The sequence below is a fragment of the Talpa europaea genome, assembly GCF_964194135.1.
Source record: "Talpa europaea genome assembly, chromosome: 10".
Classification (NCBI taxonomy): Eukaryota; Metazoa; Chordata; class Mammalia; order Eulipotyphla; family Talpidae; genus Talpa; species Talpa europaea.
In genome coordinates, this window is record NC_140077.1 from 100931241 (window position 1) to 101139508 (window position 208268).

General features: G+C 41.6%; 2 protein-coding genes across 2 annotated transcripts; one reads left to right on the forward strand and one right to left on the reverse strand.

Moving 5' to 3' along the window:
* Window positions 1-316: 316 nt before the first annotated feature.
* Window positions 317-67056, forward strand: SPMIP2 (sperm microtubule inner protein 2; the record flags this gene model as incomplete). Its single annotated transcript, XM_084245583.1, has 5 exons — window positions 317-380; window positions 30475-30707; window positions 41878-41936; window positions 66230-66416; window positions 66973-67056. The coding sequence occupies 5 exons, from the start codon at window positions 317-319 to the stop codon at window positions 67054-67056; spliced, it is 627 nt and encodes a 208-aa protein (XP_084101709.1).
* An 8981-nt stretch (window positions 67057-76037) lies between these two features.
* Window positions 76038-185124, reverse strand: FNIP2 (folliculin interacting protein 2; the record flags this gene model as incomplete). The annotated part of the gene is made up of 18 exons (XM_084245319.1): window positions 76038-76116; window positions 77602-77717; window positions 81050-81250; window positions 97898-98054; window positions 98856-100167; window positions 106599-106768; window positions 107010-107156; window positions 108145-108233; window positions 108641-108842; window positions 112902-113031; window positions 120671-120742; window positions 122257-122346; window positions 122530-122630; window positions 124858-124929; window positions 125027-125127; window positions 127216-127428; window positions 130119-130245; window positions 185018-185124. 18 exons carry the CDS (start codon window positions 185122-185124, stop codon window positions 76038-76040), a joined length of 3486 nt encoding a protein of 1161 aa, XP_084101445.1.
* Window positions 185125-208268: the final 23144 nt, after the last annotated feature.

The window sequence follows — 208268 nt, forward strand, 5'->3', positions numbered from 1 at the left end:
GGGCCATCTAGGACATAAACCTGTTCTACATCTAGTAACTGGACTGGTCTGTTCTGACTTGATATTAACAGATAAGGAAAATGGTATCTGCTGCAGTTCCTGGGAATGCTACAGTGGTCTCTCTCATTCTTAGAGAATGGAATACTGAATCTGTTATATGGAACACCATCTCTCTGTCATAGAGAGTCCGTAGCAACCACCCAGTTCAGGTCTCAGTCAGGGAGAGTAGAAGCTGACTTTGACACTTTCTGGTGCAGGAAAGCTGGTCTAAGGAAGCTAAGGAAGACAATCCGTTGACACAGCCAAGACTGTAGCCATGGCATCTGTATCATTTCGAGAGCCAGTATCTCCAACAGTGGGGAAACACATGATTGTTACAGGTAGGGTCTTTGTGTATGCTTCATGAGAACTAAACTTCTTTACTCCTTACCTATATGGCACTCACATAAGGGATATAAAAATAAACTAATCACATATGTTTATTTTCTAAAATACAGTTAATTATGTGCACACTTAGTCTGAGCATGGACCCTGTGTTGCCCTAAACAATTCTATCTGAGCTAGCTTCCACAAGGAATATTTTTATACCATAAAGTTTATGTTATACATAACGAAAACTACTTTGATATTAATAAAAATGTAATTTTGGTCAGATTTAAATGTTAATGATTTAAGTTTCTTATATTTGTATAAACTTGACATACTTGGTTGATATAAATTTGAGCAAACTGTTAAACCTAGTAATACTAATGATTTGTATTTTATTCCTTTAATGGCTTTAAATGATTTGCGTGTAATAATAAAATGTAATTAAATAGAACATGAGTAATCATGACACTTAAAGGAATAAATTAAATTTCATCTTATTTCCTTTATATCTGAAAATCATGAACATGTTTTAGCTGTAAATTCCCGCTCCAATCATGAGAAATCTGGTTCCAGATATTTGCCAACCATTTACTTGTTTAATTCCAGTAACATGTGTACAAGACTCAGATTTGCCGGCCTGCGTGCTCTAGAAAATCCTTTATCAACCAAGTACAGAATTCCTTGCACCCAGTTTGCCTTTAGATTTAAAGACTACTCCCTTTCAAAATTATAGAGGTCCGTACCTTCTTTCCCAGCTCCCCCTCCTGCAATGAGATTTTATAGGTTTGCAGTACAGTCAGAGTCTCTTGTCACAGTCTAAGTTCCTTCCTGGAAATCTCCCAACCTCCTAAATGATTTTTAAAATTTCATATATATTCATCAAGATTTGCTCTTCGTGCTATGGGTTTTGACCACGAAGCCACCATTACAGTTTCATACAGAAAGTTCTCACCACTCTAACCCCTGTGCTTTTCTGTGGGTTCCTATGAGCTGGCTATGAGCGGGCCACTCATTGGGCAACTGTGACCTATTTGCTATCTACAAATCACAGCAGAGCATGCCTGGACTACCTACGACAGTAGCCCGTATCACGAGGCAGGCCCGGGGACGCATAGGCCACTGTTGACCTGATCATGTGACTATCTCCGTGGTGGTCTCGGGATAACTCTGCCAGTGATAACATCATACTTTGCTGACGCAAATGTCTCTTGACGCACAGTCACGATGTTCCCTTCCCTGCCCCTCGTAAAACTTTGTCCCCCATTCCTATCCCACCCTCCGGACTTTAGTCTTCATACCATTGTCCCATGACCGGCTTTGACTAGCCTGCATGCTTTCAATAAATGGCACAAGATCTTCTGCTCAGGTAGCAGAGTCTTGCCTTGCAAACCTGCTCCACAACTCCTATGTCCCTCACTAGTTCCTGAAGCAAAGTGGCAACAAAGTTCCTGTGGCAACACTTTACCTGTTCATCCCCCAGTCTCTCTGTCTCTGACCTCCTGAGAACCATGGATCTTTTCACTGTCTCTGTAGTTTTGCTTTTTGCTGAAATCATATAGCTGGAATCATATGTAGCTTTTTCAGTTGGACTTTTTTTCACAGGCCAGTATGCATTTAAGTTTCCTCTGTACCTTTTCATGGTTTGAACGCTCATTTTTTCCCCCCTAGGATAGTATTCCATTGTATGATATACCACAAATTGTTTATCTGTTTTCTTATTGAAGGATATCCTGGCTTCTTATAAACTTTGACAAGAACATCTATAAACATACTAAAAAATTAGGCCACAAACTTTGCAAGATACAAGATGAACATGAATACGATGTTCTCTTTCTTGTAGAAGTTTATAATCTAGTGTTCTGATTAGAATATTATAGGTTCTCCTGTTAATCCATTTGTTTAATTTAAATGTCCATTAAAACATGGTGTGACCAGTGAGAATGGCACATATTAAAAAATCTAGCAACCCCCCCAGTGGCGCAGCGGTTTGAGCACCGCGCTGTGAAGCTGTCCACAGCCTCTGCAGCATGTGTTCAATTGCTGGTCGGCCAGGGAGATACCCACATGGCGCAGCAGACCTCTCCTTCCTGTCCTGCTGCTCCCCTCAGCAGTGTCTTTGGTCCGTCTGCCTGTTCTGTTCCGTTCCGTGATCCATCTCCGGTGAATTCTCTCACCCTCCCACACCTCTGACCTGTACCCCGTTCTTGTATAAATAAATAAATCTTAAAAAAAAAACAAAACTAGCAACAACAAATGTTGGTGAGGATGTGGAGAAAAAGGAACTCTCCTGCACTGCTGGTGGGAGTGCAAACTAGTCCAAACACTATGGGGTGCTGTGTGGAGTTTCCTCAGTCTGCTAAAGATGGAGAGTCCATATAATTCAGCAATTCCACTCCTAGGTATTTACCCAAAGGACACAGAAACATTAATTCAAAAGAGCACCGGCACCCCTGTGTTTATAGCAGCACTATTTACAATAGCTAAGCTATGGAAACAACCCAAATGCCCAAAAATAGATGACTGGATCAAGAAGATGTGGTGCATATACACAATGGAATATTACTCAGCAATCAAAAAGATAAACTCATGCAATTTGCAGCAACTTGGATGGAGCTAGAAGGGATCATGCTCAGCGAAATAAGCCAGAAAGAAAAAGAAAAATACCAGATGGTCTCACTCATAGCAGGAATCTAGAAAACCTAAATAAGGGACCAGGAAAAAGACTAATTATAATAAAGTAGTAAAAATCAAAATCAACAAGAGAACTATAAATCAGAGACACACTACGGGGGGGGGGGTGGAGCGGGGGGAGAAGGGAATAGGATCAAAACAAGGGGGGTGGGAATTGTATGGGGACTATAACCAAGATGAAAATGCATACATTGTGCAAAAATGAAAAATGATGTAAAAAAATATATAAAATTAAATAAAATTAAAAAAAAACATGGTATGGATTGAAAGGAAACACAAACCCAATCCAAAGGCCTGAGAAATAATGGAAAACAAGTGGAAAAGGAGGAAAATTACCTTGCATAATACTCCACAAAATCAAGCCATATGTTTTGGCTTTTTTCCCCTACTCATTTCTTTTCCTTTGAATATCATACTGAGAGCATCATGAACTCCTACTTCACAGATGGATCTTAGAAGTTACTTTGCAGTTCACAAAGGATATTCTTTTTGAAAAACTGTGAGTCCAATTTTTTAAAAAGTTGACATGTGACATATACTTTATTAAGCACATAAATCCAGTGCTCAGCTTGATAATATTTTACAAAGTGAACAATACCTATGTATCTACTTTTCAAATCAAGATAGTAAACATTTTTATAACCCTAAAAATTTCCTCTATGTCCTTTTCTAGTCAATACCTTCACAGTCAAACATGGTTTGATTTCTATAATCCAGATATATTCTTAGTACTGTGAGTTTAATATGATAGCTTAAATTATCTGTATTTTTTAAATATTTTATTGGCTGGCTTATTCTTCCATGTAAGTTTTATTATCAACTTGTTAACTTTTATTATACAGTAAGGAGATTTTAAAGATAGCACTGTTTTGCTTTACAAAGATCTTATTCTAAAAACTAATGATAAACAAAATTACAGATTTTAAAAATATATTAAAGCTTGATGATGAATTTTTACAATATCTGTTTATTTACAAATGATATCACTTGTTTACCCAGTTCCAGGTCCTATATTTTAAAGTTACAATTTACATTTATTTAAAAACACATACCTAACTCAGATCTTTTTAAAATGAATTCCCACTGGTTAAAATTAAAGAGATTTATGGAATAATTAATATGGAATGTTAAAATTAAAAGGTACCATAACAGATAATCTAATTTAACCTATAATTTTTCAGATGGGAATTCTGAGGTGTTCAGAGAGCTAAGTGATTTCCTCAAGTGCACACAGCCTTGATTAGAAGCTTATATATGATTAGAAGCTTATATACGATTTTATATACGTGTTTATGTGTATGATATGCAGATTGCTCACTAACTGAAAATAGATATGCCTTTAGTCCTTCATCGTGTATCGACCAGAAGACCTGCTCATGTAAACTAGGAATATTGCAGAGTTCTGTCTTATAAAGGAGTCATCACATCATGGGACTTTTGTTAGAAATATGTCAGAATTGGAAATACTCTCTAGGAAATAGCCAAAACCCAATATGATGAATGAAACGCTAAGTGGCAGGAGCAGTACATAAATGTGCACGTAATTTTGAAAAGCATTGCTCCATGAGCTTGGGTTTCAGATCCATTTGTTCATCTCATTTTTGCCTGTGAAACTGTCACACTAATAGTTATGTCTCAAATTCAATTATTTCAAAAATAGAAAATGATTCACACTGAACTGCCAGTGCTTTACCGTTTCGAGAATAGTCTTGCTGCAAATTCAGCTTAGGTCTCATCACTATAATTCATAAAGCAAAGATTTTATATTTTTAAAAACTAATTCATGACCAAAACTTACATATTTTACTGGCATGGACACAGTTGGCTGACTGATTTGCATTTTATTCTGTAGTCCCAGCGTATGATTTGCCCCGAAATCAAAATTTATCTACAAGTGACAGCAGTTACCAAATTAATCTTACCTTAAATTGTTGGTCATCTAAATCATCACCAATGTGATCTGCAGGAAAATAACATTAGCTGTGCCATCGATTTGAAAAGAACCTCCCAAGCCCTGAAAGGAAGACTTATGAGGACAGACTCTGTCTTCAGATTTTTTCTGTGTTAACACATGTAGGGTACTCAGAACAGTGTTCAGCATGAGGTATATGTATGTATACACACACATATATAGTATATTGCATGTATACAAACAGCATATTATGTAGGCACACAGTATATTATATACACACAGAGTATATTTTATATAGAAATAGATATAGATAAATGGTTGTCCTCTGACATAGATGACTAGCAATATAAGTAAACCGCTGGGTACAGGGCCCAGAAGATAAAATATTTATCATGTTAACAATTATAACCACATGAAGTGTATTTTTTAAGCTGCTATTGACCTTTTGGGTTTCACTAAAAAAAGTTATCCTAAAGAAACTAAATTCTATTAAAAAGATGTTATGATGAAATGGCAGATTTTAGAGCACTACTTATTAACCTCAGTAATCCTGTTTGATAAAATGATATGTCATCCTATCATCAGGAAAAATAGAAAGATCTCCTAAGGGTGCTCTGAGCGCTAAGTATTTCCTACAGGTATCACCTTTGTCTCTTTACCTGGATTTGTTTCCCTTCCCTGTCCTTCCTCTCCTGCAAGAAAAGAGGTGGCACCTGCTAGACTCCAGAAAGGAAGCACTTTACTCACACCACTTGCTGTGTGTGATCCTAGTCAATTTCTTTCACAGCAAGCCATAAAGGATAAACGCTTCACTGTCTTGCTAACCCCAGTTGCCAGTAATTATCTCAGAAAAGGTAGAATCTTTCACAGCACCTATTAAAAGGCCCCTTTGACCACAGATAACATCTTTTAGAAAAATACACTCCAGGGAAAAGTCCAAGGATGGATGGAAGATTATCCCTGTCTTTAGGAATCACCACACCGAAAAAAAATGGCCTCAAATCATGTATTTGGTCAAATCCATTTGTTTGGGGCAGCACATTCTAAATTAAAGAATTTCCTGAAACTACAAGATTGCAGGAGAGGAGGCTATTGGAGGGAATGAGAAGATTGAACAATTGCTTCTGTCCTGTTCTAAGGGTTGAACTAGACAGACACCACAAGAAGTCCTACCCCCATTTCCAGTAGAGTATGAGTGGGACTGGGTTTCTCTGACAAGGACCCAGAACACACTGAGGAAATCTGGTGGTGGAAAGAGTGATCTGATTGATTTCTAAATCTCATAACTAACAATCAAGTGAACCACTCAGGGGGTGGAAGTGGGGCTGACCTAATGGCAGAGAACAGAACTAGAAGTGACTGGAATAAGTTCAGCAGCTCCCAAGTTCACTAAACAGTGCTCAAATCCCACTAATAGGGGAGGGAGGTGGTTACTGAGGAAAACAGACAGGGTGCCATGAAATGTAAGCCAAATGCCAGTAAGTAAGGCAAACACCTCCATGAAGGGGACTCTGAGCCAACCACCGTCCCAGATCCAGAGCTCTGATTTTCAAGATGCAAGATGCAAAAGAACCACCTACGGAGACTTGTAAGGATGGAGGAGGCCCCCAAGTTCTGACTTAGTTTTTCTGGGACCCTGGAGCTGCATGTTAAACACACATACAGGAGACTGTAATACAGGAAGTGCCTGTGACACACTGCACTAAGCCAGCAAACCCTAGGGCCACAGGAGATGTATGCCTCTGTTCCTGGAAGCTTGCAGATGCGCCAGTTTTATTATCCTTTAAGTTCTAACTTGCCTCAAGTCAGAAGACCTGGAGTCTCAACTCAACAGCCTTGATTTTGAAAAGTCATTAAAAAGCCCACAATTTAAAAAACGGTGGGAACATTTTTATAATTCAAATTAGTGTGATTATAGAAAAATGAAACGTGCTTTTCAAGCCAATGATGACAAGATAATGAGAAATCTAAGAAGTCAAAACTTACGCAAACAAAGCGATCTGAAATTAAGGGAAGAGTAGTGAACAAATGCTGATAGCAGTCAGGTTAGATAAATTCTTTGCTCACACCAAGGAAATAATACCTCCCACATCTTTGAAAAGATTTCCAGACTCCTTCAAACTTCAATTTACAAGCTAAGTAGCTATCACCAGCCTCTTTTCATGAAATGGAAGCAGAACCAAGGAGACATGCTAGTCATGTGGGCTAAGTAAGGAAATTTTTTAAAAACCCAAGGATTCTACAATCCAGGGAACTGTCCTGGGAGTTCATTTCTTTTTCTGAGGGTTGTGCAGCCAGTTAGAACACAGGAAGATCATGAGCCACACACTCCCCACTCCCGCCCCTCAGGGGTGAGCTGTGCCCACACGCACACACAGGCTCACACACATACTCTGACATCTGAAAATGCCCCAGGAATGTCCGCCCCTCTTGTCTGGGGGATAAACAAACAAAACCCAACCCATCTACCAGTTCTAGATCTCAGGGAATTCTTCCTGAAATGGAGTGTCTTAGACTTCCCTGAAGTGGGCCCCCAAAATAAATGATAGCATCTTACTGACCTCAGCACGTAATTACTCAGACAATAAAGACTAAAGTGAGAGTTTGCAGTAAATCCCCAAGGCTACCCCCACTTCCTAGGGAGGGGAGGTGCTGTAGAAATATTGTGTATAGGTAAGGATTGTTTTGTGTGATGATAACTTTGGAAAGCAGGGAATGATTTATATTAATCTAGCTAATGAACTCCATTCATCATTGCTACATCAAAAATCTTCTGCTGCTTCTCACCCAGGGCACACCGAGACCCAGCTGCTCACCCACAACCAAGGCGGGAGGTTGAAAATCTCTGCCTTTGTGAATTGGGGTTTGAGGCCCAGCTCACAGCATCTTCATGTGACCTTCTCCAACGGACGGTTACGGTTGCCTTTCTTGGATCTTTATTTTAATGGTCTTGGTGGACAACTTTGGAAAATTGTGATACTTAGATGGAACATCCAATTTTATTTTAAGGCATACTGTCTCAAACCTCATGTCCAAATTTGGATGGGAGTTTGTCCAGCCATTTTTGTTTGATGATATAACAAATGTAGACAAAAACTGTACATATGAATGTTCATTTCATCAAAGTGAATCACCTTAAATTACCACAGAGTGACTTAGTTTAAAATGTTTTGCAGTTGAGATATACATTTGGAGCTGAAATTGTGCCTAAAGGAAGATTACATACTGTACAAAAAGTCAGGATTATCCTTAAAGCAGAGAGTTCACACAGTGGGGTAGGGTAAAAACCACAGACAAATGGGAAGGAAATCACCCCCTCCCTGGCCCAAAGATTTCAAGGTCAAGGATACTCCAATTTGCTGGCACTCTCCTATCAATGGGGCTCTTCTACACGTGGTTGAGTAGATAAAATCTAGAGTGAGTGACTCCAACATAAGTCAGCCCCAAAGACAAATCCACCATGTTAATTCCTGTAGTCTATTCATTCAAAGGAATTACAAGCATTTGGATCTTCTACTAAATCTCCTATGCCCCTAAGCTCTGTGTCTACTCGCCACTCCTTCCCTATCTTTTTACTTTTTTATAGTTACAGAGATAGAAGAAGAATGAGGAACAACAACAACAAAAAAAAAAAGCCGCACATAGTCACATATCCTAGCTGGTCTCTGTTTACCATTTTGAAACCTTCACCAAAGGACATTTAGGGAATCTTAAGTAGAGCTTTCAAATCCAGCTTCAATACAGTGCTGACTTACTATACGACCTCTCAACAAACAAATCCAACAGGTCAAATGCGGGTGCCTCCTTATATGCTTACTTTGCCCTCCACAGCCTTCATTTTTCCTGTTGTCCAGGTTGAGACCTTGTCCAACCATACCCACATTCTGTTGTAGGGTGACTCCATGGCCCAGTTTTCCCAGGATGAGGGATTTCCTGGAACACTGGATTTTCAGTGCTCAAACTACGATGAGTTGATCAGGGTAAACCTGACACTCACCAGGCCAGCTGTTCAAAACCTAACACATCTCCTGCAAGGTGTGTGTAGAACCATAATCTGAATTCCTTGCAAAGCAGGATGGGGAAGTACTCATGAAGGCAGGGTACAAGGCAAGAGTTCCTCATGGATAAAAAGTTTTGAGCTATTTTCCACAGTTATCACTAGGAAGAAGCCCACCTCTACTCAGAGAAAATCTTGTCAATGATAGACGCCAGATATCCACTGGCCTATTAAACCCTGTCTGATCCACCTATTCAGTTCACCGTAAACCCAACAAGAAGAAACTGAATCTATCTCCAATTATTTCCAGTTATTTCAGATGGTCTCAAATAAGGAATGTCAGAACTGATGAGCTAGACTGAACTGGCTGCAACCTAATATGATGGACTTTTCTACTGCGTCAACTTAGCTAAGTGTAATGACATTTCGCAGAATTCCCTTCCCTATATAGCTTTGGGTGCATTTGGGCACGGGAGACATTTTGTGTGAAATTTAGAGGGTGAAAGTGAAACAGCAGACGTCATTCTATGCCCAGGTAGTTGGTCTGAGGTGCTATGGCAGCTCCTTCCTACTTCAGCCAACGTGTTGTTTCACCTTGTTGGTGTAGGGAAGGGCAATAATCGCACCTCTTCCAGCACCTTCCATTGTTCCTCCTTTGGCTTCATCAACTTCTAGGCCAGGCGGAGCTCTAGCACTGTGATGAAAGGCACCAGCTTTCCCTGCAAGTCACCAGAATCTTCAAATTTTGAGGCTTGTAGGCAGTGAGACCTACTCAGGTTCAGCCAGTCTCGTGGGTTCCAATTTATCCTATGACTGTGGAGCCCACCTTGAGTCAGGACCACCCCCAAGACACACATGGAACAGTCCCAGTAGCCAATACCCTGGACCTGTAAGATTCATTTTTGTTCTAACTCCACATCTCACTCTGTCTTGCGTCCTGTGGCTTACTGCTGCAGGACACCCTCTTTGCTATTTTCAAAGCTACACTGGCTTGACCCATTGCCTCTGATGAATCACTTGTTTCCCAGCATCTGAATCACTTTACTGAACAGGGGGAAGGAGACTGACTACCCATAGGAGTATATCTGAGGCAGGATCTTTCTTGTGAAGCAGACTTTTGGGGCAACACCAACTGAGGGATGAGGACTTCTGAGATTCACCTAGACTGGTTCCAATCTCAAAAGGTAGGGAGGGTATGGACATAGTCTTAGCACTAAGAGCAGCCTAACACAGAGCACACACAACAAAAGTTGTAGAAGGAGGGGGTAAGTGAACTGATTAATTGATGTATCCTTAAGAAGTGTATAGTCTAAAGCATTTTCATGCTATTCACAGACACTAACTTACACACTTGACCAATTGTATTCTTAGAGAGTGGTTCTGGATATCTGTTTATCCAGAAACTGGGTCAATAATTATCTCAGCATAAAAGGGCAATCCAGAAGGAACCCAACATTGTTCACTCTGTTTGCTTACTTCTGTGCCTGGAGTAGATGTGTATTGGTGGAAAGGAAAGGAATCTTCCATAGTGTCTTCTTTCTTTCTCATCTGAAATTTCTCTCAGAGTACTTTCTCAATGATTTATATGACTTGCTCACTAATAGAGCACTGCTGGGAGCAACATCCAGAAGCAGATTTCAGACAAAGAGCTTCCACCTGCTCTCTCCAATCTATACTCCACTCACCCATGTCAGGATGTCTGACTGGTACAGGTTGACAGTGATTTTGAAATTCATTTCTTTTGGTAGAGAAATTTAACAGTTTCCCATCATCACACCCACGTGTATTTGACTGTATGCTTATACTTTTCAATGTTAAAAATTATACTATTTTAATTATGTGTTTAACAATGAGTGTTATATGGGGGCGGCATGCTAAGGCATGAATGACTTGATCTGGGCCCTTTTTTATAATTGTATAAAATGAAAGTAGCATTAAAAGATAATTTTAAATTTAAAAACATAAAATGTTCAATTTAAATATTTACAGTGCTGTGGCATTGAGCACATTTACTCTGTTGTACAACACCACCACCATCTAGCTCCAGAAATTTCATCTTGCAACATGGACACTCCACACCCATAAACCACTAGCTTGCTCGCCACTCTCCCGAACCCCGTTCCACCACCACCACCCACCATTGTACTTTCTGTCACAATGAATTTCACAAAAATGGAGTCACACAGTGTTTGTCTTGTTGTGACTGGTCTATATCACTTAACGTCTTCCAGATACATCCACACTGTAGCATGTGTCAGAATTTTCTTTCGTTTTAAGGTTGACTAATAATCTGTTGTAAGTGGTTATGGACTGACATGTTTCTCCCCAAATTCCAATCTGACACCTAATCCCTGATGTGACTGATTTGGAAGTTGGTCCTTTATGGAGGTAATTAGGTTAAATAAGGTCATAAAGGTGGGGTCCTAGTCCCAAAGAGCTGGTGTCTTTTATAAGAGGAAGGAACACCAGAGCCTTCTCCCTCTGGCTCTCTCCCCTCCTCCTGCCTCTGGCTTTCTGAGTGTTGAAGAGAAAAGACCACATGAGCTCACAAAGAAAAGGCCTCTGTCTATAAACTAAGCAGAGAAATCTCATCAGTGACTCTGAAGGCACTGTGGACTTCCAGCCTCCAGAACTGTGAGGAAATATGTTTGCTTAAGTCACCCAGTCTGTGGTATTTTGTTAGTGCAGCCCTAGCAGACTAATATACCACATTTTGTTTATCCATTCATCCAGAGATGAACACTTCGGTTGCTTTATACCTTTATACTTTCTGATTATTTCGAATATTGTGAATAAACCTGCTAGGAATATGGATGTATAAATAGCTCTTCTAGACCCTGCTTTCACCTCAGAATTGCTGGATTATATGGTAATTCTATGCTTAATTTTTTGAGGAATCATCATAGCACTTTTTACAGCAGCTGCACCATTTTACATCCCTACCAGAAAAGGGCTACAATTTCTCTCTCATCATAAAAGCATTTAAATATATTTTGGTTAAGTGTGAAGAACCTGTGGCCACTCAGAAATAATTGCAGATTTGGGACGATTAGCTACCTATTCAAATGTGGGAAGTTAATCTGCCTTCCTGTAAGCTATAATACAACAATACAAATTATTACTTTTGAGGGGGAATTCAAACAAGCAATATCATTTGGTGTAATTTTTTATCAACAGCCCTTCCTCAAAAATTGTTTCAAAATTCTGTGATGCTAGGATTATTCATGTTAAAAGTGAAAAAAGTCACTCTTCCAGGCCCTGTCAACTGGAATATTTTCTCTACCCATTCCCCTCTGGGTGCTTTAAAGGTATCAGATAAGTTATCATCTAAGATCACTGTCTGAATTGAATTACAATGTTTGTGATCATGATGTGATTTGCTTTTGGTTCCATATTTTACATAATGTGTAGCTCATAAATTGAGTTTAGGAATATGTTACTTTACATAACCAATAAGCTCTGTGAATACTTGGTGCTATGTAGGACATCTTTTTTAAAAAAAAATCTTTCTTTAAAATTATTTTCAATTTTTATATATTTAAGGAGTCTTTTGAGGAATGATTTTTTATAAAGAAAAAATTGTTAACTCAAATTGCAGAAAACCTAAATTGTAATGTTTTTCAGTATAGTATCAGCACTCCTAAATGCTTCAGTTAATCCAGGATCATGATTAAAGCTTCTAATTATTCCATGTGATTCTTAAACTGTCTTCTTCCATACACAGCAAAGAATGGAGATATGTATTTCAAATATTTCATATCTGTTAGATATTCTAAATGGTCCCTAGGAATTATTTACAGTAATTGCAGCATTTTCATTTTTCAGGCTACTTCAGCTGAAAGACAAACTGAAGTAAAATTGGCAAGTGAAAGTCAATATTTAACTGGCACTTCACTTGGACATTTTATTCTAGTTTCAAGCTTTGATGCTTAATAATTGATAGAGGGAGTAGAACAGGGTAAGCTCTGTTTTGTTTAACAGTTTTCTCAGTGATTTGAGTAGCAAGCAAGAGAACCTGCTGTTAGGTTAGCAGAAGACTTAGGCCTAGAAGAAAGAGAAAGAAGAAACAGTTGATAAATGGGGTTGTAAAAAACATTATCTAGAATTAGGAGCCAAAACTAACAAGATTATAGTATAATAGGAAGAAGTATGAACCTTGCACTTAGGGTTAAAAATCAACTGTCTAGGTAAAGGACAGATATTATGTAATGGATTGGTGTGGAGGTTGACTTTAATTTCAAGATCAGCCCAAAGGTTAGTGTGGTTACTGACAAAGTTGACATATCAAAGGTTCTGTGTGGAACAAACAAGCAGACTGCCCCTGACTAGATCACTCCATAGCATTATTTTTGTTGTGTATGCCACATTGTCAGGGAGATGCTAATAAATTGAAGAGCATTGAGAGGCAGGGTAGTGAAGGGTCTGAGAATAATGTTAGATTAAGTACTCCTGAAAGAAAAGGAGAAGCCTCACTTGCAGAACTACTTAATGTAGCTATTTCCAATATTTGTCAGGTTGCAAAGTGAGGGAGAAATTATAAATTTGAATTCAGAATTCAGACCAATGTGACTATTACAGGAAGGCAGATTTCAGTTCAGTATATGGAAGAATAATTAGACCTGTTCAAAAATAGAATGTGCTACTGTTGCAGGAAATATTTTGGCAGGTAGACGAATATCAGCTGTGGGAAGGAACCATATCCCAGGTACGAGATTGTACCTGCTGACCTCTAGAGGCTGCATGAAAGCAGAGCCTATTGGAATACACTGGAAACAGATAGCTCCATGCCAATACTGTGGATGATATAACTGGATTTAGGGCTGTATTAATATGATTTCCAAACAACCATTGGCAATTCAAGTAGATTAATAAGTCCACGAATACAACTGGACATCTATTTATTTTAGCACACGAATTTTGAGCATGGGCTCTATGCACAAGCTATCGGGGATCACACCCAGTGGCACCAAACCATTCTCAAAGCTTCAGCAGAGCAACAGAGACAAGGAAACATTTGAAGATGAAATTACCTCCCTACCTTCCCGTAAGAGTAGCAGCTTGGTATCCTTTCTGGATTCCAGGAATATAGAGTTACAATTTCAGAGGTCATAATTAGATGTTTGTAAAATTCAAAACACCTAACATTATGAATCTTGGTATACAAATTAATAGATATTAGACACTCTGCCTTCTCCTCTTCATCTTCCTGTTCATCACTGTCATCTAACATTTACTGACTGCTTAGAATATGCCAGGCACTATTCTAATGTCTTCACATGAATTATTTCATTTAATGCTTAAAAAACCTGTCACATTGATATCGTGCTTCCCACTTTATAAGTAAAAAACTGAGTGACAGTAACAGGTATCTGATGCCTCTGTATTGCTGTGTGTATGGAACATAGGCAGCCGGGCATCAGGTGAACTCACCTGTAATGTCCTGGAAACCTCGAATACAGCATTTTTAAAAAATTAAGGTAGGGGCCTCCCTGGTGGTGCAAGGGGTTAAGCACAGCACTATAAAGCTATCCGCAGCCAGTGCAGCATGAGTTCCATCCCTGGCCAGACAGGGAGGTGACCCACATGGCTCAGCAGACCTCTCCTGACTCGCCTGCTGCTCCCCTCAGCAGTGTATTTCAGTCCTTTGGCCTGTTCTGCTCCTACATTTTCTCTGGTGAATCCTCTCACCCCTCCACACATCTATCCTGTACCCCAGTTCTTGTATCCATAAATAAATAAATTTTAAAAAAATTAAGGTAGTTGGACCTCCCCAGTGGTGCAGCAGTTGAGCGCTGGGTTGCGAAGCTGCCTGCAGCCTCTGCACCGCCGGTTTGATCCCAGGCTGCTCCCCAGCTACTGGAGGAGGTCCCACATGGCGCGCAGACCTCTCCTGCCGCCCGCTGCTCCCCTCAGCAGTGTACTTCAGTCCTTCTGCCTGCTCTGGTGAATTCTCTCACCCTCCCGCGCTTCTGACTGTACCCCAGTGCTTGTATAAATAAATAAATACAAATAAATCTTAAAAAAAAATAAGGTAACATTCATTTACAGCACTGTACAGGTTTCAGGTGTAGTTCCTCACCTCAGTGACTATATATTCACACCACCAAATTTCCAATCACCAACCACCACCAAGACATTCCCTTCCCTCTGCTTCCCTACTGTTAACCACCATGTTATTGTCAGTCTGAGGTTTCCTTTCTGTTTTTATTTTGTTTTATTGCTTTTTTCCTTTACAACAGCATTCCTGAAAGACTGTTTACTGACAAGAACCGAATTAGTATTTATATAATCGCTGCATTCCTAAGTATATTATAATAAATAGAAGAAGAAAATCCCGCTAGCTTAATATTTTCACAAAACATACAACAAGAACACTGGCAGATGAGAGGAAATGATGTTACACATTCACTTACTGGCATTAAGCCACAATAGCCTGGTAATCCTAACGCTCCTCTTTTGAGCTACCCTCAAGGGGAGATGCTCATAGAAAGTGGACACCATTTTGACTCCCCAAGTCTTAGGCTTTCACAAGTTTCCTCTACTTGTACTTGACATATTTTTCAATCTATACATTATTATTTATTATCAGTGTATGATTGCTGACTTAAAAACCATCTGTCTTTAAGGTTTGGTATCTATATGATCACAGCTAATATAGATCCCAGGGATTTCTAGTTGTCTCCACTTAGTTTTGCCTGCAATACATCTTTCATGCTCAGCATTTTTGTTCAAAGTCACATTATGACCTAAAATGGGTATTATGTGGAGTGAAAACTTAGAAACTCTCAAGATGTCAGCATGTGCAACATATCCTGTAGGGAGTGCAATCTCACTTTAAAGGGATCCAACTGTGAGCAATTAGCTATAGAAACCTGGGGGGCAGGTTTCAGGGATGAGTAACAAGCTGAACATTACATTGCTTTGACAGGGCGTGGTACGTTTATCCACACAGTAAAGTCACCAGCTTTTCTCCTGCATAAACACGGCTGCTCAGATTAGTTTCATTTTGATCTTCTGAATAGACCCTTCCAGACTGTTTGCATCTGACTCGTCAGCAAGTTATGTGCACTGAAGACCTCGCCCTCTCTAACAAACATTACAACCAGTTTCCCCAATCTTAATGAAACATCGCTATAATTACCCAGTAGATAACTATGATACTTTCACAAATTTCCAGACTCTAGCCTAGCACTGTTCAATAGAAACATAATGCAAAACATATATATATATGTTAAGAATTCCTGGTAGCCAAATTTTAAAAATTAAAACAACTGAAAATAATTTTAACAGTATATTTTATTTAATACAACAGATCGAAATTGTTATTGTTTCAATTTCAAAAGGTATTAGTAAAAAGTTCTACATTCTTTTGCACTAAATCTTGGAAATCTGGGATGTGTTCTTAACTTACAACACATTTCAACTTGGACTAGGTGCTTAGCAGGTACTTAATAGCCACTTGTGGTGAGTGGCCTCTGTATTAGAAAATGCTGATATAGACTTGTTGAAGTTTAGACTATAATATTATCCTGGAACATCCAAATATCCAAACACCCTCCTGGATGGGTTTTTAACTAAGCTTTTGGAATTTGATAACAAACACTTTTACCTGTAGCTTCTTATGCCAGGTCACCATTTCTAATTAGGATGAGGAATGAATCATGATAGTGAAGAACAGCTAGAAGTTTGTAACTTTTTATTTACACATATATATATACAAATAAAAATGAATAAATGTATTAAAGTGGGATATGGTGCAAAGAGAACAATGGTACTGGATTCCAGAATTTTAATGATTTAGCATCAGGGAAGCTCTAGCTAGTCTAGGAATTCATAAAGTGGCTCCTTGATTATTTTTAATAATTAATGAAGAAAGCAAATATAAAATTTCTTTTCACAATGGATTCAATAGGCCATAACTCTTAAATGGACAGTGGTCCCATCTCAGTCTCTCCCTAGAGCCCAGCATTTCTTCATCTGGTATAAATTAGAATATTCTTGGCCCTTCAGCAACCATAATACATCTTTATTTTTGACTTTTGGATTCTGGGAATGGTAGTTTAAGCTCCAACCCCAGCCCTTCTAGCTAAATAGTTAGCATTTTTAGTAGTTTGTTGTGTTCTCTTTAGAGGAGAACTTTTTTTTGGGGGGGGGGGGTCTACCTTGATAATGGGAGATTTTCAGATGTCTTTTGTGGAAGAAGAAACTATTTTTTTAGAGGAAAGCAAATCTGACCTCCCTCTATTGGCACCATGACACTCCTGTGACATATCATTAGACATTTTTCACTTCTGTAGTTCAGAGCATTTCATTTAATCACATAAGACCTAATCTGGTATAAACTACGACAACAGCATTAACATAGAAAAAGGTACGTGACAGAAGGTGGTAGAATAAGAGAAATGGTTAGAAGGTTTATGATATGAAAATCTTCAGGCACATGTCCAGACATGATCTACAAATGCTACAAATAATCTCACTTATTTCTTACAATTGTATGGTTATTAGATTGAGGCTAGGTTTACTTTTCTTTTTTCTTCTTTTTTTCAGATAAAGAAACCAAGCCTGAGAAATAGTATTTGGGAAAAGATTATAAACCTTTTATAAAAGAGTTCAGATGAAGTATTGTCCCTTCTCTTTTTCCCCATACGATGCCTCCCAATAAAACAAAACAAATGAAAAAGGAAATGGCTTGCTGTAAACCAATTGCAAACCATAAGATATATGGAATGAAAGGGCACAGTGTGAATTACATAGAGAGAGTGATATAAATGTGGTGGGGAGAAATAAAGCATTTCATCATTTCCCTGTATAGCTGAGAGGAAAGAGGAAAATTGAAGCAGCAGTGAAAACAATAGTTTCCTGAGGTGATCATAAACATGCTTTCACAGAAAATAAAGTTTTAGAGGAACAATGGAAATTGAAGAAGTAGAAAGGACTGACTATGAAGTGACAAGTATGATTAAGAGGCCAAAGGAGAGAGAAACAGATATTCAGGTGACCGTTAATTATATTTAGTGACTTTCCAAGTTTTCTAACTGCAGCCTACAGTAAGAAATACATTTTACTCAGGGACTCAGCTAACACTATGTGTGTGTGTGCACACGTGTGTAAGACAGAGGTGCAAGGATGATACGGTGATGAAACGATAGTGTTTTTAACAAGTAGTGGTGGAACAATTGGCTATTCACACACAAAAATATTGAACTTCAATTCATATTGCCTTCAAATGGATCCTAGACTTACATATAAAACCTGAAACTAAAACTTCTTTACAAAAAAAAAAGAAAATCTTTATGACCTTGAGTTAGGCAGAGTTTTTAAGACTTAACATCTGAAATATAATCCATCAAAGAACAAGTTTATAAAGTGGTGTGTATCAAAATTTAAAGTATCTGTAAGATACTGTTAAGTATCTGTAAATTTAAAGTATCTGTAAGATACTGTTAAGATGAAAATACAGGAACAGACTAGAAGAAAATATTTGCAAAATACATATTGATAACGGACATTCAAAATACATAAATAATTCCCATTAAGAAATGCAGTTTAAAAATGGGGAAAAGATTTGGACATTCCATCAAAAGGGCTACAGATGGCAAACAAGCACAGGGTGCTCAATGTTATTGGTTATTAGAGTAGCGCAAATTAAAAGCACAATAAGATGTTGTTACACACCTCTTAAGAAAATATTAAGATCAATTCTACCAATTATTGGCAAGGATGTGGGGAAAATAGAATTCTCACCCACTGCTGGTAGGAATGTAAAGTGATTCAACCACTTTGGAAAACAATTTTGCAGCTTTTTTAAAAAAGTTAATACAACAAGCATATGATCCAGTCATTTCACTCCTAGGGATTTCCCCCAGAGAAATGAAAGCTTGTGTTCATACAAAGATTTGTTCTTAACAGTTTTATTTGTAACAGCCAAAACCTAAAAAACAACCCAAAAATCCATCAATAGGTAAATGGGGAAAGTATGGTTTTATATCCATGCAGTAAAATATTATTCCATCCAAAAAAATGCCACTATTGATAGAGATTTTAATAAGGATGATCTCAAAATGATAAATGTTTAGTGTAAGAAGCCAAACCAAAAAAGTGCAAACTGTATGATGCCATATAAATGTAATTCTAGAAAATGTAAACAGAAAGTAGGTAAATGGTTGCCTGGGCAGGATAAAATGGGGAGTGGGGGGCAGAAAGGGAGGATTTATAAAGAGGTATGAGGAAATATTTGGGGGTGACAGATATATTCACTGTCTTGACTGTCATATTTCATGAACAGGGTTGCCAGATCTGGCAAGTAAAAATATAGGATAGCCAGCTGAATTTGAATTTCACATAAAAAAAAATATTCTTCAGTGTAAGTATGTGCCATGCAATGTTTGGAACATACTTACACTGAAACACATATTGTTTATATGAAATTCAAATGTAACTGGGTATCCAGTATTTATCTGGCAAACCTATTTGTGTGTGTACACATATACAAATTGTTTGCTTTAAATACACACAGTTAACTGTGTTATGACTAAATAAATTGTTGGGGGTAAAAAGATAACTTTTCAGTGAATGGCAGCAAGGCCAAGGCCAAAGTCCTAATCGCCATTGTCCCTGTCCCAGTGATTTTATTATACCAAGTTTATTCTGGAAGAAAATGTTTGCTCACAAGGATGGAAAAATAGACCCCCCACCCCGCGACCCCACCATAGTAAGGCTGTTCAGATGTGAGTTGATATGAAATTTAATTTATACTTTATAAATCTTTGTTGTCAAATGACTTTGTGTATCTTTCACCTGTTCATAAGTCTATTTTCAAGGCAAAGTGCTACAGCAGTGGAATCCACTCTCAGAATAAATAAGGAGTCATTTTATCTCAAGTCTCTTAACCGTCTGGGAGCACAACCAGTCCCCTGGCTGTCTAAGTAAAGGTGAAGGTGTAATAAAAGGAATACAAAGAAGCATAGAGACTACCTAGTGTTGATTACTGCTTACATTATGTTTCTCAATAATCCAAATAGCAGATTCACATTTTTTTTCCAGTATAATTTTAACCAGTTTTACTTGTTTATTACATAATCTACAAGGCTGAAAAAACACCACTTCCTAGTCTAAATTGCCCTGGTTTGGATTGAAGTCATTTATAGGCATCTAGAAATCAACAATCCTTCCGTTCTGTACTGTTTTCCCAGGGTACAGAGAAGGAACTCACCATATTTCATGTAGGCTAAAAAGTGTTATTTTAATAAATTACATTTTAATGTGTTTGTAATTGTGATGTGATTTGACTAACAATGCTGGCATTTGAAGGGATAAATTTCTTTTCTCTTTTTGAAAAGCTCATATTAAGTCAATGGTACATTTGACAAATGCACAAGCACCGTAGCTGGAGAAGCTGTCTCCCCAGTCCAGCCTTACTAGTGCTCTTTCTTTGGATTAGGTGGTAATTACTATCATTACTCAGAGCACTAATGGAGCAATGCATACCCTCTCAGTTCTTTCCAGTGTGGGTAAGACCAGTGTAATTCTTGCCTAATGTTATCATTTCCAGTTTATCTAATAAGTTAGTATTCCACCCCGCTTTCCTATTTTTTTTTCATTTGCACTGGCAGCTTAACTATATTTTGCATTTTCTCAACTGGTCACTGACAGCAATGATGATCATAAAGCCAAAATGGGATGGGGCTAAATTAACACAATAAAGTATAATAAAGCAAAGCCCTTCTCTGCAACCTATTATACAAATGAAAAAGTGTCATTTCTTTTTGTGAATCCTCAAAATAGAGCATTTAAGAAAAATACTTATTTTTTGCTGTGATGCAATGAAGTACTTGACTCTTAACAGACAGCGAAATTTCAGATCTCAACTACACATGGAAGAAGTATAAGATAAAAGGCAAATATGAGACACTCTACATCAGGGGTTAGTAAATGCCTATCCAAATCTGGCTCAGTGCCTGTTTTTGTACAACTAAAAATGCTCTCTAACTTTGTAAATGATTGGAAAAAATTAAAGGAAGAATGATATTTTGTGACATGTGAAAATGGAATAAAGTTCTAATTTCAGAGTCCATAGTGAAGTTTTATTGGGACATAGTCACACAGTAGTTTACATATTGTCTACAGCTGCTTTTGAGCTGCAATGACAAGGCTGAGGAATTGTGGCAGAAGAGGAATAGCCTGAAAAACTAACTTTTACTCTTTAGCCCTTTAGGGGAAGTTTGCTGACCTCTGCTCTTAATCAAAGGGTTTCAACAGAGAGATGCAGCAACCACTGCTCTCCCTTGCATTTGTGATGACAGGCTCTGACTGACCTGTCTTGCCTTCATTTCTTTGTACTACCTCAGTATAAAGCCATATCTTCAAGTATGAGTGTAAATACCAGACAAATTATAATTCATCCTGTGGTCAAGAAGCAAAGAACAAAATAATGAGTTTAAATAATTTCAAATGGTCTTCAAAGTAGATCGTCAACCAGTGAAAGGTTATGACAGAGTAGTTTCAGCACCTACTGGATTTTTTTCTTTTATAGTTTATGGCAGATAATCCAGAGACCTACATATCTTCTTTTCTAGAGAGTCTCCATTTTGGATACAAACTGGTCACACATGACTCAACTAAATCCTGATTCAACCAAGCCAGTCACTGAAGTCCTACACCTCTTGCCAATGCTTGCTTTTGGGAAGAAATGAATGATTCAACCCTAGCCAATTAAGTGAGAGAAACTGACCTGGGATTTTCTAGGAAAGACTTCTCCCCTAGAGAAAAACACAAACACCTCCTCTTGGGCATTATGGTATCTGCTTATGATACTTGGAACTACGACAGCCTCCTTGGAATCACACAGGGAGATTTCCTGAAGGCAACCAGCTACTCTGGGACACAGAGCACATGGATGGAGAGAACTTTTCTTTCTGAACTGTAGTAGTTTAGCTATTGAATTAAGCAACCCCAGATTCCTCCTATGTCATAAAATCTCATTTTATGAAAATCATTTCCCTTATTATTTAAAATAATCCATTTTGCAGTGGAATGTGCTGCTTAGTCCTAAGCTAATCAAAGCTATTTTAGTCCTAAGCCATCTAAAAAATATCTATTTTTATTAGTTCTACATATATAGATCTTGTTAATATCCTTTTTCATGGAAACACCTAGAAACTATCACCATGAATGGTATAGTTGGCAGTTTCATGCACATTCAAACTAGAAGACTCTAAGCCAGAAGAAAGAAAGTTATGATCATCTACTTAGATTTGTCCTTCAGCTAAGATGAACATATGGAGAATCACCTGGTTGTTAAGTTTTATCAAGATGAGTCTGTCAGTTTTATTTTCTAAGTAAAAGTCCAAGGGTGTTTACAAAATTTTTGATCCTGTCTTTCTGTACCCACCAAGAAAAATACAGAATTTTTTTTAATTACATCAACTTTTACAATACCATAGTCATTCTTTCAACAAATATCACCACGCATTTGCTTAGTGTATTGCACTGCTTGGAATGTTATGGAAGTATAAAACAAACAAGATAGTTCAGGTCTCTAAAGTAAACTAACAAAAGGTTATTTGATAAGCACTGTCAAGACACTCCCAAAACAGCAAGGAAACAAAGAAACCTAAGCTCACACATTAAACATAGATCAAACTGGGCCTCCCTAGTGGCACAATGGGTTAAGAAGCAACCTATGGAAAAAAAAAAAAAAAGAAGCAACCTATGAAGCTGTTTACAGCCTCTGCGGCACGGGTTCGATCCCTGGCCGGCCAGGGAGCAACCCACATGGCACAGCAGACCTCTCCTGGCTCACCCGCTGCTCCCCTCAGCGATGTACTACGATCTATCTGCCTGTTCTGTTCTCCACTCTGTCTCTGGTGGATCCTCTTATCCCCCACACCTCTGGCCTGTACCCCAGCTCTTGCATGCATGAATAAATAAATCTTTAAAAAATATATAGGTCAAACTGTATATCAAAAGTTTCAATGAATAATACAAAGTCTCTCGTGAGAGCAGATAATGTTTCCTAAGGAAGTGAACCTGATCTTTAGATTGGGTGCTATCTTAGTCTGTTTGGAGCTGCCATTAAAGAATATCACAGAGGGCCCCCCTGGTGGCGCAGTGGTTGAGCGCTGGGCTGCAAAGCTGCCCGCAGCCTCTGCAGCACTGGTTCGATCCCTGGCCACCGGAGAGGGTCCCACATAGCGCGCAGACCTCTCCTGCCGCCCGCTGCTCCCCTCAGCAGTGTACTTCAGTCCTTCTGCCTGTTCTGTTCCCCGCTCTGGCTCTGGTGAATTCTCTCACCCTCCTGCGCTTCTGACTGTACCCAGTGCTTGTATAAATAAATAAACAAATCTTTAAAAGAAAAAAAAAGAATATCACAGACTGGGTGACTTAAATAATCAATGTATTTCTCACCATTCTGGAGGTTGGGAAGTCCAACATGATGGCTTCTTAGGGGCCATTTCAATGTCTGGTGAGCACCTACTTCTTGGTTCACAGACAGTTAATTTCTTTTCACTATAACCTCATATGGAAGAAGGGATAGGGAGCTTTCTAAGGTCTCTTTTGTAAGGGCATTAATTGATTCATGAAGTCTCAATCCTCATGTCCTAATCACCTTCCAAAGGCCACATCTCCAAATGCCATCACATTGTGCCATAAGAGTTAATATGAATTTGGGGGTGGGGGTCATGAACATTCAGCATAAGAGATCAGAGAAACAAAGGCTGTGTTGTATAATCTTTGTTCACACAGACCCACTGCTGGACACACACTAGGCTACCATCAATACTTGTTGAGCCATTGTTTGAACTGTACTTAAATACCAAGTAGATTCTCTCATTCTTCATAACTCTGAATTCTAATTTATAATTCTTATGTGATAATTATATAGGTTACTTATTGCCACAATAATCACAAGCTTGATTAGAGGCCCTTTGGTTTATTAAAGGCTGCCCCTAATGACTTCAGATTTTTCACAGAAGGATATTTGCTTGAAGGAACAAAAGTACACAGCAAGAATGGTTCTGTATGATGTTTATTTGGTCCTTTTAGAAATCTGACAAACCAGTCTTTCAGTTCATGCAATGGTGAGGCCCATTGCATAATTGCATCCACTGGTTTGAAATACAAGGTTTAAAAATTTTCCAGCTCATGCGTTCTTTCTATGGTACTGTCAAAAATGAAGAGTCCTATTTACATTGCTAGTTGCAGCAATTAATATTGAACATCTCTCTCCTTTCCCCTACAGGCATATGTCAGATGTGTCCATTAGAGTTCATTTCCTAACTTCACATTTCCACCACCACCCTCTGACCCTCAATTGATTGGCTTGATTCTCTCCACAAGTCCATCCGCGCATCAGCAATGGCCAAATTAGGCCCATATTGTCAACAGTATTTTAAATATACTTATTAAAACACTCATTTCCATGTCCCACTTGATTTATTTCTTTAGCATGGTTTATTTTGGTCACTGAAGTGGAGCATTGGCCTCATGAGGTCATATCATAGAAAGAAGGAGTATTCCTGGACAGTCTCATGCTCCCCTCTGCTCTATTAAAAATAAATATTGTGAAAAACACATCTTTCTCTGACTTGGGATGATTTAAGGCAGTCCCAGAATTGATTGGTCTTTAGATATATATATATATTTTTTTAAGATTTATTTATTTGTTTGTTTTTTTAATTTATTTATCCAAGCACTGGGTACAGTCAGAAGCACAGGAGGGTGAGAGAATTCACCAGAGCCAGAGCAGGGAGCAAAGCAGGCAGAAGGACTGAAGTACACTGCTGAGGAGAGCAGCGGGCGGCAGGAGAGGTCTACGCACCATGTGGGACCCTCCTCCAGTGGCCGGGGAGCAGCCGGGGAGCGAACCATCGCTGCAGAGGCTGCGGGCAGCTTTGCAATCCAGCACTCAACCGCTGCGCCACAGGGGAGGCCCGGTCTTTAGATATTTTTAAAGAAGTTTTTACTTCTTTTTAAGATGACTTTATATATCCAGTCTTATAATGAAATCCTTTCATTCATTTAGTGAATAAACAATACACTTTAGCCTTCACCACCTATTTCTTGAGAACCTAATATGTTAAAGCACTGTGCTGGCAATTAAGAGTTTACAGAGTCGGGCCTCCCCTGGTGGCACAGTGGTTGAGCGCTGGGCTGCAAAGCTGCCCACAGCCTCTGCAGCGCCAGGTTCAATCCTCGGGCACCGGCGAGGTCCCACATGGCGCGCAGACCTCTCCTGCTGTGCCCACTGCTCCCCTCAGCAGTGTACTTTGGTCCTTCTGCATGTTCTGCTCCCCGCTCTGGCTCTGGTGAATTCTCTCACCCTCCCGCGCTTCTGACTGTACCCAGTGCTCGTATAAATAAATAAATAAATAAATCTTAAAAAAAAAAAAAAGTTGACAGAGTCCATAGATACAGTGGAATATTACTCAGCCGTGAGAAAGGAGGACTTCCTGCCATTTGTAACAACATGGATGGAACTTGGGGAGATGATGCTAAGTGAGATTAGTCAGAGTAAAACAATTATTCTATGATATTGCTTACAGGTAGAATCTTAAATTTGTAAAATTTAGAAGTAGAACTGTGGTTACTAGAGCCTGGGGATGGGGCTAGCATTCCTAGCATCTAATTTTTACTTGTGGGGATTTTGTTTTCCCAAAAATCTTTGAAAGACACATTTTGGTAATGAGAAAAGGTGGAAGAAGTTAAGTAGGCTAGGGTCAGATTGTGAAGCTACTAATCAGTAATCCCAAGATATATGAATGAAACCACTTATAGGCATTGGAGAAAACCAATTTGTTTTTTATGGAAGATGCAATATTGATTTTATCTGCATTTCAGATCACTCTTGACAGCTGTGTGGAGGATTAATGTACAGGATAGCCTTTGAACCAAGACAGTTAGGAAGTTATTGTGATAATCCAGATGAAATACAAGTTAGGGTTGTTTCCTTTTATTGGCTGCCTCAGTGAAAATGTAAGCTCTGTGAAGGCAGGTTTTTGATTTGTTCACTGCTATATCCCCAGATCTCAAAACCATGCCTGACTTATACAGAACTATCTCCTCTTATTGTTCTTCACTTTGTTACTTTTTGCAGATAATGCATTTTTAAAAATTGAAGGTTTGTGGTAATCTTGGATCAAGCGAGTCCACTGGCAGCAGATTTTCAACAGTATGTACTTACATTGTGTCTCTGTGTGACATTTAATTAAGCGATGCACATTTTTTTGAGACATAACGCTATTACATACTTGAGACTATAGTGTAGTGTGAGCATACCTTTTATATGCACTGAGAAATGCAAAAAATTTGTGTGACTCACTTTATCATGATATTCACTTTATTGTGTTGATCTGGAACTGAACCTGCTGTATCTCTCAGGTGTGCCTACAGTTCAGTAAACATTCATTGAAGAGATGAATAAACAAATCAGTGACAGAATAACTCAATGAGTAAGTTAATTAAATGAAGCAATGCAAAGGCAGAGAAGAGGTTAGAAAGAGACAGTTACCTCAGCGGTAGAATTTTCTTTTTTTCCTCTGACACATACCATAGCTGAGTCCTTTTCAAGTGTTGGCAGCAGATGAAGTTTGTTGGAAAACCTCCCAGATTCCCCCATCTGTGCTCTTTCCAGCCTCCGTGGCATCTGTTTCTCAGTGTCCACCATCTTCCCACCATCTAGAACAGAGGTTGGCAAACAACAGCTCCTGGATTAAATTCATCCTGCCACCTGTTTTGTAGGACTCAAGAGCAAAGAATAGTTTTTAACATTGTTACGTGGTTGGGGGAAGGAGCAAAAGAATATTTTATAACACATGAAAATAGTTGAAATTACAATTTCAATGTCCTTAAATAAAGTTTTATTGGAAGTAAGTCATGTTCATTAGTTTAATTATTGTCTTTGGCTTCTTTTGCCCTACAAAGCACAAGGAGGCAGAGTCAAGCAATTGAAAAGGAGACTATGACTGGTGGAGCCAAAAATATTTACTCTCTGGTCCTTTAAAAAAAGTTTTCCAATCCTTAATCTGGAAGAGTTCTTAGGAAAGAATTGAATTTTATCCACAATAAGGAATAAACCCTTCATCAATGAAAGCTCCTAAAATATATTTTTAGCGTAATGTGTAAGACAAAGCTAAAATGAACAAACAAAAAATAAAATAGGAAAAGACTTATGTTAATGATAGAATGATCCTCACTTTTCAAAACTATTCCAGTTTACTTTTTTTTTTTAAGGTTTTTTTTTTTTTTTTTTAATTTATACAAGCACTGGGTACAGTCAGAAGCACAAGAAAGTGAAAGAATTCACCAGAGCCAGAGCGGGGAGCAGAACACGCAGACCGACGAAGTACACTGCTGAGGGGAGCAGCGGGCGGCAGGAGAGGTCTGCGCGCCATGTGGGACCCTCCTCTGGTGGCCGGAGAGCAGCCGGGGATCGAACCGGCACTGCAGAGGCTGCGGGCAGCTTCGCAACCCAGCGCTCAGCCGCTGCGCCACTGCCCTATGCCAGTTTACTTTCATGAAAGGCTTACATTAATACCTTCTCTTGCTAGCTTGTTGTAAATCAAAGTTACTTCAGTTAAACACATACACAATTTCTTAAATATAACTTTAGAGGTTCAGACACAATTGAGCAAGTAAAGCTGGGCACAAGTGCAGGGGAGAGAGGAAGTAGGATCTACTACTGCCCTTGAAATCATTTTTCCAGGGCAGGAAGATGGAGAATTGTGGTACACGGAGGAAGGAGGAGGAAAGATCTAAAAACTTACCATAGGATGAAGGGAAGCTAGACACACCACAAGGAATGCAGCACAGTAATTGAAAAGAGATGATAATTCTTAAAGGAAAAGCAGAGACCAAAGACTGGACACAAATGGAAGCTTTACTTTTGAGCAGGGAATGTGAGCCTGCACAGGCTCTATGTTCTGGAGGGCAAGGTTTGGGAGAGGGATAATAATAAAATCAAAGACCCAGGGAACTGTTTCATTAAGGAAGTTACATTCATGTGTGTTGCTGTTGGCTCTGACCAACAGTGATATGTGAGCATTTTGGTTAAACACTTAGTTATATGTCAGAGATCTGCTGCTGAGGGGCCCACCTCCAGCAATGGCTTCCAGCAGCTTCACTGGCAGGTGCCTGCTCAGCTGTGTGTCCAGAGAGGATCTTCCTAGCACTCCCCAGTGCCACATACATTGCGCCACAATATTTCTAAATTTCTAGAAGTACCTAAAGCACCAATGAGGAATCAAGAGTTCAGAAAAGCTCAGGGACGTGACTGAAGCCCCAGAGAACCTTGATCAGGCACCATCCACGCTCCCACCCCACTCTCGGCTCACAGAGCACATGCACTTTCCACTACACAGGCTAAAACTAAGTGCTTTCAACTCAGCTGTCAAATAATGCCTCTTCCTAAGTGTATTGCAGTCCACAGAGTGACTAATGAGCTCGATATAGACATACCTGCCCTCACATCTGGGTGGTGACGTGGCAAAATTTTAACAATAATGGAAACATCACACAGAGAAGCAATTCTCTCCAAATCTGTCCACATCTGTTGGATGCATGTACATGACCCAGTGGGGAAAAAGATCCATGTTTGAGTAAGTTTGGGAAATGCTGGGTTCCATAATCGTGTGCAGGTTTATTTATAATATACCACCTCAGAATGTTTAGTATCATTTGCTTTGAATATTTAACAGGCAAATGTAGCCAGCCAGCAGTGCATCCTGTCTCACTATGGAGTAACCCCCACTACACACACACACACACACACACACACACACCCCCTTCATGGTGCTCTCCTGGGAGCTGCATTTCATGAAACATTTCGGAACACAATGGCCCACGCAGTTACTGAAACTCCAGCAAGGTGAACATAATTCTTCTGATTTCATCTTAGCTGGAGGAGATTGTAAAAAAGTTCCTTACAACTGAGACCTCAGCACCTGTTAGACTGAGAGTGAAAACCTTTTTTTACACTCTGGTCATTCTACACTTTACGAAAGCCAGCCTAGCTCAGTGACAACCTGACGTGAATAAAATTGAAGCTACAATATAGTCATCAAGAAAAATTAGCCACAGCGACTATGCAGTGTCTCGTGGAGAGTCGGCGTGATAAGGAAGCTGTGAAAACATCTGCCAGAATCCTGTGTGTGAAGGGCAATTTCTGTCATTTTCTCCTCCCCGGGAAAGCTTAGATGACTTTTCGAAGCACACACAGGTGGCCACATTGACCATTTTATCACAGAACCTGGTTTAAATCTTATACCATCTTGGGCTCTTGGCAAATACTGAGGTCCATGACCCAAGAGCAAAGTTGAAGGAGCTCCACAGTTGGGGGACCCCGGGGACTCCGTGACCCTGTGCCGCTCTGACTCCAAGGTCTGTGATCTACTTTTGGTAACAGGAAAGATGTTCTTTCCTTGTATCCCCAGCTGCCCAAAATGATCCTGCAGCCCCTTTGGCTCCAGGGCTTCTGAAACTCCTCCTGGGTCACACTCCATTGTCTATTTCCAATCAGCACCATTCTCTCGGGTGTTCCTCACCTCAGCTTTCAACACCATGTTTCACTGATCATTTCCCAGACCTCTTCCTCTTACTAGCTTCATCTGCTTTCACAATTCCTTGTTTATCCTTGTCATTTTTTTAAAAGATTTTTTTATTAATGCATACAAGAACTCGGATGTAAGCCAGAGGTGCAGGAGGTGAGACGATTCACCAGAGAGAGTGGGGAGCAGAACAGGCAGATCCATTGAAATACACTGCTGAGGGGAGCAGCAGGCAAGGCAGGAGAGGTCTGCTGTGCCATGTGGGTTACTCCCTGGCCGGGCTGGGGATGGAACTCGTGCTGCAGTGGCTGGTGATAGCTTGATAGCGCTGTCTTTAACCCCTGTGCCACCAGGGAGGCCCTATCCTTGTCTTACATTTGCAATAGCAAATATTTATTAAATAACCCTGCCCTTGGCCACACCTGTAATGAGCTGTCCTCTTCAGATAGTCTTCTCCATTTTCCAATCGCTTCTGACACATTTGGGAGTTTTCAAATTCTCATTTCAGAATTTACTCTTCTAGATCAAACACTCCAGTGTCTGAGGACCTTTCTGCAAATATGGCAAGAATGAGGGTTTTTATTCTACGAAACACATCTAGGTTGGTTATAAAGGAAGCAGTGAATTGGAGCAATGAAGAGCTGGCCTGTGAGATGTCCTAAAAGAGAATAAAAATCTTGTTGGCTGTGTCTCCAGACAAGTAACCAGCCTTTCTGTGTCTCGTTTCCCCCATTTTTAAACTGGGAAAATTAACACTACTCATCTCACTTTGTTATTTAAGGATTCATTGAATTCACATTTTTTAAAGACTTAAAACAACACATCGAACATAGGAAATGCCATATAGGCATTTGTTATGATTTCCACATAGAAGATAATAAAAGCATCTTCATGTGTGGAGATGTTTACAGCTTTTTTTTTTGTTTGTTTGTTTCTTTGTTTCGTTTTGTCTTTTTAAGGCCCAGATTATATAAAGGATCATCTACCTAAAGTTCATCAGCACACTTGCTACATAGGAGAAAAGCGTCCGGCATTAGAAAAAACTGGAGATCTCAGATATTTATTGCGGCCTGCCTCCAACCGAAGTTTGCCAGCAAAATATAAACATGAGTATGTTGGTGAAATTGGTTGGGGAATCCCAATGTTTGATTTTATCAACAAAACAAGGCGTGAGAGTGGCTTTCACATCAAGGTATTGCTCTTAAATGTATGTTCTTGAATTCTTTGTGTTTGCTTCCATGGGAAACAACACATACTTGATTTTGAGCTGTAATTGACAAATAACGGGATCTATGGTTTTCAGAAAGAGAAATGTGTGAATAAATGTACTGGCTATCATCATTCCCTTTTAGTGCCTTGAATACATGAGCGGAGAGGTGTGAAGAAAATGAAGTCACAGGTAATCCAAAGGCATTTGTGTTTGGCTTTGGAAAGCATTCAGATTCACATTTATGCTGAGACGTTCTCACTCACTTCCCCAGCTGGCCCTGCTTGCTGAGTGGGTGGTGTAAACCAAGAAGCCTGGGCTGGACACAATCACAAAGCTAAAAAAAAATGTCCTGGATCTTTAAAGTCCATTGTGTTGATAATGCTTTTGAATTAGGTAATCCCCTACGCAATCAGAGGATTCTTTCAAACCTTGTCCTACTTTTTTTTGGTGATGAGGCTGCAGGTATGAGCTCACAGAGTTGCCTCTTAAACAGAAGGGAGTGCAGGTAATTTTAGAACTGAAATCTGAAAATTCCTTTTTTCCTCCAGGAGGTTCCTGTGATATCTAAAAATTAACCATGTATCAATTATGCAATCAGTAGATTTCCTCAAATTCTGAGGCAATGTAGTACAGCTTCCTAAGGTAGTTAACAAAGGAAAAAAGAAAAACCATTTTCTGGTCCAAACTGGGATAACACAGGAAAGTGGTTAGGAGTTCAGGCTTTGAAATCAGATCATCTGGGTTCAAATCCTGGCTCTGAATTAGGTCTAGCTCTGTGACATCAGGCTGGTGAGTTCACCTCTCTACACTTCTGCCCAACCTCCTTCACAGACCAGCGATTACAATGCCCACTACTACAAGTCGCCTGAATTCCTGTCCTAGTTCTCTCACCTACTACCTGTGAGTGGTCTTGGACAAGTAGCTTCAACTCTTTCAGTTTCGTGAATTATGAATCTTAGTATTTTCCTTATCAGGCTGTTGTAAACATCAAACATGCTAATATTTATAAAGTGCTGGGAACAGGACCTGGCATGTATCAAGCACTCTATGTGTTTAACATTATTATTGTTATGTAGTGAGGATCAAATGTGGGAACACAGGAAGCATGAAGCCTGGCACATGGCTGACTTCCAAATGTCAGCTACCAGTGTTCTGGCTGTAGTAGCTGCTGTTACTTCTTAGTCGATCACTGTGGTAGCTGGTGTTGACTCTGTCAGCTAAGCAGACTGAATGTACAAGTTCTCAAACTGCTTCCCAGTCCACTTAGGCAATAAAGATGAAGATCAGGAATTTAATATAATAATTGTCACCAGCAGGAAGAGTACCCAAAAACGAGGCAGCTGGTTGAAACAGAGTCCAGAACTTTTGTTGCCTTGTAGCTTGTCTTGGGGGGGTGCCCTGCTTTTGTACACAGCCTTCAATCTGTCTGCCCATTTTGAGTGTCTGCAGCTCTCTATCTTCATCTTTCTCTTAATATTTTTTTTCTGCTCAAATGAAGTTCAGTCCAGCAGTCTTTGGCCTTTGGAACAGGGAATCCAAGATATGTCAGCCACAAGTTAGCCCTCTAGAAAAGTGTTTATTCCATTTCTTTTGTTCATATTGACCCCAGTAGGACTGAATGTGAACTCTACAACCTGTGAAACATTCAGAAGCTGTTCTTGTTGGGCACATGCTGGAAGGGACACTGATTCTCATTTTGACAGTAGTTGTCCTAAGGATCAAGCTGTCTCAGATAATCTTAAACTATACCCTAAAGGAGTCCTTGGGTTTAGAACTTTGTAATGAGACCAAAAGATTCACCAAGAATGATTACACGCATTAGTAATAAACCAAATAAGTTTACCCATGAGTTAAGACCTCAGTTTTGTTGTTGAGGCTGCTGCTCTTCCTTCCACACCAGCGATGGTTCTCTCTCCACAGCCAAGACAAGAGGAGATATTTGTTTTTGAGTCTAGCCTCAGACTTGAATTCCTTAACAATCTCTGCTTGAGGCAGCTACTAGTGACCAATCAGACTTGACTGAATTGACACTTGAGCTGACTTACACATGCACTCTGTGCATTAAAACAAGCTCTTTCTACAAGAAGAGGTATTTCCTCATCCCTCTCCAGACTGAGGAACTGGTGAATTCCTTAATGTGGCATAATTTAGGGAAATATCCCAATCCACATCCTCTTCTTTCTCTGGTTCCTTGTCTTTAGTGAAGCTCTTCCACACCCATCTTCCTTACTTGTCTAAAATAGTCCAAAACAAGATGGCACTTCTTCTCAGTCAAACTTCAGCAACTCTTCTGTGTCTCTCAGGCTGATTTTTTTTTTTAAAGATTTATTTATTTATTTATTATTCATTTATTTATATAAGCACTGGGTACAGTCAGAAGCGCGGGAGGGTGAGAGAATTCACCAGAGCCAGAGTGGGGAGCAGAGCAGGCAGAAGGACTGAAGCACACGGCTGAGGAGAGCAGCGGGCGGCAGGAGAAGTCTGTGCGCCATGTGGGACCCTCCTCCGGTGGCCAGGGAGCAGCCGGGGATCGAACCGGCGCTGCAGAGGCTGCGGGCAGCTTTGCAAACAAGCGCTCAACTGCTGTGCCACCGGGGAGGCCCTCTCAGGCTGATTTTTAAGCCTAAACTTTCATGTACTAGATTGTGAGTCTGAACAGCTGCTCTTCCTACTTTATTGCTCCAGGTCTGTATAAGATGGCAGGAAAGGAAGCTCAGGTACCACCAACAGAACCTTGGTAAAATAGCTGGGCTACTGTTTTTCACCTGGGAATGGTCTCCCCAACCTGGGCACTAGGAAGGCCTCAATAGATAATCTGGATTTTGGCAGAAAGATAACTTTCAGGCTGATTGACAGCTGAAAAAATCTCCCCACATCCCAGAGATCAGTAAAAATCATAATATCAGATAGCTCTTCTGGGTTTTTGATATTTAACTATTTCCTACTCACCTTCATATGGAGCATGATGCCATAAATTATATTTGTATATAAACCACTAAAGATCATTACTTTTGTTTTTATCTCAGATTTAAGGCACTACATGTTTTAAGTGGATTTGCCAAATTATATGTATTTTATAAACTATATGGAAATCATTGAAATAATTCTTGGGTTTGTCCTCACGCTAAGCTGGGGAGCTTTTCCATCCTAGCTTTTGCATATTAGCCAGGCATGTCTCCTCTCCCCTGGTCTTGCTTTAACACAAATCTCAGCACAACAGTGGGCTTCCTGATGCCCACTTTCTGCTCCCACACTCAGAACTCATGATTTCACTAATTTGGTTTTCCAACGACAATGTACTAAACTTGTTGACTAACTCCTCATGGGTGTGATCCCAAAGACAATATTAAATCAATAATTACAACATATACAACAACTTATATATCATATAGGACAACATCTTGAAAAAGAAGGTAAAACTGTGATCGTGGAACAAGAACTATGGAAACATCTCAAAATACTTACACGTGATACAAACTATACTAAAAAATAAAATCTTTGAAGCTGTGAAGCTTCTGCCTCATTTTTAGCAGCCATAAATTCCAGTATTGACACTTGTTTTGTGACCATTTCCATTGGAACAGTCTTGTGATGAGACATTGAATGTTTTAATGGCTGACATTATCGAGGCCCTGGGTTGGTTGTCTCATTAGTGTTTTACCCACTACAAACTTACTTTGAGAGAGTCAAGATAAAAAGAGCTGCCATTGCTTATGTACTACAAGAGGAAGGTACTGTGGTTATTTCTATTTTATAGACAAGGAAACTAAGTATTGAAAACTGAGTTTCCATCATTTACTGCACAATTAGTATATAATGGATTTAGGATTTCAACCCAGGACACTTGAACTCCAGGGCTTAGTGAGCACAGGATGTAAAAGAGACAAAAGAATAGAAAATTAAATCAGAACATTAGATTGGCACTGTAGTGTGAAACACACATCTGTTATCAGTTTTCTGTAGGGCGGGGTCTGGCTGGGGTCAATGCAGATGCCTTCCCTTATATAGTTTTCTCAATTTGCTTCCATCTTCCCATTAGGCATCATTTGAATACAATGTTCTTCACCTATAATATTAAAATGAATGACTAGAAATACTAGTAGTATTATTAGTAATATGGTAAAATGAATTACACATTGATATATAATAGCTTAGTAATAGCTTAGATTTTTATTTAATAAGCACTTTTCAAAGTTTGCCAAATAGAATAGTGTATACCAAATATAACCCTTGGAATCATGGGAGAAAAAGGGAAAGGCTGTGGTCCCAACAACCAGCAACCATCTCTCCTTGCCTCAGCCTGACCTGGTGCTCTTCCCAATGACCACAGTTGCCTATCAGTGTCTTCGAACACTTTTAAAATCATCTGAAAAAAGGTATCGCCAGTGTGGTGTTGATCAGGATGCAGACCACCCATCACATATTGTAGGTTTCCTGTTGCTGTTTTTTTTTTTCCCATGCCAATTTATTTATTTTATTTTGGGTTCATTTGGATAGATCAGTTACAATTTTGGGTCTCATTAAGATTCCAAAGCTCTCACACGCCTCATCTCCAGATGTTATCAATAGACAAGACTTTTAAAAGGTAATAGAACCTCCTTTTCCAACTGAGTTATGGAAGCAAAATAGAAAATAGCTTTGTTAAAATTAGGCATGTCTTTCTTTCCCAGATGGGGGTGTGTTTAATTCTCACTTTATCCTTCTTAGAGTTATTTGCATCCTAACATGCATCCTAACAGTTTGTGGTTTAATATAAAAATAATTATATTAACACCTTCCATCTTTAAGTGCTATATAAAGTGATGCATTTTCTGATACTATGAGTCTTAGTAGTAAGAGTGAACATTTTGACCATTTGTAAGAGAGAAGAAACACTGGCTAAGGAGGTCAATAACCCTTCTTTTTCTTTAAATAATATATTAACTCCATTATTTTCCTTATATAGAGATTATCTTCCCCCCATTTTACAAAACCTGGCTTTATAGGGTTTCTCAAATAAGTTGAAGACTGTCATTTTCTTACAAAACCTTGTCTCTGAAATTCCCCAAAACAAATTTTCTCTTTGATGCTTCCGTTGCCTAACCCACCATGAAAACAACAAAGTAGCTAGTTACAGGGCAACCCTAAAAAAAGAAGGGGTAAGCTGGGTGTGAGTCCTCACCCTTGTGCTTAAGAACTCTGGATAAGGCTCAAGGGCAGGCACACAGGGAAACATTTAAAAAAAAAAAGTTTATTTACAAGGGAAATAACAAAAGGGAGAACACGGAAAGAACGAGCAATTGGTCAACACATTCTACCTTACAGCTGTCTGAGCTGGAAGCCCGGGTGCGTGCTGAAGGCTGGTAAAAACCCAGAAAGCACAAACCCAGATGTGTTGGGTTTTATACCAAGCATGGCTGCTTAACTCCACCTTTAGTTCCCAACACCCCTCCTTCAGAAAGTCAAGTTATATAGCAGATTCATGACATGATGGGAGTCTAGACCTGGGTGTCTAGGATCTCTGACATAGAAGTAGAGAGTGCATGAAACATCAGTAGGTGGAGTTCACTCAGGACACTCTGTCCCCACAACAGTAGAACTACAGATGTGCTCTCTCCAAACTGCATTTAAGGTAGTTCTTTACAAAATGATGTTTGGAATAGGAAGTGTCTTTGTTGGCTGCTAGGGACACTACTGCCACTTCACATGTCACTGTGCAACCCCCAGCAACATGGTCTCCCAACCAACACAGGGCTTTTTCTCTCTTGTTGAGGCGACTTTGTTGACCATTACTGGCAAATTGGGAAAAAAATACACCCTAATTTTCACATCATTTTTTAGGATGTGAGCATGTGAAATGTGAAAAAGAAAGGAACTCAATGTAGTTTAGAGTCCAGTGGGTGATTTTATCCCTTAATTAAGGGAAGCTAAAAATATGCCGTGGTGATTACTTTTTTGTAGGACTTAACATCTTAAGTATGTGTCTAAATGTAAACATTTTTTTAATTACACTTCTTAAAGTTAGTAATTAAGCATATGCCATGGATTTTCAACAAATATCATTTGATGATGATAGGGAGACACACAGCTAAGAAAAGGACTGTATAAATTAGAGTCAGTACTAATGAACCTGAGGCTGACTGCACAGCCAGACTCCTTCCCGTGTGTTGTCAAAGAATTTTGAAACTTGTGCATGGTGTACACCAAGCACAGGTGGTTCAAATACCAGGACATCTGGTTTCTAAATCTGGCATTTATCCTGGCTTTTTAAGAACTCTGGGAGAAATTCTTAAACCCTTATATATGTAGATTATCGTTTTCCCGATAACATCCCCAAAGCACTTCAAATGTGCTCAAGTATATAAAAAATGTATAGAATGTACAGCAAATGACACCAGCAATCAGAAGAAATGTTTCTCCAGCATTGCACCTAGCTTAACAAGCCATCTTAAATGAACGAGTTGAAAGCAATTCATTAAACTTAGAGGTCCCTGCGATGTGGTTCCCAATATGTCTCAAGGTGCAAAAGAAAATGACACTGAAAAATGCTACAGGAAGCCACTGTGAACTCCTTCAGATGGGGAAGAATTCATAGGAAGTTTCTTTGTGATCTTGTGGGTTTTTAGTGCAACTACGATCTGCAGCTGGACTGTAAAATTCCCACCACATTCCAAGTGGCCTTAAGCAACATGAGGTCTAAGCTCTGTTTTATTTAACTTTTTACTGATCAACCACCACTCACAGAGCTTAGCATAGGGTAGATGATCATCAATAAAACAGGAGATGGAAACTGAATTAGCTTCCTTACTCATGCCGTGTCTTTGTTGGAAGACCAAGTTGTGGGAGAAATCAATTTTTAAGTGCATATTAACTTGAGAATTATTCTACTCCTCACTAGTTCAATAATGTCATTTGAGAGCTATTTACCATTTATATTTGTATTGAAACTTATTTACTGTTACTGCTCACAATGCCTGAGTTACCACCCCTAGTGTAATTCTGTGTTGTAAATCTAATTGGACAATTAACTTGGGAGAAGCACGCTTTTTAACCTTTGAATTAACAATGGTGCCAAACACATTAGAAAATTCCAAGGGTGAGAGCGACAGCAAAATAGGCACTTGATTATATTTCAGAAGCTGTGCTCTGATCACAAGAGATTTGAGAAGGTTTTGATGGCTTTTCCATAGCGTGAATAGTTGAATTGGCTCAAGATTTCAGATCACCAACTAACTGGATAAAAGGCTGAGGTTGGAACGACAGAATAAATTGTAGTATTGCTTTAAAAGAGTATCCAGAATATCTTGAATTATGCAATAAATAAGGAAAGCATCTATCTCACTGAAGAAATACAGAAAGAAAATACCACTCATGTGCCATCTCTCTAAGAACAAATGAGGCCAACTAACATTCACAATGCTTTTCAGGGTAAATAGAAGTTTGTAGCTTTAATGAATAATGTGATTTACAAATGAAAATAGTCAAAGAATTTTTCATTTTACCCCTTTTTTTCTCTTTGCCTGCTAATCTGTCTACATTTTTTATAACGTCTCAGATTTCCCATCTATAAAATGGGTATTATTTTAGTTTTCTTATTGGGCACAGCAAATAGCCACACCTTTAGCTTCTTTAAAGCAACACCCACCTCTGCAGGTCAGAAAACCCTGAGGGCGTGACTGGGTGTTCCACTCAGCTCTCACAAGGTGCCTACTGTGATGGATTATTGGCTGATGCTTGGGGTCTCTCTCCAGTGGTAGCAGCAGATTTTAATTCCTTGTGGTTGGTGGATGGGGTCCCACCTCTTTGCTGACTTTTAGCAAAGGGACAATCTCAGCCTCTAGAAGCAGCGCATGTTCCCTTCTTTGTGGTCACTTTGTCATTAAAACCAGCAACAGAAAATCTCATTTTGCCAATTTCCTCTTGTGCTTCTAATTCCCTTTGTCAGAAAGAGCCCAGATCATTTTAACACCTTACCTGATTAAGTTAGGACCAGGGAGGATAACCTCCCATTCTTAAAGTTAACTGATTTGGGATCTGAATTATGTCTGCAAAATCCCTTCAAGCAGTTACTAGATTAGTATTTGATTGACTATCTGGGAGAAGATGTCTATGACCATGAAGTGGGAATCTTAAGAACTATCTTAGAATTCGGCCGACACAGGGATAATACTTTAGAATATTGTTAAATGGATTAAGAGAGATTTGTATATGTAAAGCACTTCACATAGTATTTAAAGTCTCAATAAATGGGATCCAGCATTATTAATGTTTAAATGCACTATGTATTCCTGCCTACCATTTTAAAATAGTAGAAACAATAGAAATATAATGGACTATATTGCTCATTATTTGAATATTCCACAGAAAACAGATACTTGAGCCATAGTAAAAAAAAAAAAAAAAAAAAAAAACTCACAAAATCCAATGTTTAGTCTATTTGCCAAAAGTTGGTTTACTAACTCAAATTAACAAACTCTCTGCTGTTAAAAAAAACAACAGGATATAATTCATATTAGTATCCAAGCCCATATATTATATGGCATAAAATGAAGAATGGAGGGACTCCCCAGTGGCGCAGCGGTTGAGCGCTGGGTTGCGAAGCTGCCCTCAGCCTCTGCAGCGCCGGTTCAATCCCCGGCTGCTCCCCGGCCACCAGAGGAAGGTCCCGCATGGCGCGCAGACCTCTCCTGCCGCCCGCTGCTCCCCTCAGCAGTGTGCTTCAGTCCTTCTGCCTGCTCTGCTCCCCGCTCTGGCTCTGGTGAATTCTCTCACCCTCCCGCGCTTCTGACTGTACCCAGGGCTTGTATAAACAAACAAACAAATAAATAAATCTTAAAAAAAAAAATGAAGAATGGATATCTGCATTGCCCATATTTTGTTTTTAATAAGAAAAATTAATCACAGAATCCATGTCTGAAACACATTTTTCAGAAAAAATTGTTTGTTTCTACTCAGGCCTTGAATATATAATGAACAGTTCAAATGTTCCATTTTCACAAAAGCCTTTATGTGTCCTTTCTCCCTCCAATAGTTCCGTCTAGAATAGGCAGCATTCTGTGATTGGGTGTTCCAGTTGTAACAATGAGAATGCTTCTTCCCAGCCGTGGGAAGACGGACACCTAAGGGGTTAACAGTAATATTTTGCAAATTGAGGCAAGTGAAGGAAAAAAATACATTAGCATAAGAAAAGGTAGCCTTAGGGAATTTTCCACTCAAATGTTTGGTACTAAGAGCTCTATGTTACCAAGGAGAGCCCAGAGAAGAGAAATCCTACTGTCTATGCATTCTTGAAATGCATTGCCATTGTATTCACTCTAGAGAAAGGCCTCATAGTTACAGAGATGGAAAATGGTTCTTTCTAGCAAGAGAGTCAAAATTGGATTTATTACAAAAAACATCCTGGGTGAACTATAACAACATAGCAAGAGGATTCCTCAGTTATCGATCCCCAAAAGATTTCCCAACTATATAAGAAGTAGACAAGAATTGTTTGGTGTTTAAAAAAGTATTGAGCAATGATTTTCATTGTCAACTAGAATTGATCCTAAATGTCTGCAATTATTTTGACTCAAATTTAGCGATTTCTAACTAATTTCAGACATTGTGCCTAATATATCTGACTGTAGTTAGAAGGTATTTCCCTTTTATTGATGCCTACACCTGTTTAAAGTTTGCTTAATTAGAATAGTCCATTTGGATATTTCACTTGTTGAATCACATTCAAAATTATGGTAAAGAGATTCTGACGATTTCCTAAGGACAGAAAATATACTAATCAGTCGTTATCTGTTTCCATGAAGATGTGAATTAGGTTTTGACTCAGTCATTCTTAATCTTAGGAACAAGTGTCCAGTTTAAAAAAAAAAACTGAATTCTGAATTTCATTAGTTTTAATACTCTGGTGAGCATGACTATTTAGATAATGAATTTCATTAACAAATTAAAATAGAAAAGGGCCAGCTTGTTTTAGATAACATTTTTTTTTTTTGACATTATACACAGATAGCTATAGGAGAAATGAGGGGGTGGGGAAACAAAATAATTTGTTGTTTTCTTTCTAAGAAAAGTTTCCTAATTATGAAAATGTAATTTTTGGCTATTACAAATGAGAACAAAGGTCAAAGAAGAATGTCCAGCACCCAGAAAATTTGCCCAAAATCTGATATTAAAAGTACTTATATGTCTATTGTAAGGTCAATCTTCAGGGACTCATGTCAGAAATCAATTGAGAAAGACACACCATAATCTCCATTGTGTACAGATCTGCTTTCCCAGCTAACTGAAGCCCCTTATCAGGAAAGTCATTTGAACCAAAATTTGAGGATAAAGGAAGATAAAAACAAAATAAGTCCTCTGACATTGAAATTAAAAATGATTCTGATACTTTTTGAGATGTTATGAACGTAGTATGCCACATCAATGCAAGTGGAAAATGCACTACAAACTCTTAATAATCCATGTCACTGTTGCCCAAATAAGAAATGGTGGTAGACCCAAGCCCTTTTCAATGTAATTTTGACAAGCCAAAACTCTATGCTTATTCACAAGTTGTGGCATCCACTGGGGGCTACATGGGGAAGGTGCTAGTGTCTAGCAGTCACTTATTTAGTAGTAATAGATCATTATTACTATAGATCATTATTACCTGAGGGGTATGGGGATTATTTCCTTAAATGGGAACTGAGTTTAAGCTATGAAATATTTTATCCATGTTCTAAATTATGCTTTCGGAACCAAGGTTTCAGATCTACTCCATACCACAGGTTGTTTATAACCCAGCTCTTATCCAAGTTACTGCTACCACACTTTCTACTTCCGTAAGAATAAAGTAAAATGAAAAGAACTAAACTACTTGAGTCTAATCAATAGTCACTAAAATGTCTGCTTATTTGAACACAGAATCATAAAGTCTGGAGCATAAATATTATGAACTATAGTCTTTCTGCCACCAACAGCTGTCCTTTTCTAAAAGGAAACAGTGAACCACATGGGTCATATTTTACCGATTATCTTCTTTTTCTCAGCTCATCAAAAGACTATCTTTGTTTAACTGAATTCACATTTCCTATTTAATTTCTCAAACTGATTACATTTTTGTAGGATCATAGACTTTAGACATGTTGGTGGCTATTTACCTTGCAGTTAGGGACTATTAATTCTCTCCCTTTTACAGTATGCAGAACCAAGTCACTACGCCATTGGCCAAGCCAACCACAGATACCAAAACCCATGGTAAGCACATACTGCTACATGTTTAAATAATTAATTGATGTTTCCTCCCTTCCTAAATTTAGTAATATGGCTACTTTTTTTAGCTTTCATCACCACTTTCTTTTCATTTCATGTAGTTTCCTTGTGAAGTTGTGAAATTTTATTCCTAATAAGAACATAAAAGTTTTACTCTCTACTAGTTTACTCTCTACTAGGTTTTAATTGAAGAAAGGAATAAAGCAACTGTAAAAATAAAAACAGAACCAAGCCTGCAGCTATTAACAATAACAACTGGGCGAGTATGTTAGCTTTAACTGTATAAATAATCCTCTCTAGAAAAAAACAAAAGTATTGTTTTTTGGCTAAAAAAATAAAATCCATTTCATGCTGTTGGCCTAGAAACCCTCATAATCGGTAAGCTTGGTTAATAAATGTAATCCTACCGAAGTCACATAATGTCTTGAATTCATGCTACCTTAAGACAGCCTCTAATCTAAATTAAACATGTCTAACCCTAGGTATGCTCAATTATGGGAAAAGAGCAAAGCCTAGGCTTGTCATTGAGATGTGATATATAATCCATATTCCTAAGAGGGAAGGGTTCATTCAGCGTAGCTCTTAAAAGATTACAGATTCAATGTCTTCATTATCCTTAGGTTTTGGGAGATGAGGGATTCCGGAGCCTTCTGTTCTTTTTTTTTTTTTTTTTTAGGATTTATTTATGCATATAAGAACTGGGGTACAGGTCAGAGGTGCGGGGTTGGGTGTGGTGAGATGATTCACCAGAGACAGTGGGGAGCAGAACAGACAAATTAACTGAAACACACTGCTGAGGGGAGCAGCAGGTGAGACAGGAGAGATCTGCTGCACCATGTGGGTAGTTCCCTGGCCAGGAGTTTGAACTTGTGCTGTAGAGGCTGCAGATAGCTTCACAGTGCTGTGCTTAACCCCTTGTGCCACCAGGGAGGCCCAGATTCTGGAGCCTTTTGCATCTCACTTTTAATTGTTGAAGGGGACAGCTATTAGCGTGGGCAAAAATAACAGATTTTATTCTCTTTCTGCCCTATTACTGCAATAAACTGCCCCGACAAGATACAAGAACTCAAATACCATGTAAAAGCCTTTTAGTTACTACAATTCTGGGAAAATGAAAGATCTCACCAGGCGATTTCTACAACTTAGAAGGCATATCCTCCCTATGTTTAAAACCATAAAGAAATATTTACAATTTATAGCAGGCAAAACACATTTTCATGAAAATATTCAATTCTGTTCAAATAACAATGCAGGTACCTATCTGCAAATGCCCTGTCAACTATTTCCAAGCAAAGCAAAACATTCAAGGCCATTGAAAATCAAAGTAACTTCTACAAGCATTGGTGAAATACAATTTTCATAAACATGAAAATCTGCTGCATTTATTTAAACATATACTTATTAGAAAGTATCTGAAAAATACTGAAGCTCTGAACATGTTCCTTGGATAAAAGAATATTGGCCTCATTCATTTCTAGGGAATAAATATGGTTGTTACCATGTGATGAGTATGTAAAACATTTATGAAAAATATGTAGTTAGGGGAGGTGGATTTCATTGGAAAACTGGAGATATAGATCTCTGTAGATGTAGCTTGTATATCGAAACCAATTTATATGTTTGCGAATACATATATTTACATATATTAATACAGACCCCAGATGCTCCAGACCCCTGGGATCTCTAAGTTGGATTGAAGGCTACCCCTTTTCTGGCAAGATGAGTCCTTAGCCTCCTAATCAGTTTTCATGTCTGTCTTTCTAGTCAGAAGTGTTCACTCAGTAAATCCAGCACTGCCTCTGTGGGAATCACTGTTAGATTCTGTAATTTTTAAATTACAAATATAATTCATGCTTGTAGCAAAAAATCAAATGATATATCAAGAAATATACATAGGGGCCTCCCTGGTGGTGCAAGGGTTAAGATGCAAGCTATGAAGCAATCCGCAGCCACTACAGCGCGAGTTTGATTCCCGGCCAGCTAGGGAGCAATACACAGGGCGCAGCAGACCTCTCCTGTCTCACCCGCTGCTCCCCTCAGCAGTGTATTTCAGTCTGCCTGTTCTGTTCCCCGCTCTGTCTCTGGTGGATCCTCTCACCCCCTACACCTCTGGCTTGTAACCCAGCTCTTGTATGCATAAATAAATCTTTAAAAAAAGAAATATACATATACTTATATATATTTATGAATTTTTTTATATATCTCAAGACCAATTTATACATGCTAAGGGACAAATTAATAGTAAAGAAAATTAGAACTAGAAAATTATAACCAGAAAAGTTAGAGAATATTTTTTAATGTACTGACTCCCCACTGAATTTGTCTGTAGCCTCTGCCATGAGTCTTATTTCTACCTAGTCAGATGCAGTGCCCTTAATTCTTCCTCACTCTTGAGATTCTAAGCACACCTGTTGCTTGGAAGCCTTCCTGTCCTACTCTTGGGCTGGGAAGATGACGCTCTTGAATAGGATGCTGACTAGAACAGACCCAGGGGTGCTCCAGCCCCCTGGGACCTCTGAGTTGGATTGAGGGCCGCCCCTTTCCTGGCAAGATGAGTCCTTAGCCTTCTAATCAGTTTTCATGTCTGTCCTTCTGGTCAGACGTGTTCACTCAGTAAATCCAGCACTGCCTCTGTGGAAATCACTGTTAGATTCTGTGGCCACAGTGATGAGCCAGACAGGCTCAGCACATGCTCTTCCTGGTCTTGTGCTCTAGAGGAGATAACATTAAACTATATGACTTTGATAGAGCATTAGGCTATCTTTCATGCTGAGTAAGTTTTATATTACAACATGTAAATATTTTTAAATGTTAAAATATTTTTTAAATTACAAATATAATTCATGCTTGTGGCAACAGATCAAACAATAGATCAAGAAAAAGATCAAACAATAGATCAACATCCTGCCTTTTCCCATGCCACGATAAAACATTTCATTACCAAGAGTATTTATTTATAGGATGTGAAATGAAGTTTTTGCTAGAGGCATTTTACCTGGATTGAGAGTCAGAGAAGTGTTCACTGAGGAAGTAATCATTAATCTGACTTTGGAAAGGCAAGTTTAAGCTCATTCCTGGCAGAGGGAATAGCAGGACCCGAGGTGGGAAAAGTCTATCAAATTAGACCAGCACGACTAGATTACATATAACCATGGATGGGTAATTAGATGAGGGTCAGGTGCTGTAGAATCTTGTGGCCAGGGTAGAGAATTTGGACTTGGATTTTAACTTATGGACAAAGGGAATTCATTGGAAGATTTAAAATAGGAAGCAACATGATCTGAAATATCTTTAAAGAACACTCTGGAATGTTGGAGTGCTGTGTGAAGAAAATATTGAAAGGTGACAAGAACAATTATAGGGTGATCAGCTAGGAGATTATTTCATTTTTAACAGCCCAAATTTGAGTTCTTAGTGTGCTTTACAAATGAGTCAAAATAAATTGTGATTTTGGAGGGCTGTGAGGAGGAAGAAGGATTCGAGTTGAACTTTCAAGGAAATACAGCTTTAAATAAGTAGAGAAAAGAGAAGATATTTGCTGTAATGATTGGGAGTGAGAATGTATTCAGGAATCTGATGAAGAAAATTTTAAACAGCATCTGAATTTCACAGAAAATTCAGAAGACAGGTTATGTGACCCAGGTTCACAGAGCTAATGTTCCAGTCCATGTTGACTAATTCGGTGATCTGGTTCGTTCTGCAGCATTTTTTTTAAAGGACTCTCCAGGCGATTCCGATGTGCAGCCAGGGTTGGGAACTACAGAGAAGACTGTAAGGGGCCTGAGGCTTGAGTGCCCACTTTGAGGATAAGATGAAAAAGAGTCACTAGAGGAGAAAGGACCCTATGAGGTAGGGCCCTTGAGATGACAGAAGTTATTCCAAAGTCAGTGAAGAATTTCAAAGAGGGGGATTTAATACAAGGAAATGAAAAGCCAAGAAAATCATGACAAATATTTGGAGGTTATCAGAGGTCTCAGCAAATGCACTGTAGGAAGAACAGGATGATTTGAGTCAATACAGCCAATATTAAAGAATTTTTGTGGACATAATGGAGGTAAGAGTCCACTGTGCTTTGGAGACTAGAAAGCTAGTAATGGACAATAACAGGATTTCCTCCATTCTGAGGCATACTTTAAAATTTTTAACTTTCTTGAAATCAGGATGTGTTGTATAATAGCTGTTTACAAATGTAATGTACAAATGTGGTGACTCTTTTTCCTCCCATGTAAAGTTGTTATTAAGTCAACGGGGTGTTTACACAATTTACTGCCTCTTAAGGACCAATAAAGGCATATTTCAGCAAACATGAAACGAAGCCCTGCTATGTGACAGGTGCTCAAAATTTTAATTCTTAATAAGCAGGATCCTTACATTTAAGTTGTTCAGACTTTCAGGACAGGTAGATATAAACAGAAAATTTTAACACAATATACCTTGATGGAGAATGTCTGCAGTAACTGGATGTGGGTTGACTTAATTTTTCTTTTGAATTAAAGGAGAAAGTTTCTTGCTTAAAATACATCAAGTTTCTCCAGATATGTGTCTCAAAGTTTTAACTCATTTTCATAGGGTCTTTTCTGTTTGCAATTGAATGCTTTCTAACACATAAATACAGTAATTCTATTTTCAACAAGAATAAAGAGCACAGATAGAAAATGGAGGAAGACTTTACAGTCAAATTAGAAGTCATAATAAGAATGTGCTGTCAAACTGAATCAACAGGTGTTTTTATTTTTTTTAGGATGTATTTTTGGTATAAGCTACACTTTGTGTGTATGTGTGTGTAGAACTGGTGTGTAGGTCAGAGATGCAGGGGTGAGAGGATTCACCAAAGACAGAGTGGGGAACAGAACAGACAGCGTTTACTAAAATACATTGCTAAGGGGAGCAGCAGGGAAGACAGGAGAGGTCTGCTGTGCCATGTGTGGGTTAGCTCCCTAATGGGGGATCAAACTCAGGCCATATTGATGATAGCAATGACACTTAACCCCTAGGCCACCAGGGAGATACCCCAAGCTATACTTCTTGTGGAGTATGAAATAGCATGTTTTCTTTTTCTATTATTTACATTTAACACAGGGCCAAGAGTATGTGGGTACTTAATTTATATTTTCATCATATATAAAAGTCAAATCCAGTATTTCCTACATGCATAACAGCACAATCGCTACAGTTCGGACTGGAGAATTCATGAGGATTTCCTGAGAGAGATGAAATTAAACTTGGTTTAAAAGAAACTGTTTAGGAAAATCTCTGGCTGCCTACTTGGGAGAATTCTTTATCCACGCAAATGAAAGATTTGCTAAGATGTTGAAATTAAAGGATTTTTCATGGGCAAGCAGCATTCAAGAAAAGAACTGCTGACATGTTTTTGACCCAATTTCACACAGCGTTGTCTCTTTGTCAACTGGATATTGTGATATTTGCCACTTTTTTTTTGCCAACTTGTAGATATGTCTTAATAATATCTTCAAAAAAACACACACACACAAATATTTGCAGATGTGGAGAATAATGTCTTTAGGTCAAGTTGAAGATGAGTGCCAGGGGCAGAAACATTAATTCCAAAGGGCATCTGCACCCCTATGTTTATAGCAGCACTATTTACAATAGCTAAGCTATGGAAACAACCCAAATGTCCAAAAATAGATGACAGGATCAAGAAGATGTGTTGCATATACATAATGGAATATTACTCAGCAATCAAAAAAGATAAACACATGCAGTTTGCAGCAACATGGATGGAGCTGGAAGGGATCATGCTCAGCGAAATAAGCCAGAAAGAAAAAGAAAAATACTGGATAGTCTCACTCATAGCAGGAATTTAGAAAACCTAAATAAGAGACCAGGAAAAAGACTAATTAATACAAAGTAAAAATCAAAATCGACAAGCAACTATAAACCAAAGACACACTACAGGGGGGAGGGGCAGGGAGAGGAAGGATTAGGGTCAAATAAGGGGGGGTGCAATTGTATGGGGAATATAACCAAAATGAAAATGCATTCATTGTGCAAAAATGAAAAATGATGTAAGAATTATATAAAATAAAATATTAAAAAAGTAAAATCTCAGGCAACTCTGAGATTGAAATCTTAAAAATAAAACAAAAAACAAAACAAAACAAAACAAAAACAAGATGAGAGCCAGTGGACTGGATCTCAGAGGAAAGTACTCCAGTTACTGAGCTTTCAGCAAGTGGACCTTCTGAGTGTCATGATTTTCTTTGAAAAGGTTTTTCTTGTGTGAAAAATGAACTTTTGCCCAGTCATTCTCTTGAATTATCAGGAAAAAATTTCCCAGCTTAACAAAAATAAAATGAATTTTTCCACATTGAGAAACATCCAGAGTCTTCTTACTCCACTCAAATCACAAATAGAATTCAAGGCAGTGCAGTGGGTTCACATCTTCCATTTCTTCCATGTTCAAACCTTTCACTGGATCCTTTGAGGGGTAATCATGGACACCAGATCTGAAGATATTCTAAATGATCCATTCAAAGTGAACTAATGGGAGAACCACCTTGATGATGGAATATAAGCTTGATTTACTATAATGCAACTTGTTGTTTATGAAAATAGAGGCATCACATTTTGTTTATAGTCTTTTTACTATAATCCAACGTCCACAATATTTAAAATAATAACACATGAGAATTCTTGCCTAAATAGTGTCTTTGATCATTTGAAATTATTGGGTCATTGGTTTAATGCCATTTGATGATTGAAAGATGATTGTAAAACTCAATTTATATTAAAGTAATAAATTTCTGTGTCTAAAAAATACTATTATGAAATTGTCCACAGGTTTCAAGTCAACTTATTTTCCAAGTATTTCATTCATTTACTTTTGAATAAGCATTATCAATATATAAAAATGAATGTCTTAAGGGGTGCTCCACCTTCCTGTGCACGATGACCCTCAGAAAACTGAGAGGGGGGTCAGGAGGCAGCAAGTTACAAGGGACAGACAACCCAAACGGATGTCAGTCATGAAGAGAAAAGAAACATGAATTCTCAAGAATTAGCTGCAGTCTACAGATAATTTACTTTTCACTTGCTTGAAAGTCACAGAGATACAGTTTTATTTCCAGAGTGTTGACCCTCCCCATGGCTTCCTCGTTGCCTGCCTTTTCATAAACATAGGGCTCTGGAGTGAACTGGCGTCCTCACGAGCTGCCTAGCATGGCATACTTCAAAGAGTGCTGAACTGAGATCCAAGAAAGCTGATTTCACTGGGAATTTGTCCTTTTCAAGGGAATAATGAAGGAGATGCACAAAGGTTTAGCAAAAAGGAAGCCCAACAGTTTTTGCAAAAATACAAAGTCAGAAATAGCCTGCTATGACCCAAATAGGGGATTTCGAGCAGGCATGAAGTGGTATGTAGGTATAGTGATTAAGGGCTTTCCAGGTTTATCTATTTTAACTGTAACAACTATTAGTTGTTACAACCACAAGTTATTTCTATACTAAACCTCATTGTCCTAATTTTAAAAATGATGAGAATTTCGTCCTCTGGATGGTTGTACAGATGTGTCGTGACATGTACGGCACTCAGAAGGGCACTGCACCTGCTCAGTGCTTGGTAGATAGTGTGACCATATAATTAATCACCCAAAACAAGAAACTTTTGAGAGTGAAAGAGGAAGTTAATCAAATGGGTCATTAAGACAACAGACTTAACTGAAACCACCCTGGATAAGTCAGGCCATGCTATTAATAAATGCTATTTATTTATTAATAGATAAATGAAGCACATTGAAATAATATAGCAAATGCATCTATTAAAATTCATATATCATAACCCTAAAGCAATCAGTACAGAGTTTCAGTATAGGATAGAAATTTCAGACTATACAGATGAATTGATATCCCAAAAATACTTAGAAGCAGACTAAGACATGGAAAAAGGGGAAAATATGAAAATAAGGGGTCAGCTTAAATAGATCTAATATATAAATAAAAAGGAATCCAAAAAGAGGTCGGAGAAAACAGAAGGAAATCAACAATACAAGCAAATGTTTCAGAAAGAAGTAACACAATTTTTCAGATTAAAAGACTCTAGTATCACAAAAAAATTTAAAAGAAGCACACATCACGGCACACCACCATGAAACCTCAGCATAATGGGATGAAGAGATAATGGTAAAGCCACCCAGTTCTCTGGACTCAGACCTAGTTGGTGGAGGCCTGACTAAACACACACAGAACGTTGGGATAACAGACCCGTTATGGTGCCTTATTCAGGAAAACAGAGAAGAAAATGGAAATCAGCCAGCATACCAAGTACACTAACTCCTCTGGCAAAACCAGGGTGAAGGGATGAGCTGTGGGGCCTGGCACTGTGGCTAAGCTTGAAAACAGTAGCCCACAGTGCCTAGACCAAGCCCAGCACTTCTGCACCCCAGCAAAGCCTGCATCAGAAAGTTGTAGGAACTAAAGGACCAGTAGAAGCACCACCATTTAAAACATTGCCTGCCTATAATAAGTGGGCTAAGTTATGTTAAAAAGAAAAACCAAATGAAGCCACCTAGAAAAAAGCTAGGATATATACAAAAAAATTAGGACTCAATAAAGTATCATACTTGACAGCAGTCCTGGACTCCAGAGGACACACCTGACCCTCGTGTCTAAGAGGTGAATTTCAGTCTAGAATTTTATACCAAGGTGATCAAATGGGAAAAAAGATATTTGCAGGCATGAATGTACACAAGGGAAAAAAAAAAAGATAGAAAAGGAAAAATGCATCACCAAACATTTTCTCCTAGGAAGCAATTGGAAAATGTTATCTAGCTAGGCAAGGGATAAATAAGGAAAAAGGATAGAGCAGGAGCTAAAAGTAAGAGACCCAACAAAGGTGCCAGGTAAAGGCAATTCCTTCCCAGGATGGCACTAAAGGAAAACTGAATAAATGTGACCAAGCTGGGGCCTGGAGAACAATGGATCCAGAGAGCAGGACTGGCTTGGGTGGGTGGGGGGAATAGGGGTGGGGCTGCATGAGGACCATTTGTTGTGCATAGAGATACACTGGGTTAAGTTCCTGAAGGACCCCATGAGCTAAAAGCAGTTGCTTTTGGAGCTGAGAACACTGGAGTGGAGAGCAGGGACAGAGGCGAGCATTTTCTTATAAGCATTTTAGCACTCTTTCCATGTATTATGTCCACTTTACTAGTGTCTGTGGGCATAAAACAAGCATTTTACTTTGATAAAAATAATTCATTATAAAATGGCATCAATGACAGTCAACTAGAATTTGAATAGTTAAAAAGTTAAACATTAAAAAGTTTTCTATTTAAAAAGAGGACTTTCAGTACTCAAGAAATAGTCACTGACCTGAATAAACAGGGCTTTCTGTTTATTCACAAAGGTGTAAGGTGTGCCTGTGTTTGACATCAGTTGGGTGGTGTGTATTAAAATGCTCGTTTTATTCCATAATGAAAATATTGCCAAAACCAGTTGTTAAACTAGCACAGACTTAATGACAGCCACTATTTAAAAATAAATTGGTATATAAATGAGCGCTTTTTTCTTGGAGTTGTTTTCCTCCAAACATCCTATAAATCTTGACAGCTTTCTATTTTTAAGACTGTCAGTGCCTGGCAGATTGGAGGGGTTTTCCGTGAGCTTCAAGAAGCAAAGTTCTGCTGTTTTTGAAGATCATCAGCACCCGTTCCTGCTTGGCCTTTTAGGTTCATTTAGGAAGTTCTTTGAACTTCCTTCCTCCAGCTTCCTCCTCCCACCCCCACCTAGCCTCCAGCTGGTTAGTGAGCGAGGGTGGTAACTCAGGAAGCTGTGTCTGCAGTTGCTGCACCCTTGGGTCACTGTTGCAGCCCCAGACAGATTCAGTAAATAACTTATCCATTCAGTAAATAACTGCTAACAATGCCAGGCACCATGCTAAGGATTCAGCAGTGATCAAAACAGATATGATTTCCTATCTTCCTAATATTCTATCAGGAAGGTTGGGACAGAAACAGTCCAATATATGACTACTAATTTAATTGTAGGGGGGTGCCATAGGGAGAAATGTAGGATGCCAGATGTTGATTGTATACTTTGTCAAGATGGAGTCATTATTGTAAAAGGATAAGATGCAACTTTTTTTTTGAGGCCTGCTTGGGAGACCAGCTTAAGGAAAGACAGTGCTGATATTAAGAGGCAATTTTACCAGGCTAGCACTTGATGCCCAGATAGGGGACAATTTATTTCATTTCTATAAGTGGCCCTTCACTGAAAATAATTCTCTGTGTAAATTTATGAAAGATACATCTGAAGTGTGTAAGCAAGAGGCACCATCAACTCCCTGGCCAATCATCTGTAATTTTGCAGCATCTCAGGTATCAGACCTGTAGCTCTTTGAGCCTATTGCAGGAGACCAGGGCTGCCAAGGAGCAGCTGTGGAGCCAACAAAACAATTCATGGCAATGAAATTCCAGTTTGGACTGCAAACTAGAAGTAAACAGATGAACTAAAATTTTAGATCTGTACTCAGAAACAAGTACAGGAAAAAAGGGACAAATTTTTTAAAAGCATTCAGATCGTTCCTGTTTTATCTTTTCAGTTTTTAAAGCCTCTGCGCGTTCTGGTCATGGTAATTTCAAACACTCTTCTATAACCCACATCTATAGAAGTGGTTGCCAGAAGATCAATAATATCATTTAGCTTACATCTGTATCACCAGATGAAACAACAAAACAATCATCATCCATCTCATTTAATGTGCTGTACTTACTATCCTTTCTGTTTTTCATTATTTCTTTACCTTTTCTTTTAAGCCTGCTCATCATTTCACGTTTCCATGGCTGGAACAGAAAGACTTTCAAGTTGGACAGAGTTAGATTTAATGAAATGTAGATACTCTGTGAACCTCATTTTCAAGACTAAAGTGTGGAATGATAATATCCATTTCACAGGGTTGTTTTAAGAATGAAAATCAATGTACGTAAAACCCCAGCATGGATCTGACACACTGTAATGTCAGCTCCATTCTCCATTTTAAGAAAGTCACAAAATGACCATAGGACTAACCTCTTAAGGCTTTCTAATTATTTTCTAAGATGATCACCTGAAAATACATTAATTCTAACTTGTCTTTTTTTTTCCACAAAATTTTGTCAAAGGGCAGTAGACTGTTTTGAAAGAAATAATTTGCCTTCTACTCTCAAAACAATCCTTAATTTCCCCACCCCCACCCCCATGTCTCTATTATGGAGTCCAGCCATTTCAAAGAATTTGAGCTTGTAAATTTTCCAGCTTTGGGGGGATGAATTTCTTTTATCCGCAGCACCTTATTTCTCACCAATGCCACCTTGAGGTTCATCATGGGTGTGTTTCCCCCAAATGCTCACTGAGCACATGATGAGGAGGAGAAAAGCCTACTCAGATGGGATATTTGCAGACTGGAGAAAAAAAATTCCAAGAGTCCCTGAGGCAGGGCTGTTTTGAAACTACCAATGGTCCATAGGAAAGTTTTTGTTCCGCATTTGCATTTTCCTTGGAACTCATTTTATTCCAAATTTATTCCTTGGTATTCAGAGAAGAAATACCCCTTACTGACTACTTTGGTTTGTAGCATTTAACTGGACCACTCCACTAGGTCAATAAGTCTGTAAATACCCTTGTAGCACTGTCTTTTCCACCAAAGAGCTCATAGTAGGCACGCAGATAATTCTGAAAGATTGTGAGGAGAACAGGGACATAGCCAAGCCTGTTTTATTCATTTAAACCAGAGCGGGGAGGAGGGAGACGTAATATGGGAGACTGTGGGGGAGTCTGGAAAGGGGAGGTTAGCTATTAAGTGTGGGTAGGGACACAGGGACGGAGGATTTCTAGAAGAGAGGGCATTAGTAACACACCCTAGAAGTCATGAATAGCCTGTATTGATGCAGTGTTTCCATGCTGCTAGATCCCAAGTGGTAATACTTGGTGCAGACACAGGAGAAGACAGAGAAGTAGTCAGGAGCAAGACTATGAAGTGAGCTCACACTTCAATTTCACAAAAGATGAGGAACCCTAAGAAAGAATTTCAATTTTACTCACCCATCCTCTTACACCGCACCCACATCAATAGTCGGGTTTAGGTCTTAGATAGACAAGGGGATGAGGGCAGCATCGCTGGATCAGGGAGACCAGGCAGGAGTCTGTTCAGTGACCCTGGAGAATGATGGGAATGACCATTAAGATAAGAGGAGGCAGCTGCATATGTGAGAGTAATCCTCGTGGCTCCTAGTTCTCTGAAGGCAGCAAGGATCCTCAGCTGAGTTGCATCAGCCTGGACTACACCATGGTAGCCAGGCTTGATTTTAAAAGGAGAAAAAAAAAAATCTATGGCAGTTTTGGAGACACATGGGTCAGGTTTGAACCTGCCCTGTCATTCAGATATAGCAGAGCTTATATGCCAGCTCCTGCACAAGGCGGTGCAGGGCAGACTAACATACTCCCGAGGTTTGATTTTGAACCCAAAGCTGGTTTTGAAAACAGACCAGGTCTGAGCTCCTACTAACACCAGTTGGGTGCAGGCTGGCACCTGCACCAATGAAGTCCTGGAAACAGCTGGTTTGGCAAGTGGGAAAAAAAGATGAGAGGAGTCAACCAATATTTACTACCTATTGATGCCTGGCACCAGGTGTGGGATTAGATTTATAACAAAGAGTAAAAACTAAGTACAGTGCCTGTTACAATATAGAGTATTTTGGAGGGTGCAATGGCAACATATGTTTGGGACCCTAAACCTTGAAAAGGGATCAGGATGGTTCTATAAGTTCACCTGAGCTTGAAGGATAAGCGGGAATTAGCAGCTAGAATTGCTCTAGTTAGATTCGAAAATGTTATCATTTCAGAGGTAGAAATTTTCACACTCAGAAACATTACTTTGGAGCACATTATCATATATTCGACAACCACTTTTTATTTCTAGCCTCTGCGGGAGCATGTAAAGATGGCAGGGTTTGTAGAGAATGCTGCACTTGTTTTCCGTCTAGCAGCCCAAAGGCTAACTCATTAAAATTCAAAGATGAATTACGTGGTGGGTGGCAGAACAAATGTTTTCTTCACTGAGCAGAACTAAGGCCTTCAAGACAGTTTCTCCCAGAGTCTAAGTCACTCCTTGCAGCTGTTCAGAAAGACATGATTCAGACATCACCTCCTCCTCCAAATCCACCTAACCCTTTCTCTGGGCAGACACATATGGTAATGACAGCAAGAAAAAAAAGAGGAAAGCAAAACTGATTCTGCACTCAGTTTGACTTTGGAACCATGGACATAGCTTACCTAGAAGATCTACCATCTATCTTAGTTCATATTTATAAATTAAAGAGAAAATGAAAAAGTGTGTACAGGGTTGATAGTTTAACTCACAGAGGGGATTTATTCCAAGGGATTTTCAAAACACAGTTAATTTCAATATAAATCTCTAGTGGGTTAGAAGCTCAAAACAAAAAGAACACAGAAAGCCTGGTGGAAGTGTTCATAGTGCTCCTCTGACTCCACTGTGGGTGTATGTGGGATAAAGCTACTGAGCAGGATGTAATGTTCTTATTCAATCATTCCTGGTTTGGTTGAGAACCAGGATTTTTGGAGTGGGAGAAAGAAAATGCAGATGGTAAGATTAAAGAGCCGAAAAACAAACCCTGAATTTGACTGGAATATATATATATATACACACACACACACACACACACACTCACACATAAATATACACACATATGCATGATCGTATGTGTTTACATATATATTTTGTCATATTCTAGCCACTATAAGGACCTAGACATAAGAACCAGCTCAGTAGCTCTAAGCTTCCTTCATACTCAGATTTTATTCTTCAAATCTCTTCTGCACTAAAAGGAATTGGGGCTTTTTGGAGAAATGGCTCTAGAGAAGGAAATGGAGACCACAAGTCTAGGACACCACGCCATACCAGGCCAGGAAGCTGGGCAAGATTACAAGTCCTGTGTAAGGGACTTAGGAGCCACACTTGAAGAGACTCGTAAAGGCCAAAAATAGGACGACTTGAATAAAAGGGCAATAGCTACAATGGAGTAATATTCACTACACATACATATAAATGAACACTCATGAGTTCACAATGTCACTAAAAACCACACAAAACTGGCCACCTTGGAGGATTTCAACGAACCCACTTCTAATTTTGAAAACAGTTAAATACAAGGAAAGAATCAGTCATTCTGCCTTTCCTATACAAACCACCACTGCAAACCAAATAGGAGAAGCAGTGACTTTTTTTTTTTTTTTTTTTTTTTTTTATAGAGGCATGCTTTTATTTATTTGTTTGCTGGTTTGTTTGTTTGTTTTGTTTATACATGCACTGGGTACAGTCAGAAGCGCGGGAGGGTGAGAGAATTCACCAGAGCCAGAGCGGGGAGCAGAGCAGGCAGAAGGACCGAAGTACACTGCTGAGGGGAGCAGCGGGCGGCAGGAGAGGTCTGCACACCATGTGGGACCCTCCTCTGGTGGCCGGGGAGCAGCCGGGGATCGAACCGGCGCCGCAGAGGCCGCGCGCAGTTTCGCAACCCAGCGCTCAACCGCTGCGCCACCGGGGAGGCCCAACAGTGACTTTTTTAAAGATCAAAGTCACCTAATTAATAAGGAAGAATACCTTGTGAGCGGTAACCATCACTCACAAACTAATAAACTTACAAATCTAGGACATCCTTGTCCCCCTAACATAGGTACTAATTGTCAAAGCCTACCAAGACCACAAAGAGAGAAACAGTCAGATAGTACGTACCTCAACGGAGGAGCGCGCCAGCAGCTTAGAAAGTAGTTGGTGTGGGCTGAATTGAGTCCCCACCTCCTCCCCCCAATTCATAAATTGAAGTCTTAAGTTGCATTTAAGTCACCTCCGAATGTGACTGTATTTGGAGATAAAGTCTTCAAAGATGTATTTAAATTTAAATGAGGCCCTTAGGGTGAGCTCTGATTCAGTAGAACTGTTGGCCTCCTTAGAGGAGATTTGAATGCAGACACCGCAGGACAGACCACAGCTAGACTGAGGGCATAAAGACTGAGGGAAAAGATGGTCTTCAGTAAACCAAGAACCCGAAGAACCAGCTTGCTGACACTTCAATCTTTTGAGAAAATTCTCTTCTGTCATGTAAGCCCCGCTTGGGCTGTAGCACTTCGTTTTGGCAGCTTCGGCAAACACACAGCACCTTGCCTCAAAAAAAACAACCTGATTTACATCAAGCCTCTAAATCCAACGATAGTGTTTACGGTGACAATGGAAAATGTTAAATGACATCATGAGGTTGTCGTTGTGGGAAATTTTATAGGACAAATGTCCCCGTTTCTTTAAAAAATAAATAGCAAGAGAGTGGAAGAGCAGCAGAAGCCAAGATGAAAGAGAACCTGTGAATTGAAAGAAATTTAAAATATTTATCAGCCAATTGCAAGGTGTAGAGCTTATTTGGATTCCCTAATACACAAATTGTCTAAAAAGCATAATATTTGTTAGAATTTTAAATGCTGAATATTTCATGAAATCATTCCATTTTTAGGGGAAATAATGGCACTGTGATTATGCTAAGAGATTTCCCATTTTTGAGAATCACACCAAAAAAGATATGATGTGGGGCCTCCCTGGTAGCACAAGGGGTTAAGCACTGCACTATGAAGTAATCCGAAGCCTCTGCAGCAGGAGTTCAATCCCCAGCTGGCCAGGGAGCAACCCACATGGCTCAGCAGACCTCTCCTGTCTCCCCCGCTGCTCCCCTCAGCAGTGTATTTCAGTCAGTCTGCCTGTTCTGTTCCCCACTTTGTCTCTGGTGAATCTTTGCACCCCCTGCATCTCTGGCCTACACCCCTGCTGTTGTATGCATAAATAAATAAATCTTAAAAAAAAAAAGATATGATGTCCTGGCAGGAGGAGGACTGATTAGTAAGTAGGATAGAAATGAAATAGAATTGTTATTTGGCAGAATGAGGGGGCACCCTAGGAACCCCAAACCTGCTGGTCTAAATGAGTTCAGCCATCGCTGCATAAAGACAAAGCATATTCTAATGCACAAGACCTTCATCGAAAAGAACTTTAGGAGAATTAGCATGCAATAGAAGGACAAAATAAAGTTTCCAATGAAGCACCCAAAGTGACCCATTCCGGGGCCTCCCTGGTGGCACAGGGGTTAAAGTTGCAGCATTATCAAGCTAGCACCAGCTACTGTGGCTTGAGTTTGATCCCCGGCCAAGGAGCCGACCCATATAAGGTGCGGCTGACCTCTTCTGTCTGGTCTGCTGCTCCCCTCAGCAGTGTATTTCAGTAGATCCCCCTTTTTTGCTCCCTACTCTCTCTCCAGTGAATCCTCTCCCTGCCCCCACCCCGGCCACACACCCCTGGACCCTAGTTCTTGTATGCATAAATAAAATGAACAACGTTACCCATGCCCTCATGGGTAAATACCCAGCCAAACAGGGTTGGCCCAAAGCAGGGCTACTGAGGCCCAAAAGCCTGTCACAAGTCTCAGGCACCTTGTGGTGAGAACCCATAGGAAAGGGGCAGAAGGAGCCAGACAAATGTGGAAGGAAAAGAGCAAAATTAAACTGTAAGTCAAGATAAATGCTGCCATTGTCAGCCTCCCCACGTGTCTCCCACCCACATCTGCTTCAAGTGTCTCCTTCATGTCCCCCAAGTCCCTGCTGGCAGCCTAAGATGGAGAACCAAGTGTGGCTTCTTTTCCACAAGTCTCTCTGCTCCACATGCCTGTGCCTCCTCCAGGTCATCGTCTACTTTCTCCTCCGATCTGGTTTTCTTCTTTCCCCTCCCAAGTCCTTTTCCCAGTTTTTTTCTAGCTTCCCCTTCCTTGCTGCTCAGCTCTACCCTTCCTCCCCTTGGGCAGGGACGCTGGAACCTCTCCTTTGTATGGGGATTCTACTGTTTCAGAATTGTTCGCAAGTTGATAACATTTGAAGTTGAGTAACAGTACTCCAGGGATCTTTGAGCTATTTTTCTCTTAGTGTGTATGCTTAGATTTCCAGAGTAAATAAAAGTAATTGCATCAACTTTATCCTTACTTAATGATGGTCAAAATTCACCATCTGGATACATAAACTTGTCCAAAACTAAATTGAGTCAGTACTGTTCTAATTTCGCCACTAACCTCCACCTGGATCGCTGCCAACAACTGAAATAAATGCTGCTCTCCTTTCTCCCCCTTACTTGCTCACACAAGTAAGCAAATGATGCCCAGGAAGAACGAGGAAGTGCCAGCATAGGAGATGCCAGGGACCTGGTTTTTCTGAAGCCCCGAACAGCTGAAATTGAAGAACTTCCTGGCTGTCTTTTATGAAGTCTACCATATCGCTAGTGACATCAGGAATTAAGTCAACATTCCTAATAGATGGCCTTAGCGATCTAATTTGCTGCTTTTCTGGTAAGATTTGGAAAGCTATGTGCATGAATGATAGTCACTTCATAGAAATCATTTTAAACCACCGATAGAAAGTCATTCAACACCTCTGCGTATTTCTACGTTATGGTCAAACTCTTAGCAACAGGACCTTTTGGAGTCTTATTCTGCACAGGAAGACAACATGTCTGATTGAGATTGCTTAGCCCCTCTCACTGGAAACCCAGCTGGCACCCAGAAGGGAAACCAGCAACGTGCTGGTGACATCACTGTGGTGAAGACAGCGTTTTTCACATTCTGGAGCGTGAGGAAGACAATCTGGCCAAGTAATGAAGAAGTATTCGCTTAGGGTAATGTGAGATCTTTTTTGTTTCAATTAATTCTTACTTCAACGTAGTGGTAGAATATTTGATGAGGCTTTCAAATAAAGTGATTGTGTTTTCTATGAAATAAAAGCAGAAATCAAACCAAAATAATTACAATCTGAGGTTTGAAGCATATGGTGTATGTGACTTTACAGAACTTCCCCAGCCTTCGATGTTCTCTTTCTAGAAGAACGTCCCAAGAGTGGGTTTTTTCTTCTTACTTTTACTATCTCTTGTCTCTTAAAACAGTATTCAGGCAATGTTCTTATGGCTGAAGTAGTTACACTGGCAACTGGGGACTAATTCTTCTGTGTTTTTGCATGCAAACTTCTTTGAGAAGTAATTTCCTTTTTCTTCCTTTCTTTCTGCTCCCCCCCCCCTGCTTTTTTTCACCTTTTAGGTAGTATATGTTTCACACTAGTGTGGAATTATACAGCTTTATTTATAAATTTAACACTAAATAAGATTATGTAAAATGGTGTGTGTCCATAGGCATGTACACCCATTTAATAAATTTATTTTTGAATTGTTAATGATAAAAAATTGACCTTAGATATGTTTGTTACTTTGGGAGGCAGGGAAGTAAGTCAGAATGAGAGATTCAAGCAGGTATAAAACATTTTCTACTTTTCATCAAGAATCACTGACCTTGGCAATTTATTGCAATCAAATAACCTCTTGGTAGACATTTTACTTATTTATAGATTCAGCAGCAAATATGCAATTGTTGTTGTATATATTAATGTTACGGTCCTTTCACCATGTGTCTGTTACATAAATTATCAGCTTTCTGTGTGGTCTCCAAGAAGACCTGATACACTGCTGAACACATAATAGGTTTTTGCTCAATAACCTCTAGGTAAGACTTATTCTCTAGAAGCAGGATCAATACTATAGATAGCTTCTGGGTCTTTGAGGTTATAAGCTACCTCAAAATATCCTAATCATTCAGTTGAATATTACTTTGTATCTTTATCTTAAATAGGTTGTTTAAATAACTCAGGCGTAGAACCTCAAAGTTCTCAGCATCCTGGAGACTAAACAAGGCATAAGCCATGTAGATATATTTTGTTAAGTTCCTTTGGACATGAATTACGAAAGTTAGTTCCTTCTATAAGTGTCTTTGTCTTTCTGCTCACCATAAATCTCCATAAATCTCACCATAAACTGACCTAGGATAAATTCCATTAACATTACATTTTTCCTTTGTTAACAATTGCTGACTATATTTGTGTACTAATTTTGTTTGTCCAAATATGAAATATCAAGATAATTTCATATTTGGGGCCTACCTGGTGGCCACAGGGGTTAAAGTCTCAGGGATATCAAGCTATTTCTAGCCACTGCAATTTGAGTTCGATCCCCAGCCAGGGAGCTACCCACATGGCACAGCAGGCCTCTCCTGTCTCCCTGCTGGTCCCCTCAGCAGTGTATTTCAGGAGATCCACCTGTTCTGCTCCCCACTCTGGTGACTCCCAATCTTTGGTGACTCCTCTCACCCCCTGCACCTCTGGCCTACACCCCAGTTCTTGCATTCATAAATAAATAAAAATAAATCTTAAAAAAAGATAATTTCATGTTTTTAATCATCTCTGTGGCAGGATCAAATACGTTATTTCAGAGGATTAAGATTAAGTCTTTTGAAAACAAGCTAGAGCAGCATCATTTATGATTCTAGAGGGACTGGGAGAGAAAGAAGGAGGAAGTAGACTGGACTTGCAATAATGATGTGGCCAACGCAGACTTGAACTATCCCAATTTCCTAACTTCTTCCTTTGTCACACTGCTGCTCCAAGATATACCTTGAGAAGACAGGTAACTGTGTTTCTAGCACCTCTCCCTGGCTCTGGGTGCTGGAAACCTGGTCTCTGGTTGCAGGACAGGAGGAAACAGCAAGGAGGTGGAAGGGGGGGGGTCTTTCCTTGGGCAGGTGTGCCCTGAAGTCAGGGGACTGCCTGAGTGAGCACACACTGCTCCACCTGTAGAGAAGGCCAGCTAGAAAGGGAAGATAGGATTGAAGAATTCCCCAAAGCCCTGGCTGTATTTTGTTGGCAGTTTTTCAGTGTAGGTGCAGATGACACCACAAAAGCAGGACATTCTTTAAAAAAATAGGGGTCTTGTTTTCCTGCAAATGTTCCAAAGAGAAAGTAATAGGGAGAGAAAGACTGTTCTCTCAGAAAGCACAGATCCTGCCAAATGGTTTCTAAATGTGTTTCTCAAAAATTTGCATGCGCCAGCCGTGGTTTTTGAGTACTTCTGGAAATGGAAAGTGCAGAAATCAATGACCTTAGAGAAAGCAAGTATTTAAGGGAACTTCTGGCTGAGAAAACAGGCAGTCATGCTTTTAAGTCACCAGACAGAGGAGGCAGCAGCCCTTTTCATCAGCTAGAAATGCACAGTCTCATCACTAGGACTCAAGGAAAATGCTAAAGGCCCAAAGGAAGTTTCCAGATAGTTCTCTGTTTGAAACTCAAGTGAATAATTGTTCCTGGGGTATATATTAGGAAACCAGACTGCCTTACTGGAACTTCAACAGTTAGCAATTTGTTTGTTTAACGTTGGAATCCAAAAGGCTGTAATTTTACCACTTACTAGAACTATTTTTAGTCTACCAGAGGGAACCCAGAAGATGTCAAAACAGTGGAAAAACATTTGCTCCTGAGTTGGGTGGTCGCTCTCCAGAATAACCAGCTTCTTTGATCAATTTAAATAGGTGTATTAATTCAAGCCAGTTATTTCGCCAACAAAACTAGAGTTACGGAATTGGGAGGTCACTGAAAGTTGGGAACCGGGAAGACCAAGCAGAGAAGCACCCCACACAGGCCCCTCCTGCTGTCCAGAGTATTTTCTCTGGCAGAAGTGTCAAAATGAAAGTCACGTTTGTCCAACCAATTTTAGTCAGTTACATAAGCAAGATCCAGCCAGTCATTTCCTAACTTATTGTGGAAGTCAGTTTTATCCTCATATTCCACTTTCTGCTGTCCAGGCTGCTAGGAAAATTTTGTTCATTTCTCAAATAGCCAATGGTATTTGAGGAAAATGTAGACATGTTTTATTATAAAAACAATACATGCTGGGCCTCCCTGGTGGCGTAGGGATTAAGTCTCAACGCTCTCATGCTATCACTGCTGCAGTCTGAGTTCAATCCCCGGCCAGGGAGCTGAACTACATGGCGCAGCAGACCTCTCTTGTCTTGCCTGCTGCTCCCCTCAGCAGTGGATTTCAGCAAAATCTGCCAGTTCTGTTCCCCATTCTGCCTCTGGTGAATCCTCTCACCCCCTGCACCTCTGACCTACGCCCCAGTTCTTCTATGCATAAATAAATAAATCTTTTTTAAAAATAAAAATAATACAGGCTCATGGTTTATGAATTTAACTAGGAAAGGATGTAAATTTAGAAACAGTTCCATCTTCACTCCTAACTCTCTAACATGTGCATCCAAAGTCGCACTCCCTGGTGACAGCTACAAAATATAGTTCTGCGTCTTACAGTTGCGAGCAAAATTGACTGAAAATATGTTCTACGTCAGGAGCTCTGTTAGACACTGCAGATTCAAAAACAAGAAAGAGTTCCTTCCCAAGGGGAGCAGGTGGGAACAGGGCACCGTGGGAGCAAAGGAGGAAGTGATTGTGGCCCAGTGTTGAAGGCAGGGTAGCCGTCCAGGACAGCTTGGTAGGAGAAGTAGCATTTGAGTTATATATTCAAGGCTGCACGAGAATCAAACAGAAAGAATGGAGAAGTCATGAAAAGAATATCAACCAGAAAGAATTGCATAAACAAAGAGAACCTTTACGACATGTTGAGGAAATGAGTGAACGTCTGATGGGGTCAAAATATAGGGTATTAGTTTGGGGGTGTGGTCAGAGGCGAGGCTGGAATCCCAGCAGCTACATCCCGGAGCTTTGTAAAGTCTGTACTGAAGATTTTGTGCTTAATTCTGTAGGCAACAAACTTGCTTTCAATGTAAGGAAGGGGCAGAGGGCGAGGAGGAAGCAAAGGGCCCCAGGCGTGGTTTAGGAATCTGCCCGCGCCCACGCAGCACAGGCTGCACATGCACACTATGGGACTATGATCTGTTTTCTTGAAACTAAAGCCCTCATTTTGAACTGAGTAGTCAGAAGAGTATGACACCCTAACCTCCCGTCGAAATGGAAGGCCAAACCTCAGAGCAAGGAATACAATACAGCAATGTCTCTCCTCCTTTGGAGAAAGGCATTTTCTCCCCAAGTCTCTTTAATCTTCCACAAGCCTTATGGATACCAGGATCAGAACTAACCATAGGGAAATGACAGGGGGCCAGGGAGGGAGGAAAGGGCACCACACCTGAGATCATCTCCCTCCCTCACACCCTATCGCCTCAGTACTTGAGTGCCAGCTGCGTAGGGCAGGGCACTGGGAAGTCGTTGGTGAACGAGACACATCTGAGTAGATGTAACAGTTCCTATAAAAGAAGTCGAATACAGGGTGCCATCGAAAGAGAAAAATTGCCGACAGGCATAAGGGAAGTCTTCACAAAAAGGTGATGTTCAAAGCCTTGACTGCACTTTGTCAGGAATGAGGGAGGAAGAGAATTACAAAGAGAAGCAGAACCTGAAGGTCTACAAGCTTGGCTTCTTCAGTGTCCCGTGAAGGAGGTTCGGGGCACAAAGAGGGTCCTTGTGCATCTGAGAGAGGGAAGGGCTGAGGGAAAACACCAGAAAGGGCCATGTGGACAATTTTTAAAAAGAGAACAGGGCCTCCCTGGTGGCGCAAGGGGTTAAGATGCAACCTATGAAGCTATCTGCAGCCACTGCGGCACGGGTTCAATCCCCAGCCAGGGAGCTGACTCATATGGCGCAGCAGACCTCTCCTGCCATGCCCGCTGCTCCCCTCAGCAGTGTATTTCAGTCAGTCTGCCTGTTCTGTTCCCCACTCTGTCTCTGGTGATTCCTCTCACCTCCCACAACTCTGGCCTGTACCCCAGTTCTTGTATGTATAATTAAATAAATCTTATAAAATAAAATATTAAAAAATAAAAAAAATAAAGAGAACAGACAAAACAAAGCAAAAAACCCAACACTGCTCCTCCGGGCCCACCCAGCCTCCCCTGGATCTTTATTCTGAAGGTGGTGGAGTGTCAGTGGAAGGTTTGTGGGAGAGTGAAGCTCCCTCCCAAGGCAGGGATTTTGTGATTCTAGGGAGTGTCGGACCCCTATGTCTTGAGAATTGCTGTCTCTTTCCCTTCACTTAGCTCTGTGCTCAAATGTTACCTCTCACTAGCCCACCCTTATAAAACTAGCATATGCTTGGCATTTGTTGTTCCTTATCTGGCTTTATTTGTCATGACACTTTCCGAGTATTTGATTTTCTTATCTGTTGTCGTCTGTCTTCCCCCAGTGCATTTAAGCTCTAGGAGGCAAGGACTTGGTCTTATTGCTGTCTCCCCAGAGCTTTATACTATGCCTGCCACAGAGCAATTGTGTGTACCAGCCTGCCAGAGTCTTCATCCTAAGAATTTGGGCACCCTTGAAGCTCAAGTTCTGGGAAAGGGATTTTGCGGTGGCCAAGAGACCCTGGCAGCCCAGAGAGCTGGATGGTGGGGCAAGACCCCAGGAGTCTCTCTAGAGCAACTACAGCACCAAATGAGAAAAGAATCCTCATTTCTGACCCTTTTTGTCTTCTCCCCCCAGCTGATCCTTTATAACGGGAAGGCAGGACTCAACTAACAGTCTAATTGAGGTGTCTGTAACCCAGACCAGGTTCACATAGAAATGGGGAAAGAGGGCCTCCCTGGTGGCGCAAGGGGTAAAGCACTGCACTATGAAGCAATCCGCAGCCTCTTCAGCATGAGTTCGAGCCCCGGCCTGGGAGCTACCTACATGGCGCAGCAGACCTCTCTTGACTCGCCCGCTGCTCCCCTCAGCAGTGTACTTCGGTTGATCTGCCTGTTCTGTTCCCCGCTCTGTCTCTGGTGAATCCTCTCACCCCCCCGCATCTCTGGCCTGTACCCCAGCGCTTGTATGCATAAATAAATAAATCTTAAAAAAAAAAAAAAGAAACAGATAAAGAGAACAAAGCCTAGCTCTTTCCTCTCAGACACCAACCAAAGCCAGAGTCTGGAATCACAAAGTTAGTGTTTTCCTGAATTCCCCTGAGATCTCAAAGTGGGCAGCCTGTCCTGTAAGACAGCAACTGGGTCTCACAATCTCTCACAAGGCCCGAGCTTGAACATGCTGCTTCCAACATCCCAGCATCTTATGTGCCTGGCTCTGCAGGGCATGAGGGACAGTGATGATACAGGGAAGAATTCATCCACAAAGTGCTGATTGATTAAGTGTTGGTCAGGGAAGGTGGTTCCCTGCATCTCCAACAGCTGCACATCTGGAGAATTGGAGCGGGCTTAAATTCAGAACTTCTCAGAACCCTGGCTGATGGCTCTGGTCCTTAGGTTTCCCAAGATACTCGACTAGAAATCACCTTGAATCACAACAGAAACAAATCTCAACAATCTGAAAACTGATGGCCTTGTTTCTAGACCTTTCCAATTTGAAAATCAACCAATTGGTTTCTCTTTCAGGCAACCCAAACCTGGTATTATGGATATGCAAGGAAAATTCAGTCGTGCTTTTCTTGCGTGGCATATGGGTGATTGTGAGGACATTGATCAAAGAAATTCCAAATATGCTCTCCTCCTCAGGCAGAGTAAGGCGCCATTGCCAAGAGCGTCCAGACCACCTCAGTTACCAGAGCAACTGAAAAAGGAGGTATGGCCACTTACTTTTCATCATAGACAACATCTATCTAAACATATGAACTAGAGACTGCTATTTAATAATGAAACAACTAATAATCAGTCTTCTATCTCCTTTTAATCTTCCAAGCATTTTATAATATATATTGGATGTCCATAGTAATGTGCACACAGTGGGTAGGTAAGTATTTCCACCTTATAGCTGAAGAAGCAAGAGGTTGTAGAATTGCTCATTTATCATATGGCTTACCCTGGAGAGAACAGGATTCCTTGGATGTCTAAAACCCGAGGAAGCTCTCGGCTTGTATATCTATAACCCCCTCATAAAACCCTCAGTCTCGTTAGCAGAGTAGGAACATTCCAGTTCAAATTCAGGTTTTACCCTATTATTATCTATGGACTCTTGAGCAAGTTACATAATTTTTTATTAGGAACTGGGGATATTAGCTTCTTTCTTGAATATTTGGTGGTGTTATCATGAGAAACAAGAATGTGTACGTATACATTCAGATCAACAATTATTTCCTGAGGTGGTTCTGTGTAATCCCACCACAAAATACACTTTCTAGATGTCAGTACTGCAGTACACTAGTGATATTCCAGCTTTCAATTTCCATGATCGAAAAGGCAACAGGATGGTCAGGATCCACTGAGCGGTTCCTGTTCTCTACGTGGAGAGACTCCTCACTCCACTGAAGAATTTGCCAGCTCTGTAGAATAGTGCTTATTCTCTGTCGCCAGAGCTCTAATTCATCAGCAATTAATTATGTCTATTTAAAACATTCTGTGAGGGAGCTAGACAAATCCTCCTCGGTAGGTCCTGACCCCAGGGACACTTGGTATTGAAAAAGGGAGTTCAGCCGCTAACATTGCTATGTGCTCTGAATTTTGGGTTGCATCCAAATGAGATGATTTATTGCAGTATGTGTGGAGGAGGCTTGGATTACTGAGCTAATTTTGTGTAGGATTAGCATGATAATGAATTAAACAATCCCAAATGCCTCCTATCATTCACTAAATCGAATTGAGATATTTTTGTGCATTTAAAAAATCTGTCAAAAGACATGTTGAAATGTTCAAACTTATAGAAGAGTTGCAAGAACAGTACAAAGTTAACTCCTGATACAGGCTTTACCCGGAACTCTTACTTGTTAATTTTATTTGCATTAATGCTTTCTTCCTGGGTATCTCCACGCACACCCACACCCGTAATTGTTTTCTCTGAACCATCTGAGGATTAAGTTAGAGGCATGGTGCTCTTTTCCTGCTAAATATTTCAACACCTATTTCCTAAGAACAGAAATGCTCACTTACATGACCACCGTACAACCACAAGATTCAGCCAGGGATCTCACATTGAAGTAATATTGTTATATATTCCATAATTTCTACTCAAACTAACCCAATAAATATCCTTTATTTTAATCTCTGTCCCAGGACCCGACTTAGTATCATGCATTACATTTAGTCCTTATGTCTCTGTATTCTCTTTCAACTTGGACTATTCTTTTTTTTTTTCCAGATTTATTTATTTATTTATACAAGCACTGGGTACAGTCAGAAGCGCAGGAGGGTGAGAGGATTCACCAGAGCCAGAGCAGGGAGCAGAACAGGCAGACTGACAAAGTACTGACAAAGGGGAGCAGCGGGCGGCAGGAGAGGTCTGCGTGCCATGTGGGACCCTCACCCGGTGGCCGGGGATCAAACCAGCACTGTAGAGGTTGCGGACAGCTTCGCAGCAACCCAGCGCTCAACCGCTGCGCTACCAGGGAGGCCCTCTACTTGGACCATTCTTCAGGCGTGGTTTTTTTATAACTAATAATTTTGAAGAGTATAGGCTGTTCCGTAGAATATCTCTAAGTGTGGGTTTATCTGTTCTTTTCCTATGTTACATTCAGCTGATGTGTTCTTGGATGGAAGCACAGATAAGTGATGCTATGTCTCAGGGCATTTTATCAGAGGCACCGATGTTCAGATCATTATTAATGAGGGTAATTGATCACTTGCTCATTCCTTTCCTTTTCAGCGTCAACAAAATACCGTGGCATTCAAAATAATCTCACTTTATCAACTAAGTTTTTTTCTAAATTTCTAGAGATACATCAAAAAACTTCTTTTCCCAAGCCCATTTTATGAACCGCCCACAGGGTACCTCAATAAACACTCAAGTTCCCTCCCCCCTTTTTTTATATATTCTTTTTAGGGAAAATAACTTAAGCAAGCATTCTAAATTCAGAAGCAAATACAAATGCTTCTGAACAAATGAAATTGTAGAAAGCTGCCAACGTGATGCCTCACACTTAGCCAGTGGTTACCACGATGATTTTTGCTTTCATTTTCTTCTTTTTCTCTCTCATTCTCTCTCCATCTTCTTTTCTCTTATAATCCTCCCTCTACTCTTTTTTTCTCCCGCCCCACCTCTATTTCTTATACCTGTTTGGTCCCTTCTCTTTGCCTGCTCCCTTTCAACATCAAAAACCTCATTTTATTTATTTAAAAAATCAGTTCTTGGGCCTCCCTGGTGGCGCAGCGGTTGAGCGCTGGGTTGCGAAGCTGCCCTCAGCCTCTGCAGTGCCAGTTCGATCCCCGGCTGCTCCCCAGCCACCGGAGGAGGGTCCCACATGGCGCGCAGACCTCTCCTGCCGCCCGCTGCTCCCCTCAGCAGTGTACTTCGGTCCTTCTGCCTGCTCTGCTCCCCGCTCTGGCTCTGGTGAATTCTCTCACCCTCCTGCGCTTCTGACTGTATCCAGTGCTTGTATGTATAAATAAATAAATCTTTAAAAAAATAATAAAAAAATAAAAAATCAGTTCTTACAAGGATATATTACCTTACCAAATTGCTATATAAATGTCCAATATTTGTCTTTGTCATTCTGACCTGCTTCACTACAAAAATTCCCTCTAATTCCTTTCCATTTTGCTGTAAATGGCAGCAATTTGTCACACTAACGTGGGAAGAGTAGTTCTCAAATTTTAATGTGTCTGAACCACTTGGGATGGTATTAGGGAACAAATTGATTCAGTAGGGCTGGGACGTAGCTTGAGGTCCTGCATTTCTCTCTAGCCCTCTGGTGGTACAGTTGTTGCTGGTCTGGGGACCGTGAATATTGAGGTGCTGGAAGAATTTTGATGCTGACTTGCATTTTAAGTTAGTAACGGGAGGGACTTGAGGGAGCAAAGAGGAGAGAGTACCTAGAAGGGACTGACAGGGCAAAGGTTAACAATAAGCTAATGCCTTTGGGGACCTGCATGTGGCTTGATACATAGATGGTCATCACCCGCACAGGGGTGTCTTGTGGTGGGGTGGTATGGGGAAGAGTGGCCATATGCTTCATTCAAGTGCATGGTGGAAGGAACTTGGATTTTACTGGGCTGACTTATAAACCAGAGTGACAGCATCACTTTCATTTTGGAAAGATTATTTAGCCATGAGCGTGAAAGAGAATTGATTAGAGCAGTTTGAAATGAAAGGGAGGGCATTTTTTTGTGACACAACTGAGAAATTAGTGACTGAAAGCAAGCAAAACACAAAGCAGGTTCAAAGCTCTCGGTGCAAACTAGAGGTGAGGAAGGATTTCAGGTTGCTGATCTGCAGACCTTGGAATGGGGAAGTTAGGTGGCAGGGTAGTGAATGAACAGTAAGCAAGTGAAAGCCAATGAAAGCAAAAGAAACCCTTTTAAATTCTTAGTTACCAAAGGAAGAAGAAATAAAGAGGGAGTTTTAGTTTATTAATTTAATATGATTGAATAATACTGAATTCGTATTAAATGAATATGGTTCATTTAACATGCTTGAGATAGTTTTTCTTCACACTTTGAGTAGCAAACTTCCTTAGATTGAGGACTTGAAGATGAGAAAGGGTAGATAACTGATGGTGTGAGGTCCCAAAGGACAATGGGAAATGCGCAGCTGTGGGAATCAAGACACATTGTGGGGATCGAGCTTTATGGGAAGGCTTTTTTTCTCTTCCACTGAGTGTGAAGTTACCTTCTTCCTGGCTATCCAGAGGGTTATTTCTAGCTTATGCTTTTCTTGTTATCGCTTCTTGCACCATATATCCAGAGATTATGTGCCTTGTGTCTCAATCTTTATGGTGTATCTCTATGGTCTGTAGAGTCTCTTTGAAACAAAGCGATATATACTGAAGTACTTCCTGTAACTTGGTATGATGATATTTCAGCCCTACCCAACTCCATTTGGAATATCATACCAAGTTACAGGAAGTGAGCCTTTGAAGAAAAGAGATATATAATCTTTGGATTGATCTCTTAAGCACCCAGATTAGTCAGCGTTCTCCAGAGAAACAGTAGGATGTGTGTGTGTGTGTGTATGTGTGTGTGCAGGAAGAGAAAAAGATTTTAGGGAACTAACTCACATGAATCTACAGGGCAGGCCAGCAGGCTAGTAACATAGGGAAGAGAGTGGTTGTAGCTCAAGTTCAAAGGCAGCATGGAGGCAGCATTTCTTCTTCCTTGGGATACCGCAGCCTATTTAACTAAATGCCCACATTTGGGGCAGTAACCTGCTTTACTCAGTCTCTCATTTAAATGTTAATCTCATCTAAAAAACAACTTCACAGCAACATCCAGACTGGTGTTTCGGTGCTGTGGCCTAATGAAATTGGCACATGAAATTAGTTATCATAGATAGTACCCATCTCATTCAGTTAGGAGGATTAAATGAGGTTTGATATATAAAGCATCTGACAGAATTGTCCAGGCATTAGGGATTAAAAAGCAGTGTGTGTGTGTGTTTAAGTACTTTATCAATGGTGTGATTTTATTTTTTTATTTTTATTTTTTTTAAAACATTGCTTTTTTTAAAGATTTATTTATTTATTTATACAAGCACTGGGTACAGTCAGAAGCGCGGGAGGGTGAGAGAATTCACCAGAGCCAGAGCGGGGAGCAGAGCAGGCAGAAGGACCGAAGTACACTGCTGAGGGGAGCAGCGGGCGGCAGGAGAGGTCTGCGCGCCATGCGGGACCCTCCTCTGGTGGCCGGGGAGCAGCCGGGGATCGAACCGGCACTGCAGAGGCTGCAGGCAGCTTCGCAACCCAGCGCTCAACCGCTGTGCCACCGGGGAGGCCCAAGGCTGTGATTTTAAAACTACTTGAGGAAACAAGGAAAACTAGAAACTTTTACTTAAAAAAATTGTTTTGAACTGTCTAAAGTGTCTTCTCCCTATATAGTCTTTGAAACAGTGTAATTCAGTGTGGTGGTATGTTGGGACAAAAGTTACACTTACCAGCATATTTTTTCCTGATATTATATATATATCCTTGTATTTCCTCCCTTTCATAGAAAAATTTTGTGATGTCCTTTTTATTTTCCTAAAATAAAATTTATAAATACAACGTAGTTACAAACATCATTTATAAAACACCAGTACCCTAGAGGTAATATTTTTAAAGCAAGTTATATTGATGTAGCTTTTAATACATAGACCTTGGGATACCAGATTAGTACTGAAAATAATGCAGCAGGCAGATGCTTACATCTATATGCGTCTCCATAAATACCTCGCTACAAAGACTGAGACAGGTATACTGTATTAATGACTCAAATTCCATGAATACCATAGTTGTGGGTAACGTTGTTTCCAAAATGAAGTCAATTCTTGTTAAAATTTTCAATCTTCTTAAGAAAGTAAAATCTTTCCTCCATTGATTCAACAGTGGCATTCCTGGAAAAGTCAGAATACTATTGTAATCAAGTGAAGGATACATTGTACTTTTCTGTAAAGCAGAATCAAAATTTAGATAATTATAAACAGATTTTCATCCACATGAATGTCTAGTGAGATATGAGCAGAAGACAATTCCTTATTCCGTGGGTGGCCCTCAAGTTACAAGGTATTTCTCCTGTCATCCTCAGCCCCCACCCATCATTATATTAGACAAAAATGCACCTATATTTCCAGACACCTCTGTAAAAAGTCACTGACACATATAATGAACTTGTCTGATGTGAATCATTGTGGAAAGGAGAGCTCTAAGTTTAATTAGACAGAACAAATCATAAGCAATATAGGAAAATATTCAGGATAAATTCAAAAGGTTTATTGCACCAAATGCCACAGATAAATGGATCAAAAATAATACATGAATAAGTTTTAAGAAAAATTTGCCATTCATTGACATTGATGTCCATTTAAGTGATCAAAAATATAAACCATCCATTTGTATTAATGGTGATTCAAGAACAAATCCCAGAATTGTCTTCTTATTTAAACATCAGTGAAATTTACTCATATTGCAATTTTGCTTCCCAGATATATGCCTCACCCAATTTTGACATTTAAAAATTAACATTCAGAGGGTACTGCTTGATTTAGGCAAATTTTATTGAAACGCCCCACCCCCAAACACAATATAAAACAAATGGCTCACATTTACCAAGAGAAGCTAAAGACTTTTTCAATTTAATGGTGAATCTATGCATAAACAAAATGCTTTCAAAAGTATGTATTAGTGGAAAAATCCAGACATTTAAAAGAATTTAGGGGTCACTTTATAGTCCTTATTTTTATGTACAACTCTAGTGAAGAACCTAAAAAGCTACAGACTAAATTTTTATAAAATCGCAGGTCCTAATTATAAGAGCCTAAACAACAGTTTAGTATGTAGCAAGTGGGATTTTCCTCCCTCAAAAAAGTTAATTTTGAAAAATATGGTAAGTTTAAAAAGTTGCGATGTGTAAACGGCAGTTCCATGGGATGTGAAAAGATTATAGTTACTTTCATTAAAAAACAGCACACTTCAGAAAAAATGGATTGAAGCCTGTACAAAAAGCTATTTAACACTGATAAAAATAAAATACTTTGGAATTATGCACAAGTATGGAAGCTACATTTCAGATTTTCATTGTCACGTTTAAACGTACACAGTTATCTTTACATTCATATCACTCATCAATCTGTTAAAAATAAGACGCAACATGCTAGAAAGAATCCACCACAGCGATATGTACACACGTCTGCTCTGTCATGCCTCGCTAGCTTGCTTGAAAGAAGCAAGACGCTACAAAAGTTACACTCAACAGGTAAGACTTAAAAGTTGAAGAAACCCTAAAGGTGGAATCCTGTCAACTGAGGTAGTTTTCTCTATTTTTTTTTTAAATTTTTATTTTTTTCTTGAGGTGGACATGGAAGCCTCTTCAGCTAAAACAGAATGAAGCCACCGGGTGGCGGGTGTGTGAGTGGGTGCACCTCAACACGATTCCATGAGATGGTTTTCTTTTCTACTCTTGGGGAGAAGTTGAACTTGAGACAGACACAACTTGGATGTTATTAAAGGAGGACCATCAAAGAGCAGCAGCATTCTCGGTCTGTTTGTGTAGGCCGTCAGTGTGAGGATTAGGTTCTGACTAGAATCCTGAGCATTGCTGAGACAACCCCCACATGAGATCCACCTGTAGTTTTCCAATAGACGTTTTCTGAGTGTTTTGGAACAGTAGCTTAAGAGGCAAATTAAATTTTCTCAGCTTTGAGGGTGCTGGGCCAAATCTTTTATGTGTAGAGTTTAGAATCAGCCATTTAAAGCTAAATTTCCCCCATATCTGGGTCTAATTTTTGACATGCACTATGTGCACATGCGCATGGAACTGATTTTGTATCTACTTATTTTCTATGAAACCCCGGAAGGTTGTGAATGAGGGAAAGTGCCCAAAACGTGTAAACAAGGAATGGGGAAGGAGATGAGGGGAATGCTTTAAGCTGGTGCAGCTGTGACAATGTAACATCAGCTCTTATCATTGCCGCACATGTAATGAAAAACAAATGACAAAGGAGCTGAGCCACAGGTCAGGTTCATTCTCTCTGGATGACCCAACAACATGATGTCATGGGACTAGACTTCAAAACCCCAAACTCAGATGTTAGGCACATGGAAATAGCAGAAATATAAAAGGAATGGAAAACTTCAATTTTATGAAAGGCATGAAAAAAAATTAAAGATCTTAAGAGTCTCAATGCACCCCTCTCCAGATCACGCTTGTAAAAAATGAGAGAAAGGCAGCCGTTCTGACCTATTTCTAATTATTCCTACGAAATAATAGACCTATTTTTCTCCACCAGTACTATTCTCTATCAAACAGGCAATTAACCTGCATTTGCTACAGAATAACAGACAAACTTGTGTAACTTGGTGTTCAGGATCAGGACTTTATCAAATAGAAAATTTGAAGACTTTCTAATCCCTAAAGAGGAAGTTGCGTCATATTCTTAGATACAAAAGATACACACATGGGGAGGGTTGGAATTAGTGCATAAAACAAGGAAAGGAAGCCAGATCCTGGTTATAATGAACTGCACACAACATCTGCAAGGTGCTCGCAATGTTTTGCTGTACTAGATTAGCTCCTGGTCTTGTAACTATCAATCTTTAAGTCTTTTCCTTTACCTTGGATGTCAGTACATAGTCTTTTTCGCGATCAGTAAACTAAGTAAAATTTCCTTTATATGAACAGAAAAATAAGGTTTGTTTTTTTTTTAAAGCGAACTATGCTAATAAATCAATACTTTTTCATTTTGGAGCTACGAGAAAGTTAATTTCCGGAAAGGTGTTTTGAAAAGGATATAGGGATTAGAAGGCACAGAGATGATAATGTAAAAATTTAGGTCATCTATGGATTGTTTATAAATGCGCGAATGAATTACTTTCATTAGTCATCCTGAACTGTTGCAGGTTTCTCTTCCCACCAGGACAGCTGTGCCTTTTAAAGTATAAATAGTCATTTGTATTAACTGTTATAGGAAGAAAGTGGCTTCGGCTGGAAGATGTAGCAACAGAAACACTCTTGAGTTTATAGAAATAGCTTTGGTAAATGGCCTCTTGTAAAAAGGCTGCTGAAAGCTGGAGTCTACAGAGGAAGCGCACGGCGGCGGGCAGTACCCCCTGCGGCCGCGCCCCACTTCACCACGGGATTGGCACGCTACACGGACCCCTGGGTTTACTGCACCAACAGCCCATCTCTAACCTCCCCGCAGCGCCTGTGAAACACGGTAAACACCACCAGGACGTGACAACAGTGGGTCCCTGCAACACTCTCTTCCCGGCAGTCAGTCCTCCTTGTGTTCTGTGTCAGCGGGGGACTTCCAGACACCCGAGCTGGAGGTGGCACAGGGGGTGACCTTCCTTTCGCTGGGATAAAAAGCCAACTCTGTCCTGGAATCCAAAGACCTCCTCCTGACTGTCTTCTCGGAATGGCGCTGTAAGCTTTTTCCAGTTCAGAGAGCTCACGCTTCAAGACAGAAGCGCTTTCCTTCTGGAAGGGTCGGTGCACTGTCTACCCCGCCCGAGGTCTTCACTGCCGGTCACACGAGGCCACCGGCACCAGCGGCTTAGTGTTTAGTGTAGTGCTTATGTTTCCTCCTACCAGAAAGGTCACTCTCTGTTGAGTCATGGGTAACAAAAGGCCTAAAGTGTTCGCAAGAAACACAAATGCCATTATGTCAAGTAGCCCCAAGTCTTTGAATGAAGGATCCACTTGAAAGCAACAAGACAAAGCGGTGGAGTGACTGTTTCTGTTTGCTCTTCTTATGCTTCTGATGTCAGAGAGCTTATTCCCTTCTCCTTCAGTTGAGAATCTGATTTGTTTTTTCTTCCAAGGAAGAAATGTCCTGAGCTTTAGCTTATAAGAGTATTTGAGCGACGTAAGGGGAATGAGTACTGGCAATAGCAGTCAACAGAGGCAGGTCGTTCGATTCAATCCTGAATGTTGAAAGAAGAAAAGAGTATTTAAAGCGGCATGATTGTATAGGGTGTATTATGACTAAAGACCAAGTTTGCTAGATCTTTGCTTAAAACTACAGAACAAGTAAAAGAGACAGAGAGATAAGATGTTTTTTCTAATGCAATCTTGCAGGGATCACGGCCCAAGGGGCTCATGGCGACCGCAGCGGGGGCGCTGTGTGGACGAGAGGACACCAAGCCGCTCTTCCCTGTGCAGGCTTCCTGGAGTGTAAGTACCAGTACGTCTCTCACTCCCTGTTTGGCTTCATCATGTTAGACCTCCGTGTTCTCCAGTATCTCCAGGCACCTGTACTGACCACTTCCTGACCCACACCCAGGTTCAGAGCAGCCTTAGGAAAAGGATGGTGGTAGTCATTTCTTCACACACCTTGGGGGATTTGTTCACTGGGCTCTATAGCTAGAGTCTCACTAAGCTTTTGAGCCCCGTGTTCTGAGAGACACTGAATCGAGAGACACTAATGGATGGGCTTTGGCTGCTGTCTTCAAGCAGAGGTGGGTACAGCACGGTCACTGGCTAAATGCAGACAAATGAAGACTAGGGCTGCTTCAGTCTGTGGGATGTTTTCTAATCAGCTCTTGAATTCCAAAACCAAAAAATTTAAAAGTTAAAAAAAAAGGTAGCTGGCATTACTTTACAGTGTTTCTTATATTTTTATAATGAAGTATGTAAGAAAAAAATTATAACAGCAAATGCCAAGACTCAATCAATACAGTAAGTCATATGTGGAGTGTGAAAGATACAAAGTTTGATAAGAATGGAAAGGTCTCAGTCTAGAAATCATACTTTGATGAGCAGGCCTGTTAAAGAATTTTAAGATTGGAATTATGTGTACTGTATTTTCTTGACCAGAATTAGAGGAGACATCAGCATCAGAAGGGACAATTTCCCACATGTCCAATGTCTTTTGGTTAGTTCTCTGTTGAAAAATGAAGCAGAGAGTAAAGCGAAAGTCAGAGTTTCTTCCCCCAGAGGATTTGTGGCCAGACCCCCTGAAGGCGACGTGCAGTGTTAGTAACACAAGCAAGTCTTCTCTTCTGATGGGCTTATCCGACAGGCAGGGCCTGAGAGCCCCGGAGAACAGCCTTGTCTGCCTCCTCCAGGAAGCAACATGTAAACAGCTGCTGCATGTGTCACAACTTGTGACTTTGTCCTCTTTCTGAAATTACTAGCCATGGGCAGTGAGTGGGATTCAGTTTTTCACTTTTGAGCATAAAATAGTTCAGGGAGAAGACTAACAAAAAGTACCACTCAAATTTCTACACTGGTTTTGGGTACAAAACTCTAATATCAGATACCAAGAACATGCTGCTGACTAGGGAGCAGCAGAGGCAACATTCATGGACCCCAAACACTCCCACTGGAGCCCCAGGGGCTGCATGGCCTCAGTGGGTACAGTGCGAGGGGCAGCCCCCTCCCAGGGGAACACGTGGCACAGAACTCACCCCAGCACGACACCTAATTCTTTCACATGGACTCGTGTGTGCCCACGAAGATATTCAGACAGCATCTTGCTTTTAAGGTACATCTCCTGTAGTCTATCTTCAAGATGCATGACACACTGCAAAGTCAGTAACACACACGGTGAGTGCTGGAATTCAAACCTCTGCTGATATGCTAAGAGTAAGGATTCTGTGTACACTATAATTTCATCCCTTTCAAATACACTTACAAAATTACTATTCATTATCAATCTTGCCCACAAGTAGATATAAGTGCAGATTTTTGCAATAGTTTGTTTCCAATGACTATTAAGATTTTCATATATATGTCTTTTAGTCTTTTTTTAAAAAAGAATTTGCTTTTTGCATAGTTGAAATCATCTTATAAGTGCAATTATTTTCTGTTCCTAAAAAGATTTATAATCACCCAGCTGGCTAGCTTAGGTGGTAGAGCAAAAAATAGCTTTATAATCCTTTCCCCGGCCTCCCTGGTGGCACAAGAGGTTAAGACACAACCTATGATGCCACCCGCAGCCACTGAAGCATGAGTTCAATCGCCAGCCAGGGAAACACCCACATGGTGCAGCAGACTTCTCCTGACTCACCCACTGCTCCCCTCAGCAGTGTTTTTCAGTCAGCCTGCCTGTTCTGTTCCCCACTCTGTCTCTGGTGAATCCTCTCGCTGCCCCCGCATCTCTGGCCTGTACCCCAGTTCTTGTATGCATAAATAAGCAAATCTTAAAAAAAAAAATCCTTTCCCCCATGTTACTAAAAATTCCCTATCAATGTAATTTTTGGTGCTAAATAAGTTTTGAGAATATAAATTAACCTTATTTAATCAATCCCATAGTCATTTGCATTTTGTTATTATAAATAATCTTGTAAGGAATATCTGTTATTCCTATTTTCCTATGTCTCAGATTATTTTAGTGTAATATTCTCCCAGAAGAGGAATAACTAGAAGAAGGTTCTTTTAGTTGTTTTGTTTTGTTTTGTTTTTTGCTCTCACGTATATTTTAACTAGGTCTTTAATAACAATAAAGAAAAGGCAGTTATTTCAGGACATTTCTACCCTTGGGATTGAGTCCAACTTCATTTTTTAGAGAATAGCAACCATCTGTGTCTTTCACCAGAGGCAAATGCTTTTGCATTTGGCAGGCAGAGCTACCCAAGCATCTTCAGTAAGACACCTGATGGCTTCGGCAAGAGTAATTCCATCACACATAATTTTCTTCTAGACCATTACGCCTGTTATTTTCAAGGTAAAAAGATTAAAAGATGCAGTTGAAAATGTTGATCTTGACCATCTGGGCCGATCAGTGATATGGAAAAAGTATCTATTAGAGATAGCTTAAAAATCTTAAATGTCTTGTTTTGGGTAAATGAAATATAAGTGGCAAGTGATGATGAGTAACAACCCAAGCAAGGAGGATTTTTACCATTTCTCATAAAAATGTTGTTCCAAATACATAAAGTGGTGAAAGGACCTTCAGTTAAGTAAGTGTTCAGTTCCTTATGGGATAAATACAATTTTTTAAATAAGTGTTATAAAATATTGAAAAGGACATTCACATTACACTGACTCCTTTATGTTTTAAAATAGTTAATTTACAGTGTTTTCATGATCCCCATGAAAACTGCACGTTGCGATGTGGAAATAAAGAGAGCACAGTCTCCCTGGTGGCGCAAGGGGTTAAGTACCGCACTATGAAGCAATCCACAGCCTCTGCAGCACAAGTTCGATCCCCGGCCAGCCAGGGAGCAACCCACATGGTGAGGCAGACCTCTCCTGCCTCACCCGCTGCTCCCCTCAGCAGTGTATTTCAGTCAGTCTGCCTGTTCTGCTCCCTTCTCTGTCTCTGGTGAATCCTCTCACCTCTGCCCCCAGCACCTCTAGCCTGTACCCCAGCTCTTGTATGCATAAATAAATCTTTAAAAAATAAATAAATAGAGAGAGCACTGGCTTACATGGAGTGTATTGTACCCTTGAAATCAATGCATTTAGAATAATTCTGATGACCAAGTAGATTGTTTTGGGGTCCCCCCTCTCATTTCTGAGACTTTACTCCTGAGATAGATTTCTCCCATTTTTAGCTTCTGAAATTTTAAATAGCTACTTCTTCCTCTGCACTGAAGGCTCTATTAGTTATTTAATCATGTGTTTCATTCAAGTAATTTTTAAGAATTTTTAATTTTAAACTGCAGATGAAATTTTCTTTGATCTTGGTTTTGTCAGGTTAAATAAATCATTCAGACTCCTAAAGTGGTTGAATATACTTCTGCCAAATGAAGTGAAAGAATAAGCTGGAATAATTTATTCCTTGGACAACTTAGATGTCAAATGTAGTAACAGCTGTATATTACTGAAAAAAACTATAAAAGTTTGGTAAATAAGTACTTATATACGTTAATAACACAGCAGTAAATAATTATGAAATCTTCCTTGCCTTACAGAAAAAGAAATCTCATCAGCAGGTTCCAACATGCTTCTAGAAAGAAAAACTGCCTACAAATGTGAACAAAAATAAGGTCATAATATTCCATAAGTGTGTCCTGTATTTCCCCCCAGGACAGCTATCCTGCCAGTAGCTTCAATTTAAAGGCCTAAATAAAGTTTTTAGTGATAAGTTGCTGTCAGTCTTTACAGGCAATATATTATTTCATGAAACTACTATTAAAAGTCATTATGAGGGCCTCCCCGGTGGCGCAGCGGTTGAGCGCTGGGTTGCGAAGCTGCCCGCGGCCTCTGTGGCGCCGGTTCGATTCCCGGCTGCTCCCCGGCCTCCGGAGGAGGGTCCCACATGGCGCGCAGACCTCTCCTGCCGCCCGCTGCTCCCCTCTGCAGTGTACTTCGGTCCTTATGCCTGCTCTGCTCCCCGCTCTGGCTCTGGTGGATTCTCTCACCCTCCCACGCTTCTGACTGTACCCAGTGCATGTATAAACAAAAACAAACAAACAAATAAATAAATAAAAAGTCATTATGATTATTAACGTGCTTATCCTATCTAACATGATTCCAAGTGCTTTCCAGGAATTATCTCACTTGAATTTTCAGAACCACGTGACACAGGTTCTGCTATGTCCCCAGCTTTACAGACCCCGAGACCTAACAGTCTCACAGCTACAAGTAGCACAGCTTGGGTGGGACTCTGGGCTGCTGGAGCATGTTGGCATGTTGGCCATGACAATGGCTGTTCCGCCACCACAATGGCAGCCTGATCCCACATCTCACTTACTTTACCATGTACCTTGATTTGTGTCACTTGGTGTTGTTTTGTGTTGCTGAAATCTATCCTGTTCATTGGTCTTATGTTGCATTGTCTGTTTTTACTTGTGCTAACATCCAATTCTACTAAAAACAGGACACTTGAGTTTGTGATTTAATAATCAAAATGGTGTTAAAGGTGTTTCTAAACTGAATGCTTTTGGTGACAGGAGAACAAATACTTACAAAATCAGCCGGGAGGTGAAGCTTGTAAAGCTGTAAAATGGACTGAAGTAAACTGGACACCTGGCTGGAGACCAGGACATCCTGGCCTAGTTTCATGTTGTCCGTCACCTTCCTCTGGCTCGTGGCTACCTGCACGCTCCACTTGTCTGTGTCTGCGATGATACAGACAGCCTCAGCGATCGGCTCATCAAGCACTGGATGCTGCAAGAGAAACAACGCTGATCAGCGTTCCACAACACCTCCAAGTGGCACTCAAATCCTCCAGAAGTTTCTGTTTAGCATTAGACTTATGGCTCCGAACCTGGTGGGGGGGAGCCGTAATGGTGTGCTGCATATATACATAAATCTACCCTGACAACCAATTGAAGTCAGATGGGGAGGTGAATTTATTTCATGATGAATCCAAAAGGTCCAAGTATGGCTTTGATGAAAATACTTATAATGCAAAAATCCTTGATAATCGGGCAGTTATGCATAGCACTAGTTAACTAGGAAGCTGTGTCATAGGGCAAAGAGGGTAAACATTGAAGCAATTAAGGAAAAAGGACCTTAAAAATAAATTTCTCAAAACTGATCAGCTCATAACTCTTTCTCCACCAGCACCTTCTGACACATATACTTATATACGAATCAACCTCACAACAGAACTGCCCCTTAAGGCCCCAGTCATGGGGTAGGGGCAGGGAAGGGGAGGCAGACGTACCTCATTGCCAATGCACGAGCACATTTTTCTAATCATCTACCAAAGGAAAAACAGAACTGGTCTTCGATCACTCCACTCCACTACCCTGCAGTGGCTGTTTGTTGCTCTGGCTGCTTAGTCCACCTTCCCCCTAAAAACTTCATCTCAATTTCCCTTTGATGAATGACCTTGGATAGGCCTGGAGGAGTCCCACCCTGTGTCTGTCCAGATGTGGTCAATTAGCTGTGTCTTACCCTGTGGCTTTTCAAATGGTTGCTGCCACCATTTTCCTTTCCAGAGAGCAACTACTACAAATAAATACTTTCAGAGAGTTCATGGTTCCTGGGTCTCCAAGAGTCGCCTTGTATCTCGTCTAGTCCAGGCCTAGTTTTTTGATTATCAATTTTGTGAACTCCTAATATCTTTCCAACCAAGTCCCTCCTGCCTAACTTAACAAGAGTTGATTTCTGCTCCTTGCAATGGGGAACCCAAACAGGTACACAACCCTGTCATTGAATAATGGCTAAGAGTTTTAAGAACTAACACAAGTAGCAGGAGGCTGTAAATAGAAACCTAAGCTGTAGCATGCTGTCAAAACGCGATTTTAACAAGTGGTTTGGCTCCCTAATCCTGGACATGGTTAGTAAAAGGGGAGACTGCACAGCTTTGCATTCTTTATCACTGACATAAAGGAAGGGCCTGGCAGACTGAAGGAAAACTACACAGGGGGGAAACTTCCAGAGTTCTGACAATTTTTCTCCATTATAAATGGTCCAACATTTACTAAAATGTATGTCCAAATAATCTTAAACATGAAAATAAAGAATTTGATTGAAGTAGATGCTTGTATTAATGAAGCCCATTTTTCAAGGACAATTCTCATTTTCTAGATTTGCTACCTAAACAGTACAAAGGTTTTCTCACAAATGTAATGACCCCACATTCCCACACTCATGCAAAGGTTTTCACATCCCTCGCCCCTACCCTTCATACACACATACACACTCTCCAAAACAGACAGCTGAAGACAGGGCCTCAGTGACTTCCCTTACAAGTTCCTGCAAGCCACTGCTCACCAGTGTTGTCACAGGCTCAGAGCAAGATGATGGTAACTTGCTACCAAGGTGCCTGGGCCTTATGAACAATGGAAATGGAAAGCTCCATTTCCATTCAGAAATGTTTGGAAAACAATGGAAATGGATATTGAAAAGATTTGTGTTTCTGAGCTCAAGCCTGTTGGAAATGATTGCACTTATCAGAAAATCAGTGTGCTGTGTATTGGCATAGAATAGATCTATAGTATGGACCTTTCCTTCAAGAGACTTAAACATAATCATTATGAAAAGTATGAAATGAAAGGAAAAGTATGTGATGAAAGTAAACATAATCACTACTGATTATATGCCAACATAGACACAATGCTTTGAATGTATGCCAATCACCTTTCAAAGTAAAATCTAGCTCCTGCAGGGTATATGCGTGGAATTTTCAGCAGGTCATTTTGGCGCTATGTTCTGATTCAATTCAAATTTCCTAAATGATTTCCCACCACAGTGGTAGGGGAAGGAAGAGTGTGTCATTCCAAGAAAAGCACTAGACTATAAATTATATGGTGCCACAACCAAAAACAACACAAAGACCTCTGTTTTATTCCTATAGGCATACCCTATAGGGGTGGTGATGAATGGAAGATTCTCCGAGCATGAACGACTTCAAAAGTTTGTAGATCCAAATATATGAACAAAATGGAATGCAGAAGTTGCTTCGATTTTTTTTTTTTTAATGGGCTGGTAGAATCTGAATGGTGGAGGTATAAGGAAGGTGAGGACAAACGGGTCCAAGTTGGGACAAACGGACAGGAATTTGACAGTCCACTCCTTGCAGGTGGTGAATCTTTTCTGCCTGTGTTATTAGCTCATAGCACAGGACCTGACATTTGAAAATGTTACTAAATTAAGATGAAATGGGGGGGGGGATGGTAAATACATCTGAGGACGTGTGAACCTGGTGCCCTAAGTCATATACAGTGTTGTAAACCAATGTTCCCTCAGTGAAAGAGAAAACACACACACACACACACAACAAGTTAAAAACAAACAACAAATGGCAGTTGACAAGTACCCCATATTCCCAAACACAGCACAGTACTAAAGTCACAGGTTCCAGGAACAGAAAAGAACCTGCTGGATATTTTCAGAGTATCTTAAAAAAAAGAAAAATACCAGAAAAATACCAAACTGCACATTTTTGGACTGCCAAACACAACGCAAAATTCTCAATTTACCCATAGGGCAACCCAATGCCGCCATCTAAATACATCATTTAGTAGCTGTTCACTTACTTACTGAATAAACACTTTCAAAGAAAGAAGAATAGAAGGAAATGGAAATAACTAAGAACAAGAAATGAATGCTGGAGAGAGATTAAAAAAACATCATCAGCAACTAAATACAATTCAAGGGACATCTGGAGGACCAGGGGCCTGTCTGTGAATAACCATACAGAATCAGAGTGGAAGCTGAAATTCCACTGATTATGGAGATTTCTGACCTAAAACTTAGCGAAGGAAAAACAAGCCCACTAAAGACAGGGCAGTTTAAACCTATCATGATTTGGCTTATCAGGCAATCTCTAAGCTTTAGAATTTAAAGAACTCTAAGATCCAGAAAACCATGTTTGGATTTGTCAGAAACACACACCCACACACACCCTATGCCCTGGTATTCAACTTAACATTCCTCTCAAGAAAGACTCTGCTGTTAAGGACATAAAGAGCCACAATAAACAAAGGAAACACTAAATTATGTGTGTTCCTTTAATACTAACTTTTACTTATTTATCCCTATGTTAATTGTGCAAGTAATTAAATCATGAAATCTGTTCAGTTGATTTTTTAAGTTCACAGTTTTATCAAGTTCATGTGCACACAAATACACAGAAGCAGTAACATACATGGTATGGTTCCTGTGAGAAATCAAATTCTTTTAAGAATGCAATAAAACATAAGAAAGCGATTCACACAGGATTCCAAGCCTGATCCACCTATCGGTTACCCTGTGGGCCTGAAGTCTGAGCATGGGGATATGGGCTGGTTGTATATGGGGTCACCGGGACAGGTGAGGCACAGAGGCCTCCCACTGATCTTAAGAAAGGGGAGGTGCAGTATGGAGAACTCCACTTGGCAAGTCAGATGATTTAATAAGACTCCTTTTCCTAAAGTTCAACTTTACTTTGTAAGGCATTTGTTATTTTGACTATATATCATCAGAAAAACAAACAAAAGAACCACACCATGTATTTACCCTATAAAAGTTCTTCCTCCAACCATTATTGTCTCAGATGAAACACATCTTCTGATGTTTTTGAGTTTTTTTTTAAATTTTATAGAGGCATGTTTGTTTATTTATTTATTTATTTATTTATTTATTTGCTTGTTTTGTTTATACAAGCACTGGGTACAGTCAGAAGCGCGGGAGGGTGAGAGAATTCACCAGAGCCAGAGCAGGGAGCAGAGCAGGCAGAAGGACCGAAGTACACTGCTGAGGGGAGCAGCGGGCCGCAGGAGAGGTCTGCGCGCCATGTGGGACCCTCCTCTGGTGGCTGGGGAGCAGCCGGGGATCGAACCGGTGCCGCAGAGGCTGCGGGCAGGTTCGCAACCCAGCGCTCAACCGCTGCACCACCAGGGAGGCCCTGTTTTTGAGTTTTGAAAGAAAATCTGAAGGAAATATTAGGTCACTTCTCCTTAAAATACTTGTTTGGGTTGAAAACTGTGACCCCCATAGGTGTTATCTATCAATTTTCCTTTTCTCTCTCAAGCTAAGAGAATCAATTTCAAAGTAAAGTTTGCCAAATTCTCATTTCAGAATGAGCTGGCAAAATTTCTACTTTCTCCATAATCTGAGACTTCCCAACAGCTTCCCTGTCACTGCCTTCCCGAGGGCCCACTAATAGTCCACGCAGCACTGTGGGGAAACCAGCCCTCAGAGGTGCCCGCACTTTCCTGCCACATCTTCAGGCTGCTGCCAGCAGTGCCCATGCCTCCTGAGAAAATTTAACCAGCAACTCAGAAACTTCTGAGAGAGGCTAGGGGAGGAAAGAGAGCTGGAGCGCACAACTGTGGGGGATGGTTAGGGTGGATGACCGGTCTCCATCAGAGGAAAGAGGTAGTGGTAAGGTGCCCTTGTCATTTCTGCCCTGTTCTAGTCTATGAGAAGGTGGAAACAATCGTTCACTTAGCTTTACCGTGCCAATATCTCATTTATTCAAATGATATTTTCCTGTGAAGATTTCTCAAGACAAACTAACATATGAAATGCTTTGTTTTGTTTTGTGAACTTCAAAGGGTTCTCGAATATTCTTTGGCTATGATAGCTTGCTGCATGAAGAGACTATGTCTGGTTAATTCATAGCCACTAAGGATTTGTGATTCCTGGGAGTGTTAGATGCTCAGGACTTTCCAATTCCAAGGTTCTAGGTCAGATCTGAGTACACAAAGAATGCTGCCTTAATCTGCACAAACATAACTTCCGCTTAACTGAAACTTCCAGGAACAAGAACCATCTGTGAGGTTTGCTAATCAGAAGATCCGTGGTTCTGTTATTTCAGCAAAGGGCAATGATAAGACAAGAGCAAGGGTGCTAAAAGCAGACAGGACTGGTCTCAAACACTACCTCATAACTCATTCATCTAGGCCTCAGTTTCTATGACTAAAATTTGGTCACACTTAATACACGTAGTTTCTGGGAGATTCAGTGCTGTTTAACCCACAGAGGTTTTCTCTGAGTAAAATGTGTGTCAAACATGCAGCCAAATGCCTAATGCTTACAGGTGTTTAAATGTTCATTTAGTTTTCTTACACCAGGTCCACTGAAACCTCAAACCCAGAATTCATAAATAGCGAGACTGTGGACAGGTTTTGTCTGGTTGATTCACTTCACCAAAGCCCGCAAGCTTCCTAAAATAGTAGAACTTCAGTTCCCTCATCAACTCAAAAACCTACTCCAGCACGTATCACCGAAACATTGAAATTCAAACGTACCTTTTTCCATATTTGAAGCTCTTCACAGCCTGGACCCACCTTCACCTATCCAGGTGCTCTTTTCAGGGGTCACTAAGAACCGCTTAAGAAACTTTTTTGTTTTTAATAATTGAAGTAACATTACATTATAACGTTATCTAAGCTTTGGGGTGGGCATCATTATAATCAACGCCTGCATATCTTTCACCATACAAATGACCCTTTTACCCAATTTACCCACATTCCCTTTCCTCTTCCCTTGAGGTAATTACTAATTTGGGCATTGATTACCTTTTAAATTTTCTAATCATTCAAGGACTCAGCTTGAGTCCCACCTCCCATCCCCAACAAGACTACCCACATTCATTGCTCTTCTTTGTCTGTATCCATTTGACTGTATACATTGACTGCACACATTTTGGTATTTAATCACACCTCTGCTTGTTCTCAGCTTCAAAGTCTCTGCCTACACACAGATAAGTTTCATTAAGTAACTCAAGGAAAGAAATCACATTTTATTTTTCTTCTGTTTTGCTAAGTCTCTGAAATGAGCTTAATAACATGCTGGGTTTGTGTTAAGTCTCTAATACACATTGGCGATGTTGAACCATTCTTTACTCAGATATCTTTATTTTTGGATTCAGCCCAGTTCCTATTAAGTCATCTGCACAATTGCTAATACATTTCTTTTCCATATACAACACTTCAATGACTAACATTTCACGTGATTACCTATTTTTAACTTGATTAAGACTAGGAAAATACCATTCTCGCATTAAACTTCCAATAACTACTTATTAGTTCTTGATGCCATTTTTTCCTGAGGGTTGGCCAGGAACACAGATAGGAACTGTAGCTAGAACCACTAAGGACACGAAATATAGGCGCTTGTTAAGTATCTTCTTCTGTTGGGAACAGAAGCGAGGAACTCATTCAGTGTTTTCAACTTTTAGTTCAATGATTCTGCCAAGCCCTCTACTCTGAAGCCTTAGGGCCTTGTCAGGGTGGAAATCCCTGAAGACTGTAAGAAGTGCGAGCGACACTCTGGAGCTGACACCCACAGTAGGAAACATAGCTGCCTCCGTGATGACTCTGGTAAGAAAGCTCCTCATCTTCCTGCTGCTGGCAGTGCCAGACAGTTATCCTCACTGACCTCTTATCAGCCCACCCGATGTGTAGCACAGACAGACCTCTGGCCTCCTTGTCACCTCTCAAATTTGCACAGTAGATCTAGTAGTGCAGATTTAACTATTAGGGGTGAATCACTGGGCAGCCTCTTTCAAAAACAAAGAGAGCAGATGATTTATGATGTAGGTAATTAAAGGTACCACCCTATAGCTTTTCTTCTTCTCTGAAATATTCTAGATAATACAACATAGATTTGGCTTCATTTCTGTGTCAATTTGTTAATCATTCTACAGAGGATAATTCTGGTTAAGTTTGATAACTTCAACTGAGCTTGAATAAGCTAATGCTGTATGACAAAATAACTTTTCTCAAAGATTCCTCACGGTGACAGCTCCTTGGCTTAGTAATATTATTCTTTACATAGCTTCAAGTAAGGCCCCTAATTAGGGAAATTAGGAAAGTCACTGTGTGACGTTCACCTTCTCAGCATCCTGCTCTTCTCTTTGTTCATCCTCAGATCCCCATTTTTATTCTTTTTCCTCCATAGGCTTGAAGGTCCACCTATATAACCACATCCTCCACCGCCTCCTCAAACCTGAAGATGTAAGCTACATAAGACAGCCCATGCCAACCCCCACTTCTGGGTATCTGAGAGCCACATATAAGGACTGCAGATGTGAGGGTGCCGACCATTTTTTTAGAAAAACAAAAACCCTTCAGTCTCACAACTCTTAAGAAATCCGGTTGTCCCTCACCTTTGTTAAACACTCCCTCCAGTCTAGAAATCACCCAGAAAAGGGTCTTTGCTGGCATCAGTTTAATCAAGATAGAGGACCGACAGGACAGCCTGCATGGCAGTCAGCTCTGTCTTGGGTAAATATGGTGCTCATCAACCCAACCAGCCAGAAGAAACCAGTTTCCTGAAAGAGACACGCTGCCCCCTGCACCCCTTCTTGACCATCCACTTTGTTAATTCCTACTGATCCCAGCTCACAGGTCATGAGCTCCAGGAAGCCCACACTATTCCTGCACCTCCCACTGCAGTAGGTTCTACAGTGTTTTTTTTACTGTGAATTCATTTCTTTGTATTTCCTGTCAAATTTCAAACTCCTGGACCACAGGTGCCATGTCTTTTCTCTGGCAGGTTACAAGACTTTGTGAAGCCCTATCTGATAGCTAAGTGGGTCTATATTTACCCTACTTGGGTGTCTGTGTGCTTATTTGATCTGAAAAACCACAGCCATTCTTTCTTCAGTGTTGTTTGCCCTTTTATCACTCTTGTCTTCTGAACACACCCTAAATCTTCTTGTTCTAGCAGCCACATCTCTTACTTTTTCATATTTTTGCATGCACCTCTGTTTAGAGGTACACTGAGAGGCAATCTCAAATCTAGGCTCCATTTCACAAACTCTAAGGCTTTGTATCTATATTTAATCTGCTCTTCTTTTAACCCATGTTGTGAGTTTCAGTTACAATGACCTTGTTTTCTAATTTCAGTTGTTTTTAGCTTTTACAAATCTAAATAATCACTTGTCACTCCCCCAACGCAAACTAGCTTTCCCCCCACAAGATTCCAAATCCTCTTTTTAACACTGTAACCATTCTAAAAAGTGAATGGATAGTTATTTCAGGTTGTTCTAGGGCTGCTAATTCTCCTACTTGTGGTTGCTTATGCGCCATCATCCTGGCTTCCTTATATGTGATAAGTAGTTTCCATCTTGCTGGAGATGTTTTGATTTATGTGTCTCTTGGAAACACATTCCGTGCCCGTCATTAAAGACCTGAGAGTTGTAAAATGACAGAGAACAAGAAGAGAAGTTGTCTACGTCTCAAAAGCTTGAGGTTGTGAAAGCATCTAGTGTGCTTCCCACTGCCAGAATCCTGGAGGTTTCCACCTTCTACATTCTACACTTATTTCTTGGAAAGGGATTTCCAAGTCACTTGGTTAGAATAAACTTGAGCCCCAAATCCATCCCGAGTACACACTTGGGATTTTGATTTCTCAAGGGCGATTTCATTCCCCCCACCCCCCACTCAAGTTTCTAACTTGCTTCTCTGCTTGTTTATAGTTGGAGTTTTCTAGCTCCCTTTTTTTAGGGGAGCAGCTCTCTGAAGCTCCGTGTTCTAGGTAAGGGGCTCAGTTCCAGGTTCCAAGCCTTATGTGTGTACATGGCCACAGACCTTGTCCAAAGTGGCTCTTAGAAACTCAGCTCGCATTCCTTGGGCATGCGACCAGACTAATATCACAGAGAGTCACTGGTACCTCAGCCCACATCTAGTATCTGACTTTGATTTCTATTTGTTTCTGGCACAAAGAGATTTTTTTTAAAAAGATTTATTTATTTATGCATACAAGAGTTAGGGTACAGGCCAGAGATGCAGGGGGGGGGGTGAGAGGATTCACCAGAGACAGAGTGGGGAGCAGAACAGGCAGATCTACTGAAATACACTGCTGAGGGGAGCAGTGGGCAAGACACGAAAGGTCTGCTGCACCATGTGGGTAGCTTCCTCGCCGGCCGGGGATCGAACTCATGCCGCAGAGGCTTAACCTCTTGCGCCACCAGGGAAGCCCCAAAGAGATTTTTTTTTTCATAATGTTTGCTTTTTTTTTTTTTAAGATTTATTTTTATTTATTTATACAAGCACTGGGTACAGTCAGAAGCACGGGAGGGTGAGAGAATTCACCAGAGCCAGAGCGGGGAGCAGAGCAGGCAGAAGGACCGAAGTACACTGCAGAGGGGAGCAGCAGGCGGCAGGAGAGGTCTGCGCGCCATGTGGGGACCCTCCTCTGGTGGCTGGGGAGCAGCTGGGGATTGAACCGGCACTGAAGAGGCTGCGGGCAGCTTCACAACCCAGCGCTCAACTGCTGTGCCACCGGGGAGGCCCAAGAGATTTTTTTTTATACACATAACAATGGAGTTAGGGTGGGGATGGTAATATTTTATCCATCATTTCCATTGCTGTAGGGGGAGGCATGTCTGCATCAGTTCAGTAAAATATGTTGCTGGAATCTTCTCACCTCTTTTTGTTTTCACTTGTTTTTCAGTTTTATTGAGAAATAATTGCCAGACATCACTGCATACGCTTAAGGCATACCACAGGATGGTTTGATTTACATGCCTTCTGAAATGAATAACACAATAGGTTCAGCCAACACCCATCCTCTCATACAGATACAATAAAAAAAGAATAAAGGAAAAACAAATATTCTCCTTGTGATGAGAACCCTTAGGATTTACTCTCTTAGCAAGTTTCCTATCTACCACACCCCAGGGGTAGATTACATCCCTAGTACTTATTTATCTTATAATCAGAAGTTTGTATCTTTTGGGCACTTACCTCCAAATCCCCCTCCCTCCTCACCCTCCAACTTGGTAACCACAGCCTGATTTTATTTTTTCTTTCTGACATTTGGTTTGCTTTTGAAAATGTTTTTAGATTCCACAGATAAGTGAGATCATATAGACTTTTCTTTCTGTCTCTGATGAGTTTCATGTAGCACAGTCCCCCCTCCAGCTCCGTCCCTCCACCTCATACATGACCACAGCTGTAAACATAGCACCTAAGACACAAAAAGTACGAAGCACGTCCTAACAGGCAGGTAAATGTGCAGGCCTGACTCCCTTCCCCCTCCCCTAGGGCCATCTCCAGCTCCCTGCCCCCCTGTTGGTCAAACATGTCACCCAGACCACCTGAAATGTCACCATCTGAGATTTCTAGTTCAGCAAGAGACTTTAACATACGAAAACACCAAAAGGGGTAAGAATTATATGATCTTATCATAACTCTTTATCAGAAGTTTCGTCTCTTGGACATAGATTCAGTGTCACTCACTAAAGGCTTAAGTGCTGTAACAAGGTGGAGAAGAGGAGAAAAGCAATCAGCTTGGGTGATGGGACTCTGCTGAAGGTGTGAATGCCGGCAGGTAAGCCAGGTGGGGCCTCTGGGGAGTCCAAACACATTCTAAAGGCAGAGGCAGCTGGGGGCCGAGGGAAGGAGGGAGAGGCCAAGGCATGCGAAGGAAACATCTGACTATCTGTGTGTTTGTGCGTGTGGCTGTGATCGGCAGGTCACTGGACTGATATCCAAGTTCAGCCCATGACCTTGCAGATGCGGTGTGTGGCCTCGGGACTGCTCACTGGTCACTTGCTGACACAGCTTTAGGGTGAGCAGAGATGCTCGAGGTCAATTATTTTGCATGACTGCAAAATAAAATGTGATAGGGTTGGAAGCTGTTTTGCAGAGAATGGCATGAATGTCCAGACATTTTGTAGACCGTGAAAAAGCTGGAAAAACATCAAAATTAGACATGTGCCCAATATTTACAAAACATAAGAGAAATGAAGCCTGAGAGACCTATAATAAGCTTTTTGTTCTCCTTTAGGTAGAAAAGAAATGCACACAAAGAGGCACAGGCATCATGTCTAAACACATTACTCTTCCCCTTTATTTTCTAAAGAAAGACCATCTGCTATTTCTCTTAACTTCAGGGTAAAGAGACGCATTAATCATGGGATTTTACCGTTGTAATAAATACACATGTCCTTAAACTCAGTTTTATGGGGACTAGTAAGCTGAAATCACTGAGTGCTTTTTATATGCCAGGCACTGGGCTGGGTGTTGGGGATGTGAAAGAACCCCAGGCCCCCTTTTCTGTTTCCAGGTCCCTCAGCCCTCATGGGAGAAAGAGATGTTGGAAACAGAAGAGAGGCATGGGGCAATGTGCTTAGGGCCCGGAGGTGAGAATAGCTCACTTCTCTCTGGGGTTGCCTGGGATGGTTTCAAAGAAGAGGCAACATTTGAACTGGGTCTTCAAAAATATATAGAAGTTTGTTCTCTAGAGCCTTAGGCAAAGGAAGCAACAGTGCCCAGGTAAAGAGGTGGGAGAAAAGGTGAACCATTAGAGAATGGCAAGCTAGTGATTGGTGCATAAAATGGGAAGAGTGTGTACGTGCAAGTGTGTGTGCGTGTGTGCACTTGTGCATGAAAGACATAAAAGGAACAATTTCAGTCACAGAGTTTATATTTTACTCTCAAAAAAGCATGGGAAACTATTAAAGGAGAAGAGCAAATGATGACATTCATGTTTTAGAAAGAGCCCTTGGTGGCACTGTGCAAGGTGACAGGAAAAGGAAGAAACTGGACACAGGGACACTAGCTAAGAAAGTTAAGGGGATTCTTTCTCCCCTCTGGCTGCCTGAAGATCCATCACCATCATGACTGACACAGTAACTACCCAAACTTCAGCAGAAACAAATGATCATGGACATCCTCACCCTGGGAAGGCAACAGTACCTAAGGCAGAAATTGGGGGAAACTAGCTAAAATGTATACGACAAGCCCTGATGTCATCTTTGTATTTGGATTCAGAATCCATTTTGGAGGTGGCGAGACAACCGGCCTTGGCATGATTTACAATTCCTTGGATTATGCAAAGAAAAACGAACCCAAACATAGACTTGCAAGACATGGCCTGTATGAGCAGAGAAAGACCTCAAGAAAACTGGGGATGCACGAATAGAAGGAAGAAAGTCGGGAAGACCGCAAAGGCCAGGGTGGGGGCGGGGTGCTGGCACAGAGCGAGCGGGATTCTGGACGACAGGAAGAGCAGATGCTGCAGTGACTCTATCTGCACCTGTGGCGACTGTGCAGCTAGACTAGGGAAAAAAATGGTGAAGCTGAATTGAAGCAAAAGTGCAGTCACAGTAAGAAAGGGGAGAGAATCACGAAGATTTCAGACTGGAGAGCAGTATTTTTTCCTATTCTTTTTTACCACCATCCACATTAAGAAATACACTTTAAAGTCATAACCCAGTGCACATGCTTATAAGTGCAAACACGTGTGCCCACAAATACATATGTGTATGTGTGTGCATCACCTTATTCCCCCACAACACAGGGAAATAAAAGCAACACGAGGAGTGATAAATAGCAGGTCTGTCCTACATAGATGTCTCCTTAAGTAATGATTTATCATTTGATGTGACTTGCTGTTCTTTTGTAGTCTTCCTGGTTGATCACACCACATGGCTCAATTAGCTATTCATGGGCATACATCACAGCCAAGCATTAGCGAAGCTCCTTATCTGTGCTGCTGATTTCCGCATGATATTTCTGGAGTCAATCTGTTGTTAGCCTTAAAATTAAATGAAAGAGGCTGCTATAGCCAACTGTTACTTCATTTTATGGATTATTCAGTAAATGTCTGAAGCCCTGGAACATAGTTTCTTAAAAATACGTTAAAGTGTGATGCCAATTTTAATTTTGGTCTCGTCGGCCCTACCCAACAGAGTTAGAATCGGCTGGTTTTCTCTTGCGACATCGCAGGCAAAGGCAATGTGGACTCCTTCAGTGCTGGATGAATGTATGTATGGGTGTGGTCTCCTCACTGCCAATAGGCATTTTTGGGGAAACTTGTTTATGAGGCACTTTCATGTACATAATTTGCATGGCTAGCACTTATTGGGCATTGAGTGATATGCCACGTGCTGTGCTAAATAAGTCACATGTATTATCTCAGAGTTTTCAAACCATATCTGTAAGTACTGTTCAGTTTACAGAAGATGAAATGGATGCTTACAAAACTAAAGGAACTTACCCAAGGCTGCAAAGCCACTAAGGGATGAGCCATGATTCAAACACAGATTTGTCTGTCTTTAGAAGCCAAACCCTTAAACCACTGGACTGCATCTCATCTGTCCCTGTAAATATATTTCTCTCAGGCTTAGTGATGCCAATTGATTTACTTAAGACAATAAGCAAATGAGCAGTAACAGGAACTAACAGCAGTAACAGTAACTCAACCCATCGGTGCTGTCAGTGCTCCCTTACCACCTCCTCTGTCCCACCTTCAATACCCTGATGCTGGCCTGGGCAGCAGAATCCATGGGCAGAAAACCTGCATTAAACTCAGAAAAAAGAAGAGAGAAGCTATCTGAGGATCACGGGGACAGAGGAAATCTCTCTATCTCCCCCCCCCCCCCCGTTATTTTACCACTTAAAGTCGAAAGAGAAACAGAGGAAAGAATGCACATTTAGATGTGGCAAGGAAAAAACCGAAACTGAGTATTTCTCGAGCCTAATTTAAGGCAGCTGTATAATCTATATGCTAGGAGGCAGAGAAACAGTTCAAATGACAGAAAAGAGGTGGTATATGGATTAAATAAGAACATGTGTTTAAATATTTAAAGACCTTCAGAATTGTAACATGTGAAAGCCAGTAACAAAAATGGAAATAAATGAAGTTAATACATCATTTTTTTCATAAGAGACAGAATAAAGAAAAGTAGTCTTACTACTGGCTGTTCTAGAATATAAACCCTCAATGAGAGAAGAAACTCCACAAGCTAGTTCACCAAGGCTATAAAAGTGCACATTCACCTCAGAGAGATTTTACAACCCAATCATGCACACAGCTAGAAAATAGATCAATAACTTAGATCAATTACTTTTAAACAGTTACTGAAAATCCTTCTCTAAAAACAATTACGAATGTCAAAGTGCAACAAAGTCTAGCATGAGCCCTGAAAATCAGGACCATCCAAAAAAATAGATTTTTGAGATTTTGAGAGCAAGTTATGAAAAGGCAATTTATCCCAAACTTTTTTTCCTCAAAAAGCCACTGTTTTAGCTCTAACTCTGGTCATGTATGTGTTCTTGGATATTTGCTTCCTTCTCTGGCAAGATACTCAAGAATTTAATTACTAGGCTTGTGGAACAGTAAATTTAATATTTAAAAAAAAACCTTCCTAATTTATTTTTCAACAAATATTTGTAAATGGCAGTTGAAAGTCAGGCTGTTTTTATTTAAACACTACCACAGACCAGAATCGAGCCCCAGTGTGAGAGGCAGTTTAAATGGAACACGACTTCAAAAGCAAAATTCATGATGATGAATGTGTCAAGTGAAATTAGAAATCCACTAATGCTAATTGGATACATTCTGAATGTATTAAACTTCTAAAGATATTTTTATGAACCCGTAGTAATTTCCTATTAACACCCATGCATGGCTGCACTTTGGATGTACCCACAATTTGACACAATACAGGTTATTATGTTTAATAACTTTCGATTTTGGGGTGATTGCCTAGTCTAAAGAAATGAGAAAAACTATAGTGTGAAAACATTACTTCTATAGGGAGGGGAAAAAAATGATATATAAAAAATCCTTAAGAGTACAAATAGAGAAACATGGCTTTCTTTTTTCAAATGTAAGAACTATAGAGCTAGATGGTCAACATGAAAACCTAGTATATAAAAATTGGGACTTATCAGCCTATTGAAAATATTAGAAAATTTCATGAATGGTTTTGCAGCTAGGTTCAAGGCAGGTTCTTGCTCAGTGGGTTGCATTTCTACAGTGGTTACTGAGGGAGCCTGGGGGAGTTCACCTTCCCCAGCTGGTGAGGTTCATGTCCCCCCATTAGTTCACACGCAGGTTCTTAGCACCCCTGTCAGAAACAGAAGAGGAGGCACCCTGGGAGCAGGGCCAGGGAGCAACACCTGTCTTAAGAATCAAGCTGATAGAGCAGAAGGACAACGCCGCACAGGTTTAGCCTATATAAAGATTTGGTGAGAAAGAGGGCCTCGCACTCCCTGCCAATCGCTATAGACGGCCACTAGGTACACGCAAGTCTAAATGCTGAGGTGTATACATGGTTTAAGACCATCTAGAAGGCAACATCGCATAACAAGTGCACTGTTCTTATTCTAAGGTCACTGATGTATCAACTCTGAAATCTTAAACAAGTATTCCATGTTCACTACAACCATGCAAATCAAACATTACGCCATTCCTTCCAAAGACAAAGGATCTTCTTCGTTCAATTCCAGGAACATCCTGGTGAGGGGTGGTGTCCCATCGCCAAGCTGGGTGGGGTCAGGGTATTCTGGGTACAAGAGTGTACTGTGCTGACGCCCTTGCCTCGTCTCTTCTCTCTCCCCCTTCAGGGGGGTTATGTGGACATCTGTTCCACGACTGTTTTTCTCTTCCTTTCTCACAAATATCTTCACACTGTTTAGCCTGTGTCTAAGGTATGTTTAGTCTTTGCAGGGCTGATGCTCAAGGCCAAAGATAACATCACAGCCTTCTATTCCACCTCTCAAAAAATACTTGTTGGGTGAGGAGGTAGGTCACAAGCCAAATTCCAATTTTCTTCACGTGACCAGGACCTTCCCTGTTGCACAAGATATAATGTGCTTCCAATGCAAAACATCTATTTTTGTACATCTGCCCAATAGCAGCTCAATTAAAAACAGGCCCATCAGATTGACACCGTTTCCTTAACTGTTCAGTTCCTGTCACGCTGCAGATAGCAAAAAAGCACTTAACGGCAGCCACAAGGCAATTTTCCAGTAAGACTTGTTAATCTTTATACCGTCATCCTCATGCCGCCATCAAAGTGAACTTAATGACAAATCAGTTTAAAAAAATTAGTTTTAGGGACTAGTAAGGATCGGATAAAAAGCAAACCATATGTGACATCTCTTAGGTCCTCCCCATGACGGCATATAATTGTCACCATCTGTGCTATTTATTGTTTGCCCAGTCTAGCTGCCCCCCCGCCCCCACCCCCAGATCCACTCTTCCCTTTGCTGTCCTGTTCAGACCCCAGGAGGCTGACCTCTGTGGGCCACAGGACTATATATGCACCAGCACCAGCACCAGCGATGACCTTGCTCTCTGGCCTCCAGCTGGGCCAGTCATTTGAAGCACCAGAAGAGCATGGGGCTGGAGAGCAAGGAGGGCGCCATCCCCCATCCCTCTCACTGCTCTCACAGCCAGGCAGCATCTTGTCCAGGCCCAGCTCTCCACAGCTCTGGTGCCTCTGCTCCCCACTAGGACTCCGCCAGGCCCAGGTGAGCCACAGCTCCCAGCTGTTGCTAATACCTGGGTGCTGAGCAGCCCGACTGGTTCGGGTAACCCCTGCATCTCTACACACAGGCCTTTACTACAGTCTCCTCAGTGGAGCCACCTGTGGCTGGCCAGGACCATTGGCCCGGAGCTGAGGTCACTTACATGCACCGTGTGGACTAGATCGGCCGCCAGGCACTGCTTCAGCTTCTCGTCGCTGCTGGTCCCATGAAGCACCAGGTCAGGCATGTAGGTGGGGCAGTACCCTGCCAGAAGTGAGCGGCCAAAGTTTCTCACATTTGGGTTGCTGACGCTCTGAGAGCTAAAACAATATTGGCCCGTTAGAATTCACAGTCAACAACGTGCTCCCTTCTGGCATTATAACTGGGACAGAATCTCCAAGAGAAACAGACTCAGGGAGGTTCCATTCACCCATCCTATGGTAAGTGGAACGGAAGAGGTTTGGAAGAGAAAAAGGCATTTTATTTTAAAGGAGAGGGCAGGAAAAAACAACAGATTTTTGAGGGCTGATTATGAGATTGTTCTAGCCCTTCATCTTGAACCCCCCACCAGGCAGCCTGTGCCAGAGGGTGAAGCGTCTGCTAGGTGGGCGGGCTCTTGCCAAAAGTCTGGCTTTAGGAACTCAACACATCTGCACAGGGCAATGCGAGGAAGAGAGGAGTCCTCTAATTACTGCTTTCAGTCACCACAGGCCGAAAAATCAACCTGATGGCGTGTTGAGGGAGAGGTGGTGTTTCCCCAGCCCCTCACGTGGCTGCACCCGCAGGACGGAGGCCGCCTGGGCGAGCTTAACCCACCACCTCCAGGGCAAGGCATCTGCTGCCAGCCCACAGGGCCCTCACAGCCGACCGGAGAGTGAACTCCCTGCCCCTCTCTCCCCTTTGCCTCCCCCAATGTCACCACGGTGACAGAGAGGCCCCCTCGCCTGTGTCCCTGCTCTGGGGCGCTGCCTCGCCACACGGCGGCCATCTTGTTGAACGGGCAGGCTGGCCACCGCCAGCAAGGCTTGGCCGGCACGGCCAGTATTTGTGGGCAAAAAAACACAAAACAAAACAAAACACAAAACCACAGGGGCCCATAAGTGCGCACAGGGGCCGCGTACCTGGGCAGCGGCAGCTCCACCTCAGAGGCCCCCTCCGCGCGGTCGCCGGGGCCCGCGGGCAACATGGCCGCGGCGCAGGCCTCGTCGTCGCTGTCTCCGAGGGCGCTGTCCGAGCTCTCGTTCCTGGGGATGTCGCCCTCGGCCCTGCGGCCGGCCTTCCTGCCGGGGTCCCCACGGGGGACATGTGCGGCCACCGAGAAGCCAGAGTCCTGCTGGGCACCCCGATTGGGAACAGGCGCCACCAAAGGTCCCTCTGCGCCCATCGGGTGGCACCGCCCCGCTCCTGCCGCGCGGGCCTCGGGAGCAGGTGGGCCAGGCAGCCCCGCCGCATCCGCCAGGACCTCGGGTCTGATGCCTCTGTCCTCGGCAAAACCCCTGTCAAATTCCCCGTCCTCTCCCTCTGAAGACCGGTCCTGGGGACAGCCAACATTCTTCCTGAAGCCGGGGGTGATGGAGCATCCAGACACCTGCTGGTCCTGAGCCACCTCGGCAGCCCCCCTTTGCTCAGCCGAGGGCCTGGCTGGCTCTGCACTTTGTCTACAGGCCTTCAGCCGCTCCTCCATTCTTTTGGCGCGGCTTTCCAAGTCAGACTCTGGAGATAAGGAGCTTCCAATTTGGAAAGTGACCTTTTCTAAGGGAGCCTTCTCCCGGGAATGTCTGTCAGGGCATGGCCAGGCCGCTGACCGCTCTGGTAATTTTCTAGGCATCTCCCCTTTCAACTCCTCACTGACAGTTTGTTGGCCGACCTTCAGTCCTGCCCCCAGAACTTCACAGCTGGAGAACCCTGAAGAGCCATCTTGAAGGGGCTCTTCTTTACTGTCTTCATCCTCACAAAGTGGCCCCTGACGTTTCCAAGAGCTGGCCAGTGCCGGCTCTGGGAATCCCTGGCTGCAGGCCTCAGAACTCTGCTCTGGACTCCTGTTTACTTCTTTGTCAGGTTTGGGACACAGGTCTCTAAGGTCAGTGCCCTCTGGGGCCCCAGCCAAGCCCTCAGGCCCAGGGTCCCTTCCCTCAGCGGTGATGGGTGGCAGCATGGGGGGAAGCAGAGCAGGCTCGCTTCTGACGGTCACGACCACATACTCAGACTCCTCCACCTCGCCTCTCTCCAAGGCTGTTGTGATCTTGCTCCCATTTAACATCTGTTCACCTTCGCTGCAGTTCCCACACCAGGTCAGCTGGTTCTCTTGAAGCTCAGAGCAACGGAGAAAGTAGGTCAGGACATAAAGTATGCGCTGGACCAAATCCTTCTGCTTCCCCACCACCACGGTGCGAGTCAGCCTCACTGGAGAGCCGATGGCTCCATAAAGATCACCTATAGGGCAAAGCAAGACACAAAAAAAAAGTCCTTTGGGGTGAGCAGGTCACAGATGTGTCGGCCTTTACAAGAAGTAGCTGGCTGTACTCCCCCAAACTAGAAAGGCTTCTTCATCCACCTTAAGGGGGCAAAGAGGAAATGCCTAGTAATGACTGTTCAAGTTTTGCCTCTCTAATGGGAAGTCTGCCTGGAAAGGCCTGCTGCAGGCTGCACCTACTGCTCTCGATCCACTAAATACACAATCCCTCTCTCTGTGCTTGTAAGGTCTTCCCAGGGAGCTCCCCAGGCTGGCTGTTCCCACCTCCCCAAGGCAGGCTAAAACCACAGTTTTAAATATATGACTAAATCAAATATTATATCTTGGAAATTAGAATAATCTTTTAAACTAGATTTAAAAAAAAACAAGAATCCAGGACAACAGGCCTTGAAGGTGAAATTCAAATTCAGGAATCTCTAAACAGAAGTGCAGTGAGTTTCATTCAAAATACTTAATAAGATGGCCATCTCAGAATTCTCTCAATAAACATACACGCACCAAGCATTATCAATTTGATCAAGAAGAAGAAAATTAGTTAATTATGAATAGTAATTCTGAATATTTTCTTTACATGGCTTCACATGAAGATTCTATGTAAAAAAAATATGTTCCATAAGTTATATCTTGCCAATCTGATTAAAAACCAGTGGATGAACCACACACATTTAGCTTAAAAGTGGAAGAAGGGCAAATGTGTCAATCAACCCTAAAGTGTAAGTGTTTCATTAAAGTATTTGTCAAATGTCTAAAAATTACTGCATTGGGTAACCTCATTATTGTATTTTTATAACCTTCATAGCAAAATATCTTGATAATAAAATACTAACAATCACAACAAAAAATTAACATTGATATCTCAAGCATCGAACAAAATGTTTCACATGAATTTATCTTGTTTCTATCTCTGCACAGCCAGTCCTGAGTCAGAAACCATTAAGGGAATCATCAGAATGTTGAACCAAATCCAAACTGGAAAAGTTACTAAATAAAGGAGAGGTGGCACGTGGCAATAGTAATTAATTAGAACTCAAGAAGTTAGACTCCATCTGAGGACTGCATTGAGAGAGAGGAGGAAAGGCATTTGTAAGGGCATATACGAGATAAAACTAATTAAGTTGATAGATTAAGACTGGGGACAAAGATATCAGATGCAATAAGAAGTACTTCCCTTGGGAGTACTGAGGAAGTTCCTGGTCTGGAAAGTAGTCCCTAGTGGAAAGCTACTGCAGGACAGAAATGACATTGAACAATCCTCTCTATAAAAAGACTAGTTTACTAATAGAGCCTTATCTTTGGAGACTTTTGCAACTAACTGACAAATCATCTAAAGATACAAAAAAAACAAACAACTCCCTCCCCCCAAACCTGAGATACAGTCTGATGCTAGGACAAGTACTTCTGAGAAAACTTTCCTGACTAAAAGTTTAATTTTTGCTACTTTTGTGATTATAGCTGCTCACTGCTATAGGATATCATGGTCATTTCAGGAATTCATGGGACATTCTTGTTAAATCAGTTTCAATATTAACAAAGAAGGTAAGTGCTACATATCTGAATCTGGTATGAGAAGTATCACAAAGGAAAGACCAGTCAGAGTGACAATATTCTTTGATAGCAATTTTTTTTTAACTTTTGGTATTGTATATTTTAAATGACTAAGACATACATGGAAAAAAATGAAATAGAAAAATATAATAAACTATATAAAGTAATGAGAGTGATGTGTGTGGAAACAGTGCTGTTACTTCAGGGCCCGATTCCATAAATAATGCACCATTAAAATAAAAGACCTATGATATTAAAAATTTATTGCATCTTAAAGTTGAAGCTAATTTTTGAGTCCTGGACTGATGAAGTTACTAATTTTAGAGCAGAAACTTTGTTTTTAGGAGTATTGTTTTGCAAACCAAGGAAGAGGTTACACAGTAATGTGAACAGACTTAATGCTGAACTATAGTCAGGTGGTTAAGATAACAATTGTGCTTTTTAAACCACAATTTAAAATTAAAGTGAGAAAGTGGGAGTGAGCAACAGAAAAAAGGGTTAGAAAGTAGATGACAGGATCTAGAAGATGTGGTACATATACACAATGGAATATTACTCAGCAATCAAAAAAGATAAACACTTGCAGTTTACAGCAACATGGATGGAGCTGGAAGGGATCATGCTCAGAGAAATAAGTCAGAAAGAAAAAGGAAAATACAGGATGGTCTCATTCATAGCAGGAATTTAGAAAACCTAAATAAGGGACCAGGAAAACGACTAATTAATACAAAGTAAAAATCAAAATCAACAAACAACTATAAACCAGAGACATACTATGGTGGGGTTGGGGGGGAGGGAAGGGGAGAGGAAGGACTAGGGTCAAAATAAGGGGGGGGTGTAATTGTATGGGGAATATAACCAAAATGGAAATGCATACATTGTGCAAAAATGAAAAATGATGTAAGAATTATATAAAATGAAATATTAATTTAAAAAATTAAAAAAAAAAAGTATTTCCCAGTGAACAGGAAAGGCCAAGGACAGCTTGCAGGGAAGCAGGAGGGGCCCAGTGGCCTCAGGGAAGAGGAGACAGAGACAGGGCAGCGGGAGCAGCAGTCAGAGGACAGAGGAGGGGGCTGGGGAGAAGACAGCAGAGAGGAAAGGAGAAGAGGTGGAGCTGCAGAGAGCAGAGGAGATGGCAGAGAACCAGAGACGGGGAGTCCAGCACACAGGGAACAACACCCCTGGGAGAAGAAGACAGGCAGAGAGGGGAAGAGGAAAAGGAGAAACACACCCTGGGAGACAGTGAGAAGATGGAAACCAGAACGAGTGGGGAGAGAGAGACAAGGAGAGAGGCGAGGCAAGGCGTCAAGAGCCCTCAGGAGCGGAGCGCGTGAAGAGAGGGTGCTGAGAGGTGGGGCGTGGAGGTACAGGGAGAAAGGGGGGAAGATAAACAAGGACAGAAAATGAGGTATTTTAAAGAACCATTTTTTTCTTTATTACATTGTAATAAATGCTCGCCCGCTATGACGGGCCTCAGACAGCGTCTCCCTAACCCTACACGGTGTCGCTGCCATGTCTTCATTATCATTTGCTTCAAACTATTTTTTAATTTCTCCTGTGGAAATTCATTGGTCTGTGGGTTATTTAAATGTGGCTGTTTGTAATCAAAAAGGATAAACTCAGGCCATTGGCTGCAACGTGGATGGAGCTAGAAGGAATTATGCTCGGTGAAATAAGCCAGAAGGAAAAAGAAAACTATCGGATGGTTTCACTTATAGCGGGAATATAGAGGAACCCAGTAAGACATCAGGGTAAAAAAAAGAACAGTACAAAACACAACAAAGCAAAAACCAGAGCCATCCTGCGGGGGAGGAGGAGGGAGAGGGATCAGAGGGCGGGAGGGAGGACCACAGGAGACTGAGGTGATGGTGCACGGGTGCCTTGGGGAAGGAAACTATGGCGACTACACCTGAGGGGGTGGGGGGAAGCAAATATTGTTTAAAAATGAACAAATGATGTAAAATTTTTTAAAAAAAAATTTTAAAAAGGGAAAAAAACCCTGAAATCCTAAAAAAAAAGAAATTAAGGAAGATGGCAAAAATAAAATATTCAGGGCCTCCCCGGTGGCGCAGAGGTTGAGTGCTGGGTTGCGAAGCTCCCCGCGGCCTCTGCGGCGCCGGTTCGATCCCCAGCTGCTCCCCGCCCACCGGAGGAGGGTCCCACATGGCGTGCAGACCTCTCCTGCCGCCCGCTGCTCCCCTCAGCAGTGTACTTCGGTTCTTCTGCCTGCTCTGCTCCCCGCTCTGGCTCTGGTGAATTCTCTCACCCTCCCGCGCTTCTGACTGTACCCAGTGCATGTATAAACAAACAAACAAACAAACAAATAAATAAATAAAATACGTGCCTCTAAAAAAAAAATAAAAATAAAAATAAAATATTCACTATTTTAACATCAAAAATAAATAAATGTGGCTGTTTAATTTCTCAGTATTTGGGAATTTTCTCCTTATCATATTTTTCATTGCAGTCTAATTCTACTGCATTCTGAAGAACACAATTTTAACTTTGGAGGGGGGAAAAAAGGTAAATTTCAGACTTTTTAATTTATATTAATTTAAACCACTGATCTCAAATCCTCTTTGAGGAGAAAAGCTACTTTTCACTTCCACGAATCCTTCAGGTAAAGTCAAACAGAGATGGACCTGGAACTTCTCAGCCGGTGGTGGAGCCGAGCAGTTTGCAAAGTCCCCACCCTCATCCCACACAAGAAGCACACGACCCTGTGGCCCGCACACCCTCTCACACAGACACTTCACAACACATACACGGGTCACCCTGACGTTTCCGCTCTAGCGTGCCGTCCACCCCCTCTGCTGGGTGGTGACCCCCACTTTGAGAAACCCTCACAGGGAGCTTGCAGCAGCAGAGGCAAGGATGGCAAAGCCTCCGAACAGTCAGCATGAGAGTGTGAAGGGGCTCAAGGTTGCTCCCAGCTTCTCTCCTCCCTCAGGCTTGCTCACCAGCCAGAGAGCAACAGGCACAGCCATCGTAGCTGTCCTGGCACGCTCTCAGATGAGCCTTTGAAACAATCCAAGACAGAATCTTTTCTATTATTTAGGAACCAGGATTAAAATTACATCTGCATCATTGTATTTCCCCAGCAAGTTATATTTTCCTGTGACTGGGTATATATATATAAGGAAAACAGTAATCATTCAAAGTATCTCCCCTGTCAAATTATTGGAGCCCCTTGATTTCCTGTAGTAATATAAACTCAACCATCATTCACACTAGGCTTTACAAAGCGATCATATGACAGGCCTCAGCACCTCCTCAGCTACTCCAACCCACAGCCAGACCCCCATGGATGGTTTGGGGGAGGGGAGCACTGGAGACTTTCAATAACACACCACCTCCTTGGAGAGCGACCTCGGAGCCCATAGGAAGGGACTTTGCCTTTCTATGGAACGGAATTAATGGCTCTCAATTAGTTAAATTTCAAAAGAGAAGCATGTCTAATTATAAATACATTTATCTAATTAAATGCACACTGCTTAATTAGCATTGTTTTTAAATGGATGACCCAGGCAGCATGAAACACTGTTTCCTTAACATCCAGCAGCTTCCCTTCACCAATTAACCATACATTTTTTTCAAGATTATCCTTCCATAACAAGAACAATAACCCTCTGCCTCCCTCAGGAAGAACTGGGGGACCTAGAGTGTGTTAGGCAGGCTGAGTTCTTTCCTGAGCTCAACACTGATCAGTTGTGCTAAACACATTTTTAACATCCACAAATTCTTCAGCTATTCATTTTAACTACATTTAAGCTACCATCCCCCTAACCCTGGACCATGCTTTCTCTTCTTATACATCTCATGACCCTGAGCACAAGGGCAAGACATCTTTATTATCTACAAAGTGAGGACAATAGTAAGAGAGGAATAAGAACCTATCTAATAATATGCTTAAAAAGCACTTAAACCAGTGCTTGACTCACAGTATCAGCTTTCATTGTTATTATAACAAGCTGTTTTCTAAGATTAGAGAAAAAGTCTGTATGTCTTTTTCTGGAAAGTGCCAATTTAACATTTTCTCAAACAAGCCTTCCTTGAAAAATCCCACCCCTCAGCCTCTCAGTGCCCCCCAATGTTAATATTTTCATCAAAGGGTGGTTACAAATTACTAATTGCCGCAGCAACTGTGGGCTATTATCAGCTCCTCTAAGAACTGAAGAAACGGACACAGAGGCCAGGTCCCTTGCCTCTGGATACTGGACTTGATCTACACGCCTGGCTCTGGCACCCGCGGTCTCAGCTCTACACTACAAGGCCTGCTTCCTGCATCCTTCAGCACATCCCTATCACAGGGATAATCCTGGTGTAATGGAATCATCCGAGGATAAATCTGCCAGAGCTGTTAAGCAGCTAGTTTTCGAGACTATGCAGTATGTCACTCAATCCCTGTCCCTGGCATGTGGCAGGTGCGAGTGTCTATACCGATCATTCTAAAAATACAGATGCATGAGAGGTCCAAGAGTACCGCCCTCCCCCCACGAACCCAAATATGCAAGTTTGGTTTCAAACTCATTGAGTCCATACTTCTTTTTACAGAAAATGCTGTTTTAACATTTCCTAAGTAAGCCTTCCTTGCTCTGAGAGAAAGAGAGAGAGACCCAAACAACTACGCCAAAGCATTGGATTCCAATACCATAACTAAGTACAAAAGTAAGCTTAAGGAAATAAATGCCACCAACTAATTATAAGAAAGCAGTGCACAGAAAGGTATCTGACTTCAGCAAAAATTTAAAAGGTGGTGAAATTAGTGTAACTTGACTCAAACACCTATCATTTTTCCCAGCCCATTCCACGTAGTCTCCGAACAACCATATTAGATACCAACCCAGCTGCGCCCAGAGAGGATTGTAAGGGTGCGTTTTGGCCAGGGTGTTCACGGACTGGGAGGTGCGTTTCTCTGAGAAGGCTTTAATGGGAGGGTGGTCAACAGGCATGACAGTTGGTACCCAGGCCAGGTGGTAGGTTAACACTGCAGTCAGTAAGGCAGCAAAAAACCTTGGAGAAATAGAAGAAAATACAACCAGATGAGTCAGTGTAGGGAGAGGCACGTCTTATGCAGCACACACGTGAGCTACAGGGCTTACACACAAGGCCCTGCAGCACACGCATGAGCTACAGGGCTTACATACAAGGCCCTGCAGCACACGTGTGAGTTACGGGGCTTACATACAAGGCCCTGCAGCACACACGTGAGCTACAGGGCTTACATACAAGGCTCCACAGAGCTGAAGCTTACTGGTTTTTATTGATCTGCTCTATCAGGAGTGTAAACTCCTTGAGAAAGCGCTGGCACAGCTGGGTTTTTTCCAAAGTGCTGGACATCATGGTAAGCCATATTGGTTCGGTTATCCTTGGAACAGAATACAAGTTCCAGATCGTCCCTCTGTAGAAGAGAAAGAGAGGGATACACAAAACTGTCACAAATATCATTTTGGTGAATCTTTGTATGAAAGAATAAAGAAGACAACAATAACTGGAATCTATGTAATCCTTAAGGGAGTCATGCAGGAAATAAAACAGGTATAAACTATAACCCACAGGCCACATTTGACGACACCATTTTATAAGTAAAGATTTATTGGGAACAGCCAAGCTCATTTATTTACATATAGTCCATCACTGCTTTGCATAACAGCAGAGTTGAACAGCTGTGACAGAGCCCCTTTACAGAAAAGGCATGCCAACTCTTGACATGAAATACTCATTTCATGTCAATGAAAAGACAATTCATTTTCACAATGCCCGTGTCAATACTATGCCCATTAGTAGTAAAGAAATAAAGGAAGAAAAAGGGACAAGCTATATTGAAAATGGGACCAGAGGTCACTCAATGCTCCCAGTGTTGGCTGGTGTTTTAGTTCTTTAACCCAAATCACTCTTTTCATTTCAGATGATAAAAACTACAACTGATGCTTGAACAACATGAGGGAAGGGGTAGGGTTGAGGTCTTAGGGGCACCAAATAGTCACACATTTTGAAAATCCCCCAAAGCTTTTGACTCTCCATCTATGGTTTGGACATGCATCCCTGATGATTTTACGTCTATAAAAATGGGGTTAATAGTGCTTACTCTTAAGGCTTTTGTGAGAATATGTGAAATAATGAACAGGCTCATATTACTTTCCCATTCACCCTGCTAAAACAACCACATCAAAGACTGTCAGGGAGTAGTGAAGATTACTTGGTGACTTAACTTTTTTTTCTCCATTTGGACTCAGTTTCCATCTTGAAGGAAGGAACTGTTAATATGACTAATAATTGAAAGTCTGCCAATTTCTCCAAGCCATGGTATCTATGTGTCTCTAGATCCATGGCTGTTTCTGCTACTCATAAATTACACCTATTGGAATCATCAAACTTTATCAATTTACCTGAATTCTCCCAGAGCTTCCATCAGACGGCTGACATAAAACTGAACTCGGAGACTTGATTCTGCTATTTTCCTACAGGAGATCATGGCCTTTATGGAAGAGAAGAAAAGCTTATTCAGCCAGGGAGCAACCCACATGGCACAGCAGACCTCTCCTGGCTCACCCGCTGTTCCCCTCAGCAGTGTATTTCAGTCAGTCTGCCTGTTCTGTTCCCCACTCTGTCTCTGATGAATCCTCTCACCCCTCCACACCTCTGGCCTGTACCTCAGCTCTTGCATGCATAAATAAATCTTTAAAAAAAGAAAGAAAGAAAGAAAGAAAGCAGTAATTCCCTTTCCTAACGCAGTATCTGATATCTATCATCATCCTGTGGAAGGATCTACCACTGATGCAAATGACAACTTCTCAAGTGATCTGACACATAAACAAAGAGATTCTGCCATCTTTAAGGCCCCAAATTGCTTTGCTATTTGACGCTAAATTGCATTCATATTACCTTTTCAATTGCACTCTTCAGCCTGTTCATGTGAGATTCAAATAGGGGGAAATGAGAAAAGAAGAAGTCTTGGAAACTCCTTTGTGCTTCTTCTTTCTCACACAGGGAAAAGATGATGCTTATGGCAATTTTCTTCCTCCGAACTATGGCTGGGTTGGAACTACAGGTTTCTTCAGCCAAGCTGAATGTCTCATCGATTGACCTAAAGGAAAAATAAGTTTGAAAAGTTGCCATGCCTCCATGAATCACACTGAAAATAAATTGTAATGCCAAGGATGATTCTCAGAAAGCCAATTCAGAACACTCAGAGTCTTAACTAAGAGGTTATGTACCTCTAATTCATTCTCTTTTATAAAGCTATTTTGAAAAATGAAAGAGCCAGTTTGTCACACCATAGTATCCTCACTTGAAATGCACATGAAGACTAAAAGCTATTTCACATGCCCCCCTGTTAGGCCCGCCTTTGTCCTTTTCCCTTGGATTATTTTACATGAGATTGCTGGCATATAGGAAGGGTTGTGAAACATCTGCTGCTCAAAACATAGGCCCTTTGTTTGGTTTGTAGATACTCAGAGATAAGAACTTCAGAAGAGAAATTATCCAAATGGTCTTCAGTTTAATGAAGGCATCATGTTTGAGTATTTACGGTACACTGAGGCTAACTGCCCTGGGTGATTAGAACCATTAGCTGACAGAACTTCTGCAAACGCTCAGATTAAGCTAAGAGATGGATTAAGCAATCTCCCAAGCAGAAACACTCTTTTCTGTTAGAGTCAAATTCTCTCAGTGATAAGAGAATCATAGAACATTCTGAAAAACCAGCATAAGTACCACACAGCTACTGTAAGCGAGAGTGAAAGTAAGAAGAATTACTTCTTTTACAAAGATACCAAAGCAAATAGCATATTGCACAAGAGCGCACAGGACTGGCACACAGTAGGTATGCAATACATTTTCTCTTTCTCATTGACTCCACCATTTGCCTCATTATTTCTGCCAAATACGGGAGGGTAATGCTTCCTCCATTTTCTTTACTACAAATTACAACATAGCAATGACTTACATTTGGCAGAATTCAAGGCATTTAGCCTCCTACTCTTGATCTTAAACTTATTTAGTGCCCTACTCAGAGTCTATAATGCTCCTGTGATCTCAAACATACCCACATTTTTAAAAACATACATACATCAAAAATTTTGTAGTCAGAGAAGCTGTTTTATTTTTAAAGGAAAGGAGATAGACATCTTGTTTAAACCTCAAAGGGCTATGTTATTGTTTCTCTCAACGGCAGGCAAGATCCTAGAGATGTAGATGCGGCTGATAAATCAATCAGCTCTCACTAGCAGACACCAGAGCAGGGCAGCGCTGCAGGTGCTGTCGTGACTGCATGGCCTTATGATAAACCATCGACAGTTTTCTCTGAGAAACCCACATCCTAATCATCTGCTCCTTAGGGGAAAAAAAAAAATTGAGGCGCTTAAAGTCTTACTGAATCATACAAGGCTAATCTTCTTTTCCAAGGTACCTGTACTATAACTTCCTTTTCCGGCACCAGTTTATTTCTATTTTAGATAGGAATTGCTGACCTTCCACTATACCAATCCTTTCTTCTTAGTCTGGCATCCCCTATTTCCCTCCTTTTTGAAGGTAAAATGACCGCATCCATTCACTAAGTTTTGCCAATACAGTGCTTAATAGTCAAATGGTAATGAACACTTCACCATATGCAGGCTTGGGCGTCATCCTCTCTAGCCTACAGGCAGTAACCAACTCTGTTTTACCATAGCAAATAGCGCCACCTACCGAATTTATGAAAAACTGCCACAGCTAGAATGGCCCCAACCAGCTGCTTTTCTAAAGCATCTGAGCTTCATTCTGTTGTCTTAGATCAAGCATGAAAACTGGAGTAAATCAGGCCATGTGGTATTGTAATTATATTTTTAATGTTATTCCACAATAATATTCAGATTTTTTTCATTTCAAAATTTAGCTATATACCCAAACACGTCACATCTTCATGCTCCAGTCACAGGTAAGATACACAGACTACTTAGCAAATGTGGAGACTAAACAGAGTGATTAATCAACCTGCTTTGGGAAGAGAAAGCTTCTTAGTGACAAAGCTGGGGTTAGAACCCAGAGTTTCTGTTTTCAAGTGTAGGCTCATTTCCTGGACACTGGAAATAATCAGGGGTAGCAGAGTAATCCCCAGGGAAAGAGGAGGTCCCAGGTTCCCTGCCCCACCCTACGAAGGATGGAGCTGAGCAGGGGCAGGCACAGAGGACAGGGAGTTTTTGGAAATTTCTCTCAATGCTGTCATAACCTATAAAGCTCCAGTAGCGGTTGAATCAATGGAAAGATCTTTCTCAAAATAACACATTGAAAATAAATTAGTTGGAATCTTGCATTTGCCAGGAGTGACAAAAGCTGTTTTCAATTATATCAACTGAAAGCAAGATTGCAAAAATATATACTTCTGATGACCTAAAAAATGAATTTGTAGAAAAGTGAGTCAGGAAAACTTTATGATGAATTAAGATACTGTATCAAGTATTCCTATTTATTACATGATATTGACACAAATACATTTGCAACTTATAATCTTATATATATATATCATTCATTACTAGTATTCCTATTATATTTTGTAAGTAAAATATTTTTAAAGGAAATGTTTCACATTTTAATATCTATAGTAATGTTTTCACCTCGTTTTTAAACAAAGGACCCTGATTTTTCATTTTTAAGCCCAAGACGCTTATTTTAGGAGTACATTCGCTAGAGATTCATTTGTTCCCAACAGCAGACCTCAACTCAAATTAGAGCTCTAAAGAATTTGGGAGGAGTGGGTTGTGGAATGTTATTCAATTCTGAATTTCATCCTCATGGAATGGAAATGCATTTCTGGAAAAGATGTGTAAAGGAGAAGGAGTCTAGTCACAGAGGCAAAGATGGCAGCATGCCTCACCCTGATGGAGGCATCGTGGCCACAGTGATGGCGACACCAACAGGAAATGAACCGAACTGTATTTTAACCAGCTGTATTTTGTTGACCAACGCTTGACCAGCCCAACCTGACTTCTGTATCTCACTCATCTCTCCCAACAACACTGTGAGGTGGGCACTGGCACCATTATCATAGTGCAAATGAGGCAGCGACACTTGGCATCCAGGCTAACTCATTCTCACACACATCTAGGCAGTGGCAGAGCTAGGACTGACCTCACACCTAACTCCAAGCTCCTGACCATTCCACTCAAAGTCCACCACCAAAAAGCAGCTCCTCAGTGAGTGACACAGCTGCACTTTTCTCCTTGTGCCTAGCTCTCAAGGACGGTGAGAACAAGAAGGCAAGCAGCCTGGCACGTGCCACACACACACACCCCCAACCTCTGTTTCTTAGCTTGACCTTTCAGTTCCTCCCATGAAAGACTCCACAATTCCCCTCCTCTGAGTCCCAAAGCAGTTTATGCTATTCTGTGCATTTATCATTTAACATTTATCATTATTTATGCATAATTTTCCACACTAGTTTATAAACTACTTAAATGCAAGGATGTCATTGAATTATCTTTACACTTGCACAGCTCCCTATATACAGTGAGTACTATTCAGTTTACTAAATCAACCTAAATCAACCAATTTATATGTGAATTTTTATAGGTACAACCTATCTTAATTCCCTTTTAAGTTTTGAGTTGTAGAAAAAATAGACTGGAAGCCACTGATGAAAAAACCTTTAAATCAAAAACGTACATTTTGTATACAACTACACTTGTGATCTAAAACCCAATGAAAATGAAGGTAGAAAATACCTTGATGCCATCTCTATTTATAATTACACTCATGACCATTTAGCTTAAGAATTTGAATTTCACAAAAAAATGAGTATGTCACAACCTTGGAATTCACGTATTTTCCAAGACCACACTGATATCACCGTGGCTAAGGAAGAGATTTATCCCACCTTTTGTCTTACAAGAGCTACGTCTGGGAGGGAGCTGAGTAAGAGAGTGTATTTATTTTAAATTAATACCAAATCCACCTCATACACCACACACCTACCCAGGTATTTCCTGGTGTCTTCCAGACCAGGAGATTGGGTTTTGGCTATTATTTATTCTATGAAACTTCTAACTTGTACACTTTGGGTTCGGCTAAAGCTAGAGCTAGCTTCGCTCCCTTTTCCCAATGACCACCAGTGAGCACAGAGTCCTGCCTTCACCAGAACCTCCTCAGCAAAAGGAAACCTGAAACTCACCTCCTTGGAATGATGCCATTTTCCAGACTTGTTGTCTGACTTCGAAGCCAGCGGCGCTGGTAGCTACTGGAAGAGGATGCTGAGGAGCTTGGAGATGGGAAAGGTGTGATCAAGAGGCTGCTCAGGGAGGCTGTGGGGAAGAAAAGTGGAAAGTTGAGGACAGTGATGAGTCTTCATGCAGCTACATTACACACACACACACACACACACACACACACACACACACACACACACTCGGATTTTACCAGTCACATCCAGCAGGGGGAGACTATAACTTCTCTTAGAGTAAAGAAAACATCCTTTTATTTTATTTTATTATTAGTATTTTTGAAAACACCCTTTCAGAAGGAAGACAGATTAAAAGAAACTGGGATTTCAAATACAGCAAGTACATCAATTATCAGATCCCACATTACAACTACAAAATACTTATTACATATTCAATCAGAGTGTTAGGTTGCAGATTTCTGATAAAAATGGTCTGCGTGACTGTTTAGTTACCTGGTAACTAATGCCATACATAATTTAGCTTAAAAATATCAATTAAGGGGCCTCCCTGGTGGCGCAAGGGGTTAAGCACCGCTATGAGGCAATCTGCAGCCTCTGCAGCAAGAGCTTGATCCCAGGCCAGCCAGGGAGCAATTCACATGGCGCAGCAGATCTCTCCCATCTTGCCCGCTGCTCCCCTCAGCAGTGTATTTCAGTCAATCCACCTGTTCTGCTCCCCACTCTGTCTCTGGTGAATCCTCTTACCCCCTCGCACCTCTGGCCTGTACCCCAACTCTTTCTTATATGCATAAATAAATCTTTTTTAAAAATCAATTAAAAAATGTCCTGTATTTTGAGGTGAAATCCAGACAAATAAGTATTTCCCCAACACAATATCCTCTCTCTTCTGTCCACCTCTCCTTCCCATCTCCAGATATATAATACTGGTTCTCCTTTCTCCCAGCCCTCCTGTTACTGCTTTGGCTATGAAAAAGCAACCTCTAGTTTTAAATATATTTTCTGGTTGGATTACTTATTTGCCTCTCAGCCTCTCGCTGCTTCCGCCCATGCATAGTATCAGGTGCTTACAGTTGGGCTCTCGGTAAGTGTGAGCTGACTTCGTTAACAGGGAAGGCCTGGTCCCTTTCAGGTAGGCAAAGGGCTTTTTCTCCAAATCACAGCTGCTTTACTAACGCCTACTGGTTTGGAAGAATGGAGCCAGAGAGACTTGTTTTCCTTTTCCCTCCTAAGGATCAAGGAATTCAACATTGAAATGTCATCCAGTCCAGTGGAAAAGGAATTAGGGTGCTACTGATGGCTGGTCAACATTTTCAGCAGCAAATCACAGGACAAGGGAAATTGATTTCAATAAATATAGCATAGTATGCTCATGGGTATCATTTACTAAGGCAGTTTCCCCACACGAACATATTACATTTATATTTAAACTTTTATAGGCAGATGGAAAGTACCCGACTCCCTGACTTGAGTTACTTGCTATTAATTATCGATAAGCCAACGAAGAGTGTCTATTTGTGCCAGGCAACTGGGATCTGGTGGTGGGAAGAGCATCGAACTGCCCAGACAAAATTACAAAATTCTGACATATTGGTAACAATTTGAGATTTTTCCACAATAGAGATCTATAAGATGCCTTTCATCTAATCCAGTCAATGTTGATAGATTTTGTTAGGCAGGTCTTAGTCAATTTGTATTCCCTTGTGCCCAGGACAGTGCCTGAACATGACAGGCAATTAGTAAATTTTAATGGAATGTATGGCAGTTCTGCACTGAAGGGTTACGCAGGCGAGGCTGGCTTCAGCAAGGTTCTCACCAGAATCTCTGAACCTCTGTTCAAGCTTTCAGCCTAAGGTAGACTAAAATCCCCAAAATCAAATCCACATTTCAAGTATCATTAAGCAGGAGATTTTACTGAAAATTCTGAAAGAAGCCAAGAGAGTGTTTTTCCTTAAAATCACATAAAATTGGTTAATAAAATCTCCCTGTGAGATACTTCTGCCCCCCCCCCCAAGTTCTCAAAAGTCCCCTATAATAACCAGACAATCCTCTCCACCCCCAAACCTCCAGGGTCCCCTGTCTCATGCTAAAGCAAATCAACTTCTTGGAAGACGGAGTATCGGGCTGGCGGGTGGTATTTTATATTATAAACAGCTGTTTCCCTCAGTCACAGAAGCAAGTTGTAGAGATGACTCTGTGGTCAGTTTATTCTTGAAATTGTCTATATTGCTGTATAATTCAGTTTAGCACGTGGAGTAAGAGCCCAGGTTACTGCTTCCAATCCTAGCTCTGTCATTCACCAGTTGTGACACTTTGGCAGTTTACTTAAATGGGGACAATAAAGTACCTCAGTATTTTTCATGAGAGCAGCAAGGAGCTAGTGGGTTGTGAATTGTTTAATAGATTGAAGCCAACATTTAAAGAGGAGAAAGTATACTGCAGCATTAATATCACCTGATGAAACTATACTTTACTATATATGAAACATTTGTTACTGGATCAAGATGAAAATACATTATGGACTTCACACAAAAGGCAAAAAGCAAGTAAAAAAAAACCACTGAACTATTTCATAAGGTTCCTGTAAGGATTACAAATGAATACATGTAAAATGCTTAGCCCAGTTTCTGATATAATAAAAGTTAGTTATTCACTCCCTCTGGCAATTCTTGGGAAAGGCAGACCAAGCAGTACATTTTAGAGTACTAAAAGGTTATTGTTCTGATTAATTATGGAAAGAACCTAGGACTCATAGTTGACATGAAAGGAAAGGGGAAAAAAAATAAAAGTAATAAAAAACCAGAATATTCCTTTTCTCATCATAAAATGAATAATTATTTTATGGCAACTAAATGAAATGTTAAGTCAAAATGCTGGTTCAGGGTTATCAATCATTTCCTCATCACAAAGATATTTTAGTGTCACTTAGTAATTTTTTTATCTAAAAGTACTGTGGCCTGTCACTGTCAGTCACATGTGCTAGGAAACAATACACTTACAACTTTCAAATGCAAGCACAGGTTCAATTTTGGCCTGCGACTCAATGTCATTCTCATGAGAAAAGGGTGGATTCAGATATTGATTCCACCAACACTCGGTGCCCTGGATGGCTGGCTGGCTCCTGGCTGGAAGGCAGTGAGGCCAGGGCCACAGGGAGCTTGACTGGGGGGGGGGGGGGGGTAGAGTAGGGGCTGCAGGCTCTGCCCAGCAGATGGCATGCCTTCGCTAAGGGCCTGGCTCCTCAGGACAACGAAAAGAGTTTTGGATGAGTGCTAAAAGTGAGGTGGGTTGTAGATCCTGCCCCGCCCCCAATGGTTTCTGTGAGTTAGGTAAAAAAAAATTCTCTAACTGGGGCCTCCTTGGTGGTGCAAGGGGTTAAGATACAACCTGCAAGGCTGTCTGCAGCCTCTGCAGCAAAAGTTCAATCCCCGGCCGGCAGGGAGCTACCCACATGGCGAGCAGACCTCTTCTGTCTCACCCACTGCTCCCCTCAGCAGTGTATTTCAGTCAGTCTGCCTGTTCTGCTCCCCACTCTGTCTCTGGTGAATCCTCTCACCCCCCCCACAACTCTAGCCTGTACCCCAGCTCTTGTATGCATAGATAAATAAATCTTTTTTGTAAAAAAAAAAAGTAAGTTAAGAAGGAGAATGAAAAGTTTAAAAACAAAATTCTCTAACTGGTGCCTCGATTAAAAATGTGAGAATTTTGGTTAAATTATTCATAGGCTCAGTTTCAGCTTTAAAAGCGGCAAGTCTAACGCTACTTAATATTTTTAGTATCACTTTTCTTTTTAGAATACTTTTAGAGAAAAAAATTAGAAAAAAAATTAGCCAAAATCACATCTCCAGGAGATTTACATTTTATACCTGGCTAACTCTGAATTTAAAAAACTGTATTTTCATCCCATCCTCCTCTCTGAGAAGGATTCTTCAACTAGCATCCATTTAATCCCATGGAGGTTAGCAATGAGGGAAATAAGGGTAAGTTTAAAGGAATAAAAATGCTGACTGCTGACTCTTCTTGGTCTGTGCCCTGCAAGCCCGAGCGAGATAAATGTGTAGCTTTCTCCTAAAATACATTTGCTAATTTGCAGGTTTACTAGAAACACTATAGTGGATTTAACTAAAGAATGTTCTGGAACCCTTAAGTCAAATCCATTGATACAAAAGTATTTGTATCAATTTGTATCAAAAGTATGCAAGGCACCTGGGGCAGAAAATTAATAGATACAGTCTCTTAAGAGCTTCTGAGGGGTTAAGAATCCCTGAAGAAAATTACAGTCATGGATTAAACAAGATGATTTCAGACTGCGGTTACTAGAAAAATTAATATGATTCTTCTTTAAGCAACTAGGGCAAAGGTTTGTGTGGGTGACAGAGGTAAATTCTTTAATCACGGATCAGCAAACACTTTTATGAAAACAAGATATTCTCAACTAAGACCTAAATGCCAACAAAAGCCAGTCATGGAAACGGACAAAGGAGAGGGCACCCCAAATATGCCATGTGACAGAAAATGGGTAACAGCAATTACTATTTTTAAAATCTATGGGTATTTCTCCTTGTATATATGGATGGATTCAAATAGCCCTGGGTGGCCATTATACCCCAGACACAATTCACATGCCTAGGGCCAGAGCAGTCAATCTGAGAGACAAGGTGGTTCTACCCTCATGGAACTCACACTACAGGAAAAAAACAAACAAAAACTACAGGGAATTACAAGATAAACACAGAATGTGATCAATCACAAGGAACAACCATGACACTAGAAAAGGGAGGGCGAAAGTCAAGGGTCCAGAAGCAGCAGTAATTTCTTCACTGCAAAGTTTTGAGGTTGGGTTATTAATGCTGCTGAAAACAAACAAACAAACTGTGATTACAGTATCAAATCCTTGGGACTGTGCAGGAATGGGAGATGGCAAATGTTCAGGGTCAAGTCTGAACTTGGCAAGTCTGAACCTGGCCTAAAGCAACAGGTTCCGACTCTGCTCAACCAATCTTACTTGCAGGGAGACACCAGGGGGAGGACATTGCAGATAATAACTCCTAGTCTTCTGTCTCTTCTGCAGCTGGGACAAGACACTGCTCTCTGTCTTTGGAAGCACTCCCATCAAAAATAAATTAATATGATCAGTGTGATTTCTGTTAAAACTCCTTACTTCCTCTCCCAGGTCATCTGCCTGCATTCTCCTCTCACTGTATTCCTGCCTTCTTTCTATTCCTTTGACACAAAGCTCCAACGCCTGTTCCCCCCCAGCTCTTGTCTGAAATGCTCTTTGCTCTTATCCTCACAAAGCCCATAACCACTGGTATTCAAGTCTTAGGTGAAATTTTACCCTCTGAGAGGGGTCTTCCACAAGCACCCCACTTGTTGGATTTTCCTCAGCAGTAACTGCAGACCTATATTTTATTGTTTACTACCTCTGTCTCGTTGATTTGATAGAAACTCCTCAAGATCAAGAATCGTGTCTACTTGATCAGAGCTACTCCGTATCATAGAAAAGTGTCTATCATTGAAGATGCCCAAGAAATACTGCTGCATGAAGAATGAGCAAGCAAGAATGTGAAGGTCAGTGATGTCAGTCATTAATTATGATAGAAAAAAGCACAAGAGAAACAAAAAAACCAAAGCTCCACGATAAATTTTGTTGCGTTTTGTTCTTTCGGTGGTGGTGTAGCTCCGAGACGAAACGAAACGCCTTTCACGTCTGTGGTCACAGAGTGTCCTGCATCCACTACACAGCTGTGATCTCTGTTAGTTGTAACACTGACGGCATGTCTCTTAGAGCTGCTGCTTATTTAAATTCTTGAAAAAAACACGAGGTTCCTTAAAGTTCAGCAGTTGTATATTTAATTACAACAGAATAAAATCATTTAAGGTCAATTAGCAGAACTATAATCATTGCCTGATAGGAAATTCTCATTTTTAATCAAACATACCAACAAATTTTAGTTAATATATTTTAGTGCCCAAACTGCAAAATGATTTTAAGACTATAAAGGTCTCAAAGACATGACAGGTACTGTAAGTTTTAATAAAATTCCTATCAAGCCCCCTGAGTAAACAGACAAAATGTTTTCACTACCATGATTTCAAAACATCTCAAATTTTTAAAAGGAAGGTAGACCTTCCTTTTTAGAGCCTTTTTAGATTAACAGCAAATCCGAATGGATGTACACAGATCTCCCATATAACCTCAGCCCCCACCCCCATTATCAACATCTCCCATCAGATTATAATTGATGAACCTACATTTACAAATCATTTTCACCTAGACTTCATATTCCATATTAGGATTCATTCTTGGTATTGTATATTCTCTGGATTTTTACAAATATATTATGACAAATACCCACCACTATAGTATCAGAAAGCATAGTTTCACCCCTAAAAATGCTCTGTCCTCCACCAATTCGTGCCTCCTTTCACCATGGCAACCACTGACCTTTCTACTGTCTCCATAGTTTTGCCTTTTCCAGAATGTCATATAGTTGAAATTACATAGTGTAGCTTTTTCAGATTGGCTTCTTTCACTGAGCAATATGCATTTAAGCTTCCTCCAAGTCTTCCCATAGTTTGATCACTCCTTTCTTTTCAATACAGAGTAATATTCCATTGAGGAACAGCTTAAAATGTTAATTCATTATCTAGGACATAAACTCTAGCTCAGCCTTTATGAGCAAACTGTAACCTCCTTTGTCTTTGTATCCTTAGCATGTGCCCTAAGAATAAAGCGTCTACAAAGACTTTTGGAAAGCATAATTCTTTTTTTTTGTTCTTTGAGATAAATATATATCCATATAGATATAGTTATAGATATAGAGATATATAGATATAGATATAAGAGTTATTTTGCCTGACTTCATAGATAGGAATTTATACTGAAATTACACTGACTTTATAGATTAATTTATTGCACATGCTTATTTTGCTTGGAAACATAAATGACAGTTTGCTATGACACTGTTGATACTTTTCACTTTAAAAAAAATGCAGGCGCGCTCTTCATCAACCTTCTCCCTCTGCAAAGCAGCAGAGGCAGCTCTCTGCCCAAGGCTGTAGCCTGCGACTATGCACACTCTCTTTTAACAAACCTGTCCCTTTCAGGGCGGCTCTGTCTGCCCACTTGTGTCTGTGCAAGCATCCTTGACTTCCCTTCCTTCCCTTTTTATAATAAACCTGCCCTTTTGAATACATAAAAAAAAATCTCTAAGAGAGTATTTCTATTTCAATGCATACTGAGCTGCCTCAAACCTTGTAACCACCACACTACATTCTTTTACTGGCACGCATACAATTGAACCCATTCCCAGGGACAGTGTCTTAGGTTGACATCAAACTTTTGTAAGAAACAATGTCTGACCTTGTCTCCTATTCTAGTTCCCATTTCCCACAATAACACTAGAAAAACTGATGTCAAATTTGTTATACATAAACATCTATAAATATTAAATTTTAAATAAAATGGATGTATTTCTTATTTATTTTCTTAATACGTTCCAAAAATTCAAGGAATAAAGGCAAAGCTTGGCATAAACTGCTATTATAATGTAAAAAAAAGTTTATTATTTAAAATGTCCCTTTACTGAAGGACACTTCTGTGCACACTCCTAGGTCTCTTTAGACTTGTGAGACCATCTTAGACTATAGAGCAGAATAAAAAGCAGACCAGAAGATCAGGTCAATCTGTCTTCTATTTTCAAACTACTGCACCTTTATGGAGAGTTCACTCTATTAGCTAAACCATCAAAAGGTAGTACCTGATCGAGCAATGCCACTGTCCCTGTCTTCATTCTGGCCTCTGCTTGGCATGTCAACTGGTGTGCTGTGTGCTGAGATAAAGACAAAAGGAAACCATGTTATTGGACTCTCCACAGAAGTTTAAGAACAGCAGCAGTCATTTTTACATTTCAAAGTAGACTACCGCTATTGCTTATTTAAGTCTATGTAGAAATTAACCAGAAAGCAAAAGTAAATACATAAAAAGAGGCTGGTGAGAGTAAGACGAAAGCAGAATCAAGAACCAACTACCTTTAACTATCTTACTGTAGCATATAAATTTTTTTGAGTAATGTTCATCTCTTAAAAAAAAAAACTGAATAATAAACTATTCATGCAGTTGATGCAATGAACAAACATTCTCAGGCAAATACTTTTAGCCATTTTCCTCATTACTAGCAGTATTTAAATAGCACTGTATCTCAAAATGCTTCATAATCAGCTTCAGTAGTAAATATAGTCAACTTAAGAGAAATAGTTGAAAACCATTTCATAAATTTAAAAAATGTTTCTCTGTCCATAATCCACTCTCTTTTGGCAGATAGAAAACACACATTCATTTTCAAATATTTTTTCCTCCATTTCTTTTCCAAATACATCCGTACCCAGTATTATTGTAGAGGTACTTAGAAAAAACTCATGTGCTGGCATGAATTTTGGAAAAGACTCTAACGTATCACAGGCTTCTAGGAAAGCTTCAGATCTGTCTAAACTTACTGAGCTGCAGGACAGATGAGGCTTTCCGATGTTCAAGGAGCCCAGGGCCCAGCCTGATTATTATACTGCTAGCTATTTTTTGAAGCATGTTTATTTTCACAATTTTAAAGAGTATATAAACATGTTATCCTCACTCAGAGTAGGTAGGAGGGTGTCAGTTTCACGAGGGTGTCAGTAAACTATGGTGCTTAGCATATTTCAGGATACAGGGTACAAATAACAACAGAATGAAGAATACATTTGCCATAAACACAAACCTTCAATGTTAGTAATATGGGAGTTCCCCACATTTGCTCATCATGCCAAAACTACAACAGACATTCAACAGCGTGAGCAAGCAAGACTCATTAAATCTCAGAATTTACCTTCCCAGAGAGACCAAGATGATCATACCTGTAAGAAACCTAGAAACTGCATTTAAACTACTCACATGTGAGAGCAAGAGTGAGAGCCAGAGCAAGTGATCATCCATGCTCTAATTAGAGTGACTTGAAAAAACTGTGCAGGTAAGGATGCAGGTGAATAAATGGGTAAAAGACACCACAGCAAAAGGGACCATTGTATAGCAGAAGAGGCCCAGGAAAATCAGAAAATATAATCCTCTTAGAAATACTAAGGGCTCATTTGAGATCAAAATCAGCTTACTCTGGGGTATTAGTCAAGACATTTACAATAGAGGTTCACTGGTGGAATTTTCTGAATACCATGAACTTGGTTGCATTTGAAACTAATATCTCAAGAGCCCCTTGGATTTCTAAAGAGGCACCAACTAGGATTTTTTTTCTAAGGATCTGTACAGGATTTATTAACAAGTGTGTGGGTCACACTGTATTCAGCATTCCACACAAACCTGCAAAGAAAGAAGCACTCCGGGTGAGCCGGAGGGGTCCTCCGTCAGCTACCCCCTGCAGCAGTTTGCTGCTGCAAGCTTGCAGCAGACCTGGAGACAGAAACACACAGAAGAGGGCGAACAAAGTATACACACACAAAAAATAAACACAGATTAAAGATAATGAAAAAAAAAAAAAACACAAAACAACACAACAAACTCAAATAAAGCAAAACACACACCCACAGCAGTGGCATTCAAAAAGAAAGAGCCCATTTATGTGGCTGATTTTACCTAGGTTACTTGCAGTACGACAAGGACCCAAATTATTCTGATTTGTGTTCAGTTTTCCCAAATTAGGATCTTGGTTGATATATTCAAAGCTGTCTTGCAAGCTAAATACAGAGAGGACAAGGAAGGGAGAGAGAGGGGGAAAAGGTTGAGATGAATAAAACTGTTTTCTACCAGGCTCTCAAATACAACTTACCGGTCGCTCAGACTTTTCTTTGCCAATGAATAAAGTCACATTTACCAAAGTGAATTAAACTTTACAGCAATTTGTTGGAGGCCAAGAAAACATTTTCAGAGGTAGTTCAACAATAAAAGTAAACAGACCATTTCTAACAACTTCATAATTCACTAGAGGACACCAAATGATACATTTTGGCTTTGGTGACTGACATGAGGATATTGCTATTCATTTCTAAATTTTGCTTTAGTGATTGACACACAAGATGTTGCTATTCGTTTCATGGACAATTTTACATAAACTTTCAAAGTGAATATATGAAATTATTTTCAACTCTTAGTTAACATCTATGAAAATTCAGCAACTTTTTTTTCTCCAGGAAGAGGACATAACATTAACATTTGATTTCAGAACTTTTCAAAAAAGAATTACACATAAACACAAACATCAGGTAAGAAGATTTTAGTAATTTATTGTATTCATTAACAAAGAAAAATAAAAAGACTTCAAGGATAATGTAGCATAATGAGGTCAAAGTAACTTTTGCTTAAACCAGAGTTCAATATTTTATTACAGGGAGTTAGTGCAATAAAGGTTCCAGGTAACATCTAGAATCTGTAAAAGTAAATTTCACAAGAAATAAACACCCACTCCCATATTGGCTTAGGGCTGGTACACCCAATGTTACTACACTTGATCTTAGCCAAAAGGCTGAGAAGCGATGGTACACCCAATGTTAAATGCTCAAACAGGTACATTTTTAATTTTGATAAGAAAGTAGCCTTAGTCACTGGCACCCAAAATTGAAGGAGGACTATAGTTCTAATTTCCCAGGATGATAAAAAATAACAGCATTCATGTGGCCTCTTTTATTACTTATAACAAACCTTTCCTTCAAACTTACCAAAGTGTAACAAATATTCTATTATTTTAAAAGAAATATATAATGTACTTCTGCTTTAAAGTTGAAAATATCTGAACAAATGTACCAGAATGAGCACATTTCAGCAGTTAGTCTACACAAAATTGTAATGTTAAAAATAAAAAGTGTAAAACTAGGGGACTCCCTGATGGCCTAGGGGTCTCAGTACCAACACTGTGTCTCTAGACATAGCCTGAGTGTGATCTCCAGCCATGGAGGTGGCCCACATGGCGCAGCAGACCTCTCCTGTCTGCCTGCTGCTCCCTTCAGCAGTGTATTTCAATCAGTCTGCCTGTTCTGCTCCCCACTCTGTCTCTGGTGAATCCTCTCACCCCCCACACCCTGGCCTATACCCCAGTTCTTCTATGCAAAAAAAAAAAGATAAATAAAATTACAATAAGGAATAATTCTTTATAAAAGAAAATGTAAAACTACAGGGGAAAAGAATTCAGGAATGAAAATAAAATATTGCGTGGCCCAAGTCTGAGTCAGTCACAGAGGTGACACTGACAGGACTCAGAGGGGATCGCAAGTGGACCACGCACCCAACCTGCGTGCTGATCAGGCCAGAGAGACTCCTATGCTTCATTCCATTAGAAATAAAGACACAAGGGGAATCCCTGGTGGCGCAGGGGTTAAGCACCACCCTACAAAGCAATACGCACCCTCTGCAGCACAAGTTTGATCCCCGGCCCTCCAAGAAGCAACCCACATAGCGCAGCAGACCTCCTGACTCTCCTGATGCTCCCCTCAGCAATATATTTCAGTCAGTCTGCCTGTTCTGCTCCCCACTCTGTCTCTGGTGAATCCTCTCAGCCCCTGCATCTCTGGCCTGTCCCCCAGTTCTTGTATGCATAAATAAATAAATCTTTAAAAAAAAAGAAAAGAAATAAAGTCACAAATAAGTCTTTTTTTTTTTAAAGGTAATACTGGGAAATACCACACGCTCATTCATGTGACCCCCTTGCTTCCCCTTGACTTTTCATCTTGGAGGAAATGAGTAGGTAACTGGCAGGGTGGGTAACGGATGGAGACCCAAAACACATAAACAGACCTCTGTAAACTCAAAGACCTTTTCATAATCACTATGTGTTGGATGACAATGGCCACTTTTAAAATCCCTTTGTGAACATGGACATAATTCAAAAGCCCTCAGAGAATTACTCTATCTAGAAATAGCTACTTTAAAAAATAGAGGGTGGGGGGCCTCAGAAGCAAACCCCACACTTACTTATTTGTGCTCCCACAGAAGCTGCCCATTCTAGCAGAGAAGACTTTACTAATCATCAGCTGTGGAGGAGAACTGGAGGGAAACAAGGGGAGAAATGCATTTTTGAACGAAGGAGTCAAAAATCACATCCCACTTTTCTCGACCAGGAGACAAAGCGGCCCAAACTCACCGTATATAGTGTATCTTTAGGGTAGAGCCTCTGTAACTCATCGCAACCGAACCAAACATCATTTCCCCCAGCATGTTGATATCAGAAGCTGGTCTTGTGTACTAATATGCATGAGAGAAACCAAAATCAGTCAGTATGGGGCACTTTATGAGGCACCTGCATCCTTCCCTAGTTGAGCAGGTGATAAAAACCACTTCTCAAAGCAGCAAGTGATCACTTTATGGTCTTAATCCGGAAGGGTAATTGCCTCTTTCGGCACCAAATTACTGCTAATGTTCTTGGTTTCTTCTTTACAGCAATATTTTTGCACAGGATGCAAGGGTCCCAGAGTGCATTTTGTCTAGTTACAAGAAACAAGCATCTTCCCTATCGCCATTACATACTCTCAAGAGAAGGCCTCGGTTATGGCAGAAACAGGGTGACTCTCCTCATGGTACTGAGAACACATCCTGAAGAGAAGTTCGTTTCAGGAAGGGCTTTGTGAGTGCCCAAAAGATACCTCTAAAGTTTTACAAAAATATTAAAAAAAAAAAATATGACCCCCTCCTGCTTCTACCAGACTTTCATGTCCCTCTTGTCATCCAAAGGGCACCTTCACCTGCCCATCCTCATTTGTGTGCTCACTACTGCCGCCTCATCTGGTCACTCTCCTTTTTGAAGAACATGTCTGGAACAGGGCTGGTCCTCAGAGGGTACTCCTCCTCACTGTCTGCATCCTCAACCACTCCTACCATTTTGCTTAGTCTCTGCCTGAGACACCCCCACCATCCCTTTATGTCTAGGCCCAGGCCTCTCTGTGAGCTTAGACTCCTATATCCAGAGGCAGTGATTCACATATCATAGCATGTGCATAATACTGAAACATGATATGAAAATGAGCGTGTTTGGATATAGGAACCTAATCACCTATTCAAAGTGCTGGCTGACACACTGATGAGCAGGATAGACACGAAAGTCAACCTCATCAGGCTGTCATGGGCGCCTAGCACAGCTTGGGCAGGACAAAACAACCATCCCTCTGTAACCCAGCCCACAAGGCAGACTCTCTGCTCCTTTGCTTTCCACTCAAGTAAAAGCTCAAGAGTCATCCTTAACACTCTCTTCTAATTTTTTAACTCCAAATACATACAAAAATACAAATATATACACGCACAATTACCCACACACTGACATATGTACATACCTTGTACGTATTTGCAAAGGAGGGAAGAGAAACAAGGAACTATCAATCTCTAACACTAGTCTCCTCTCTGGTTAAGGTTTACACCAACCTCGTCTCACTACATGCAGACAGAGACCAAGCCTTTCGCATCTTTATTAGTAACTTCCACCCACCACTTCCATCTTTTAAACTGCTTTTTCTTGGAGCACAAGGTCCACACACCAACTGTGATTCTCAACTACTTGAAATTTTCACTCTCTATTTTTTTAACCACAAACTGTTTTGAAACCCAAGAGCACTGTGAAATAAGGGCAAATCCCTGCTCCAAAGCCTGACCATGGTGTTGACAAAGTTCTAAAGCTCTGCGGCTGCTGGTAATTCCCCTATTTTGCTTTCACAGCAACACGGTAGACAAAATTATACATGGGTCCAAAAAAAAACATCATATTCTCCATCAACTAATATCCTTCTGTTACTCAAGAATTATAACATTTCTTCCCTGCTCTCTAGTTAGTCAATATTTCTCAGTAACCCTTGTCTCGCTCTCTTACTACTCAAACACAGAGCATGAAAATTGCTACAAGTCTTTTATCCTTTGCACTCAAGGCAGGTCACCCCATTTCTTTCCTCTCTTATACAGGTTTTCTTCCCTCTTCTGGCAAATCCTATTTTCCTCGATGCCCAGATGCATTTCTAGAATCCTCAAAGTTCTTATAACAAAACCGGAAAAATGCATGTTTATTAATCAGGCTGACAACAAAACAAGAGGCTTTACCTCATTTGCAGCATTTCTCCCTCATCTGGCAAGTATTATGCCGGCTCGCCTTGACTTGATTACAAATTTTTAATGAGAGATAAAAACCAAGTGTAAAAATAGCCTGACACGAAACATTCCAGAGCACATTTTTCACTACTTTGTCTCATATTCATGGGGTCAAACCCTCAAGCGGGCATTCTTCCTTGTGGAGAAACTCTAGTGAATGATTTGAGCCTCACGGGATGTTCCACATAGGAGGGATTGCTTTACCTGGTACTTGGGAAGCTGCTCCTTCGCATTTTGTAAAGACCCTCCCAAAGAACCATGGTAGGAGAGGTTGCTGCTGTTGCTGCTGCTGCTGCTGCTGCTGCTGCTGCTGCTGCTGCTGCTGCTGCTGCTGCTGCTGCTGCTGCTGCTCCCACCTCCACCACTGCTTCCTTGGCAGCACTTGGCGGACATTTTAATGGGGCCATCCTCTGTTTTCTGGGTTAAGAGAGACAGGCACGATCAGTGCTGCTGGGAAGGTCAGGTTTCCCCCAAACGCCCTTCACTGGGAATTCCTTTGTTTAAACAATCTGTCATGTCATGTATAAGTGGCATCAAAATCCAGCTTTTTCCTTCCATGGTTTCCCCCTTTTCATTGGTGACAAAAATGTGGTTCTTGAGAGTTTATGATATTTTGGGTGGGGGGATGCTGATGAGGGTACTAGAATGAAGGTGAGGTTTATATATTAAGATTTTATTCTGCTTAAATTGGTTAATTCATATTAATTCATTTTAATTCATATTTTAAAATCATCAATGTGATCTGATTTTGATTCAGGTTATTTAGAAGATTTTCAGCACCGTGTAGAGTATTAATCTCTAAAACTGGTAAGGATAAAGATACAGCTTCAGATGAAAATTTTTACTAAGTAGAAGGAATTAAGAAAGGAAAACTATTAATTTGGAAGGACTAGGTTTGTGTTTTTAAAGACACGCCTACTTTATCACTACCTTAAAGGAAATAGGAAAGAAAATCATGAGGTCAAGTTTGTGAAAGATGAAGCCAAAACTCTGAAATAGTAGCTACTGTGATGCATACAGCATGTGATAGAAATGTGGAACTGTAAGGTTAGGGGTTATAGAGAAATATCTTCTACAGATCCCCTAGATAGAGTTCACTGCTAACATAAAGGTATAAAGACGCACCTCTATTCATTTTAACTTTCCTCCTACAGCAAAATACATCCGTCCCTATAGAAGCCTCCTGCACTCTATGACAAGTTGTTTCTATTCTGAGTCTTGCTTTTCTGTGTGCAGCTTTTGCTTGGGAAAACATGAATGCGGCTGCAGCTTATCTAATCTCCAATGTGACAGTCACACTGGTGGTCTAATGCAAATGACTGCAGTCATATGCTTGAGACAAACTCATGATGTTTTGCCCTTGCCACTGGTTGGGGGGGGGGGGGTTGCTGAAAATGGGAAAAGAATGTAGAAAAACACAAACTGCTGGCCCTGTCACTGCAGCCCAGGCGGCCTGTGGAGGGGCGCTGGACATTCTGCGCACGAGCCTGCCCTTCACACCTCTGCAGGTCCAGCTGTTACTCAGCACCACCTAGGCTAGAAACACAGCCCCTGGGAGAGGCCAAGGTAATGTGAGGTCCACACTGGCCTTGAAGTGCTCTGGCTAAGGTTACAACACACCAAGCAGGCTGCAGTGGAGATAGCTTCTGATGCGGGGAGCACTGGCCTGACTCACCTCCTCGCAGCCCAGCACGTAACAGGCCTCTGGGGACCTAAGTTGCCTTTTTAGCTCAGTGAGGCCCTTCCCGGAAAGCTGAAGTCCAGACTCCAGTGTCATCACTGCTCTGATGGAGGACTCCTAGTCCTGTGCCCTCTGAAAAGCGGTGAGAATGTTTTGCCTTCTACCTGTTACCACCCCAGGAGCCCCTGGGAGGAATGTGGGTGTTCAGCCATCTGCGCGAGGACTTTGGGGAAACCAGAAATGATGGGGGAAATCAGGGAGAACCACGTCCTGTCCACCAAACACAGGTCAAGCACTGGCTCACCTAAACTTTGATATAAATCTGCCATGGAAGCCCACAGGTGACTCACCTGAGACTCCGCAGCCCTCCCTCTACCCACCTAACAAGCGCAACAACTACTGTAATGATTAGCTCCTGGCGAAATTCCACTTCAAAGCACTGTGGCATCCACCCAGCTAAACTGTCTCTAACCAAACAATCCCTTCCTGCAGAAATGATCCCTATCAAAAGCAGGAAAACAGCTCCTTGGCCTAATGAGACAAAAACCGTGATACAAACTATTCATTTACCTCCACAGGCTCTAAACTGGTAGAATTTGGTCAGAACAGGCACCAAATTGCTGAACATGAAGACAGGAAGTGCAAATGGATTTATTTAAGCTGCAGGCATCTGAATAATTATTAAAAAGAGGATGGAGGGACTAGCGGTGACAATACAGAAGTACTTTGGAATAGTGTCCTGAAGACTTACAGAGGACCAGCCTCGGCTCCTCACCTGACATGTCACTTGCGCCTTTCTGTTCTGGCTCCAAGGGTCCCCCCAGAGCTGCCCTGTCTCATTCCACCCCTGGTGCCCCCACATCCCAGGCCAGCCCCACACCACCACTCCGCCCTACACAAACACACACATCTACCCCAGAAACAGTGGTTTCCTAGGTGAGTGAGTTTGAGAAGTAACCCACTTTGATTGGTAGCACGCTGAAGCCCTAGAGTGAAGAAAGCTATTAAATTTTGGTTAACCCAGTACTAAGTATCTCTCTTACTATTTAGGAGAAACATTGGACCGAATGATCTAGTACCGTCCCTTAGGCTAATACCTTATGAAATTTAGAGTTCTCAGTTTTCCCATTACAAGGCTCATACTTGGCATCAAAATCCTACTAGATTGAAGTCACCACCAAACTCGCTCCTATTTACAGTTGCAATACACTGCTTAGCGTCCGTCATGATTGTGGGTTAACAGATTTACCTGTGTATTAATAAAAATACAAATGTGGGAGTGGGGAGGGGTCTTTGTTTATGTTAGTTCTGAACCATGAATAGCAAGGTACAATATAACCCAAGGAAAGGAATACAGATTAATAAGTGACTCGACGGTGGTTAGAAGCACACCCAAAAAAGATGACAGCAGATCCATATTTCATACCTGAGTTGCTGCGTCTTCAATCTTGTGAACAGCTTTAGAATCAAACAGGACTTGCCTGCCTCTCCTTTCACAGTCCTGGTAAACTATCAGGCGAATCTCATTCAGATCAAACTCTGAACATGACCAACTGTGGATCAAAAGGGAGACAAAAGTCACATTACCTTCAGCACTTGGGATGATCATGAGAGAGGTTTCCTGGCCAGAGCTCTGCATGCATGTCAGAAGGCTACGAGTGTGGGGCAGACCGTGAGCCCCCCCCCACCCCCAGCCTGGGCAGCAGCCCTGCCTGTGGATGCCAATGGGCTGGGCAAATATTGCCGATGTCCCCCCCTGACACAGCTGAGGGAGACTGCTGTAATCACCTGAGAGGAAGCTTTTCTTTGCAAAGCCAGATGGGTAAAGATGGGCACCAGGAACAGCAAAGATAAGCAGAAAGGCAAAACTTGGCCACGCAGGTTCTGGAGACGGCAGACCTGGGGCGTGTCCAGATTTCTGTGCCATCTGGCAGGGACCCACCTGGAGCTGGTTAGTAGAGCTATTGCCTCTCTTCCTCCCCATCCACCCAGTTCAGACCAAACTGCTAGGAATTACATTTCCTCATTTTACTATTTTCCTCTCGCATGGCTGACTCTGATATAGAAGTTTGAAAACCGATGTCTCACTGTACGACACCCGCACTGCTGACAATAACAATTGGCAATGAAGGAAGCATGGCATGTTCCTAAGCCATCGCTATAAAACTGCTCTAGACATAGGTTTGCTCTTGAGTAATAAATGATCAGTAGGCAAGAAATATAGAAATCGGAATAATTGAAAATGCACTGCCTTGGGTAGAATCAGTTATTAGTCTGTCAATCCATTCAGCACATATTTGAGAGGCTACCATGTTCCAGGCACTGAGGTCAATGCTAGAGATTCAACAACTAATTAATCAAGCCAACTTAGTCCCTGCAGTCATGGAGTACATGGTTTAGAGGGAAATATCAGGCTAATAATCAATATAAATGTGTAACTACAGACTGTCAGTTGGAGAGAGGGCAAGGTGGCTGGCAGCACCAGGACCAGGCCCCACACCTGGTGTGAAACCATGGTAAACAAAGGCTCATATGCTGAAGCCTACACTTTTTAAAAACTCAATCTGGCTGCACAAAGGAAAACTGTGGTAGGACAAATTAGGACGGATTGCAGAAAGGTCAAATAAAATGTATTATAAGAATTCAGACTCTTCATACTGAAGGCAAGTGTGATAGCAACAGAGGGTGAGGGCATGAGAGAAGCACGTGGTCACGTTCTGTGGTGACGGGATGGGCCCTAGCAGCAAAAGGCAGCTTAGAAAACTCTGGGGAAGGAGTTTTAAGGGATGGATGATAGGGGGATAGTTAGACAAAAGCAAACCGTAAAGCTCAGAGACAGTATAACTGAAGTGAAGTCAGACATATCTGCATTGAACTCCAAACTCTCCGAGCTTGCATCCCTTCATCGGCACAGTAAGAATCTCAAGCCACCCTCACAAAGCTGCTGTGGGATTTAAAGGAAATATGTCAAATGTGTCACACAGAGATTGATGCATGTCTAAAATAGTAGTAATTATTTAAGAAAGATGTTCGTGTTATGATTTTTGCTTATACTGGTACCCATCATAAACCACACATTATTGGTTCTTTCCTTGGAGCAGTGGCGCTTCCCATGGAGCATGTTCTTTTAGGGGAACAGATTTGTTTTTTTAAATCCCAGGACTGAAAAACACAAAGTTCTGGTTGTACCTTCTTTTAACAAACTGTTCTGAGCTGCCATGCCCAGCAGCCTTTCTACTAATTTTGATAATAACATGGCAAGTTTATTTTGGAAATTGTTTTTCCTCAACTCAGTCCAGAGGTAACCCATATTCCCTCCAGACTATGTATGCAGATATAACCACGTGAGCCCCCAGCAAGGCTGAAAACCAGTCCCAAAATATACTTGCTCAACTGGTAATCAGTAACCCTTGAGCTGCTGGTGCTTATTTTTGCCAGGACAAGGTGAGAGCCTGTCTGAAGAGGACGTCAATGTGGAGAGCAGATGTGGCCATGGATGAGCCAGATTCCTTGACCAGAGCTGGCTGCTCTGAGTACTAGTCCTGGAGTCAGATCCTGTCAGTTACACCAAGAAAGTCCTGATACCCAGACCACTATGTTTTAAAATTATGTAAGATCATTACAAACGGGCCTCCCCGGTGGCGCAGCGGTTGAGCGCTGGGTTGCGGAGCTGCCGGCGACCTCTGCGGCGCCGGTTCGATCCCCGGCTGCTCCCCGGCCACCAGAGGAGAGTCCCACATGGCGCGCAGACCTCTCCTGCCGCCCGCTGCTCCCCTCAGCAGTGTCCTTCGGTCCTTCTGCCTGCTCTGCTCCCCGCTCTGGCTCTGGTGAATTCTCTCACCCTCCCACGCTTCTGACTGTACCCAGTGCATGTATAAACAAAGAAACAAACAAATAAATAAATAAAACATGCCTCTATAAAAAATAAATAAATAAAATTAAAAAAAAATATCATTACAAACACCCTCTGAAATTATCGTACGCAGTACACATGGTGAAGTTATTAAAAATGACAGAGCAAGAAAGATTTCATTGCCTTATTTCCTTGTTCAACCTATTTTGCCCCAACAATTACATTTTGCAAGAATAGCATTATAATTTATTAAATCCTCATTTTTGAGGGATAATGCTGACTCAAATATTCATCAAATTGAGGACAGCCTGCCTAGTAGAGCTAAACTTTAATAATAATCACAATTTATTAAATATTCCTTATTTATTAATTTTAAAAGATGGAAATAAAAAACATGGGAAGTGTGTACATTAGGTTATCCTTTTTTTTTTTTTTTTTAACCCAAGTACCTTAAAAAAGTATTTTATAAAGTGCCAGGAAAATGCTATTCTCCTTCCACAGGAATATTGTTTTTGGTTTAAGACCTAGTTATAATTTTGACTTTCCCCAACACTAACCTTAGGGGAAGACAGTGGAGGACTTTGGTAAAGGAAATGCAGGAAGACAAAGCTTAAATGAGTTCTTCAGAAAGAGACAGCTCTGCCCCCTACTGGATTTCTAGCCGTGGGGAAGCCCCCACAAGCAGCACTGGTAGGAGCCACTGAGAAGATCAAGTGGGATAATCTGCAGAGATTGCCCAGCGTCCAGCCCTCTCCCCACCATGCCTGGACAGCTGGGGCTTCTATTCACTTCATGTTCGCACTCACTTCAACATTCAATCAGCAGTTTCTGTGGCGCCTCTGCCAACACCAACCCTGACCCCAGAGGCTTTACTAAGGGCAACTCTCTGCAGGTTTCAGAGATGCGTGAACATTACAGCTGGGGCTTTTGCCTTAAAAAATGACTATTTTAGGAAAAATGTATTCAAATCAGAACAACGTCATTCTTTGCTTTTGCTGAAAGCGAGGAAAGAATACTCCCTGGGGCATCGGGGACAGGCCATTATGTGTTCACTTTATGGTCAGAGCTATATGACCTGCAGCAGAAGAAAATAAGATAATGTGTCTACATTTTCTTATTGTAAATTTAAACAAAATGATTTATATGGACCCCTTTTGGTTTCAAAATCCCACAATGCTAAGTTTTCCTTCTTTGGAATGGAAACCAGGTTTTACTTCTGGAACTGGGTATCTATAGCAGGAAGCAAGTGGCCAAAGTCTAGCTTACTTACCATAAAAATAGAATTTTCTTTAATATGTATATAAACCTGTGCTTGGGCTCAACTGTATTCCCCCTCGAAATGTACTCAAGCCCTAATTCCCGGTATCTGTTTGGAAACAGGGACTGTGCAGATGCAGTAAGTTAAGATGAGGTCAGACTGCATTAGGATGTGCCCTGATCTAATGACTGGAGTCCTCAAATACACAGGGAATTTGGGCCTAGACACAGATGGAAGGTGGCTATGTGATGACAGAGACAGACTGGAGTTGTGCTACTAGAGGTTAGGAAGGTCAAGGGATGCTGGCATTAGGTGGCACAATAAATAAGAAATATGTAAATCCCTATGCTCAAGGAATAAAACTCTAGAAGGGCAGTCATGTAGGTAACTAGATGAAAACAACAGGGCAGGGCAGAAGATAGAGAGCAAGAGAGGAAATCAGAAAAATCCCTGGGTGAAGCAATATATGAATAATGAAGTTAAGAAGGCTGACAAGGGTCAGACATGCAATGATGAATGGCGAGTCCCTGCAAACTAAGAGCAGAGCTCAAACACAAAAAGCCAAATGGTACAATGTCAAAGTCTTGAGTGGCTGGAATATGTCTCCTGCAGAGAATTACAGGAAAAGAGGCTGCAGAGACAGCTTAGGGCTACATGGGGGTGGGGGGTGGGAGGTACTGCTAGGATGCTGTGCCAGAACTTCGTTCTATGAGCAGTGACATGCCATTCTAACTTTCTGAGAAAGAGAATGACATGATCTGGCTTGCATTTTAGGGGAGAGCAAAACTACCTTGAAAAAGCCATTTTCAGGACACATGGTATGGAGGTAGTGGCCCACATACCTAGGGTTTCCTCAGTCATGGCTAATAAGGAACAGAACAGTAGGTATGTGGTTTGTTGCAGGGAAACTTGCTGCCTCCTGCAGACCAGTTCTAATGTTGGTGTCTGATTGTGCTCTTGAACTTTTACAGGAATCAGGCTAGAAATGGACCCAATGGAACACGAGGGGGCATGAGCTTTGGAAAAAGAATACTTTGAAAGTGTTCCCCCTCTTGTTCTGGCACAAGGACACAATCCTACATCATCAGAAATCAGTTCACAAGAAGAGCTTAAGGCAGCAGTCTTATGACACAGAGATGTGAATGTTTTAAGAGTCAGGAATGGCAAGAAATGTTAACTGGCCCAAGGAAAGGTAAAAAACGATACAGAACAAGTAATACCAACCAAAAAACACACCAAAATTGCAAACATTACCCATCTAACAAGTAGCCCCTGCACTGGAACTAGGTGCCAAACTTTCTTCCCACACTGGGATAAAACAGTGAACAAATCAAACTCCTGCTCCTATGCAACTTTCTAGATCTATGATGACATTTTCCAGCCACTCTTAAGCCCTATGCTGTGTTCTTTTCTCTACCATCCCTGATGACCTCCCTTTCTCTCTCTCTCTCAAAAAAAAAAAAGTTATAAAGTACAAACAGAAACACTTTCAAAAGGTTTGCTCAATAGCAGTAAGGAGGTCCTAATGACTATTACCTGAAAATAAAAAAAAAAGACTAAGGGTAAAAGGAAAAATTAGGCTTCAGCTGTAGTCAGAATTCACTGTCAGCACAAATTTACATTATTTCCCACCAGTAACAAGCTATTTATTTCAAGGAAAAAAGTTATGTGAATAGATGGCAGTAACAAATTTAGAATTCATTTATTTTTTGCTAGGCTAGTGCTCTCAGGAGACAGCTAGGAAGAAAATCAATTAGTTACAAATTAGTTGACTTTCCTTTCTTCCCCTATTTTGTACTGACCGAGTCTTAGTTTCACAAATTGCCTGGTTTAGTTTCAGAAGAAATGCAGGAGAATTCACCACTGAATTGCTATCCTGTGATCAAGAATATAGTAATAAACAAGTGCTTAAGGATTCCAGATCTCGGGGCCTGCCTGGTGGCGCAGCAGTTGATCGCTGGGTTGAAAAGCTGCCCGCAGCCTCTGCAGCACGGGCTTGATCCCTGGCCGCTGGGTGAGGGTCCCACATGGCGTGCAGACCTCTCCTGCTGCTCCCCTCAGCAGTGTACTTCGTCAGTCTGCCTGTTCTGCTCTCCTCTCTGGCTCTGGTGAATTCTCTCACCCTCCTGCGCTTCTGACTGTACCCAGTGCTTGTATAAATAAATAAATGAATCTTTAAAAAAAAAAAAAAAGGATTTCAGGTCTCATCAAAAGCTTTAATACATAATGCTGACCTAATGATATCATTTAAATATGATTCCAATTAAATGTACACCATTTGTTTTTTACCAAAACAGATTTATATTGGATGGTGGCTGAATGGTTTTCTGTTTTTAACAAAATAGGTGACATGTAACTCTATTATTCCTTTTGTAAGAGAAATGTATGGAATGAAAGAATAAATCCCTATGATCAGTGATGTGGTGTGGAAAGAGCTCTGTAACATGACTCCCAAAGCACACTCCTGCATTCATTCTTTGCACATATTCTCAGCACCTGTCTCCTACCCAGGTGCCATGTGTGATTCTGGGAACAGAAATTAACTAGATCCAGGGGCCTCATTGGTGGCACAAGGGGTTAAATCTCAGCACTAAGAAGCTATCTGCAGCCACTGCAGCACGAGTTGGATCCCCGGCATGGGAGGTGACCCACATGGTGCAGCAGACCTCTCCTGTCTCGCCCTCTGCTCCCCTCAGCAGTGTATTTCAGTAGATCTGCCTGTTCTGCTCCCCACTCTGGTGAATCCTTTCACCACAACCCCTCCTCCACCCCACACCTCTGGCCTATACTCCAGCTCTTGTATGCATAAATAAATAAAATAAATCTTTTAAAAAAGAAGAAAAATTAACTAGATACAGTTCCTACCTCAAAATGCTTACAGTCTGATGTGGGAAGGTCAACATATAACAAATAAGTAAAATGTGCTGACACAGGTACTGAGAAGAACGTCTGAGTGGCTTAAGGGAATTTGAAGGTTGAAGAGGTCAGGTCCGCATGGTGGGGGTGAGGGATGGGTACAAGTCACAGAGGCTGTGATGCTGGGACAGATTAGTATCAGCAGGGTAAAGAGAGCCCCTAACTCTAATTCTGCCACTTTCACAACCCAGATGAAGAAAGCACTTTTCCAAAATTATCTGCCTCATCTATCTCACAAAATTATCTGCCTCATCTATCCCACTTATTCTCTGAGAATAAGTATGAAATAAGTATGAAATAAGTATTCTCAGAGAATAAGTATGAAAGTGCTTGTAAAACTGGAAAGCATAATTCAAAGCTGAATTCAGTCACACAATCCTTCAACCCATATCCTCCATGCCAGAAGTTTCAGAGTTAAGAATTTTTGAAAGACGCTTATAGCACGTATTATATAATCCCTCCTTCAGGGTCTGGTGTAATCAAATCACAAAATCAAACAAATTAATATTTCACCAGCCTAAGATATGAATATTTATGCTAAGTGGATTAGACAGAGGCTATAAATAGCCTCATAGCAGTTCAGGTCAGTTTCAAAAATTTTTTCAAACATTTTAGGATCTTGGACTTGTAGGATAAGAGATTGTTGACCAATTTGTAATGCTTACTATGTTTGAGCGAAGGTCAAAAGACTGGAATAAGTAACATTCAGGTCCCCCACATTTTCCTGAATGTAGCCAATCCCTAACAAAGATGACCGTCCAAGTTTATGTGCAAGTAGGTTGTGACTTTCTGCCCCCACTGAAACAATGCTATAAATGGATGCAAGGGTCACAAGCTAAAGCCACATAAATCTTTATGCAATGTGTTCACACAGCAATGACCCAACATTGAGTCACACTACAGCTTAAGGTTTGAGTGCTGTCAAGAAGGAACTATGAGGTATAGAAGAGGAAAAAGAGAATTTCTTCCTTCTTTCCTGTGCTCATGGTCATGTCTGGTCAAAAATTGAAAATGGGCAAAGTGTGTGTGTGTGTCACTTAGGGCACCACCACCCACACCCCATACACTGCCCCGGGGTCACCCCAAAACCAACAAAACAGCAGAGCCTGTCTGGATTCTAGGCAGGACCCGCACAGTCTGATTCCATGTCACACACCACCTCAGTCCAATGTCTCCTCTTCTGTATACTGATGCTTTGGGGCTCAAATCCTTCCAACTCTAATACACGAAACCCCCAAATTATCTATTAGGCCTGTGAAGCAAAAATAAGAATAGATGACCTCAACCAGACACCAGGAGAGCCATCTTAAATGAATTATCTACATCACCACAAGGCACCCCTTTATTGCCCTAGATGTTCTCTAAGCTTTGATAAGCACACTTTCAATATAAACACATACCTAATAGAACTTTCAAAAGATGCTAACAATATTTGTAGAGGAAAGAGTAAATTCTTCTGAGGTAAGAGGGCACTGAATGGGGAGGTCATTGTGCCAAATGAGAGCCCATCTTGGCTAGTTTTCCCAGTTTGCTGTTAATAGTTTCTTCTTCTTCCCCCTTAAAAACTCCATAATCTCTAAATATGGTTCACATTTTCCCAAGTGGTTCCTTTAATTCTTAAAAGAGCACTAGGGCCTCCCTGGTGGCGCAAGGGGTTAAGATGCAACCTAGGAAGCTATCCGCAGCCACTGCAGCACCAGTTCCATCCCTGGCGAGGGAGCTACCCACATGGCAAGGCAGACCTCTCCTGTCTCGCCCACTGCTCCCCTCAGCAGTGTATTTCAGCCAGTCTGCCTGTTCTGCTCCCCACTCTGTCTCTGGTGCATCTTCTTACCTCCTGCGCCTCTGGTCTAAACCCTAGCTCTTGTATGTATAAATAAATAAATCTTACCCAAAAAGTTAAAAAAAAATAAAAAAGCACTATTTGCTTTTCACAAAGATGGTGCCAGAAGCAAAGGAAGCCCTGGTCCCTCTCAAGACTGAAGCCAAAGTAAAAGTTTTGAAGCCAAGAAAGCAGTGCTGAAAAGCATCCACAGCCACAATACAGATCCACATGTCACTCGCTGTGTGGGGGCCAAAGACACTGCGGCCACAAAGGCAACCCAAACACCCTGAGAAGAGCACCCCCAGGAGAAATAAGCTTGACCACTGTGCCATCATCAAGTTTCTTCCCTCTGACCACCATGAAGAAGAGAGAAACAACAACACACTTGTGTTCATGATGGGCGTCAAGGTCAAAGGCACAAGATCAAAGTCTGTGGCCAAGATGAATGCCTGATGAGACCTGATGGGGAGAGGAAGGCGTATGTTCAACTGGTTCCTGACTAGGATGCTTTGAATGTTGCCAACAAAATTGGGATCCTCCCATTGGGTCCAGGTGGCTAATTCTGAATTTGTTTCCCTATTCAAAAAAGAGCACTATTCATTTTTTTCTGATATCTATAAACAGAAACTACCTGTATCTAAAAAAGTTTCACTGATTATTTCAATCCATGCATTAATTTAATATTCGCTGCGCTAATTCTTCTATACTCTTGTCAACATAACTAAAACAGTTAACATGCATGACTATATACCAGAATTACTGAAATGCATAAGTGCTCTGCTAAAAGTTAACTTGCTTCAACATGATTTCATATCTTTTCCTGAAGGTAAGAATTTTCCCTCCCCTGGCCCAGGGAAACTGTATACTAATAGCAGATAAATAGATTTTGAAGAGAATATTCAAGATATTGCTTTATATGCTAATTTTAGACCTACTCATCATACATGTTATGCATGATTACATTATGTCACCATAATATGTTAATACCTCAATTTTCCTAGAGGTTTCCAGAGGTCAAAAGCTTGATCTCTATATAAAGTCTTTCACTTGCAAAATAAGAAAGCTAAGCTAAATAGAAAGTTAAACATCTCGGGTTATAAAATATCTCTGAAATATCTCTATCCCTGGTTAGAGGGGCCTCCCAGGCGGCGCAGCAGGTTCAGTGCAGCGCTGTGAAGCTGTCTGCAGCCTCTGCAACGCCAGTTCGATTCCTGGCCAGCCAGGGAGAGTCCCACATGGCGTGGCAGACCTCTCCTGTCTTGCCCGCTGCTCCCCTCAGCAGTGTACTTCAGTCCTTCGCTTGTTCTGCTCTCTGCTCTGTCTCTGGTGAATTCTCTCACCCTCCTGCGACTCTGGCCTGTACCCCAGTGCTTGTATAAATAAATAAATCTTAAAAAAAAAAAAGAAAGAAAGAAATGGGTAGAAACACACATATTCCTTGACCCATCAATTCTATTTCCAGGAATTAAACCTGCAGATAACTCGCATAGGCCCTAAATGACTGATTGCGTACAAAAAGGTGTTTAAAGGTGGCACTGTGTGTGTTACAACACATCCATACCATGCAATGCTGTAAGATAGAATGACAAATGAAGAAGCACCTTACTTAATTACATAAGTTCTAAAACATCATTTTAAGTGGAAAAATATGCAAAACACTGTATATAGAATACTGGCATGCATCTGTAAAAAAGGAAAAAACCAGTAGGGGAAAAATTCTGGATTTTATTGTATATGCTTAGAGTATCTCTAGAAAGATATATAAGGAATTGCTAAGGCTGGCTGTGTCTGCAGTAGCAAGTTGGGTTGCTGAGAGAGGGGGATGAGCAGAGGACTTCACCAAATAGTGAGGCTACGATGTGCCCAATAGACTGTACCATGCAGCCTAGGTTTGCAGTAGACGCCACCACCAAGACTCCTGTAATTACAAGCTATGACAACTACACTATGACAAAACTGCCTAGCGACATATTTCTCGGAATATATGCTCATCGTGAAGCAACACAGGACTGAACACTCTTCACGAAGGACGGGGAGAGGCTTCCGGAGTCCTCTCTCTAGCTATGCGACTTTGGGGAGCCTCTTTGTTCCTAACTAACCTCATCTGCAAAATGGAGAGGACAGAACCCACTTCCTAAGTTTGTTCTGATGATTAAATGTAAAGTGCTTACACTTAGCTAGGCACACACTGTGTTGTAAATACTCAGACTTAGTGCCTTTTGACTATCTAATCATATAACTATACCAAATAATGAAATTGAGGAATACAGCAGGAACACCCTATTTTTTTTAACCCATCAAAGACTCTATTATTACCTTAAGATAAACAACCTTAATTACTATTTGCGTTAGAGGGTTCTTGGTAGCTGAAGCACGAGGCAGTGGGTGAACTCCTACAGGGAAACCACCTTAATGAATTCAAGGCATTCAGATTCAGTTTCAAGTATGTCGTTTGGACTCAGACAATGACATTTATTGAGCTTTCTTCTCAGCATTCATATATCACATTTTCTTGCCCTTCATTCCCTGGTTCCCTGAAGGACAGGACAGAGTTTCTTTCTAAAAAAGTAATCCCTCTTCTCATTTATTAAACCTATTTTCATGGTTTTGGGTTTGTTACTGCTGTTCCAGTGCTACAGCAAACTGATTTCCATCATGCTAAGTCACTGCCTTCTTTTTCACTGCATAACCTCCAAGAGACACAAGTTCCAGAAGGTCTGATGTTTGGACCCAGGCAGAGGAAGTCTAGTGATCAGAGCTGCACACGCACATACAAATAATTGCCTAACACTTTAGAGTTTGCCAAACACTTCTACTGAATTCACCTGAGCTGACCTTCATCCATGCCCTGGGAAAGCCTGTATTATATAATCTGTTTTACACAGAAGGTAGGAGACTTTGGCAAAATTATAACCAGTAAAATATTAGGACTCAAGCCAATGTCTCCTGACTCCCAATTCTGTGCTCTTCCAACTTCACTAGACTATCACTTTAACATCAACAGAACAAGCCAGGGTAATGCCCTCTGCCTTCCACCTCCTAGGGCTTCCCTCTGCTTTTCTTTCTAAGGTGTGCAAACATGTTACATTTGAAAAATAAAAATGCTTAGTGATGCAGTGTTAAGAGGAAAAGCAGCACACAGAAATATGTTTACAGTATGACCTCAGCTATGTTTTAAAAATGTTATCAAGAGCTTTTTTTTAAAGTTCACAAAAAAAAAAAATTAGCCCATCACAAAGGATTCATCTTCCTAATATATAAAGAACAACCACAAATCAATAAAAAGACTTGCAAACCTACTGGAAAGTGGGCAGAGATGCAGAGTTCACAGGAAACAAGAGCGCCTTTAAGCATAGGGAATTAAGCCTCACTCTTAGAAAGGCAAAGCAAATTAAAATCAGACACCTAGTAGACTGACAAAAATGCCAGAAGTTAGACACAAAATAGTACGACTATATGAGGAGCATAGTTGCCACAGCTATCATAATTACAAGTACATCTAACTCTGGACCCACAATGCCACTTCTGGACTGAATAGACTAAAACACGTGACTGCAGCATGTTTGCTAAGAGCAAAAGACTGGAAACAACTGGAGAGGGCACCATAGGGGCAAAGGAAAGCAGTTATATAATATTCACACAACAAAATACCAAGCAGCCTTTGAAACAGTGAGTGCTTGAGCAAAATACATAGATACCTGCAGATTATACTATAAAGTCCAAGCAGCAGATAGCATGCTACCTTTTATGTAAGAAAGAAGAATGCCTACTTATTTCTGTGCAAAAGAACTGTTAATGCAATTTATAAGAAAGTAATAAAATTTCTTGCCTCAAGGGGATATGGAAGAATTAAGAGGCGGGAGCACTATGTTATAAAATAATGGCATTAGCAGAAAATAACCTAAATTTTAGAAGCAATGCATTTAAGAAGATACAACAAAGCCATTAAAATATTTTTGAGAAAAGTATAACTTCAGGGTTGTATGGTTTGGGTGAAAGAATAAATAGATTAATGAAGAAGAGAGTGTCCAGAAGATTCATATATATATATATATATACACATAGTCAACTGGTCCTTGAAAAAGGAGTAAAGAAATACAATGAAAAAAAAATAGTCTTTTCCATAAATGGTATTGGAACAAGCAAACATCCACATGCAAAAAAATGAATCTAGAAAAAGACCTTAAATCCTTCACAAAAAATTAACTCAAAACAGCTCACAGGCCTATATGTAAACTGCAAAACTATCAACCCCCTAGAAGATAATACAGGAGAAAATCTAGATGACCTCGAGCTCGGTGATGACATCGAAGGCAAAAGCCATGGCAGAAATAACTATTATATAAGATTGACTTCATTAAAATGAAAAACTTCGTATCTGTGAAAGACAATATGAGAAGACAAGTCACAGACAGGAAGAATATATTTACAAAAGGCGTTATCAGATAAAGGATGGTATCCAAAACATACCAAAAACTCATAAAGCTTAACAACAAGAAAACAAACCACCCAATTATAAAAAATGGGCAGAGAATTGAACAGACACTTCAACAAAGAAGATATATAGGTGGCAAATAAGCATATAAAAAGATGCTCTAAGGTCATATAAGGCATATGAATTAAAACAACTATTAGATAACACTATAGGCCTATTAGAGTGACCAAAATCCAAAACCGCCAATACCGACAAGAATGTGGAGCAACATGAATGAACCCTCATTTACTGTGGGTGGGAAAGTAAAATGGTACAACCACTTTGGAAGTTGGGCAGTTTCTTATAAAACTAAGCAAACACCTTCAAATGTAGCCATCAGTCCTTTGAAAATATGCAAAGAAGCTAAAAACCTATGTCCACACAAAAACCTATACAAGGATGTTTTGCAGCAGTTTTATTGAGAATTGAAAGGCTCCAGACAGTGGAGTATTGTTTGCCATTAAAAAGAAATGAACTATCGGGCCTCCCCGGTGGCGCAGCGGTTGAGCGCTGGGTTGCGAAGCTGCCCGCAGCCTCTGCGGCACCGGTTCGATCCCCGGCTGCTCCCCGGCCACCGGAGGAGGATCCCACATGGCGTGCAGACCTCTCCTGCCGCCCGCTGCTCCCCTCAGCAGTGTACTTCGGTCCTTCTGCCTGCTCTGCTCCCCACTCTGGCTCTGGTAAATTCTCTCACCTTCCCTCGCTTCTGACTGTACCCAGTGCTTGTATAAACAAAACAAACAAATAAATAAATAAATAAATAAATAAACGTGCCTCTATTTAAAAAAAAAAAAAAAAAGAAATGAACTATCAAGTTGCGAAAAGATAGAGAGAAACCTTTTTTAAAAAAGATTTATTTATTTATGCATACAAGAACTGGGGTACAGGCCAGAGGTGTGGAGGGTGAGAGGATTCACCAGAGACAGAGCAGGAAACAGAACAGAGCAGGGAACTGAAATACACTGCTGAGGGGAGCAGCGGGCAAGGCAGGAGAGGTCTGCTGCGCCATGTGGGTAGCTCCCTGGCCTGGGTTCAAACTCGTGCTGCAGTGGCTGTGGATAGCTTCATAGGTTGCGTTTTTTTTGTTTGGTTTTTTTTTTAAGATTTATTTATTTATACAGGCACTGGATACAGTCAGAAGCGCGGGAGGGTGAGAGAATTCACCAGAGCCAGAGCGGGGAGCAGAGCAGGCAGAAGGACCGAAGTACACTGCTGAGGGGAGCAGCGGGCGGCAGGAGAGGTCTGCGCGCCATGCGGGACCCTCCTCTGGTGGCCGGGGAGCAGCCAGGGATCGAACCAGTGCTGCAGAGGCTGCGGGCAGCTTCACAACCCAGCGCTCAACGGGTCACTGGGGAGGCCCATAGGTTGCGTTTTAACCCCTTGCGCCACCAGGAAGGCCCGAGAGAAACCTGTAATGCATGTTCCTGAGTGAAAGGAGGGAATCTGAAAAGACGACATACTGCATTATTCCAAACAAAGAACACTGTGGAAAAGGTAGAACTACGGAAGACAGTAAAAAGCTATCAGTGGCTAGGCACAATCATTTACAGGACAGTGAAAGTACTCTGTATTATAATTATGGGTACATTTCATTATACTTTTGTTAACACACATAGAAAGTGTAACAGCAAGGGCCTCCCTGGTGGTGCAAGGGGTTAAGTCTCAGCACTATCAAGCTATCACTAGCCACTGCAGCCTGAGCTCGATCCCCAGCCAGGGAGCTAACCCATAGGTGCAGCAGACCTCTCCTGCCTCGCCCGCTGCTCCCCTCAGCAGTGTATTTCAGTAGATCCACCTGTTCCGCTCCCCACTCTGTTTCTAGTGACTCCTCTCACCCCCTGCACCTCTGGCCTACACCCCAGTTCTAATATGCATAAATAAATAAAATAAATCTTTAAAAAAAAACAGAAAGAAAGAAAGTGCAACAGCAGGAAAGACCCTAATGTACACCACAGACTTGGGTGGTAAGACGTGGCAGCGGAGGGCCTGTAGAGCTCAGGAATCTACCACTCTGGTGCTTCGTGTTGACAGCAGGGAGGAGACGGTGCATGTGCGAGGACAGGTTCCAGAGAAATGAGTATTTTCTGCTCAGTTTTGCTGTGGACCTAAAAATGCTCTAAAAGTCTGTTTGAAAGGGAAGAAATTCAATGGTAAAGGGAATTTTTAAAATACAGAAACTTTCAGTAATAAGCACTAGTTTTTAAGTCTGCAATGGGATTATTCCCTGAAGGTCTGGCGGCGAATTCCCCGGGAAGATGAAAACCAAGGACACATTATCGCAGCTTTGGATGGAGCCATGAAGAGTCTGTCACAGTTCAGCAGACTCTCAGGCGACCCCAACTGAGCAGGAGGAGGTGGTGAGTCCTCACACGAGCTCTCCAGAACACGCCCACTGCTCTTATGTCCTCTTGTTCTTCCCGATGGGGAAAAGTGCTGATAAGAGTAGTTCACACTAAGGTGTCAGTTACTGCCGGGAGAGAACAATGCTTAAAATACAAAGAAATGAAGTTCTAATAACAGGAATTTCTGCTATTCCACAAGGGCCAATGGGAGAAATCTTAAAGGGCAGACAACCTGCACAGCCCGGTGCGCAGCTGCCAGCCCTAACCCCTGGCACATCTCCACCAGCTCCATCCCAGGAAAGACCATTTACATTCTGAAGCCAAATCATCTTTGCCCCCAAGGCAACATTTTTCTTTTTAGTATGCATACCAGGCATGTTCCTGCCTGAGGACCTCTGTACTTGCTGTTCCCTTTGTTGAGAATATACTTCCTCAAGTACCCACACGGCTTGCTCCCTCACGTGGAAAAAGATTACCAAAGGAGATGGTTTTGACTCCTTTGATTACCTTGGATCTGCATATTTCTCTGACATTTTAGAGTCTCACAAGTCACTGGCAAACAGAATGTCGGAGCTGGAAGGGACCACCACCGTCAGATGGTTCCCACCCAACCCATCATCAGAATGACCCTAGAGGGCCTCCCCAGTGGCGCAGCGGTTGAGCGCTGGATTGCGAAGCTGCCCTCAACCTCCGTGGCGCCGGTTCGATTCCCGGCTGTTCCCTAGCCACCGGAGGAGGGTCCCACATGGCGCGCAGACCTCTCCTGCCGCCCGCTGCTCCCCTCAGCAGTGTACTTCGGTCCTTCTGCCTGTTCTGCTCCCCACTCTGGCTCTGGTGAATTCTCTCACCCTCCTGCGCTTCTGACTGTACCCAGTGCTTGTATGTATAAATAAATAAATAAATAAATAAATAAATAAATAAATAAATCTTAAAAAGAAAAAAAAAGACTGAGACAGTAAAGGATTAAATAACTCAAAAAAAAAAAAAAAAAAAAGAATGACCCTAGAAACTCTCATGTTTGTTTTAAATTGACTCGGTTTCACAGGCTCTACCTCCACGAATTTGGCTCATTGGCTCTGAAAGGCCCAAGCACCCACATTCTTAAAACACTTCACATATTTGGGGGTTACTGACCAGTCCACTGCCTCTATTTTTCTAGAAGAGAAAACAGAAACAGAGATGCAGTCACGTTCCCAAAGGCACAGAGCATTCAAGGCAGAGATGAGCCCTCAGACCCTGAGCCCAGGGCAGAGGAAACCCCTGGATCAAAGAGACTTCCATACACCTGGTTCTCAGCTCCAGGTTCTCATATGTTAGAATTGAATTTTTAAAAAACTAGTAGCAAAAAAAAAAAAAAAAAAAAAAAAAAAACCTAGCATAACTGGACTGAGTCCCCTCTTTTATTTTTTCTTCAGCTGTCTTACTTAAAACAGCATGAGGCAGGCCTCCCCTGGTGGCTCAGTGGTTGAGCCCTGGGTTGCGAAGCTGCCCCCAGCCTCTGCAGCACCAGTTCAATCCCTGGCCACCGGGTGAGGGTCCCACATGGCACGCAGACCGCTCCTGCCATGCCCGCTGCTCCCCTCAGCAGTCTGCCTGTTCTGTTCCCCGCTCTGGCTCTGGTGAATTCTCTCGCCCTCCCGCACTTCTGACTGTACCCAGTGCTTGTATAAATAAATAAATAAATCTAAAAAAAAATAAACAAAACAGCATGAGGCCTGAAAGAGAAAGAATATGGTACAGAGGGAAAAGACAGGATTTTAATTCACATCTGTTGGCAAAATCCCATAGTATTTCTTAAAAAACAAACAAAAACAAAACCTCTTTAAAGTGATAAGAGAAGAATGAAACCCTTAAAGAGATAAACTTGTTGATAGGCAGACTATGCCCTAATATCCAATTTCCCATTAAACTTGAGATCCCAATAAAGGGCGGGGGTGGGGAGTGAGAGAATGGCCAGGAACGCTGGTGTTTCTAGAGCCCACAGGCTGGACTGCCTTCCACGAGCTCTGGTTGGGAGTTCAATTACAGTCTTCGATGGGCCACAGGTCAGTGCCCTCACCGATTCCCACCAGGACCTGCTACATCATTGTTCAGCACTTACTCAGCTTTTGTGACGATAACAATGAGAGGATACGGATAAGCCACAGGCTGACTCATAGAGGGAGCCAGGAATCATGGACCAGTCTGGTGAGTATTCCAGCAGACGCTGAGGAGGAACTGGAGGGAGGAAGGCTTCAGAAGCTGCCCCGTGACTGGCCTGCTGACCCCAGAGCTGGAGCAATCTGTCTTCTGTCTGGAACACTATCATTCTGACATCTGCAGCGATATGACTAATACCAAGGGCTTTCCCCTACCATGTCATCAATACTCACGATAGAAAACCCAGATAAAAGTTGTCAGCCTCTGTGAGCAAGAGCACCCTCCCTTCAAACCCCCTGTACTAAGACTGCTCCCATTCATTCCCATGTGGACATGTGGTCTCAGACAGGTGTTTTTTAAATCTAAATCAGACCTGACCACGGCATTCCTTCACTCACTCACTCACTCACCGACTCTCACACGAGATCTCTGAATCCCAACCATCAACAAGCAGAAACAAACTCTTTTTAACTAGTCAAGGAAAATTCCTCAGGGCACAGGAAATCAGTAAAAGGGGAAGAAAGGCAGAAAGGGCAGAAAGTGTGACAGCAATACCCAACGTGGTACGAAAGAGTTACACAGAGCAATTTACAAGCTCCCTGTGAAGTGTGTCACCAAGCACAAGGCCATCAGCTGACTGGGGTTTGGTGTTTTGTCTACCCACTTCATTCAACCTGCCCGACAGCAACATTCTCTTACGTGGTGTTAAAGCAGAAGGGTTTTCACACATTTCTACAAGAAGAACACAATGAAAAACACTCTCTTCACCAGTACGATCTGCATCAGACTTTCTTTTCATAACTTTTATTAAAATCTTCAGAATTCTTGGGTCTTTTGGCTTAGCATCTCTCTCTCTAAATCTGTGACTATTTTTGCATTTCTCAGTCAGTAATCCTAACTACTATAAAAAGTCTGGTAGTGAAATCAGTTGATTTATCTATGTAAAGAGGCTCATGAGGGAAAAGATTCGGGTTTCTATACTTATTTTTTGGCCAAGCAACTACTACAAACAATTTAAGGATCCTTCTTTTTTAACTGAATTAGTTCATCCAAATAGTAGGTACGTCAGCTTCATTCATTCATCTGCTCCTTCCATCCTGGTGATTCTAAAGCAGCACAAAGAATCGCTTCTGAATCCAGATTTCAAGATATGAAACTTAAAGCACCATTTACTCCGAAGTGCTTTGTTTCACTTCCTCTTCAGTGGGTGTAAGGTGTACTTTCAAAGACAAGGTTATGTCAAATTTTCTCTTGCCATCAGAGAAACAATGATTCATACATAAGCTTGGCAAATGCTCCCAGATTACTCATCTATACCTAAAATGGTAGGAAAGTTTCAAAAATCAAGTTGTTTGCACCTTTTCTATGGTTGATATTTTAAGAAAGAAGATTGGAAGTGATTTCTTAAGGATTATTCCATATACAGAGCATCACATTTCAGAGTTATTAAATTTGAATTCAGTCTTAGCATAAATTTCGTTTAATTGACAAGCCATTTAAAAGATGCCTCATCCAACAAGGTTTTTGTTGATTTTAAATCAAATGAACTCCACTACCTGTCATGCTAGAGATGAAGAAGGAAGGGAATGAAGATACAGATGTCAGACTTCTACCCTGGAATGTTTCTCTGCACATGAGCCAAAGGTAGGAAAATGAAAACATTTCTTTCTGTACTGACCTGCATCATTTTTACAGTGGCCATTGTTAGGTATACAACACAACTCCACCGTTTATTTGTGGAATCTTTCTCATCGTCATTGAATAATTGGAAATCATGGGTGGGAGGAAGGGGTGAGGAAACTATTTAGCAGTGTACCAGGCCAAGATGATCACCTAAAATTATTGATTTAAGATACCCAAGAGCAAAGAAGCAGTTGGAAGTCATACCTAGCTGAGCAGCACCTGACTTGGACAAACAGATAACTCGTGAGCACTTTGGAACCAGATCCTTATAGTAAGAGTTCCTGTCAATAATTCACTCTCCCCTTGAGACTGGCTCTGGTCCTAAAGAAACTCAGGAAGCGAAGCACAATACTGCAGATAACAAATAAGTTTTCAAAACTGTAGGAAGGGAAGGGGAAAGTGGACAAGGTCTATTAAGACAACTGGTCCAACCAGATATGAATTCCAATGAATTGACAAGTACTTGCCATCACTGGACAAGATTCCCAAAAAACCTCAGCATTAAGAGAAGTAAATCTAAAGGAAGTTAAAGTAAGGAAAGGAGACAATGGATATGAAACGTGTTTGCTAAGTGTTGTTTACATAAAAAGGATTCAATCCTACCAAAGAACAGCAAGATCACTGAAAGAGAGAAGTAGATGCTGATACTACACATTCTAGAAGCTTAAAAAAAAATGGTGTGGTCCTGTATATTATTTTCTTACATGGATACTATCCCCTCTCACCCCAAATACCTATTTGGGGAAATCTAGAATTGTATGAATAACACAAACAGGGACTACAGAAGGTTCTGATGTGAATCTTAGAATCACAAGGGAGGAAAGAATTTTTAGAATAATCTGAATCAACTACGTGATTTAACAGTTGAGAGTGAGACTCAGTGGTTATAAAGCCCTTGGGCAGTAAGGGGATAAAGATCAAGACTGGATAAAAGGAGTGTCAAGCCCCTCGCCTATCACTCAGCTGTCCTTTCTTGATAAGAAAGAGATAAAAGCAAACATAAAAGTGAAATTCTTATCGGAACACTCAGTTGTGTTTTTCTAATGCACCACATCATTCACTACCTCTTCGCTTCAAGTAGATCTCTTTTAGTGGACAGTATGTGATCAAACACCCCTAAAATGATCTCCTAAAAAGTTCTCCCTAACTCTCCAATTATTAGGCTCTTAAACTGGAGTAGACTATATACCATATTCTTACATTTCTACTAAAGAAAAACATTTTTACAGGACAGAAGATATCACCTGATTATTTTTAACCAACCAAGAAATATACTTACAGGGAAGTTTCTGTGATGTTAATTTTGGGAAAAAAAAAAAACAGCAATAAGGAGGAAAAAAATCCATTAAACAAATTGACAAACTTACTTTTTCACTAGCCACAAGAATCACAAATAACCTCTGGCTCTCCTTATTATCTATTCACATGAGAGTTTGGAATGAAATGCAATTCTCAAAGGATTTTTCCTTTTCATTTGTCTGCTATAAAATTCTTTACAGTGTTTCAATTAATAGCCGTTAATGAAATCAATGAATTCTTCCACAATAAAGCACTCAACCTAAAAGAATACAGCAACTTTCACGCTCTTCCATTTAGATAAAGTCCATTACTAAAATTCGTCTGTCAAAACCCTATTCCTCCCCTGAAAAGAATTTTCCAGGAGAGGAAGGCAGGTCTCTGGAGCTCACCACGCCGCCACCTCCAGCCAAAAAAGCACAGCCATCTCACCACCACTCAAAGCAAGAAGTGAGACGCCCCGGTCCGGTCTACCAGCTGCGGGGAGACTGCAGGATGGCCCTCCTGTGTCCCTGATGGTCACTGTGAAAAGCTCTGTTTAAGCTTCAACACGGGACAAGGATACAACCATTTCTTGCGAGGTGGCTCCAGTAGGAGTCATGAAAAAAGTGAAGAGAGCAGATGGGTAATAGAATGGAAACAGTCACAGAAAAAATTACCCAAGCCTACACCTTTTTCTATAAAGGAAAGGGCTGTCTCTGCTTCCCACCCACCACCCAGCACCTCTTACTAAGAAGCAGTTTCGGGAAACCACGTTCAGAGTAATACAATTTAATCTGTTTGGTAGGCAGCGAATGAAACAAAAGTGTCTCTGAGGTTGTGAAATAGAAGGAAAGTTGCAAACCTGTGGTCGAGTTCCGCGCGATCAGTGCCCCATCCTACCCGGGCACGTTTTCCAATCTTTGCGCATAAAAGTGTCTTGTAAGTCCTTCTGCTCACGCAGCCAGCACCCAGCCCGCCCCCCGGCCAGGGCGCAGTAGTGGCTGAGCCGCCGCACATGCCAGCGGTGGAGGCTTCTTCCCGCCTGTCCTGACTATCAGCATGGACCAGGCACAGATGCTGAAGGTCCTCTGTTGCTCAGGGATGGTCCACAGTGACCCGACAGACTAAGGATCCTGTCACTTCCTCTACAGAAGGTGAGGCAAGCTCTCTGGCAGCAGAGAACTAATTTCCTCTTTCAGAAGTTAAAAAAAAAAAAAGGAACATTCATTTGTTACGTAAATTAAGCCCACCAATGATTTAGGAAGTTGGATGCCTTCATCATGTTATAAAACATGCTCTCAGCAAACCCATTATAAACACAGACAAATCAAATCCTACTTTCCTAAGCTTGCAAAAGAAAACACTCAACAGGTTGAGCAGCGTGGACTGACTCACTCCATCTGTGCTCCCCAGTCGGAGATTATGCAGGAGTCAAGTCATTGGTCACAAGACCTATTCATGGGCAGAAGCAGTGACTTGCCTTCAGCTGCAAGGTTGTTCTGACATTGGCCACACCACCCTCTTAATGGCTCTCATGTGAGCAAGAGTCAGCTGACAGGTCTTACTCTGCAACCTTGCAAAACTCCATCCATGGGAGTGAGAGAGAAGCACCCACAGACCGGGCAAATGGGGGACTTCACATATTGGAGGGGATGTGGGGGAGGAAGAATAGGGTACATCGTTGCTTAAATATACATATATAGTATATATGTGAACAATAATAACAATAAATAAAATAAGCCATAAACGCTCAAACTCTGGGCATCTATTCTAGCTGAGAGAGCCCTGTGCTCTCAGCGCCCAAGGATAAAAAGCTGTTCCATTTTTTTTCTTTTCTTTTCCTTTTTTGTTAGCTTTTACTTCTGACACTAACATGCTCCATTTGTAAAATGAAAATGCTGAAGAACTGATATAATTTTTCCAAAGTACTGTGAGTTCCTAGAAACAAAATTTCGTTTAGAAGGGGGAAAAAAAAAAGCATAGGTCCCTAAAAACAGGTCAAATCCTGAAACAAAAAGTAAGAGACTGTCCCAACTCCCTTTCTCCTTCCTCATCCTTGGATTTGATTAGAGAAAATATTAACAGAGCTCTCAAATCTGATAAGCCCTTGCTTGTCTGGGTCTCTGGCCTCAGGAAGGTTTAAATGTATTTTTTATGCAGCAGTCCTATCTTTCACTCCGTGAGAAAACCTAATGATGTCATAGCAAAGGTCTCAATTAACGTGAGATGTTATTACACATGTGACCCTGCAGTTCCTCCATAACAAGCCCCAAAAAGATCCTCAAACCGCTCTTCTCTGAGAAATAAAGGCAGCGCCACACCTACCACAATGGCCACACTTCACTGGGGCTAAGCTGATGGTGCCAACAGAAAGCCAGGTTAGGAGGGAATCAATTAAGGGGAACACATTTGGAGCTTAAAGTATTTGAGCTCAGCACTCCACGGCCACAGTGTGATCGTGGGTTTTTCTATTCCTTTAAACTATGTTCAAAATCACTCCCTCTTGTTAACTGAGAATCAGGTCACTTATGCAAGCCCTGTGGTTTTTCCATGGGGCAGCTCACTTAAGCACAGCTGAAGGGAGAGTCTCCTTTCAATATCCCCATCCAACAAGGGGCCCAAGTGAGTCCAATTCCACCTGCAGTTGAATATGTTGACGGGAACAGCTGCTAGCACCACAAAGACTTTCACATCATTTTTCATCTTTGCACAAAATGTATGCATTTTCATTTTGGTTATATTCCCCATACAATTCCCACCCCTCTTATTTTGACCCTAATCCCTTCTTTCCCCCCTTCTTTCCCCCCACCCCCACCCCGTAGTGTGTCTGGTTTATAGTTGCTTGTTGATTTTGATTTTTTCTTTATTATAATTAGTCTTTTTCCTGGTCCCTTATTTAGGTTTTCTAAATTCTTTTTTTTTTTAAAGATTTATTTATTTATGTATTTATACAAGCACTGGGTATAGTCAGAAGCGCGGGAGGGTGAGAGAATTCACCAGAGCCAGAGCGGGGAGCAGAGCAGGCAGAAGGACCGAAGCACACTGCTGAGGGGAGCAGTGGGCGGCAGGAGAGGTCTGCGCGCCATGTGGGACCCTCCTCCGGTGGCCGGGGAGCAGCCGGGGATCGAACCGGTGCTGCAGAGGCCGCAGGCAGCTTCGCAACCCAGTGCTCAACCGCTGCGCAACCGGGGAGGCCCGGTTTTCTAAATTCTTAATCTTAAATCTAGGTACTAAGTGGCCGGAGAAAAGAGTCGTGGACTAAGCAGCGCTCAGACTAGCAAATATCAGGACACCAGTCCAGTCTGTTGCCTCTGGCCAAAGTCTCTAATCAACCAGATCCCATTTCCTGTTGTGTCTAAACTCTTCCATCCTAATTAAAGTAGGAAGGATTCCAGGTAAGTATTTTTGCATTTTTGCATTCCTTTATCTCCTGTTCTCTTATCACTCCTCGGGTGATTAAAAAAAAAAAAACAAAAAAAAAACAGTGAGAGCTGTATGGGGGTTTTGGTTGTTGTTTGTTTTTGGTTTTTCAGGGGAAAGCACAAACACCTGTAAATTAGGTAGTGGCATGTCTTACATTTGGGGGAATCGCAGAGGTGGGCCAGTCCATGAGGAGTGTGGTGGAAGAGCCTCGCCCAGGGAAAACCACCTTCCTGAACATGGTTTCCCCCTGCCAGTTAAGTATGTGATCGCTGTATGGAATGAAAAACATTTTTTCTTTAAAGATTTATTTATTTATGCTTACGAGAGCTAGTGCAGGCCAGAGGTGCGGGGGCGAGGGAGGGGGAGAGTGAGAGGATTCACCCGAGACAGAGGGGAGCAAACAGGTGGATTGACTGAAATACACTGCTGAGGGGAGCAGCAGGCACAACAGGAGAGGTCTGTGGCACCATGTGGGTAGCTCCCCAGCCAGGGATCAGACTCGTGCTGCAGTGGCTGCCAACAGCAGCCACCAGAGAGGCCTCCTGGAATGAAAATTTAACTCAATTGAGAGAGGTGGGTTTGCAGAGGAAAAAACTCAAAGGTCTAACTAGCTCCTCCCCACCAAAGTTCAGCCTGATTATTCTCAGCCAATGGATCTTTCTAGAAAGAGTATTTCCCTGCCTAATCACATTGCTGTAATGAGAAAACAGGAAGAGTGAAAGGAAGAGGGGCAGGGTCCAGGGTTCTCTCGCGGAGGTTCTTCCACTTGCCTTTCCACACACAAGAACCCCGGTCACAGACTGTCCACCAGGTGTTCCAATCGTAGTCTCCAGGAGACACAAAAAGGTTATAAGGTAAATATTTACCTTGTGAACAAGCAGCAGGCAGAAAACATACTTTTTTGTCCGTATACTACAGTTCAATACAAAGTCAGGGTGAAAAAGGCCCTCGTACCAGGCTAGGACAAGTGGGCCAAGGCAAGGGGGTGAGAACGTTTCTAGCAACAACAGTGCTTTAGGGGAATAAGCGTTGGTGACAGATGCAGGATGAAGGCGATTGTGTCAATACTTGGCAGTTTACAACACCTTCTGCAGCGGCCCATTCTCCCAACCCCAGCTCAGAGGACAACCAGAAAACACCGCTCCAGCCCTAACGCCCCCCTCGCTGACCGGACAAGCCCAGCACTCGGGAGATTTGGCAGCACGTGTACTCAGACAAGTAGGTAATAACTGGCTAGATTTACCAGGTGCGTATCGTACATGCCCGGCATTGTTCTCACAGCACTTCATTTAATCACAGGAAGTAGGCAGCACTGGTATCTCCTGCTACAGAGGAGGGGAACGGCGCACCGGAAGGGTAAGGAACTGGAGGGAAGCATGTCACTTGTCTGTGGCGGAGCCAGGATGTACGTCCACAGGGTCTTCACTCCAGTGAGCCACACCACTCACCCTCACGCCCCGCTGCCCAGGGGCACGCCTCTGCGCCTGACCCCCCAGGACAGATCTGGGAAGAGTTGGGCTGGGGGCTGTATGAATATCACTGACTGATAAGTGGAAGTCTTTCTCCGGTGTCTCAAACCCTATGCCACTTCCAATGTTTAGCTTCTTCGCAACTCAGTCCCCTCTGGGGACCAGGACCCAGTCATGTGCGTAGTGAGTGACTAAGTCTCCGGTCGGACACCTTGCCATGAACCCTGCCCTGCTCTCTGGTAAACAACCCCCGTGCCGGAGCCAAGCACGCCAGTGGCCCCACAGGATGCCCGCTCTGCCCTCTGCTCTTGACCCTGCCCAGTCCAGGACTGCAGCTTAGGGGACAGACACTTGGGTGGAGTGATTTTTATAATCCCTCCAAAGTTAGCTTAATTGTACAATAAAATCAACCAGTATTATTGCTTTCACTTGAAATGAAGAACTACCCAGGAGCTAATTTAGTGTTCAGATTCAAATAAAAGTTACCAAAGTTCAAGAAAATCGGTTTTTCCTAATTGTAATCCGGATAATTCTTCACACCCAGACCCCCCACTCTTTGAAGCATTCAGAAGCCGGCAGAGGGAAGGCACTCAGGAATGGAGAGAATAAATGAATAAGCTGTATATAGTCAGGAAGTCTGAAAATAAAAAATCCTTAAGGTATAACTAAAAATACAAAATTATATGTGCTCTCTGACAACAAGTGTGCTTTTAAAAAGCCAAACATAGAAAAAAGAAATAGGAAGAAATAGCATGTCTTTTGAGTCGTGAGACTAAGAATGCTTTGCCTTTCATTTGTCTTTATGTTCCATTTTCTAATCATAGGCATGTATTGTTTACAAGCTATGGGTAAAACTACTTAACTTTTTAAAAGCCCTCCTGCCAAACCAGTAAGGATTACTTGATTTCTTTATTCTATGACAATTCTATAGGTTTTATTGTAAGGAAATTTTCAGAGTCAAAACAATTTCAGACAGCTGAAAGGTAAAGCAAAAGCACCCTATAAAAGTGCAGTTCTACTCACTATTTTTCCTCCAACGTAATTGCTATCATTAATGTTCATATAAGCCAGCATAAGAACAGAACTGCAGCTAGATACCCTTTAAAATGTCTGTCTAAAAACAAAACTCCGCAGTGTCCCTCTATTTGGAATTTAGCTTAGTACCTAGCAGCAATTCAATACACTTCCAAGGAAAGGGTTTTCAGATCACACATTGTGTGAAAAAGTGCTCTTCCAGGGCTAGCTGACCAGACACTAGCTTGTTGACAACACAGAGAAAAAAAGAAAAAGAAAGAAAGATGAGACTCTAGGAGATCCCAATACAAAAGTGAAACAGTGGGCCTCCCTGGTGGCGCAGGCAGTTGAGCGCAGTGCTGTGAAGCTGTCCGCAGCCTCTGCAGCGCCGGTTCGATCCCCGCCGGCCTCGGAACAACCCACATGGCGGGCAGACCTCTCCTGTCTCACCCACTGCTCCCCTCAGCAGTGTATTTTGTCAGTCTGCTTGTTCTGTTCCCCATTCTGTCTCTGGTGAATCCTCTCACCTACCCCACCCTCCTGCACCTCTGGCCTACACCCCAGTTCTTGTATGCATAAATAAATAAAATAAATCTTAAAAAAAAAAGTTGGAAACATGTTAGGGACAAAATATTACACAACTTTTAAAGTTTAACTATGATGTCAAGCCAGGCTGTCCTAGCACTTGTACCTTAGCAAAAGTATCCGTAGTCCAGACCTGCTTAAGAGGCTGAACGCTGAGCTTTGGGGCTGAGGCCATCTTCTCTGGAATCATCCACAGGTCTCTCATTCTCTCAAAAGAATGATAGGGGCACTATCATTGATAGGGGCACTATCATGTGATAGGGACACTCAGTTACAAAGTAAAGTAGAAACAGCCTTAAAGAGCTGTTGCAGAAATTCCTATTCAATACATTTACTTGCTCTCCTGATCTGAGTGAAAACTGAAAACCACTGTGGCATTGCCAGTTATCAGTGTTCTTACTCTCCCCATGAAAACGCTTGTTATTTATTACAAAAACTGTGTAATTCATGAAAAGCATGTTTTAAAAAAATACCTCACGGAGAACTGTTAGCTCTTCCATCTGGAATGCAGCTAGCTATAATGAAACTTTTCTGTTGATGCTTTGATACCGATGCAGCCTAGATTGCTCCAAATGCAATACAGAGCTGTACAAGGTCAAGTACTAAAAACGCTGTCAGTATTGAGACACAGCAGCTCACAAGTCTGAAGCCACAACTGAAACTCCAGCTACCTTAGCTGCGGATTCAGACTCTCTGCAGAAAGTCTTGTGAGTGTTCTACCTCCTCAGATGCCTTGTTCGTTCATGTAAACTGCACCTGCATCCCACATGAGACTGGTCTGAATCTTCTTAGAGAACAGTTTTTTGTGTTGAGGTCTTTCTCTCCCCCCTCTCTTCAAATGACAACATTTTTGAAACATTCGCCTGTATAATTTCCTTCAGTGTTCATAGCGGATATAACCATTTCACTGAGGAATAAATAATTCAATCAAATTACTGTAAATGGCATCACAAAACCATAACTCTGATTATTGTAACTATTACATAGCCATGGGGATGATTTTGGAATTACAGGGAGTTATTCATCAATCTGCACTATAACTAAATAAGCCACCAAAAGGGATTAAACAAATAAAAAGCATTTGACATGCTTTATTATTTATAAGGATTTCTCACTCCTTTTCCAGAACAGTTTACGAACCAGCCTTTCAAATATGCTATTTAAACTTATGACTCCATTCATCCTTTCAAATATTTGGTACGCCAGGCTCTGGTGAAGATGCTGATGATACAGGGGTGGGGGGGGTCAGGAGGTGGGGGAATGGAATTAGTGTGTTAACACACTCAAGGCTGAAGTGGTGATGGGATGGGGCTGTGGTGCCCTAGGGGTGAGTGAGGATCCTGCTAGAAGTACCCAGAGCACAAAGGCTCTCTCTCTTGTTCATCACCGGTGGTAGGAGAGTCAGCAGGTGGGAAGACATTGCTTATCTGGAGCACATGGTACTCCTGGCTCTCTCACCCTACCCACAGAGGCACAGAGCCACCACCGCTTCCACTGCTACCACCCCAGTCCAAGCCCCATATTTTGCCAGGACTGTTGCAACAGCCTTCACAGCAGGTATCCCAGTGGCTCTTGGCTGGCTCCAAATTCACTCAATAGAACACAGTCAATGTACACAGAGGAAACACGTTAGTTGCTCTAGGCCTGAAGGCCAACAACTGACATTACGGACACATAGCAAAAATGAAAATCTTCTAATATAATAACTTTACCACTGGAAAAGCGAGAAAAACTTTTAGAAGTGATGTAGGCACTCTTACAGCTGGCTGCAACGGCTAAGAAAGTTGCTTGGGAGTGACAGAAATCAAGTATGAGAAGAGAGAGCTGGGAAACGCGAGGCTGGGGAAGGGTGCTCAGCTCCAAGTCAGCAGACTCTCATTTCCCTGAGTCAGTTCCTCATGACGAGGCCCAGTACTGGGAACTCAGGGGATGCCAGCCACTAGCGTCACCGCCAGCAGCGCCTCTGCAGAGACGGTGTCACACCAGGGAAAGGAACCTGGGCCTGCAAGGCAAGGGCTATGTCTAGTTCGAGCCCAGTCATTCATGGGCCACATGACTCTGGAGGGAAGACTCAGCTTCTCTGGGCCTTGGTTTCCTCGGTTAGAAATAAATGGTACTTACTCCACCTATTTTAGAGAGTTGCTAAAAATGTTTAATGTGAGCATATGAAAGTCCCTCCAAAACGAGACAAATGTGACGTGGGTTTTTTTATATACACATCTGAAAGTACTCACTGTACTATTTGCGTTACTAAGCTCATAGATAACTGCACCGTATTTATACAACACGAAGCCAAGATAAATAACTTTGGCCACAGTGACATCTGGCAAATAATAATTTTATCCAAGAAAGTCAGTCACCTCCCTACCCCTCTCACTCACAGCAAACTGAAGTGCCAGGCAATTAAGTCCTCTAAAACAGACGCGTTGCTAAGCCCTTTGGGAACTCTAGAACAAATTAGAGCAACAACCAGAAAATTATAACTATAAAATAATTAGCTTTCAAATTAATATCAGGCATCCTCTCTTCCACTGATAAATTCCCCCTTACTGCCCCATATGCTCCTTCAATGACACCAGTTTCCCCCCCCAAATTGCGCTTCATCTAACTTTCCATGCCAAATCTAAGTTCCTTCAGGATCCAAACCAAGGGTCATTCATCCATAAAAACTTCTCACAATGACCCTTTTCTGAAGTTTTTCAACATCTATAATGGGAAGATAGAATGGGCTGCTATGACTAGACAGGACGGCTCTGACTAGCTAGGACTACCTAGCTTTTCTTATACAGCTCAGAGTCTTCCCCACACGTGGCAACAGCTTAGGACAGGCGGTGTCTGACCCACCGCAGTGGTCACGTGGAGGGGGGACAGCTGCAGGCCAAGCGTGATTCCCGCACAAGAACACACATGCCAGTGGTGTTTATCCCAGGTAGCCCTGAATCCATCTGCATTTTTATAATAAATAACTTCCAGATTTTAATGTTTTGACTGCTGTTTGTATTAAACCTCTCTTTGTACCCCATCACATACATCAAAAGGGTAAAACATCTTCTAGGAAATTTTTTTTTAAGATTTATTTATATATGCTTACAATAACTGGGGTACAGGCCAGAGATGTGAGGGGGGGGGGTGAGAGGATTCACCAGAGATAGAGTGGGGAACAGAACAGGTGGATTGACTGAAGTACACTGCTGAGGAGAGCAGTGGGCAAGTCAGGAGAGGTCTGCTGAGCCATGTGGGTTGCTCCCTGGCTGGCTGTGGCTCGAACTCGTGCTGCAGTGGCTGTGGGTAGTTTCATAGGCTGCATCTTAACCCCTTGCACCACCAGGAAGGCTCCCATCTGTTAGGAAATTCTAAGCCATATAAACTTCTTGAGGACAAAGCCGCCACATCTTCATTTCTTTTGTGCTTTGCTTATCTAGCTAAGCTACCACTGGGCAAAAAGAAGGCATCAGTAAAGGATTCTAAAGTTAGAACTAATCTCTTTTTTGACATATTTACGAAGGTTACCTCACAAAGAGCTGTTCACCTCAATTCTGGAACTAGGCAATCTCGTTATACCCTGACACTATGTGACATAACCTCAAACGCTCCTTTGAAAAATAACTACACATTTAAGGATCTGACTTTAATTAGTTCAAAACACGAGTTAGCACTAACTACCCTGATATCAAGTCTTTCAAGGGGGTCAGATTTACCCCGTTTAGTGGTACTGTCAAGAACACTGACTTTATTTTATTCAGCAGAGAAGTTATCTTAAAGGAGAGGATTTTCAGTATGCTAACAATTTTCTTGGCACAAGAGCTAAGTTCAAGCACACAAACAACTTCAACAGCATTACAAATACAGGTAAGCCCAGGAATTTGGTCTGTAGAAAGAGTTCTATCTAATTCAGTTGTCTCAAATGAGTCCCTGAAAATTCAGAGGAATCAATGAAACAGCATCCAGCAGAAATCCATTGTGTGGGGCCTCCCTGGTGGTGCAAGGGTTAAGATGCAACCTATGAAGCAATCTGCAGCCACTGCAGCATGAGTTCGATCTGATTCCCGGCCAGCCAGGGAGCAACCCACATGGTGCAGCAGACCTCCTGACTCACCCACTGCTCCCCTCAGCAGTGTACTTCGGTCAGTCGGCCTGTTCTGTTCCCCACTCTGTCTCTGATGAATCCTCTCACCTCCCACACCTCTGGCCTGTACCTCAGCTCTTGTATGCATATATAAATAAATCTTTAAAAAAAAAGAAAAAGAAATCCATTGTGTGACACATGCACAACATTTTCCAGTACCCACCTCTTAAAAGAGCAAAAAGAAACAGTTCCGAAATAAATTTTATGAATTCATTTACCAAAAATACCCCCCAAAAATCTTATTTTAAGATGTAATCAATACAAAAAAAAGAAGAAAATTTTTATATTCTTTTTTTCCACATTACGTCTTTGAACTCTAGTGTGAATTTTACACTTAGAGAATATGTCAATTCAGACGGGTCACATTTCAAATGCTCAAGTGGGTGGCATAGCTCTAGAAAACTCTTGGAAGCCCTCCTGCGGTGGTGTGCATGTGTGATTCCCTCTCCTTCCTTTCCAAATCCCGTCCCAGAGACCATGAGAAAAGAAAGGAAACCTAATGTGAGGCCAGCGGGGAGGGCGGGAAGGCTAGAACCAGTGTTCACAGCGGTCAGTGAAACTACAAAGCCCGGCAAGAGGAAGCTGGCTCATCTCCCCAACCCCCACGCAACCAGAACCGAGAGGAGTCGTTACCTCTATTTGCCAAACCCTAAGTATGAGCATTCATCCATCTCAAATGCCATAATAATGAAAATCACATGACAGGGGAACTGAAAATTCAAGAATTATGGGCACGAGGAGAACAAGACTCTGGAAGTACATCATCCACCTAACTCTGCAGAAGACAAAGCACCTCACGGCAATTAACCCACACCGTGGAACAACTCCTGACTCCCTCCTCTCCCTCCTCTGCCTAAATCTAATCTTTATTCTTCCTCCCTTTCTTCACAAGTACAAAGTAGGCGGGGCTTGAAAGTCAAAAAAGTACACCCTCTGCTGTGCACTCGGGGGTGCTTTGCCCAGGCCGCTCTATCCCTCAGCGGGCACGTTAAAGGTCTCTGTCAGCATTCTCGGTCCTTTGCTCTACATGTCACCGCGTCATCCTCTCAGAGGTCAGAGTCGTGGTCAGTGCACCAACAACTGTGCTGTTCTCTGCCTCCTTCATTCCTACCGCGGCTCACTTTCCAGCGTAGCTTTAACTATCACCTCCCATCCTTACAGATAGCTGCTTCTCTCCACGCCGGCCTCTGACTGTGCGTGCTCTTCTAGTTCCTTCCTGTGTCAACCCCATTCTGATTCTTTTACTTCTTTATCTACCGAGTCACCCCTGTGATTCTCTATTTCATCTGCCCTTCAGCTAGAGCGGCCCCCAAACTCGCTCTAGGATAAGCCCTGCATTTCACTTCACTCTAAGGCTGCCCAATACTTCCACTGTACAACCAACTCTCCTTATTCCCAGTATTTATGTCCACTAAAGTGACTGTGAAAACTGGATTAGTGAATAATAAACCACTGCTTTTAGGGGACGTATAGGGTTAGGTTACTGTGAAGCCTCTGGCTACATTGTCAACTAACTAGTCCTTACCTTTGTTTAATATTCTGTTTAAAGACTATTTAATATACATTGCTGTTCATTAGCATTGAAATCACAGTCAACAGCACTGTAACTCATGCCTGATGAAGCTTATCTAACACATATTTTCTCTGTAAGACACATTTCGGCCTTCTTGCCTTAGGAACATTAGACTGTGTTTGGGGGCCACTTTAAACAACACAAACACTAACAAAAAAGCACAAAAATTAAAGGGAAAAAAAACACCTCAACATTAAATAGACTGTGAAAAGGACACCTGCTTATGGCAGGAGGACAGATGCAGCATGTGACCGCAGCTGAGAACAAGCACAGTGGGTGCCTCCATTATTTTGCTGCTCTCTGAATAACCCCACATGACCATACAAGCGTGGGCTTTACAGTCATAAACAAATTTTATCTAGGAGGTGAATTCACAAACATGGAATCCATCAATAAAGAGGATTAACTGTACTTAATAGCTGGTACATTTTTTGTGACCACTTTCTCTACTAAGCTCCCTAAAAGATCAACTTTTGTTCCTCTTTTTGAACCCAGAAACTAGCACAGTGCTCAACGTATCAAAAGCACTCAAAAAATGCTTGTTAACTAGAATCTTGCCCACATTCACCTCTGCCTCCCTCTATAGAAAAAGCTGTACTTCTAACCTAAGCAAAAGACTAGACAGACCCTGACCTCTGGGTCTCACAGGCTCTCATCTGCTCAGGGACACTGCTCCATCATTGCCTCTCACTCCCACCCCCACCCCCACACATACCTTTTACCTACGTGCATATAATGCACTCCAGATTATTGATTTGTATGACCCTCATTTTTTATTCCACCTAATGCAGAGAATATATGGGAAATGAAATCCAGAGGGTCATTACTGCCAGTCCATCCTACCAGTCAGGGCAGGGAGGCATCACACTTCTTAAGCCTATGGAAAGCATAACATTCCAAAAAAAAAAAAAACTTTCTGCATTTGAAGAGTAACTGGTTGGAACTGGTAAAATATTTATTATCACGAGACTATTTTAACTCCTCAAGTACAAGGAAACTCCTTAACGTAGGAGAAAAACCTAAAGCCTAGTGTAGCTGTGGACACTGAAAATAAAGTTGGAGGGGTGAGTAGAAGCAATAGTGCCTGGTATGTTTGGGGAGAAACCACAAGTTCCTACCCCAAAACTCCACCTTCTCCTTTGATTGCTGCCTCCTGCTGCACATACTGGTCCACCTCAGCCCTAGTCATGCAGTGAGTGAGGTTTTTAAAAACTGGTAAACAAATTCTAATCATAATAACCTGGGTTTTATTTGTTTCGAAAATCATCATAGCTAAGTGGAAAGACAAGAATAAAAAAATGATGAGCCCAAAATGTCAAAATGCCTGACACCCATATTTAGTATACAACTCTTCAAATGGAAAGATAAAAATCTAAAAGTGCTAAAATGGAGAAAAAAACAAAAAACTAAACGAAAAAAATGAAGAAATCTACCAAGCTCAGGCATTTAACAGATACTGAGTGAGCACGTCTGTAAGGCCTCCTGCCCCTGCCTCTGAGTATACTGGCAGCTCTTCTCACACAACAACAGGCCATGGAATAAACCTTCATGAGCAGGACACCTCAAGGGCAAGCTCTCACAGTAGCTTTTCCTTTTACATTGTTTTTCTTCTTGAGGAAGATGGAGCATGTGAGGGGGAAAGTCAAGTGGCTTCCACGGCTACGTTAGGGCCGCGGCACGCTGATTGCCAACAAAAGAATAAATGCCGGGAAATCCTGTGAGCGTGTGTTTAGAGAGCGGAGGCGGGAGGCGGTGCAGTTATTAGGTTAAATGCAGAATGTGGTCAGCATCAACTGGGTGTTCCTTGGAATTCTAGCATGTTCTAAGTGGAACCCACTTTAACCTTTTCTTAAAGAACACAGCAACTTTTCAAGAGGCCTGTCTGTGTGCACAGCCTCCGCTCCTGGCGAATGGACTATGCTAAGCAGTAATGTGTCACGACTCCAAGAGTTCCCACAAAGAAACCTGGGCTAAACTAAGGGTTGATGTTTTTTTATCACCTTCCCTCTAAGACTGCCTGCCTCAAAAGACCCAGTTAAAAGGTAAAAAGATCTTCACTAAGGAAAGAAAAGCTGAGGTCAGGACAGGAAACTGACAGGGTGAGTTAATCGGACCTTCTTACATGCCCAGCACTGTGTCCTGATGTGGACAATTTACACATGGCATGGCCACCCCTGGCCCCCAGTGGAGAGGTGCGATCTGGTGGGAGAGGGCGCTAAGCAAGACAAGGAGTATGAGAAAGGGCTGGGCTATTCAGCCCCCAGGGGGTGAGGGCTTACAACTACCAGATACCAGGCCCTGTTCTAACTTTGTGGGTTTTTTTTTTTAAGATATATTTTTAGTTATTTATGCATTCAAGAACTGCAGTACAGGCCAGAGGTGCACAGGGGGAGAGGATTCACCAGAGACAGAATGGGGAGCAGAGCAGGTGGACTGGCTGAAATGCACTGCTGAAGGGAGCAGCGGGCAAGACAGGAGAGGTCTGCTGCGCCATGTGGGTTACTCGCTGGCCAGGACTGAACTCATGCTGAAGTGGCTGGCAATAGCGTGACAGCACTGACTTTAACCCCTACGCCACCAGAGAGGCTCCCTGTTTTAACTTTGCAAGAACAACCCCATTTCAATCCCATAACCGCGTCAGCGGATGGTTGCTATTATTTTCAGCGTGCCGTGGAGAAGGCAGCAGTACAGCACCCAGTGGCTCAGTTAACTTGTTTGATCATACAAGTAGGAAGTGATGTCAGGAATGGAAACCTGGAGTTTGGCTCCAGAGCCCACAGACACTCTTACCCACCCCTAGGTAGGAGTCAGGAGGTTAAAAGTGGAAGGAAAAGACAAGCTCCAGACAAAGACATCTTTCCAAAGGGAAATAAAGCTCACCATGGAGGAGGAACTGAGACAATTTCAGTTTGACTGGTGTAAAGAGCGTGAGGGGAAGAGCAGAGAGGAATGAGAACAAGCCAGCCCTGTAAAGGCATTTAGACTTGATTTTTAAGAGTTAGATGCTAAAGAAAAGCACGTAAATTCTAATGAAAATAACACAAAATCTCAATAAAAAACAAAAGAACGGATTTGCAGTCATTAAAAATCAAGAAGATGCAAGTTAGCTGCAGTTTTTAACAACTGCAACGCAAGGGAACTTGCCATACTCGTGGGGCTGACAACTAGCTGGGCTGTGAGGTGTGACGAGGGAGCAAGGGGTCTGTGTTCCAGATCTGGCCCTACCCACACAGGCAAACTAGCTCTGTGACCTTGACCGGTGAGTCTGTTCCTATTTCATAAATAAATGGCTCTGGAAGATAAAACTCACGTAAATAGGAGCTGTGGCAGTTCAGCCCATTCTTACCATCCACGTTCTGGGAAATACTCGTCTCGGAAGCACAGCAGCACATCTGCCATTCTGTGCCTCTCTCTCACCACAATTTTTAGGGTAAAAATTGGTTTGTACCACATGTAATTCCTAATGTCAACATCCTAACCACTAGCATGGCTTGTGTCTGCCTTTCAGCCATCACCACTCTGTTTCATAGGCTGAACTAATCTTGGCCTTTGCCAAGAGAAATGATTCAATAAAAGATGACTTCTGGCTAATTGCACTCATGGGGGTGGGAGCAGCAGGGAATATTTCTCACTTTCTCAACAACATCTAAGTCCAAGACCCTCTGTTCCTGATGCCCCTCCTCACCTACCCCCACCCCCATAGTGCTGGGAAAAGCAGCAGCCACCTGGAGTCCCAAGTGCTTTGTCCGGGGTGTAAAATTCAAATCACAGACTTGGGGATTAAAAGAAATCTGAGGGCCCCGAAAAGCAGTACTAATAGTCTCTCCCCCTGGTATTCCCCCCCCCCCCCCCCCCCCCCCCCCCCGCTAACCCCACTAAGAAATTCCCTCACCCGGGTTAATGAAAGTGGCTAATTCAGGGTACAGCATCCTGAATGAGGAGGAAATCAGAAAGAATCAAAAGAAGAAGGAAATTCGAAGAGTTGAAATCACATTACCTTGACTTGGGCTGATCTGTCATTGCTTTTTTTGGAACTGGGAATAAGACTCTCACAGAACAGAGGTTGCAGGGGGAGATTACAAGGAGACTCTTCCCAACCTAAGATGTACTCTGGAAAATGAAAACCACTGTCAACTTGTATTGCTGTTTGAGGACAGCCACAATTTGGGGGTGAAATTAATATTTTCAGGCCCTGGTCGGTCTGTTTATTTCAAAACAGATCACAAACCTGAAAGGGGAGGAACAGACTTTCTTCCAACAGTCCCTGGGAGCTGCAATATCGTGTGAGCTACACATTAGTAAATTAGGCTTTTCGTGGTTGTTGTTTAATTATAGCCATGAGAAACAGAAGTAAGTATTCCTGCACTCATCCTGAACCTGGTGTGCCATGGATGTTTTTACTACATGAGCTACTTTAGTGAACAGGTATCTCCCACTCGTTTTTATGAGGCGAAAATAGCATGTAGCCAGTAGAATATTTATTTTAGACAGAGAACTTAGATTAGGACCAGAAAACAAAAGTAGGGATAAAAGAACATTCCCTGGAGGAAGTATAAATGGGATGGGTGTGAAGTGATGGCTGTGAAGACTGAACTTAACATTGTCTTAACTGATCTTATAACAGGTGGTCCCCAGGAAAGGGGGAGGTTCCAGGTTCCCTGCCCCACCCAAGGGAGGGTGGAACTGAGCAGGGAGAGAAGAAGCTGCGGAGGAGACTAAGGAAGGAAGCAGGATGGAGCCAGAAGGAGACCTGGAGGAGGCACATGGAACAGAGAGACACATGAAGAAACTATGCTTGCCTTTTGGTCGTGGACTAGGTGACAGAGATGTGGGTGAGACCCGTGGGGAGGAGACAATGGCAGCTTTTATCTTGATTTTGATTTTGCTCTTTTCCTTCCGGGCTTGTCTGGTTGTTTCTGACCCTTTTCTGTGGGTCCCCACTGGAAGATGCTTTAGACTTGTGGCAGGCTTTGGGGCCTTGCTCTGGGCCAATCCCATTTGGATGGAGTTTTACCCACAAGGGGACAGGTCACTTTGGGTGCTTCATTTAGAAACTAGATTCTTTGCCTTTCCTGTATTGTTTCCTAGTTTTATTAAAGTTCCTTCCCATTAAAGTCTCCTATGTTTTGTGTTGATGCAGCGATGGCAGAACCCATTTAGAATAGGCAGGTTTGTGGGGTCTGGGCTGCCCCCCTCCCTGCCCTGTAACAATCTGAGTGCGAGACTGGCCGGGGGAGGGTCATATTTGGGACCACGGGCTTTTGGGCTTTCGCACAGAAACTCAAGGGAACACATAGAAACTCAAGGGAACACACAGTAAGATCCTGCAGATCTGTGAGAAAACAAGATAAGTGGATAAGCAGCAAATGAATTTCGGTTTGGGCAAAGGTCTGGTTAGTTCAGGCAGAGACGGTGTTGAGGCCATGACAGACAAGAACTCTTACAAAAAGTGTATTTTTAACAGAAAATGTCAACGATTTCTTAGACTTGGCCCTCAGAAATCTAAACTGGAACTGGTGTAGAGAAAGTACCAGATAATCCTTCAGCTGAAAATAAAGAACTAAACAGGAGTAAATAGAGTAAGAGGCAAAGATAGTACAAACACACCTATTTATTCAATTCTGAAATACAAGCATTAGGAGATTTTCTTCAAGTTCCAAAGAGGCAAATATTTAAGCAAATAAAAAAGAAATTTTACTTAATGGCTAATAAATTTATATTGCTAAAAATAAATGGGTTCAAATAAACGTATTTAAACACTTACTGAGCTCCTGTTAATATACTCAGTGCTAGACTATGCACTATAGGGTATATGAATAATATCACCTGCACTCAGGTATGATCTGGTAGTGTTTGAATTAAAAAAGCAGCTGGCCGAAAGTGGATATACCATAAAAAAGGAAAAACATGAGGTTCAGGAGTTCAGAGGGACAGCATGCCTATTTGGGATAGTCAGCAAAGTGTGGTAGAACAAACAGAGTGTTGAAAAGTAACTTGGGGTGGGATAGAAAAATGTCTGAAGGGAAAACATGGATTTCCTGGGCCCTCTGGCAAATATTGGCTTCCCATCTCCCCTGACAGCCACTGCCTCTGAACATCACTACGTGTGGTGTCCAACTATAGCTCAAATTCTGCATGTGCAAAACCAAAAGTATATTCCCTTTTTAAAAGTTACTTCTCCTGGGCCTCCCTGGTGGCGCAGCGGTTGAGTGCTGGGTTGTGAAGCTGCCCGCAGCCTCTACAGCACCGGTTCAATCCCCGGCTGCTGGGCGAAGGTCCCATATGGCACGCAGACCTCTCCTGCCGCCCGCTGCTCCCCTCAGCAGTGTGCTTCTTCACTCTATCTGTTCTACTCTCCGCTCTGGCCCTGGTGAATTCTCTCACCCTCCCACGCCTCTGACGGTACCCAGTGCTTGTATAAATAAATAAATAAAATAAATAAATCTTAAAAAAATAAAAATAAAAAAAATAAAAGTTCTCCTTATACTTTTCCTTATTTCCACTCATTACGCAACCATTCTCCCAGGTCACTCAGGCTCAAAACCTTGCAGTTATTTTATATACTCCTTTAAAAAAACTATTTATTCTTTATTCTTTTGGTTGACTATTCTCTCTCTTTCACATACATGTCCTGACTGGTTTTTCCTCTGAAATATGGCTCACATACCAGGTATGTGAGCATACCTTCCATGCATACCAGGTAGGTTCCCCACAAAACGACGTGCAGAGAAAGCAATGGAAGATACATAAACCCTTACTTACTTGGAAAACTTTGATGCCAAATATCAGCCTCAAATCCCAGTAACTAGACTGAGTCAGGCTCTGCAGCTGGATGGAGAATTCCAGCTGTGAGGATTTTAGGCCACCCAAAGACTAAATCAATGCAGGTCAAATGACCTCTTCCTCTGCCCTGAAAAGGCCACACAGGGAACTAATCTGATGGTTAGGAAGGACCCTTACTGAGAAAATCAGCCAGGACAAGAGAAAGAAAAGAAATATGAAGCTAGTTTGCCCCAATGCTTAGTTAGGATGGTTAGTCAAGGTCCTACATCCCAAATACTTGTAGGATGGAAAGAAAAGAGGCGTCTTCTAAACAGAAGGATGAAAACTGATAGCTTAATCATAACATGGGGTTTGTTCTGAAGATGAGCAGAGACTCTGTTACTTTATCCTTGATGACAACTGTGCCCTTCCCCCACCAACATATCTCTGGGGTACTGGAGGTTTACAGCCTTGCCTATCAGTTTCTAAAATAAAAGGAGATTGCACACATCTAGCACATACTTGAACCCCAAGGAAATGACCTACTATGGTCTGCTGAACACAACTATTTGGACAATCAAGAGCTAATTTTGACATATTTCTGAAAAGCAGCTTCTTTTTCTTTTTCTTTTTTTTTTTAGAATTTATTTATTTATGCATACAAGAGCTGGGGTACAGACCAGAGATGGTGGGGGTCAGAGGATTCACCAGAGACAGAGTGGGGAACAGGCAGCTGGACTAAAGGCACTGCTGAGGGGAGCAGTGGGCGAGACAGGAGAGGTCTGCTGCACCATGTGGGTATCTCCCTGGCCGGCTGGGGATCGAACTTGTGCTACAGAGGCTGCGATTTGCTTCATAGTGCGGTGCCTAACCCCTTGCGCCACCAGGGAGGCCCAGCAGCTTCTTTTTAAACAGCTATTTAACATGATAGTGGGTCAAGGCAGCTCAAAACAATTCTCACTGCTGTGTTAAGTACAATATTGACTAAAACGGTCCAGGCCATATTTTAAAAAGACAGCAGCAGCACACAGGAATCAGCAGTAACATCAAGGTCTAGTACAATTTGTATTTGAAGGGAACAAGCTTGAAAGGAGGAAGACACAATAATGAACAAATTACAAAATGTGGACTTGCATTTCCTGCAACCTGAAGGTCTTTTCACAGCTTCAGTTGCAGCAACCAAAGGTTGGGGGCGTGACCTGAACTAGCACCCCCAGCCCCTTGTGATTAGGGGCAGTGCCTGGCACCAAAATCGAGCGATCAGACTATTAGAAGCTTTTGCTTTTTCCTATCTTCTGAGACAAATGCCTCTCCCTTTTTTCTTCCTCTCCTCCTCTTTCTATTTGTGAAAATATCTAACAATCGTGTGTAACTGAATTAGTCTTCAAATACAAACTCCTCTCTTTGGCCTAAGTGTGGAATTTCTAGATACAGTCACAACTGGCTCTTTGCAAGTCTTTGTGAAATTAATCAATACAAGAAGCAGAACTGTTGGGAAACTGCTGGGGGAGGGGGAGGTAAATGGAGCTGAGATATAAAAAGATATTTCTGGGGGTGGAGGAAGAGATGACTAGGCAGAGCACAGAGGATTTATCTGGGCAGTGAAACTACTCTGAATGATATAGTAATGATGGATATGTCATTATACATTCGTCCAAACCCACAGAATGTAAAACACCAAGAGTGAACCCTTCCTAAACTATGAACTTTGGTTGATTATAATGTACCAATAGAAGTTCATCCTTGGTTTTTTTTTTTTTAAAAAAAAAGGGGGGCCTCCCTGGTGGCGCAAGGGGTTAAGCACTGCACTATGAAGCAATCCGCAGCCTCTGCAGCGGAGTTCAATCTCCAGACAGAGAGGTGACCTACATGGCGCAGCAGACCTCTCCTGTCTCACCCGCTGCTCCCCTCAGCAGTGTATTTCAGTCAGTCTGCCTGTTCTGTTCCCCAATCTTGTCTCTGGTGAATCCCCTCATCCCCCACACCTCTGGCCTGTACCTCAGTTCTTGTATGCATAAATAAATAAATCTTTAAAAAAAATTAAAAAAGAAAAAAAAAAGAAAAGGCACCATTCTGGCCAGAGCTGTTGATAATGGGGATGTGATGCATATGTGGGGGGAGGGGGCATATGGGAAATCTCTTGCTCCCTGTACAATTTCTCTGTAAACCTAACACTGTTCTAAACAAAGTATTTTTAAAAAAGAGAGACAGCGTGATAGAGAGCGATCTGACAGGCTCACCAAGTATGGATTTTGCCACGGGCTGGGAGGCAAACATTCAAGGTAGGATTATGATATCAGCTTGCCTCAGTTTTGTTTTATCCTTTTGGACATGGGAGTTCCAGGATTGGGAAAGAGAAGACAGATGTTCTCTGCTTGCGGATAGCATAAGTAAAACTGCACTAACTCGGATCCTAGCACTGATTCAAGTTCAGGTAGCCGTGCTGAGCAAGCTGCTCACCGACCCACTACTCAAAACTGCAGAAGCTGCCCAGTGCTTCTTCAACGGAACCCTGCCTTTGGATGAAGACAAGCTACTTGCCATGTCCCTACAATCTAGAGATCACCCAGAGGTGGAGTGAGTACAGGGAAGCAGCTGGGGAAGGGACAGATAATATCTAAGTCTCTGACAGTAGTAAAAGCCACCACTTACCAAATTCCTAACACGTGCCGAGCAGGTGGGGTTTGACTGACGCGTTATTTCAAGTCTTCTTCACAACAACCATGCAAGAAAAGTGGATTTTACAACCATTTTACAGACCAAAAAAACTCATTCAGAGAGGACACTCACAAGTGGGGGAAGCAAGTTTGAAAACTCAAGAATACAAATCCATAACAAAGCCTCTACTCTTGCTGTTAACCCTTGAAATATAGATTGAAGAGTCCCATCTACTCTCTAGGCTCTGACTCAACTAAATTTAAGACTACTAATGCCTCCAAGGCCCCCAATCTGGTCCCAGCAGATCTGGACTTATTTTACCAACACTGGTTCATTCATTAACCCAGAAATATCTTTAAGGTAAAAGTTCTCACCCTCTTCACCTCTGAGTTCCACCCATCAGCTATTACCATCTCTGCAAAGCCTTCCCTCGCCAGCCCAAATGAAAGAGACCTCACGCCTTCCTATCATCTTACTCTGACATTAGCATCTAACTTGGCCCTGAAGTCTGCTGCTCTGTACTAGCAATTAGGTTTTTTATGTTTAATATCTATTATTACAATTAAACAGGACCATCTCCAGAAACAATTAGATTTCATATTTTCTTATAAGCCCCACAGGATCTACCACAGACTCTTAAACTACAACTCTTTAAATTTTTCCTTTTTCTTGTCCAGTCCTTAGTCATACATTTACATACTTTACTAAAGTACTCACTGTGTAGGTACGAATTCATGTTTTTGTTTTCTTTTTTAAAAAAAAAAAGATTTATTTATTTATTTATGCATATAAGAACTGGGGTGCAGGCCAAAGGTGGGGAGGGGGGTGAGAGGATTCACCAGAGACAGAGTGGGGAGCAGAACAGGCGGATCTACTGAAATACACTGCAGAGGGAAGCAGTGGGCAAGACAGGAGAGGTCTGCTGCACCACAGGAGTTAGCTCCCTGGCCGGGGGATTAGGATCGAACTGGTGTTGAAGTGGCTGCCGATAGCTTCATGGTGTTGAGAGGCCCCTCATGTTTTTGTTTTCATCTCAAGCAAGTCTCAATTTTTTTCATCTATAAATTATTGTAACTTAATAATCTACAAATCAGCTAATAAAAATACATACCCTCCAAGGATAACTATGAGACATGAGTGAGAGGATGTGAGTAGAAGCAGCTCGGCACAGGGCCCAGCACATGGTAAACAAGTTTTATTGTCTACAAATATAAGAAGGATCTTCTTTAAAATTCTTGAGAAGTAGCTATTTATAGGCATCTTAAAAGATTTCACAGAGGCCATTTACATACATATTCTATAATTATGTCTTCACTAATTATCAAGGCTTATAAAACAAAAACATCTTTAAAATCACAAATAAGTGGTTATTTGCATTCTAAAGAATTAAATAATTTTATTTTTTTCCTAATTTTAATTTTTTTTGTCCAGTCCTTGGCCATATATTTACATGTTTTACTAATATATTCATCTTGTAGGTACCAATTCATGCTTTTGTTTTAATATGGTAATATGTATTAATACAGTCTTCACAATCATTTAACCAACATATAATGGTCTGTAAAACTAACATCACAATCTGGCCACTCTCCTGCTATTAGACAACTGTTTAGATTCTTTATTGATTTTTATCATTACAAATGATAATGTCTAGAAAATACCTCATGCATGAAAGATTTTACTTTAAAAAAAAAAATGCAGAGAATTTTTTTTTCTTTTAAAACACAATCTGCACAACTACCAAGAGTGAGGTGGGGCCTACGGTCTTCACTGTCCCAGCATGTGATTTCTTGAAGGTTCTTCAATCATTTCCACTAAACAGACACTAGCGGCTGCTGTGGGTAGGCACATAAACTGGAGCATAAAATATCTCCGAAGAGCAATTTGGCATAAATTCCATCCTGGTTCTTTGTCCTACGTATATACTTGAATTTATGCCTAAGGATCTTCTGACAGGAAGTTCAACATCTCTAACAAAAAATCTGAAAACAACCTAAATAATCCACCAGTAGGGGACTAGTTAAAATTAGTATGCTGAGTTGCACACTAGAATTTACTGGGAGAGGGTTCAATAAAGATCTTGGAAAGTTGAGCCATTTAAAAAGGAACCAGGCCATCATGCACATAAGAGGAACTGTCTTATATCAACGAGGCCAAAACACCAACATTCCAAGAAGCCACTAAGAACAAAACTATCCTGTCTGATGGGACTGATTAAAAAGAACTTCTACCTACTTTGTGACCCCTCCACTTGTCCCTTTTCACTTTGACTCGTTCACAGGACAATTACTTTATCCTCCATTACATTATCCTGCTTTTTCTCTCTGTAAGAACTCCAGAACTTCGTTCCTCTTTGGATCATGTCTTGTTTTTCTAACCTGAACCTGGGCTCTGAATTGCAATTCTTTGACCACCACCCCACGTCCCTCCCTTCAGCCACCCCCAGTAAACACCTTTTACTTTGCCTTTTTAATGACCTCCTACATTTTTAGGTTAATAAGACATGGGCCCCAGACCAAAGCAATTAAATCAGGATCTCTAAAGGAGTGGTCTGGGTCTCTCTAAAAGACTTAAATGTCCAGCCAGACTTGAGACCCACCTGGTTAAGTAAAGTATTACACATGCATTTATTCAACAGAACACAAGACAAATATTAGCAAAATGCAGAAGAATGCGTTCGGCAGCTACCATTTTGTGTGAAGGAAAGACTATTTTCTCTTGAATTGCACAGACTATTTCTGGAGGGATAGGAAAGAAATTTGTATAATAATGGTAGCTCTGGGAAGAGAAAAGAGGGGTGTGAAGTGAGAAGTTTATATTTCAGTGCATATCATTTTATACTCTTTGATTTTTAATTAGGAGCATTTAAAAATAATCTTGAAAAAAATCAAATCCTAATTTAATTTGTAAACAAGTTTCCAGGCACATAAGGCACTAAGCAACATAAACTATCCCAGGGATCAGTCCCCACAGTTGATGGAATCTCATGGAGCCCCAACACACTAGAAAAGAAGCAAGTGGGGTGACCTGCAGCCCCTCTTTGTCCTTAGGGAGGGAGCAGTAGTTCCCACTCCCTCTTCCTGACCTAGCAACTAACTTACTCAGTGTACCATTCTAAAGCAAACAAGTTATTCCCTGATATGCTTGGGGAGATGTTTACTCCCCCTGCACTTCCTCACACATTGTAGGCCATCATTAATGACATATTCATCTGGGGTATGGTCTTGTTAAAGAACATATCAGATTCATAAACCCATTTCAAGTTAGTTTCTCAAATGGGAAAATGATATACAGAAAGCAGAGATGACTCCATCTTTTTTCCAAAGCACTTCATGTAATGTGCAAACACAGTCTCTGCAGGGTGCAGAATACCAAAATTATTTCTATAATTAAGTGTGCTGTATTTTAAATTTGAAAGAACCAATTAGCTTATTTCATTCTATAGCTATTTCTGTTTTACCAAACCACATGAGAATTCCAATGAGTTTAATAAGTATAGTACAGAGTTCTGCATTTATCAACAGTTAATAATTTCAAAGGTTCACAGATATTATTTAAATTAAATATTTTTTCATAAGTCACTTTCAGCAGCTGTGGGTTATGGCTAGCTGGGTCTGAGATTCATTAGTTGTTTAGAGGGTGGGGGGCTGGTCCTTTAAAAGTATTTATAATTTGGATACCAGAAAGATAATTTGTTAATTTAAATGCAAAGAAGAAAATTTTTTTAATTATCCATAACAAGATTTCTTTTTCTTTTTTTTTTTTTTGGTGGGCCGGGCCAGGGAACGAACCGGCACTGCACAGGCTGTGGGCAGCCTCGCAGCTCAGCGCTCAACCGCTGCGCCACCAGGGAAGTCCCAACAAGATTCCTTTTTTAAAAATGCTACAATGCATGCAAGAACCATCAATATAGTTCCCTACCAGAAAATGTTATTTCAAGAAATCAGATTCAGAAATACCAGGGACTCTATAAGGATCACCAGTTTTTCAAACCCTTAAATTCATTCATTCATTCATTCATTCATTCAGCAGGTATTTATTAGATGCGACTCTCTGCCAAGACCTGCATTAAACACTACAGTCACTATGGCAGGATTTAAAGAAATCCCATATCTGTGCTGTAACCAGAACTGTACATTTCTGCACATACTGTACTTTTCAGTGTATGCTTTAAAAGTGGCATCAAATTTAAAAGATATTCTTGCTACTATTTCTCAATCACATTTTATAATAAACCTTGAATGATAAAGAATAGTTAATTAAGAGCTATGATGGTAAGCACACTAAACTTTTTTTCTTTTTCATAACCTCCAGGCTTTTGAGTGTAAGATAGAAAACAGAAAATGCATAATTTTCTGGGCACAGCAATGAGAGAGTTTTGGCAGTGTGAAGTATTTATAAGGTGTTAAAGGCAGAACTGATTATACTGGTGATTCTGTTCCTTCTTCCTAACACATCCTAAATCAACACCTGTTTTGTCTCTTGAGGAATGTGCAGGTTAACAACTAACCTGTCTTCAACTTGTGAAGAAACAGAGTTGCCATGACAACTGAATGAAAAGTTTAGTTACCAGAATTTATCCAATGAGATGCAAAAATCCATTTTCCTGAAATATGTATACTACACTATGCAAATTCTAAATTTTCTGTTTGTTAAACTGTCAGAATAAATGTTAATCTATCCTGTGAAAAGTTTCAAGGGTAAAATATTAAACACACCCACCCTTTTGTTACAGTAGACCACAACCAAATTAAATTGAACAGTAACTGACTTAAATCTTGGCAATGCTGCATTTAGAATCACTAGGCCTCCGGCATACCCAAATCCAAAGGAAAGCAGGCACCTCTAAGTTCGGTGTATGATATTCCTTAGTTGTGCTTACTGGTCAAGTAAATTCATGGACATGTCTAATTTCTACTAGTCTCTATTATATATCATAACCTAAGATACACTCAAATAAGCGCACAAGCAATTTTCTTAGGGAAGTATGTCCACCATCAATAGTTTAGGTTGTTCATATATGCTGCATGATTAAATTATTAACTTCCAGCATGCAGCTATCCCTAGTGGGAACCAGGTAAGAGATTCCCACCTGATATGCAGGTTCTCAATCTTCAATCCATTCCCCTTAGCTCTGGGGAATCTGGGGGATGCGCCTTCTCCCGTAGACTCCCTGCATGAATTGGTTGTTATTTTCAATTACACATGAATAGACAATGAAAGACCAATGGTTATTGACTTGAAGACGAATTACATCAAATACAGAAATACTCCTAGTTATGATTAAAAAGTCTTAGGTGTGTGGACAAAATCATCCTCATAAAGCAGAACACATTTTTCTTTACAACACCGTGCTAGCCAAATCCCAGAGTACAATTTACAAATTAAGCAAGATTACAGGGACAGCTAGGAAATAAAAAAAAAAAATCTAAACATATTTAGAAATGAAATGCACACAGCTCAAGAGAGGATAATATAATAATCCTGGATCCAGATGCATGCTTATACTAAAATCTCCTGTAAGAGATTTTATCCACAACAGTCTACTATAAATGGCTGCATTTATTGCACTTAATATCATGTATTATTTCGGCACAAACAGAAAGTGCAATAAGAAAAAAAAAATCTGTAGCACAATGTGTGAGGAGGCGCATTGTCCTTTTCACAAGTCCATTATAAGGGCAGCTGGACAGATTCTGGCTGAACACAAGTGGGATGCCAGCCCATGGCCTCCCATCCCATCCCAGCCTCGCATTCAAGCACTGGTTACAAAAGTGCCTGTGTGGCCCTGAGAAGTGAGTCATGGATGTTCCATTTACAGACGGGGTGGAGTTGAGGGAAATCACTATTACATGCCCAGTTAGCTGGAAAAGTCCATCCTGTTTTTCCTCTTTTACATAATAATCATTTTTCATAAACCTCAGAGAACAAGTGATAAGTAGGAATTCACCAAATATTTCAGCACTGTTATCCTCAAAGGGAAAGCCTTACTTTTCACCCAAAGATATGATCTCATAATGCAGGCCTAACAATTCATACCAGGCAAGAGACTTGTACTATCAGGGTAAGTCATTTATTCTTGTTCGCCCACACCAAGAAAAACAGCGGCTGGAGAAATAAGCACAGTACCAACTCTCTAATCAGATTCACCCACCAGGAGTTCACATGGCAGCCAAAGCAGTTCATGAGTGCTGGGACAACCTTTTACGACTTCTTTTGCCAAGGAAACACAAGTAGAAGCGGCTTTCTTAAGCTGACCTCACAAGTCAACCCTAAGAAACACAATTTAAAGACAAAACAGCAGTGCTCTCTTCATACCTGTCCCCTGTGCATTAAGAGACCACCAGCCTATGGGCCTCCCCTGGTGGCGCAGCGGTTGAGCGCTGGGCTGTGAAGCTGCCCACAGCCTCTGCAGCGCTGGTTTGATCCCCGGCTGCCAGCGAGGGTCCCACATGGCGCACAGACCTCTCCTGCCGTGCCCACTGCTCCCCTCAGCAGTGTACTTCGTCAGTCTGCCTATTCTGTTCTCCGCTCTGGCTCTGGTGAATTCTCTCATCCTTCCGCGCTTCTGACTGTACCCAGTGCTTGTATAAATAAATAAATAAATCTTTAAATTTAAAAAAAAAAAAAGAGACGACCAGCCTGCCTGGCCCATCTCTCAAGAGCACCTACTAAATTGCATGCCCATGTGTAACACGGCCTATTCACATTTCAGAACTTGAAAGTGTAATACCTGGTTACTTTTATTTTTATTTTTTTATTTAAATTTTATTTTTATATTCCCCATACAATTACAACCCCCTTATTTTGACCCCAAGCCCTCCTTTCCCCGCCCCCCAGCCCCCATAGAGTGTCTCTGGTTCATAATTATTTGTTGATTTTGATATCCTTGTTACTTTTAAAATGCCCAATCCAGGCCTCCCTGGTGGCCCAAGGGGTTAAGACGTAACCTATAAGGCTTTCCGCAGCCACTGCAGCACGAGTTCGATCCCCGGCCAGGGAGCTACCCACATGGCGCAGCAGACCTCTCCTGTCTCGCCTGCTGCTCCCCTCAGCAGTGTATTTCAGTCGATCTGCCTGTTCTGTTCCCCACTCTGTCTCTGGTGAATCCTCTCACTCCCCACACCTCTGGCCTGTACCCCAGTTCTTGTATGCATAAATAAATAAATCTTTAAACAAAAAACAAAAAATGCCCAATCCAAGACACTTAACTTATCCAAGTGCCCTTAAGTCTAAAAGGCTGTGTCACTTTTTTCTAAACATATTTCAAATAAATCTAAATTAAATCTCTCTCCCTCAACTACCTTCTAAACTGTGCTCTGTGCTCAGATAAAGGCAATGATGGTCTCCAGTCACCCTGCCCCACTAGTAAAAATTTTATACATCTATATCATCTACAATTATCAGCATCACCAGTTAAACCGGCCTCCTAATGTTTGTAATGAACTTAGGTTTTAAGTACATTAAAATGCACTGCATATTACTTTCAATAACAGGAAACTAACAGTTATTTTAACAAAGAGGAAAAATTCTATAAAGAGTTTTTATTAGAATCACATGTCTCCACAAATGTAGTCTTATCCCCTGCCTCATACTGTAAAATACACCAACTATTAACATTTAGAATACCTCACATTACAAAAGTAATACCAATTCATTAGAGCAAAACGCAAACTACCACAAAAAATAAGACACCTCTCGTAAAAGAAAATTTTCACTCACCCCTACACAACCACTGTTAATACGCTGGTATGCTAATCCTTTCCCACTTTTGCATAATCAATCATATACTCCTATTTTTAAATATTATTCATAGAAGCTCACATATATTGTTTTAACTTTTTCTATTGCGAACATTGTGTGTGACTGTATATGTTTGAGACTGTGTATTATACATATACATAAAATGATTTGGTTGCTGCAAATCATCCATTGAGTGACTATATATATAATTTTTTAAACCAACTTTCCTCTTTGGCTAAATAAGATTTCATTCTTGATAAGAAAATCTTGCCAATAATTCTGAGAAACAAACACCACGCTCTGAACTCCCAGTCACCTCCAAGCAGCTCTGAGTTACAGCCTATTGTGTGTCTTTAACTGTCCCTGAAAACTTGGGTTCTTTGCTTCATCACTGACAACATCATGGTAAAAACACACAAACAAAAACATCACTTCAGTTCTGCCTCAAGTCACTTCTGTACAGAAAGAAAACAGTCTCTGAAAAATGGTTCCATTCTTACAGCCTCAGTCGAATACTGAACTCCTGCCTTACATGGTTCTTGGTAATTCTCAAAATTACTTTGTACTGCATTTGATACTTGTCCAAAGATACTCGAACTCATTATATCACCTCCTTACCTCCACCCTTTTACTTGGGAGTGGTGCTGTCACTTTGCAAATAACAAAACTGAGGACCAGAGAAACGAAGAGACGGGTTTGGTCTCCACATCTACATGGTGCATGAGGCAGATCTAAGTCAACAGTCTCCTCGATCTATCTTTCATCACATTAGACAGACCAGTCCCTGCTTTGCCTTGGCTAGAAATCTCTACTAATCCCCACAATGTGTGGCTTGCTTCAGGACACGGGGCTATGAGGTAAGGAGTGTGCCAATAAACCCAAAACAATAAGCAAGGAAATCTCCAGGAAGACTTTCAGAAAGAGTAAAAAAGATATAAAAAAAAATGCTATTTGTGTCACTCATTTTAGGTGAATAGCATTAAAAACATGAGTGTAGTGGAACTAACCTGTGGTTTTTAAAGAATCATCTTCACCCTACCTTAGACACATCTCATCTAAAGCCTTGCAAGCTGAGAGCTGGTGGTGGGAGGGGATGAAGCATCTCATGCAAGGACGAGAATGAGAGCTCTGGAGCGTGTGCTTCCTGTACTGAAAGCATACATTTACTCTTCCGCAAAGTTTGAATTCTCTTTTTGTGATAGTTTCCAATGTGTTGTTCACTGATTATTCATCTTGGTTAGAGTCTGTTGTCCTCTAGATTACAAACTGCAGTAAGTGGGACCACAGGTGTCCCACCATCACCTGCACAGGTGGAGCACGAAGCCACGAGCTAATTTGCTCGTGTTGTTTGCTAATGGTGATAAGTAGATGAAATTACACCAAACCTGTAACAGAGAACTTAATTTTTTTCATACAGAACAGGGCTTAGCGCTAACTGGGTCATTTGGCCTTAAGTATTTAGGAATGGAGGGAAGAAGGACCCGAGTCTACTCTTTCCAGCATTTATACAACTCACTACCAAGCAACTGAAATGCTTTTATGTACTCCTTATATCCCAGGTGAGATGTATATACACACATATGTAGACACACACACACACACACACACACTCTTACTCACATCATTTAATTGGTCTAAAATCAAACATTTGACACTCCAAGATCTTTCTCACCTCCTTAATATATATACATTTTAGGTGGCAACTGATTTACTATTTTATCAGGGACATTAAAAAACACACAACATTGGGCCTCCCCGGAGGTGCAGCAGGTTGAGCACGGCGCTGTGAAGCTGTCCACAGCCTCTGCAGCTAGGGTTTAATCCCAGCCGGCCAGGGAGCTACCCACATGGCATGGCAGACCTCTCATGCCTCGCCCACTGCTCCCTTCAACAGTGTATTTTGTCAGTCTGCCTGTTCTGTTCCCCGCTCCGTCTCTGGTGAATCCTCTCACCCTCCCACACATCTGGCCTGTACCCCGGCTCTTGTAGGCATAAATAAATAAATCTTTTTTTAAAAAGTACACAACACTTTCATATAAAACTTCAAACTTGAAGCACGTGTGAAAATGATCAGGTGTACATACTATGGCTTTGCAAAGTCCCTATGTGAACATCTGACAAGGGAACAGAGACCCCAGTTTGACCTCTGACCTAGCTACCAGATAAACCATTTCTTTTTGTTCAAAAACTTATTTGGAAACAAAGCATTGTTCAAATATCTATTTATGTATCAATTAATTAAAAGTAAACACATTCTGAATACCAGCAGATAAAAAAATTCTCTCAATTTTATAAGACCACAATGCAATTTTATAACTTTAAATAGACATTCACTTCAAAAATAGCAGTCATATAGTGTTCCTTATTTCTCCCAAAACATGTAAATTCAATGTCTTTTGAGTCTTCTTCAGTTTTCCTGGTAACCTATTTCTTCAGTTATGAGAGCCTAAAAGAAATACACAAGGAACCGTGACGTGATGTGATGGTCCTCTTTTTCAGGTGGAATGTCAGGAAGCAAGAAGATCGGGAAACAAACTATGATACCAGACTTGACAACAAATTTCCTCTCTCATCAACTATGATATGTGACACTGAGGAATGAGAGAAGAGAAAGAAACCCCAGCAGGGCAAAATTTGATGAAGGGGACAATTCAGAGAAGTTTAAAGTAACTAAGTGAAAGTCCACCAGGAAAAGAGAAAAGACACAAAAGTCTTCCACAAATGCTAAAGCAAAACCAGGCAATGGAAATATATATATATATATATAGAGTAAGATCTTATTTTTACTTAGATTGCCCCCCCAAATATTTGTTAATATACGCTATAAAATTGCCCCAAGTCAACATGACTCCTCAGGGGACCTTTCATTCAACAAGTTACATCCTATTCTTAAACACGCTGAAGAATGCAAATTCTAGGAAAACTAGATTTCCAATCTAAGGTTTTTACCTTAACTCTCTGAAATCCAGTCACTTATAAAGTGGGTGGCCATGAGCATCTCCTTCCCGCCCAAAAAGCAAAGGCCAGGTCCTATTTGATACAGTCTGGTAACATTAAGCATAAGGTGATTATTTTGCAGGGCAAGAAAGGAAATTTTTCCCAGGAAGGCGGCGCAGCATGGCTGAGTTGGGCCAGGTAAGAAGATCAGGAAGAAAGCTTTTTGGGGGTGCCCTTCGCTGGTCTGGTGTGTGCTGGCTGATGTGTCCCCAACTGCCTGGGTCTTTACTGACATCTGCTACTTCTTTTTCCAGGATGGCCCCAAGCAGAGACACTTTTGTGGATCCTCATGAAGTCAGAAAGAACTGAGATCTCCAGTTCTTTCAAAGACATCAACAGCACCTCAAAAACACGCAGAAAATCCTAACAAGGTAAGAAAAAATAAGCAAACAAAAAACAGTGCTGGCACGGTACCGTGATCTTTGTTATACACCAATGGGAACTCAGAACACCACTCAACATGTTCCCACAAAGGGGGAATGAATTTCCCTAATATGGCCAGGGCCTAAATATAGCCATAATTTTTCTGCTCAAAACACACTCAGTTAAACTTGTGGATGGAGGAAATGGTGGTGGGCAACTGGGCAAGAGAGCACAGGAAACACTGGCAGCATGACACCGCTCTCCACCAGCATTAGAAAGGCTTTAAATGTCCTTGACAAGGGCGGCCAAAGTAAAGAGGCCAGTGACACACATGCCCATTTCTTTGCAGGCTCTGTTCCCCGGACCCTGTCTGGATTACTCATTACTCGGGGTGAAAAGAAGAAATTACATACCCTGGGCCTGAAGTAATTCTACCATTCTCAGAAGGAATATGGCATCCCTGGTACTGAAAGCAGCAAAAAAAATACAATACAATTCCCTGCTCACATTGTAAGAATTCAGAAGCCTCAAGGAAACAGGAGAAGCTAACTAGAGGAGTTTAAAGTCCTCACAATTTACCTGCCAAACACCACCACACACCCACACAAACACACACCCCACAAATGTAAATTATTGGTATTTAATGTTCACACACCAGCAGTGAAGGGCTGTGTGTGCTTTACCTGAACGGAGTTCAGGTTCTAAAAGCAAAATCTAGAACTTAAAAGTTAATCCAAAATTTGTTCAAAGTTTCCTGTGAAACTTTTTAAAAGGCTTATAAAACTGTGTCCAGACTTGGTTAATAGTAAACTGGTTTTGCAAAACATTTTAGCCAGAAATGCACCTAGCAGAGTGTTGGGGGGGTGGAAATAGATGCTCACTTAAAAAAAAAATGCTGGGGAAAAAAAGGCTAAGAGTAAATACGTGAACTTTTAGACGAAAGTTTGCTGAAAGGTCATCTTTAAAGCATCTTTTAAAAATTAGCCCTGGAAAGCAGGCTAGCACGGAGATTTAGAGGACTGGACTCTGTAGGGTCCAACTAACTGGGTCTAGTTGTGGATCTTGGGCAAGCTGAGTTCTCTGTGACTGCAAGTCTCCTCATCTGTGAAGTGGGAGTTGCAGCCTCACCGGCTGACGAGAAATAGACGAGAGACATGGACAGCCAGCATCTCAAACCGTGAAGGCTCAGTAAACGCGAGCAATGAGGAGGTCGAATCCCTGCATTACACGCATCAGCTTCGTTCCATTGAAATCTCAGCCATTTCCTAAAAGCACCGAAGCCCCCCTCTGCACACATCATGCGGCAGGAACCTCCCAGGGCTGTGGAAACCGCACACCTCCATTCATGCGCCCGAGAGCCTGCCAGGGAGAGCAAGAAAGGGGTGGGGGGGAGCACGCCTTTTGGGGGCCGCGGCTGCTTCCCAACTTCGAAACGCTGTCGCGCACACAATAGGTGGGAGCTGCCTGGAAATGACAGCTCGCGGCTCCCCGCGCCCGCCCGCAGGGGCGCCCGGGGGCCCCACGGGGCAGGGGTGCCCCCCGATTCTCTGCGAATCCCCGAGTTCCCGGCCCAGCCGGCGCGCGCGGGAGCCGCGCGGCCCACCGGAGAACTTGGGAGGAGGAAGGGCCCAGAGTTGGGGAGCAGGGGAGGGGCGCGGGGCAGGGACCCTCCCGGCCGCCGGGGCTCCCCGCGCCCCATCCGGTCAGGCGCGCCCACGAGGACCGGCCCGAGCCCGGGAGCCGGCGCCCGGCCGCCGCGTCCCGGGCCCCCCCGGCCCCCCTCCCCGGCCCCCGCGCGCCCCCGGCCAACTCCGGCCCCGCGCGCCTCGCCCCGCGCCCCTCACCTGAAGGCGGGTCCCTCCTTGGGCGCCCGGCCCGGGGCCGCCGCCGCCGAGGAGCCGCCGCCGCTGCCCTTTTTGTGGAAGAGCTTCTGGAGCAGGGTCGGGGCCATGGTGCGGCCGCCGCCGCGCGCTCGGCCGGGGCGTCGGGGCCGGGCTCAGCGCGCGGCCGGGGGCGGCGGCCGGGGCGGCGGGGCCATCGCGGCGGCGGCGGCGGGCGGCGCGGGGCGCGCGGGCGGCCGCGGCGGGGGACGAGGCCGCGCTGACAGGTCCCTCCTGCGGGAGGAGCCGCAGCCCCGCGGCGCGCGGCGGCGGCGCGGGAGGAGCGCGGCCGCCCCGGCGGCGGCCATTGGCCCAGCGGCCGCCCGCCCCGGCCCCACGTAACCCGGCGGGAGGCGCGGCCGGCCCGGGGCCCGCTCGGGGCGCCGGGGGGGCGCGCGGGGTGGGGGCGCCGCGCGGCCGGGGCGAGGGCCCGGGGGGCGGCCCGCCGGGGCCGGGCCCGGGGCGGCGGCGCGGGCGGCGGGGAGGCAGAGCCGCGGGACCCATCTTTGTTCTCGGGAGACAAAGCCCCGAACTTGGGCGCCGCGGGGTGCAGGTGCGGGCGGGCCGCCGCCGTGGGGTGGGGGGGTGGGGGGGCGGCCGTGGGGTGGGGGTTGGGGGGCGGCCGGGGCGGCCCCGGCGGGCGGCGGCCCCGGGAAGCGCGCGGCGCCCGGGTGGGGGCAAGTTTCTCCCGCGCGCGCCTGGGATTCCGTGTGATTGATTGATTGATTTGATTTGATCTGCTTGATCGAATCCCTGGCCCCGTGGGGCATCTCGGGCCACCATGCTGGCGTTACATAAAAAGTTACAAGTGAAATGTGAAAACACGCGGGATTCGCCGCCCGGATTTGGAAACTCACGCTGGTGTGGGGGGTGCGGGGGTGGGTGTGTGTTTTAAACAAAGGACGGCTTTCCTGACAGAAATTTTGAATAATCAGCAATCACAATACTCAGATCCCAACGGCAGGTATCATTTAATTGGGGGGAAAGAGGACTTACCCCGTGTGCATTCCCTTCACTACCCAGTTCTGTTAGGGTTCAATATCGGGGCTGTCCTATATCAATTCCACCCACTTGCAGTGAGAAATCCAGCCTCTGATGCAGAAATTTCCAAACAGCCTGTGGCGGTGAAGGACCTTCCCAGACCCCAGGCAGCTTTTTACCTGTGCCCAGGACGCAGGTCTGGGTTTTCTGGTGATGGGTAATAAGGCTCAAGCCAGTAAGATTCCAGCCCGGTTTCTAGCAGCTTCTTTGTGAGCAGTGAGTGAGCTGTACTCACCTGGACTCTTAGATTGCTCAAAGGCCGTCTCTTGGGGCTTCACAAAAGGCAAATAATGTATTTCCATTGATATAAGTACCAAAAAGAATCTCTATTGGGTCATTTTAATTTGTATTCTCATTGCGGGGAGGGGGTCTGAACTTTGTGGAATACCTGCTATGCATGATAATGTGCTGAAATTCCACAAACATGAGAGGAAGGTGGAAATTAAGTTAAATTTTTTCCCCTTCAAATATTTACCATTAAAGTGATGGGTTAGCTGTTCATACCGATGAGCAATCATCCTTTTGCACAATTGCAACCAAACCCTGATTTGCAACTTTTCAAACCCCTCTGTTTTCTGGAAGCATCTACCTGACAGGACTGCCAGTGTTAGCAGCAGCCTCTCTAGTAGGTATTGGCCTCAACTGTTGTGATTTTATTAAAACATGAATTGCGGTGCTTCTACCATGGCCAGCAACAAACTACCCTCCCTTACCTCATCCCAGAACACACCCTTTATTCTCCAAACTAAAATCTACAGACCCGACATGCCGAGTAGTTTTTGTAACTACATATTGCAGAGGAATTTGGCCAATGTCCCTGTTCCTCACCTGGAAGGACTGTCTTGGTTCCAGCCCAATCCAATGTTCGGGATCACCCAAAAGCGACAGCTAAGAGCCTCTTTGGTGGTGCAAGGGGTTAAGTCTCAGCACCATCAAGCAAACAGCAGCCACTGCAGCATGAGTTCGATCCCCTACCAGGGAGCTGACCCACATGGCGTGGCAGACCTCTCTGTCTCACCTGTTGCTCCCCTCAGCAGTGTATTTCAGTGGATCTGCCTGTTCTGCTCCCCACTCTGGCTCTGGTGAATCCTCACACTCCCTGCACCTCTGGCCTGCACCCCAGTTCTTCTATGCAAAAGTAAATCCTTAAAAAAAAAAATTCCACAAAATTAACAGCTAAAAAAAATCGCCAAATCACCCTCAATTTTATTCCTGATGGAGAACACTAAAATGGAGAGTGTGTGTTTAAAACTATTAAGGGCACGACTTCAGTTGGGGGAGAAAAAAAGGAACTGAAATGGTTCCCCTCTCTCCCTTTTCTCCCTTTCTTCCTCTCAGCACCACATTCTTCCTCATTCTGGTTCTGGCCACATCTCTTGCTTTGGAATTTACAAGTGTACAAAAAAATCCTAACCAAAGTTCTAGGAGATCACTTTGGACAGCTACCTCATCCCAGTCGCATCATCTTTCTTCTCAGCTGCCCAAGACTTCTTCAAAAACCTCATCTTTTGCTTGTCATCCATGGGTCATCACCTCACCCCCGAGGCTTGGAGTCGAAATGGGGTCCAGCCCTGGCCGTGTGGCTCCTCTCCCAGGTCCGTTCCACTCATTCACCTCATCCCACTCACTCTGTCTTAGAAAATGCCTCCGCTGGGCTGCAGTGGTGCAGCTGTCGAGAGGAAGAGGAAATAAAACAGTATCTTGAGTGCTTGGAAGAAAGAGAATGACACTAAAATAAGAGTGGGAATTGTCAGGATAGCCTATGCCATTCTGAGTTCTGCTGACAGTTCTCCCCAATTAACTAAGATGTTTTCTGCAAGTTGATTTAAGAGTTCTGCTTTGACACGTGGACACTGGAACCTATTAAAATCCGTTATCCCTTCTTAACAGAACCCCAGCTGTGTTCAGAAGTTCATCGCTCCCTGGTAAATGACGTTGTCCCCCACCACCAGCCTAAGAAGTGCCCCCCTTCCTGCTTACAAGATATTAGTTCTGAAATGAGCATGTGAGGCAAACCTAGCCAAGCAGCTGAGGGAGGAGTGATTCTGGAATAAGTTTCCTCTCTCTTCATAGATAGCTGTAATGAGATGTGGCCTTTGTTTTCCCTTTAAATGCTGCCTGTGCACGTGTAAGGCTACCGCTGTCTTGCTATCAGCCTCAGCATGAAGGCAAGATGGAGAGGTCAGAGCAGACAGGTGAAAGCAAACCATGTCTGTGATAACATCATTGAGCCACAGTTCCTCCACTCCAAGTTGACTTTCAACATGTGGTAAGATAATGTTTCTGCTATCTGAAGCCAAATGCAGTTTAGAAGAGGGGGTTCTGTTTTCTGTCCTCAGTTGCTTGTTATGTGAGACAAATTAAACCCTGCTTGTGTAAACCTGTGTTCACCAATCGATCTGTTATTCACATTTTAAAAGTCATTTTGCAAATCATTTATAAAATAAAGGGACAGTGGAAAAAAATTATATTTTCATGCAAATTTAAACATAGCAAACTAAATTTTTTACTTTATATTTTCTTGCCTAGAAAGGAATATTACCCAAAATGTCCTTTGAATAGAACTTTTTTTTTAAGATTTATTTTTATTTCTGTAAGAACTGGGGTATAGGCCAGAGGTGTGGGAAGGTGAGAGGATTCACCAGAGACAGTAGGGAGCAGAACAGGCAGACGGACCAAAGACACTGCTGAGGGGGGCTGTGGGCGAGGCAGAAGAGGTCTGCTGTGCCATGTGGGTATCTCCCTGGCCTGCAGAGAATCGAACCCGTGCTGCAGAGGCTTTGGATAGCTTCACAGTGCTGCCCTCAACCCGCTGTGCCACCGTGGAAGTCCTGAATACAACAATTGATTGATCAGCATATAAGAACCAGAAACACAATCACCATGCAAACATGAACTCCAGATTTTAAATATATCTCTACTGGTTCTAGTTTATTCCCTTTGCTTTTTTTTTTTGTTGTTGTTGTTTGTTTTTAAATCAACAAAAAGCAATACTTTTGAAAATTTCTATAGCTCATAATTTTGTTAAAGAGAGGTTAGCTATCTTCTTAGCTGCAAAGCATTTTCATTTTTAGATTTATAAACACCAATTCTAATTAGTTCAGCAAATTTTTTCATTTCTATCTCATGCATTTCCTCCTAACTTTGTATACATATTGCCGTTAGCATTTGTTGACTTGCAAATTTTATCAAGTATATTTGATGCAAAAAATCTTTAAAAAAATGACAGACTACAGGGCCTCCCCGGTGGCGCAGGGATTGAGCGCTGGGTTGCGAAGCTGCCCGCAGCCTCTGCAGCACCGGTTTGATCCCCGGCTGCTCCCTGGCCACCAGAGGAGGGTCCCACATGGCACACAGACCTCTCCTGCCGCCCGCTGCTCCCCTCAGCAGTGTACTCCGGTCCTTCTGCCTGCTCTGCTCTCCGCTCTGGCTCTGGTGAATTCTCTCACCCTTCCGCACTTCTGACTGTACCCAGTGCTTGTATAAATAAATAAAAATAAATCTTAAAATAAAAAGTCTTTAAAAAAAAAATGACAGACTACAAACTTGTATTTCTTAGTATGGCTCAGGTTCTTGTCGTGAAATATTGGATAATGAAGTCATTCCTGTTACATGGCTGACTAGATAAGAATACCATGTTTCCTTTTTATCTTCAATATACATTGTTGAATCTTCAATTCTTGAGTTTGAGAGAAATTGTCTAGGATATTATCACTTAAGGGCTCACTGTCTGCTATCTCAGTGGCAAATTCCAGTGTTAACATTAAATCTACATTGCCTTTTTGCATTTATCTCCTGATTTTCCTAATTTTTTTGGAGATTTTATTTATTTTTGCGTAGAATAACTAGGGTGTAGGCCGGGGGTGCAGGGGTGAGAGGATTCAACAGAGACAGAGTGGGGAGCAGAACAGGAGAACTTACTGAAATGCACTGCTAAGGGGAGCAGCAGGAAAGACAGGAGAGGTCTGCTGTGCCATATACGAGTTAGCTCCCTGGCTGGGGGTTGAACTCTGGCCTCTGCAGTATAGCCTATGGGCCTTCAGTGATAGCACTGAGAAAGGCCCCTAATAATTTTGAAGTATTTTCCCCAATTTTCTTGTGTCTGCCAGAATGGGAAGAAAATGAAATTTCTGAAATCTTAATTCTCATCAGTGATTAATAAAAGCTTTAATAAAAAAAAAAAAACTACACAGAAAGTCTCAGGTTTTTTTTTAATACCTTCTTAAAAGATGACATAGTACTTTAGGCAATACAATAAGATAATAGAAGGATAATATAATAGTGATGATTTATTTTCCCACTCAATTGTTCTCTTTTCTTATTAGTCTTATCTTTTCTAGCACAGTTGGGAGTAATTTTTGATTAATGTTGAAATAATTCATAGAATGATAAAATAACAAAATTTTTAAAGTTAGAGGAAATTAAGGTAACTAAACTTTTATGAATGATGAGGATCCAGTGCCCATATGGTAATTGTAAAATAAAATGAGTTTTATTATATATTTTTAAGAAGTACATTTAGTCTGTGGATAAAACAAGACTATAAGAATAAATAAAGTCATGAAATATACATCCTGATATATAGTTAGAACCTCTCAGGAGAAGAAAAATTCAAAAAATCTAAAATAGGATTCCCTGGACTGATAGTGCAAGGGTTAATCCACTGTAAACTGATTCTCTGGTATTTGCAACAGAACTCTATCCAATTGGTAATCTCACCAGAGCGATCAATGACCTCCCCAGTGTTGAAATCAAGGACATTTTTCTGTGTTCTTTGCAACCAATATAATTGACCACTTCCTCCTTTTTGAAGCCCTCATTTTTTGGTACTACAGATTTCTTTAGTTTCAAACAACTACTTTACAAGCTACTCCCTCCTCTCTCCATACTTGAAAATTCAAACTTCCTCGGGGCCTCTCTTGCTCCTCCTCTCCTCATTTGTGTTTCTCTAAATGAACTCATCATTCACAAGGATTTCCCTGCCGTTTGAGTCGATGACACCTAGCCATTTACTCTGATCCTTACTTCTCTTCCAGATTTTTATAACTATCTACTTGATGTGCCCACTTGGATATCTCACCCGCTTTCCACACTGAACTCTTTTGCTATCTTCCCCATCTCCAACCTAGTCATTGATTAATGTTGAAATAACTCCCAATAAGATAATAACAAAAGGTTTAAAGCTAGGGGAAATTAAGATCACCTAACTCTTATAAATCATGAGGGTCCAGACTATTACTGATCCCATTTCCAATCTTTTATAAGCATCTGCCATAGGTATCCTTAAAATGTAAATTGTTTCATGTCACTTCCTTGCTTAAATTAAAAACAGAAAACACTTTTTAGCAGCTTTCCGTTGAGCTTAGTAAAATCGAACATCCTTAGCATGCCTATAAATCTCTATATGACCAGATTCTTCCTCTCCAAACTCATAGCACCCTCGTATTCATTTGATATGCTCCAGCCACCCTGGTATGCTTTCATTTCTTCTACCAGATCTCCTCTGCCAGGAATGCCCCTTGCCATTCCACTACTGCTAGTCTGATTAAATCCTATCTTTAATGTCACAAATTCACTGTCACACTCAATTTCCATTCTTTATTTTTTTTTTAAGATTTTATTTTTATTTATGCATAAAAGAGCTGGGGTACAGGCCAGAGGTGCAGGGGGTGAGAGCATTCACCAGAGATAAGAGTGGGAAACAGAACAGGCAGAGTGACTGAAATACACTGCTGAGGGGAGCAGCAGGCGAGTCAGGAGAGGTCTGCTGTGCCATGTGGGTAGCTCCCTGGCTGGGGATCGAACCTGTGCTGCAGAGGCTGCAGATAGCTTCACAGATTGCGTATTAACCCCTTGCTCCACCAGGGAGGCCCTCAATTTCCATTCTTAACTAAGGACCCTCCCTCCCTCCTGCTTTCTGTTCCAATACACTTTTCTATTCCTTTAACATATGTATACTTTATAATTAACCAACACATAGACATACAATACCTTTGTCTCCCACTAGATGTATATATTCCTTTAGGTCAGGCACTGTCTCTGACTTGTTGACTAATATGCCTAGCACATGGAATCTTCTCAGTTGTAAATTTGTTGAGCAGTGAATGAATGAAGTTCACAGTGCCTACTCCACATAAGAATTCTCACAAAAGAATTTTCTCCATAGTAATCATTAGGTGAGGAAGACTTGTAGAATTTTTGCCATTTACTTACTTTGGGGGAATGAGAGGTCATCGCTGGCCAGTTTTAAGTTCCCACTAGGAAAATGATCATTCATAGGACTCAGATTTTCCTTCCTAGCAGCCTGGCTTTAGCCTTGAAGACCCTTTGCCTGAATACCACCAAATCGTTTATGCACAGAATCCTGCCCGTGGTGTGAGTTTTGTCTTTCTAAATCCCCTAATAGTAGTACTCTCTGCTTTCTTTCTCATCAGCCCCTCACACCACATCTCCTTCCTGAAATAGAACATACTGTATTGGTTAGGATGCCTTTTGCTGCAAGATACACATGGAAGCTCCAGCCCAAAGTAGCTTAAACAATAAGGGGATTTTTTTTTAAAGATTTATGTATTTATTTATACAAGCACTGGGTACAGTCAGAAGCGTGGGAGGGTGAGAGAAATCACCAGAGCCAGAGCGGGGAGCAGAGCAGGCAGACTGACGAAATACACTGCTGAGAGGAGCAGCTGGTGGCAGGAGAGGTCTGCGCGCCATGTGGGACCCTCGCCCGGTGACCGGGGATCGAACCGGCGCTGCAGAGGCTGCGGGCAGCTTCACAACTCAGTGCTCAACTGCTGTGCCACCGGGGAGGCCCAATAAGGGGACATTTTTCCCTTGCAAAACAAAGGACCCAAAGATAGGACAGGGTCCGAGCATGGTCATCAGAGTTCTGCTCTGGGTCTCTGGCTTTCTCCCAGCTCTGCTGTGCCCCTGTGCATCGGCTGCTTCTTTAGGCCTGTGGTAAGACTTGTTATCACAGTTCCTAAAACTATATACAAATGCACAGCAACGTCCAACAGAAGTTGGGGTGGTCCCTTTCCATGTGTTGTATTTTCTCAGAAAATCTGCAGCTTTTAGTCACTGGCAAGGGAAATAGTGTTACTATGTTTGACTTCCACTAATGAGGGTATTCCCGAACACATGGGGAAGGGGTGGACACTAAAACAAAATTGGAGATCTCCCAAAGAGAGCAGGGAAGTAGGGAAAATGGCTCTTGGGTAAACCACCAAGTGAATCTCCATATACATTAATTTATACTTATTTAATTAATTTGTACTTATTTAATGTAGACCATTATAATTTCCCAGAGTGTTTTTCACTTACCCACTCTACCGGCCCGACAGATTATTTCTTAGGCTGAGATAGGACAGAGGAATACAGACTTCTGTATTTCCAGCTCCATGCAGGGGTTCTGTGAGATAACAGGCACCAAATACATGCTGCTGTTTTTGTTTTTTCTTCAACAAATTAACTGTAAAAAAATGTTTGTATGATGTGGTTCACCCTCAGTTTGAAAAATTGCCCACAAGACACTTCCTTCTTCTTCCAAACTTTTTAAAAAGTTTCTTTTTTGATAACCCAGTCCCAAATCCTGCCAAAGCATGCTCATCTTCAGTCTTTGTTCTATCTTGAATTCTGTACTACCTACAATTAAACCAACTCATATGGAGAAAAAATAATAATAACTATATGGCAGAGATGCTGAAAAATTGGGTAAAATTAACAACGGATAGGTGGGGAACCAAATAAATTTACAAAATGAGGCAATATTAACCTTTGAAAAAAGGAAAATTTGTAAAGAAAAGCGGTGGTTATAATGCATTCTCTGGCTTGTTGAGCAGTATTTATATAAGTCTCAATAACATAATGTTGTATTTATATAGTCTCAATAACATAATGTTGATGATTGCGTTAATGAAAATTTATACATAACTCTATTGGGGAGTGGGAGGAACATAGAGTTGGGTAGGAGAGCGATAGTCCACTATTCACTCATAACGACAGGAAGGCAACAGACAAGGATTAAAATTGGCAAATCAAGAAATATTGACCTGAGCACACGATTTTCACAGATATGGAGGAAAATATCAGTGACACCAGCTAGAAATGTTGACGGTGGTAATCTTATGGTGCGACTAGGTGTACAGGAGATTGGGGCAGGATACTCTTGTTTTTTATTATGAAGCCTTTAGAACTATTTTTAACATGACGCACATGAATGATAGTGTGTGTGAATGTGTGTGTGAACGTGTGTATTTTCTTTTGATAAAAAATAAAGTTTATTTTTAAATAGTCTCATACCTGTGGATATAAAAAGTCCCATTTCTGGGCCTGATCCTGTGAGATTCCAATCCAGTAAGACTGTGATTGGAGTCAGGAATCTGAACTTTTGACTGGAACATCAAAAAATGTGGATGCAGATGGTTCATGGATAATACTTTGAGAAACATCATTCAGAAGACCTGAAATTACATACAAAGTACTATAAGAATGTGCAGCTCTTTGGAAAGAGTACATAACTTTCAGATTATCTTTGATGCCCCGAAGCTCAGAATAGTTTTAAAAATCGCTGTTCTACCTTCCTTCCTTCCAGGACTAGTTGAGATTTCATTAAAAATTTAAGGCCAAAAGTAGAGCTAATTATTGTTGTAGTGAGTTAAATACACTTTATAAAATTCATTAATCATATAGAACAGAAAGCAGTGGCTGAATTTTCAGTCCAGTGCTTTGTACATTACTAAGGTGCACTCCCGTGCAATATTACTACAGTGTTTGGATATCAATCTAGTGACTTAAAAAAGTTAATGTGACTCCACTGGCAACTACTGAGCTAGGAAGAGCCAATGCCACTTACCAGTGATGTTGACTGAGCCTATTAAATTTCATTCCATTAAAAAAAAGTTCATATGTGTTAATTCAATACTATGTTTATTGATATAATAATGCCACATAAATAGTGCCAGAGCACAACTAGAAATTTTAATGTAGGTATTTTGAAAAACTTATACTTTTATTCAGCAGTTTAATAATTTAATAGTGTAGGCTAGATTTCTCAAGCCTATTAAACCTTTTAAAAGTTGTTTCTGGGGCCTCCCCTGGAGGCGCAGCAGTTGAGTGCTGGGCTGTGAAGCTGCCATCCAGTCTCTGCAGCGTCGGTTCGATCCCCGGCCGCCGGCAAGGGTCCCACATGGCGCGCAGACCTCTCCTGCCGCCCGCTGCTCCCCTCAGCAGTGTACTTCATCAGTCTGCCTGCTCTGCTCCCTGCTTTGGTGAATTCTCTCACCCTCCCACGCTTCTGACTGTACCCTGTGCTTGTATAAATAAATAAATAAATCTTTAAAAAAAAAAGTTGTTTCTGTCTTCAAAAAAATTACAGGAGTTCATGAGATATTACAGGAGTTCAAAAAAACATTACAGGAGTTCATATCTGATATTCTTAGTACACCATTTAACAAAAAATAGAACTTGGGGGTCTCTCTGGTGGCCTAGGTGTTAAAATCTCAGCAATATGGCCTGAGTTTGATCCCTGGCCAGGGAGCTAACCCGCATATGGCACAGCAGACCTCTGCTGTCTTGCCCACTACTCCCCGCGGCACTGTATTTCAGTAAACCATTTGTTCTGCTCCCCACTCTGTCTCTGGAGAATCCTCTCACCCCCGGCAACCTGCACCTCTGTCCTACACTCTGGTTCTTCTATGTGCAACAAACAAACAAAAACAGACCCTAAATCTAAGCATTTCCTTATATCATTGAGCCCTGGCAACAGCCCTAATGATGAGAAAACTGATATGCAAATATAATAAACAGCTGAGCAGTAACTGTAGCCATTAGTGGCACCAGAATCCATCCAATGGGCACATTTTAACTATTATACTATATGCCAACAAGGAAGATTATTGCAGAACAGTCCCATAAATAATTATGTCAATACATATGGTCTTATTTTATATATATATATAATAAATATATTTTAAAGGATGAATTTTTAAAGGCAAATAAATATCACTTCCAAAAATGTTTTTTTCCTCCCACAAAATGATTGTCAGCCAATATTTTGTAAGACCCTCATGCTTCAGGGAACAAGTTTCATGAAATTAAGACCTAAGGAATGGTGTGAAATTTCCTTTTCTGTTGTTCTTTCTTGGCTGTGTTCCCCTCTAAGTCCCTTGTAAATGTACCTGTCCCCCTGGGCTTCTTCTCTTTCAAGACTTAGTAAGGAGACACCTTCATACAACCCTCTAGTTACCAAAGTGCTTAACAAGCCTGCACTTCCCCTTCCTCTTGCCCCCACTTGAATGCTTATTCTTTTTTTTAATTTTAATTTTACTTTTATATTCCCCATACAATTGCAACCCCCTTATTTTGACCCCAATCCCTCCTTTCCCCGACCCCCAGCCCCCATAGAGTGTCTCTGGTTCATAGTTGTTTGTTGATTTTGATTTTTACTTTCTTATAATTATTCTTTTTCCTGGTCTCTTATTTAAGTTTTCTAGATCCCTGCTATGAGTGAGACCATCCGGTATTTTTCTTTTTCTTTCTGGCTTATTTCGCTGAGCATGATCCCTTCTAGCGCCATCCATGTTGCTGCAAATTGCATGTGTTTACCTTTTTTGAATGCTGAGTAATATTTCACGGTGTGTATGTACCACATCTTCTTGATCCAGTCATCTATTTTTGGGCATTTGGGTTGTTTCCAAAGCTTAGCTATTGTAAACAGTGCTGCTATAAACATAGGGGTGCAGGTGCTCTTTGGAATTGATGTTTCTGTGTCTTTGGGTAAATACCTAGGAGTGGAATTGCTGGATCATATAGAAGCTCTATGTTTAGTAGGTCAAGAAATCTCCACACAGCTCTCCATAGTGGTTGGACCAGTTTGCACTCCCACCAACAGTGCAGGAGAGTTCCTTTTTCTCCACATCCTCGCCAACATTTGTTGTTGCTAGTTTTTTTAATATGTGCCATTCTCACTGGTGTAAGATGGTATCTCATGGTAGTTTTGATTTGCATTTCCCTGATTACAAGTGATGTTGAACATTTTTTCATATGCCTGTTGGCCATTTGCATTTCCTCTTCAGAGAAGTTTCTTTTTAGCTCTTCTGCCCATTTTTTGACTGGATTATTTTCTTTGTTTTTGTTGAGTTTCATCAGCTCTTTGTAGATTTTTGTGATCAGTCCTTTATCATTAGCGTTGTGTGCAAAAATGTTGAATGCTTATTCTTTGAGCTACATTTCTTAAGTTATTTCTAATCATGATATAAATGGCACTTAAATACTGTTAATGAACACTTTACTTTTTGAAGGAAAAACTTATTAACCATTTTATATCGCTTAAAAAAAAATCAAATGAAATCCTAATGTCCCAACAATTTGACACTTTTTTTTACTAAGGTTCACGCCTATTCAAATGTATGTTACCATGCCCAGTCCACCGGAGATTTTGCATCGTTCTTTGATGTTCTTGAAGTAATATTTTTAGTCCACTTCTCCTATGTAATTTTATCTGAATGTAAACCAATTTTTGTACTTGAAAATCTTTGATTAGTTAATCATACTCAGTAAAAATATGTTTATAAATTTCTACTGATTTATTTCCTGGATTAATAAAGCTTTAATCATTAAATAGTCTATCATTTAAATTGTTCACTATATCATTAGTTATATTTTCAATATAACATAATTTTGTAATTAAAAAAAATTTTAAAGATTTTATTTATTTATATAAGCACTGGGTACAGTCAGAAGCGTGGGAGGGTAAGAGAATTCACCAGAGCCAGAGCGGGGAGCAGAGCAGGCAGAAGGACCAAAGTACACTGCTGAGGGGAGCAGCGGGTGGCAGGAGAGGTCTGCGCGCCATGTGGGACCCTCGCCGGTGGCTGGGGATTGAACCTGCGCTGCAGAGGCTACAGGCAGCTTCGCAGCCCAGGGCTCAACCGCTGAACCACCCGTGCCAAGGTTTTAAAATTTGGGCATGGGATATTTAGATTTTAGATTAATTTTAGATTTTAGATTAATTTTAGATTAATACAGGCATTTAATACTGTTCCAGTATTGAGTCTTCTCATTGACGAACTCAGTATGTCTCCATTTATTCAAATCTCTTTCGTGTCCCACAATGAAGTTTTACAGTTTTCTTTTTATGGGTTTCACATATTTCTTTTTGAATTTAAGATAACATACATTTGACCAATATAAAGATACATATTTTTCATTCTCTTCTCTCTTTTTCTCTTGTCACTCCAAATAGATTGGGAATGAATTACCCCACAATCTTGTAAGCGCCTAGGATAAAGCTAGGCTAGAATTGTCGCTAGAGAGAGAAATACTTGTTGAATGAATAAATGAATGAAAGGATTGATTCATAAACTAGAAATGCAACAGGAAGAATCTGGGGAAGATGCCAGGAAAAGTCTCAAAAGATTTGTCATTCCTTAAAAATGGATGATAAATTGTGACTTGGTATCACCATATGACAGATTTGACAAGCTGTTAGATTTTTTTTAAATTAAAAAGACAAAATGACCTGGATATAACACAAATTCTTCCAATGTGGATTCACTTAGAGTTCCAGAGGAGATAAATATATACTTCTGATTTCTTCACACTTTGGGGGGGGGGGACCAAAGTTTTTCTACCTGTGAAATTTTCTAAAACACTTTGAGAATCAAGGATAATTAAAAACTTCTTTTATAAAGGATGCCTGCTACCTAAATGCCACAGATTTTTTTTTTTTGAGGGGAGAAAGCAAGAATTTTTATTAATCAACTGTGATTGCTTCTAGCTCTCATTCTGAAAAGGGGTTTTCATTTCCAATTCAGTGATATGGTCAGCAGTATCAACAGCAATAACTATACCCATACAGGGACCACTGAGCCCAGTGATGGCGCTGGAGAAAGATGTGTACCGTCCAGGTGGCTCTGGTAACAGTTTTGGGGTGGCAGGAGGGGTGTGGTCTGGGCTTCTTATTTGTCTCTGCTCTGCTGATTCTCTGCATCTATGCTGCTGGTCCTGCACAGATACACATTTTCTTGTAATTTTCTGATTTCAATTCTTTTTTTTTTAATAATAAATTTTATTTTTATATTCCCTATACAATTGCAACCCCCCTATTTTGACCCCAATCTCTCCCCTCCCGCCCTCTACCCTCCATAGAGTGTCTCTGGTTCAGAGTTTTTTGTTGATTTTGATTTTCACTTTCTTATAGTTATTCTTTTTCCTGGTCCCTTATTTAAGTTTTCTAGATTCCTGCTATGAGTGAGACCATCCTGTATTTTTGTTTTTCTTTCTGGCTTATTTCGCCGAGCATGATCCCTTCCAGCGCCATCCATGTTGCTGCAAATTGCATGTGTTTATCTTTTTTGAATGCTGAGTAATATTCCATGGTGTATATGTACCACATCTTCTTGATCCAGTCATCTATTTTTGGGCATTTGGGTTGTTTCCAAAGCTTAGCTATTGTAAACAGTGCTGCTATAAACATAGGGGTGCAGGTGCTCTTTGGAATTGATGTTTCTGTGTCCTTTGGGTAAATACCTAGGAGTGGAATTGCTGGATCATATGGAAGCTCTATGTTTAGTAGGTCCAGAAATCTCCACACAGCTCTCCATAGTGGTTTGCTGCAGGAGGTCTTGTTGCCCCAGCCAGATAGGATACTGACAAGCAGCTAAGAGAAAGGGCCTCACACCGTGGGGCTGAAGATCTGACATCCCTTTGCTTTTTGTTCATGGACATAGAGAAAAATTTATTAGAAAGTATATTAGGCAATAAATTATATGTATTAGTATACTGTAAGTAAATAGCATGAAAAATTGTCTGTTTAGAAATTAGTTGTTGGGCAGTTTGGCCCACTTGACAATGGAAAATGGTTTGTTGTGCATGCCTGACAAGCAATTCAGCACAACAATTGTAGTAGGTCCTTTTATTTTGTTTTTTTTTTTGAAGTTTTTTGGGAAAGTTTTTAATATGAAACTATTTGAGTTAAGGAATTTCTAGGTAGAAAAAGTTTTGATAGCTGAACTGCAGCTGGTCTCCGGCTGAAGGTCATGTGAATAGAATAGTCCTTTGATGCTTAGGCTTTAGCTGATAGGGATACACTGGTGGTTATTTACTGTTTTAAATAATTGTCTAAATGAAAAAATAAGTAACTTTAATGTTAGGTCTGGTTTATTATTTATTAACCTTGAAAGCTGCCGTCTAGCTGAGACCTGTAGGGGCCAGTAGTCTATGGGAAACATAATATACTAATTGTTTTTGCTTTACACATGATAATGTATTTTCTTATTATTATTACTAATAATAAATAAAAAAAGACCTGCTGAGTCTCTCGGCAGAAGATACTAGCACCTCACCAAGTGTCAGTGTCTCCTCATTCTACCTCATCCCCTTCCCCTCAGCCCTTAAGTTTCAGCCCTTTCGTTTTCGCCGACGCTGTCTCATCCTTTCAGGAACCCCTGGCACGACGTTTTGCCTCCGGCAGTGGTTGAACCAGTTTGCACTCCCACCAACAGTGCAGGAGAGTTCCTTTTTCTCCACACCCTCGCCAACATTTGTTGTTGCTAGTTTTTTTAATATGTGCCATTCTCACTGGTGTGCGATGGTATCTCATGGTAGTTTTGATTTGCTAAATGCCACAGATTTAATGGGTCTTTTAAATAAGAAATGTGCTAACCCAAAGACGTACTGATATTTGGGGCGGTGAGAGGATTTTTAAATGGAGTTCCTCACCACACCTTATCTATTGCTTCATCCCCTCACATTTGGTCTGTAGTCAAAGAAGAACATTATAGGGCCTCTCCTGGTGGCGCAGTGGTTGAGCCCTGGGCTGCGAAGCTGCCCACGGCCTCTGCAGCACCGATTTGATCCCCGGCCACAGTTGAGGGTTCCACATGGCGCACAGACCTCTCCCACCACCCACTGCTCCCCTCAGCAGTGTACTTCATCAGTCTGCCTGTTCTGTTCCCCGCTCTGGCTCTGGTGAATTCTCTTACCCTCCCACGCTTCTGACTATATAGCCAATGCTTGTATAAATAAATCTCTCCCTGCCAAGGAGGTCAGCAGTCACTACTGTAGACTAAGGAAAGGGCTCAGAGCCTCTGTCACTTTGTGTCTGCATGGTTGAAGGGGAATTTTTTTAGACACTAGAGAGGTCGCACTGGCAGAGGGCAGGCCTCTCAGCTGTGCAGTCAACAGACTGAAAGTGGAAGAAGACTTCTCAGGCAGCAAGAATTCAACCTGACAGGAATTTTTCTCCTGAGGTGAGACTCCAGCCACACTGTGATGAACAGAGTTGGTGGGGGCAGAGGGAACAGCTGACTTATCGCTGCCCTTCCTGCAGACTTCCCTGTTACTTTGTGGTCCCAAAGTGAGGCTGGAGAGGAACCATCAAAAACCTCAGAAGACTTAACCCAGAAGCCTGAGGAAAGCTCTGCCTTTTTTCAAGAGAGAGAAGTGCTTTACACATGGCAGCCACTTTTTCAGACTGCTGAAATGCAACCCAAGCCCCACCCTCCACCCCCAGCCTTGTCTCACCTTTGTGTGCAGTGGCAGGAGCAAAGATGTGGCTTCAGAATTTCTGGGAAAACTCCTTCCTACCCTCACAACACTCATAGCCTGTGCCAAGATATCTACCTTGAAACCTTGAAGATTAATCACATTATCCCTTTATCCCTGTTTCCATCCACACTACAAGAAGCCAGGTCACCCTCCCCTCCCTTCCGCCAATCCCCGTAGGCTCTTAATCTCATTCTCTTCCCTTCCCTCCCCTCTCGCCAGCTCTCAGTGCTCATCCGCTTGTTCACTGATCTGGCTGGTCTGTTGGTGGTGAAATCCCCACACACTCAGTCTACTCTGTGACGATCCCTTCACTGTCTCACTTCAACTGAAACCTGACTCTCCCCAAAGGGACCACCACCTTCTCTGTGGCCCTCTCTCTAGTGGTGGCCTTTATCTCCATCACATGGGCCTGGAGTGAGGGTCCTTTTTGTCTTAACTGCCACTTTCAAACTCCTCCTTCCTCAGAAGCCCCAGCTTGGGAGTAATTTCAATATCAACGGTGTTAGCTTTCGAATATCCTGACCCCCGTTTCCTTGACTTCCCTCTCCCTGTGATTTTGCCTTCCACTCAGTGTCACTCACTCACTCTGAATCATACTGCAGACGTTGACATCATAATAGCAACATCTTCATATTCTTGGTGGCCAGCATCCCGCCAGAGCCACCACTACTCCCTCAGAACCCTGATGCCGACGGTCCATGCCCATCACTGAGATCTCCGGTCCCTGGACTCTGCCCCCTGCTCAGATCCCTTCCTTCCTCCTTTTGTGGCATACACATCCTTGGTCATTTTTATACTCACTTCCTGACAGAGTTTTTTTCTCGTTGTCTGCTAAAATTTACCCCCCTCTCTTCCAAAATGCTAGAATTGTAAAGAAGCACGTAGCTGAATCTATGCACTACATTCCCCAGGCTCCTTGCACTTAAAGGTGCCAGAGGACAAAACTTTGTTAATGGAATACCACGCTATGTGATGTGTGGCGGTGGCAGTCAAGGCTCTTAAAACAAGGGCCAAACTTCCTCCCCGTGCTTTCTTTCCACCTTTGAGAAATGCTCAAAGATGTGCCTGCTACCCAGTTTCTTTGAATCAGATGAAATAAAATCTCTAGGTCATGGAAGAGAAATAAGATGGAAGGCCCCTCAGTCCCTAAGGCTGAGGCCCTGTGACCTGCAATGGTTACTTTGGCCTGTTGCTTGAAATAGAAATAAAATCTGCTTTAAATTGCAGAATTAATGTTGGGTTGCTTTGTTCCAGCAACTGAGCTGTATTCTAAATAATACAATTCTCAACCCCCTGCTGTTCTTTCTTCCTAATAACCACCTGGCAAAACAACCTGGTGAAAGCACCACCTTGGTCTCACCTGCACTCATTCATAGAATCGTGCTAGAGGAAAACTGCTGCAGATTGCTCTTGTACTACAATAAATCCTTGGCCACTGAATTCTAGTTGGGTTTTTTTTTTTTAAGGTTTATTTATTTATTTATTTATTTATTTATTTATTTATTTATTTATTTATTTATACAAGCACTGGGTATAGTCAGAAGCGCGGGAGGGGAAGAAAATTCACCAGAGCCAGAGTGGGGAGCAGAACAGGCAGATTGAGGAAGTACACTGCACCAGGGGAGCAGCAGGCGTGGCAGGAGAGGTCTGTCACGCCATGTGGGACCATCACCGGCAGCTGGGGATCAAACATGCGCTGCAGAGGCTGCAGGCAGCTTCGCAGCCCAGGGCTCAACTGCTGGACCACCGGGGAGTCCCCCTAGTTGGGCTTTAATGACAACTGGCAATTATACCACAACTCCCTGGTACCTGCATCCTTCTAGACAAATTAACTATTCTACTCCTTCCTCAAACCTCCAACACTTTGCCCCTCATTTTATACTAAGTGAAAAGCCTGCATTCTGATGGGAGAATTGAAGGCCTTGAAAGAAAGTTTCAACATGTTCCAGTCTCATTATTTCCCTCCCTCTCCTCTCATGTCCCTACCCATCTTCTATCTTGCCTTTCCTCCCTATATTGTGGATAAATGGGTGAGACTCTCATTTAAGGGAAACAAGTCTACATTTGCACCAGGTCTCATCCCTTCTTGCCTAGTCAGACTTTGCCCCAGTGATTCTCCCTTCTTCCCTGTATTGTCACATTTTTCTTCTTTCCAGGGCATAAAAATATGCTTTCATTTGTCCCTCTTTCAAGCTTCCTTCCCTTCCAATTGTCTTGTCATCTCTCTGTTTGTGGCAAAAGAGTCTGAAAGAGGTATCTATATTTTTTGAATTTAGATCTTGTGGTCTTATTTTCTCTTTAAAAATTATTTCGAGGGCCTCCCTGGTGGCGCTAGGGTTAAAGACAGCGCTATCAAGCTATCACCAGCCACAGCAGTACGAGTTCGATCCCGATCCCCTCGCAGGGAGCAACCCACATGGCCCAGCAGACTTCTCCTGCCTCATCTGTTGCTCCCCTCAGCAGTGTATTTCAGTAGATCTGTCTCTTCTGCTCCCCACTCTCTCTGGTGAATCTCCTCACCCCTGCACCTCTGGCTTACACCCTAGTTCTTATATGCATAAATAAATAAATCTTTAAAAAAATTATTTTTGGGCCTCCCCTGGTGGCGCAGCGGTTGAGCGCTGGGTTGCGAGGCTGCCCGCAGCCTATGCAGCACCAGTTGGATCCCCGGCCACTGGCGAGAGTCCCACAAAGAAAAAAAAAAAATTATTTTTAAGAAGTTTAAGCATACACAAAGGTAGGTAGTATAATGAACTATCATATGTCTTTACTGACTGCTAACAGTTATAACTATTTTGTCCACCTATTATAGCCACTCTCCTTCCCTTAGTCTTCTGGAGTGCTTAAAAGTAAACCCTTGACATCTCCTCTCACCTGTAGACACTCCATTACACACCTCTCAGAAATAACGACCGTAAAATATGCCATCACACCACCGGTGTCATAGTCAACAAATCTAAATATACAATGAGGGTTTAAATGTCCTAGGTATCCTCAAAAATATCTTTTTATGATAGATTTGCCCAAACTAGGCTCTAAATACATTGCATTCATCCCTTAAGTCTTTTTTTTTCTTCTTTAGCATTTTCTCTCTCTCTCTGTTTTTTTCCCCATGCCATTTATGTGTGTGTGTGTGTGTGTTTTTTTTTAAGGTCTTTTTTTTTTTTTCTATAGAAGGTTTCCCCTTCTGGACCTGGCTGTTTGCATCCTCATGTCCCCTCACTCCTGTAATTCCTGTACATTGTAGTTACAGAGAGGCTGGATTCCTTGGTCTCTTGAATCCATTCCAATCACACTTTCAGCCCTACCGCTGCTCTAAAACTGTGTGTTACCAAGTTCATTAGGGACCTACCACACCACATCAGGGGCCCATTCTCAGCAATCCTCCTTCTGGACCCATCAGCATTGTTGGAAACGGTCAGTTCTCAGTGCATTTCCCGTGTTTGCCTCACAGGACACCACACGCTCATGGATTCACTTTTATCTCACTTGTTGCTCCTTTGCAGCCTCCTCTGTTCTCTCTCTCTCTCACTTCTAAATGTCAGAGTGCTGTGGGGTTACTATTTGTTACTCTTTTCAACCTGTACTAATTCGACTGGTGATCTCATCCAGTCCTTTGGTTTTAATTGCCATATTTATATGTGCTGACTTCCTAATTTATCATTTCAGCTGGGAGATCTTCCCAGAAATCTGAATTCACATATCAACATTTTGATATATGCATTTGAATGTCTAATAAGCATCTCAACTTGATCAGGACCATAATTTGACACCTGACCTCCTTCCAAATCTGCTCCTCTCTCAGATTTCATCTCAGTTGATGGCAATGCCATCCTTCCAGTTCTTCAGGTTAAAAAAAAAAAATCCTTTAATCATTCTAGATTCTTTGTTTCTATCCCACATAGAATTTATCGGTAAATCCAGGTGACTCCCTTCAGGTGACTCCACTTTCAAAATATACCCACAGTCTGGTCATTTATCACCACGTCTACTGTTGTCATCTTGATTCAATCCGTTGTCCTCTCTTGCCTCATTCCAGTCTCCCAATTGCTCTCTGACCCATTCTTTTGTTCTTATCTCAGGGAGCTAGAGCTATCTTATAAAAATATAGGTCACTCCTCTGCTCAAATATTGTAGTGTTTTCCCCATTGGAGTCAAAGCTGAAGTCTTTAAAATGACCTGTAAGTTCCCACATGTCCTGCTCCAATTATTTTCTGACATGTCTCTCAACATTCTCCCAGCTCATTTACTCTGCTCCAGCCACACTGGCCCTCTGTTCTTTCTATCACATGCCTGATCTAAGCTTAGCAGTAAGTGTTAGACATTGAATGTTCTTCTTACTATATCATTGAAGCTAATTCCCTTTTTGTCTTTTTAGTGAGTTATTTTCCTGTTCGACCTTTGAAAATGACATTCTCCTAGGAGTAGAATTGATGGATCAAAGAGCATTTGTGTTTTGCTAAATACTAAAATGTTACCAAATTACTTTCACTAATAATGTATGAGCTTTCCCATAGTCTAACCAACTGAGGCTATTAACAATTTTCAATTTTTTCATAATTAACATGTGGCTTTGATCTGAATTTCTCTTCTGAGGAACATCCATTTAAAAGCCATTTGTATTAATATTTCTGAAAACCGTAAGTTCACTTCGCTACTTACTTTTCTAAGATGTTGGTGTTTTTCTTATTATCTGCAGAAGTTCTTTGTACAATTTAGAAACGAGTACTTGGTATGCAGTATGAGTTAGAATAAAGTTATTCAAGTTTGTCATTTGTCTTTGACTTTATGATGGATTTTCCTCTGCAAAATTTTTAAAAGGTGGAAGTCTCATTCACTCTGAGGCCTCTTCCATCTCAGATAACTTATTTTCTTATTTTTTCACATTTAAATCTTTTCTCCATCTGGAGTTCATCTGGTACAGGATGGGACATATATTTCCAACTTTATGGTTTTGGACACCCATTTGTTCCCGCATTCACTGGATGTCCCATGTTTTTTCCACTGACATGAAATACCACCAGGAGATTCCTAGGTGGGCTTTAATGGTGGTTAAGTTTAGGTTGATGTAAGAGTGTTTTCTTTTTGTGAATCCCTTCCTGGCAGGTAGAGGCCTCAAACATGTTATGGAGAGCTGCAAACAAGCCAAACCTGTAACATGCTGAAGGTCACACCCAGCAAATGCATGTACAATGTCATCAAATTGTAGCTTGAAGTGTTGCGAGCACGTGATTCTTACATAGTTAGTTTCTCCACCTCACACATTCTTTCCAATAATGGCAAAGGGACAGAGAACAGTCATATGGTTTTTGTTTGTTTGTTTTGCAGACTTACTCCATCAACATGTAAGGAAGGCCAGAAGCAAATATTTGCCAACCACTTTGAATTATGGGGAAGAAGAGGGCTATCGTAATCCTCATGTTATCTCTTAGATTTCAAGCATATTATTGTGACATCAGCATTCTAGGCTCAATGAATTATTTCACTGACTATAAACTCATCCATCTGTCTAACTAGCTGAGAAACCAGGCCACTAGGTATGTATTATGAGGGCCACAGGTTCATCCCACAGTGGGATGAAACTTTTCAGAACTGGTGATGGTGGGCCTCCCTCGTGGCGCAAGGGGTTGAGTCTCAGCTTTATAAAGCTATCCGCGGACACTGCAGCATGGGTTTGATCCCCGACCTGAGAGATGGCTCACATGGCACAGCAGACCTCTACTGTCTTGCCTGCTGCTCCCCTCAGCAGCGTATTTCAGTATATCTGCCTGTTCTGCTTCCCACGCTGTCTCTGGTGAATCCTCCCAACACCTGCCCCCTGCCCGCACCTCTGGCCTGTACCCCAGCTCTTGTATGCATGAATAAATAAATCTTAAAAAAAAAAAAAAGAACTGGTGATGGCATATGAGACCATTAAAACTGGTTCACCTGGCATCTGTGTACTGGATACTTTTAAACTAGGACATGCATCTATTGTTCAGTGATAATAATTTTGATACCAATGACACTAAGATACTACAAAATCCTGCTATACCTTTCAAAGTAAGTAATGAATCACCAAAAATAATCATAAGAATATAGCTTAAGCTTTTGGCTATGCTTTTCTTTCTTTTCTTTTTTTTTTTTAATTTACTGTGTTACAGGTTTTTCTATGGAAGGATTTAACTCCAGAACAGCTAGATGGGAGAGAATTATAGGGCAAGGCATGCAGAAAGGATGGGAATCTCCGTACTTTCTCCTCCTGCACACTCAGTCCCCAGGTCTCCACATTCATCAACCCAAAACTCTGGTTGAGCTTCTTCCCGTCCCCCACCCCCCTTTATTTAAGTAAAAAGCAAAAGATTTATTTGATCTGAAGAGGAACAGGAGCATGGCTGGCTGTGTTTCTTAACGGAAACCCTATATGACACAGATGTTAATGTTTTTATTCAAGATATGGACAGGTTAAGTTCAGTGTCTCGATTCTTGCACCTTTTTTTCCTGAGATTAAATAACTTAATCTCTGTAAGCCTTAATTTCCTTGTACATAAAATGGTGATTACAATAGTACTTACTGTTATAAGGATTACTAAGAAAATTCTTTTAAAGCATAAGTAAAGCATTTCCTCCATATCTGATTGGCAAA